Here is a 288,358-nt window from a genome sequence, read left to right on the forward strand (position 1 = left end):
AGGTTTATAGATAATCACCCGCGTCACGGTTACTGAGGTTAGAATTAGGGTTAGAGTTAGGCATAGTTTTACTGAGGTAAGGATTAGGGTTTGAGTTAGAGTTCGATCCAAAGGGTGTTCGACCTCTCCAGGTCGTCCTCAGACGAGCCTTCCATCGTCGCTTCCAGTCATCCCGGTTCTCCATACATATGAGCCAGCTCGTTGGTACTTTGTGCTCCTACGTCTTTCTTGAGTACATCCACGTATGTTATTGTGGGACGTCCTCGTGATCGGTGCCCATGTGTTGGTTCCCACAGCACCAGTTTGCTGGCTAATACAGTATCTGGATAAAGTCCTGTTCGCAATTTGGTGTTAGGGGAGTTTCTCCAGTCAGTGGGTCCCTAGACATGAAAAATCACCAAGGTGCTCGTCCGCCATAGTGCCACGAATGGCGCAATGGCCAAATCAAATATGGCTGCCATCGGCTATGATGAAAATCCAACTTTTCTGTTTCTGGGTGTATATGCACATGTTATACCTCTATTTGGACTAATTGTGGTGTGGGGAATTCATTTCTGATATTGTTTTGACCATTTTGGGTGATTTGGACCTCAAAAGGTCATGGTCAAGGTCATTTTGCTATTCCAAAGACTGTGGGCCATAACTTGGCCATTGTTAGGAGTAAAAACATGTGCAGTAGGTCTAAATCAACTAATGTTGACATGTATAATTCATTTCTGACATTATTTTGACCATTAAGGATCATCTTGTCTTTGAAATATCTATGTCAATGCCATTTTTCAAAAAACGATTTTGTTCATTACTTGCACTTTTATAGTATTTTTTGTAAGTTTGTTACTATTTTATAGTAAGTTTGTTTTGTTTATAACAAAAAATATACTAGTGAGAAATACAACAAGTAAACATCCACATTTAACTTTAAAGGGGGGTTTTAAATGGGTGTTTAAATGAGCAAATAAGACTATTTAAGAATAAAAGTGACAAATAAAATCACACAACAAAAGCACACACAAAATTAAATAACAATTTCCCTCAAAGTGCACCAGTATTGTGATTGTGTGCATACAAGTTAGTCTGATGTGTTTTTACAGGATGGATTTGCCATTGTTCCATGGCAAAATATGATGCACCGATATCCATCAGCAAGGCAGCCATATCCTCGAGAGTCGAAGTGTTCCTGGCGTCCATCCATGTTCCATTGGTTCTAGTCTTTCCTCAGGTTCCTTGGCTGTTGCAAGCAGGTGGCAAGACATGCACTAGAAAGGTGCCTTGTTGGTCTCAGCAGTTGTACTCTGCTACAAATGCTGTGTCTTGTTCTGTCAAGGTCTTTGCCTCTCCAAAGTTTGTTAGATATTGTATTCGGTCAGAAGCCAGCTGCATGCTTAGTCCCCACCTGGCCCATGCAGTCATCTCCAGTTTCCAAGGCATATGTCCCCTGATCACTGTCTTGGCTAGTGGTGCTCCAAGATGAGAGACTGCTTGATACTGTAGAAGCATGTGCCGCTGCACACCTAGTGCCATACTGCTACCAGATCTACTTAATCCCCAGTGCTTGGAAGTATCACTACGACAACTCTCTGGGGTCCACTCATAATCCTGGCGACCCATTATTCCCTCCATTAGGTTAGGGTTATGGGTAGGTTTAGTTATAATAGGGCCAGTTGACTCCACATGTACCAGCAGCTTGGTGACAGCCTCCTCAATCTAGTTCAATCTTTGGGATCTCTTCACCACCAGCCCCTTTTGCAGGGAGCCACTCATCATCAGAGATAACAGAGTCGACAGACGCACCCATCCCTCATCAACTTTACACATTCTGGGTGTCTGAGGAGAACACCAGCTGTGTGTTCGGAATATGGTGTCCATTCAAGCTTGTGGCAAATGCTACCCACATTGTTGGGCGACAGTGGCTCAGTAGGTAGAACGGCTGCCTTGGAATCTGAAGGTTCCAGGGTCGATTTCTGGCTCCTCCTGCTCATGTGTCGAAGTGTCCTTGAGCAAGACACTGAACCCCTAACTGCTCCTGATGAGCACCTTGCATGGTTTCAGGGTGTGAATGTACGTGTGAATGTATGTGTTAATGGGCGAATGTGAAATACATTGTACAGCGCTTTGGAGAAGAGTGCTAAATACTGTAAATGCAGTCCATTTACCATTATCAGCTCTGTTGTCTCTGTTGATGATGTCGCTAGTGGAGAAGAGATCACAGACATCTTGAATAGGATTGAGGAGGCTAACACCTGGTGCATGTACAGCCTCCATTATAACTAAGCCTATCCCTAACCTTCACTAAGCTAATGGTTAGAATAATGGGATGTCGGAACTATGAGTGGACCCCAGAGAGTTGTTGTCTCCTTCACATTACTGCTATACTACAACCCATATTTCCAAGCACTGGGGATGAACGAGATCTGGCAGCAGTATGGCACTGGTGAGACTCACTTCCACTGCATCAAGCAGTCTCATCTTGGAGCACCACTAGCCAAGACAGTGATCAAGGCATATGCCTTGGAGACAGGAGATGACTGCATGGGCCAGGTGAGGATTAAACATGTAGTTATGGCAAAGACCTTGACAGAACAAGACACAGTATTGGTAGCAAGAAGTACAACTGCTGAGACCAACAAGGCACCTTTCTAGCGCATTTCTTGCCACCTGCTTGCAACAGCCAAGGAACCTGAGGAAAGGATCCTATGGAGTGGAGGGAGCAATAGGGGTCATTAGCCGTCCTTTTGTTATTATTTCAATGTATGAAATTTTTATCCAGACAAGTGACTTTTGTCCCCGTACAAGTGAATGGGAAATATACTTGTCCAAAGGACAACTGCCTCAAAAAGTCAATGTCAAGCTCTGATGGATGGAAGGAGCACTTTGACTTTAGTACACTCCTGCCATGTCTGAAGCAAGACACTCGACACTGATGGAGTTCTGTGCGTCATATTTTGCCATGGAACAATGACAAATCCATCCTGTAAAAACACCTCATACTAACTTGCATGCACACAATCACAATATGGTGCACTTTGAGGGAAATTGTTATTTAATTTTGTGTGTGATTTTGTTGTGTAATTTTATTTGTCACTTTTATTCGTAAATAGTCTTATTTGCTCATTTAAACACCCATTTAAAACCCCCCTTTAAAGTTAAATGTGGATGTTTACTTGTTGTATTTCTCACTAGTATGTCTTTTGTTATAAACAAAACAAACTTAATATTTAATAGTAACAAACTTACAAAAAATACTATGAAAGTGCAAGTAATGAACAAAATCGTTTTTGAAAAATGGCATTGACATTGATATTTCAAAGACAAGATGATCCTTAATGGTCAAAACAATTTCAGAAATGAATTATACATGTCAGCATTAGTTGATTTAGACCTACTGCACCTGTTTTTACTCCTAACAATGGCCAAGTTATGGCCCACAGTCTTCGGAATAGCAAAATGACCTTGACCATGACCTTTTGAGGTCCAAATCACCCAAAATGGTCAAAACAATATCAGAAATGAATTCCCCACACCACAATTAGTCCAAATAGAGGTATTACATGTGCATATACACCCAGATACAGAAAAGTTGGATTTTCATCATAGCCAATGGCAGCCATATTTGATTTGGCCATTGCGCCATTCGTGGCACTATGGCGGACGAGCACCTTGGTGATTTTTCATGTCTGGGGACCCACTGACTCAGTTCAGGTGAGAAACTCCCCTAACACCAAATTGCGAACAGGACTTTAAGCCAGATACTGTATTAGGCAGGAAGCTCCTGGTGTCTTTGGCAGTGTCCTGCTAGTCTCATTCTTCTGGCAGCAATTTTCTCGCTCACCCTTGGTATTCCCTCATACAGGCTCTTGTTGGTAACATGTGCACTCTTACTGATGTTAAGTACTGCACCTAATGACATGTTACCCTACACATTGGTTAAGTCAATTGAGTCAATGTTTGAATAATTGAGGCAATGTTTGCTAACCTTTGTTGCAGGTTAATAAACACTCTTTTCTCCAGGGACTATGATTCTCATATCGTACTGAAATGAAGGGAATCCAATTAATGCTTTGAAAAAACTTGCCGGACCACCGCTATGGCCCATAAAATTAAAATAAGTATAACTGAGAAACATAGAAACATACCTCAACAGGAAACATGGACAACTCATTCCCAGCCACATCTAGGAGCCGCAGCTTTGACAAGGACCTTATTCCCTGTGAGAGAATCAAATAAATTCAATCAACAAAACAAAAATGATCTCATTCCCTGTGAGAGAGACAGAACACAAACGGAATGTCAAGTGAATAATACTAAATGAGGAATTTGATGTTAAGCCTTTCCTCTAGTTTATATTTGTAGTTTCCCCTTATTCCCTCATTGGTACTTCTAGGCTGATTCTCAAAAGCCAGTTAAGCCCGTTAGTGGTCTAGAGACCAGCCTACTGATTCCCCTGTGCTGAAGGTCCCCGGTTCAAATTTGACCAGAGACACTCCCCTTAAACCATTCAGGCCTAGAATTATTGAATGCTTTAACCAGTGAAAAATAGCAGATATACAAGCTCACAGCGCGGCACCGAGTGCCGCGCTGCGAGCTTGTAGATCTGCTATTTTTGAAAAAGTCGTGAAAATGTGTGCAAATCTTTGAATATATGTATTTTCAAAGCGAACGTTTGTAACTCAAATTTTGCTTCTGGGTGGTCCCTGGAACTAAATATTTTGAAATGGGGGTCCGTGGCCAAATAAATATCATTTTGGGGGTCCTTCGTATGAAAAGGTTTGAGCACCACTGACATAGTAGTCTCTCAATAACAGACTAACTGGGCTCCAGTTAAGTGAAAAGGACCTTTTCTTTGACGATGGCTGGCCAGATTGCTGACATAGAAACATCATTTTCTTTCTCCAAAAATCTTAGAAACATTCAAAAGACACTTATAGAATCTGGTCAACATTCAAATTTTCAAAAATAGCAGATCTACAAGCTCACAGCGCGGCACTCGGTGCCGCGCTGTGAGCTTGTATATCTGCATTTTTTTTTAAATATTTAAAGCATAAAATATTGCGTCATAATGTGTTCAGGCCTATCCCTATCATGGATAGGCCTGAACACCTAATCATGTCATGTTGATTATTTTGTTGTTTTTGTACTTCATTTGTAAACCTTCACTTTTTTCATGACTATTCATGACCATTGTATGTAAGTTTAAGTACGTTTGAGTATTTGAGTAAAGGTCTTTTATAAAATACTCTTTTGAGGGGTGGAGCTATGTATCCAGTCCCTGCGATTGGAGTAGGGTGGTTTGAGCACCACCCTACTCCCAGGTGTTATGTTTTACCATCAATTAATGGTCCTGTATATAAGGGGTTCTTTGTCTGTTACTACAACTTTTACCTGAGTGATGAAGACGTAAAGTCGAAAAGTTGCAGTTGCCTTTAATAAAAGTACGTTTTTGGAGCATATAAACAGTGAGCGGGAGTTCCTCTCCTTCCATTAAGTGAATAATACTAGACATTGTCATATTAAAGGAGCTATAGTCAACTTTTTCTTGAAAAACGGATGCTAAAATAAAAATAATGTAAAAAAATAAGCTTCATATATGTGTTTCTATTCAAAAATGACCACAAAAAGCGTAAAATAATGATAAAAAAAAATCATTTTGGCCATTGCCAGACGGACACTTTGTTGACATTCTAGTCTATAGACTAGGATGTAAACAAAGTGTCGGCCCTACAATAAAAAAGTTGACTATAGCTCCTTTAACCATTTGAATTAAATGCATCCCTATTCTGGGGTTAACATCTGGCAAAAAAGCACATCTAAAAGCTCGGAATTACTATATTTGTCTTTGAAGAGTGAAAGTCATAAGCTTCCAAAAGAACAAATACTGGGGCGCCCGCTGGCCTGGTGGTCAAGGCGCATACCACATGCTAGACTATGATGCCTGCTGGCGTCGCCGGTTCAATTCCCGATCCGGTCGACCTTTGCCACATGTCATTCCTCATCTCTCTCCCCATTTCCTGTCAGTCTACTATCCTATCAATAAAGGCATAAAAAAAGCCCAAAAACAAATCTTAAAAAAAAAAAAAACGAAAAAAGAACAAATACTCAAGCAAAGCACATGTGCTCTAAACATGTACTATACTGTAAGTACAGTACTCACGTAAATGTACTTTGTTACTGCCCACTGGGGATTGGTATAGATTGAGGGTCAACATGATTAATCAAGCCTCTCCACTTGCTTCTACCATAAGGTATAATATAATATAGCCCGGGGGTCAGCAACACACGGCTCTAGAGCCGCATGTTAGTGGCTCCCTGGAGCTTTTTAAAAAATGTATGAACATGGAAAAAGATAGGGGGGAAAAAAATGCATTTTTTTGTTTTAACGATTTTTTTATCGTCACTTTTGGGCAGAAACCTTGTATCTCCAAGTTTAAAATTTGTATGTTTTTTTTTCTCGCAAAAGTTAAGCCCTGCTTCATCATACATGACTGACGCACAAAAGTAGTGAAAACAGCAGATCTACAAGCACACAACGCCTCGCGGTGCGAGGCGTTGTGTGCTTGTAGATCGGCTGTTTTCACTAGTTTTGTTAATTTTTTAAATGATAAATACAAAACAATGTTTTAGACATACAAGGTTTCCACCCGACAATGACGATATACCGGTATAAGGCTTTTATATTTTTTTGCTTCTCCAGGCAGATTTGTTTTGGGTTTTTTTGGTCCAATATGGCTCTTTCAACATTTTGGGTTGCCGACCCCTGATATAGCCGAACCTCTGCACCAGCCCTCACACACTGACACACGCACCCACACATTCAACTGCACACACGTGTTTGTCATGTCTATTTGATTATCACTGTCTGGCCAAAACCTCTTAACTCCATTTTTGATTTTTTTTTTTTGGCATAAATCAGGGAGTTATTGAACTCCCTTTACATCTGAGTGTTGGTTATAATATTGAACCAATGGAAAGTAGTAAAAAGAGCTTGGGTCAAAAGCTCCTAACTCCACACTTTGTGAGAACAGGGGCGTCAATTGGGTATGGCAGGGGTAGGCAGCTGCCATACCCTTGTTCCAGGGGGGAAATTAAAAGTTACTTTTAAATATAAATTCATGAATGTCTCTGTGTCTATCTGTGCTGGTTATTATGTTCTTAAATTACAGTAAAATAACTACAAATGCTAAATTTAACAAAATGGTCACTATAACAAGGTATTAAAATTATATTCTCCCCATCTTGACAAAATGGTATATTCCAGGTTCCACAGGTCAGCTGTACTTCTTAAAATGTACTTCTTAAAATAAATGTATCATGCCTGTTGCTAAGGTATGGCAACATGACTGGTGTCTTGCACGCGCAAGACACCAGTCATGTTGCCATACCTTAGCCTTTTCTGAACTGACGCCACTGGGTGAGAACCTTGTATAATAAGCTCTATGTGGGTTTCCTTTCTCACCTGCACTTATTTCTGTATTTTAAAAATAATGTTACCTTTGTAACATTATCTAAAACAATTGGGGGGTTACGGTAGCAGAGGAGAGGCCAGGGGCACTCCAATGCCAAGAAGGGCCTCCTCATCCTTAGATCCATCCCTGCTCCATCAACCACCCACCTCTGGCAGTGCGGTCAGCCTGTTTCTGGCCACATGTAACTTGGTGAGTGCTGTGCAGTTGTACAGCTGCCGAGGCAGCCAGTACAACTGGTTGAAGTTCAAGTTGAGCTGGGTTAACTTTGCAAGATGACCCAACTCGACGGGGACCTCCTCCAATGTGTTGTCCACCACACTGAGCTGTTCAAGCTTACTCAAGCTGAGACATGAAAGAGAGAGACAGAAAGACAGACAGACAGACAGACAGACAGACAGACAGACAGACAGACAGACAGACAGACAGACAGGCAGGCAGGCAGGCAGGCAGACAGACAGAGACAGAAAGAAAGACAGAAAGACAGAAAGAAAGAAAGACAGACAGACAGACAGACAGACAGACAGACAGACAGACAGACAGACAGACAGACAGACAGACAGACAGACAGACAGACAGACAGACAGAAAGACAGACAGAGAAAGAAAGACAGACAGAGAGAGAGAAAGAAAGACAGAGAGAAAGAAAGAAAGAAAGAAAGAAAGAAAGAAAGAAAGAAAGAAAAAAAGAAAGAAAAAAAGAAAGAACGAAAGACAGAGAGACAGAGAGAAAGAAAGAAAGAAAGAAAGAAAGAAAGAAAGAAAGAGAGACAGAGAGACAGAAAGAAAGAAAGAAAGAAAGAAAGAAAGAGAAAGAAAGAAAGACAGACAGAGAGACAGAAAGACAGAGAGAAAGAAAGAAAGAAAGAAAGAAAGAAAGAAAGAAAGAAAGAAAGAAAGAAAGACAGAGAGACAGAGAGAAAGAAAGAAAGAAAGAAAGAAAGAAAGAAAGAAAGAGAGACAGAAAGAAAGAAAGAAAGAAAGAGAAAGAAAGAAAGAAAGAAAGACAGACAGAAAGACAGAGAGAAAGAAAGAAAGAAAGAAAGACAGTGAGAAAGAAAGAAAGAAATGTTGAATTTAATCTTGCCCTAATACAAAAGAAAGTAGGCTATTTTAAAGGAAAAACAAGTAGGCTATTTTACACACGGTATCTGAGATAACAAAGGTGCGTACAATATAGGCCTATAACGGTAATTGAGTCAAATGATTTGGGTCACATACAACTAACGATATTGCCTACCTTTGTATCTCTGGTGGAAGTCTTTTAATCTGATTGTGGTTCAGATTGAGAAGAATCAGATTTGGCCAGCCACCTGTAAAGCATCTGAGTGTTTGAATGTAAATTTAGTCTGTCTATTTTGTATTTTTTAACACAGCTCCCATACATGATAGGACTAACACACACACACGCACGCGCACACGAGCACACACACACACACACACACACACACACACACACACACACACACACACACACACACACACACACACACACACAGTGATAACATACCTACCACCTCAGGTGACACTGTTGTAATGTGGTTCCCAGAGATGGAGTTTCCTCAAGGACCCCAGATGAACCAGAACAGCTGGAATCTCCTTTAAAGCGTTATTTCCTAAATTAAGCTCTGAAAGCTTGCAAAGAGACAAGAGATTTTTTTCGAGAATACGCGATTTACAAGCTCATAGATTGGATATTTTTTTGAAAAAAACTGACAAATTTGAGACATTTTGAAAAATCCTGAAAATGTTGACATATGCCCAAAATATTGGCGCCAGGGTTATAATGTCGTAAAAAAAAGGGTTAGGGTAAAAAAAAAAAAGAAAAAAAAGACCAGCTCACATTAAAAATGTAAATATTAAGACTCACGTGCTGTAATGACAGAAGTTCAACAGGCAAAGCTGTAATGACATTATTGTTTAGCAAAAGAACAGTTAGGTTTTTTAATCTTGATACTGACGTAGGAACTTCAGAAATGTTCTTAGAACTCAAATTAAGAGAAGTAGCATGTCCTTGTAATGCTCTAATCACTAGTTTGGCCATATTGACAGGGCGTTTTGTTGATGTAGCCTACACCTTTACAATGCGGTTTCCATGGACATGTAATGCTTTGAGACCGCTTTGTTGGTTTTTAAAACAACAGTGACATCTAGTGGCACATTCTGCATTTTCCCTGTTCCCTTCAGTTGTTGATGGTATTTTCCCAGGATTCTTCCCTCTACTTAGTACTACTTTCACACATCTAAACTATTACATTTAGGACACTTCCTTCAGGTGCTGTACTAATAGCATCCCCTGCTCCTAATTTCTTAGCAGTAGTTGTTAATACAGCATCAGGGTATTTCTTCAGAAATAGTGTCAAATCCTGGAATAAATTCCTTTACCAAAAGATTTCTTCACGAATGTGTTTGTAAAGTAACACATCTCACAAAGACTGAAATTCAGTTTCCCTAGGAGAATCCTTGATAGCTGATGAAAGTTGGGGTCCCATTAAATTAACTATATAGGTTAAAACACACCAAAATAAATATGATTCAAGTAGCATGTGAGGGGTCAAACTATGTTTTTTTTTCATGATTCTGAATCCATTGCAAGCATTTGTTTTGCACAAAAAACATTCCTTGGGCTAAAAACAGCCCCACAAAAAAAAAAAAAAAAAAAACCTTAGTTTGACACCTCACATGCTACTTAAAGCATATTTATTTTGGTGTGTTTTATCCTGTGTAGTTAATTTAATGGGACTCCAACTTTCAACAGCTGTAACGGATTCTCCTAGGGAAACTGAATTTCAGTATGTGTGGGATGTGTTACTAGACACCTTTACAAACACATTGGTGAAGAAATGTTTTTGGTAAGGAATTTATTCCAGGACTTTATAAGATATCCCCTGACTACACTGGCATTAAAGAAGAGTCTTCATAATAACGCGCCTGCGCCTCTTACACATAGACTGGGCGAGCTGGGGTCGAACTGTCTGATTCCCAGACAGGCTCTCTACCACGCATAATGGCTGCCGCCCAACCCACTTTGATGGATTGAAGACATTTATTAGAAGTTTGCAATAGAAAAAAAGTACAGTTTCATGACAGTACAAATCACTGGTACAAGGTCAACTAAAAGGAGATCCTAGAAAGCCGATGCTTATTTCCACAGGAACCACACTTTAAGTATCTCATATAAATGTAGTCAACAATCAACAATGTAGGCAACAGATTCATCTAAAAGAAACAGAATATTGTGTAAAAACAAAAAGCATGCATTCGGATGCAACTATGACTTCAGCAGGTTGACATTTATGTAGGCTATTATAAATCCTTGTTTTGAGTGGTCTCGTGTAATATTGAAATATCTTGAGGTATGGATTGTTGATATTCATGAGCTATATGCCATAAAAATTCTAAATAGGAACAAAGGGTTTTTTGAACATTTCACTGCATGCACAAATCTAGAACTTAATTGTGTTCTGGAAGAAGATGAACTTTAAACAATGTTCAAATTCTTGTTAGATGAATCTGTATTTTGTTTTGGTTATGATAAGTAGGCATCTCTCTGCAGCTCATCTCATTTTATTATTGTTCATGTTCAACCCCACCATCACCGCACAGCAATCTTCGACAACCCATTTAGGCCTAGAATTATTAAATGCTTTAACCAGTGAAAAATAGCAGATATACAAGCTCCTAGATCTGCTATTTTTTGAAAAAGTCGTGAAAATGTGTGCAAATCTTTGAATATATGTATTTTCAACGTGAACGTTTGTAACTCAAATTTTGCTTCTAGGTGGTCCCTGGAACTAAATATTTTTAGATGGGGGTCCGTGGCCAAATACATATCATTTTGGGGGTCCTTCACATGAAAAGGTTTGAGAACCACTGACACATGTAGTCTATCAAGAACAGACTAACTGAGCTCCATTGAAGTGAAAAGGACCTTTTCTTTGACGATGGCTAGCCATATTGCTGACATAGAAACATAGGTTTTTCAAAAAATCTTAGGATTCAAAAAAACACTTACAGAATCGGGTCAAAATTCTAATTTTCAAGATTTTTCAAAAATAGCAGATCTACAAGCTCGCAGAGTGCCGCGCTGTGAGCTTGTATATCTGCTATTTTTTAATAGTTAAAGCATCCAATAATTTTAGGCCTAAATGGGTTAAATCAGTTTTTTTTACACTGGCAGCCGATTCCCTCCGTCTGCGGCCTACACAAAATTCACACAACCACGTAGAGAATGTTCATACCATTTTATTGTATGACGTTTGTTGCTTTGCATTACTCATGCCACACAATCAGGTTTTACTGCTAAGGACAGGACAGAACATCAGGAAATATCACGTACACTGATAATATTGATGATTACCCCTGCATGTGCCACCTGAGTGCCATACAAAAATTCTCAGGAAGTAGCTTGCCTCAATATAACAACAGCATTTACTCTGGTGAAGGAGTCCGTAACAACCGAACGTCTGATCGGAGAGGGATGCGGGACGCCTCTACAGATGCGTCTCGGCGAGGCGAGGCGGATGCGGTGGTCTGAAGGCCCGGTCCGCGGCGAAAACTGGCCGAAAAGAGCAGACGCTATACCGCTTTTTGCTATACCGCTACTGACCACTAGTTGAGCAACTTACACAGTATAGCTTTAAGTACAGTACATACATATTTGTACTTTACTTGAGTATTTCCAATACATTGACTTTTACACCACTACATTTATTTTTTACTTTGTAGATTTAGATTTGTATTACTTTAAAGCAGCCACTTCAGCCATATGTTTTGGCCATTCGAAAATAGCCGATCTACAAGCTCACAATGTGCATTGTGAGCATTGTGAGCTTGCAGATCTGCTATTTTCAAAATAATTGTATACGTGGAACAGGATATTCTGCATAATGACTACTTTCTACTTTAGTACTTTAAGTACATATTGATACCAAATACTTTTGTACTTTTACTCAAGTACATTTTGAATTCTGGACTTTTACTCGTTAGGGTGCCCTCACACCAAAATACCTAGAGTGGAATCCGCCAATGCATTTCAATGAGAATGGAGCGTTTTTTTTTGCCAGTAGAGGATTTCTGCAAAAAACACTCCATTCTCATTGAAATGCATTGGCGGATTCCACTCTAGGTATTTTGGTGTGTGGGCACCCTAACAGAGTATTTCTATAAATGCAGTATTGATACTTTAAAGGTAGGACATTTGAGTAGTTTTTCCACCACTGTTCCCATCTACTGGGAGACCAAGCAAAAGTTGGTCTCCCACATCATGGAAGACCCGCGGGTTCAAATCCCGGGTAGGACGTGAAACTCACCCGATTGCAGCTTTAAGCCTGATTTATACTCAGCCGTAACACCAAAGTCGCACATGGAAAACAGCTGACCCTACAAGGCAGGGGTTCCCAAACTTTTTTGTCTCAGGGCACCCCATGAATATTGTTTTTAATCCGAGGCACCCCTACATTATAATATTCACTCCCAGCACCTTATATTTATAGCATACCTTGTATGTCCAAAACCGTTCGTTTTGTATTTATCATCCTTAAAATGTACTAAACTAGTGAAAACAGCCAATCTACAAGCACTGTGCTTGTAGATCGGCTGTTTTCACTAGTTTTGTGCAACAGTCTTGTATGATGAAGCAGAGCTTTGCTTTAGCAAAAGACGCACACATTTGAAACTTGGAGATACAAGGTTTCTGCCCGACAGTGACGATATTTTAGTGATTATGTTGCGAGGAAAACATTGAGATAATTTTGTACTTCAAGTTTAAAATGATACTAAATATTTCTTTTAAGTGTCCAAATAAATTCCAAATATTATCAAATGATCTCGTGACACCCCTGGACTGTGTCGCAGCACCCCAGGGTGCCCCCGTCACCCACTTTGAAAACCCCTGCTATAAGGTACACCGCGCGTGCCGATGCGACGCGTTGCGAGCTTATAGATCGATTGATTTTGGCACGCGACAGCGGTGCGCGACTAGGTATAAGCATTGTAGCGTGTAGCTACATCACACACACACACACACACACTGATTCCTTGTTGTCTCTCAGCTGTCGTCTTCGTTGGCTCCGTCCTTGAGGCGTTCCACAGAGTTGTAGTGCTCTCCCAGTCCGTAGGCGTGGCGCATGTATCTGCAGCGCAAAGACCACACGCCAAACATCAGGTATTAGCGCTTGCACTTGCCATCAACATCAAGCAGGGTTCCCACACATCTTTGCCAATTCATTTCCAAAACTTTTCCAGAATATTTAACCCAATGTCCAGGACTACATAACAATAATTCAGCTCAATAACGAGTCGCTTACTCCTATGTGCAATATGCCCAAAGACAGGAAGTGTATGCCAGTGGTTCTCAACCTTTTCAGCCCGTTGACCCCCGAAATAATCATATTTGAACTGGGGACCCCGGCACCCTGACGAGCACTAAGAGTAGGAATTTTTTATAACACGGTTTTATTGTGAAAATAGCCGTTCTACATGCTCACAACGCCTGCTATTTTCACAATTTCTGCCTCTAATATTTGACAATTTGGCCAATGTTGAATTTGTCATTTCAGAGGTATTAACAAAATTAATAACCAAAGACAATGCATAGCTATTTCTTCCAGGACCCTTGATCAATTCCAAAACTTTCCAGAACTGGAAAAATATGTTTTCTAATTTCAAAATATTTCCAGGAATTTCATGACCGTGGGAACCCTGATCAAGGCTCACAAAGGCAGTGTTGATTTCGTCGACTAAAACTATGACGAAAAATGTTCGTCGACTACCTTTTTTCACTGACGAGAACGAAATAAAAACTACGCTATGATGACTAAAACTGTGACAAAATACATTGGCAATGTTGTCAACAAATAAAAACTAGACTAAAATCTTACGGTAGAGACTACTGGAGAAGAGATCCAGTAGAACTAAAAGACAAGTCATTTTATGTTTGGTTGCACTCGGGTGTTGCACTCTGAAAATAGCAGATCTACAAGCTCACAACGCGTCGCAGCTTGTAGATCTGCTATTTCCAGAATGCAACCAAGTGTGTATACGACACCATCAAGGCCCGCCAAAAATGTTTTGTCGACAAAATCAACTGTACATTTAGTCAGCTAAAATATTATGCTATTTAGTCGACTAAAAATAGACTAAAGGTAAAACATTTCAGATGACTAAAATATGACTAAAACTAAATCACATTTTATTCAAAAGACTGCAACAAAAACGAAATCAAAAAATGGCTGCCAAAATTAACACTGCACAAAGGACAAACGCTATTTGACAGCACTGCGTCAGTGTCTGCGAGATATAAAACTTCTAAATCACACCTAGCGTGAAGTGTGTGCTTTCTCCAACCATATAAAACTTTTACACTTTTACCCAAATTACCCCCCCCCCCCCCAAAAAAAAATAAATAAATAATAATAATAATATTGTTTTTCTTTTTTTTTCTTTTTTCATTCAGTATCACTTCTGTAGAGCAGTGGTTATCAACCTTTTCAGGCCACGACCCCCAAAATAACCACATTTTAACTGGGGACCCCCCCACCCTGACGAGCCATGGAATTGTAGGAGTTGGCATTACATTTAGTTTGACCCCATCTATTCCATTGTGAAAATAGCCGATCTACATGCTCACAACGCCTTGCGTGTGCAGATACCCCGTATACACTTACAGTATATGCTATGTTGGTCTGTTTACTGTTGAGTGAGAAAACAATGTTAACACACATGGTGCCAACCCCGAGTTTCCCGAGTTTGTATTGGTACCACCACTGTGCCAACCCCGAGTTTCCCGAGTTTGGGCAGTTTTTGAAGAAAATATTTCAAAAAAAGATTTTTCAAACATTTTTTTTTGGACCTCCAGAAATGTGTTAGGCATGATCGCGATCGCGAAATTGCATGTTTAACCCCCATACCAACCCATTCTTTCAAACATGGCAGCCATGTTTGTTTACATCTGAAGAAAACATAATGGCTGATAAATGAATGCCTGAACGGATTTCCAAGCAGATGTTTTTGTTTGAAAGCTGTGAACAGTGGGCACACACGTGGTGCATCATCTATGCATGGGCGTGCACGATCCGTGCACTATAAATTACATGGAAGTCTATGGAGACCATGGCATCGGGGGACATTGAAGAGAAAAAATCATGGCACCAAAAAAGTTAACATTTAGCTAAACATTTGGGGACCCCCCAAAATAATTTGGGTCCCGACCCACAGGTTGAGAACCACTGCTGTAGAGGTCCTACTCGACCACATGACATACAGTACGTGTCTCAAGATAAGAGCAGGATGACCACTTTCAACCACCACAGTTGTCAAGATAATAGTTATTCACTGAAAGAAGTTATGGACTGCAGGTTTAATATTGCTAAACATGAATACATTTTTCAACAGATTCCCAATAAGACAACAAGTTTAACTAGAAATACTGTTCCTACGAAACAGTGTGGGCTCGCTGGTGACTATATTCTGCAGCGTGCCAACTGTCATGTGAAGCTCAACCAATAGACCCTATTCACGGCCCGCCCACGCACGCGCACTCAGCACATTTTCTCAGCAACTTCCTGGTGCCGACGTCAGCTTTGAAGGGTAAATTAATACAGAAATTGCTGGACTTAAAGCCAACAAATCATTATTTCGAACGGTAAAGTAAATTATAACGCTTTGTGCCTTTTACCATCTTGTGTTCTTGATCATGCTAGCCGTATTTTATACTGTACTATTCGGAAATTGCATTAAATGTGCGATTTCTGTGTTAACTCTATGGGCTTTTAGTAGGGTTTTCCCCTTCAACCGTGACGTCAGCACCAGGAAGTTGCGTAACGTGAATTCGGTCAATACTCTGCACCTCATTGGCTAAGGGCCCTGCCTTTGTACTGTCTGCGACGTTAACTCACGCGACGGGACTCTATACATAATGAAGGCAACATAGTATTCTCGTCTTTCAGACGAGCCCACAATTAAAGAAAAGCAGCAAGCGGATTTGGCTTACATGAGAGTGATGGGCGCCTGGTTGTACTCCTCTCCGATCTTGATGGCAGGGGAGTCGGCCTGGATCACCTCTATGGGCAGCTGGAGGACTTGAGTCAGAGCTCTCAGCTGTTGGTGGAGGAGGAGAGCACAGAACGGCATGAGATAATGGGCCCTATTATGATCCAGGTCTTATGCCTTATGCCTTAACTTCTTTGCCTTTTTTTACCATTTTGTTTTTGTTTTTTGAAGCGGTGAAAGCCGCTTCCAAGGAGTGGCTTTGTGTGTCCCATTTCCATATATGGTCATTTCAGTCCAGAATTAACAGGTTTTATCAAAAACAAAATGTGTGTCCCATGTCCATATGGTAATTTCAGTCCAGAATGAACAGGTTTTTATCAAAAACAAAATGTGTGTCACCTCATGTCCATATATGGTCATTTCAGTCCAGAATGAACAGGTTTTATCAAAACCAAAATGTGTGTCACCTCATGTCCATATATGGTCATTTCAGTCCAGAATGAACAGGTTTTATCTGTCCCGTACGTCCAGAATATGTGTGTAGTGTCCGTCCCGGTCTGATGATTGGATACTTTGAGGATTGGTCAAGCTTCACATGACAATTCGGCCCTCCAGATAAAATCATTCATTCATTCATTCATTCATTCAGAATAAAGAATGTATCTATGTGTTCCAGAGTTCATAACTCTGGAACACATAGAATAAAAGTTCACCGCTTCACTTCGAACCGAGGTTTGATTTTTAAATATTTCCAAATAGCTGATCTGCAAGTTCACAACGTGCAGATGTAGATCAGCATTTGAAGTATTTAAAAATGTTTTTCAAAATAGTGAAAAAAGGTAAAGAAGTTAAGGCATAAGACCTGGATCATAATAGGACCCAATGGCTCATTTGAAGGACAGGTCTGACGTAGAAGCCAAAGCAAACTACACCTTTTGCATATTGCTGTACTGTACTGTAATGCTGGGTGTAAGTAGTGCGTCTCCCACAGCGGAAATATCACACCTACAAGCTCACAATTCCTGTCCGCCAGTTGGTTGTTTGAATCCAATAGCGAAAGTATAAAAGAATACTTAAAGCGGTTAAAAAAATAAGTGACACAAGCTGCATTTCCATAAACCTTTTCGAAAATAGGAAGCAATTGTCAGAAATTAACCCATTTAGGCCTAGAATTATTGAATGCTTTAACCAGTGAAAAATAGCAGATATACAAGCTCACAGCGCGGCACCGAGTGCCGCGCTGTGAGCTTGTAGATCTGCTATTTTTGAAAAAAAGTCGTGAAAATGTGTGAAAATCTTTGAATATATGTATTTTCAAAGCGAACGTCTGTAACTCAAATTTTGCTTCTGGGTGGTCCCTGGAACTAGATATTTTGAGAGTCCGTGGCCAAATAAATATCATTTTGGGGGCCCTTCACATGAAAAGGTTTGAGCACCACTGACATAGTAGTCTCTCAAGAACAGACTAACTGAGCTCCAGTTAAGTGAAAAGGACCTTTTCTTTGACGATGGCTAAGCCAGATTGCTGACATAGAAACATAGGGTTTTCAAAAAAAACCTTAGAAGGATTCAAAAGACACTTATAGAATCGGGTCAAAATTCAAATTTTCATGATTTTTAAAAAATAGCAGATCTACAAGCTGTGAGCTTGTATATCTGCTATTTTTCAATAGTTAAAGCATAAAATATTGCGTCATAATGTGTTCAGGCCTAAATGGGTTAAAATCTAAAGTGACACAAGCTGCGTTTCCATAAACCTTTTCGAATTTAGCCTGTTTCCATCCACTGATGAAATGTGATTCTTGGGAGACCTGTTGTAAATGACCTCCCGTGTGCAGAGCCATGGGATAGGGCTGATGTTTTCGGACCGAACCCGAGACGTGACCGACAGCTTTTTGCCCGCCCCGGATCGACGTCTCATCCTGCAAGTTCCTGCGTCTGGATCTGGAAGGTGGCCGATCTGCAAGCTCACAACGTGTCGCGGATGGGAGGTGCTGTGAGCTTGCAGATCGGCCACTTTTCGCACGCAACGCGGTGTGGCGACAAAGTGTGAGCCAGGATTTACTTGGGTGATGTGACGGACGAGGCTTGCACACAACAGCGCCGTAAAATAAACATCCGATGCAAGGTGCGGTAGTTAGAGTTCTCAAATTCGGCCCGAGCCCGACCCTACCCGGCCCCGACCCGACGTTATCGGGCCGAGCCGGGCCCAAAAATTATAATAATTAGTCGGGTTAGTTAGCTCCGTCACTCAAGCAACAGAGAACAGGCGCATATCGCTGTCTGACTGTCTTCAGCGCAGCATTGAAGCCTGCCTAAGTTCCTAACCAATGGACCAAGGATAATAGGTGACGCATACGGAAGTATAGTCTATCAGTCTCATAGAGCAGTCTGGTTGTTGTGATGACGTCACAATCGAAACCTTTGGATATAAGGAAATTCTGCCACAGCAGCGAGTCACCGTTAGCGTTAAAGTTTCGAGCTGCATGTTAAATTAAAAGGCAGCAGGCAATTTCACAAGTTTGTAATAAGTATAAATCCAAGAAAACTACTTTCAAAGTGGAACCAACCTGGATATTATTGACTTAAGAGGATTGTATTAACAACAACATCAACATGATCAACCTAAAAGCACCACACGTTGACATCCTCTTAACGATCATCTCCTCTGGTAAGATATTATTAATTCCATTATGCTTTCTGGTTAATCAAGTGTCCTTTGCTGCTGCTGTGTGCATTTATATGTAAAGGATTTACAGCCGCAGCGCGCCGCTTATTACATGCCTGAGTTGTGTATGTTTAAGCATGGTGGTCAGGTGGTGTCGCGCACTAAACAACAGATCTGCAAGCCCAGAATGCCAGCCAGATGAACACGTTTTGGGTTTATAGATCTGCCGAGCCAGCTGCCTGTGTTTGATGCGTGACCGTTGAAAGGACGAAACATAAATCACGCAGGCAGCGACAACGGCAGGGGGAGAGAGGATGAGAGCTGTATGATTGAGATTGACTGTTGACAACAACAGGGATTTAACGTTAGCACATTTTGTGCAGAACCTTGCATGTTTCATGAACAATTTAAAACGTGAAGTTGCCATTTCGCCAACTATTATATGTCCGTTCTCTCACTGCTGTAATTTGAGACACTGGTGCTGCCAGCTGCCTACTGGAGACGCTTTTCTTTTTTTTCTCTCTCTCGGGCTTTCGGGTTTTCGGGCCGAAAATGATGATAATTGTTAGGGTCGGGCCGGGCTTCGGGCCCAGTTAGGGCCGGGCCTTAATTTTCAGGCCCGTTGAGAACTCTAGCGGTAGTGGGGGACACAGCGCCAACGATATTATGCGAATTCAATGCATTTTAACCCATTTAGGCCTGAACTCATTATGACGCAATATTTTATGCTTTAACTATTGAAAAATAGCAGATATACAAGCTCGCAGCGCGGCACCGAGTGCCGCGCTGCGAGCTTGTAGATCTGCTATTTTTTTTAAATCGTGAAAATTAGAATTTTAACCCGATTCTATAAGTGTCTTTTGAATCCTTCTAAGGTTCTTTTGAAAAAACCTATGTTTCTACGTCAGCAATCTGGCTTAGCCATCGTCAAAGAAAAGGTCCTTTTCACTTAACTGGAGCTCAGTTAAGTCTGTTTTTGAGAGACTACTATGTCAGCGGTTCTCAAACCTTTTCATGTGAAGGACCCCCAAAATTATATTTATTTGGCCATTGACCCCCATCTCAAAATAACTAGTTCCAGGGACCCCCCAGAAGCAAAATTTGAGTTACAAACGTTCGCTTCGAAAATACATACATTCAAAGATTTGCACACATTTTCACGACTTTTTCAAAAATAGCAGATCTACAAGCTCGCAGCGCGGCACTCGGTGCTGCGCTGTGAGCTTGTATATCTGCTATTTTTCACTGGTTAAAGCATTCAATAATTCTAGGCCTAAATGGGTTAACCCATTCAGGCCGGGAACACATTTTAGTGTATGGGAGGGGCTTACAGTACATGTACAGTATGTAGCAACATTTTTTGTTTTTGTAGGCTAATGTCTGATTTAGGCCTAACTATAGGTTAGGCGACTGATGCGTTCCCAGTCTTAGCGGATTAACCAATTTAGGCCTGAACACATTATGACACAATATTTTATGCTTTAAATATAAAAAAATAGCAGATATACAAGCTCACAGCGCGGCAACCGAGTGTCGCGCTGCGAGCTTGTAGATCTGCTATTTTTGAAAAATCGGGAAAATTAGAATTTTGACCCGATTCTATAAGTGTCTTTTGAATCCTTCTAAGATTTTTGAAAAAAAAACTATGTTTCTATATGTCAGCAATCTGGCCAGCCATCGTCAAAGAAAAGGTACTTTTCAATTAACTGGAGCTCAGTTAGTCTGTTCTTGAGAGACTACTATGTCAGAGGTTCTCAAACCTTTTCATGTGAAGGACCCCCAAAATGATATGTATTTGGCCACGGACCCCCATCTCAAAATATCTAGTTCCAGGGACCACCCGGAAGCAAAATTTGAGTTGCAACCGTTCGCTTTGAAAACACATATATTCAAAGATTTGCACACATTTTCACGACTTTTTCAAAAAATAGCAGATCTACAAGCTCGCAGCGCGGCACTCGGTGCCGCGCTGTGAGCTTGTATATCTGCTATTTTTCACTGGTTAAAGCAGTCAATAATTCTAGGCCCTAACTGGGTTAAGCATGTAATGCCATGGTGTTTCTATGACAACGTTCTAAAAATAAGAACTCACCTCTAGTTGGCCGCCCCACGCCGCCGTGTGCTCCACGTCACTGCAGTATTTCTCAAACTCATCTGGGGAGACGCAGAGAAACACCTCCGTGAATTCACACTACCTAATTATTTTCGTCGTCTAACATTTTGTTTCAAAAATCTCTTTGCTAAACAACACCGCTCAGGGACCCCTGATTCAGCCCGGGAAAAAGAGTTGGAGAGGCCCTCATTGCACGCTATAGAGAGAGATATTTCTCTATAGCGCTGCTGCTACTCAAAGATTTGCCATTTCAGATCAAAGTGAAAGTGAAGAAGTGACAAGCCAGTGGGCCAATTACTGTACATGAGTTATATTTCGTCGTTGTTATTTGTTTCCTAATGGCCGGCCTAGACCGGCCGGGAATGAACCGGCCGTTCGGGAGTTGTCCCGCTTTTCCCAATGGCCAGCACGTCCCTGACAGTACAGCCTATGGGCGAAGCAATACGATAAGACAAGACCAACTCAAAGTCAACCGTTATGTTGTCTTAAGGACCCCTTACATCTAACAACTTGGTAAAGATTTCTCAATCGTTATAAAATCGGGGCTATTTGCGGCGCGCTCCCGTGACTCAGTCGTTACTCAATCGTTAAATGTGAGGTAGTGGTCCGACTCGATTTTTACCCCGATTTGAGACCCAGATTATGTTACGAGAATATCAAACTGGTTTAATATTTTCACAAATCGGGGCTGAGTGAATGAATACAATGACGTAGCCTATATAGCCTACAACCAAAACAGAACAAGCCAAAGCCAAGCCATTCATTCCCCAAAAGACGCTGCCTGAGCTGCCAGCCTGGTCGTTTTTGGTGCGGCTACTACGACAGCCCTTTATTAGTTATTTCTCCGCGTTTCCATTATTCCAAACATTCAACGTCGTTGAGTTGATGGGATCAATCTGCGCCGGCTGAGACGAGAAAACTAGAGAGGAGAGGCACAGAGCTGAGCTGGGGCTGAGGGAGGGAGCGGAGCTCGGTGTGTGTGTGTGTGTGTGTGTGTGTGTGTGTGTGTGTGTGTGTGTGTGTGTGTGTGCGTGTGCGTGCGTGCGTGCGTGTGTGCACATGTGGAAAAAGTAATCAAGTAAAAGTATCAATACTGCAATACTGTGATGCGACGCGCTGTGACTGAGCTTGTAGATCGGCTATTTTCATTTATGGTTAGCTTAATGCTTTATAATAATATTAGGTCTATAATGTATTTAGGAACACAAGGCTATATATATAATAGGCATATTATATATATATTAAACCATATATATTAAACCTATATATAATAGGCATATTTCAGCAAATAAAAGGGAATCTCGAACCAGTCTTTACAAAATCTTTAGAGGCATACACATTTACAAATGAAATCTTTGAAAAATCATCCTACAGTCTTTGGGGAGTCTTTTTCAAATCTTATAGTGTGAGGGGTAGTCTTTAAGAAATCTTTCCCAAATCTCTCCACAATCTTACCAAAGTTGTTATGTGTAAGGCTAGCTTTACCTGTGGTGTACATGTCCCCAGTGTCTGTGTTGGTGAGGAAAGGGAGGAAGTCGTCGGCGTGCTGTCTCATGTGCTCAGCAGCACGAGACCGCAGCTCCTTCAAACTCAGAGTCTGCCCAGGAAAGGATAGAATACAACAGAACAGGGAAGGATATTAAATCAAAACACCATCTAGCTGACCAAACTTAGCCTGAATCGAGGCGTTGAGAGCTTGTAGATCGGCTGTCTTTGGCAAGTAGGTTTGGTGTAGAGGTAACAAAAAAAGAAAGAGCAAACCAACTACAGAGTGAAAGGTCAAATTTACCAAGTGTCAATGATTTAAGTGGTTAAATAGCTGCAAAAAAAAAAAAAAGAAGGAAATCCGAAACCCAAGGCAACGGCGACACGTGGTGCAGCGCACTGGCCAGGCTGCAACGCTGTGGGGCAGACGGACAGACAGACAGGTAGACAGACAGACAGACAGACAGGTAGACAGACAGACAGACAGACAGACAGACAGACAGACAGACAGAATTTGGCAGAGAGCAGAGGCTCGTATTATGCTACGTAGGGAGTCAAACTGTATGAATATATGGTCAAGGCTGGCCATTATTTGCAATTTATTTTAACATAGGCTACCAGTGATTTATGTTGCATGCCGAAAACAGCCGACAACAAGCTCACAGCGCATGTGGGGACACTTCTTAAAGGACGACTTTGTTTTTTTACAACAAGGGTTCATATTTTAGATTGTAATTAGAGAAAAGAAAAAGTGAGTGTTAAAATGTTTTCATTTGCTTCGTTCTATTGTTTTATCACGTTTACCGTGTTAAAATGTGGGGCATGCGTACGCATGGGGGCATGCGTACAGGTGGCTAAATATGTCTTTTTAGACACAATAAGCCAGCAGTTTCTTTATTGCTATTTACAGTAACACTTCTCGCCCCCATAAGTCACATCCAACCATGGAAGGTTGCGTTGTATCTTGGGAATGGGCTTATTCTGTGTAAAATGACATATTTAGACACTTGTACGCATGCCCCAAACCACTGAAATAAGAATCTCTAAAACAATAGAAAGAATCTTTTTTATTCTTTAATTACAATCTAAAATATAAACTCTTGTTGTAAAAAACTAAAGTTGTCCTTTAATAAGCCATATGTATATATATATATATATATATATATATATATATATATATATATATATATATATATGGTGTCCAACGATTAAATATTTTAATCGCGATTAATCGCATGATTTATGTAGTTAATCACGCGATTAATCGCAAATAAGTCATCAGCTTTTATCAGGTCACAATGCAACTTAGAGGGATATCTTTCAAGTCTTTTGTGGCCCTATTAACTTGGGAGTGGAAATATTTGCTCGATTTATGCGAAAGTATGTTAATCTTTTATTTGAAATCAATTAAAAACCTGAATAAATCATAATGGTATTGCATTAAACAGACTGCAGCAGATGGGTATATGGATCTAGCCTGCTTCCAGACCAGAGACCCCGCCCACTCTCAGAGTGGACTCTTTCTCTGGTCTGGAGCTTAGTACATGAATCGGTTTTTATTTTCGGCTGTCCAATGAGCGCGCGGGGTGGGGGTGGGGGTGGGGTGGGTCTAACGAATATCCAATCCGCGCAGCAGTTGAAACGATTCAAACGAAGTTCACACACACACACACACACACACACACACACACACACACACACACACACACACACACACACACACACACACACACACACACACACACACACACACACACACACACACACACACACACACACACAGGCAGGCTGAGGAAGGCACACACACACACACGCACGAGCGCACTGATTTCACCAAGCTGTTTAATGTTGATTACAAGTTTCTGGTCGCAGTTCTGTGTGGAAGCAGTCACTGGCACAGACAGAGACACACACACAATCACACACACACTCCCCGACGGTGCGTCGCGTCCACCGTGCGTGCGTCTCGATCACCGTGCGTCGCGATCACTCGCGCGCGGACACGCGCGTGCACGCTCGCAAAAAAGTCCCCCGTAAATCGCTCAGAATGGAGCACAGTTTCAGACTAAAGCGTGAGCTGAGTCTGAGATCAGGCTAATATGGATCTGCTAAATGATTACTGTTGTGTCCACCTTTATGCTTTAATTATACTTTGTATTTTTTGTTACATCAACAGGGATGGACCTTGTAGCCAATATAGCCGATATTTTAGCAATGTTTGTAAATATGCGATTAATTGCGATTAAAATAATTAATCGCGATTAACATAACGGTGAGTTAATTGCGATTAATTTAGTTAACTCGGACAGCACTAATATATATATATATATATATATATATGACGTGCGTCTGGGAACACATTGCCAAAGAGCACCCAAAATAAGTGAAAAAAAAAAGAAAAAAAAAGCCAAGCCGATCATCATCATAGATTCAGGGCCTAATAACTAATATGTAGGCCTACCGGTATTTGCTCTGCCTAAAAATAAACACAGAATGCATGCCAAACTAGTGCGTAATGCCTGATCAATGGTTGTGAATGTGATAAGGCTGCTGCTCCTCCTGCGCGACATCATTCATTATCATTAATGTCTGAAAAGTAAGGTGCCAAGTTTGCGTGCAGTACTTTAACTCTCCTACTGCCAGATTATTTATTTATTTATTGGGTCTGGCGCCATCAAAAAGCGGCTTACCTTTGCGACGTTATAGTAGATAGACAGACAGACATTTATTTATTTTTTTTTATTTTTTTTGGTTGTGCAATAGTGCACTTTGGTCTGCCAGGCAGCAGAGGGCGGCGTCATGCGAGAATGAATGTGAATTGTCCTGCTATGTGTTGCCGTACATTCAGAGCAGTCACTGGCTACAGAGCCTCCGGGCCAGAGGAAATCAACAAGGAAGTGAATTGTTCTCCGTTGATCTAACGACGCATAATGGATTTTTTACACCATCACAGCGGAAAATGTGTTTACAGTAAACGGCCGCGCGACCCCTCATCAGCTTACAGTCATCAGACGAACGAACCGAACGAGCGCTGTATTGGCATCGAGGTTCTGTAAAAAATGGGGCGAGCGTTATCGTTCAAAGCGTGGGGAGAGTTAATGGCAAAGCATAGGCTATGTGATGGAGAAATCACAAGTCATCCAATAAAGACTACTATGTGAATTGTGAATAACTCTTTACCTGCTGTCGCCCTGGGGTTGTGCACTTTTCGGGGAGCCTCTGAAGAGGCTTAATATTCATATCAATATTCATTCAATTTGTTCACGCATCCAGTGTGGAAGGAAGACAGACAGACAGACAGAGACTGGGCATATTAAATTGTCTCTCTGTCTGTCTGTCTGTCTGTCTGTCTGTCTGTCTGTCTGTCTGTCTGTCTGTCACACGCAGATACATAATTCCGTAATCAATTAATTCAATAAGTTGGGAAATATAATTTAAGCAGGATAAGAGGCCTATGCCACACCAAAATCAACACAACTCCAATACCCGCTCATCATTTCACAACAAACAAAACTGTGGTGAATAGCTTGATGGTGGTGATGGCCCATCCGTGCGACGCATAGGATCAAAGGCACTTATATTGGGTTGTAGACGCACCGCATGAATTAATCGATGGGATGATGTCATGGTTTCTCCCATATACCAGATAATTAAAACAGTGGTTATTTATATGCAATAAGAATGCATGAAAAAACAGACTCGTCATCAATGAGTTTCCACATTTCCTTTGGGAAGGTAAAACAAAAACAAGAACCTGTACAAAACAGTGAGACAAGACTGACAGCTCCGTTGGCATGGCGCTTCTTTTTTTTTGGCGTCCATCATATAAAAAGTAATTATTCATTCATTGTCATCATCAATAGCACCTTGTTTATTGTCAGTTGTGGAAAAAGTAGCCGCATTGTGAGCTTGTAAAACGTCTATTTTCAAATGGCCAAATGGATGGTTTTGTAATAATTTTGTAATAATAAATGCAAGCACAAACTTAGAAGCTTAAATGCCTCAGCTCCGCTGAGTCCGCTCAATTAGATTGACAACACGCAGTGGTGCAGGACGCGCGACGGAGTGAGACTTTATGAAGTGAAGTGATAGGCCTACCGCTGAGTAGGCCTATTCTTTTGTTTGAGACACCCACAAATCGCTGATCCTCGCCGACTTTACTTTATATTATGGCAATGCCTTCTTTATTCCCTGCAAGCCGAAGATTGATTAAAAGAAAGTTGCAGACATTCGTTCAAAATTTCTGACTTTCATTCAAAATTTCTGACTGGCCAAAGTTTAATTTGGCAGCTTAGAGGTGTTAAGTCCTCAAATTGTCACTTTAGAAATGTGCAGATACCCTCTATAGGCCTACACTTAAACTTTGAGTTGGTTTGTTTACTGTCGAGTGAGAAAACAATGCTGCACATTAAGTTAATCATCTGGGGACCCTTCCCCCAAATCATTTGGGGACCCCTCTGGGGGTCCCGACCCACAGGTTGAGGACCCCTTGCTCCACAGTACCTGTGCTCTCTGGGCCAGCTGGTCCTGGACGGCGCGGTACATGCAGTGTCCGTCGGAGGAGATCTCCTTGAGCTGCAGCGTCCTCTGGCTCAGCTTCTGGGTGACCTTCAGGCCCTCCTGGTGCCTCAGGCCCTGCAGGTTGTCCACCTCCGCCTCGGCGATGCGCTGCTCTCGCTCCCTCTCCTGGGCCGCCCGCTTGTCCTGGAGCAGGGGTGGGGGCCGTCACAATTATTACATAATCGTCTAATCGTGATCATTTGACATTATCGCAATTGTTTTTGTCATAATCGTCATAACCGTGAATGTTGAAAAATGTCCGAAATAGTGGAAATAGCAGATCTACAAGCTCACAACGCGTCGCATCGCGACGCGTTGTGAGCTTGTAGATCGGCTATTTCCACTTTCAAAGTTATTTTTTTAAGTAGTAAGTTGTCAAATATGTCAGTAATTTCTTTGTATATTTAGGTTATGTGTCATATCTACCATGTACAACTTCAAAGCCTAAAAGCCAAACAGAAATGTAATTATCAACGACAAATCCACAATTAAATCGTTTATCGCCAATTATTTGAGTGACAATTAATCGTCATGTAAAATGTCATATCGTGACAGCCCTATACACCCCGTGACCACAAGACAACTACCAGTGGCGTAACCCCCTTATTCTTTCCCTGGAGGATATGTGTTTCAGTTAGGGACGGGAGATCATGGGACGATAAGCGATATTATCGTTTGTCGCGATTAAAAAAACACTCAACATAATCGTATCGTGGAGATTTAAAGCTATACTGTGTAAGTTGCTAAACTAGTGGTCAGTAGCGGTGTTGCTTTTTTTGGCCGTTTTTCGCCCGGAGTCGTCGCGGACCACCGCCGCGGACCACCGGAGCGGCGCCGCAAACCACCGCGACGATACGAATCCGTGGAGGGGTAGAACGTAATTATCTGGCCAGCATTTGGGGATTAAGAGGTTAAGAATCCTTCACCATGGTAAACACTGTAGCTGAGGGAAGCTACTTCCTGAAGATACGGCAGATACGCTGTGATTGGCCGGTAGTGTATCGTGTGTGTATGATCCGCGATGTGATTGGCCAACGTATACGCAACGTATACAGACTAGAGGGTCGCGGCCCTTCGGGCCGCTGACATCTAGTAAAAAAAAAGAAAAAAGTAAAAAAAAAAAAAGTTTAAAAAAAAAGTTACAGTATTTTCTGGACTATAAGGCGCACCTGACTATAAGGCGCACTGTCAATGAATGGTCTATTTTCAAACTGTTTTCATATATAAGGCGCACCTGACTATAAGGCGCACATAATAGACGCTACCATTGCGTTATGCATCCAACAGATGGAGCTGTGCTAAAGGGAATGTCAATGTCAATGAATGATCCATATATAAGGCGCACTGGACTATAAGCCGCACTGTAGTTTTTTGAGAAAATTAAAGGCTTTTAACACTTTGAGTGCCAGCCCCCCCTGCCCCCCGTCCCTTACCAGTGCCACCATTAGGTCCCATTCATTTCTGCCCCAATTCCAGGGAATAAATTGGAAATGATCCGATATTCACATCGGAACAAAAATGGGAGGTTTGGTAAAAGAGGATTTTTTTTTTTACCAAAAAAATTTTGGAGTGATTTCGGTGAGTGGTTTTGGAGATAGGTGCTCGAGAGTGCGCACTGCGCAAACCAGTCAATAACCTCAGAAATCTAGATTCTGAGATATTTGAGTTCAAAGAAAAAAAACTTTAGGAAGCCATAGCAACAAATTGGTAAATGGTAACGGAACACAAGTACCCTTGACAGAAAGAATGACATGCCTACTTTCATTATGTGCAAAAAAAGTTAAAAAAATATTGTACCATCGTCTAGTTTCAAGGGGGCAAAGTGAAAAAGTATGAAATGACTCAGAAGGTAGAAATTGCCTTACATTTTGATAGAACTATGCACTGTGAATTCACTGTGTTTTTACCTGGTCTAGAAGGTCAGGAAGACAAAAAGTCAGAAAAGCGATGTCAACCTTTTATTTTATGGCAACATCGAACCCTAACCCTGGTGAGTACCTCACACATCCAGCATGAACATATTTATGTTCAACAATATTTACAAATATTTCCAAAAAAAAAGAAATCACAAATATGACTTCACAAAAATAAAATATAACTGGATAAAAGTAAAATAAAATAAATGTGCAGCAAATAAAGAATAAATAAAATAATATAAAAGTCAGTACTGTACTGTACTGTATTCTCAAAAAAAGGCATTCAACAAGCCAACATTCAGGAGTCAAAGGCACCACAAATAAAGGTCAAAGATGGTACTGTTCACCGTGTGTGTGTGTGTGTGTGTGTGTGTGTGTGTGTGTGTGTGTGTGTGTGTTTGTGTGTGTGTGTGTGTGTGTGTGTGCGTGCGCGTGTGTGTACCTCAGGTGCCTCAAAATGGCCTGGTACCTGTTCCTTGCCATTGTTCTGGGAAAGTACGGCATGGCAATGTTTTTTTGACCACTGCATGGCAATCTCCGGCTTGTGAACGATAGCTGTGAGGAAGAGAAGTCCCAGAAAGTTCTTCAGCTCCCCTAGAGTGACATTGGTCCAGGCAGCGAACCTACAGTGTGTATGACCTATGCCTGACTCCTCCGCTCTCGCTATCTCCGCCATCATACTGTCCTCTGCGTTGTCATTGGTCTGGTTGCAGATCGGGCTCCCATCCTTCCTCCATCCAGTCAGACTCCACGGGCCCTGTATATGATAGAAATAAATACAAAATACTAAATGAACGTGCTTCTGTATAATTTGTATGTTCTTTAGCAAAGGCTGTCGCACAAAAGTAGTGAAAACAGCAGATCTACAAGCGAGGCGTTGTGTGCTTGTAGATCGGCTGTTTTCACTAGTCTAAATAATTTCAAATGTATATATACGTGGCCACTGAATTCTATAGGCTCTGCTTTGATACAAATTTGATACAGATTTGAGATCGATTTGATAGATTATTATGTCACACACACACACACACACACACACACACACACACACACACACACACACACACACACACACACACACACACACACACACACACACACACACACACACACACACACACACACACACACACTGATTGTATTACTAAACTATCTATCTAGGTATACACACACAATAAAAAACTAAACTATAAAGAAATGTATTCTTACTGGAAGAAGTTGGAGGAACTTCATACACCTACTACAAACCATGGATTGACATCTAGACCTACTGCACATACAGTATGAAACAGAGCTGATACCTTTATGTACTATGAGGAAAATAATGCTGCTATTTGTACCCTGTATATATATAAAACTAGACCAGGTCAACCTGGTTGTGCCAGACCCCGGTTCTGCCAACCCTCTGGGCCTATAAATTTAATGGTACATTTATAGGCTGTCTGTCCCTTTATAGGCTGTCTGTCCCTCCCTCATGTCATCATCATTTGTGACATTGTGATGACATGAAGGCTTTGTCTGTCGGTCTATCCCTCCCTCATGTCATCATCATGTCATCATCATGACCATCTATGGAGAAAAACCGGACAGACCGACATTTGCTTATGTAGGCCTACCCATTTCATGGGTCTGGCAATGACAATGCGACATAGCTCTGTTTGAACAATGCTGTACCCCCTCCAACTGTATATTTTCAACTGTTTTTTGCCAGACCCATGAAATGGGTAGGCCTACATAAGCAAATGTCGGTCTGTCTGTCCTGGTTTTCTATATAAAGGGTATATATGATGATGACATGATGATGACATGCCTACAAAAGGCATGATGTCATAAATGATGATGACAGACAGGGGGTCTGGCACAACCAGGTTGACCTGGTCTAGTTTTATTGTATGTGTGATACTTGCTTTGGCAATGTAAACGTATGTTTTCTCATGCCAATAACGCTCCTTTGAATTGAATTGTATATTACCAAATGCACCCTACGTGGAAAAAAAACAATAGCAGGTCAGGCTTATTGACATCGGTTATTGATTGATTGAAGAATGTATTACAAGCTTGCATTAGAGTAGACCTACAGATTCATGGCTCATTTCCACAGGAACACACTTTATGCATATCATACAGTGGTGTGTTCTAGACTTTTTTTGAGGGCATACGATCAGCTACTATTCGTTTGGCCAGGGCAGACGCTATAGTACATAATCCCTATCAAATACGCTACTTTGAAAGGTTCACGAGGGCAGACGCCGTTCATATTTTATTGTTCCTCCATCACGGAGGTATAGAGGCCGGCGCCTGGCGGCGCGGCGAGGTGTGGAGGGTAGTCCCCGGTGAGTCCCCAGAACACAGCACTGATCTCATATAACATTGAAAGACAGACAGACGTATAGAACATATTGAAACGTAAAAAGCATAGCTTTATAATGCTTACCCGGTTCGCTGATCGTCGTGAAGTCCACGCACGGCCTCATTTGGGTGTATTAGCGCCCGCTGCAACTCCGCTCTCCGGGGCCATACCTATCGGTGCAGCCGGTGGGCGCCGTAAGATGATACACTGCTCCAAACAGCCTGCCTCCGGTCCGGATCACCGCCGTAGCTCCTCCGTCCACTGTGGATGGCTGGCGACGTTCCTTGGCTCCCCCGACACAGCAGCAAAAACACAGAATTCTCTTCAAATCGCCGGCATCAGCGTTCAACGGCATCACCGTTCATCCTCACGCGTCGCCTCAGTCAAGTCCCAAACGCAGCCGCGCAGCAACAAACGAAAGTCCAACTGGTGCTTCGGGTTTTGATTATGGTCGGTGGCGGCGCTGGGCAGCAGCAGGCTGCGGGCTTGGTGGTGTCCACGGCCACGGGGCATGGTTCGGCTGCCTGCTTGGTCTCCATGTGCGGCCATGACTTGCTCTCTGATCAGCGGAGGTAAAACCTCTACCTTCCGATCTCTCTCTCTATCTCTATCTCTCTAAATAATACTACATCTAATGATTTTATAACTAATTCTAGCTCATTCTCTCAATATATCTCTCTCTCCCTCTGATTGCTGTGTGTCCAGACGGTAAAAGTCACTGAACTCGTCTTTGAGACCCTTGTTTCTGGGGGGAACCGGCCAATCAGCATGCTTGAATTTGGTCACATAAGCGTGTGATGTCATGCAGGGGCGTCAATTGGGTATGGCAGGGGTATGCAGCTGCCATACCTTGACAGGGGGAAATAATAAAAATGTACTTTTCATCGTGCCTGTTGCTAAGGTATGGCAACATGACTGGTGTCTTCACCAGACACCAGTCATGTTGCCATACCTTAGCTTGTTCTGAACTGACGCCACTGAATTGTCATGCATGACGACCGTCCCATCGTCCAAAAGGGCTGTATCTTGGTTACCGCATAGATCCAACACTGTACTACTGTAATATGAAAAAAAAGCATCTGGCGTCATATGACGCCAATATTATTTTCTGGCATCATTGCCAAGGTCGTGTCGGACGTCATATGACGCCCTGGCACTGAAAGTGTTAAGTGCGCCTTATAGTCCGGAAAATACGGTAAATAAAAAATAAAATAAAAAGTTTAAAAAAAAAGGTAAAAAAAAAAAAATTGTGGCGGAACTATTGTGCCGCAGCGCACGTTTCCGGTCGGACATATTTGACCGCCGGACGCACTTCCGGTTAGGAACTCTGTGTGCCACGTGATCATATATAGATGCTCTCTCAAACTGTCAGCCTATTACAGTTATAATGGCAGAGAAGGATTTATATGGATCTTTTTAGTTTTTTACCTGGGATTTATTCAGCTGGGCTGGAACCAAATGGACCCCTAAAGGATTATTTTGTTCCATATTATAATGGCCAATGGAATATAATCTGTCAGCAAACAGGTAGGAAAAACGTCTGCTGTTGTAATTCGATACACTCCCCTTCTCTCTCTCTCTCCCTCTCGCTTGCCCCCTCCCCTGTTGCCTTCTCTCTCACGCGCATAGCGAATTTGTGTGTGTGTGTGTGTGTGTGTGTGTGTGTGTGCCCCCTGTGCAGCTGACCTCTCTCCCTCTCCCTCTCTCTCTCTCTCTCTCTCTCTCTCTCTCTCTCTCTCTCCCCCCCTGTGCATCTGACCCCCCCCCCCTTCCCTCTTGTAACCTGAGACTCTCTCTCTCTCTCTCTCTCTCTCTCTCTCTCTCTCTCTCTCTCTCTCTCTCTCTCTTGCTCTCTAGCGAATGAGCGGACGGCATAGGGTTGTGGGCGGTATTCCTTACGCTCTTCTCCCTACCCAGTACGTTCTGCTCCCTACCGTTGAGTTGAAGTAGAGTTGGAAGGGATGCAGAGTGGGCGTGAACGGGCTTGGAAGTGGGATGCGGCGTTAAGCCAATTGTAAATATAAGATGATGCAGATGACGTAATTTTTCCGCGAAATCCGGTCCCCGGCCAGGATCATAGAAAACATATAAAGAGAAGGCTTTAGAAGCTGAAAATAACGGAGTGGGTGTTCTAAAACTTTGTTCTAAAAAGCGATTTAACAGTTAGGACAATTTTAAGATTTGTTTTATAAAAAAAGTTACATGGTATAACTTTAAATTATCGTCATATTGTCCTCCGTCATGCACTGGGATCAATTCACCTTTTATTTGCAGAGCTGCATATCTGGTACCACTTAACACCTCTATAGTTGGTAAAAAGGAAAGGTACTTATAATATACGTACTTGATAGCCTTTTTTCACTCTCTATCAAATGTCTTTGCCAAAAGATAACAAGTAGCAAATCCATTGAGAGGCCCATAAAGAGACTTCATTTACTCAAACAAAGACATTTTGATCCCAAGGCTGGCATGTTTACAGTACAAACTGCACTCGGCTGGGCGCGGCCATGACACTTTTCTGGGCCCACACTGTCATGTGACTAGATGACGTAAACGTCTTCAACAGGGGGTCCGGGACCCCTAGGGGGTCCTCAGAGTTACTACAAGGGGGTCCTCTAAATCTTTGTGTGATAGAAACTTTTTTTTTTCTCCTATTTTCTATATGAACAACTTGAACCCTAGCATCCATATTCAGAGAACTTTAGCAAAAAATAGCAGATCTACAAAAATAGCCAATCTACAAGCTCACAACGCCTCGCGCTGCGAGGCGCTGTGAGCTTGTAGATCGGCTATTTTTGCCAAAGAGCTTTGCTGCAGAGGGGAGAAAGAGCAGTCTAAGTACAGAGTGAAAGATCAAGTTTTATAAGTATTGACTGTTCAAGTGGTTAAATATCTGAAAACACAAATTGACATGAATCCAAAATACGCCAATGATCGTGCTGTCAAACGATGAAACCAGGCCCGGCGCTACAGGGGGGCCTGGGGGGGCATTGCACCCTCAGTTGTAAGTTGTGCCCTCTCAGTTTAAAGTCTATGTAAAGTCAAGAAAATATCAAAAACAACACAAATATTGGCTGAATATTATTATTGTCATAGAGATTACAATAACAGTATTGAAACACAGTTTAATCCGCAATTTAAAATCACCCAAAACACAGCGCAGTAGCAGCGGCTGTTATTTCAGCTCCCAAAACCTGGCATCTGTTGTAGGTATTATAGATAATAAAAAGAACGTTCATTATTACTAGCCTATATAAAAAAATATGTGCCCCCTTACAATTTTCAAAAGCCCCCTTAGTCATTAGGGATGGAGCCCTTTAATTTGTATTGATAATGAGCACCTTATCAATCCTGCTTATTGAGCCGGGCTTTTATCAAGCCCACTATTGAGTGTTTTCTAATATTTTGAGGAAGTTAAGGGAGTGAGATGACAAATTCTGAACATAACTGATATCTTTTTTTATTGGCCAGTTCAGTTGTTATGAAGATGACAGTTGACAAAAGTAACAAATATTATCATTAATACCATTAGAACAACCTTTCATTAATGTGCAATAAGTGTTAAATGGCTTGATATTATGAATAGTTCTGTAATAGCCTCTTGTCTTGATTGTTTAAACGTGACATCATGGGCAGCTATGCTCGTTAACAAGCTTGATAAGCCCAAAGCTTATTGATACCGGGTAATCAATACATCTGTTATCGGGTTATTGAGCTACCCTTGTTTAGGGCTCCATCCCTAGTCATTTCATCCTGCAGCCGGCCCTGGATGAAACCATATGGAATCTATGAAGAGGTTGTGGGGGGTCCCTGCCTGGGCTTCATCTCTCTCTCAACTAAGGGGTCCTTGGCCTGAAAACATTGAAGACCCCTGCACTAGATCAGGGGTTTTCAAAGTGGGTGACGGGGCACCCTGGGGTGCCGTGACGGCAGTCCAGGGGTGCCACGAGATCATTTGATAATTTGGAATTTATCTGGACACTTGAAGAAATATTTAGTATCATTTTAAAAGTAAAAGTTATTTCCGGTCAGTTCTAACCAAAATGTCTATTATGTCAACGTTTTCCTCGCAACATAATCACTAAAATATCGTCACTGTCAGGCAGAAATCTTTGTCGCACAAAACTAGTGAAAACAGCCGATCTACAAGCACACAACGCCTCGCGATGAAAGGCGTTGTGTGCTTGTAGATCTGCTGTATTCACCAGTTTAGTACATTTTATAGATGATAAATACAAAAAGAAAGGTTTTGGACATACAAGGTTTCCACCCGACAACGACGATATGCTATAAATATAAGGTGCCGGGAGTGAAAATTATAATGTAGGGGTGCCTCGGATTAAAAAAATATTGACGGGGTGCCCTGAGACAAAAAAGTTTGGAGACCCCTGCACTAGATGCACAGCTCACCCGTCTCTTCTGGGCCTTGGTGACGCGCGGCTGTTTGGAGTCCTCTTCTTGTTCCTCACCGTGGTCTATCTTCACCGACCCCACTCCATTGATCACCTCCTCCACCTGAGCACATGCACCAAAGCAACAATCTCACGGCTGGATAGGGCTGTCACCATTATGACATTTTACATGACGATTAATTGTCACTCAAATAATTGCGATTAACGATTTAATTGTGTTTTTGTCGTTGACAATTACATTTCTGTTTGGCTTTTAGGCTTTGAAGTTGCAAATGGCAGATGTGACACATAACCTAAATATACAAAGAAATGACTGACATATTTGACAACTTTATACTTAAAAAAAGAACATTGATAGTGGAAATAGCCGATCTACAAGCTCACAACGCGTTCAAATATTTTTTAAATATATGAAAAATGTTCAACATGGAAACGATTATGAAACATAATCACGATTATGTCAAAAAAATCACGATTAGACGATTATGTAATAATTGTGACAGCCCTACCGCTGGAAATACATTCTTATGACCGAGAAGTCCTAATGTCCCTTCGCACACACGTACGCACACACAGAAACAATTCAATTCAATTCAAAGGAGCTTTATTGGCATGAGAAAACATACGTTTACATTGCCAAAGCAAGTATCATACAGATACAATAAAAACTGTTGAAAATGGGGAAGATACATTAAGTTGGAGGGGGTACAGCATTGTGTAAACAGAGACATTGTGACATTTTATATATGTACAGGGTATGTATAGCTTTTCGAACAAATAACAGCATTATTTCTTCTCAAAATGCATTTAAAGGTTGCAGCTCTGTTCCATACTGTATGTGCAGACTGCAGACACACACACACACACACACACACACACACACACACACACACACACACACACACACACACACACACACACACACACACACACACACACACACACACACACACACACACACAAAGCGCTGATTCCTAAACAATTAACAATGATGTAAAATTATGTTTTAGTATTTTTTTATATTGTTCCTGCCGTCAGCCAGGGAGGAAATCACAGATTTAGGCTTTAGCCTTTGCTTTTATATGGAATCCTGACACTGTTAAGATACTATAAAAGATCCTCAGCGTCATCAGCACCGACACCCTAGGTGGGGTAGGCGAAAGCGCTTTTCTGTGTGGAGTTTGCATGTTCTCCCCGTGTCTCCTACGGTTGATACCCTCACAAAAAACATGCAGTAATCCTGGTCTCTATACTGCCTCCCCCTGGCCAGCCGTGGCGCCTGATGGAGGGGAAAGGAACTGGTTGGAATAACGTGTTCCTTCCACGCGCTACGTCCAAACCGGGGAAATCAGTTGTCAGGTGAAAAGAAGCAACTTGGACTACTCATGCATAGAAGGAAGCATGAGGTCAGTCCGTTGTCTCCCCAGGCGCGGCAGAGGGAGAGCAGAGCCCAGGATTACAGCTTAGGCAATTGGCACTGGGTGAAAAAATGGTTTACAAAATCGTGGGATAAACATTACCAAAAAAGGAAATACTATAGAAGTTGCTTCTGAACATATTGCTAGACCAGTTCAAATGCTCTAATCTTAAAATATATAAATAACAGAAAATAGCCCACCTCAAAGGTTTCAATGCATCGCAGACGCATTGTTGAGAGCTTGTCGACAGGCTATTTTCGCTGCGCAACATGCCTGCATTGAAAGGTGGTTCTCAACCTTTTCAGGTTGTGACCCCCAAAATAATCATATTTTAAGAGGGGACCCCCCCCCCCCCCCCCCCCTGACGAGCACTAAGAGTTAGGGCTGTCACAATTATTACATAATTGTCTAATCGCAATTATTTGACATAATCATGATTATTTTGTGATAATCGTCATAATCGTTTACATGTTGACACATGTTTATATATGTTCATTTATTTAAAAAATAGTGGAAATAGCAGATCTACAAGCTCAAAACGCGTCGCATCGCGACGCGTTGTGAGCTTGTAGATCGGCTATTTCCACTATCAATGTTCTTTTTAAAGTGTAAAGTTGTTAAATATGTCAGTAATTTCTTTGTATATTTAGGTCATGCGTCATATCTGCCATGTGCAACTTCAAAGCCTACAAGCCAAACAGAAAAGTAATTGTCAACGACAAAAACACAATTAAATCGTTAATCGCAATTATTTGAGGGACAATTAATCGTCATGTAAAATGTCCTAATCGTGACAGCCCTACCAAGAGTTGAGGCATTACATTTTGTATAACACGGTTCTATTGTGACAATAGCCGATCTACATGCTCACAAGCGAGCATGTAGATCGGCTATTTGCGGCCTGAAAAAGGTTGAGAACCACTGACCCTAAACTGAGGTCTACCTTTGTGTTGGCTGCAGACGCCAGCTGTCCCAGCTCCTCCTGGTGTCTGCGTTGGAGCTCCTCTTCCAGCTCGGCCACCTCCTCCATGAGCTGTTTCCTCCTCTTCTTGTCGTTCTTGGGGACGGCATTTTTCATGCTCTGGATCTTAGCTGAAAACAGAGCGCGTATAATCACACTAGGGGTGTAACGATACGTTTTACATGACGATTAATTGTCACTCAAATAATTGGCGATTGACGATTTAATTGTGTTTTTGACGTTGACAATTACATTTCTGTTTGGCTTTTAGGCTTTGAAGATGCACATGGCAGATATGACACTTAACCTAAATACACAAAGAAATTACTGACATATTTGACAACTTACTACGGTACTTAAAAAAGAACATTGATAGTGGAAATAGCCGATCTACAAGCTCACAACGCGTCGCATCGATCGGCTATTTCCCCTATTTCTGAAAATGTAAGAACATTTTTCAACATTCACGATTATGACGATTATGACAAAATAATTGCGATTATGTCAAATAATCACGATTAGACGATTATGTAATAATTGTGACAGCCCTAATCACTAGGGGTGTAACAATACATTTTAATAGCGATTCGATACATATCACGATACATGGCTGACGATACGATACATGGACGATATTGGTTCATTCATGGCGATACGATACGATTCGATTCAATTATTTAAAATCGATATAGTAACTATTTAGCAAAGAAATGAAATCTGTGTGAAAGGTGTGGATAGTGCAGGTTTTTTAAGGGAAGCATGTATTATTATGGATATAAATAAGTAAACACAGTGATTATCTGCCAAATACAAGGACAGTGTATATTGACTAGGGATGTCCCGATACCACTTTTTTGCTGACCGAGTACAAGTACGAGTACTTCATTTTGAGTACTCGCCAATACCGAGTACCGATACGAGTACAATTAATAATACAAAATGTCTTTGAATTAGGTTTTTTTCTTTTCTTTTTTTTTCAGATGTTCCTCACTTTTGTAACTTTTGATTGTAAACGTTTCTTCTTTTCCGATGACCAAACATATATTGACATCTTTCCTCAATCAGAGAGAGAGAGAGAGAGAGAGAGAGAGAAAGGCAAAGCGGCGGAACACACAGGGTACTCGGGCGCTTTGTGAGCAGTATCTGGCGAGTACCGATACCGCAAAATAGGCCGGTATCGGGGCGAGTACCGATACCACGAGTACCGATACCCCATCCCTAATATTGACAAACCTGCACCTTGACATGAACCCAGAGATTACACACATTTAGCGATAGACCAGTGTAGCTATATGGAAAGGAAGTATTAAACCCCTCCTTTTAATGTTCTTAAAAATGCTAAATATAATGCACGAGTAGGTAGTATCGATACAATCCATTCTTTGCACTGCCGATTCGATACGATACAAAATAAAACAATACGATTCGATTTTAGCTGTTTCCATTTTGATATAATTTATTTTTTTTAAGTTAAAAACGATATTTCGATACAGTTACTATATCGTTACACCCTTAATAATCACGGCGCTGATTACCAGCTGTTATGGCGGAGCACACAGCGTAAATCCTTGTCTTCTGTATTAGAGCAGTGGTTCTCAACCTTTTCAGGCCGCGACCCCCAAAATAATCATATTTTAACTGGGGACCCCCCTCCCCACCCTGACGAGCACCAAGAGTTGAGGCATTACATTTTGTATAACGTGGTTCTATTGTGAAAAATAGACGATCTACATGCGGTGCGAGGCGTTGTGACCATGTAGATCGGCAATTTTCATAATTTGGCCCATGTTTAATTTGTCATTTAAGAGGTATTAAAAGGTCATTAAATTGTCACTTTAGAAATGTGCAAATTGAAATATGTGTGATACTTTTTTGTCATTTTGAGAGGGAGCTAACTCCTTATATGGTTATGGCTGAGTCATAGTGAAGTAAGCAAAAGTAAGTACGTAAAAACATTTCTGATTCTGAACGTTTGTGACTGCTCCAGATGTTCCATTATTATTTGTCTTTCACCGATTATTATCTTATTATGATGATATTATGATCTCACGTGTAAATATTTTTGTTAAAGCACAAATACTCATATACCCACAATAACACAATATAAGGTATTCGATCAAATAAACTATTTTGTCCATATGCTCCTGTGTCCCTTCTATCCTACCAGGTTAGTAACTTCTCACATTGATTGATTGATTGATTGATGGGCAGCAGTGGCTCAAGGGTAGAGAAACCGTCATTAGAACACGGAGGGTTCCCAGTTCAATCCCGGGCTCCCCCAGAGTTAGTGTCGAGTTAGCATGGTTTCCTCTGCCATATGAATGAGTATGTGAATGGGTGAATCTGAATGTAATCATTACTCCAAACAGCCCAAAACAAACTAATTAGGGTCCTGCTTAACCTTCCCTATCAGACTCACCTCACCGCTACTCACCAGTTAAGAGTGGGGTGGCTCAAAGTAACTTGCAATGGGCCTGGTGTACAACTTAAGATACACTACACCACTAAAGATACCCATGTACCAGGCAAAATACTTTATAAACGTTAAGGATGTCCACAATTACAACACCAGAGGCAGCGCCACAGATCACGTTCAACCCAGAGTCAACTCAAACAAAGGGTCAAACTCGTTCTTCTGCTATACCACCAAAATGTGGAATGCCTTACCGAAGGCCTTAAAGGAGTGTGGTTCCCTAGCATCCTTTAAAATCGCCCTGAAAAAACACTTACAGGCGGCAGCCGTTCGCAACTGGCAATACAAAACCTAGCCCAGCCTTACCCTCCCCTGACCCTTCTTTGTATTTAGCAACTGTATATATTTTTTGCACTGTTTTTTTTCATCCTCCTGACCATAGGCCTATCTACTGCATAGTACTGTGTTCTATCCGTCTGTCATTCAATGTTATATCAGATACTTCAATGGTTTCCAGTGTAAATAAGCAAAGTGCTTTCCTAGGATCTCCTTTTAGTAGACCTTGTACCAGCGAACTGTGCTGTCATGAAATTGTACTTTTTTCTATGCAAAATTATAATAAAGTCTTCAATTAATCAATTATTACATTCACCCATTCACACACACATTCATAAGGCGGAGGAAACCATGCATGTAATGCACAATCTCTGTAAAACACCTTGGATAAAGGCGCTATATAAATGCACCCTTTACCATTTATTACTGTGCTTTAAAGCACGGGACAGATTCAAGGTCTGCTAATAGGATTTAAACCCCTGAAAGCACTTTGGCTTTACATTGGGGTCCTTTTCCTTTGTAGTCAATTCTTTGAGAAAAGGCACTGCTGAGATTCGAACTCAGGATCTCCTGTTTACTAGACAGGCGCTTTAACCAACTAAGCCACAGCGCCGTATCGTTCAACCCCGTTCTATTACTATAAATTACAATTACTCAATACCAACAGAGGAAACGGCTTTATTATTAATCATAATTGTCAGGATACAGAATATGCAATTAACCTTAATACGCCCTATACTCCTGTTCATACAATGTACAGCGAAAATAGCAGGCTCGCAGTCAGAGCTTGTATGTCTGCTATTTTCGCTGCGTTTGACCATTTGCTGACATGCCCAAAAAAGGGACCATGAAGTTTGATATCGTCTTAAAGTGCAGAAACACCGTGTTCAACACTGAGACATAATATAAAACACATAACGCAGAAGAACATGAGGATAAATCAGATGTATGTATTTATTTGTACCTTGCAGATCCTTCTTCTCTTTGCGGTGTTGCTTGGAGAGCTGCTCCTCTGGTGTCTCTGCCTCCTCCATGATGACACACACGGTGGCTCAGATTATTTAGAAACACACTCTGACGACACGGATGGTGTTCCTGCACTACTAGCATGCAGCCTGGATACCATTAAAACATCCCAACATGAAGCCTGGAGATGGTAAAAACATGTAAAACAACACGTCTGTCTCAATGTTGTCGATACAACGTGTGTGTGAGGGCTATGTTCTGTGAGCAAATCTAGGCTAGCAAAGATAATACTTCCGGTGGTCGATCTCTTCAGAATAAGAGTATGCCTAAAGCCATTGGAAAAATCAAACCTCGCGCGGTTCGAAGTGAAGCGGTGAATTTGTATTCTATGTGTTCTAAAGCTATGAAATCTGTGTTCTAGATCTATACATTCTGTGTTCTAGATCTATACTTTCTATGTGCTTTAGTTCTATATTTGTATGAATTCTGAATGAATGAATGATTTTATCTGGAGGGCCAAATTGTCATGTGAAGCTTGACCAATCCTCAATTCTGCATGCACGGGACATGTACGGACAGACAAAGCCACTCCTAGAGAATCTATGGGAATCCTCAAAAAAACATGCACGGGACAGACAAAGCCACTCCTTGGAAGCGGCTTTCACCGCTTCAAAAATATTAAAATAAAATAAAATAAAATAAAGTATAAATTATATTGTATTTATTTTATTGATGGATAAGTTTACATCTTGACATCAGTGTATTTCGGAACCGGTCTGTAGAGATCTCCATATGGGCATAAAATGGACGCAGACAGACAGATACAGCTATCTCCATATATGGGCATAAATGGACACAGGCAAACAGATGTTCAATACGGGTCCTATGACAATAGGTGGGTTTGCATTAAAGAATGGGGCATTCATTCCCTATTTACATCGTTCCTGAGTAGGCCGGTCCCCGACTAGACACTCGGCCGCCCGACAGACAGATACAGAGATCTCCATGTAAGGGCATAAAATGGACGCAGGCAGACAATACATATATCTCCATACAGTATATGGGCATACATGGACACAGGCAAACAGATGATCAAAACAGGTCCTATGACAACAGGTATAATGGGGTTTGCATTAAAGGGCAGAGCATTCATTCCCTATTTCCCTATTTATCTTTCCCGAGTTGGCCGGTTCCTGACTAGACGCTCGGGCGGCCGAGCTTCTACTTTTTATAGTAAGTGCTCCATGCTTCTGTGCCAATATCCAGTGATAAATCTAGGATCGACTGGGAGAGGGATTTGAACATTGCAATTCCAGAGGATGTATGGGAGTCAATTCTGAGCAATATACATTCCAGCTCCATAAACGCTAGACACACTTTGGTTCAATTCAAAGTAGTCCACAGACTCCACTACTCAAAGTCAAGGTTACACGCCATATACCCTAATACCTCTCCCTTGTGTGACAAATGTAAACTGGAGACAGGCACACTTGCCCATCAGTTCTGGTTCTGCCCAAAACTAAATTCCTACTGGTCTCTCATTTTTGATTACCTATCAAAAGCCCTTAAAAAAACCATTGACCCTGATCCACTATTGGCTATGTTTGGACGTGTTACCTTCAATCCTTCTATTAAAGCTGTACTGTGGAAGCTGCTCAACTAGTGGTCAGTAGCGGTATTGCGTTTTTCGCCGCGGACCACCGCCTCCGCCTCGCCGATACGAATCCATAGAGCCGTCTCCTGTCATTTTTAGACCAGGATTGAGGGAGTAGCATGCAAGATTCCTTCACCAATGTAAACACAGTTGCTAAGGGAAGCTATTTTCTGAAGAGACAGCAAGACTCGCTGTGATTGGCCGGTGGTGTATGATCGGCGCTGTGATTGGCCGGTAGTGTATCATGTGGGAGATGACATCATTTTGCCGGGAAATTCTCCCCCCCTCACAACTCATAGAAAACATATAAAGAGAAGGCTTCAGAAGCTGAAAATAACAGAGTGGGGGTTCTAAAACTTTAGCGATTTAACAGTTAGGACAATTTTAAGATTTGTTTTATTAAACTAGACCAGGTCAACCTGGTTGTGCCAGACCCCCTGTCTGTCATCATCATTTATGACATCATGCCTTTTGTAGGCATGTCATCATCATGTCATCATCATATATACCCTTTATATAGAAAAGGAACAGACCGACATTTGCTTATGTAGGCCTACCCATTTCATGGGTCTGGCAAAAAGTTACATAGTATAACTTTAAATCGTCCGAAGGCCGAGCGATCGATCCCTTTGCACATTGTTGGCTAAACGTCTAATTTTACAACAATGCTGAATCTAGCCCTTCATTCCAGCAATGGCTCAGAGACCTGGGCAACGTGCTCCATATGGAGAGAATTCGGTACTCAATTATTAAGAAGGACGATCTCTTTATGAAAATATGGCAGCCCCTGCTGGATAGGTGGTCAGTCTCCTGTGTGAGAGCCCGTGATCGGGGTGTCCCCTCAAATGCCTGAGAACAGTCTGGGTTTTATTTCCCTGAATCCCGCTTATATTATTATCTAAGGTTTTCCGTCCTGGATGCTGTCAACTACTTCTTTTACTTTTATTGTTCTTTCTTTGGCTGCCTTTTTTGTCTTTTTGTTTTGGTCTGTCTTTGTCTTTTTGTCTGTTTTTTCGTGTGCTTCCTGTGTAAAAGGGGAAACTGACTTTTTGACCCGTTTTGTATTTTGCTACATACCCCCAATAAAAACTATATTAAAATAAACCTTGCACTACTGGAACAAAAGTTGTACTGACTCTAACATACTTTTCCCTGAGAGGGTTGCTGTGGCGTCTTGCTGTGGCTCCCATTATTGCTTAAAAAAAAACATATTTCACCCAGAACATCTCCTGGACAGGGACAGGGACGTCTCCCTGACACTCCAAGTCTTGTCTCGTCGCCTCAGCCAAAGCCAGTGGCTTGCCTTCTCTGCTTCCTCTTAGAGTTCCTTAGTGGCTTTGCTCAGTCTGGCTCCCCGTAGCCCCACATCTTTGAGCAATCGTGACGTCGAGCTGCCAACAAAACCCCTGGCTCCCACCTCCACCGGGTATGTCCTCTCGGTCCAACCGCTTTCTCTGCACTCTGCCACCAGGTCCGCATATTTTGCCATCTTCTTCTCATAGGCAGCCTCCAGTCCCTCCTCCCTCTTTTGCTTAGTTCAGCGATGTTTTTAAACATTTTCTTATATGTCACACTCACAGTTGACTGCGCTGAATCCGGGAATAGTTACCCTTCCTCTCCTGAGGTCAGCCTCAGAGCCCGTATTAATTAGGCGGATCAAGTCCTTCTCAAATTTGACAGGGTGCCACGTGTCTCCACCCGTGGAACACGTAATGTCAGTGATATTCTCAAAGTAGTGGCACAGTTCCGTCAGCCTCGTGGAGGGTATGTACTCGTAAACATGCACTTCATCACACAGCGACAGCGACACAAGTATTCCAATAAAGCCAGAGGTAGGCGGATTGGGCTGAATGGTCACATTCAGCGGTGTGTGTCGCCTGATAGCGAGCCACAGATCCCGGATGAATTCAGGGTGCAGCACAAAGAAAGGCTGAGCAGGGTCTTGCCTCCTGCGCTCTACATACGGCAGGAACACAGCTCCATCAGCGTGCCACTTGGTGAGGTTGGGGTACGAAGGTGCGTTCTCCCAAACAAGCAAGGCAACGCCGCGGTACAAAGAGCTGGTGTTGAATTGAAATCTGGGCTTAGACGCGACGTGTTCGTTGACAAGTCGCACAGTCGTCCTGGCGCCGACATCTATCTCGTATCCCAATGTTGGAGCGTGGTTGAAGCGCACGACTGCGTCGTGGTCATTTATTTCCTCGCCCAGACCTGAGTTTAGCAATGCGCCGGAGGAGGACACCACAGCACAGCTTCTGAATCTCGTTTGGTTCAGGGAAATGGATGGCACGATATCCGTCCACCCTAAAGATGTGAAAGGCTCCTCTGATCCGTCTACTGTCCTCAACGTGACCAGCCTCTTCAAATCGCAGAGTATCGCTTTTGCTGGGTCCTTGGCAGACATGATGAACAATAATATAGCCACAAGAAGAAACAGCGCCGCCAGGATCACCGCCACTAGGATCCTCTCATAACGGCGTGCCATGTTGAAGTCGATCGTCACAGGGAAATACAGTTGAATTAGTAAATAAGTAAATAAGATAGGTAATATCTTGCAAATATGAATTACTAAACACCAACTGCAAGTATTCTATCAAAGTATTGACTTAAATAGGAAGGGTATGGCATCGATGAGTCGATGACATCACTGGATAGGACGGACGGGGAGACAGACATTTGCTTGTTTATATATATAATATATAATATAGGCTATAGCCTGTGTCTTCCGTGAGGAAGAAGCCCAACAAATCCACGGTGAGGCCTTTAGGAGGGCCATTCAACTGCAGCAGCTGAATGGAATGTTTGGATTGGGGTCTGGTGCGGCGCACGGGTTCTGAGCCTGGTGAGAGCAGGTGAGGACCTGGTGAGACGTAGGAGGAGCCCGGCCAGGAGTCAACCCATAGAGCCTGGTTCTTCCACGCGCCGGAATGGTGCCCCCAGTCCCGGCAGAGTAGTTCCGGTGCAGCACATTGAGTGACCCTGTCTTTCCCTAATAGGACTGATCGTGGATAGCTACTGGGACGTAGGTCGGGACTTGATCAACCCCGGCTGGGTCACCTGGGCGAGGGTGTGTGATGTTGCGAGACCCGAAACACCCGATGACCCCAGGCTGCATCACTGATGATACGTCCCAGGTGCATCCTTGTGATGTTTTTTTACACTATATATATAGGTCTATATATATATATATATATATATTGTTATTAAAACATTTTTTACACATAAACATATTTTTGAAGCGGTGGAAACCGCTTCCAATGAATGGCTTTGTGTGTATCACGCCCATATATGGTCATTTCAGTCCAGAATGAACAGGTTTTTTCAAAAACAGAATGTCCGTTACCTCCAATGAATGGCTTTCTGTGTATCACGCCCATATATGGTCATTTCAGTCCAGAATGAACAGGTTTTTTCAAAAACAGAATGTCCGTTTAATTACCATATATGGTGATCTCAGTCCAGAATGAACAGGGTTTTTCAAAAACACAATGTCCGTTACCTTATGTCCATATATGGTCACTCCAGGCCAGAATGAACAGGTTTTTCCTGTCCCGTACGTGTAAAATATCAGTCCAGAATGAATAGGCTTTTTCAAATATGCAATAGGTCTCACTTATTGCATAGGTCTCACCTATTGCATTGGATTGGTGAAGCTTCACATGACAATTCAAACCTATAGGTAATAGCATGGTTTATACTAAATAATTATTAACTTTGCTATAGTCAGCATGGAGAGGAACATGTACAATTTGATCGTCTCATCAAATGACTTGGTTTCATGTGCTATTGGAGGTTTTATCTGTCCACCGCTTCACTTCGAACCGAGGTTCGTCTTGTTTGTTATATGGCTTTGTTTAAATGATTAATTATATTTTAATGAGCATATCGTTTGCAAATTCAACGTTTTCCAATGGCATTAATTACTAGCATTTTATTTTGAAGGCAAATTAATCAAACCGGAAGTTTAATATGCTCTAACACCGGATATTCTATATTTGCTCACAGAACGCACCTGTGTCCACTTCTTCCTCTGCCTTTCCCCATAGATAGAAGAATGAATGTGTCGTTACCGCCGCCTGCTGGATCCGTAATGCTTAAAGGAGTAGTTCACCCTCAAAATGACTTTTTTTTCTATTGATTACTCAAGCCATGGAGACTTGAATTCAATATGGTTCCTGTAAGTGACTTTTCAGACCGTTTTAAAGGAAGTTAGGGATTTACGTTCCTTAAGGATTTCGGTAGGTAGGGCCTAATAATTAGGCCCTTACCTACCTACCGAAATCCTGAAGGACTTTTGAATACCTCTAAAATGACAAATCAGGCCCTAATTTGTCATTTTAGAGGTATTCGGTAGGCCCTACCTACCGAAATCCTTAAGGACTTCGGTAGGTAGGGCCTTCCACATATTAGTGGTATAGCAGGACAACATATTGGATCTTTTTAACATAGATCTGGAGCACATAGAATCAAAACTAGACCAGGTCAACCTGGTTGTGCCAGACCCCGGTTCTGCCAACCCTCTGGGCCTATAAATTTAATGGTACATTTATAGGCTGTCTGTCCCTTTATAGGCTGTCTGTCCCTCCCTCATGTCATCATCATTTGTGACATCATTGTGACCAAATATGGAGAAAAGAGGGAGGGACAGACCGACAGACAAAGCCTTTTGCTTTATCTGTCGGTCTGTCCCTCCCTCATGTCATTGTGATGACATGAAGGCTTTGTCTGTCGGTCTATCCCTCCCTCATGTCATCATCATGTCATCATCATGACCATCTATGGAGAAAAACAGGCATGTCATCATCATGTCATCATCATATATACCCTTTATATAGAAAACCCGGACAGACCGACATTTGCTTATGTAGGCCTACCCATTTCATGGGTCTGGCAATCATATATCTAGAACACATAGAATCAAAAACATAGCTCTATAACACATAGAATCAAAAACAGATCTAACACATAGAATCAAAAGCATAGGTCTAAAACACATAGAATCAAAAACGTATAGAATCAAAAACATAGATCTAGAACACATAGAAACAAAAACATAGATCTAGAACACAGAATCAAAAACAGATCTAGAACACAGAATCAAAAACATAGATAGAGGAAATATAGAATCAAAAACATAGATCTAGAACACATAGAATCAAAAACAGATCTAAAACACAGAATCAAAAACATAGATCTAGAACACATAGCGCTTCTTAAACAATTGACTTGTACAGTAAGGTACACTACATTAAGGTACAGTACAGTAAGGTACAGTATACTGTACTGTACTGTTCTGACCTTTTAATCGATACGATACCCTTTTCGATACCTGGGACTCGATACGATACCATTTTCGATACTTTTTATTTATTATTATTATTATAATTATTATTTGCCTTTTTCTATGGGCTATTTTATAGACGTTGGATCATTATCATAATAATAACTAGACCAGGTCAACCTGGTTGTGCCAGACCCCCTGTCTGTCATCATCATTTATGACATCATGCCTTTTGTAGGCATGTCATCATCATGTCATCATCATATATACCCTTTATATAGAAAACCCGGACCGACATTTGCTTATGTAGGCCTACCCATTTCATGGGTCTGGCAAACATTTTAGGCTATTCTCGGCTATTTTCACAGTAACGAGTGTAGCCTACTAAAGCAGTCATTAAACTTTCAGTAGCCCAACTGTTACAGATGCGACCGGCAAGGGGTGCATTCAAAAGTATCGAAACAAGGTATCGTTCGTTTTTATGTGAACCGATACTCGATAGTATCGACGTCAGTGAATCGATACCATTAAAAGTATCGCCGACGATACACCCTAGTTCTGACAGACAGGAACATATTGAGAAGGAAACTATTGTGCAGACTAGACACACACTCACACTCAAACAGACTCTGGGTGTAGCCTTTCTCCCGGGTGAGGGTGTGAGCCGCCCTCTTCATCCTCTCCTCCTTGCTGTCCAGGTAGCGGGAGGCCTCAGCCTGCAGCAGGTCAAGCTTCTCTTGGCGCCACTTGTCCAGTTCAATCACCTCACTCATGGAAGGGTTGAAGCGGAAATAGGTGTCGGGAGGGAGGAGGTCTTTCAGTATGGCGTGGACCACCTCGGTGTCCGAGGTGGTGCTGATGAAGTTGTCGAGTTTGGTCCTGAGGCTGGTGGAAGTGGCGCTCTGCTTGCCGGGGGTTGTAAAGTGGCCCGTTCCCACCGACACCACACATTCCACAGGCGTCTCGGGCCACAGCCTTTTGCACTCGTGGATAGCCAGTGCTGTGGGGTTGTTGATCACCAAACCTCCGTCCTGGTGGATATCGTCCCCCAAGGTTAACTCCTGGAAGTATCCGGGGGCAGCTGTGGAGGCGCGGACGGCCTGCCACAGCTGGTGCTGACAGCCTCCTAGGTAGTTGGAGTGTACCCCGGGCGGGAAGTTGTAGTTCCTGAACACATAGGCCTTCAGCGGCGTGCCCTGGTTCACTATGGTGCTCACCGCTGCCACCTTGGGGCATTTGGGGTTCCTGGACGTCTCCACCATGCGACCAGTGCCCAATCTGCCCATCAGCTCTTTGAGGGTGCTCTCCCAGGTCTCTGTGCTGTAGTAGGAGTGGCTCCAGCCCATCTTCATCGCACCAATGATGACGTTCTGCTTGAAGACGTCGGGGCCCAGCTTCCTGTACAGTTCATCACATTTGCTCACTGGGAGTTGGTACATGCCCAACATGAAGCCTAGAAGTGCTCCTGTGCTGACGCCACAGATATAGTCAAAGAGCTGGTAAATTTGTTTTCCTGTCAGGGATTCCAGCCTGTGCAGAGTCTGAAGGGCGACCAGACCTCTCATACCTCCCCCGTCTATGGTCAGAATCCGTATTCCCCGGCCTTTCACAGGGTCGTTGTGTCCGACCAGACTGAGAGCCTGGCTTACCGCTGCCCTCAGATCTGGGTCACCGCCATGCCTCAGACGCAGCAGACATGGAACCACTTTCTCCTTGACTGCCACACCACAGGTCTCTGGAAACTCCATCAGGTGGGAGTTTAAGTCCTCCACCCTGTTGATGTAGGCACTGGGATCTGAGCCCCTCTGGAGAGAACGGACCAGGCCCCGGGTTCGATTGTCCACGCTTTCCTGGTCAAATGTCTTTTCCCTTTGCAGGCGCGGGCTCTTGCCTTTCTCCCCCGTTGGATGTTTCCCCTCTGTGACAGCGGCTTCAGCAGACGGTTTGCCTTTCTCCGTTTCTTTTTGCTCCTCTGTGACGGTGGCCTCTCCAGCAGCCTCTTTTCCTTGTACATCCTCTGTCTTCCCCTTAGCAGTACTACCAGACTCTGTTGACCTGAACTTGGATGCCAGGGGAGAAATGTAGCTGCTTAGATAGTTCTGGAGAGACTGAGCTGACTGAGGTGAGGACATGGCGCTTGTAGCAGGAGGCTCTGAGGCCAATTCATCAGTCTTTGGCACAAGGTCACTAGTTTGTTCCTTCTCACCCTGGGAAGAGGAAATAGATGATTTGGCACCATCGTCCGCCTTCTTCTCTGAGGGGCTGGGCTGGGAGGGTTGTGTGGAAGCAGACCAGCGAGAGGTCGATGTGTTCAAACACCTGGCGTTAGTATGGGTTCCTTGAATCTGTGGGCTCTGGACGTGCTTCCACTTGAGACTGCCAAACCTGTGGCTAAAGCGCTGCTGTACACAAAGACTGTAATGAGGAGAACGAAAGGTAGACAGCGGAAGTGATGATGTCAGTTTCTGAGCTTGCACGTGCCACAGATCAATGGCTCTGCTCACTTTCAACACCCAGGTTATTGGAGTCAGTCTGTAACTCATTGTTTTACAGGTCTTTGAGGTCAGCAGTTCAATGGGTTTATTATTCCAGCCAGACAAACATCATGTGTAGACACCATGTTATGAAGCAGTGTTCTTCATAGGAGCTCTCTGACGCGAGTTCGCTTCTCTCCGGCAAACCTCTGAGGATGTCTGTTAAGACTCTTCAACACCTAATGCTCTATCTGGTGGTGTTGTGTTCAGCTGGACTAGCTCGGACAACTGGCGCTTATCTAACTGAGGAGCTGGTCTATATGCTTCTGGTGACGTCATATTGATGACGTCACTCTGACCATATACCGTTCAAACCTGGTTGCCATTGAAGAAGGCAGAATCACTGCATCAGTACCCCACCCGTAGCGAATGATGCCGACTTTAAACCATCTCATGTTATCATCAACAATGTGACGTCAGTATTTCGTCATCACTTGCATCACCATCATCAACATTCTATTTAATAGAACAGATTGTTTCTTATTATTTTATTACTGTCTAATAAAATCTATAACACTGGGGAAAACGCTGAAAGGCATGGGGTCTAATAGCAGTGTGGTTTGATTGTGCTTTTTCTTATGTAAATTGTGAAGATGATATTGGCTAATTGCGAAACCTGGTAAAACACCTTATTTGGCATCTGTTGCATCTTGCCCTCATCCCCTCGCTATTAAACAAGGTTTAATAATAGTAGCAACACCTCACCACTTGTTCTACAATTTTACCGACATCAACATACATGGTCTGAACACACAAAGTTCTCTCACCGTCAAAGGAAGACATACAGTACACAGTTTTCTTTTGCAGGCTCGTTGGAATTCTGCTTACGTATTGAATGATGGACGGTGAAATGGCAGTCATTTCCAACCCCGTGGTGGCTGTGCGCCTAACATCTACCCTCTCCACCTTCGAGCAGAGTCGCAGATTCAACAGAGGTATCAGCATTGCAGAATTAAAGGGTAAGTTGGAAATGATTGTGGGCACACCAGCCTCCTGTATGGACCTGGAGCTGTTCAGCGCCAGTGACACGTTCCTGCAGAAAATGGATGACAATGAAGCCTTGCTAGGTTCCTACCACGCCGACGATGACTGCAGAATACATGTTACTGACCGCAGTGGAGCTCGGGAAGGGGAGTTCAGTGACCTGTCCCAAGTGGAGAAATTTGAAATATCAGATGAGGCTTATGGGAAGAGACCAGATTCCTTAAGGTCATTCTTAAAGAAACACAAGGCTGGACGCTTCAACGAAGAAGAGACGGAAAAGAAGGAAGCGGCACTTGCTGCTAGAGAAGATGAGGAGAAGGCCGCTGCGGATAACATCGCTGTTGGCAACCGCTGCCAGGTGCAGGTCTCGGGGCAGCCCACCAAGACTGGCACAGTTATGTATGTCGGTACAACAGATTTCAAGCCAGGCTATTGGGTGGGAGTGAAGTATGACGAGCCCCTTGGGAAACATGATGGAAGTGTGAGTGGGAAGCAGTACTTTGAATGTGAGAGCAAATATGGTGCATTTGTGAAGCCCCAGACTGTGACTGTGGGAGACTTCCCTGTGGAGGATTATGGTCTGGACGAGATGTAAAACCAGGATATTGCTTTCTCAAAGGAAAGGAGGGTTTTACCTGCCTTGAAATGACAAGAGTGCTTTGTTGTCCCTTTATCAGATGAAGGTCAAGCCCCCAGCCAAGACCCAGCCTTATTGGAACGATAGGTTGTGCGTCGGCCATGGCGAGTGGGAGACTGGGGTTCATTACCAGCTCAGCGCAGGGGGGGCGCTCTCCATTCCGACATGTCGCCACTCCAACAGTGACTTCTTATTGTCGGAGTGGCAACACTTCCATAGAGGTTAATGTTAGGGTTAGGGTAAGAGATAGGGTCGGAATGGAGACATGTCGGAAAGGAGACATGTCGGAATGGAGAGATGCACTCCTCAGCGCAAATCACTACAATCTGGCGTAGTCGGTAGGATGAGGATCCTCGCGTGAGGGACATGAGGGACGCTGTGTGTGGCGGTACGTGCAGTTAAGTGTGATGCGTGTGGGTGCACTCCAAAAACCGGGGGAGGGCGATTGTAGCCCTATAGCCAAGACCCGGCCCACAATAACCCTGCCAATCAGGCCTATTGGCAAGGTTGTGTGTCGGTCTGGCAAGTGGGAGACAGGGCTTCGATCCCACTGCAAATCACTACAAAGTGAAGGCAGTGTTATGGCAACTAATGTCATTGTTTTGTGCTAGACGGGGAAGCTATGCTCTTGATTCCAAACACCTGTCTGGAGGTATTTTAGCGCCTTGCGTTCCCTCAGTAACACAGGTTAAACGCGATCACGACAACTAGATGGCCACTGCATCTGTTGTGTTGTTGGATATATGGGATGAGAATGCTATTCATTCATTATATTCAGAACAAAACCGCTCAATCCAACAAGGATTGGTCATTTAGAATGGCCAGTCTTTGAAGCCTCTGTCTTACCATAATATGAGGGCAGGACAGACAGACTTGACAGGTACACAAATGCTACTCACCAAAAAAATAAAAAATATATATATTACATCCTGCTCTCTCTCTCTTTTCACACCAGATGTATTTGTTTGTTTTATTAGAAAATCACACCTAGTGGCTAGTGCTACACTACAGCTGATGTCACAGACAGAATGTACCCTGAATGAACCCTGGGCGTACAACAAACTTTGAGCGCTTTTTTGAAGCGGTGAAAGCCGCTTCCAAGGAGTGGCTTTGTGTGTCCCGTACATGTCCATATCCAGTCCAGAATGAACAGGCTTTGTCTGTCCCGTACATGTCCCGTGCATGCAGAGTTGAGGATTGGTCAAGCTTCACATGACAATTTGACCCTCCAGATAAAATCATTCATTCATTCAGAATTCATAAAAAACTAGACCAGGTCAACCTGGTTGTGCCAGACCCCCTGTCTGTCATCATCATTTATGACATCATGCCTTTTGTAGGCATGTCATCATCATGTCATCATCATATATACCCTTTATATAGAAAACCCGGACAGACCGACATTTGCTTATGTAGGCCTACCCATTTCATGGGTCTGGCAAATATAGAACTAAAGCACATAGAAAGTATAGATCTAGAACACAGAATGTATAGATCTAGAACACAGATTTCATAGCTCTAAAACACATAGAATAAAAATTCACCGCTTCACTTCGAACCGAGGTTTGATTTTTGTGCAAATATGTAGGCCAGATCAATGTGACCCTGGGGCGTACAACAATCTTGGGTGCTTTCGAAGCTTAGCCTACATCTGGCCTACATCAATGGGTCTACATCAATGTGACCCTGTATGTGCGTACAACAAACTTTGGACTAACGGACAAAGCTTAGCTCCTTCCAGGAGCACCGCTTCCTAGACCATACATGGGCAACTGGCGGCCCGGGGGCCACATGCGGCCCTCACCTTCACTTAATGCGGCCCTCACGTTAATACCGGAATACTGATATATTATTGATTTCAGCTGTTACAATTCCAAACATGACCGGCTTTAATTCCGTCAGTCTATAGTAGTAGTATAATGACTAGTATAGTAGTATTAAAATGTATTTTTTCTTATGTCCAATGTATTTGTATTTAGGTTCATAAAGTTAACACTTAGTGTTTTTAGCAATAACAAAAAATAATTTAGGATTCCAATTCAAAAGAAGCAAAAAAATGCCGATCTACAAGCTCAAAACGCATCGCAGCGCGATGCGTTTTGAGCTTGTAGATCTGCTATTTTTGCTTCTTTTGTATGAGATACTTGAATGACAAATTAGGACGTAGCAATATGCAATGTGGCCCTCTGGAGTGAAGGTGGAAATATAGTGGCCCTCACCATCATCAAAGTTGCCCACCCCTGGCCTAGACCCTAGGGAAGTCCTTGATGCATGCACGATGCACGTCCCACTGGGAGCAGACCCCCATGGCATATTACAGATGGAGGGATCTCCACACTGGCCCAGGAACGCCTGGGATTCCCCCGGGAGGAAGTGGCTAATGTTGCGCATGAGAGAGAGGGAACACTGGAAGTCTCAGTTGGAACGGTTACCCCAGCGATCCGATTCCGGATAAGCGGTTGAAGATGGATGGATGGATGGATGGACAATATCCATCCATCACCAACCGCTTACCCGGAATCAGGTCGCATCAAGTTGATGGTGATGTCACCAAGAATGCGGGTCTCTGATTGGCTACGGCAGATACACCGACCACAGCTACTTGCGCAATCTGCTGGTGCATACGTAGGCCACGTGCAGTTGTGCACAAGGTGCAAGTTGGCACCTTGACAGTGTTAATTATATATTTATTATTAACACTATAAATAGTTTTCATAGAATGTCACACAGTCTACTGTCTGTCACAGTGGCAAGCCCTAGACGCGCTGTGTGACGTGGCACGGGGAGGGAGGGAGGGAGGTGGGTGCCTGGGTGGTGTGATGATGATGGGGGGGGGGCGGGGGGGTGGTAGGCGGAAGAGCTTCTTGTTTGTGTTTTGGTTCTGAGGGGAAGTTGCTGCTGCGAGAAGAAAGAAAGAGGAGGAGACGTCAAGATTCGTTCAACATCATCGGGGCTGTTTGAGGAAAAAAAAAAAAACAACCCCCACCCTCCCTCCCAAATAAAAGTATATTCTTCTTTTCTCTCATCATAACAACAACAACAGCATCATCATCATCGGGGGTCGACCGTCGCCACAGCGGGATTCGATACGATATTAGATCGTATACCGACGTACGTGGTGGTGGTAGTGGTGGATCTTTTCTCTTCTCTTCTCTCAGGTACAGTAACAACACTACAGTACAGTTGTCAGTTCAGTTCGATCCTTATACAGCTGCTGCTGCTGGGGGAAATAGCCGATCTACAAGCTCACATCTCGCATACAAGCTCCGATCTGTGAGCTTGTAGATCGGCTATTTCCCCCTGCGTAGCTTCGTAGTGTGTGACTGCTGACAACAACACAGCAGCAACACAAGCTAAAGCTGAAGCTTCTTGCTGTGGTCCCTTGTGTTTTGGGTTGTTTTTTCGTCGCTGACTGTCCTCGGTTGGTGTTTTAATGACATGTAATGACATTTTAATGACAAGACGAGATCAGACTTGGATCCGGGTTGGTTTTTATTACGCTGTGGCTAAAATAGAGCTAGCTTAAAGGGGGGCGGTGTTTCGTCGGGATAGGTGACCTGTCGAATTGTGTGACTCCAAGCTAACATAATGGAAAGCTATGCACTTGTCTTTATAGTCGTTCTGTCAGCTTGTTAATTCAAATTAACTAAACTAAAACTGAACATTTACATTTCCAAAAGGCGATTTAACATGCTACTCTCAGCATTTTTTCTTACAATGTGACATGGCTGCCACCAAGAATCAGTGCTGTACAGATTAGGCCTTACTAAGTAGCCTGCATTTACTCAATCAAGTAAAAGTACAACGTTGAGGTATTTGTATTTTACTTGAGTATTTCCAAGTTTCAGTACGTTTGCTTCTACTCCACTACATCTCGGATTTGAACACTTTAGTTACTTTGTATAAATTAAATATTATAAACATACATTTACAACTTTAGCCCTATTTTATACCTAGGCTATTTGAAAATAGCAGACATACGCGTTTCTAGAGTGTATTCTGTATTTTCAAACATTCTGTACTTTACATTTTTGGTACTTTATTGATACCAATACAGTTTTGTACTTTTACTCAGGTAATTTTAGAATTACAGACTTTTATTGTAAACAGAGTATTTCTACATTGCAGTATTGATACTCTAAACAAAATACTACTGAGTACTTCATCCGCCACTGTCTGTCACCTCTAGAATAGAGACAACAATGGATTCGAATCATTCGATTACTGTAAGTAACTTACAGTAATCGAAAAAAGGCCAACTAAACAGCGCCCCCTGGAGGCACGGGATTTGACAGGTCTCCAGTGTGTGTGTAACAGTGGAAGCGGGTCAGTCAGTCAGTCAGAGTGGGTGGAATGCTAATGATGCTAGCCCAGCATAACCTGGACGTTATGGCTACACCCCAAACCAGAACAACAACATACAATACATCCCCCTTTAAACCACTCTGTTTAGCCGGTCCGGCTGGTCAGCAAACACCGGGGACTCGTCGTTGTTTTGTTGTCATGTCGGTTTGAAGGTTTTTACCGCAGCGTGCGAAAGTTGTCAAACTCAACAACAATTGTTTTTGTACTTGTTCACCTAATTTAGCAAGCTAGGCTAGGTCGCTGATCGCCACTAAAGAAAAAGAAAGAAAGCGAAATAGGCTGCTCCAAACAGTTTGGGTGGAAAATGGCGTCCCCTGTCCAAAATCAAAACAACATAATACTCTAAATCAAACTTTTATAGTGAGTTGAAGGCGTTCTTGTGTTAACCTTGTATAACAGGCCAGTTCATGTTGTGGTGTTTTTTGTTGACTGCAGGAAACTTGTTGACACTTGACAGTCAGTTGACTTGCCAACAAACAGCTTCACATTAAAATCCCCCAGTGTTAAATTAACTTGGTCAACAAATGGATGCATAAACTTTTATACTTTGTTCACACTCTGAGTTACAAAATAAAATCACTCATCATCAGTGTTTGAACCATAGTATGTTTCTTTGACATAAAAAAACAATGTATAGTCCTAAACCTTTAATGTCTAATGAGGTATTCCTGTGGGTGAACTTGAAAATGGATCATCTCCACTTACATGACCGGCATGTATTTGTCCTAGAGAGGCCTGATAGATAATGTGACAGCTATTTGAATACATACACTGTACCCACACAGTAGTAAAAGTCAACAATGACTGCTGCTTGTTTTAGTAGTACAACCCGGCCGTTGCTATTGTCGTGACATCATTTTAAGGGCTGCGTGGATTTGAGCCAAGCCACTTTACACGTGACAAACAACTGCAATAACACTGACATTTCGTTTGTATTTGTATTAGACTGGAGCATTTAGTAACTGGTGCATTTATATATCACTTTTATCCAAAGCGCTTTACATAGATTGTGGATTACATTCACGCATTCACACACTGATGGTGGAGGAAACCATGCGAGGCATCGACCTGCTCACCAGGAGCAATCAGGGGTTCAGCGTCTTGCTCAAGGACACTTTGACACTAAATCTGGGGAGCCCGGGATCGAACTGGGAACCTCTCGGTTCCCATACGCCATAATGCCTCTCTCCCGGCCACTCTACCCCTGAGCCACATAATAATGTAGCAGAGTTGCTCAGCCTGAAGCCCAAAAGCCTAATGATTGTCTCCCCTGGCCAAGGGAGATTCCCTCCAGTCCTGGACCAAGCTGGTTCCCATGCAGACGACCCGGGTTTGAATCTCTGGTGCTATAAAAAGGTATAGCTAGGTCATAAGCAACCTTTACGCACCCCTCTTTGTCAACACAACCAACTACCTTTGCAGGGGTTACATGTCTCCATTCCGACATGTCTCCTTTCTGACACTAACCCTATCTCTAACCCTAAACCTAAACTTAAAGGGGTATTTCACTTTCAAAAAAACTTATGGTAATTTTATCATCTAATCAGGCTTTTATGAACACCCTGAACAGTTTTTAATTAGCTTGATTGAATATTTAGATATTTGATGTAAATGTTACCAGGCCCTCCAGGCCCAGGGCCTCTCCCCACACAAACCCATTGTAACTTCAAACTTCATTTTAACCCTGATAGATTCATTAAAAACACCCATTATTTTTTCTGGTGTCTCATACTACCCTCCTAATATGTGAGCAGGTCGTGTTTTTTCGATAACATTTTTCATTTATTTTTAATAATATCTTTTTTGTATTTCATTTCTTCCATTTTTCCAAATAATTATTAAAAATAAATGAAAAAAGTTAGCGAAAAAACACGGCCTGCTCACGTATTGGGAAGGTAAAATGAGTCTCCAGAAAAAATAATGGTTGTTTTTAATGAATCTATCATGGTTACAATGGAGTTTGAAGTTACAATGGGTGTGTATGTGGAGAGAGGCCCTACCACTGCTCCCTGTTGAAAGTGGAATATCCCTTTAACCTCTATGGAAGTCATGCCACTCCGACAATAAGAAGTCACTGTCGGAGTGGAGACATGTCGGAATGGAGACATGTCGGAGTGGAGACATGTAGGAGTGGAGACATGTCGGAGTGGAGACATGTCGGAAAGGAGACATGTCGGAAATCCGACATGTCTCCACTCCGACATGTCTCCTTTCCGACATGTCTCCATTCCGACATGTCTCCACTCCGACATGTCTCCTTTCCGACATGTCTCCATTCCGACATGTCGGAAAGGAGACATGTCGGAATGGAGACATGTCGGAAAGGAGACATGTCGGAGTGGAGACATGTCGGAATGGAGACATGTCGGAAAGGAGACATGTCGGAGTGGAGACATGTCGGAATGGAGACATGTCGGAAAGGAGACATGTCGGAGTGGAGACATGTCGGAATGGAGACATGTCGGAATGGAGACATGTCGGAATGGAGACATGTCGGAGTGGAGACATGTCGGAGTGGAGACATGTCGGAATGGAGACATGTCGGAGTGGAGACATGTCGGAGTGGAGACATGTCGGAATGGAGACATGTCGGAGTGGAGACATGTCGGAGTGGAGACATGTCGGAATGGAGACATGTCGGAATGGAGACATGTCGGAATGGAGACATGTCGGAGTGGAGACATGTCGGAGTGGAGAGCAGTCACCCTTTGCAGGGTAACCCAGTGGCACTCCTTATCTTATATTTACAAGTGGCTTAGAGGCCACGCCCACTTCAAGCACGGACATGAAGCCTCCCCAAAACGGACATGCTTGAAGCAAGCCTGATTCGCCCCCTGTCGCCACTGGGGGGCACTGTTCACTAATATATGAGACAGCAATGTGTTCACTGCTCTCTGGCCAGCCACACACACACACACACACACACACACACACACAAATAGCTAATAGTTAGCTCACAACTTTCCACTTTTCTCTTTCACCTCAATCGCAGTAACATCCGTATACACGTCATCGCATCACAATTTATTTTTTCAAAACTTTTTTTTTCCCAATTTTTTTTTCTCAAAATTTTCTTTTTCTCAAAAATTATTTTTGCTCAAAATTTTTTTTTCTCAAAACATTTTTTTTTCTCAAAAAATTTTTTTTCTCAATTTTTTTTTCTCAAATTTTTTTTTCTCAAAAACTTTTTTTCTCAAAAAACTATTTTTTTCTCAAAAAACTATTTTTTTCTCAAAAAACTATTTTTTTCTCAAAAAACTATTTTTTCTCAAAAAACTATCTTTTCTCAAAAAAAACATATTTGGCCATTACACACACCACACTGCCGCAACATGGCGGTTCGGGCCGCAAACTTCTAGTTGCTATAGAATAGATGCCACACATGCGTACACATCATGGTGTCCTCCATGGATTGATGTCGCTATGAATCCTGGGAATGTTAGTTCTCGTTTTATATGTTTTCTTTTTTATAAACGTTAACACATTTAGACCTGAAAAATGCCTAAAAATGGCTTCTAAATCCTAATTGTTTTCTGAAAGGCTTGTGTTTCTTTATCTGTGGTGCTCAACGTCTTTAATGTCAAGGACCCCTAGACTTATATGTATGACCGCCATCTCGAAATATCATGTATCAGGGACCCTCCAGATGCAAATATTTGAGTTACAAAAGTTCGCTTTAAAGATTTGCCACAAAATAGATTTTTCAAAAATAGCAGATCTACAAGCTTGCAGCGCGGCACTCGGTGCCACGCTGCGAGCTTGTATATCTGGTATCTTTTAATAGTTAAAGTAATGGTGCGTAATAATGCGGTCTTAATGGGTTTTAAGAGACATTAGCCACTCACTCCTCCATCTCAAGAGAGCTGCTGTTTGTTTGATGGACACATTCTCTGTTTATTTTGACAACTTCACCATTGTGGAACTTAAATCGTGCAATATAGCAGCAATGGGTCTGGCCGTACTGCATTTCTCTACCTTGTTCGTCAGAAGTAACGATACAGCTCTATCCTCGTTCTTACCACATCGGATGCCCGGATGTATGACGCGTGTGTGTTGCTGGTGCCCATGGCAACGCGTCATTCTACCTACCGGCGAGAGTACTGGCGAGAAAAGTAATCCGAGTAAATGTAATCGGAGTATGTCCTGTTTATTTCGCGAAAATCTTTTCTTTCAGTCAGGACCATTTTTTATCATTTCTAAGCCACATTGTTTGTTATGGCAGGTAGAAGAGGCTGCCGTTTTGAAATGAAAGTGATTTAAAAGCTAGATTAGGAGAAAACCACGCTTTTGTGCAGCCGTTAGACAGGAAGTAAACGAGACACACAGCGCGTCCGGGTGACGTAATTGCGCGCTGCATGTTGGGAAATGGAGTTTGTTTCATCACCGCGGCAGCCAAGTGCAGTAGCTACAGTACAGTATAGTTTACTGTAAAACGCGTCAAACGCGTCGTGGGCCTCCAGCGACATCAAAGAAATTTACTTGTAGACACCACGTGGGCACCCGATGTGTTAAAGGAGTAGTTCACCCCCAAAATGACTTTTTTTCTATTGATTACTCATGCCATGGAGAGTAGAGTTAAATAATATCTTTTGGTTTTTGTCACATTCCTAAGACAAAAATTTGATTTGAGTAAATTTACCCTCATTGATTCCGGATGGCGACCCGTTTCGAAACGGGTCCCCATCCGGAACGAATGGGGGTAAATTTATTGTTATCACATTTTTGTCTTAGGAATGTGACAAAAAACTAAAAATATTATTGAACTCTAGTCTCCATGGCATGAGTAATCAATAGAAAAAAAGTCATTTTGGAGGTGAACTACTTCTTTAATAGTTAACTCAATCAGCGCCTTTCACGGGATGTCGCGTGAAAAGTAATAGAGTATCTATAGAGCCATTCACGCGATGTCGCGTGAAAAGTAATATATTACTGTAACGGCGAGTAAAAATACCTAGTACAATGGCCGACGCTCCGGAGACGAAATCCGCGCTGATTTGTCATCATCACGGCTCCACGAGCACACAATAGTCATCCCATAACATTGAGGTGGACGGCCGATCTCATCTTTAATGTCCATTATCTCAAAACTACACTTTAGAAGCTAGGATGGAGGCAGATGCTCGCTTATTTTACACAGTTATAAAAGCTCCCGGTCGGCCATTACACAACTCCACGTGGACACGCATCGGTTCCGGCGCACGATCCGATGACGTCAGACCGGAAGTACTTCCGGTCTAGACTTCTGGCCTTCAAAATAAGACAGCGGCCGTTCCGTTAATGTCCTGGGCTCAGAATGAGTTAATAAACGGATAAAGTCACAACATGCAGGTTTCTCTTTAGAGACAAATTGAAAAAATCTGACTCGTGAGTCATGACAAACTGTTTCCTCCCCTGAGAAACTTAAGATAGTTCTGCCACTCTATTCTATAACAGTCCAGTGTTGTGGGCAGATTAATGCACAATTACACCCTAAACAAGTTACTAGACAATGGACTATAAGAATGCATGGCATGTAGGCAGGGGTGTCGCGCCAAATTCTGGGCCCTGGGTACAAGGATTCACTCACATTTTGTGCTTTAGCTATTGAAAAATAGCAGATATACAAGCTCACAGCAAGCTTGTAGATCTGCTATTTTTTGAAGAATCGTGAAAAGTCTTTGGATATTTCAAATCCTTCTAAGGTTTTTTTTTATGTCAGTGGTGCTCAAACCTTTTCATGTCAAGGACCACCAAAATGATATCTATTTGGACACGGACCCTCATCTCAAAATATTTACTTCCAGGGACGGACCACACAGAAGCAAGATTGTAGTTACAGTTGTTCGCTTAATAAATACATGTATTCAAAGATTTGCACACATTTTCACGACTTTTCAAAAATAGCAGATCTACAAGTTCGCAGCGTGGCACTCGGTGCCACACTGTGAGTTTGTATAGCTGCTATTTTTCAATAGCTATAAAATAAGTAAGGCCCCTTGGCACCTTGGGCACTACTAGTAACTCAAAGGAAAGGTAAATGCATGCCAGCATGCGTTGACTGACAGGCAATAAGTTAATGTACTGCAGCTATAGGTTTTCCTCTAGTCTCTAGTAACAAAATAAGTGCAGCTGAGCTATCTAGTACCCATCCTATGGTACCCATATGTCCACAGGTCTCCCCTTCTCTTCCCCTCTCTGTTTTATTATTTCTGATGCCAGTCATGTGAAATAGATTTCATGCGACTACATATCAATTTGGGGGTCCCATACAGCGCGCCCCGGAAAAGTGTCCTCCTTTCTGAGGTCCTGCTGGTGGCCTGCTAGTTTTCACTCGCTGGTGCTGGTAAGTAGACTAAATCACGTCGTTTCCCCCTTTTACAGCAATCCCGAGCCTCTCCAAGTTAATTTAAGTCCATTTAAAAGTCAATAATTTGAATGTCATTAAAGTCAATTCTCTTACATTAAACATTATCTAGAGTCGATTGCATGAAATAATAATGTTGCCTACCTTGGAGAGGCCTGTGAATGAATGCGGTAAAAGGGGGAAAAAGACGTGATTTAGTCTACTTACCAGCGAGTGAAGAGCGGCAGAGGCTTGTTAAGAATAAAACCAGTCTCCAGCGATGCCACTTCCGGTCTGCGGCGAGATCAAATGGTGACTCTCCTCTCTGTAATACTCTGGTTCTAACAACAACCGCATACAGGACTCAAATGATGTCAGGTGGTTCATTATTTTCCTGCTATGCTCTCTTTAAAAGGATCCCCGGCTAATACGACAAATATGCCTTAATACATTATAATTGTCCTCTATAACTACAATGCCTGTCGCAAGTTGTATGATGTCATAAATGTCATGTGTGATCGGTCCCTATAGAATTTATGGCATGCATGTGCAAAAAACACATTTGAAATATTGATTTGATGCCCATAGGAAGGTATTACGTTTGTTTTTATTTGCACATGCATGGCATAAATTCCATAGGGATAGATCACACGTGACATTTATGACATCATCAATATTTCACTCCCCTATTGAGTGAAATATTTGCTATTTCTAGTTATAGAGGACAATTATAATGTATTGAGGCATATTTGTCGTATTAGCCAGGGATCCCTTTAAAACATAACGTGACTACACGGCGTGCTGAGTCAGGAGCCAAATATTTAGTGTTGTTTCAAGCGTGGTAAGGTTGGGTACCACAGTATCTGCCAATGTTGGAGTTACCATTCCTAGTTGCAGAAGGAATGGCTTAAAAGGAGTAGCTAATGGGTGTTCTTTAAATCAGTGGTTCTCAACCTTTTCACGGCCCGCGACCCCCCAAATAATCATATTTTAACTGGGGACCCCCTTCCCTGACGAGCACTAAGAGTTACATTTTGTATAACACGGTTCTATTGTGAAAGTAGCCGATCTACATGCTCACATTGCGAGGCGTTGTGAGCATGTAGATCGGCTATTTTCACAATTTCTGCCACTAACATTTGACAATTTGGCCAATGTTTAATTTGTCATTTTAGAGGTATTAAAAAGTCCTTAAATTGTCACTTTAGAAACCCTCCAAACACTTAAACTTTATGCTGGTTCGCTTACTGTTGAGTGAGAAAACAATGTTGCACATTATGTTAATCATCTGGGGACCCCACAAAATAATTTGACCCTTTAAACTGTGATTATAATACTATATAAATTTGTATTGCAACTATCCTAAATTATAATACATAATAATGGATTATAACTGTGATTATAATACACTATAAAGTATTAATGTGTTACTATGATAATTATAATACACTATAATAGATTATGATAATGGCTATAAGTAACACAATAGAATCTATTATCATGCATTACAACTATATCCTGGCGGTCTAAATGAAAAGTCAGTGAGGGATCAGTCATTATGAAGTGTTTGGCCCTGTTTGGCCTAGCTCAGACCTACTCTGCATTGGATACTTTTTAGTACCACGTTTAGTACCACTTTCACACAACTCTACCCAGCTCCTTGTAGTGGAAAACCTTGCACAAGTGGGCGGTGTGGTGTGGAGTGGTGTGGAGTTGGACCAGTGGAAAAGGGGCTAAAATGAAACGTTGCCATCCGTTGTTGTTGCGCACAATTTCAGCCGTGCGTTTTTTTTTTTTTTTGCTTCTTTCTTTCCGCAGCCTCTTGCAGCTGAAGTCCTGATAGCGACACACACCAGGACCCACAGGGGATCTTGACGAGGTCATGGCCAACCGGGGAGGAGCGACGCGACCCAACGGGCCCAACGCCGGGAACAAGATCTGCCAGTTCAAGCTGGTGCTGCTGGGCGAGTCAGCCGTGGGCAAGTCCAGCCTGGTGCTCCGCTTCGTCAAGGGCCAGTTCCACGAGTTCCAGGAGAGCACGATAGGAGGTGAGCCGTCACACCAAATTCTGGGCCCCTGGGTACAAGGATTCACTGTGGGCCCCCCATGAATGTTAAAGTTATACCATGTAACTTTTTTTATAAAACAAATGTGTCCCAATCTCACTGAGAGCCAGTCATCTCGGAAAGTACAGCTTTCAGGGACTGAAAATACTTTTTTCTTTTTTGTTTCACTAAAATGTGATAAAGCCACTAAAGCATTTCATACATTTCAGGCTACATTTCACTTAAACGCCAGAGCTTAACTCTGCATGTAAAAAAGACTTTTTTTAATTAATGTGAGAGATCGTCAGGTCATTTGCAGGTTAGACATTTATTTAGAACTTGAATATCTCAGAAGTAGTATTTTAGCATGGCATCATTCTATAAGCCATATCTTCATAAAAATCCAATGACTGGCTCCCAGCCAAATTGGGACACAAATCTTAAAATGGTCCTAACTGTTGAATCGCTAAAGTTTTAGAACCCCCACTCCGTTATTTTCAGCTTCAAAAGCCTTCTCTTTATATGTTTTCTATGAGCCGTGAGGGGGGGGAGAATTTCGCGGCAAAATGACATCATCATACTACCGGCCAATCACAGCGAGGGTTATACACTGCCGGCCAATCACAGCGCATCTTGGAGTGGGGTCGCCATATTTGTAGTCTCCCGTGTGTCTCTATACTCGGGTGCACGGTGAAGCATGGGTGAAGGAGTGTATCTCCGGAATGGCTGAACGCACAGGAATCAGGGACCCCTCAAAAGATAGATCTCGGCGAGGTGGAGGCAGACGCGGGGGTGTGAGAACCGGAAAAACGTCCAAAAGACGCGGACGCGACCGAGGTTTGCTATAGAGCTACTGACCACAAGTTGAGCAACTTACACAGTATAGCTTTAACTATTGAAAAATAGCAGGTATACAAGCTCACAGCACGGCACCGAGTGCCGCGCTGCGAGCTTGTAGATCTGCTATTTTTGAAAAAAATCGTGAAAATGTGTGCAAGAAACCTATGTCAAGGACCCCCAAGATGATATGTATTTGGCCCACGGACCCCGATCTCAAAATATTTAGTTCCAGGGACCCCCCAGAAGCAAAATTTGAGTTAGAAATGTTCGCTTAAAAAATACGTTATATTCAAGGATTTTCACACATTTTCACAACTTTTCAAAAATAGTAGATCTACAAGCTCGCAGCGCGGCACTCGGTGCCGCGCTGTGAGCTTGTATCTGATCTGCTATTTTTCAATAGATAAAGTTATTAGGTTATAATAACTTTACTGGGGCCGACCTTGGGCCCCAGTAACTCAGTCCCACTTTCCTACCCCTCGTGACGCCCCTGGCTCCCTCCATGCTGCCTGGATGCCGAGGGTGGGCGATATGGTGATAATTATCGTGGAGACGATACAATGTTCTCCACGATATGCCTTTTCAGAGGTATCGTATACATCGTGATACAATTGAGGGATCCTTGTAAAAAATCCTGTTGAATTGTTAATACAGAGATTCATTGCAGAATTCAGTTTAAACCTGCATTTTGGTCTAAATCAGTAGTTCTCAAACTTAAAAATGTCAAGGTCTCCACTTAACTCTGACAGTATTCAAATGAAACCAAATGGACCCGTAAGGGTCAATTTAGACTTCCCAAAAGGAACCCAGAGTCTAGTTTTTGTCAAGTAACTTGAAAAATAACCATAAAAACCAACGTGAAAAAGAATTGTGATAAAATCGTATATCTTGATACAGCTTGGGAAAATAATGGGATATTGTATTTTTCCATATCGCCCACCCCTACTGGACGCCATTGTTGTTTTCACACGCCAAGGGTCTTCAACAGGGGGTCCGGGACCTCTAGGGCAGGGGTTTTCAAAGTGGGTGACGGGGCACCCTGGGGTGCCGCGACGGCAGTCCAGGGGTGACGCGAGATAATTTGATAATATTTGGCATTTATTTGGACACTTGAAGAAATATTTAGTATAATTTTAAACTTTAAGTACAAAGTTATTTTCAGTCAGTTCTAAACAAAATGGCTATTATCTCAACGTTTTCCTCACAACATAATCACTGAAATATCGTCACTGTCGGAAAGAAACCCCGTATCTCCAAGTTTCAAATGTGTACGTCTTTTGGTAAAGAAAAGCCCTGCTTCATCATACAAGACTGTAGCAAAAAACTAGTGAAAACAGACGCTGTTTTCACTAGTTTAGTACGTTTTATAGATGATAAATACAAAACGAACGGTTTTGTACATACAAGGTTTCCACCCGACAACGACGATATAAAATATAAGGTGCTGGGAGTGAAAATTATAATGTAGGGTTGCCTCGGATTAAAAAAAAAAATCATGGGGTGCCCTGAGACAAATTTTGGGAACCCCTGCTCTAGGGGGTCCTCCAAATCTTTGAGTGATTGAAACTTTTCTTGATCTTGAACCCTAGTGTCCTTATCCTGAGAACATTAGCCAAAAATAGCAGATCTACAAGCTCTCAACGCCTCACGCTGCGAGGCGTTGTGAGCTTGTAGATCGTCTATTTTCGGCAAAGGGTTTTGGTGTAGAGGGGAAAAAGTGAACTGTGACTGAATGAAAGGTCAGTTTATTAAGTATTGACGGTTCAAGTGGTTAGATATCTGAGAACGCAAATTGGCATGAATCCAAAATACACTGACGATTTCATTGGAATCTCTGAAAAGGTTGTGGGGGTCCCTGCTTCATCTCTCTCTCAACTAAGGGGTCCTTGGCCTGAAAACGTTGAAGACCCCTGTCATACGTGATGCCTTGTCGGCAGCGGCTTGTGATTGGCTGAACCGGAGGTAGGGAGCGCTCCGCTGTGTCCCTATTATCCGAGACACAACTTGGGACGGTGCCGAGGCGGCTCAAGTGTACTTTGCAACGCTTTAGCTCACTAGGTGGTGTCTCACGTGGTTCAAGTCCGCTTGAGATGGCGCGCCTCCGCCGTCTCCACCAAAAACAAGCGCTCCCTTACAAGGCATCGTGTACGAAAACAATAAACGCTGCCTGGACAGCCTGCGTCTCGTAGTCGTGGTTCTCAACCTGTGGGTTCTCATTCTCAACCACGTGATTTCAGGGGGTCCCCAGATGACAGTGAAGTGACAATTTAAGGACCTTTAAGACGCTTTTAATACTTCAAAAAGTCCATTGCTGCATCAAAAGTAATGAACAAACTATACTATATAAACTGGTCAAAAATCGTTAAATAATATAAGAAAGAGGTCAAAGAAAGAAAATAGACAATCTTCTAGCTATGCCTCAACTACTACATTCCAAGTGATTGTCGGGGGGGGGTCCCTAGTTCAAATATGATATTGGGGGGGGGGGGGGGGGGGGGGGGGGGGGGTCACTTCATGAAAGGGTTCAGAACCACTGTGTTAGAGGATCGAAGAATGTGTCTTGCTTCAAACTGATTTTGCACCAATTCAAATACTCACAGGTGTCTTAAATAGCCTTACATTCATATTTATTTCAAAGTAGCCTAAAAAAAGGTGTTCAGTTGAATTGTTTTTGAAAGATCTTAAATATTTGAGGCAATGTATTTTCCAGTGTAGTATACGTTTTGCCAAGTGATTAACGTTCAATGACTTTAGGAAAAAAGGTGCAGCATTTATGTTTACTTTTGTTCCAAGTTTGGTGTTAAATTGAATTCTCTGTGGCATTAAAATGTCTAAATTGTCTAAATAAAATTTCCTGATATGCACCCTGAATCACCTGGCCATATCCTGCTTTTCCCAAAGTCGGCGTCTGAAACAGAAATATGTGCATCACCAGATGGGATACTGGATAGTGCTAGGGCACGGGTCTTCAACAGGGGGTCCGGGACCCTTAGGGGGTCCTCAGAGTTACTACAGGGGGTCCTCCAAATCTTTGAGTGATAGAAACTTTTTTTTATCCTTTTTTATTAGAACTCTAGCGTCCATATTCTGAGAACTTTAGCCAAAATATAGCAGATCTACAAGCTCACAACGCCTCGCGGCGTTGTGAGCTTGTAGATCTGCTATTTTTTGGCAAAGAGCTTTGGTGTAGAGGGGACAAAGAGCAGACTAAGTACAGAGTGAAAGGTCAAGTTTATTAAGTATTGACGTTTCAAGTGGTTAAATATCTGGAAACACAAATTGACATGAATCCAAAATACGCTGATGATTATGCTCAAACCATGAAACTATATGGAATCTATGAACAGGTTGTGGGGGTCCCTGCTTCATCTCTCTCTCTCTGAACTAAGGGGTTCTTGGCCCGAAAACGTTGAAGACCCCTGTGCTAGGGTTTGGGTTCATTTCATTGACAAAGTTAGAGCTACCGTGCCCAGTGCATTGTGAAAGAGTACTTTGTGTGGTAAGTGAATGGTTTCTTCTTTTCAAATCTTTTTTATCGTATTTTCACATAGAAATAGCCCAGAGGCGGGTAGACAATCTCAATAAAAACATCATCACATGTAGATATCTGAGTACATCATTATGAGAGTGAACAAAACCTGACCCCTATCCCCCCTCCCCCCACCCTCAATCCCCAGGACGGTTGCACACCAGGTTTCAATAAAACAAGAATTAGAATAAAAATGAGTACAGAAAGAAGAGAGAAAGTAAGAAGAGAGCGGAATAGATATTCAGAACTTGTTGCGTGTTGGGTTGGTCAGAGCAGGTAAGCGCCACACTACGCCATTTTGGGTATTACGGTAGAACACAGGGACGTACTGGGCCCCTGATTCAGTCCGGGAAAAAGAGTTGGAGAGGCCCTCATTGCCTCATTGCTGCTGCTAATCAAAGCTTTGCCATTTCAGATCATGACAAACCAGTGGGCCAATTACATGAGTTATATTTCGTCGTTGTCGGGTGGAAACCTTGTATGTCCAAAACCGTTTGTTTTGTATTTATCATTTTAAAAATGATTTAAACTAGTGAAAACAGCCGATCTACAAGCACACAACTCCTCGCGGTGCGAGGCGTTGTGTGCTTGTAGATCTGCTGTTTTCACTACTTTTGTGTGACGGCCTTGTATGAAGCAGGGCTTTACTTTGCGAAAAAATGTAAAAATGTTAAACTTGGAGATACAAGTGACGACAGTGACAATTTACTTTGTTGGCCGCCCAGCCCTCAAAATGGAACGAAGGCCGACATTTTATTTAAATTTTTTTTCCTAATGGCCGGCCTGGACCGGCCGGGAATGAACCGGCCGTTCGGGAGTTGTCCCGCTTTTCCCAATGGCCAGCACGTCCCTGGTAGACCATCATAAAAGGGCTCCAAGTCTTCTAGTGAATGGTTTCTAATCCACGCTGTTCTCTCTGTCCTCAAGCGGCCTTCCTGACCCAGACGGTGTGTCTAGACGACACCACGGTCAAGTTCGAGATCTGGGACACGGCGGGCCAGGAGCGCTACCACAGCCTGGCGCCCATGTACTACAGAGGGGCGCAGGCCGCCATCGTGGTCTACGACATCACAAACGAGGCATGTTGCACACTGTTTCTCCCATGTAGAACGGGTACACATTATTGCGTATCATTATTTTATGCTTTAACTATTGAAAAATAGCAGATATACAAGCTCACAGCGCTGCAAGCTTGTATATCTGCTAGTTGTGAAAATGTGAGCAAATCTTTGTAATGTTTGTAACTCAAATTTCGCTTCTGGGAGGTCCCTGGAACTAAATATTTTGAGATGGGGGTCCGTGGCCAATTACATGACATTTTTGGGGTCCTTGACATGAAAACGTTTGAGCACCACTGACATATTAACATTTTTCAAGAAACCTTAGAAGGATTTAAAATATTCAAAGACTTGCACAAATGTTCACTTAAAAAAAAAAAATAGCATATCTACAAACTCGCGGCGCTCGGTGCCACGCTGTGAGCTTGTATATCTGCTATTTTTCAATAGTTAAAGCACAAAATGTGAGTGACATGTGAGGGCATCCTCATGAAGAGAAACACAACGTGGTATAAATGTGAAACAGTGCTGTGTATTCGACTGTTTGAGCAAAGTTGTGGCTGCTGCCAATTAAGCCACAAACACCTGTCTCGGAAGACGGAGCGATTCTGAATACTAACTTTACTTTACCGTCTTGACCTGGCTTTGACTAGTCAAGGTAACGTTCCTTATTGAATGTCTATTAACCCATTTAGATCGGGTACACATTATTGTGTATCATTATTTTATGCTTTAGCTATTGAAAAATAGATCTACAAGCCGCCGCGCTGTGAGCTTGTAGATCTGCTATTTTTGAAAAAACGTGAACATTAGAATTTTGACCCGATTCTATAATTGTCTTTTGAATCCTTCTAAGGTTTTTTTTTTTTTTTAAATACCTCTGTTTCTATGTCAGCAATATGGCTAGCCATCATCAAAGAAAAGGTCTTTTTCACTATGGAGCTCAGTTAGTCTGTTCTTGAGAGACTACTTTGTCAGTGGTTCTCAAACCTTTTCATGTGAAGGACCCCCAAAATTATATTTATTTGGCCACGGACACCCTCCTCAAAATATTTAGTTCCAGGGACCACCCAGAAGCAAAATTTGAGTTACAAACGCTCGCTTTGAAAATACAATATTCAAAGTTTTGCACACATTTTCACTATTTTTGAGAAATCGTGAACATTAATTTGTGCAAATCTTCTAAGGTTTCTTGAAAAAACTATGTTTCTATGTCAGTGGTGCTCAAACATTTTCATGTCAAGGACCCCAAAAATGACATGTATTTGGCCACAGACCCCCCATCTCAAAATATTTAGTTCCAGGGACCCCCCCAGAAGCGAAATTTGAAAAAGTTTGCTTAAAAAAGACATACTGTATATTCAAAGATTTGCACACATTTTCACGACTTTTTCAAAAATCGCAGATCTACAAGTTGGCAGCGCGGCTATTTTTCACTGGTTAAAGCATTCAATAATTCTAGGCCTTTTGGGAGACCAATAGGTTTACATATTTTTCTTTTATGTAGGCCTACGCTCCAAATAGCTAACATTACCAGTCAAACCAACCCCTTAACTAGAAAAGCAAAAATAATTCAGGGAAAGGTTGAAAGAATGCCAACTGGGCTGTCAGCAAGTTTGTGTTCAAAGATTTATATCCCTTAAAGGAGTAGTTCACCCCCACAATGACTTTTTTCCTATTGATTACTCACGCCATGGAGACTTAAAGGAGCTATAGTCAACTTTTTCTTGAAAAACGGATGCTAAAATAAAAATAATGTTTCGAAAATATTTTATAAAAAAAATAAGCTTCATATATGTGTTTCAATTAAAAAATGACCACAAAAAGCGGAAAAATAATGATAAAATAATCATTTTGGCCCTTTGTTTACATTTACGGGCCCTGTAAATGTAAACAAAGGACCAAAATGATTATTTTATCATTATTTTTCCGCTTTTTGTGGTCATTTTTTAATTGAAACACATATATGAAGCTTATTTTTTTATAAAATATTTTCGAAACATTATTTTTATTTTAGCATCCGTTTTTCAAGAAAAAGTTGACTATAGCTCCTTTAAGTTCAATAATATTTTGGTGTATTTGTCATTCCTAAGACAAAAAATTATTATATTCTACTACATCTACTATCTTCCTATCTAAAAGAGCGAGAATTTATTGATTGATTGAAGGCTTTACTAGAAGTTTGCATAGAAAAGAGTACAGTTTCATAACGGTACAGTTCACTGGTACAAGGTCAACTAAAAGGAGATCCTAGAAAAGCACTTGGCTTATTTGCACAGGAAACCATTGAAGTATCTCATATAACATTGAATGACAGGCGGATAGAACACAGTACTATGCAGTAGATATAGTCAGGAAAAAATAAAATAAAAAAGAGACTAAAAAAAAAACAGTGCAAAAAAAAATATATATACAGTAGGTAAATACAAAGAAGGGTCAGGTCAGGAGAGGGTAAGGCTGGGCTATGTTTGTTATTGCCAGTTGCGAACGGCTGCCGCCTGCAAGTGGTTTTTCAAGGCGATTTTAAAGGATGCTAGGGAACCACACTCCTTTAAGGCCTTTGGTAAGGCCTTCCACGTTTTGGTGGTATAGCAGAAGAATGAGTTTGACCTAATGAGTTGAATCCTAATACCTTAGGTACTGTAAAAGCATTTTAGAACGAAACTCTTAATGTGTTATCAACTCAAGGTTTTATGCTTTTTAACTCATTTAGTGCTCCTGAAATTAACGGATTATAAAGTCCACGATGCCACCTTCAGGCTGCATTCACTCCCGTTATCTTATTTTGAAGGCCAGAAGTCCACAGCGTAAACACTTCCGGTCTGACGTCATCGCGTCCTGCGCCGGAACCGATCGTTGTTTACGTGGTGTCATGGCGGATCGGCTCGGAGCTTTTCTCCATGTGCTTTATAAGCGAGCATCTGCCTCCATCTTCGCTTCTAAAGTGTAGTTTTGAGATAATGGACATTAAAGATGAGATCCCCCGTCCACCTCAATGTTATGGGATGACTATTTTGTGCTCGTGGAGCCGTGATGATGAGAAATCAGCGACGGATTTCGGCTCCGGACCTGCCGCCATTGTACTCGGTAATATATCCGCCGTTACAGTAATATATTACTTTTCACAAGTATACTCGGGATTGGCACCATGTGATACTCCAGTACTTTTCACGAGTCTTCTCGGGATTGGCACTATATGAGTTAACTATTAGGGAGGAAGATGACCACAGCCCTCTGGGATTTTCCCAGAGGGCAAGAGAAGAAGGAAAAGACAGTTCAGTGTATTTTTTGGGGGAACCAAATAATGCAGGAGATTCAACCTGGCAATGCTGCTGATAAACCTTTGTTAATTTTTTACACGTTTATCTATTGAAAAATAGCAGATCTACAAGCTCACAGCGCGGCACCGAGTGCCGCGCTGCGAGCTTGTAGATCTGCTATTTTTGAAAAATTCGTGAAAATATTTGCAAATCTTTGAATATATGTATTTTTTAAGTGAACGTTTGTAACTCAAATGTTGGTTCTGGGTGGTCCCTGGAACTAGATATTTTGAGATGGGGGTCCGTGGCCAAATACATATCATTTTGGGGGTCCTTCACATGAAAAAGTTTGAGCACCGCTGACATAGTAGTCTCTCAAGAACAGACTAACTGAGCTCCAGTTAAGTGAAAAGGACCTTTTCTTTGACGATGGCTGGCCAGATTGCTGACAAAGAAACATAGTTTTTTTCTGAATGGGTTAAGAAGCTCAAGTACTAGAACGTTTTTTTTTTTTTTTTTTTTTTTTATTTAGGTATGGCATCTGAACTTAAAGCGTATATACTTAGTTGACCGGAGACCTACTTTTACCCTCTGCACTAAATATCTTCGCTGAATGTAGCCTGCCTGCAAGCTTGGTGATATTTAAGCAGCAACATGATTTTATTTTCACCCCTAAGACACATAATTTGATAATATTTGTACACTTGAAAAAATATTTACTATAATTTTAAACTTGAAGTACAAAGTTATTTTCAGTCAGTTCTAACCAAAATGGCTATTATCTCAACGTTTTCCTCGCAACATAATCACTAAAATATCGTTACTGTTGGGCAGAAACCTTGTATCTCCAAGTTTCAAATGTGTACGTCTTTTTGTAAAGCAAAGCCCTGCTTCATCATACAAGACTATCGCACAAAACTAGTGAAAACAGCCGATCTACAAGCACACAGCGCCTCGCATCCGAGGCGTTGTGTGCTTGTAGATCTGCTGTTTTCACTAGTTTAGTACATTTTATAGATGATAAATAAAAAACGAACGGTTTTGGACATATACGGTTTCCACCCCACAACGACCATATGCTATAAATACAAGTCGCTGGGAGTGAAAATTATAATGTAGGGGTGCCTCGGATTTAAAAAAAAAAATAATTATGGGGTGCCCTGAGACAAAAACGTTTGGGAACCCCTGCCTTATACCAACGCTGTGCGTTTTGCCTCTGTTCAGGAGTCCTTTGCACGGGCCAAGAACTGGGTGAAGGAGCTGCAGAGACAAGCCAGCCCCAACATAGTCATCGCCCTGTCAGGCAACAAGGCTGACCTCGCCAACAAGAGAGCTGTCGACTTCCAGGTCAGGACAAATGATTTGTTGTTCGCTTGAGTGTGGCCCCCATTTCACCACACTCAACAATGCAAGTCTTAAAGGAGTAGTTCACCCCCGAAATGACTTTTTTTTTTTCTTCTATTGATTAGTCACGCCATGGAGACTTGAGTTCAATAATACTTTTTTTTGTCACATTCTTAAGAATATAATTTAAATATAGTTAATTTACCCCCATTGATTCCGGAAGGGGACCCAAACGTAATCAATGGGGGTACATTTATTGTAATCAAATTATTGTCTTAGGAATGTGACAAATACAAAAAAGATATTATTGAACTCAAGTCTCCATGGTGTGAGTAATCAATAGGAAAAAAAGGCATTTTGGGGGTGAACTACTCCTTTAAGGCACTTTTCCAATGCATGATATTACTGGTTCAACTTGACTGGCATTCATTTCATGGGGTTTCCATAGGGCAAAAGTAGGGGTGGGCGATATGGACAAAATACAATACCACAATATTTTCCCAAGCTGTATCACGATACACAATCTTTTCACAATTATTTTTTATGTTGGTCTTTATGTTTATTTTTCAAGTTGCTTAACAGTGCCACCACCTACAGTACAAGGTAACAAAAACGAAATGAAAAAAGAGTAACGGACCATTTAGACCAGTGGTCCTCAAAGTGGGGTCCAGGGACTCTCTGGGTTCCTTTTGGGAGGTTACGGGGAGACCTTGACATTTGAAAGTTTGAGAACCACTGATTTAGACCAAAATGCAGGTTTAAATGGATTCTGCATCGAATTCTGCATTGTAAATGTGGAATTAATCAATATAGAAACTGCCATTGTTCTTCAGCCCTCTCCTGCGCAGAGGCTTGCATGTTGATCTGTGATCAGCAACATTGAGGGGGTAGAAAACCCAATTCCTGGTACCAAAAGCGAGTAGCGTTCAGTTGAGTACCAGTAGCGACATTAAATGGGTTTTATAATTTTTTAAACAGAAGCCCTTTGCTTCTCTAGTCGAGGGTGCATAGGCCGTTGACAAATGTCCTCCGTTTCACTGCACCTGCACCTTTTTCCCCCACATGTAATTGTCTCTGCATGAAAGCACGGTACTGTAGCGTATGTGTGTGTGAAAGCACGGTACTGTAGCGTATGTGTGTGTGAAAGCACGGTACTGTAGCGTATGTGTGTGTGAAAGCACGGTACTGTAGCGTATGTGTGTGTGAAAGCACGGTACTGTAGCGTATGTGTGTGTGAAAGCACGGTACTGTAGCGTATGTGTGTGTGAAAGCACGGTACTGTAGCGTATGTGTGTGTGAAAGCACGGTACTGTAGCGTATGTGTGTGTGAAAGCACGGTACTGTAGCGTATGTGTGTGTGAAAGCACGGTACTGTAGCGTATGTGTGAGCGTAATGCGTGCGTACGTTGTGAAGTAATTGCTGTGTTTTGACAGGACGCGCAGTCGTATGCCGACGACAACAGCCTACTGTTCATGGAGACTTCGGCAAAGACGTCTATGAACGTGAACGAGATCTTCATGGCCATCGGTAGGTGACTCCTGCCTAGCAGTGTTGATTTCGTCGACTAAAACTACGACGGAAAATGTTTGTCGACTGCGTTTTTTTCACCGACGAAATCTAAATAAAAACTAAGCTGTGATGACTAAAGCTAAGACTAAATATAATGACAATTTCGTCAACAAAATAAAAAAAACTAGACTAAAACGTTAGGGAGGGACTCATTTTATGTTTGGTTGCTTTCTTTTGCTGCGACGCGTTGTGAGCTTGTAGATCGGCTATTTTCAGCACACAACCAAGTGTAAAATCAGTCATTACGATGCCATCAAGGCCTGCCAAAATACATTTTAGTTGATTAAATCAACTGTGGATTTAGTCGCCTAAAATCTTATGATATTTAGTCGACTAAAATTAGTCTAAAACTAAAACCTTTCAGGTGACTAAATTATGACCAAAACTAAATGACATTTTATTCAAAAGACTGACTAAAACTAAATCAAAATTTGCTGTCAAAAACAACACTGCTGCCTAGTTCCACCCGTGTTAATTTTGTAGACTAAAACTATGACGAAAAATTTCCGTCGACTATCTTTTTTCAAAAACTAAGACTAAATATATTGACAATTTCATCAACTACCGTAATAAAGACTAAAAAGTTACGGAGGGACGAGTGGAGAAGAGATCCAGTAGAGTAGAATTAAAAGACAAGTGATTTTATGTTTGGTTGCGCTCGGGTGTCGCGCTCTGAAAATAGCTGATCTACAAGCTTACAACACGTCGCACTGTGACACATTGTGAGCTTGTAGATCGGCTAGTGCCGAAGTAGCTTGTAAATATTGGAGGTCCATGGCATGACAACGTGTGGCCGAGAAATGAGCGTTGCAGGGCGGATACATATCTGACTGACCCTCGCGCTGCACGCTGAATGACTGGAGGTCCATTGAGTAGCAGGCAGCTCCAGCAGGCAGCAGCAACAGTGACGGGGACACGGGGTCTCTTCCATAGGTCTCTTCTCTCTGTCTCTCACTCTAGTCCAGTTCTATTTGTCCAAAAATGAAGGTTCGTTCAAATTTTCTGGAGATTAGGAAAACTATACATTTTTGGAAACTTCAGAGTGTAACAAATCAGAAAATCCATGATTCCATTTGCGCTGAAGCCAATATGGTGGTCATCTTGGACTTTGAAAAATGGCAACCTTTGAATATTTGTTTTTCAATATCTCGACTTCTAGATTATGTAGCATCATGATTCTAGTGGCTAAATCAACATTTTTAGGGTCAGTAAATCCAATGATGCTAATTAGAAATATTCACAAATGATCAATGGCACAGATGTGGGTCCTCATCCTTAATTTTGGGGGCAAAAGGTAACATTTTAATATTTGTTTTTCCACTGTTTTGAACTACAGTATAGGATCATGATTCCAGTGGTTAATCTAACATTTTTTAGGAAATCAATATGAGACAGATGATTTCTCTCAATGACACAAAATTGTGTAATTTATTTACACCAACAGTAAATTGAATTGATTAAGTAAACTATCAAGTAAAAACTGGTAGGCTATATTGTTGCTGTCGGGTGGAAACCTTGAATGAACAAAGCAGTTACTTCTCAGAAAATGGAAACAATAACCTGTTCCAATGGACCCAATGAAGATATTTTTCATATGCTCTTGTCTATACTTTTTGTTCTTTCATTATTCATAAACCCCACATACAGACAATTTCTGTGATAAGTTCTTCCGCAAATAGCAAAAACTGTCACCAAACAGATAGGACCCAATAGCAGGCAAAAGAGGCAGGTACAAAGTTCAATGGATTTAATTAAACAAAAGCTGGAGGGGAGAAGGCAAAGGGACCAGGTGGAGAGAGTCAAAGGGGCAGCATAGTTCATAGTTCTGAGTGGGCAATCCGCGTGGCGCCTGGTCCAAGAGGGATAGGGCTAATCGTAGTCTGTGGGTCCGGTCCTGGTCCAAACACTGGGGATCTGTCCAAACAGGCTGGAATACAAGGGCTTTAGGCAAGGGTCAAATCCAGATACAGGCAGGGGTCAAAAACGGGCATAAATACAGGTTATAGCAAGCCAGAATAGATCAGCAGGCAGAGAATAGTGGCATAAGTGAGGCAATAAATACACTCAGTGCAAACAGTCATGCTTACCTGTAGCAATATAGCAAGAACACGGTTGTCTATACATCATCTTCAATGTTATAATTGCTGTCACTAGCTGATTTATGTTGACAGCCTTCATCGTTTTGGAAGTCAGTACTACACTGACATAATTCCATAGAGGGTAGCTCCACTGATCTGCAAGAACATATATGTGACAGTCTGCTTTTTGCAGTGACACAGGACCATCTCAATGATTGCTGGGAGAGACTCATTTGTTTCAGCTGGCCATCCTCGTCCTTGTAATATCCATTGTTGAGTGGGTTAAGGAACTCCTGCTGAGCTATGTGTGCCTGACTCCTCACTCTGGCCTCGATATGGACTTTTAGGACATGCTGCTTAAGCGCACCAAGTGTGAGTGGAAGCTTGACCCCTTCTGCCATGTGTTTGCAGAATAGATGCCTTCTCAGCTTACCTTCGGTAAGTGCAGTGCATACAAACTTAGCTACTTTAGTTAAGAGATTCTCCATTACATCACTGGTTTGAGAAAGCATCTTCAGTGCCTTGAAGACTTCATCACCAGCTTTGAGGTAGCTGTTCCACCATGTAGTTTTGCCTATCGAAAATCTCAGTGTTCCCAGTGTTGTCTGCTCCTGTAAAGGCATGAAATCCTGGCAACGCTTTCTCACGACCAAACAAATGCTGATCTGATCTGACATCAAAGACCATTGAATACAGCAAAGACTCCCCCATGCTTGTCATTGGGTCCGCTATTAGGACACACACAGATTAACAGTGAACTGCACTTTAAAGCCAACAACTATGAAGAAGCAGACACCTTGTTGATCCACCTTACAGTTCTGACTTCATATAGCAAACTCTTTGATGCACAGCTAATGTTCTTCTCCCCAGACACAGATGTGTTGTCCTCAAGGCTCTGAAGATGCTTTCTTAAACCATGTAACAGGATCTTCAAACTACAGTAACTAAAATTTCCACTGTAGGGCCGACCCAGAACTAGAACCAGAACTTCTGCTTTTGTTTCCATATAACTAGAACTAACCGGGGTCCGAGCAGCAGCGCTGCTGGCCCCGCCCATAGGTTCCCAGAACTCAAGTTTAGTTCTACTTCAGGAGCAGAACCGAAAAAAGGTTCCAGGAACCATGTCTGGAACCAGGCTGTGTGCAATGGAAACAACACCAGAACCAAAAAAATAGGTTCAGGTTCTGGAAAGTTCTGGTTCCACCTTGCAGTGGAAAGGGGGCTTAAGTTTGTATGCACTGCATACTTACCAAAGGGGAAACACCCCTGAACTGAGATGGCATCTATTCTGCAAACACATGGCAGAAGGGGACAAGCTTCCACCCACACTTGGTGCTCTTACGCAGCATATAGTCCATCTCGAGGCCAGAGTGTGGAATCAGGCACACGTAGCTCAGTAGGAGTTCCTTGACCCACTCAACAATAGCTATTTCAAGGATGAGGATGGCCAGCTGAAATCAGTTACAACTGAGTCCCTCCCAGTACCAGAGGCAATCATTGAGATGGTCAATGTCACTGTCTTAGCATTTATTGATGTCACAATGAAGACTGTCAAGATACATTGACTAGTGACAGCAATGATGATAATGAGGATGATGTATAGATTACTGTGTTCTTGCTATTTCTACAGTTAAGCTTGCCTGTTTCCACTGAGTAGCCAGAGCATTTATTGCCTCACTTATTCCACTATTCTCTGCCTGCCGATTTATTCTAGCTTACTATAACCTGTATTTGTGCCAGTTTTTGACCCCTGGGTTAGCCTGTTTAGACAGGACAGGACCCACAGACTATGACTAGCCTTACCCTCTAGAACCAGGCGCCATGCAGATTGCCCACTCAGAACTCTGACCCATGCTGCCCCTTTGACTACGTCAATCTCCACCTGGTCCCTTTGCTTCCCTCTCACTGAAAGTGTTTTTCTGTGGGTTTATGAATATTGAAAGAACAACAAGTATTAACAAAAGCATATGACTAAATAATATCTTCATTGGATCCATTGGAACAGGTTATTGTTTCCATTTTTTGAGAAGTAACTGCTTTGTTCATACCACCCTGACAGCAGAAATATACCAGTTTGTACTTGATAGTTTGAAACCTAATCGATTCAGTTTTATGTTGGGTGTAAATAAATGACACGATTTTGTGAAATTATCTGTCTCTGTCTCCTCAGATAATATATTGATTTCCTTAACATTTTAGATTAACCACTGGAATCATGATCCTATGTACTGTAGTTCAAAATAGTGGAAAAACGAATATTAAAATGTTACCTTTTGCCCCCAAAATTAAGGATGATGACCCAAATCTGGGCCATTGATCATTTGTGAATATTTCTAATTAGCACCATTGGATTTCCTAACCCTAAAAATGTTGATTTAGCCACTAGAATCATGATCCTACATAATCTAGAAGTCGAGATATTGAAAAACGAATATTCAAAGATCGCCATTTTTCAAAGTCCAAGATGACCACCATATTGGCTTCAGTGCAAATGGAATCATGGATTTTCTGATTTGTTACACTCTGAAGTTTCCAAAAATATATAGTTTTCCTAATCTCCAGAAAATTTGAACGAAAATACAAATAGAACTGGACTACTCACTACAAGCTCACATTATAGACGTGCCGCGGCCGCCTCTCTTGCATGCATATCATCACGCAGTCACAACTCGTCGTCATATCAACACGGAACATTAGCAAAGTTGTGTCTATGCTTTTCTTTTCTCTTTAAAACGGTCGGCGAGTAGCAAGACATGTACCAAAGCTGTGTGTGTGTGTGTGTGTGTGTGTGTGTGTGTGTGTGTGTGTGTGTGTGTGCGTGTGCGTGTGTGTGTGTGTCGGGCGCGCGCCTGCCTGCCATCACTCTGCAGCCAGAGCGAGACCCATCTGCACTCTGTCTGTATTCGCTATGAAACACTCAATACACGGCGTCCACAATCATTTGGAAGTCGGCGTGTCTCCCTCCCAAACGACCGCTGTTTCCTTGGATTCACAGCCGACAATATGAACGTGAAGCCGGGCTGAATGAATGAGAAGACACCGCTGAGTACCGAAATTAAGTCGGGAGGTCACAACATTTCGCCAGCACCGTGGAGCAGAGTTTAGTCGGTTGACGCCCCCCCCCGAACCGGGAACGACGACCCATATTTGGGTCTGGCCAGTGCCGAACCGAAATTAGTTAGGCTCACTATTAGAGTGTGAATCGACCCTTACTTGCTGCTCGATATTAATGCCAATTTTATCCTGTTCCGATTCATCCAACGTATGAATCGAATATCCAATGTTGCCAGCTGCCACGACATCTGTAAAGATTAGCTTAAAAACAGAGGCAGGTTGAGTGGGCACCTAAACATTGTGGAAACCTCAGTGTTAAAAAAATAATAAATGTATGCATTCGGAAATAACGTAAAGTGTACATCATTATCAGACCTCGATGTACCCGTCAACTTCTTATTTATGCCCCAAATTACTGTCTATCCACAGGTTTGTATCAGTTTGTAGACATATGAAAGGGGAAAGGCAGCTTTGCCTACTACATACTGTAGAAACACCAGTGAAGTTAGTTTTTAATGGCTGGGCTTTTAACCCATTTAGGGCCTAGAATTATTAAATGCTTTAACCAGTGAAAAATAGCAGATATACAAGCTCACAGCGCGGCACCGAGTGCCGCGCTGCGAGCTTGTAGATCTGCTATTTTTGAAAAAGTCGTGAAAATGTGTGCAAATCTTTGAATATTTGTATTTTCAAACGAACGTTTGTAACTCAAATTTTGCTTCTGGGGGGTCACTGGAACTAAATATTTTGAGATGCGGGTCCGTCGCCAAATACATATCATTTTGGGGGTCCTTCACATGAAAAGGTTTGAGAACCACTGACATAGTAGTCTCTCAAGAACAGACTAACTGAGCTCCAGTTAAGTGAGAAAGGACCTTTTCTTTGACGATGGCTGGTCAGATAGCTGACATAGAAACATAGGTTTTAAAAAAACAACCTTAGAAGGATTCAAAAGACACTTATAGAATCGGGCCAAAATTCTAATTTTCAAGATTTTTTAAAAATAGCAGATCTACAAGCTCGCAGTGCTGCACTCGTGCCGCGCTGTGAGCTTGTATATCTGCTATTTTTCAATAGTTAAAGCACAAAATAATGATAGACAATATGTGTACCCATTCTGAATGGGTTAAAAACTAAACTAAAACTAAAGCCGTCGCTCTGAAATCATAAACCGATAAAGATATCTACCACTAGGAAACCACAAGGTGTGAAAATCCTTCTGCAGAAAATGAGATGACTGTTAAACTCTATTTAGACGCGGTTCACCATTTTAGGCTCGTCTGTAATGAGCCTTCTCTTGTACACAACAATTTAATGATGTATTTGCTGTGTTTAAGGCTCGTGATGTGCACTGCAACTCTAATTTATATAACCACTACTTACTTCACTCTTTACACTCAAAAACAATGCCCTAAGCCTCATCCTCTCTTAAGTGTTTATCTTTCTGGGTCATACCAGGTCCAGAATATGTCTGATAAGGACACGCTAGTTTTTATTTCAGTCATATCATTTAGAACTTGAGGACAAGTTTGTTTATTTACCTTTGGAGATATAGGCCAACATATAGGTCATGCCCATCCAGAGCCATATAGGCTGGGTGCTGGACTAAAGGTAATCAACAATACAAAAAGAAAAGAAAGTCTGCACACCAATTTTGCTGTTCCCTATATATATATATATATATATATATGTTACAGTACGTTTGAGTAACTCAGAACGTTCATGGTAAGAGCGCTTGTTTTGTCGTTCACTACACACCAATCACCACCAGATGGCGACGACAGCCATTCACTAGTGAAGGCGCTGACGTCACTCGTTTGCGACTCTCTCTCTTTATTTACTAGTCTAGCTCGGCAGTGTTTTAGCCATTAGCTTACTATGCCTTACTCTAACCCTAACCCTAACCTCAGTAAAACTATGCCTAACCCTAACCCTAACCCCAACCCGAACCTCCGTGGGGTGAGGCGTTATCATTCCTGCCGACGCTACGTTGTTGTGGCCGCTTGTTCCGCCCCGTGCCGCACGACGAGTGCTCCGTTTCTCGACCGTACTGCTTCTCAAACAAACCGTGACATATATATATATTACTTTGGTAACGTTTCGACCTCAGACCTTCACAGACAAGTGTTACAAACAGTTTTATATGTGCACTGCAGAGACAACCCACACCCACAATCGGCCAATTAGTCCCATCAGTGTATATTTTTATATATTGTATACCGGTATATATATATAAAAAAAACATTGTTTTTATATATATATATATATATATATATATGTCACGTGCAACGTCAAAGCCTAAAAGCCCAACAGAAATGCAATTGTCAACGACAGAAACACAATTAAAACGTTAATCGCAGTTATCTGAGTGACAATTAATCCTTGTGTAAAATGTCATCGTCGTGACAGCCCTATTAACCATCGTTCATTTCTGCCCCCCCCCCCCTCTTTAGCAAAGAGATTGCCCAAGAGCGAGCCGCAGGCCGCCGGCGGCGCCAGCGGCGGGCGGAACCGGGGCGTGGATCTGACGGAGGCCGCCCAGCCGGCCAAGGCCCCGTGCTGCAGCAACTAACCGTGAAGAAGAACGCAACGCCACCTTCCTCCCTCCCTCCTTCCTCCTCCTCTTCCTCAGAGCCCAGTACAGAGCAGTACAACTAATGCGACCGACGCCTCCAAGCGCCGCCGCGCTTGCTAACGCTCCACCCAGCTCTCCTTTGGCGTGCAAAAACGACAAAAAGGTTGCCCCTCTCGAACCCCCCATGCACCAGTCACCCCCTCCTTCCTGAACCCTTCACACTGACCTCTTTAAAGGACTTTTTTTTTTTTTTTTTGCGTTTTTTCGGGTTATCGTCGTTGTCGGGCAGAAAACCTCGTATCTCCAAGTTTCAAATGTGTACATTTATTTGCAAAGTAAAGCGTACTGCTGCATCATACAAGGCCGTCGCACAAAAGTAGTTAAAACAAGCACACAACGCCCCGCGGTGCGAGGCGTTGTGTGCTTGTCGATCTGCTGTTTTCACTAGTTTAGTTAATTTTTTAAATGATAAATACAAAGTGAACGGTTTTGGACATACAAGGTTTCCACCCGACAACGACGGTATTTTAGTTTGTAGTTAGAGGAAAGCAAAGATGAGTTTTAAAATGTTTTCATGTGCTGCTGCTTGATTTTGATTTCCGTGGGTGGGGGCATGCGTACAAGTGTCTAAATATGTCTTTTTGGACAAAACAAGGGCCCCGGTTGCACCACAATCTTCCATGGGCAGATGTGACACTAGTAGTGTTCTTGTAAATAGAATTCAAGCAATCGCCGGCTTAGCCACTTGTACGCATGCTCCCACCCGCTGAAATCAAAATGGCTAAAATCACTAAAACGATAGAAAGCTGTAAATGAAAACACTTTAACATTTTGACTCGTCTTTTCTTTTCTCTCATTGCAATCTTAAATATGAACCCTTGTTGTAAAAAACAAAGTTGTCCTTAGAACGGGCACACATTATTGTGTATCATTATTTTATGCTTTAACTATTGAAAAATAGCAGATATACAAGCTCGCAGCGCGGCACCGAGTGCCGCACTGCGAGCTTGTAGATCTGCTATTTTTGAAAAAATCGTGTGTGTCTTTTGAATCCTTCTAAGATTTTTTGAAAAAAACTATGTTTCTATGTCAGCAATCTGGCCAGCCAGATGGAGCTCAGTTAGTCGGTTCTTGAGAGACTACTATGTCAGTGGTTCTCAAACTTTTTCACGTGAAGGACCCCCAAAATGATATGAATTTGGCCCACGGACCCCCATCTCAAAATATTTCGTTCCAGGGACCCCCCCCCAGAAGCAAAGTTTTAGTTACAAACGTTCGCTTTTGAAAATACATATATTCAAAGATTTGCACACATTTTCACGACTTTTTTTTTCAAAAGTAGCAGATCTACAAGCTCGCAGCGCGGCACTCGGTGCCGCGCAGGGAGCTTGTAGATCTGCTATTTTTCACTGGTTAAAGCATTCAAGAATTCTCCCCCCGCCCCTGTCCCCCCCCCCCCCCCCCCCCCCCGCCCTGTGGTTCTACTGTCTTCATGGAGACCTAGCAGTTATGCTCGCCTCTCCACAGCTCTCTCCATATAATTGTTATCACTGACAATAACAGACGCCCCCCCCCCCCCATCTCCATCTCCAGATGAGCAGAGCCGAGAGGCGAGGCTCTTGAGTGAGAGGCTCTTCATATGTTCTGGGACAAACTAAAGACTCTGTCGCTGCGTCTTTTCTAACGGTCCTTTCCTTTTCTTCTTTTTTTTTTTTTTAAACATTTTTTTTTTTTTTTTTTTTTTTTTTTTTTTTATGTTGGAATTATGGGTGCATGTGTAATTATGAGGCCTAAAAGAAAAGAGAAAAAAACAAAAAAAAGGAAGGTTTTAAAGGAGCTATAGTCAACTTTTTTCTTGAAAAACGGATGCTAAAATAAAAATAATGTTTCGAAAATATTTCATGAAAAAATGAAGCTTCGTACATGTGTTTCTATTGAAAAATGACCACAAAAAGCGTAAAATAATGATAACATAATCATTTTGGCCGTTGTCAGACCGACACTGTGTTTACATTCCAGTCTATTCTTTGATAGTGTTAGACTAGGATGTAAACAAAGTCAGCTTGACAACGGCCAAAATGATTATTTTATCATTTTACGCTTTTTGAATCATTATCATCATTATTACGCTTTTGAATCACTTTTGAATTGAAACACACGTATGAAGCTTATTTTTTTTATACGATATTTTCCTGAACGTTATTTTTATTTTAGCATCCGTTTTTCAAGAAAAGGTTGACTATAGCTCCTTTAAACGTCCGCGTTCAGTAGCACAGGAAAGAAAAGGAGAAAAAAAAAAAAGAAATCTGTCGGAGGAGGAGAGGAGTGAGTTCTCGTACGCGCGAGGGGGTGTGACCGAGGGAAATACGCGAGGAGGCGAGGAGGAGGGAGAGTGAACCATCCGAGTTCCGCAAGCTCTCTGTGCCTCTAGGGCTGTCACGATATGACATTTTACATGACGATTCATTGTCACTCAAATAATTGGCGATTAACGATTTAATTGTGTTTTTGTCGTTGACAATTACATTTCTGTTTGGCTTTTAGGCTTTGAAGTTGCACATGGTAGATATGACACATAACCTAAATATACAAAGAAATGACTGACATGTTTGACGACTTACTACTTAAAAAATAACGTCGCGATGCGACGCGTTGTGAGCTTGTAGATCTGCTATTTCCACTATTTTTTGACTGGAAACGATTATGACGATTATGAAAAATAATCACGATTATGTCAAATAATCAAGATTAGACGATTATGTAATAATTGTGACAGCCCTATGTGACCTGCAAGCTCGAAAAAAGACCCGAGACTGGGTGTTCTCCTTCTCCCGCACTCCCACTCTTTCTGGTTCTCTTTCTAGCAAAGTAACGTTATCCATGTGCTTCCCCCCCCCCCCTACTGATTAAACCTGAAGTAGCACTCTCTAGTTCCGTGGTTCTCAACCTTTTCAGGCCAACAAAAGAATCATATTTGAACTAGGGCATTGACGAAAAAGTCGACAAGTCGACTCAGTCGACTTCATTACACAAGTCGACTCCCACCAGAGAAAGCCGAAAGTCGAAGTTGAAAAAGAAAAGAAAATCTATTGTGAAAAATAGCAGATCTGCTATTTAGATCGGCTATTTTCACAATTTCTGCCTCTATATATTTGACAGTTTGGACGATGTTTAATTTGCCATTTTAGAGGTATTAAAAAGTCCTTAAATATGGCACTTTAGAAATGTGAAGATACCCTCTATACACTAAACTGTATGTTGGTTTGTTTACAGTTGAGTGAGAAAACAATGTTTCACATTAAGTTAATCATCTGGGGACCCCCCCGAAATAATTGGGGGTCGTGTGTGATGTGATGACGTCATCAAACGATAAAGTGGACTTCAACTCAACTTTTTACTGAGTCGAGTCGACTTGCAAAAATCACAAGTCGTTAATGCCCTAATTTGAACTGGGGACCCCACCCGCCCTGACGAGCACTAAGAGTTGAGGGATTACATTTTGTACGACACGGTTCTATTGTTGAAAATAGCAGATCTACACGCTCACGACGCCTCGCGTTGTGAGCATGTAGTTCGGCTATTCTCACAATTTCTGCCTCTTAATATTTGGCAATTTGGCCAATGTTTAATTTGTCATTTTAGAGGTATTAAAAAGTCCTTAAATTGTCACTTTAGAAATGTGCATTTACCCTCTATTAGTATACGCTTAAACTTCATGTTGGTTTGTTTACTGTTGAGTGAGAAAACAACATTGCACATTAACACATCGGACGCCCACGTGATCTCTGACGTCTTAATGTATTCGTGCCCATGGCAACGCGTCATTTTACCTACCGGCGAGAGTACTGGCGAGAAAAGTAATCCGAGTAAATGTAATCCGAGTATGTCCTGTTTATTCCGCGAAAATCTTCTCTTTCAGTCAGGACCGTTTTTTTATCATTTCTGAGCCACATTGTTTGTGTTACGGCATGTAGAAGAGGCTGCCGTTTTGAGAAAAAAAATGAAAAAAGGAAGAGAATCCGGAGAAAACAGCACTTTTGTGCAGCCACTAGACAGGAAGTCAACGAGCCACACAGCACGTCCGGGTGACGTAATTGCGCGCTGCATGTTGGGAAATGGAGTTTGTTTCATCACCGCGGTAGCCAAGTGCAGTAGCTACAGTATAGTTTACTGTACAACACGTCAACGCGTCGTTGGGCACTCGTACAGATCAAAGAGATTGACGCGTAGACACCTCGTGGGCACCCGATGTGTTAAGCTAATCACCCGAGAAATCATTTCACCCCACAGGTTGAGAACCACTGCACTAGTTTCCTCCTCTCTCCTTCCTACTGGCCTCTCTTCAATGCCCCCCAAGGTCCCGTCTTCGTGCGGGCCGTGCCTGCTTATAGCTCTCCTAGTGGCATCGTGCAATGTCTCACAGCGTTTAACCTGTGACTTCAGTGTGTCTGCAAAGGACCAACAACAACAACAACAACAACAACGACGCAACCCCAAAACCGACCCCAAAACAAGGCGCCACAGTCTTAATGGCATCAGATCTCCAAGTCCACCCCCACCCCCCGTTGCTAACGGTTTCTGCCTTCAACCGGTCGCAGGTCGCGTCACCGTGGGTTATTCTAGGTCACCGCGTCGACTCGTTTCTCATATCGTCGCCGTAGGCTGGAAAACCTCCCCGTCTCCCAAGTTTAAAATGTGTACGTTCTTTCGCAAAGTAAAGCCCTGCTTCATCGTACGAGGCCGTCGCACAAAAGTAGTGAAAACGGCCGATCCACAAGCACACAACGCCTCGCGGTGCGAGGCGTTGTGTGCTTGTGGATCGGCTGTTTTCACTAGTTTAAATCATTTCTTAAATTATGAATGCAAAACGACGTACAAGGTTTTCACCCGACAGCGTCGATATTGCCTCGCTGTGGTTCCTGGATTATGCAGACTTAAACTTTTCAGGTGTGTGTGTGTTCAAAAAAAAAGAAATGTGATGGGACAGGCTGCTGCAGTTTTTTCATTTTATTTTGTTCTTCTCATCCTTTGTTTCTGGTTATTTGGGGGTTCACACCCAGTGACAAAAGGCGGGTGATGCTATAGAACCGTGAAGTCATGACGTGACTCGCTCATCCCCCCGGTTCCACGGAAGTAATTCTCTATGGAGAATAACATTGGGTCATCTTAAATCGTCTCATATAAGCATTGTGGTCCAAAAATAAACAAACGGTCTTTGCGATATTGTCGGCGAGGCGGCTCTGTATGGTTTATAAGTGATGTAAGCCTGTTTCTAGCGAAAATGTAACTAATTGGGCGACAGTAACATTAGCGTTTTCTCATCATCAGTTGATTCTTCATATCCATATGAGTCAAACCGCTGAGATAATTTGTTTATAATTGGAACACAGTTCTTATGACGCGATATGTAAAAAGGTCTATGGGAATTCAGAACGGGGGAAGAAGACCGCGAACCAGGTAGGATGTATAAATTACGTCACACTTCACTACTCTATAGCGGGTGAGGACCTGCGTTATCTTAAGGTCGGTGGGCGCCGGGCATTCGTCGCCTTCCGCCAGAAGTCTGAGTCGCCGTCGTCTTTTACATCGGGAAGTGCTTTAGACAGATTGGTTTTGTGTCACCTGGTGGTGAACAGAGTGTGGACCCCTGGGCTGAAACCCATCCATAAATAGACTCACTCAAACATGGCCCAACTGATGTGTACGTTAGCAACTCTAGCTCAGTTTTTCTTTCCCTTTTCTTTTTACTGTTCGTCCATGCCCAAAATAGGCCACACACACATACCTTATTTCCCCCCAGAACCTTTCTTATTCCTAGCTGACTTGTATGTCATTGTACATAACACACACACACCACCTGTTACAGCAATGCCTGTCGCTAAGGTATGGCAACATGGCTGGTGCTTTGCGCGCGTGCAAGACACTAGCCATGTTGCCATACCTTTTTGTTCTGAACTGACGCCACTGCTTCCTGGCCACCTCCACCTCTCACAACAACCATTCATTCATGTACAGACGACAAACACAACTCAAACACAACGCAACCACAAACACAGCTGGTCAATAACTCTGTTTCCACAGGTGTTTTCCGTCTTACTCATCATGCCTTGCACTAATGACGCTCACGAATATTATCTTGTCATAATTACAGCCAGTGTGATATAAATATATATAAATATATAAATAATAAACTGTAAATAGGGTGTTGCAATGTAGTCTACTTTTTTTTCGATTTACAATTTGACAGGACTAATGCTTGCTATGTAGGGAGTTGTCTAGATAATCATTTAAAAAGGAAAAAAAGAATACTGTACAGTTCGCAGAAATTAGAAGAAAATAAATGACTGCCTTGGTCCGGGTTTGGAATTTTGTTGCCGATCTCTACTTTTTTTTTATCGTTTTCTCTTTTTTTTTTTTTTTTTCTCCCACAAAAAAAACATGTAAAATTATAATCAGTGGTGGTCTTTATAAATGTATGTAGTGTTATTAACAAATGAAATGGCATTTATTTAGTGGTATGTCTTGTACCTTTTTTCAAAAGAAAAAAAAAAAGATGTCCAAACGTTTTGGTTTAAAAAAATGTTTAAACATTCTCTACTTTTTCTGCACTTCGCACACTTTTGTTGTTGTCGTCTTTAATTCGGAGATATCAGGCTCGTTGACCCTAGCCGGACACTCCTCACAATTACAACCGAACATCCAGAGATTGTTTGTCGCTGAAAACTCTTAATAATGGAGTCACAGGCATAAGACACCAATTCAGTGGGATTAGCGTGTATGACTGAGTAATGCCATAATGTTGCAAACAATGTAACGACACAACCGTTTAGCCAGCTTGCTGGCCCATCAGAAAATGAAATAATTAACGCCTATTCACTTTATTTTATTTTGTTTATTATTTCTGCCTGTTTTCTTTTTCCTTTTTTTTTCCTTTTTTTTTTGCTGTACATCCGAAACATTTAAATGCAAGCATTTTACAGTACTGTTCTGTAATGACCAAATAAATACTGAAATAAATTTCATCATATATTATTGTACTCTGTGTGTGTGTGTGTGTGTGTGTGTGTGTGTGTGTGTGTGTGTGTGTGTGTGTGTAGGGGTTGGCGATATGGAAAAAAACAATATCATGATATTTTCCCAAGCTGTATCACGATACACGATTTTATCACAATTCTTTTTCACGTTGGTTTTGATGGTTATTTTTCAAGTTACTTGACAAAAACTAGACTCTTCCTTTTGGGAGGTCTAAATTGAACTTTACAAGTATGTAACTCTGACAGTATACAAATGAAACCAAATGGACCCTTACAGGTCCATTTGGTTTCATTTGTATACTGTCTGTCAGAGTTAAGTGGAGACCTTGACATTTTAAAGTTTGAGAACTACTGATTTAGACCAAAATGCAGGTTTAAATCGAATTCTGCAATGAATCTCTGTATTAACGATTAAACAGGATTTTTTTTACAAGGCTCCCTCAATTGTATCACGATGTATACGATATCTCTGAAAAGGCATATCGTGGAGACACTGTATCGTCTCCACGATAATTATCACCATATCGCCCTCCCCTAATTTGACGTTTGCGTCTCAACAACTGCAGGCCATTAATCTGGGTTGTTTTGGTTTTAAACCCCTTCACTGATTCTCTCATGTTTGATCTATATGCAGTAGGTCAGGGTTCCCCAATTAGTTTTCCCCAAGTGCCGAATCATGTCAAGGGTACCAAGCCGAGGGCCACAACATTGCAGGGGGCGACGGCGGCGTTCCCGCTACTCCAGTGACTGCGACAGTTCAGATATCGTCGTTGTCGGGTGAAAGTCTTCTATGTCCAAAACCATTCGTTTTGCATTCATCATTTCAAAGATTATTTAAACTAGTGAAAACAGCTGATCTACAAGCACACAACGCCTCGCACCGCGAGGCGTTGTGTGCTTGTAGATCTGCTGTTTTCACTACTTTTGTGCGTCGGCCTAGTATGATTTGTGAAAGAACGTACACATGAGGTTTCCACCCGACAACGACGATATACTATAGTGTTGTTGCTGCTCTTATACCACCATTATTACTGGGGTTGGTGGGGGCCAGACAGTAGCCCCCCCGGCCCCCCGCGGGCCGCAAATGGCCCGCGGGCCGCCTATTGGGGAACCCTGTAGTAGGTGATGGTTGAACAACTTTCTGACAGTCCTCCATGATCCCTTTCCTCTTAACTTTTGACCTGGCTGACAGAGGTTTATAGATATGTTATTCATAGATTGGGTGAAACTTTTGGTATAATTGGTTTCAACAGATATGTTTCTCCCAAAGATTTCTCGATTGTGATGTGATATATATATATATATATATATATATATATATATATATATATATATGCAACCTTCAATTTGTCTGATTAGCAATGCATACATTTTGGTAATATAGCTCACATTTCTAAAGTGACACTTTGAGGACTTTTTGATACCTCTAAAATGACAAATTAAACATTGGCCAAATTGGCAATAGAGGCTGAAATTGTGAAAATAGCAGATCTGGACATGCTTATCACAACGAGCATATAGATCTGCTATATTTTCACAACAGAATGGTGTTATACAAAATGTAATGCCTCGATTCTTCGAGGCCTACTTATAGTGCTCATCAGGGTGGGGAGGTCCCCATTTAAAATAAGATTATTGTGGGGGTCACACACGGCCTGAAAAAGGTTCAAAACCACTTTTCTAGTGGACGATCATGGGCCTGTCCCAACTCACGAGTCCCCTAGTGGAGGACAGGGGGCCTTACAGGCGTTAAGAAATTAAAAATAAGGGATGAGCGCCATGTCTGATCCTCCGGTTGTGGAATAGAAAAGAACCGGACCAGCGCACAGCCCCGACCATTTCCCCGGCCAGCCGGGGGTAAGGGGGGGATCAGCATCCACCGAGCGTCCCGTGTCCCACGTCCCAGTCGGTGCTGAAAGGGGTTTTCGATCCCTCCAGGCCCAGGGCCAGCCAGCCAGGATGGCCGATCAGAGCGGCGGAGGCATCCAGCAGGGCTCCCCGGCCATCGGAGCCTGCGGCTCGGTGCCCATGGCTCCGGGAGTCGGGGCCACGGAGGGCTCCGGCGCCGCGGTGGGCTCCGCACGCATCGCGCTGAGGAAGGCGCAGCTCCGCGGCTCGCCTCGCCCCAAGAAGCTGGAGAAGCTCGGCGTCTATTCCTCCTGCAAAGTAAACGTTCTTTTCTATTAAACCTAAAAAAAACCTATTGACCGCCCAGACGCGTTCGATACGATTGATCTCATAACGTGTCGTATTTTTCGGGGGTTTGCGTTGTTTTGTTTGCAAAAGCGCAGCTACAGCAAAGGAAGCCATTGCCGCACTTCATTTTTTTCTCTCTCGTTTTTTCCTTTTTTTTTTTTGCATTTCTTTAAAACATTTGTGAAATGTCAGTAAATACCGTACATTTTCAATTCTAATGTTATGATATGCATGTATTTTATATATTTTCCTCGCTCGGTGCTGTTGCTCCCATCGCTGTGTTATTACTGTATGTGTGTGTGTGTGTGTGTGTGTGTGTGGGGGTTGGTGTCGGTTGAACCAACGTAAACACTGGGCTTATTGGCGCTCCTCTGTCACGATCATCATCTCTGTCACATAAATATAAACCCAGATGATGACTGATTCATCTGGTCCACTCGCAGAAGGGACAGCGTTTATTATCGTGCACGAGGGTGCTATCAAACGTCGTTTTATCGGGTTTGTTGTTGTTATTGCTGCATGGATGGTGGAGATCATTCTGCAGAGAGAGGTTGGTGGTGGTGGTGGAGCCTTTGTTTTGACAGGGTGACAGCTGCCGGAGGGGCGGAGTTTGTTGTTGTTTCTAGGCGCATGCACGATGAAGGCCGCTCCAGCTGATAGTGACAAGGCCGTGCAGGGGCGTCACACCAAATTCTGGGCCCTGAGTACAGGGATTCGCTGCGGGCCCCCCATATGAATGTCAACTATTGAAAAAATAGCAGATCTACAAGCTCGCAGCACGGCACCAAGTGCCGCACTGCCATCCCATCTCACTGCACATCCCATCCCATCCCATCTCACTGCACATCCCATCTCAAAATAGTTCCAGGGACCACCCAGAAGCAAAATTTGAGTTACAAATGTTTGCTTAAAAAGTACATATTCAAAGATAAGCACACATTTTCAAGACTTTTCAAGACATTTTCAAAAATAGCAGATCTCCAAGCTCGCAGCGCGGCACTCGGTGCCGCGCTGTGAGCTTGTATATCTGCTATTTTTCAATAGCTAAAGTTACTAGGGCCCCTCCACCTTCGGCCCTAGTAACTCAGTCCCACTACCCCCCCCCCCCCCCCCTTTGTGACGCCCCTGAGGCCGTGAGCCCCACCCCCCTCTGAGGCAGGCCGGGGGAGGGGGACAAACCCAACACTGACTGGGGCCTGGCTTGCTTTTAGCCTTAAATAACATCAACAAATACAACACTCATTTTATCCAGCGCTGGAAACTTTGTACAGCAAATTCTGATTTGGTCTTAAAGCCCCTTTTCCACTGACATGGCCCAACACCACACCACTCCACACCGCCCACTTGTGCCAGGTTTTCCACTACAAGGACCCTGGGTAGAGTGGTGTGAAAGTGGTACTAAACGTGGTACTAAAAAGTATCCAATCCAGAGTAGGTCTGAGCTATAGGCCAAACAGGGCCAAACACTTCATAATGACTGATCACTCACTGACTTTTCATTTAATTATAAAGCCCCTTTTCCACTGGCCCAACACCACACCACTCCACACCACACCGCCCACTTGTGCCAGGTTTTCCACTACAAGAAACTGGGTAGAGTGGTGTAAAAGTGGTACTAAACATAAAAAGTATCCAATCCAGAGTAGGCCTGAACTAGGCCAAACAGGGCCAAACACTTCAATGACTGATCACTCACTGACTTTTCATTTAGACCACCAGGATATAGTTGTGATACATGATAATAGATTCTATTGTGTTATAACCACTATTATAATCTATTAGTGTATTATAGTTATCATAGTAATGATAATGTACAATACTTTATAGTGTATTATAACCACAGTAATAATCCATTATAGTGTATTATAATTTAGGATAGTTGTAATACAATTTTATATCGTATTATAATCACATTTAAGGGTCAATTTGTTTCTTACCGATAGGGGTAATTTTGTGAAATGGAAAAAGTCGATATTTTTATGTGGTGTGGTGTGTGCTAAAGCTGCAGTCCCTTTTCGACTGCAGCTTATTCGGCTACAGTCTTTTGAATTACACACATTTAGTCTTAAGGCTCATTTCCACCGGCAGCGATAACGATGACGATAACGATTTAAAAAAGTGGGTTTTCAATTGAAGTGGATCGGCAGCATCCACCCAACACCGATAAAGACAACGATAGCCGACAACTACATCGTTAGGATCAACAACGATGTGGTTAAGATCACAGTGATATGGAACTGGGTCTCTGACAAACAGCTCGCGATGCGCACTGAGCGAGCGGCTGTTGTTAATTGACGCCTCTTCACATTGATGTCCGATAACTTTATCGGACATAAATGTGAAGGCATAATTATCGCTGTGATATTTTATGGCTATCGTCATCGTTATCGCTGCCGGTGGGAATGAGCCTTTAGTCTTATGACATTGTTTAGTCTAGTCTAGTCTTAGTTTTAGTATTTTAGTCTTAGTCCTGGTCTTAATGCAGTTTTTTAGTCCAGTCTTAGTTTTAGGACTAAATATCAAAGTCCTTATAGAGCCTCGCAGCGGAAGTGGTTTACTGGTGCCACGTAAAAATCGTCATTCATTTTCCCCATAGACTTTTACACAACTATTTATAACAATGATGTTAAGCCTAGAACCAAGCCATCCAGGATGGCAGTGGGTGAATCATGACCATACAACCTTTGATCCTATGTGAAAACATAGTTGTTTTAATATTGCATTATTTGATATACTACATTTAATAGCTACCCTTTGTTCTGCGATTTTCAAAATGTTCTTTTCATAGAAAAAAAAAGGTTGTATGGTCACGATTCATCCTGGATGGCGTGGTTCTAGGCTTAACAAACATAATTGTTATAAATATATTTTTGTAGAAGTCTATGGGGAAAATGAATGACGATTTTTAAGTGGCACCAGTAAACCACTTCCGCTGCGATGCTCTATAGTCTTTTAGTCTTAGTCTTAGTCAACAAAATTAACAGTGGCTGGAAATAAGTACTCAAATAAAAATAGTAGTAACTAAGTAAAAGACCTGTAATCAAAATCTACTTGAGATAGAAAAGTACGCATTATGCAACATTTTGCATAAAAAAACCTTTTGAAAATAGAGATCTACAAGCTCACAAATAGTCACATTGTGTACGAATGTGTTCCATGTGTACACTCTCTTTGAGTTACAGACCTTTATTTGATTCCAAGCTATCAAATATGGTACCAAATGGACCTGTGATCAGTGTTGATTTCGTCGACTAAAACTATGATGAAAAATGTTTGTCGACTGCGTTTTTTCACTGGCGAAAACTAAATACGCTGTGATGACTAAAACTAAGACTAAATATATTGACAATTTCGTCAACAAAATAAAAACTAGACTAAAACGCTAGGGATCGAGGGACTAGTGGAGAAGAGAGTCATTCTATGTTTGGTTGCTCTCAGGTGTTGTGTGCTGAAAATAGCCGTCTACAAGCTCACAACGTGTCGCAGCGCGACGCGTTGTGAGCTTGTCGATCGTCTATTTTCAGCACGCAACCAAGTGTAAAATCAGCCATTACGATGCCATCAAGGCCTGCCAAAATACATTTTAGTTGACTAAATCAACTGTAGATTTAGTCGCCTAAAATCTTGATATTTAGTCGACTAAAATCAGACCAAAACTAAAACTTTTCAGGTGACTAAATAATGACTAAAACTAAAAGACATTTATTTAAAAGACTATGACTAAAACTAAATCAAATGCTGTCAAAAACAACACTGCCTGTGATTTGGCTCCTCTTTCATCCCCACAGAGTTCTTGGAGCATTTGTAAACACATGACCAGGGGGTTTCTAAGCAGTTTAGTTGTCTCCTGCATTGTATAACATGATATCAGATGTGTGTAATCTGTAGCTGCAGTACTAGGGGATTCCTCAGTCATGTAGGACGTTAAAGCTGCAATCCGCAAGTGTCATGTTTCCTATTTTGTAACTGCTATATCAAAATCAAACCCAAGTTTGAAGTGAGCGGTTGTGTGTGTGTGTGTGTGTGTGTGTGTGTGTGTGTGTGTGTGTGTGTGTGTGTGTGTGTGTGTGTGTGTGTGTGTGTGTGGTTCATTACAGGGTTGCACGTGTGTGTGTGTGTGTGTGTGTGTGTGTGTGTGTGTGTGTGTGTGTGTGTGTGTGTGTGTGTGTGTGTGTGTGTGTGTGTGTGTGTGGTTCATTACAGGGTTGCACGTGTGTGTGTGTGTGTGTGTGTGTGTGTGTGTGTGTGTGTGTGTGTGTGTGTGAGAGAGTGTGTGTTAGGGCATTAACGAAGAAGTCGACAAGTCGACTACCACCAGAGAAGTCAAAAGTAAAAAAAATATATATATTTTCTATTGTGAAAATAGCAGATCTACATGCTCACAACGGCATTGTGAGCATGTAGATCGGCTATTTTCACAATTTCTGCCTCTATATATTTGACAATTTGGACAATGTTTAATTTGACATTTTAGAGGTATTAAAATACCTTAAATTGTCAATTTAGAAATGTGAAGATACCCTCTACACACTTAAACTTCATGTTGGTTTGTTTACAGTTATATAAATAGAAATAATTGGGGGGTCGTGTGTGATGTGATGACATCATCAAACGATAAAGTCGACTTCAACCCAACTTTTTACTGAGTCGAGTAGACTTGCAAAAATCACAAGTCGTTAATGCCCTTGTGTGTGTGTGTTTGCGTGTGTGTGTGTGTGTGTGTGTGTGTGTGTGTGCGTGTGCGTGTGTGTGTGTGTGTTAGAGCTGGGATCGGGCCCATTTTTTCTGTCCGTTCCGAACCCGTGTCCGACACGAGTCGACGTCCGAGCATTAATCATGAAAAATCGTCCGACCCGAGCCGAGGCCCGAACCTTATGTTTTCAACACTTTTTCGCCTCGTTTCTTTTTCTTTGAGGAAGCCACTGATTTACACTCACTAGCAAACATGTTATAATGTGCAGTGAGTGCATGCAGTGTGCCTGCTTGTTACCCTTAATAATATTAAGCCACATTGTGGCTTGTGAAAGTGTTTTAGATAATTACAACTGTTAATAAAGTATTCACACACAATGAACCTTTTCCACAGTTCAATCAATATCAAAATGTATTCAGTCTTACCAGCATAGACGAATCTCCACAAACTCCAGTCCACAACAGCGGCCTTGGCCGTCTTTCTTAATCAAAAACTATTATTAATCCAGCCATTATGGTTTATGGGTTTACCGTTTTAGGCTTAGGCTACATTCAACATCGGCCTTTTTAATTATGTACAATTGTCCATAATGTCCACGAACGAACGCAGCAGCATGGATGAAATTGACTAGTTGTATGTAGCAGCTTACAAATCGAACTATTTACATTAATCCAACCATTATGGTTTACATGTTGTTATGGAGGAAAAGGATAGAATCCACCATGGACGGGTTCAGCGCTGTTCTTCTCTCTTTCGACGACTCTTCCAGCTGTACTAAAGTTGCGTTCGCTCAAATGTGAATGGTTGTCAAGACAACGCACTGAGCGTAGTCACGTGCACCAGAAAGACAAGGAAATAGCACACACAGAGACGATAGTTGTATCGTTTTACACTTTATTTTCTATAAATCAAAATTATGTCCGACCCGAATCGACGTCCGACAATTAATTGTGAAAATGCGTCCGACCCGGGCCCGAGCCCGTCGGGCTTGTCGGGTCCCGTCGGATTTCGGTCGGGTATCCCAGCTCTAGTGTGTGTACAGGCCCTGCATGTGGTCACCAGCGGCATTGCAGCAGCTCATGCAACGGACTAAAGGTGGTTGCACACTGCTGCGTTTTTCGGGCCGAATATCGGAGTGAATTTCGGATTACGTGAATAAAAAAATCAACCTCACGTTATGTCAGTCACGTTTGCCCACTGCCGCCCGTTTCGCGCACCACTCTGTCCCTTGCTCTCTCTATCTCTCTCTCCTTGCCCTGAAAAACGCATTTCGCAACGAAAAACGCAGCAGTGTGCAACCAGCTTAACACCGCTCAAAATTTATTTTCACACCTGCTTTCTTCGTATTGTGATTATAAGAAAAGAAAGTGTGGGTTTGACTAGCACACTAAGTACAGTATGATGATGATGTACTGTATTACTATTGACCCACATGATGTCCCAGGGGGTTGGAATGAATAATACATAAATAAATAGCAAAGATAACATAGTGGTCTCACTACTCGGACATAATTATGTGCTCATCATTATATAGCCCAATCAGAAAAGGGAAAATTGCAGGCCTCTCCACTCTGCAATTTTCTCCATTTCATGTAACGGAGAAATCAAATAGTTATTCTCTGTAGCCACAGCCATAGCTGTTTTTAAGTCCAATTTGAAAACCTATACATTTATTTAATATTGCTTAGTCTACCACATGATTTATATAGCCTACTCTTTTCTTGTTTTGAATGTATGTATTGTATTTTTAATGCATTTGCAACTGTCAGGTCGCAAGTTACTATGAAAAGCTCCACCGTCTGTCTGTCTGTCTGTCTGTCTGTCTGTCTGTCCATCTGTCTGTCCGTCTGTCCGTCACGTCACACTTTTGCCCCTACTCTATCTCTGTCACCGTTGGCCCTATCGATGCCAAACTTTGCACACACACACACACACACACACACACACACACACTCCTTGAATGGCAAATCACAACCTCCGCCCCTGATTTCTCACATGGCCCTCTTCTAGTGCCACCATCAGGCCGATTTTGCAAAACACATTTTTGGACACTGCTCCTACAGAATTGTGGCCTAAAATCACACAAAGCGGTACACATTATCTCTAAAGTCATGTCATCAACATGGATCTGCCCCATTTCCCATATTCCCTCCTGATTGGCTACCATTGCCTTCTAAAGTTTGTGTATGCGACGTGACGGATTTAGAGAGTCTTACTGGTTTTAAACCTCTTCTTCTTCTTCTTCTTCCGGGCAGGCTGAAGGAGCCTGCAAGTGCAACGGCTGGAAGAGCCAGAATCCCCCTCCGACGCCCCCGCGCACCGACCAGCAGTCCAACGCCGTCAACCTGCAGGAGCCCTGTCGAAGCTGCTCACACACCCTGGGTACGTTGACACTAGGGCATTAACGAAAAAGTCGACAAGTCGACTGAGTCGACTTCATTACACACGTCGACTCCCACCAGAGAAAGTCGAAAGTCGAAGTCCTTTGTACTTTTTTCTATCATTATTTTTGCTCCATGTGTGCGTCTGTACAGCATTCAAACAGTAGGATTGCTTATTGTCAAGGACGGAATGATCCATTATTACAGTGCTACATTGCATTTGGTATAACATGGTTCTATTGTGAAAATAGCAGATCTACATGCTCACAACGCCTCGCGACGCGAGGCGTTGTGAGCATGTAGATCGGCTATTTTTTCAAAATTTCTGCCTTTAATATTTGACAATTTGGCCAACGTTTAATTTGTCATTTCAAATTAAAAAGTCCTTAAATTGACACTTTAGAAATGTGCAGATACGCGCTATACACCTGTTTCCGCGAGAATTTACTGTAGCATTATCTGTCCGCCACTTTCGGTTAACAGCAGACATACAAGCTCACGTTGCGTCCCAGATGCAACCGTTGTGAGCTTGTAGATCACTCTCGGCTGCGGCGCCGGAAGCTGCCGTACACCTTCTGCGCAATGCATGATGGGGTGTTGGAAACTTGTGGATACACTTAAACCTTATGTCGGTTTGTTTACTGTTGAGTGAGAAAACAATGTTGCACATTAGGCTACTCATCCGGGGACCCCCCCAAATAATTTGGGGGGTCCCGACCCACAGGTTGAGAACCACTGTATGGGAAGTATGGGAGTATGGGAAGGTTAATACGACAGCAGAGGGCTGGGGAAGATGGGCAGAGTATATATATATATGGGATAGGGATGGGATGATTTGAAAATTTCATATCACTATTATTGTGACCAAAGAAATCGCCATTTGCAATATTATGGCAATAATCAAAATAACATCCATTATCCTGGGGCGGAACATTTGCCCCCAAAAAATAGCAGATCTACAGGCTCACAACACCCCAGTTAGGATGTCTAAATATAACGTCAGACTTTGGTGCTCTACTATAGCCTCACATGCCCAAAACACGATTAAACCATCATTTGCAATCATTTGTTTGACAGTTAACCCATTTAGGCCTAGAATTATTGAATGCTTTAACCAGTGAAAAATAGCAGATATACATAATATAGATCTGCTATTTTTGAAAAAGTCGTGAAAATGTGTGCAAATCTTTGAATATATGTATTTTCAAAGCGAATGTTTGTAACTCAGATTTTGCTTATGGGTGGTCCCTGGAACAGTGGAACTAAATATTTTGAAATGGGGGTCCGTGGCCAAATAAATATCATTTTGGGGGTCCTTCACATGAAAAGGTTTGAGAACCACTGACATAGTAGTCTTTCGAGAACAGACTAACTGAGCTCCAGTTAAGTGACAAGGACCTTTTCTTTGACGATGGCTGGACAGATTGCTGACATAGAAACATAGGTCAAAAAATCTTAGAAGGATTCAAAAGACACTTATAGAATCGGGTCAAAATTCGAATTTTTCACGATTTTTCAAAAATAGCAGATCTACAAGCTCGCAGCACGGCACTCGGTGCCGCGCTGTGAGCTTGTATATCTGCTATTTTTTTATATTTAAAGCATAAAAGTCACATGCCCTTATTTATTTGATATTTGATATGCCATGTGCAACTTCAAAGCCGACAACAGAAATGTAATTGTCAACGACAAAAACACAATTAAATCGTTAATCGCCAATTATTTGAGTGACAATGAATCGTCATGTAAAATGTCATATCGTGACAGTCCTAGTCTGACCAATCAAAGACAAGCCTATCCTCAGCAAAGCGCCATTATTATCACACACATCATAATCAATAGTAGCCAGTAGGGCTGTCACGATATGACATTTTACATGACGATTAATTGTATTTGTCGTTGATAATTACATTTCTGTTTGGCTTTTAGGCTTTGAAGTTGCATATGGCAGATATGATACATAACCTAAACACACAAATACATTACTGACATATTTGACAACATACATACTTAAAAAATAACATTGATAGTGGAAATAGTCGATCTACAAGCTCACAACGCGTCGCATCGTGAGCTTGTAGATCTGCTATTTCCACTATTTCTGACATTTTTCAACATTCACGATTATGACGATTATGACAAAATGATTGCGATAATGTCAAATAATCACGATTAGACGATTATGTCATAATTGTGACAACCCTAGTAGCCAGAGGATGTTCTTTTTCCACCGCCCCGTGTCTCGTCTTGTGTACCCAGATTTGAGCCAAGAAAGGGCCAGCCTGACCCCAAGCATTCTGTTCTCTGCAGGGGCGTCACACCAAATTCTGGGCCCTGGGTACAAGGATTCACTGTGGGCCCCCCATGAATGTTAACTATTGAAAAATAGCAGATGTACAAGCTCACAGCGCGGCACCGAGTGCCGCGCTGCAAGCTTGTAGATCTGCTATTTTTGTGAGATTGTGAAAATGTGTGCAAGAAACCCATGTTTCTATGTCAGTGATGCTCAACTTCTTTGTGTGAAGGACCCCCAAAAGGATATGAATTTGGCCACGGACCCCCATCTCAAAATATTTAGTTCCAGGGACCCCCCAAGAAGCAAAATTTTAGTTACAAATGTTCGCTTAAAAAATACATATTCAAAGATTTGCACATATTTTCACGACTTTTCAAAAATAGCAGATTTACAAGCTCGCAGCGTATTCTTCTAGGGCCCCTCCACCTGGGGCCCCGGTAACTCAGTCCCACTTTCCTACCCCTTGTGACGCCCCTTGTTCTCTGCACACGATCCCACTCGGCCAAAGATATCCGGCTGTTGCTTCCTGCGTTATTTGGAATTTCACATGAGTTCTGGGCGGAGCCACTGCGAGCGCTCTACACTTGAAATGTTGAAATCCCATCACTCGGCCTGTGTCCAGTCTTGTAGAGTCACACTCATGTTAGCAGTATGGAATATATACGTTTTCCCTAACAAACACATCCATCGCAATTATCTGTGTGACAATTCTTTTTGTATACTTAATTGTGTCAAAACATGCACATCATAACATTCTTCAGAACTTTTAACATGTTATGTCCTTTTTTTTTTGTTTTTAACTCATTGCGTGCCAGCACCCTCTAGGGGCCAAAGAATGCCAGTGCATCTCTCATAGGCGAGCGCTTTAGCTTCCATGACTTCAGCTGTCAGGACCTCACGTCCTCACGTTGATACACAGCATGGAAATGTCCCGGATGGAGATGCTAACAGAATGGCCATTCCCATTTTTTCATCTAAAAGATCATTTTTGGGCGATTTCGCCGTAAAGAAACCTCGCGCCGCTTTCTCAAAACACAAAAAAGAGATATAAGACTTTAAAGATGTTGCCTTTCATTGGATTAGGCGGAGATTGGCGATTTCGTTCGCAAACTACGGCCGGCCGGGACGTTGTTAGCTTTCGGCTAGTAGCTACAAAAATCAAGCCAGGCTTCAGAAGGCCTCTTATCATTTTATTCATTTTCATTAAATATCCCGGACTAGTTCGGGAGAGGCACCATGGAATACGTCGCGCCGCCTACAATGAACATTGGGTGAACATTGGGGAGGGTCTTAACTTTATTTTAAACCATTTTCAATGGAATATATCGTCGGACAGAGTAGAATGGCTTGCTGGCTAGCGGCTAGCGAGCCGGGACCACCCACGTTGCTCCAAGCAGCTCGGGGTAAGTAAAATAGCAAATAAAAAATTGTTTTTGATCCAGAATATCCCGAACTAGTTCGGGATAGGCACTAAATGAGTTAAGGACATTTTGACACATTTTTATGTATTTTTTTTTTTCTTTTTTCCCCACCACCACATAGAGCAAAGAAAAAATCCACACAAAAACTGTAAACAGAAACATTACAAAAAAGAAACTGAAAAAGAAAAAAAAGAGGAGACTTTGTTATGTAATTGTCATTTCATTAAAACAGAGAAAAAGCTGCTATTGTTTAAATTAATATTTATATCTAGAATACTTTAGGTTTGAATACAAAAGGGAAAAAAAACAAGAACCAAAGGAAAAAAACAACAACCTTGAAAATTAAAAAGACATGTTTCCCCTATTTAAGACAGAAGGGGCCCACCTTTTTTCGAAAGCATTTTCTTTGCCATTAATTTTATAGGTCACCTTTTCCATAAGGTACATGTCCTCTGTTTTTTCCCACCATTTCTCTACCTTGGGAGGTTCCATACTTTTCCAACTCCTTGATATTTGCTTGAGCGCTGTCATTCTCAAAATCCAAAAGAGATATAAATCTCGACTTTGCAGACTCTGGGGGCGTGTTCCAAGGAGTATATTATGATTTTGTAAGTTTAAAGCTCTCCCAAATATTTCTTCTATTGTTTGTGTGACTCTTGACCAGAAGGTTTGTATTTTGGGGCATGTGACGAATACATGGGTGTGACAATTAATCGACAATTAAACGGCCCTAGGCCAGGGGTCATCGATATGTCCGTACGCCAGGGGTAGGCAACCTTGTGCACGTGTGCCAACATTGGCACAGGGGAGGGTAATGACTGGCACACTGGCATAAGTGTGAGAGATTGTGACCTCCCCTCATGTCTCTATACACATGACATGCTAAACATATTCCTACATCTATTCAACTCCTCCTAACTCTGACTGGTAGGGAGGGATTCTGGGAGATAGGAGACAGATGTGAAAGAAAACATTTCTAAAGAAGAAGAAAAAAAGGCTGTTGTGTATGTACTGTATGTATCAATCAAAATCAGTTGGAATATTACATTTTGATAATTTTTGTCATAATTAAACATTTATGTGGATAGATACTGACTATGAAAATGAAAACATGGCACTTTGTGTCAAAAAGGTTGCCGACCCCTGCCGTACACTGACACACATGTATCCGAGGCAGTAGTGGTGCGCGGGCCGACCCGGTGCCCCCACCCGCCCGCCAACCCGCCCGCCAGCGGGTGGGTGGGTCAAGGTTTCAGACCTTTTCAGGCGGGTGGCGGGCGGGTGGGTTATCACCACTCTCACGTGCAAAAAATAAATAAGAATAATCACCTGTTCTTATTTGCCTTTTATTCTTAATAAGAGTAGGCCTATAAGAACAAGAATACAACGTTTGAATACGAGCACGCACGAGCGAGCGAGTTTTAAAATGCGCCAGAGAGGAGCGAGGTTTCTCCTGCGCACCTTGGTGCGAGGACCGTCCCAATTGGGGCCGCGAACAACATCTTGCCAACATTTGACACAACGTGAGCACAGCAGAGAAGATGCACAAACAATTCAGCGCGTGTCGCTGATCAGGATTTCACTTAAATGTCTCTGAGCTCTGACTCTCTGTGATCCACACAAGTCCGTTTATAGCTAAATACTTTGTGTCGGTTAAGTTGTATAACCAGCCAGTCAACGGATACGATTTGAAATGCAACTTTCACAAGTGAGGCGGATTTTTTGACTGAATGAACCAACCACGCTCACCTCGAGTCGCTCCCATCTCTCCAATCTGGTGATTAATCAATAACCAACAGGATTTAATATTGTCCGTCTTTTGCTGTCTGTTTAAAGTGCGAGGCGCTGTATAAATATGATTTACATAAAACCGCCATTCTTACCCCGACGATGCCCGGCGTCCGGCGATTAGAGAGAATGAACGTCTTTGAATTAATGTCTTTTAGGCTAAACCCCAATTTGAACAACACGTTTGTTTATTTAGCCCATGACAATATTGTGCTACTGTAAACCTTTCTGTAAAGCGACTTTGGGTACTTAGAATAGCTGTATATAAAGATGAGCTATTGTGGAGATGATATACCATCTTTTTTTTAAATGCGGGTTGCGGGGCGGGCGGATTCGTTGATTTGTATATTGTTCTGCGGCGCGGGCACGGGTGGGTTACGTTCCGTGCGGGCTGTGGGTCGTGCGGGTTATGAAAAAAACCTCACCCGCGCAACACTACGAGGCAGTCACCGATGTTGTATATCTGTGGAAAAAATTACATTTTGCCAAAAATCAAGGTTCAAGGGGGCACGATGCCGCAGTGGTTAGTGCTTCGCCTCACAGCTAGAAGGTCCTGGGTTCGATTCCCGCCGGGGGACGCTGTGGGCACTGGCGGCGTGTTCCTCCCTCCACGTCATCAGCGCCAACACCCTAGGTGTGGTTGGCGATAGGGCCTTTCTGTGTGGAGTTTGCATGTTCTCCCTGTGTCTCCTAGGGTTGATAACCTCACAAAAACATGCACATAATCCTGGGATCAATAATGCCTCCCCCTGGCCAGCCGGGGCGCCTGATGGAGGGGAAAGGGACTGGTTGGAATAACGTGTTCCTTCCACGTGCCACGTCCAAACCAGGGAAATCTCCACTGTCAGGTGAAAAGAAGCAACTTGGACTCCTCATGCATAGAAGGAAGCATGAGGTCAGTCCGTTGTCTCCCCAGGCGCAGCAGAGGGAGAGCAGAGCCCAGGATTACATAGGCAATTGGCACTGGGTGAAAAAACGGGTTACAAAATCGTGGGATAAAAATTTAAGTCAAAAAAGAATAATCAAGGTTGTACTTTATTGTTACGTCTTTTGTACAGGTACATAAGACAAAACATATTGCAGACAATGCAGTTGTATATATAAAATATAAATAAATATAAATAAATAAATAAAATAAAAATGTCCACCACAAGCCAGCATGGCGATGGCGCGTTATTTGGAAACGCACATGAGTTCTGGGCAAACCCCGCCGATGGAAGCTTTTGATTGGCTGAACAGGAGCTAGGGAGCGCTCCTTTGTGTTTGCTTGGACCGCGCGGCGGTGCGACCACCTAAACCTAACCCTAACCCTAATCCTAACTCTATCCCTAACCCTAACCTCAGTAAAACTATGCCTAAACCTAACCCTAACCCTAACCTTATTAACCTCAGTAAAACTATGCCTAACTCTAACCCTAACCCTAAACCTAACCTCACTGAAACTAACGCTGGTGAGTAACTAACCTGCCGATGGGTGTGAAAACAAACGGCTCCGCCCAGAACTCATGTGCGATTCCAAATCAGGCGGCGAGCGCCCCTGCCCTATACGTATGCCTTATGTCTGCCCCTGTCCGCCCCCTCCCTCTGGCCACTAGGGGACCACGTGACCCACCTGGAGAACGTGTCGGAGGAGGAGATGAACAGACTGCTGGGCATCGTCCTGGACGTGGAATACCTCTACACCTGCGTCCACAAGGAGGAGGACGCAGACACCAAACAAGTCTACTTCTCCCTCTTCAAAGTAAGAGCTCTGCCGATAAAGGAAAAAAGTGATCCAGGCACTCAGGTAAAAAAGGGAGGAACAAACTTTATTAAAGTCTAAAAGCCGACATGTTTCGACCAGAAGCTGGTCATCATCAGGGCATACTGACTCAGTATGCCCTGATGATGACCAGCCTCTGGTCGAAACATGTCGGCTTTTAGACTTTAATAAAGTTTGTTCCTCCCTTTTTTACCTGAGTGCCTGGATCACTTTTTTCCTTTTGATGAATTGATCCCGTCGATTTTACTTGATTTTACTATTCGTATTCTCCGAAGAGCACCTGGTTTTCTCTCTCTTTCTAAGAGCTCTGCCGCACTGCAAAAAAAAGAAAAAAGAAAAATATTGTCACTGTCTGGCCAAAACCTCTTAACTCCATTTTTTTGGGCATAAATCAGGGCTATTGAACACCTTTTACGTCTGCGTGTTGGTTAAAATAATATTGAACCAATGGAAAGTAGTAAAAAGTGCTTGGGACAAAACCTAACTCCACGCTTTCTGCCAAACCAGCGAACTCCACCCGATTGGCCCTCTCTATTTTTCATAAATATGTGCTATTGAACACCCTTTACGTCTGAGTGTTGGTTAAAATAATATTGAACCAATGGAAAGTAGTAAAAAGCGCTTCGGTCAAAACCTCCTAACTCCACTTGAGCTCATTTTCGGAGAGTTAGGAGAGCAGAGATATGATCCTTGTCAACAAAATGCACAGTGCGGTTGTATATCGTTCATGTCGGGTGGAAACCTTGTATGTCTAAAAAACGTTCGTTTTGTATCTATCATTAAAAAAAATGATTTAAACTAGTGAAAATAGCAGATCTACAAGCGGGTTGTGTGCTTGTAGGTATGCTATTTTCACTAGTTTTGTGCGACAGTCTTGTATAGTGAAGCTGGGCTTTACAGGGGAAAAAGTACAATTGTGAAACTTGGCGATACAAGCTTTCTGCCCGATAGTGACGATATAAATGATCAACCAGGCTTTCTGTTGCCGCCCGAGCTTACATATCAGCTTGCCTGACTTTGGATTAGCAGGGCAGCGATGAATGCGTGGCGATAATTCGTTTTATCACCTATCCGTGCGTAGCCTTGTTTATTTAATAAGACGACGAGAAAATCAACACAGTTAATAATTGATTAACACAATGTCGTAGTCCATTTATACAGTCCTGTTGGGACTTACTAACAATGTCGGGAGAGAGTTCGCTCAGGCCACAGAAGTTGTTGATGGCTTGCCTGTTTTTTCTTTATTTTTTCTTTTTTTGAAAAAGCCATCTATTATACAGTATTGCTGTTTCCCGTTATGTATTGAGGATCCTTTTGTGCATAGATAAAGTCCAGTTTCTCTTTTACGGTTAATTGTGCCAAACACTACTTTTCAAATTGATTGATTGATTGAATACATTATTAGCTGTTCACAGAAAAAAAAGCACAGGAAAGTACAGTTCAATAGAAGGTCTGCAAAGGTTTTCAAAGTGGGTGCTGCAAGATCATTTGATAATATTTTGAATTTATTTGGACACTTTATTTGGATACAAAAATATTATTTAGTATACTTTTAAACTTGAAGTACAAAGTTATTTTCAGTCAGTTCTAACCAAAAAATATCTCAACGTTTTCCTCGCAACATAAGTGGCGTTTCCATAAACTTATTCGAGTTAGGGAAGCGAATTATCAGAAATGCGCTTTAAGACAAAGCGAATTTAGCCCGTTTCCATTAAACTGGTGAAATGCGATTCTTGGGAGATCCTGCCTGGGTCTGTCTGACCGACCTGCTGTAAACACTTCCCGCGGGCTTGCACACAGTGCACATAGCTGGGATGGGGCTGAATTTTTCAGACCGAGAGACGTGAGGGCACTGCTGTGACTCGCTGCACACGCATCCCGATTCCCGACCCAGAGCCAGTCGCGACGCACCGCCGCGGAGAAAGTGCGGCCGGCGGGAGCACAGAGCAAGCGACCCCGGCCGGGGCGCCCCGAGTCCCCGAGCCGAGGCGGCCGCCCCCCCCGCCTGGTTGAGTCCTCCGGGCAGACTGCATCCTGCAGCGTCGCAGATGCGAGCTTGTACGGCCACTTTTTCCACGCGCAACGCGGTGTGATGACGAAGGGTCACTCCGTGTGTAACAAACGGTTTGTTTTGTGGGCTAACGTTATACAATGGATGTTAATTAAGCGGCGGGGGAAAGTGTTATAGGAGGACGATATGGACCAGAACGTCATATTTTATTCGCATTTATTGTCTGACCCGTTTCCATTCACTTAATTTATTCGATTAAGCCTCAAAATCCTCCTCCTCCAAGCGGATAATTTATTTTGCGGATAATGAAAGTTTATTCGCATTTTGAAGTGTTTCCATAAAAAGATTTTGCGAAAAAGCCGTTAATGCGCAAAAAGTAGCTTTATGGAAACGCCACTATAGTCACTAAAATATCATCGCTGTCGGGCAAAAATCTCCAAGTTTCAAATGTGTACGTCTTTTGGTAAAACAAAGCCCTGCTTCATCATACAAGACCGTCGCACAAAACTAGTGAAAACTGAAAACAGCCGATCTACAAGCACACAACGCCTGCGATGCGAGGCGTTGTGTGCTTGTAGATCGGCTGTTTTCACTAGTTTAGTACATTTTATAGATAAATACAAAACGAACGGTTTTGGACATACAGGTGGAACTCCACAGGTAAAATCCACAAGGTGGATCCACAAAGGAGAGTAGTCCACATCAGGGGAACACATCCACACGAAGGGAGACAATCCAATCACATCATCAAGTGAAGGCTCTCAGGCAGGGCCAAAACAAGAACCAACTTTCAAGCTACGTTGTGAGCTTGAAAATCTGTTATTTACGGGGACAACAAAGTGTAAATCAGGCTTCACAAGGAGAAGAGTTCAGTTCAGCTCAGTGGCTTGTCATAGCGTTTGAACTGGGGTCATTTTAGTTACGGGACTGCATGGTGCTCTGATGAATCATTAAGCCTTTTAGGCTTAGAATTATTGAATGCTTTAACTATGTAAGGGATAATGAATGGCTCCGCGGTGAATGACGATATATAACAGACCGACGGCCTGATAACTCAGGCCGAAGGGATTACCCGGCTACTAAATAAATTAATAATTTGACTCAAAACTAAAAACAAAACAAAGTATTTCCTTGTTTACAGACGGCTGGAAGTGTTCCACAAGTCTTGCGCTGGGCGTCCTCCCAGCGCGACACGGTCGCCTTGGAAAAGTGACTGATTAGATAGAATCCATTTTCTGACACTACGTCGTCTATTTCTGGCTTTCAATATTTTTAAAAACATTCTTGAGAGCAACGTTTAGTTCTAAATGTCGCTGTGTGTTTGTTAACATGGCTCTAAATGTCGCTGTGTGGTTGTTTACATGGGTGACATGTTGGATACAGCACAAGATTCACGCAGTGCAGCTTGACTGCAGCAGGTGCTCTGAGTCTTTGATTAGACAGTGGTCTGTTATAAGGGGTTTTCAAAGTGGGTGACGGGGCACCCTGGGGTGCCGCGACGGCAGTCCAGGGGTGCCACGAGATCATTTGATAATTTGGAATTTATTTGGACACTTGAAGAAATATTTAGTATCATTTTAAACTTGAAGTATAAGTTATTTTCGGTCAGTTCTAACCAAAATGGCTATTATGTCAACGCTTTCCTCGCAACATAATCACTAAAATATCGTCACTGTCAGGCAGAAATCTTTGTCGCACAAAACTAGTGAAAACAGCCGATCTACAAGCACACAACGCCTCGCGATGAAAGGCGTTGTGAGCTTGTAGATCTGCTGTTTTCACTAGTTTAGTACATTTTATAGATGATAAATACAAAAAGAAAGGTTTTGGACATACAAGGTTTCCACCCGACAACGACGATATGCTATAAATATAAGGTGCCGGGAGTGAAAATTATAATGTAGGGGTGCCTCGGATTAAAAAAATATTGACGGGGTGCCCTGAGACAAAAAAGTTTGGAAACCCCTGTGTTATAGAGCGGAGCGGTCTGTTATCCAGAAATAACAGACCGCTGATTTCAGCAACTGACCAGTCAGAATCAAGCATTCAAACAAGCCGGGTAATAATGAAAAATAGCAGATATATAAGCTCACTGGGATGGCCAAAGGCTGTTCGTTAATGGTAACGATTGCTGCTCACCTGATTATTAATTGCTTCTCTTCTATTTGTCCCTCAGCTGCTGAGAAAGTCCATCCTACTGATGGGTAAACCCACGCTAGAAGCACAGGAGAGTCCTCCGTTTGAGAGACCCAGCATAGAACAGGTAAGCTAACGAAAGCCAGAGTTGATTCCGTTGACTCAAACAGTGGGTTCTCAACTTGTGGGTCGGGACCCCCGGGGGGGGGGGGGGGGGGGGGGGGGGGGGGTCACCAAATTGTTTGGGGGGGTCCCCAGATGATTAACTTAATGTGCAACGTTGTTTTCTCACTCAACAGTAAACAAACGAACATAAGGTTTAAGCGTATAGAGGGTATCTGCACATTTCTAAAGTGACAATTGAAGGACTTTTTAATGCCTCTAGAATGAGAAATTAAACATTGGACAAATTGTCAAATATTAGAGGCAGAAATTGTGAAAATAGCCGGTCTACAGGCTCACAACGCCTCGCGTTGCGAGACGTTGTGAGCATGTAGATCGGCTATTTTCACAATAGAACTGTGTTATACAAAATGTAATGCCTCAACTCTTAGTGCTCGTCAGGGTAGGGGGTCCCCAGTTAAAATATGCTTATTTTGGGGGTCGCGGCCTGAAAAGGTTGAGAACCACTGGACTAAAAAAGTGGGTTGAGACCCCCAGGGGGGTCGCCAAATGTTTAGCTACGTAACATGTTAACATTGTTTTCTCGCTCAACAGTAAACAGACCAACATACAGTACCAGTAAGACGCGTAAGGGCGAAAAGCAAGGTCGCGCCATCTGTCTTGGCCACGAATCCCTTTATGCCCATATATGGAGATCCCTGCTCTGAGTATTGACATCAGGGGAACCACAGTGTCAGGCGATATAGACAGACAAAGGTACGGTCAAGCTATGACGGTTCACATACTAAGACACCTCAGGGCGACATGCAACCAAAGGGCGAGGTTGCGCCAATTCTTGGCCATCTGGCCAGTGATGTATATCTGACCAGTTACCCATATATGGAGCAGAGCATGTGAGCGGAGTGGAGCGGCAACGAAAGCCGCTCCGCGCTCTAGAGGGCTCTTGTCCCGCACGCTCGTCGCTCTGGTCGGCCACCGCGCCGCTCCACTCCCCGCCGCTCCGTCGCTCACCTTGATTTTCGTATTTCTCGCTCCGTGCTCGCTCCACGCTCCGCTCAGGGTCGTCAATCAGAGTCAGCAGCCAAAATAAAAAAGAATTGCTTGCTACCATATATCCGAAAAACATTCTCCTTTGCTTTGCCACAACAAGTGTTCCCAACACAAATGCCTGCTGTAATGTGAGCCTCGGCTTGATGGAGACCTGCCTTCAATGTTATAAAAGACGCCATCTAATGTAAGGCATTGTATTTTTTAATAAGACGGGCAATAAATCTAGTTGTTATTGATTAATCACCACAACCGAGAGAGGGAGGCGACTCGTGGCCTGTGTTTTTCATCAGTCTCACTTGCATTTCAAATCGTATCCTTTGACTGTCTGGTGATATGATTTATAACTTAACTGACACAAGGTAGGCTGCTTATTATGAACATAGCGGTGGACATCGCTCCAAAGCCACTCAGACCCATTAGAAAAGTTGCTCGCTCACACTCACATCAAAAACACAAAACGCTCACATGCTCTGATATGGAGACACCTGGTACCCATACATGGAGATCCATGTACTGTATATGGAGATATGCTGTGAGAGCCCAAACATGCTTACTCAGTTATGTCGTCGTTATGTGAAAAACCTATGATGTCTATGACATCTGACATCATCCCCTTTTATGCCCATACATGGAGATCTCTGTCTGTAGAACCAGCCGGTATGTGGCCGATGTGGCCTCCATATGTGGGCATTCCCATGGTGCCATGGCATTGGTCCGAAGGTTCATTAGTCCAAAGGTTCATTAGTCCGAATTTGTTAAGAATACTATGCCTAACCCTAACCCTAACCTTCGAGCTTATGGGCAGTCCCCCATTCCCAAATGAAGTCCTGTTAGATATGGGCTTAATATTGATGACATCAGGGAACTCCATATATGGGCATGAAATGGATTCTGTTAGTGCGACATCACAGTGAAGACAGAGCGTGATGTCAGAGCGGCAAACCCATTCTGTTAAGAGTGGTTCCCCTGACATCACAGTGACATCAGAACATGATTTCAGAGCGTCAAACCCATAAAACCACAGTGTCAGGCGTGACAGACAGACAGACAGAGATGCATACGGACAAGCTGTGACCGTTAACATACTAAACTGCGACCTGCGGTCGCATTAACTCACTTAGCGCCAGATTTCAATATGAATCTGCGCTTATAACGCCAGGAAATAGCTATATTGAATCCCCAAAATCACATTACATAACAGATGCACGTTGCATGCGGATACCACAAGATGACCACTAGAGTGAGCCATAGCCCATAGACTTTGCATGGTCCAATGTTAAGTCAGAATAAAAAAGAGGTTCATGACATACAAGGATGGTACGATGACATGCTCTCCATTGACATTCAATGGACAGGCCGCGGGCCGCCATTTGAGCTCAATACTGTTCAATTCGTGCTTGATCGTCTCAAACCACCATTGGTATGGGCATCGGAACGTATATAGATGCCACACAGAAAGTTTCCGAATCAAAATCCGACCTAGTGAAGCTACGTGAGGGTCGGATGGTTTGCATTGAGCCTAGCGGCTAACAGAGGCCTACGTAAACAGGAAGCTATGGCTTAAAGGTGACGTCATAATCGTATCCTTTTTTTTCACGGTTTTCGTCTGTATACTAGCCGAAAGTAAGCTAACCGTTCCGCTCCGTCTATCAACCCAAATTAAAAGCTTAAACAATGCTTTTATATAAAAGTCGCTCTTAGTCATCATTAGTTAGTCGCCCAGAAAGTCGCTCGGCGCTAAGTGAGTTAAGTGTATACAGGGTATCTGCACATTTCTAAAGTGACAATTTAAGAACTTTAAAGAGGTGGTGCCATAGTTTTGTACTTTTTCTGGTTTTCATGTGTCTAGGAGGTTGACAGAACTGCATTAGACCCCCTGGTGTGGTTGTTATGAGCAATTATGTATTCTCTTTTTATTTGGGTTTTTAGCTGGAGGATGCCACCTGCTGGGTCAGACGTGCCGTTCCAAAAACACCCATACTTATTACATCATAGAATCAACCCCTCCCCTAATTCCCATTCACCCAACACTGTGGGGTGTGGCTAACTTCAGCTGGGTCACCACCCACCATGACAACTAGGCATACTTAATGAACTGGGGGTGTGGCCACATACAAACATAATTTTAACTCTTTCTGTACACTTTTTTGGAAAAAATCTTCCTCCTAGTATAATCATAATAGTTGATAATCATGTTTTAGAGGGGTAATAAATCATGGCACCCGCACTTTAAAGACCTTTTTAGTAGTGGTACCTCTGGTCAAACATTGCTTAAATTGTCAAATATTAGAGGCAGAAATTGTGAAAATAGCAGATCTACATAGACCGGCTATTTTCACAATGGAATAGATCGAGTCTAACTAAATGTAATGCCAACTCCCACAATTCCCAGTGCTTGTGCATGGTGGGGGGTCCCCAGTTAAAATATGATTATTTTGGGGGGAAAGGTTGAGAACCACTGGACTAAAACAATGACAAAAAACTTTCATAGGCAAAACTTTTCACTGATGAAAACTAAATAAAAACTGGCTTCTAAAACTAAGACTAAATATAATGACAATTTCATCAACAGACTAAAATGTTATGGAGGGACTAGTGGAGAAGAACTCAAAATACGTTTTATGTTTGGTTACGCTCTGAGAATAGCCACAACGCGTCGCCTAGATCGACTATTTTCAGCACGCAAACAAGTGTCAAAATCATTATTCAAAGGACTATAAATAAAACAAAATAAAAATGCTGTCAAAATTAACAATGTTTCATGCACATAATGAAACAATTTGTCTGCACACTGCCGAACTATGTGGACAAAAATACACACATATCCACACACAATTCACAGAATTTTAGACAACTGCATAAAAGTCATCATCACTGTCGGGCAGAAAGTATCTCAAAGTTTCAAATTTGTACGTTTTGTTTTTAGTAAAGGCCCTGCTTCACCATACCAGACTGTCTCACAAAACTAGTGAAAATAGCAGATCTACAAGCACACAACGCCTTGCGGTGCGAGGCGTTGTGTGCTTGTAGATCTGCTATTTTCACTGGTTAATTATTATTTTTTTTCTTAAATGACATATACAAAACGAACTGTTTTGGACATACAAGGCTTCCACCCAACAACAACGATATATTTTTGTAGTAATAACAGCATAGTCCCCCCCTCCCAGTGACCATAGGCAATTTTAAGGGGTGTCTATGGGTGCACTTGCACCCCTGGCCGCCAAGGAGTGCAAAAAAGTGTCTGTTATTTATCTCTGGTGGCGAATTTGGTGGTGAACTGCTCCTAAAGCCCTCTCTCTTAAACTTATTTTACACTCAAGTTGTTGCAAAAATAAGTACATACATCATTTAGACATAATATGCTCCTAACACCAGCTGTTACTAAGTTCAAACGTATCCTAGTTGTAACGTAAATGGCTTCTAAGTCAAGACTTACGCATTACTAAAATGTCAGCTGTTGCACCACACAAATTTGTTCTTACGTATCTCTAAGTAACAACTAAATATTTACACCACCCCTTGGGCAGCACTAAGTCTTTACTAAGTAACCTATCTCTATGGGAGTAGAGCTACTTCACTACTAACGTGGCAGACAGCATTATATCGGCTATTAATTAATTCAACAATGAAACGACCCATCTGTTTAAAACATACATTAAGCCTTATATACATTTCGGCCATTTGAAAATAGCCGATCTACAAGCTCACGATGTGTCTGCTATTAATAGAGTATTTCTATATTGCAGGATTGATACTTTTTTAATTAATTTGAGTACTTTTCAACCACAGCATATACAGCACAACAGCCAATTGAACGGTGCACTCTCTTCCCCTGTGTCTCCAAATATGCGTTGCCCTGCGTTACTTCACAGCGGGGGAAAATGTAAGGGCCAATATAATTTGTGATACAATCTGTTTGCAGGGCAGTGCGCTGCGCAGGGATGCGCCCTGTGCACGCATATCAGTGACTTGTGTACATGCCAGTGGAGAGACGGAGGTCTCTGTTGACAAAAGACGATACAAGCTTTATTTCCTTACTAGTAGAAACAGTTTGTTTTCATTGGATTCGGGAGCTATGACGTCATTTTATGCGACTATACATTACTTTAGGAACAGTCTACGCATTACTAGTTACGTTATGCCTTAAGAAGTCGTGGTGCAACACCTGTTAGTAACTCACTTAGTTACAAACTAACTAGTAGTTGCTAAGCCTCTAGTAAGGACTTTACTCCCTAACTTAGGGCAGAACTTACGTTCTGGTGGTGCAACTGGCCCCTGGTGTCTAGAAAAAGCACAGTTTATATTGTGTTATAATTAGGTAAAAAATAAACCTTAAAAACCTGTTAAAACAACAGGATAAACCGTACAAAATCCGGAAATGTTCGCACGTGCGCAAGCGTGCCTGCATGAGGAACCCAGTCTTGCACCCCCTGCTAGAAGAGGCTACAATCGCCTATGCCAGTGACATTCACCTTTCAGTCCATTACCATCCATGTCTCACTGTTTTTGGCCCAAACAGGGGGTGAACAACTTTGTCCAGTACAAGTTCAGCCACCTGCCGTCTAAGGAGCGCCAGACCATCGTGGAGCTGGCCAAGATGTTCCTGAACCAGATCAACTACTGGCAGCTGGAGACGCCGTCCCAAAGACGCCAGCGGGCGCCCGCCGACGACGCCGCGGGATACAAGGTCAACTACACCAGGTAGTTTAACAACCCATTCAGAACGGGTACACATTATTGTGTATTATTATTTTATGCTTTAACTATTGAAAAATAGCAGATATACAAGCTCACAGCACGGCACCGAGTGCCGCGCTGCGAGCTTGTAGATCAGCTATTTTTGAAAAATCATGAAAATTAGAATTTTGACCCGATTCTATGAGTGTCTTTTGAATCCTTCTAAGATTTTTTGAAAAAACCTATGTTTCTATGTCAGCAATCTGGCCAGCCATCGTCAAAGAAAAGGTCCTTTTCAATTAAATGGAGCTCAGTTAGTCTGTTCTTGAGAGACTACTATGTCAGTGGTTCTCAAACCTTTTCATGTGAAGGACCCCCAAAATTATATTTATTTGGCCACGGACACCCATCTCAAAACATTTAGTTCCAGGGACCCCCCAGAAGCAAAATTTGAGTTACAAACATTCTCTTTCAAAATACATATGTTCAAAGATTTGCACACATTTTCACGACTTTTTCAAAAATAGCAGATGCTGTGAGCTTGTATATCTGCTATTTTTCACTGGTTAAAGCATTCACTAATTATAGGCCGCCACCGACAGGGACGTGCAGAGAATGTCAGAGAGGCAGGGGCTGACATTTCTAAAAGGGCCTTTTGGTGGAAATACCGAAAATATAGTGAGCTTGAGGTCGGCTGTTTGTGAGGTCGGCTAGTTGTGAGGTCGGCTATGTTCGATATATTCACCAAAATGCAATAATCTAGGCCTAAAAGGCTTAATGATTCATCAGAGCACCATGTGCAGTCCCGTAACTAAAATGACCCCAGTTCAAACCCTGTGACAAGCCACTGAACTGAACTGAACTCTTCTCCTTGTGAAGCCTGATGTACACTTTGTTGTCCCCGTAAATAACTGATTTTCAAGCTAACAACTTGAAAGTTGTTTCTTTTTTTGTTGTGGCCCTGCCTGAGAGCCTTCACTTGATGATGTGATTGGATTATCTCCCTTCGTGTGGATGTGTTCCCCTGATGTGGACTACTCTCCTTTATGGATCCACCTTGTGGATTTTACATGTGGAGTTTCACCTTATGCAGACTATGTAGACCTGCTGATAGGGGCGTCACAAGGGGGGAGGGGGGGGGGGGGGGGTTGACTGAATTACCAGGGCCGAATGTGGAGAGGACAATAATTATTTTATACTTTAACTATTGAAAAATAGCAGATATACAAGCTCACAGCGCGGCACTCGTAGATCTGCTATTTTTGAAAAGTCGTGGACATGTGTGCAAATCTATGATTATATTTATTTTTTAAGCGAACATTTTGTAACTTAGATTTTGGCCAAATACATGAAAGCAGACAGTGTGACATTCGGTGCCGTGCTGTGAGCTTGTATATCTGCTACAGGGTTCCCACGGTCATGAAATTCCTGGAAATATTTTGAAATTAGAAAAATATTTTTTCCAGTATTGGAAAAGTTTTGGAATTTATTAAGGGTCCTGGAAAAAATAGCTATGCATTGTATGTGGTTATTAGTCTAGTAAATCTAGGGGAAAAATACACTCAGGTTGGACAAAATTGTATTAGCATTTGTTTTGCACAAAAAACATTCCTTGGGCTAAAAATGGCCCCAGAAAATGATGGTTTAGTGATGAAAAGTGATGAGTCATCAAAAAAATCATCTTTTGTTGGCGTTTTCTGGGGCCAATGAATGTTTTGTATGCAAAACAAATGCTTGCAATGGATTCAGCATCATGACAAACCCCTAGTTAGACCCCTCACATCCTACTTAAAGCAGATTTTTTTTTCTGGGTATTTTCCTCCTGTATAGAAAGTCGATGGGAGCCGAACTTGATTTGGCCACTGTGGATATTTGCAGTGAGCAGATCATGGTAGATTTTTTATCCTGGCTAGTAGACCTAATTTCCTGACAGAATTAGTTGAAAAACGAAACAATATAATTTTGTCCAACCTCTGCCTTAATTTTATCGGACTATATTGATTTGGTTAACTCATTTACTGCCACCATAAATCGACTTTGAATGTTCACTGCCACGATTTTCCTGTCCATCGTGCATGTGGAGCATGCACGCCACGATCCGTTCGCAGCGCGCATGCTTTATTTTTGCTACACTGCCTGTCTTTGGGCATTGCACATTATTGTGATGAATTATTGTTATATAGACCTGGAAATTGGGTTAAATATTCTGGAAAAGTTTTGGAAAAGCTTTGGAAATTCATAGGTAGAAATGTGTGGGAACCCTGCTGCTATGTTTCAATAGTTAAAGCATTCAATCATTATTAACCTCGCCTACCAGTCTTTCTGGGGAGAAAGCCTGGTGTTCGTTCACAACAGACCGTTTGGTTTCCGCCTAAAGCGCGGAAACCACTAGAAGCGGCGTCGCTTTGATTTAGTTCCCCCTCGTTTGTTTCCCCAATCCCTATTAAAATGCTCGAGAAGCCTAGTGCAGTCTTGCCAGTCGCTACGAGTTGGACTAAAAGATGCACATACCAAACAAATTTTTCGAAAGCAAAACTACGCCGCATCAAGGTGTTTATGAGGTAGGCCCTAAAACTATGTCCTTGGGTGCAGGGGAATATTTGGGGTTAAAACTGAATCCGGTTGATAGTTCCGGCCAAAGTGTAGTCCGTCTAGGACTACAACATGACGTAACGTGGTTTCCGCTCCCGACCGGATCAAACCCCGTAAAGTGAAGTGATCCCAGACTAAATCATTCTAGGCCTAAATGGGTTCAATTAAAATGGCTCCTTGTCGTTCCAGGTGGCTGTGCTACTGCAACGTGCCTCAGTTCTGCGACAGCCTGCCGCGCTACGACACCACGCAGATCTTCGGACGGACGCTGCTGCGCTCGGTGTTCACGGTCATGAGGAAACAGCTGCTGGAGCAGGCCAGGCAGGAGAAGGACAAGCTACCTCCTGAGAAACGCACGCTCATTCTCACGCACTTCCCCAAGTACGAAAAACTACTCAATGCGTGCAACTATACGGCCTCTTGTGCAGCTAACTCTTGTGCCCAGTAACTCAATCGAATTATTTGTATTTGTGTGAATGCACAATGTCTGGTCTGGATCAGGCGTGTTGTTGGCTGGATTATTCATGAAGCTTTCCCGGAAGAGAAAGATCCCATGATTGGCCTCTAGTTGCACTGTTTTCCCCCCGCGAGGTACCAAAAAGAATATTTCTCCACTGGACCCCAGTCATTTCCCCCTTTGATTTTCTAACCTTAATAAACATCGTCATAAATACTTTATGGTTCCTGTCGCTAGTGAAAAACTGCCTTTCAATCACCATGATATGTGTTTTGTGCAATATGGTCCCATTTATGTTAAAATTGATGATAAAGTTGCGGGGGGCGTGGCCAACTAAACTGATACCCGCCGGCTGTGTTCTTCTTCGTGTGCTGTATTTCGGGAGGCTCAACACCACATTCTCCCATGTATCCCTGCGGTTCCACGTGACCGTTGGCAGCCAATAGCATTCCTTATGATTCCTGGGGTACCATTCAAACAATGATGGCGACACCCATACAAGGGACAAAAAAAGTTTACCAATGAATTTACAATTCAGGCATTTAGCAGACACTCTTAACTCCTGAGACCCTGCATCCTCATATGAGGACATTACATTTTTGCCTTTCTGCCCTATGCTACTTCATTTTTCAAAGTATAGACCCATTGGCCTCATTCAGGGACGCTGCCCGCACCATCTAGTGGTCATATGACATTACTGCACCCATTTGAGTGAAAATGCCATGGTGGTGAAAACCCCCAAAAACATCAACTGCCACTACAGGCACAAAAATGGACACGGTACAAATCTTACTCAAATTTCATGGTTAAAACTGGTGTATTCATGCAAAGTAACATTTGTAGCTTCATATGATATGCAGATTTGACATATTTTAGCAATATTAGCAAAGTACAACGTTGGTAAAGATGATGTACTTGTTTGAGGACATTGGAACTATATTACGTTATTAATTATCATATATGGCTCGTTAGATACACCTGGTAATAATTAGAAGAGTGTACAGCTGCAAATAGTTCTTTCAAGTTGTACATTTGTTGAATCTGGCTAACAACCTAGATAACTACATCATATATTAGCCATCTTTCTCTGGTATAGATTTTGATTTGAATTTGAAGTCTGAGGAAGATTTATCAGATTGTGAAGATAACGATCCTGCTGTGGATGAAAACATTCCTCGTGATTTTATTTTCTCTAGAGTAGTGATCAACAGTAGAACAGGGGTTCCCAAAACATTTTTGTCTCAGATCACCCCAAAATATATTTATTTCATCCGAGGCACCGCACCCCTATATTATATTCATAATGTTCACGGCATGGCATGAATATAAGGTGCTGGGACCTTATATTCATGCCATATTTTAATATTACCTTTAGCATAACAGTATAATCTAATTTCTTTTTAATCATAATTAACTATTATAAGATGATGACAACATTTGTGATTCATTGAGTAATCAGATTTACTTTGGACCCTACATTCACATTAATTCAACTCCATATAAGGGGAAATATAAGCACATTTTTGCCATTATTCCCCCAGAGATTATGATTATGAGGAGAACTTTGAAATAATAGACATTTTGGTTAGAACTGACTGGAAATAACTTTGTACATTTGTAAAATTATATAAAAAAAATGTTTTAAATTAATCAGATGTCTAACTCAATTCAGAGTATTATCAAATTATCTCATGGCATACCCTGGACTGTCATCACGGCACCCCAGGGTGCCCCGGCACCCACTTTGAAACCCCCTGCAGTAGAATACTGTGGTTATTGTACTGGTCAGCTCCTAGTTACCAATAATAGAAGAATGTGGTTGTACTGGTTAGCTCCTATAGTGAACAACAGTAGAAGACTGTGGTTGCGACCGTCAGCTTGCAGTTACTATCAAAACCTCCACCGGCTTTTGCCCTACTCATATCTCCATCACCTTTGCACCTATCCATGCCAAACTTTGCACACACACTCCTTGGATGCCAAACCACAACCTCCAACCTCCATGGCCATTTCTCACATGGCCCTCTTCTAGCGCCACCATGAGGCAGATTCTTGCAAAACACATTTTTGGACACTACTCCTACAAATTCTGCCCTAAAATCACGCAAAGCAGTACACAGTATGTCTAGACTCATGTCATCAACATGGATCTGTCCCTTTTAGCGCCACCATCAGGGTGATTTTTTCAAACACATTTTTGGACACTGCTTCTACAGATTTTGCCCTAAAATAATGCAAAGTGGTACACAGTATCTCTACAGTCATGTCATCAACATGCATCTGTCCCATCTAGCGCCACCATCAGGCCAATTTTTGCAAAACACATTTTTGGACACTGCTCCTACAGATTTTGCCCTAAAGTCATGCAAAGCGGTACTCAGTATCTCTAAAGTCTTGTCATCAACATGGATCTGTCCCATTTCCCATATTCCCTCCTGATTGGCTACCATTGCCTTCTAAAGGTTTTGTATGCGACCTGACGGTCGCTTATCTCCCGATTTAGGGAGTCTTACTGGTTGTACTGGTCAGCTCCTATAATAACCAACAGTAGAAGACTGTGGTTGTAGTACAAGAGTAAAAAAACATGCTGTACTGATCAGCTCCCAGTACAACAGCAGAAATCTGTGGTTGTACTGGTCATATCCCTGTGACTAACAGTAGAAGACTGTGGTTGATCAGCTCCCAGTACAACAGTAGAAGACTGTGGTTGCACTGTGTATTTCACAGCATTTTACATATATATATTTTAATTGTATGTGGGAAATAAAGGTTGATTGATTGAAGACAGTGGTTGCACTGGTCATCTCCCAGTGGCCAACAGCAGTAGACTGTGGTTGTACAGGTCAGCTCCCAGTACAACAGTAGTAGACCGTGGTTGTACTGATCAGATCCCAGTGACTAACAGTAGAAGACTGTGGTTGTACATGCCAGCTCCCAGTAAAACAGTAGATTTCACTGCATTCTAGAAATACTACTTTTTAAAAAATGGAATGTGACGAATAAAGTTTGATTGATTGAAGACAGTGGTTGTACTGTTCCCAGTGACCAACAGTAGTAGATTGTGGTTGTACTGGTCCGATCCTAGTGACTAACAGTAGATAACTGTGGTTGTACTGGTAAGCTCCCAGTGGTTAACATTTTGTAGACTGTGGTTGTACTGGTCAGCTCCCTGTGGTTAACATTAGAAGACTGTGGTTGTACTGGTCAGCTCCCTGTGGTTAACATTAGAAGACTGTGGTTGTACTGGTCAGCCCCCAGTGATAAACAGTAGTAGACTGTGGTTGTACTGGTCAGCCCCCAGTGATCAACAGTAGTAGACTGTGGTTGTACCGGACAACTCCCAGTGGTTAACATTAGAAGACTGTGGTTGTACTGGTCAGCCCCCAGTGGTTAACATTAGAAGACTGTGGTTGTACTGCAGCTCCCAGTGGTTAACATTAGAAGACTGTGGTTGTACTGCAGCTCCCAGTGGTTAACATTAGAAGACTGTGGTTGTACTGCAGCTCCCAGTGGTTAACATTAGAAGACTGTGGTTGTACTGGTCAGCTCCCAGTGATCAACAGTAGTAGACTGTGGTTGTACTGGTCAGCTCCCAGTGGTTAACATTAGAAGACTGTGGTTGTACTGCAGCTCCCAGTGGTTAACATTAGAAGACTGTGGTTGTACTGCAGCTCCCAGTGGTTAACATTAGAAGACTGTGGTTGTACTGGTCAGCTCCCAGTGATCAACAGTAGTAGACTGTGGTTGTACTGGTCAGCTCCCAGTGGTTAACATTAGAAGACTGTGGTTGTACTGCAGCTCACAGTGGTTAACATTAGAATACTGAGGTTGTACTGGTCAGCTCCCAGTGGTTAACATTAGAAGACTGTGGTTGTACTGGTCAGCTGCCAGTGGTTAACGGTAGCAGGCTGTGGTCGTTCTGGTGTGATTTTGGTGTGAACATAGACCCAATGTCCTCATATGAGGACATTGCTTTTTGAGAGAACTACTTATCGTAGAAAGCTGAAATTTTGTTTTTATAGTAATTGGGACCCTCTGATCCCAAATAGCAAAGAATATTTATTCATGGAAAGATGAACCCACTGCCCCCATGTGAGGACATCCTTTTTTGCAAAAACTACTTCCTGTGCAAAGACAATGTTTAGTTATTATACTTATTAGGTCCTACTAATCCCAAATACCTAGGAGAAATAAAAAATGCACACCAAAAAAAAGCTTGGGTCTCAGGAGGTTAATCCAGAGGGACTTACAATAAGCAAGGTAAAATACATCAAATGCATAGAAATAGTAATCTAAGAAAAAGCACTATTCAGTAAAAACTTTATATAAAAACCTAAAAAATGCTTTCTAAATTACATGTATAGTCATTGAGGGTAGTCAAAATGGTAAATGGTAAATGGTGCATTTATATAGCGCTTTTGATCCAAAGCGCTTTACAGAGATTGTGCATTACATTCACCCATTCACGCACACATTCATACACCGGTGGCAGAGGAAACCATGCAAGGCACCAACCAGCTCACCGGGAGCAATGTGGGGTTCAGAGTCTTGCCCAAGGACCCTTCGACATTAACTCAGGGGGAGCCAAGTCAGGGGGAGTCAAGTGCTACAGTAAGTGCTATGGGCTAAGGTGGAGTCAGAAGAGGTGAGTCCTCAGACCACGGCGGAAGCTAGGGAGTGAGTCTGCTGTTCTCAGTGCGACAGGGAGTTTATTCCACAGTTTGGGGGCCAGGAGGGCAAAGAGTCTAGGAGGACGAGTGTATTTTTGTCCTGGGGCTTTTAGCGAGGGTTCTGTCAGCATCCCTGTGTGGGCTGATCTGAGTGAACGGGTGGGGTTGCAGGGGTCGATCAGGCTTTGGAGGTACAACAGTTGGCTGATGGTGCTGTGTGTGCAGTGTTGATTTCGTCGACTAAAACTATGACGAAAAATGTTTGTCGACTGCGTTTTTTTCACTGACGAAAACTAAAAACTAAGCTGTGATGACTAAATATATTGACACTTTCATCAACAAAATAAAAATTAGGCTAAAACGTTAGGGAGGGACTATTGGAGAAGAGTCATTTTATGTTTGGTTGCTCTCAGGTGTTGAAAGGCTGCGACGCGTTGTGAGCTTGAAGATCTGCTATTTTCCTCACACAACAAAGTGTAAAATCAGTCATTACGATGCCATCAAGGCCTGCCAAAATACATTTCAGTTGACTGAATCAACTGTAGATTTAGTCGCCTAAAATCTTATGACATTTAGTCGACTAAAACTAGACTAAAACGAATGCTTTTCGGGTGACTAAATTATGACTAAAACTAAATGACATTTTATTCAAAAGACTATGACTGAAACTAAATCAAAGTGTGCTGTCAAAAACAACACTGTGTGTGCCAGGTTCCTGTCCATGCTGGAGGAGGAGGTGTACAGCCACAGCTCACCCATCTGGAGCCAGGACTTCTCAGCGGGGTCCACGGGGACAGGACAGATCCCCATCCACACAGGTGAGGTGACAATTCAATTCAATTCAATCTTTATAGAGCATCGCAGCGGAAGTGGTCTACTGGTGCCACTTAAAATCTCCCATTCATTTTCGCCACAGATTTCTTTCTACAAAAATATTCTTAACAATTGTGTTAAAAGGATCCCTGACTAGTAATCCATGTAGGCCTTAATATGTTATAATAACCCTCTTTAACCAAAATATACCATTTAGAACACTTAAAATATCTTCCTATGAGAGAAAAGAGTTAACATTTTCAACCCATGGGGGAGCCATTGCAGTGTCCGTCGCAAGCAGTGATGACGTCATAGGTGCTTTTTGGGTGGTCGGGCCCATTTAAAATGGAGGTGTAAACAAGTTTTACATGTTGAATTAAACACTTTACAGGCACGGCAAAACATCGTACTTGATATGAACAGAACAGAAAAGCACCACACTACTAACTACAGTTAATCTGAGCTTCAAGACAATGTTTTAAATATTTTGTTGTTTTGACGTTCCATATTAACCCTATGGGCCCGACCACCCAAAAAGCATCTATGATGCTTGCGACAGACACTGCAATGGCTCCCCCATGGGTTGAAAATATGAACTTTTTTCTCTAATAGAAAGATATTTTAACTGTTTTAAATTGTATAATTTGGTTAAAGAGCGTTTTTATAACATATTTTATAACATCATTTTGAAAATGAGCTCAAGTGGAGTTAGGAGGTTTTGACCGAAGGGCTTTTTACTACTTTCCATTGGTTCAATATTATTTTAACCAACACACACAGACATAAAGGGTGTACTATAGACGGGTTTCTGGTCCACGTTACACTGACAAGAAGTAGATGCGCACGCAGGGTCCGTACCAAAATTAGCCAATGAAACCAGGTGCTCCCAAAACAACAGGTTTGGGGTTTGGACAGAATTGATTACATAGATAGATAGATAGATAGATACCTTTATTATCGCAAGGGTGAAATTCTTGATACATTCAGCTGTGCATTTAGTCTCAATGTTTTTAAACAAGAAACCGGTCTATAGCGCATATTTATGAAAAAAATAGAGGGCCAATCGGATGGAGCTTACTGGTTTGGAGTTTGGAGGCTTTGTCCCAAGCACTTTTTACTACTTTCCATTGGTTCAATATTAGTTTAACCAACACTTAGATGTAAAGGGTGTTCAATAGCCCTGATTTATGCCAAAAAATCAAAAGCCTCAAAAATGAAGTTAAGAGGTTTTGGCCAGACAGTGACAATATGCAACTTGCAACCTTTGCATACTAGATGTCTTATAAGACGACCACAGATGACACCACCCCTGAACGGTGTTCCCATCTAATCGGAAAACATTTTAACCACTAACACCCTCTTTCAAATAACAGGGAAAGCTCAATGCGAGTCGCATCACCAGCTCGTAGATCAGCAATTTTTATTTTGTATTTGTTATTCTTTGAGAGGCAAAAATTGAGATTGGCTGGCCTGAAATTGGATAAACATGTTAACCTCAAAGCTGAATCCGAAAGCATAGGAATGCAAAAAAACGGACAAAAAGTGTATTATTAATGAGCGAGGTGACCGTTATTACATGAAAATGTATGTGACAGATACTTTTTCTGTTGCCGTTTACAGCCTAATAGGCCTAAGGCCTTTTCTCAAGGTGTCATTTGTCTTTCTGCTATGATCACTGTCAACCAGCCTGCGTTTGCTTTGCAGTGATCAGTGCACCCCCGGTGGCCAGGCCGCTATACTACAGCACCAGTCCTGTGTCGGTGGACCCGTCCAGCTGTGGCAGCGTCAGTCCGGCCAGGAAGACGGCCTCCGTAATGGAACCAAGCCCAGGTCGGACTCACCCTTATTTTTGTAATGATTTGGATACAGAGTGCCGCAAAGAGCTTTGGTGTAGAGGGGGGAAAAGAGCAGAGTACAGAGTGAAAGGTCAAGTTTATTAACCCATTCAGAACGGGTACACGGTACTGTTTATCATTATTTTACACAGCGCGGCTGCAAGCTTGTAGATCTGCTATTTTTGAAAAGTCGTGAAAATTTGAATTTTGTCCAAGTCCAATTCAAACGAAGCAAAAATAGCTGATCTACAAGCTCAAAACGCATCGCCGCATGATGCGTTTTGAGCTTGTAGATCTGCTATTTTTGCTTCTTTTGTACAAATTAGTAGGATGACAAAGTAGGACGTATAGCAAAATGCAATGTGGCCCTTCTGGAGTGAAGGTGGAAATATAGTGGCCCTCGCCACCTTCAAAGTTGCCCACCCCTGGTATTAGACTTTCTCCACAGAGCTGGTCTGAAACCGCCCTAATGCGTGCGTGCGTGCGTGCGTGCGTGTGTGTATGAATGAATGAATGCATTAATTAACTAGAAGCAGTGCTCTTCCGAGCACAGGTCTCCACCAGGCCACACAAATCGGCCTGTTATAGCGCCACCATGAGGCTGATTTAAAAAATGTGGGGCAGAGGTTCTGAATTAGCATCCAGGGAGTGTGTGTGCTCAGTTTGGCAGCGATCGGGCCAACGGCGCCGGAGATTAGCTGGTAACAACCAGGCCACACAAATCGGCCTGTTATAGCGCCACCATGAGGCTGATTTGAAAAATGTGGGGCAGAGGTTCTAGATTGGCATCCAGGGAGTGTGTGTGCTCAGTTTGGCAGCGATCGGGCCAACGGTGACTGAGATTAGCTGTTCACAAACTGCGAGGACGCACGCACGGACGCACGGACGGACGGACGGACGCACGCACGGACGGACGGACGGAGGGGAAAACATACTCTCCCTCAGCCTTCGGCTGGTGGAGACAATTAATGATTTTTTTATTTTCGTGTCTTGTCTAAAAGACCCATCCCATACGGGATTATAAGACACCAAACATGAGTAAACATAAACAATACCACATTCCATTATTGGAAACTGCACACAGTGCACAACAATAATACCAGTAAGACTCCCTAATCGGGAGATAAGCGACCGTAGGTCACTTATCTCCACAAATAGGGCAAAAATTAGTTTTTCCAAAATCTTCCTGATCCATGTTGATGACATGAGTGTAGACATACTGTGTAGTGATTTTCGTGATTTTAGGGCAAAATCTGTAGGAGCAGTGTCCAAAAATGTCTTTTTAAAAATCGGCCTGGAGGTGGCGCTATATGGGACAGATTCATGTTGATGGGATCAGTGTAGACGTACTGTGTACCGATTTGCGTGATTTTAGGGCAAACATTTTAGGAGCAGTGTCCAAAAATGTGTTTTGCAAGAATCGGCCACATGGTGGCGCTAGAAGAGGGCCATGTGAGAAATGAGGGGTGGGGTCTCCGCGCCGCCAAGGCGGACGAATAGGTACCGGCCCCGGCTCTCCCGGTCGCTCCTAGCCGGAGTTACGGCATTTTATGTGAGCTGCAGTGTAGGGGGTCCTCCACTGGGGGCGCCACCACTTTTGCATCCGTTCTGGAGCACCAGGAGTCGGTGGTCCCCGGGAATTCCCCGTGAGCAGCCCCGTTGGGGTGGTCATTTGGTCAGTTTAGCACATTTGGTAATTTTTTACATCTGGGGGTCCCCCAGGGACCTGGGGGCCATTTGGCATGGATCGGGGCAACGGTTGCGGAGATATGAGCAGGGCAAGAGTGTGACGTGTGACGTGTGACTGACTGACTGACGGACGGACTGACGCACGGACAGCCTGTGGAGGTTTTGATAGTAAATGCGACCTACGGTCGCAATAAAGAAAAGAAAAGAAAATGCCAAAACAAAATAAATATACCTTACATACATGTTTTCTTTGTGCGTTTGTCCCATGCTTTCTCTAAATATTCTGCCAGTGCAAATATCTTGTGTTCAAAAATCCGACAAAAAGTCTCTCTGTGTCACTTAACCATATCAAATCTAGGATTTTACACTTAATTAAACAGTCTTTGACGTAGCCCATGATACAAAGGGCAGTAGAACATAACGTGGAACTCATTCTCAATATCATTTATGTCACAATAGGCTTTGAAGTTGCACATGGTAGATATGACATGTATGATTGCGACCGTCAGGTCGCAGTTTAGTATCAAAACCTCCACCGGCCGTCCGTCACGTCCGTCACGTCACACACGTCACACGTCACACGTCACACCTTTGCCCTGCTCATATCTCCGCATCAGTATGACATCACACTGCTGACATCAGTATGACATCACACCGTACACAAATGACCCTTATATAAGACCGGCATTATCTACCGACAGCTGCTATAAGCGTGTGTGTGTGTGTGTGTGTGTGTGTGTGTGTGTGTGTGTGTGTGTGTGTGTGTGTGTGTGTGTGTGTGTGTGTGTGTGTGTGTGTGTGTGTGTGTGTGTGTGTGTGTGTGTGTGTGTGTAGTGGGGGAGAAGCGTAAGCTGTCGGAGCCCGTGTCCCAGGAGGAGAACAAGAGAGCCAGGGTGGTGGGGGACATCCCCATGGACCTCATCAACGAAGTCATGGCCACCATCGCCGACCCCGCTGCCATTCCAGAGGTACGCACTACGCAGCAGTGGTGGGAAAAGTACTCAGTAGAGCAGGGGTGGGCAACTTTGATGATGGAGAGGGCCACTATATTTCCACATTCACTCCAGAGGGCCACAATGCATACGCAGTCAAAATTTGCAAAAAATAGCCGATCTACAAGCTTGTAGTAGTCCTTGGGCTGGACGAGATATCGGTACCACTGAGGGGGCAAAACCTTACCTATACTAAATTGTTTTTAGGGTCAATATAAGTAAATTAAAATATGATAGACTTTCCATAGGAGTAGCTTTTTATATTTTTTGTCATTTTGTTATTTTCCTCTATAGGCGGATTTTCATTCATGCATATCTTGTTATTGGCTCATGTTCAGGACATATTGCAAGGTTTTATATTATATGTTTGGTATTATTTTTAAGGGGACACTTTGAGCTTTAATTCAAGCCCTTTTGTGAATATGTATGATAAGTACAGTGGTCACTGGAGCTCTTCAAAACTTTAATAACTCAGATTTTCCCACAATTTCCGCCTAAACCATATATTTTATTTTAGTTCTGTGGCATCAAGAAACATCAGAGACACAAAACACAACAACTAGAATACAGACAAGACCCCAAGGATTCAGGAAATGTATAATTTACCCACAGTATTTCATTCTGAGGTGGTCATTTTCATCCAAATTAGATACAGTCTTTTCGGTGCACGGCTCAAAAGAACATGGAGCTGAAGAAGTTGCCAGCACTCAAGGAATCTCCTTTTCTTTTTTTAAAAAGTTTTATTTACCTTACAACAAGCTCAAGACGGACGCGTTTCGACCATCTAGGTCTTCATCAGCGTTTGAAGACCTAGATGGTCGAAACGCGTCCGTTTTGAGCCTGTTGTGAGGTAAATAAAACATTTTATATGTAGACTATCTGCTATGAAAGAAAATGCTATTTACAATTTTTTGATCCATGCTCAGCTCTGCACCAAGCAAAGATACTGGATTGGTTTTAAAAATGTAGACAAAAGACACTGGTGTCTACATGACAAGAAAGAGACTGAGGAGAAAGTGGTACAGTCAGCTGGGGCCTCAGGGAATGCCAGTTTTTGGAGGGGCACAAGGCCAAACCGAGGTGCAACGAAAGCCATGGCCTTCTTGGCCTCCCTGAAATTCCTTCCCTGATAGTATGCTCTAAATAAACTAGTGGTTCTCAAAATGTGTAGTTTCAAGAACCTCTGTAACTCTGAGAGGGTACAAATGTAACCACATTATGTGTCCATTAGGTTCCATTTTCACACTCCCAGAGTTACAGAAGGAGTTATATTGCATGATTGTTTGAATATATGAGCCATTACTTTGGCACCCAAGGTGATCAATCACCAGTCTGGTTTGGGACAGTGAATGTGTTGGCACAAAGAGGAGACGTGGTTAACTCCACAGCTACACCCCTGCTCATTCACACCACATAGCTGGGGCCAGTAATCGGACGTGGGACCTTCAGTGTCCCAGGTGGTCTCTCAGTTACGGCCATCCATTGCCTTATGGATGGAGAACAGGGTCTCCATTTACAAGCTTATGGAAAGTAGTCTTTTTGCCAAGACCAAAATCTGAGAAGTCTTGTCCATTGTAGATGGCAGTTTTAAAGTGTACTGTATAACAGCAACCATTTAAAAGAACATCTGCCCCAAATGACCAACTTTCTTAGAGCACTGGTTATCAAAATTGGGGTCCACAGAGGGAGTCTAAATGGACCCTTCTATGTCTGTAACTCTGGAAGTGTGCACATAGAACCTAATGGAAACATAATGTGGTTACATTGTACCCTCTCAGAGTTATGGAGGTTATTGAAATACAAATGTTTGACAACCACTGTCTTAGAGCATAATAACACATCATTGGGCAGCAGTGGCTCAGGAGGTAGAGGGCAGCTTGGGAAATGGAACGTTCCTAGTTCAAAACCCGGGTTCCCCCGGAGTTGGTATCAAAGTATCCTTGAGCAAGACACTGAACCCCTAATTGCACCCGATGAGCAGGTTGGTGCCTTGCCATGGTTTCCATCAGTGTGAGAGTAAATGTTTGAATGTTAAGTACATTGTAAAGCGCTATATCCACCTGTTTCCGCGGGAGTTTACTGGAGATTATTTGGACCTGTTTGGACCACACTTCCGGTTTAACAGCAGACATACAAGCTCACGTTGCGTCGCAGATGCAACCCATTGTGAGCTTCTCACACTCGGCTGCGGCGCCGGAAGCTCGGTACAGCGTCTGCGCAATGCACTATGGGGCGTTGGAAACTTGTGGATAGATGCAGTCCATTTACCATTATGGTCTGGATGGGAAAAGAAGAGGATATGGTAGCCATGAGCTGGGGCTGAAACCTGAATGAATGTTTCTCTAGCCTAGACGGTCTCATGAAGGTCATTCATATCTGCTGCTCTCTGTATGTAAATGTATTACTGTCTGTGGACCATGTCAACTTCTTAAGGAATGTGACAATCCGTATAAGTTTCTTCCAGAGGAGTCAGAATATGGCAACGAACAGTGCATACATAAGACAACAAGTGCCTATAGGGCTAGTAGATCTGGCTTACAGGATAACTTGACTACTTTGTGGTTATTTAAGTGATTAAAATACTAATACATATTATACATGCTTCCAAAAGTGTTTCCTAGTTTTGACATTAAATGTGAGAGTTAGTGTTATTTATTGTTTGTAGTATAGTAGTATAATGGGACATCATCTTGGGAGGGACGCCATCTTGCATTTGGCATTAACATTTGATTAACTGGTGTTAATTTCACTGATTCAGACACATTCCTTGAACCCCAAAACCTTGGGTTAAACACCAAAACCACCTTTCTAGGTTGCATAATAATTGAGATATAGCCATTTTAAGCTCCCGGCAGCCATCCTGGGTGCCATCTTGAAAATGATGCCTTTATGGTAAATATATTTTCCTGATTTTTCGGTTCTCAAGCATGCCTAAAGGTAAAAGAACCAATTGAAACACTTTTGTATCAATGTTTAGGGAGGTTTAATGCTATTCTTTCATATAGGCCTATTGACCTGCATTTCTCATAAAAAGTGCCCGTTTAAGATAAGGCTGAAGATTACCACCTCAGAATGAAATACTGTTGGTAAATTAAACATTTCCTGAATCCTTAGGGTCATGTCTGTATTCTAGTTGTTGTGTTTTGTGTCTCTGATGTTTCTTGATGCCACAGAACTAAAAGAAAATATATGGTTTAGGCGGAAATAGTTATTTTTATGTATTTATTAAAGGTTTGAAGAGGTCCAGTGACCACTGTACTTATCATACATATTCACAAAAGGGCTTGAATGAAAGCTCAAGGTAAAAATGATACCAACCATATAATATAAAACATTACAGTATGTCCTGAACATAAGCTAATAGAAATATATGTACCTGTGTCTAAAATGCAAATTTTCAAAGGGGGATGGTAACTTTAGCAGCTGATAACACCACTTAAGCTACCTGTCTGCAAGGTCTATCATATCAAAACTTAATCTAGAGATGTATAGGAATATAAAAATCACAACTAGAATTTGCCCACCCAGGTGGTACCGATATGTCAAATGTTGAGTATGAGCCTAAGGACTATAGATCGGCTATTTTTGGCAAATTTTGACTTGTAGATTCTCTGTTTTTGAATTGGAATCCGGATTTTATTTTTTTAGCTATTTTAATTGGAATCCTGAGAAGTAACAATTTTATTTAACTCTTTTAGTGCCAGCCGTTTTTCTAATTGGGTGGGTTGCTGTGCCAGCCATTTTCTTGCCATTTTCTTACCATTTTGGCCCAACTTTGCAGAGCCACAGAGAATCCAAAAACATTCATATATGAGTGAATGTCATTTCACATATAGATTAGGAAGTCCTAAGCTCAGGGTCGAAGACCCTGAGCTTTTATCTTGTATAGTTTTTTAGTTAGAAGCCCCACAGTGAAGCGCGTTTTCCCTCAAAATGTCCCCTGGGAATTAGTTTTCTAGTTAGAGCCATTTGAAAAAAAGAAAATGTATGAAGCTGTACTGACTGTATGTATATATATATATATATATATATATATATATATAAAAACTCACAATGTGACATAGCCCATTGTAAAAAATGCACATTGTAAAGCGCTAAAAGCACATAAACGCGCTGTATAAATGCACAATTTATCATTTACCATTTTCAGGTCTACAAGCTCACAACGCGTCGCGGCGCGTTGTGAGCTTGTAGATCGGCTATTTTACAAGATTGATCAATGATATTTTCTACAAGATCACAACGCGTTGCGCGAGGCTACTAAATGGTAAATGGTGCATTTATATAGTGCTTTTATCCAAAGCGCTTTTACATAGATTGTGCATTACATTCACCCATTCACGCACACATTCATACACCGGTGGCAGAGGAAACCATGCAAGGCAGTGAAGGCCCAACCTACTCAAGGCAAACTTCAAATAAAGTCTTCAATCAATCAATCAAAACCAGGAGCAACTAGGGGTTCAGAGTCTTGCCCAAGGACTCTTCGACATTAACTCAGGGGGAACCCGGATTTGAACTGGGAACCCTTCGGGAACCCTTCGTGTTCAACGGTTTCTCCACCCCTGAGCTATGCCGCCCCTGCTACTTAGAAGTTCTGACAAAGCCAAAATAGCAGATCTACAAGCTCACGTTGTGTTAGTGATAGGCAATCTCGTTCATTTCAGTGAACGGATCATTTCACGTTCCCCTGTGTTCTATTTGTCTGTCATTCAATGTTATATGAGATACTTCAATGGTTTCCAGTGGAAATAAGCTTAGGCTTTTCATGGATCACCAGTGAACTGTACCGTCATGAAACTGTACCTTTTCCTATGCAAACTTCTAATAAAGTCTTCAATCAATCAATCAATCAAACCCCCCTGCCAGCCAGGGGGGGAGGAGCGGGAGGGGACGGGTGAACCACGTAGGCTACACTCGTACAGTATGATCCGCCATTTCAGGGGTTTGAACATTTCATTTCATTTCATTTATTTTTGTTTCGCACATGTAGTGTACATTACAGTTATATTATATTTATACTCAGAATTTCAATATTTTACAGTACACACACATGAACGAAAAGGAGCAAGCAGAAGAATAAATTCTTATAAATACCTGCCCCCTATTCAAAAAAAAAAATATATACTAATGATCGGCATATACAGCCTGCATGTTCATGCCTTGAGAAGTGTAAACAAATCCAATCTGAACCAAACAAAAAACAAAACAACGATGCTGCCACCTGGCAGTCAAATGAACATATTACAACGTCTCAGTCAGGTTGACGCGATCAACCTACAAACCCGCGTCAACCATGCGTTTTTTTGTATAAAAAAACGTGAATTCAACAGGATCAATCTCAATAGCTCTGGTCCATAGCGTTAGCGATAACAGCGTGCAGTACTGTGCTAGTATACAATGATTATTATTATCAGTCAGTTAGTAAACGTTTTGGTTACCACCGCGCTCTGACTACTGGTGCGGTATCCCTTTAGATCAACATATAGAAGGAGAATGGATCGCACACAGCGAAACGTTTGTTTCTCATCCATGCAAATGCAACAATAAAGAAAAAACAACTCCACTGCCACTGTGCGATCCAATCTCCTCCTTCTACATTCATTCAGTCAGTTAGAAACCCACTTGTGTTTAGTAGCCTAGTGTACCTGGTATCCATATGCATGCGTGTCCACCAGCTTCAACGGCCGTAGCGTAGTTGATATCCAAGCTGATCGTGAAATCCACAGAAGAGCAAAAGTAAACTCCGGGGGTCCGCAGCCGACTACAGGCAGGTATCCCGACACTAAAACGAACCCTACCCCCCAACCCTAACCTCAAACCGGAACGCGACCACAATGCTTTCCCAGCAATCCGAGTTCAACTTCACACGCAGTTCCCAGCTGGGAGGGGGCTGCCAGCAGTGGCGTCAGTTCAGCAAAAGCTAAGGTATGGCAACATGACTGGTGTCTTCCATGCACGGTCGCGTGCCCTCACGCGCATGCAAGACAACAGTCATGTTGCCATACCTTAGCAACAGACACAATGAAAAGTACATTTTATTATTTCCCCTGTAGCCAAGGGATGGCAGCTGCCATAACTTGCCATACCCAATTGACACCTCTCATACCCAATTGACACCTCTGGCTGTCAGAGCCGAAAGCCGTGCTGTGCTGCTTGCACCACAGAAATCAACCATACATTTGTATAATATACAATAAAAGGCAGAGAAATGGGCAGTTATCCTTGATTTTATAGAGGATTCTAAGTGATCACTTGCTCACTGGATGTCCTAGGCACATGGACAACATCGCAAAACAACGGATCTTTGTCAGATTAAAGATCAAAATGTGATTTTTCCAAAAAAAAAAAAGAAAAAAAAAAAAAAAAAAAAACGAACATGTTCGGTTTTTGTATTTCTTAATACGTTTTAATAAACCGAACATGTTCGGTTTTGGCACTAGATGAGTTAATTTCAAATGCATTTATATCTTCATATGCTAACTTTATGAACACAAATTCAAAGACATGTTGACAGTCATTAAGCTACTATGCATGTGAAAACTTTTGGTTGGAAATGACAGAAAATAACTTTTTACTTCAAGTTTAAAATGATACAAAATCTTTTCTTAAATGACCAAAAATACATTTCAAATATTGTCAAATTTCCAGACCAGCCTGCTGTCGGCACACTCGGCGCGCGACGAGGCGGCGCGGCTGGAGGAGCGGCGCGGGGTGATCGAGTTCCACGTCATCGGGAACTCCCTCAACCAGAAGCCCAACAAGCGCATCCTCATGTGGCTGGTGGGCCTCCAGAATGTCTTCTCCCACCAGCTGCCCCGCATGCCCAAGGAGTACATCACCAGGCTGGTGTTTGACCCGTGAGTACCACACACGCTAGGGCAGGGTTCCCCAATTAGTTTTCCCCAAGGGCCGAATCATGTCTAGGGTACCGAGCCGAGGGCCACAACATCGCAGGGGGCGACTGCGGCGTTCCCGCTACTCCAGCGACAGTTCAGATATCGTCGTTGTCGGGTGAAAATCTTGTATGTCCAAAACCGTTTGTTTTTCATTTATCATTTTAAAAATGATTTAAACTAGTGAACAGCCGATAGTGAACAGCCGATCTACAAGCACACAACGCCTCGCGGTGCGAGGCGTTGTGTGCTTGTAGATCTGCTGTTTTCACTACTTTTTGTGCGACGGCCTTTGTTTGATGAGGCAGAGCTTTACCTTGCGAAAGAACGTACACATTTTCCACCCGACAACGACGATATACTAGTGTTTTTGCTGCTCTTATACCACCATTATTACTGGGGTTGGTGGGGGCCTGACAGTAGCCCCCTGCGGGCCGCAAATGGCCCGCGGGCCACCTATTGGGGAACCCTGCACTAGGGCATTAACGAAGAAGTCGGCAAGTCGACTGAGTCGACTTCATTACACAAGTCGACTCCCACCAGAGAAAGTCGAAAGTCGAAGTTGAAAAAAAAAAAAATCTTTGTATTTTTTTCTATCATTATTTTTGCGAGGCGTTGTGAGCTTGTAGATCGGCTATTTTCACAAGTTCTGCCTCTACATATTTGACAATTTGGACAATGAAGAGGTATTAAAAAGTCCTTAAATTTCCACTTTAGAAATGTGAAGATACCCTCTATACCAGGGGTTTTCAAAGTGGGTGACGGGGCACCCTGGGGTGACGGGGTACCCTGGGGTGCCGCGACGGCAGTCCAGGGGTGCCACAAGATAATTTGAAAATATTTGAAATGTATTTTTGGACATTTAAGAAAAGATTTAGTATCATTTTAAACTTGAAGTAAAAAGTTATTTTCTGTCATTTCCAACCAAAATGGCTATTATCCCGTTTTCCTCACACAACATAATTGCTAAAATATGCTATAAATATAAGGTCCTGGGAGTGAAAATTCAGAATAATTTAGGGGTGCAGGGTATATAGAGCAGGGGTTTTGGAACCCCTGCTCTATATACTTAAACTTTATGTTGGTTTGTTTACAGTTGAGTGAGAAAACAATGTTTCACATTAAAGGAGCTATAGTCAACTTTTTCTTGAAAAACGGATGCTAAAGTAAAAAAATCACACCCGTGTGAAGTGGAGCTGTGTGTGTGTGTGTGTGTGTGTGTGTGTGTGTGTGTGTGTGTGTGTGTGTGTGTGTGTGTGTGTGTGTGTGTGTAGATCATGTGTACCGATTTTTGTGACATTTGAAGAAAATATGTAGGAAAAGGAGCAAAAAGTGTGTTTTGGAGAAAATTCAAGATGGCGGAAAATCTATCCTGGCGCAAATGGGCGTGATGCGTCTTGACCCAAGGAATCCAGGGAAAAAAGAATTTTAATTTTCCGATCAACGGTTCAAGAGTTACGGGGCAAAACGTAAAGTGGGCCGTTATAGCGCCACCATGAGGCCGAGTGATGTAATTATTTTTCGATTCATTCTTAAAATCATTATGAATCTCCTCTCCGAGGTTTGAAACTGTAGCTCCTATGGTTTACGAGAGAAAAATACTTGAAAGTGATTTCTTGCATTGTCCCATTATAAGTCAATGGGGACAATTAAGCGTCGTTTTTTGCCGATTACGTCGGCATGGTAAGGCGGATCGGAACGAAAGGTAATAGAACACCATTCCCGGCCGAGCCGCACATTTTGATGTATATATTGCGGCACTAGTTACGCGCCGAAGTCAGGCTACATACACACACGCACACAGACACACAGACACACACACAGACAGACAGACAGACAGACCCACACAGCCACGTATAGGGAGCTGCACACAGCTCCAATAATGTTTCGAAAATATATTTAAAAAAGAATAAGCTTCATATATGTGTTTCTATTCAAAAATGACCACAAAAATAATTATAAAATAATCATTTTGGCCATTGTCAGACCGACACTTTGTTTACATTCTAGTCTATAGACTAGGATGTAAACAAAGTGTCGGCCCTACAATGAAAAAGTTGACTATAGCTCATTAAGTTAATCATCTGGGGACCCCCCAAAATAATTGTGATGTGGTGACGTCATCAAACGATAAAGTCGACTTCAACTCAACTTTTTACTGAGTCGAGTCGACTTGCAAAAATCACAAGTCGTTAATGCCCTAATACACACGCGCACACACACACACACACACACACACACACACACACACACACACACACACACACACACACACACACACACACACACACACACACACACACACACACACACACACACAGCTGCAACCTGCTCCATTACAGCAGTGGTTCTCAATCTCAGTTCTTGGCTCAGGGAACGCCTCTAAATAACCTATTCATCCATGGCACCACTCTGTCACTTGTCGGTAACTTACGTTTATGTCCAAAAATACGCAAATATTTCCCCCTAAGACAGGGCTTCCCGAACTTTTTTTTAATCCGAGGCAACCCTACATTATAATTTTCACTCCCAGCACCTTATATTTATAGCATATCGTCGTTGTCGGTGGAAACCTTGTACTGTATGTCCAAAACCGTTTGTTTTGTATAATCATCTATAAAATGTACTAAACAAGTGAAAACAGCAGATCTACTAGCACACTTGTGTGCTTGTAGATCGGCTGTTTTCACTAGTTTTGTGCCACAGTCTTGTATGATGAAGCAGGGCTTTGCTTTGCGAAAAGACGTACACATTTGAAACTTGGAGATACAAGGTTTCTTCCCGACAGTGACGATATTTTAGTGATTTTGGTTCAAGGAGAACGTTGAGATAATAGCCATTTTGGTTAGAACTGACTGAAAATAACTTTTAAAATGATACTAAATATTTTTTCAAGTGCCCAAATAAATTCCAAATATTATCAAATGATCTTGCGGCACCCCTGGACTGCCGTCGTGGCACCCCAGGGTGCCCTGTCACCCACTTTGAAAACAACTGCCCTAAGATACAGTTTATGTCAAAGGGGAAATTGTTTCCATATGAGAATATCAGTTTCCATTAGGACAGAGCGAAGACCCTGACCCTGCAAATGATGGTTAAGAGTAGGGGTGTAACAATATAGTAACGGCAACGAAATATCATTTTTAACTTAAAAAAACTAAGTATATCGAAATGAAAAGAGCTAAAATCGAATCGTATCATTTGATTTTGTATCATATTGAATCGGCAGTGCAAAGAATCGATTGTATTGATACTGTCTACTTGGGCATTGTATTTAGCATTTTTAAGAAGAAAACATGGAAAGAAGGGGTTTAATTACTTTTCCTTTCCATATAGCTACACTGGTCTATCGATAAATGTGTGTAATCTCTGGGTTCATGTCAAGGTGCAGGTTTGTCAATATACAATGTCCATGTATTTGGCAGATAATCACAGTGTTTACTTATTTATATCCATAATAATACATGTTTCCCTTAAAAACCTGCACTATCCACACCTTTCACACAGATTTAATTTATTTTCTAAATAGTTACTATATCGATTTTAAATCATTGAATCAAATCGTATCGTATCGCCATGAATGAACCAATATATGTATCGTATCGTCAACCATGTATCGTGATATGTATCGAATCGCTATTAAAATGTATCGTTTACACCCCTAGTGAAGAGACATGGTGTACTGTATAGGCTAAAAAAGATCGCACCAAGTACACTCTTACATCATGTGAAGGATTGACAGGGGGGGGGGGGGGGGGGGACCCCAGATGATTAACTTAATGTGCAACATTGTTTTCTTTCTCAACAGTAAACCAACATAAAGTTAAAGTGTAAAGAGGGTATCTGCACATTTCTAAAGGGACAATTTAAGTACTTTTTAGGACTCTAAAATGATAAATTAAACATTGGCCAATATTAGCCCCTTTTCCACAGGCCCAGCACCACACAGCCCAGGTTTTCCACAACAAGGACCTGGGTAGAGTGGTGTGAAAGTGGTACTAAACGTGGTACTAAAAAGTATCCAATCTAGAGTAGGTCTGAGCTAGGCCAAACAGGGCCAAACACTTCATAATGACTGATCACTCACTGACTTTTCATTTAGACCACCAGGATATTGTTGTAATACATGATAATAGATTCTATTGTGTTATAACCAATATTATAATCTATTATAGTGTATTATAATTATCATAGTAATACATACTTTATAGTGTATTATATTCACAGTTATAATCCATTATAGTGTATTATTATTTAGGATAGTTGTAATACAAATTTATATTGTATTATAATCACAGTTAAAAGGGTAAATGTGTTTCCTACCGATGGGGGTACTTTTGTGTAATGGGAAATGTAGATATTTTGATGTGGTGCGTTGTGGTATGGTGTGGTGTGGTGTGGTGTGGTGTGGTGCTAAAGCTGCAGTCGAAAAGGGGCTTAGAGGCCGAAATTGTGAAAATAGCCGATCTACATGCTCACAACACCTCGCGTCGCGATGTAGATCTGCTATTTTCACAATTGTGTGTTAAACAAAATGTAATGCCTCAACTCTTAGTGCTCGTAGGGTGTGTGGGAGGGGGTCCCCAGTTAACCCATTTAGGCCTGAACACATTATGACGCAATATTTTATGCTTTAAATTTAAAAAAATAGCAGATATACAAGCTCACAGCGCGGCACCGAGTGCCGCGCTGCGAGCTTGTAGATCTGCTATTTTTGAAAAATCGTGAAAATTAGAATTTTGACCCGATTCTATAAGTGTCTTTTGAATCCTTCTAACATTTTTGGAAAAAAACCTATGTTTCTATGTCAGCAATCTGGCCAGCCATCGTCAAAGAAAAGGTCCTTTTCACTTAACTGGAGCTCAGTTAGTCTGTTCTTGAGAGACTAACTATGTCAGTGGTTCTCAAACCTTTTCATGTGAAGGACCCCCAAAATTATATTTATTTGGCCACGGACCCCCATTTCAAAATATTTAGTTCCAGGGACCACCCAGAAGCAAAATTTGAGTTACAAACGTTCGCTTTGAAAATACATATTCAAAGATTTGCACACATTTTCACGACTTTTTTCAAAAAATAGCAGATCTACAAGCTCGCAGCGTGGCACTCGGTGCCGCACTGTGAGCTTGTATATCTGCTATTTTTCACTGGTTAAAGCATTCAATAATTCTAGGCCTAAATGGGTTAAAATATGATTATTTTGAGGGTCGCGGCCTGAAAAGGTTGAGAACCACTGCTCTGAACAACCCATTGACCGTGAACAGTGAGGGACCGCTGTTTTCCCCTTCTCCCGCGCAGGAAGCACAAGACTCTGTCGCTGATCAAGGACGGCCGCGTCATCGGAGGGATCTGCTTCCGGATGTTCCCCTCGCAGGGCTTCACCGAGATCGTCTTCTGCGCCGTCACCTCCAACGAGCAGGTCAAGGTGAGACAGTTGACGCCTTGCTTTTTTTCACCCTGTTCTTCATTAACTCATTCCCCGCCTCCCCCGATAGTCCCGAGAAATTTTAAATGTCGTTCCCCGCCAGGCCCGATAGTCCCGAGAATTTGCTTTTATATAATGTAATGTTTAATTACACTTTTCTCCAGCCCGTGACAAAATTTGAGCCTTCTGTCTCACACATATCACACATCAAAGTAAGTGTGTTTAAAAAAAAGACTGTAATAATGTATAAATTGCAATACAAATGTATAAATCTCCCCAACCACAGTTAATTGGCAAAAGACGCATTTGAGCTCAAAAGGCTGGCTGCCGGAAAAAAAAAGAGAAGAAAAAAAAGTGTGAGAACAGCTGTGTGTGTGTGTGTGTGTGTGTGTGTGTGTGTGTGTGTGTGTGTGTGTGTGTGTGTGTGTGTGTGTGTGTGTGTGTGTGTGCTTCCCTCCACTGTATCTCTGTTTCAGTGGTCCCTGTTGGACCCCCTGATGGTGTTCAGTCCCATAAAAAACAGTGCTATAGTGAGATCTGCCTCTGCCTCTCTCTCTCTCTCTCTCAAGACACAAAACACACAATTATCGCCAATTTGCCATATAAATGCTTCTAAAACGTACCTGATAATGATGATGGTTGATTTGAATCCACACCCATATATCCAGGCTATAATATTAGTTTTATAATGGTATTTAGTCCACAAACTGTAGTCCACAAACAAGCCATGATCGCCTTTGCAAAGGTGGGGGTCCCTGGTCGCCTTTCTAACAACCAATAAGGGGTCCGCGGGTCCAACGTCGCCGACCTCCGCAGAGCAGTGCAGAGTTACATAACATTGTAAAATCAATCAATAAGCCGATCATTTGTTACATAAAGTTCATATGATCCAGTTGCAGGGACAAGTGGTCCCTGTCGATGGGGTCTCACAAAGGGGTCCCTGGTCTCCAGCCAACACTTAGGGAACCAGGTGGGGGACTGGGGGTCCCTGGCCCACGCTCCACCAAAACAAGCGATCAACTACAGCCAACAAGCGATCGATCAACGTCAACAGCCTCGCCTCGTTAGCAAAATGCGTCTGCCCTGCTCTTGCAGGGCAGTGCAGAGGATTTTTTTGGGGCAGGGGGAGACATTTTTCTAACATGTCCCAGAATGTGAAAATAGCAGATCTACAAGCTCTACAAGCTCTCAATGTGTCACAGAGCGATGTGTTGAGCTTGTAGAGCTTGTAGATCTGCTATTTTCACATTCTAGCACATGTTAGAAAAAAGACTCATGCCCCCTTTGATGTCTATTTGTGTGTGTGCACCTGTACAGACCCAAAAACAGCTGAGACCAAAGCAGACATACAGAGACAGAGAGAACGCGCCCCCAAGTGGGGGCTCACACAAATACTCACACAAATACTGCAAAACAGTATGTGAAATTGCTGAGTTTTATGGTCAGACATAGCCAATAAAAATATTTTTCTCTGCATTTTTCTAAACGGAAAATTCTAAAAAAAAATCCTATTACATAATTACATTAGTACACTTATCTGATAATGCCTGAAGCCATAAAGACAAATATCAAGTGAGTTATTCGCTTGAAAATAGATTTTTCACAAAAAGGTCAATAACTCCAGTTTTTTCAATTATAGCTGGATTTTGGTCAAAAATGGCTATTTTGAGATGGCTGCAACTATAGAAAAAAAAGCTTTTTATTTTATTTTTTTATTTTTTGGTGAGACTAGAGGTGGTCTTGTTTCATTTCAGGTACTGTATGACACAAAATACAGAATACAGAATTTAGGAAAAATGTCAATATAAAAAAAATATATAAATTTTTTCATTAAACAAAATGGCAGGGGAGCCAAACAGTCAATGTTAAAATGGCGGCCAATGTGTTAAAGGGATGTTTCACTTTCAAAAAAACTTTTGGTCATTTTATCGTCTAATCAGGCTTTTATGAACACCCTGAACTGTTTTTAGTTTGCTTGATTCAATATATAGATATTTGATGTAAATGTTATCAGGCCATCCAGGCCCAGGGCCTCTCCCCACACACACCCATTGTAACTTCAAACTTCATTTTAACCATGATAGATTCATTAAAAACACCCATAATTGTTTTCTGGTGACCCATATTACCCTCCTAATACGTGAGCAGGCCATGTTTTTTTTTTCGATAACTTTTTTAATTAATTTTTTTATAATTATTTATTGTATTTAATTTTTTCCATTTTCCCAAATAATTATTAAAAATAAATGAAAAAAAGTTATAAAAAAAAAAAAAAAACACGGCCTGCTCGCGTATTAGGAGGGTAAAATGAGTCACCAAAAAGAATAATGGGTGTTTTTAATGAATCTATCATGGTTAAATTGGAGTTTGAAGTTACAATGGATGTGTATGTGGAGAAAAGCCCATAAGGTGTTTCCCTGTTGAAAGTGGAATATCCCTTTAACCTCACGTCACCAGACTTTCCAAACTCGGAGGAAACCCTGGTATACGTTTACAACGGGCCGCGTGATCCGGTCCAGAGTGAATTGAGGGAGAGAGCGGCGCCAATGAGGGGTCAGGAAATGAACTGGTCACGTGACCCATTTTCAGCTGGAGAGTGACAAGCGGGCAATTTAAATAACATTGGTTTCAATAGCAGCGTTGCAGATATTGACATTTTCTAGGTAAATATGCAACATGACAACTGTTTTAAAGTATTTTACAGTGACAACTAGTCTCTGTAATATTTACGTTATACTATTGCCACAAAACGATGTCCAATAATGTGGTTTGAGATCATTGAAGTCGGTTGTTGCCTTGTCACTGGCTCACTGCATCTCATGAAGTTGATAACTTGCACAATAGCACCACCGAGTGGCAGGTGAAAGTAAGGCAATTAAAGGCATGTTATCATGAGACTGTCAGTTCTTAACAGCTTGCTGACCAATTCTCACGATTTGTCACTTTAGAAGCGCCTCCTGAGCCGCCATTGGACTCGCTCCATTAGGTTTGATTGATTGATTGATTGATTGATTGATTGATTGATTGATTGATTGAAGACTTTATTAGACGTTTGCATAGGAAACGGTACAGTTTCATGACAGTACAGTTCACTGGTACAAGGACTACTAAAAGGAGATCCTAGAAAAGACTAAGCTTATTTCCATAGGAAACCTTTGAAGTATCTCATATAACATTGAATGACAGACGGATAGAACACAGTACTATGCAGTAGATATAGTCAGGAAAAAAGGAAAAAAATTAAAACATACAGTAGGTAAATACAAAGAGGGGTCAGGGGAGGGTAGGGCTGGGCTATGTTTGTTTTACCAGTTGCGAACGGCTGCTGCCTGTAAGTGGTTTTTAAAGGATGCTAGTGATCCACACTCCTTTAAGTCCTTCGGTAAGGCGTTCCACATTTTTGTGGTATAGCAGAAGAACGAGTTTGACCCTTTGTTTGAGTTGACTCTGGGTTGAACGTGATCTGTGGCGCTGCCTCTGGTGTTGTAATTGTGGACATCATTAACGTTTATAAAGTATTTTGCCAGGTACATGGGTATTTTAGTGGTGTAGTGTATTGTGTACACCAGGCCCATTGCAAGTTGCTGTACTCTGTCATCTACTCTGAGCCACCACACTCTTAACTGGTGAGTAGCGGTGAGGTGAGTCTGATAGGGAAAGTGAAGTGAACGCGAAGTGAACGTAGGTGTCAGAACTCTCCTGTGTAGGGCTCTGATCCGGTCTAGGCGGTGCCTAAAACGGCAACAGGCAGAAGACGCAGCGTTCCCCCTGTTTGTTTCCTCGATCCCTATTACCCTTTTAGGCCTAGAATTATTGAATGCTTTAACCAGTGAAAAATAGCAGATCTACAAGCTCACAGCACGGCACCGAGTGCCGCGCTGCGATCCTGCAGATCTGCCATTTTTGGAAAAAGTCGTGAAAATGTGTGCAAATGTTTGAATATATGTATATTCAAAGCGAACAATTGTAACTCAAATGTTGCTGCTGGGTGGTCCCTGGAACTAAATATTTTGAGATGGGGTCCGTGGCCAAATACATATAATTTTGGGGGTCCTTAAAAGGTTTGAGAACCACTGACATAGTAGTCTCTCAAGAACAGACTAACTGAGCTCCAGTTAAGTGAAAAGGACCTTTTCTTTGACGATGGCTGGCCAGATTGCTGACATACACATAGGTTTTTCAAACAACCTTAGAAGGATTCAAAAGACACTTATAGAATCGGGTCAAAAATGTAATTTTCACGATTTTTCAAAAATAGCAGATCTATAAGCTCGCAGCGCGGCACGAGTGCCGCGCTTGCGAGCTTGTAGATCTGCTATCGTTGAGAAAAAAAACTTGAAAATGTGTGCACGTCTTTAAATATTTCAAATCCTACGTTTTTTGAAAAACCTATGTTTCTATCTCAGTGGTGCTCAAACCTTTTGTGTGAAGGACCCCCACAATTATATGAATTTGGCCACGGACCCCCATCTCAAAATATTTAGTTCCAGGGACCCCCCCAGAAGCAAAATGTTCGCTTAAAAAATACATACCGTATATTCAAAGATTTGCACACATTTTCACGGCTTGTCAAAAACATCAGATCTCCCTATGGTTTGCTTGCGTGCTTTGCAGGGGTACGGCACACACCTGATGAACCACCTGAAGGAATACCACATCAAGCACCAAATCCTCAACTTCCTCACCTACGCAGACGAGTACGCCATCGGTTACTTTAAGAAGCAGGTAGGTGTGCTGCCTGTCAGGGTGCGGCTACAGTGTTCCTCCACTAGGAAGCGCTGTTACCCTAAGTTAACCCAGTGGTCAGTAAGGCCCTCTGTTTGGGAACAACTTTTTTCTTTTTCCAAAAGATAAAAGAATATAAAACTCAACACAAAAAGAAAGGAAACGACTTCGGTCCATTATATCTCCTCTTTAATAATACCAATTTGTATTGTGTTTTATATCATTTGTATTGTTGATTCGTCACCTTTACAACAAGGTACAGCTTGTAAGCACCGGGCATTCGAGGCATGAGCTACACAGCCAAACGTGTGGGTAGCGCCGACCAAAATCTTGCCAAAATGTCCTGTAATACTGTTCTGCTGGCATTTACTCTCGTTTTGGGCTTCCCTGACACTGAGCTTAAAATTAACAAAGTGTAAAAATGGCCAATATGTGTATTCTTTTCCTTTTCCTTATTACTGGGAGAGTGCAATAATTCAATGCCCCAAGTAACAAAGGTGAACACCAAAAGAACGGTATTGCAGGCCTGCCAGGCCATTTTGACAATTTTTTGAGGGGCGCTACCCACACGTTAGTGGTGCTCATTCCACGAATGCCAGATTCTTAAAAGCTGTACCTCGTCGTAAAGGTGACAAATCAACGATAACAATGATATCAAACACAATACCATTCGGCATAATTAAATGGGAGACATAATGGACTGAATTTTGGCAAATTTTGGGTCGGTGCTACCCACAAGTTTGGCTGTGGTGCTCATCCCACGAATACCTGAAGCTTACAAACTGTACCTCATTGTAAAGATGACGAATCAACGATTAAAATGACATAAAACACAATACAAATTGGTATTATTAAAGGGGAGATATAATGGACCGATGTCAAGTTTCCTTTATTTTTGTGCTGAGTTTTATATAAATGACCCGACCGGGTTTCAAACCCGACTTCCCAGTCTCAGGGCGGACACTGAGCTGGTCTATAAAATGATACCTGGAACACACGCTGTCTGTATTATTGTTTATCGTAATAAAAAACACTCACGATAATCGTATCGTGGAGATTTAATTTATCGTGATATCATCCTCCGTCATGCACTGGGATCAATTCACCTTTTATTTGCCGAGCTGCATATCCGGTACCACTTAAACCCTCTGGAATTGTTAAAAAGGTACTTATAATATACGTACTTCATAGTCTTTTTTTCACTCTCTATCAAATGTCTTGTGTTACAGTTGCGATGCGTTGTGAGCTTGTAGATCTGCTATTTTTGGGAAAATGTTCCGCCCCAGGATAATGGATTTGAATTATCGTGATAATATCGTAAATAGAGATTTATTTTGTCACAATAATTGTAGCCTCGGAAACCCATGCTTTTATTTTGGCGATGGGAAGAAAAAATAAAAGCCTGGGGTAACCTGCTGCAATTTCTAGCATAGGAAGTGGGAGGCGGGCCATGGCACAAACCATGAACCAATAGGATCCACCGGCTGTTTTCAACACTATGTTATCCTCATTATTTATATAATGAGTTCCGCTGCAGATGGTTCAAATGCGTAAACACTATGGTTTCGTCATTATTTCCGCCGCGTATCGTGTTCCGTTAGCCAATGAGGCGCAATTGGTGAAAAAATAAATCTGGGAGTGGTGTTACCTGAAGTATTGGTACAACCGTCAGGTCGCAGTTACTATCAAAATTCAAAACCTCCACCAGCTGTCAGTCAGTCTGTCAGTCTGTCAGTCACACGTCAAACTTCTCATATCTCCGCCACCGTTGCCCCGATCCATGCCAAAATGTGCACGCACACTCCTTGCCTTTCTCTCACATGGCCCTCTTCTAGTGCCACCATGAGGCAGATTCTTGCAAAACACATTTTTGGACACAGCTCCTACAAATGTTGCCCTAAAATCACACAAATCGGTACACAGTATGTGTACACTCATGTCATCAACATGGATCTGTCCCATATAGCACATTTTTTTAAACACATTTTTGGACACTGCACCTACAGATTTTGCCATAAAATCACGCTGCGACCTGACGGTCGGCTTATCTCCCGATTAGGGAGATAAGCTTCACATGACAGTCGGCACGCTGCAGAATATAGTCACAAGCGAACCCACACTGTTTCATAGGAACAGTATTTCTAGTCGTGATATGACATTTTCATATCGTCCCATCCCTAATTATGTATTATTACTATATTCTGTCCTCAGGGTTTCTCGAAGGACATCAAGGTCCCCAAGGCCCAGTATGGAGGCTACATCAAGGACTACGAGGGAGCCACACTAATGGGCTGTGAGCTCAACCCCAGCATCCCTTACACCGAGTTCTCTGTCATCATCAAGAAGCAGAAGGAGGTGTGTGTTTGCGCGCGCGTGCGTGTGTGTGTGCGTGTGTGCGCGTGTGCGCGCGCGCGTGCGTGTGTGCGTGCGTGCGCGCGTTAGGACATTAACGACTTGTGATTTTTGCAAGTCGACTCGACTCAGTAAAAAGTTGAGTTGAAGTCGACTTTATCGTTTGATGACATCATCACATCACACCCGACAAGTGCCAATTTAAAGGGGAAGACCACCCATTTTCAATATTGAACTACGTCATTAATATAACTTAGAGGAGTTGTGTGGAAATAGAAAAAAAAGCTCCCCCCCCTTCTGTGTTGCCTAGAACTGTAAAATTGATTTTGGGGTTTGTATTGTAAAGTAGGCTACAATGTGTGATGTCATCAAGTTGTAATTTACAATACAAACCCCCAAATCAATCATCCAGTTCTAGGCAACACAGAATGGGGGGGGGAACTTTTTTCTATTTCCACACAACTCCTCTAAGGTATATTAATGACATAGTTCAATATTAAAAATGGGTGGTCCTCCCCTTTAAGGACTTTTGAATACCTCTAAAATGACAAATTAAACATTGTCCAAATTGTTAAATATATAGAGGCAGAAATGGTGAAAATAGCCGATCACATGTAGATCTGCAATTTTCACAATAGAACCATGTTATACCAAATGTAATGTAGCACTGTAATATTGGATCATTCCGTCCTTGACGACAAGCAATCCTATTGTTTGAATGGTGTGCAGACGCACACATGGAGCAAAAATAATGATAGGTTTTTCTTCTTTTTTTTTTACTTCGACTTTCGACTTTCTCTGGTGGGAGTCAACTTGTGTAATGAAGTCGACTCAGTCGACTTGTCCACTTTTTCGTTAATGCCCTAGCGTGCGTGCGTGCGTGCGTATGATTGTAGCGTTTCTGAAATTTGAGATTGACATAAAATCTTGTCTTGTTCCAAACGTTGCCACTTCAGATCATCAAGAAGCTGATCGAGAGGAAACAGGCCCAGATCAGAAAGGTGTATCCCGGGCTTTCCTGTTTTAAGGAAGGCGTCCGGCAGATTCCCATCGAGAGCATTCCCGGCATCCGTACGTGTTGACCTCTCTCTAACTGGAACCAGGGACGTGCTGGGCCCCTGATTCAGCCCGGGAAAAAGAGTTGGAGAGGCCCTCATTGCGCGCTATAGAGAGAGATCTCTCTCTATAGCGCTGCTGCTGCTACTGCTACTCAAAGATTTGCCATTTCAGATCATGACAAGTGACAAGCCAGTGGGCCAATTACATGAGTTATATTTCGTCGTTGTCGGGTGGAAACCGTGTATGTCCAAAACCGTTTTAAAAATGATTTAAGCTAGTGAAAACAGCCGATCTACAAGCACACAACGCCTCGCGGTGCTTGTAGATCTGCTGTTTTCAACACGTTTGTGCGACAGCCTTGTACAATGAAGCAGGGCTTTGCTTTGCACAAAAAAAAAATTACAGATTTGAAACTTGGAGATACGAGGTTTTCTGCCTGACAGTGACGATTTACTTTTTTGGCCGCCCAGCCCCCAAAATGGAACGAAGGCCGACATTGTATTTTTAATTTTTTCCCAATGGCCAGCACGTCCCTGGTCTGGAACGCAGTATTACTGGAACACATTTGAGACACATCTCTCTCACATAGAAATCTAGTGTTGACACGTAGCGGCGGTCAAAAAACTAAACTCTGTTTCCTCATGTCAGCAGGTGAAACCGGCTGGAAACCCATAATTAAAGGGTACGTTTGTGACCTCACCTTCTGCTATTGTTGTTTAAAATGCTACTTTTCTTAAGCCCTTGAAGCCCCGGCATCCCTATTCTTGAGGGAACGGTTGCCAAAAATAGCAGATCTACAAGTAGATCGATTTGTGTACAGTGAAATAAGTGAAATTTGCAGCCCAACAAAAGCTATTGTTATAGAGTAGTGAAGTGTTTACACACTTAACGTAATTTACACATCCTACCTGGTTTGTGGTTTTCTTCCCCCATTCTGAATTCCCATAGACCTTTTTACATATCATCGCGTCATATAAGAACTGTGTTCCAATTATAAACAAATTATCTCAGCGGTTTGACTCATCTGGATATGAAGAATCAACTGATGGCGAGAAAACGCTAATGTTACTGTGGCCGAATTAGTTTCATTTTCACTAGAAACAGACTGTATCAAATATCATAAACCATACTAGAGCCACCTCGTCGAAAATATCGCAAAGACCGTTTGGTTATTGTTGGACTGCAATGCTTATATGAGACGATTTTAAGATGACTCGATGTTATTCTCCATAGAGAATGACTTCATTGGAACCGGGGGATGAGCGAGTCACGTCACGACTTCGTTACTCTATTGCAGGGGTGGGCAACTTTGATGATGGCGAGGGCCACTATATTTCTACCTTCACTCCAGAGGGCCACATTGCATATTACTACGTTCTACTTTGTCATTCTAGTATCTCATACAAAAGAAGCAAAAATAGCAGATCTACAAGCTCAAAACGCATTGCGCTGCGATGCGTTTGAGCTTGGAATCCTGAATTATTTTTTGTTATTTTTTAATTGGAATCCTGAAATGTAACATTATGATTTAATTTCAAACACATTTAGTTATATTTTCATGTTGACTCTATGAACCTAAATACAAATACCTACATTGGACATAAAAAAAAAAAAAAAAAAAAAAAAAACATTTGAATACTACTATACTAGTCATTAAGCTACTAATATAGACTAAAGTAATTAAAGCAGGTCATGTTTGGAATTGTAGCAGCTGAAATCAGTAATATATCAGTATTCCAGTATTAACCTGTGGGCCGCATTAAGTGAAGGTGGGGGCCGCATGTGCCCCCCGGGCCGCCAGTTGCCCATGTATGCTCTATTGCTAGTGTATGACAAAGGACACTTTCACAATAAATCTCCACGATACCATTAGTGTGAGCGTTGGTTTTATCACGATAAACGATAATAGCGATTATCGTCCCATCCCTACCCCGAAGAGCCTGCTGCACACAAAAGAATTGCAATAACCCGGAGGGTGAGGAACCCGATGCTTGATTCATACTTGGCTGTGAGCGTGCGAAGGTTGTGAGATTTATTAAGTGTAAAAGAAGTTTAGATCACCCTTAAAGGACCAGGTCACCTCTGGGACAAGCAGATCTTATTTTATTGTTGTGTGGGACACGATCAACACAATCCTGAATTATTTTTTTGTGTTCAATCTGTGTTTTTCGATATGTTAGTATTTCAGCATGCTACAACTGGTCATATGATGCATTTTGCATCATATGACCAGTTGTAGCATGCTGAAATCGGCTGAAATACTAAAATATCTAAAAACACAGATTGAACACAAAAAAAATAACTCAGGATTGTGTTGATCGTGTCCCACACAACAATAAAATAAGATCTGCTTGTCCCAGAGGTGACCTGGTCCTTTAAAGGACAACTTTAGTTTTTTACAACAAGGGTTCATATTTTAGATTGTAATTAAAAAATATAAAAGATGAGTGTTAAAATTATTTTATTCACTTCTTTCTATTGTTTTAGAGATTCTTTTTTCAGTGGTTGGGGGCATGCGTACAAGTGGCTAAATATGTCATTTTACACAGAATAAGCCCATTCCCAAGATACAACGCAACCTTTCATTGTTGGATGTGACTTATGGGGGCTAGAAGTGTTACTTTAAATAGCAAAAAAGAAACTGCTGGCTTATTGTGTCTAAAAAGACATATTTAGCCACTTGTACGCATGCCCCCATGCGTACGCATGCCCCACGTTTTAGCACGGTAAACGCGATAAAACAATAGAACGAAGCAAATGAAAACATTTTATCACTCACTTTTTATTTTTCTTTAATTACAATCTAAAATATGAACCCTTGTTGTAAAAAAACAAAGTTGTCCTTTAAGTGCAGTCCTGAATCATAATGCATTCATCATAATGTGCAACACTGTTAACTGTCTAGGGATGGGACCATATGAAAATGTCACCATGATTATTGTGACAAAAGAAATTTCGATTTACGATTTTATCACAATAATCAAAATCCATCATCCTGGGGCGGAACATTTGCCCCAAAAAATAGCCGATCTACAAGCTCACAACGCGTCGCAACGCGACGCGTTGTGAGCTTGTAGATCGGCTATTTTTTGGCAAAGACATTTGATAGAGTGAAAAAAGACGGTATCAAGTACCGGTACGTATATTACACGTATATTTTACCAATAGAGGGTTTAAATGTGATCGGATATGCAGCTCTGCAAATAAAATGTGCATTGATCCCAGCGCATGACGGAGGACGATATCACGATACATTAAAATCTCCACAATATGATTATCGTGAGTGTTTTTTATCGTAATAAGTGATAATATCGCTTATCATCCCTTTATACTGTAACTGTACCTGATTAGTTTCATGACTAAAGATGTAGACAATATTTTCTCTCACCAAAGCCGTCGCCAGTCCAACACCAATTATGATGTATTTTTATTCACAGGTTTATTCATAATACCTCGAATAAAAGAAGGAAACGTCCTAATATCTTTTTACTATGTTTACATACAGCAGGGTTCCCCAAATAGTTTTCCCCAAGGTCCGAATTATGTCTAGGGTACCAAGAAGCAGAGGGCCACAACATTGCAGGGTGCGACGGTGGCGTTTCCGCTACTCCAGCAACAGTTCAGATATCGTCACTGTTGGGCAGAAACCTCGTATCTCCAAGTTTCAAATGTGTACGTTTTTTGGTAAAGCAAAGCCCTGCTGCATCATACAAGATCGTCGCACAAAACTAGTGAAAACAGCAGTGGTTGTAGATCGGCTGTTTTCATGCGAGGCGTTGTGTGGTTGTAGATCGGCTGTTTTCACTAGATGATAAATACAAAACGAGCGGTTTTGGACATACAAGGTTTCCACCCAACAATGACGATATACTGGTATTGTTGCTGCTCTTACACTACCATTATTACCGGGGTTGGTGGGGGCCAGACAGTAGCCCCCGTGGGCCGCAAATGGCCCGCGGGCCGCCTATTGGGAAACCCTGGCATACAGTATTCTCACAATTACAGTAGTTTTTTTTTTAAACTACAAAGAGAAGTACAAAGTACAAAGCTTCTCCTGGTTATCCTGCTTCTGCTGATGTTCTGCTGATGAGCTCCCTGCTCTCTGTCTCTGTAGCAAGGAGCTGAAAGACCCAGAGCAGCTGTACAGCACTCTGAAGACCATCCTCCAGCACGTGAAGGTGAGGGGATATGTTAGCCTCGCAACAGCCAGACTCTGAGTTCTCCATAGACAACGCTTTACGCGATGACGTAGTTACTCACTTTGACTGACAGGTCCAGTCCGTAGTCATCAGCGCATCAAAACATCGCCGGGAGAACATCAAATACGTCTTTTCCAGACAGAAATTCCCAAAAAGTACAAACTGTTGTTCCATTTTAAGTTCTGAGATTCTGTTGATTTAAGATAACATTTCTCTTGATGCAGCTTTTATTTTGCGATTTGTGAACTCGCGTCGGGCATGGGGAGTCGGGACCGCCATGTTTGTTTACAAAATGCGAGAGCTGTAGCAGCCGCTCGACCAATCAGGAGCGCTGTGAGGCGGGTCGCTCCAAATGCAGCCATTTGATTGGAAATTGAGAACCTAAGTTCTCATAAAGAGGCTCGATGGGAGGGACACCAGACCGAGAAAGGAAGCACATTGGTGATGACGTAGCTCGGGATGGCTTGCGAGGCTAGGGATGTGTAGCAGTGGCGTCAGTTCCGAAAAAGCTAAGGTATGGCAACATGACTGGTGTCCAGTCATGTTGCCGTACCTTTGCAACAGGCATGATACACTCTAAAAACTGCTGGGTCAAAAACAACTCAACTTGGGTTATTTTTGATCCAACTCACGGGTCAAATAGGGACCGATGCCCAGTTTGGTTATTTTAACGCAAGAAATTTGGTTATGAATGTTGACCCATAAATTGGGTCAAATAAATAACCAAATTATTTGTTTAAAATGACCCAAGATTGTAGTCAATATAACCCAAGTTTTGGGGTTGAGTGGGCTAAATGAATACAACCTACATATGCATGGTCTGGAGAATGACAACGCCAATATTATCTGACATTAACATAATATCAGAAATGTTTCAGGATTTCTTCTCAGATGATTTGTTCAAAGTTTAGTAATATCAACATAAAAGTGCATATATTAGATATATATGCAACAATGTTGATAATACTATAATCAGAATAGTTTAGAGAAGATAAACAAAAATAATTTCAGAATTACCAGGAGTTCTTCTCTTTCTTTTCAGACAAGCTGGGGGAGGGAGCTCAACCCTAAGCTAGCAGCCAAGCACTTACGGTTAGGGTTTAGTCTCAAATACTGACAAATCAAATTCAGACATATGACAGTCAGCTTGCCGAGACAGACACATGGATATGACATATTTAGCATTTTTAGCTCCCAACAGCTTAGAAAATGTCTCTGGAAACCTAGACAAATGCTTTTCCCAGCATGCTTTGCAAACAGGTTTATGGTGCCTGTCCCCTGATTGGCCCAAAGCTAGACCACTGACCCAAGTATATGGGTTACCACTAACCCCAAAAACGGGTCACCCCCAGATAAATATTACCTAACTCGAACAACCCTGGAATTGGGTCAAAATAATATCCCAATAACTTAAGGAAGGGTTGTGGCTCTGAGAAATGACCCCGAAATTTGACCTAACACAAATGACCCATGATTTGGGTCAAGAAATGACCCATGAGTTTTTAGTGTGTACATTTATTTTAAGAAGTACATTCTATTTTTCCCCCCGTTTCTACGGATTCTTGGGGCTGGATATGGCAGCCTGGAACGGCTGTTCAAGTGCAGCTAAACTTGGCATGTTAGTAAACGTGCCACAATTTACAATAATGCATTGCACCTGTGCTGCTGACCTGCGGAACCTGGGAATATACCATTTTGTCAAGAGGGGGAGAATATCCTTATAATACCATTTTGTTACATTTTGCATTTGTAGTTATTTTACTGTAATTTAACAAACATAATAACCAGCACAGATAGACAAAGAGACATTCATGGATTTATATTTAAAAGTAACTTTTATTTTCAAATATTAGAGGCAGAAATTGTGAAAATAGCAGATCTACAACGCGAGTGACGAATGATTGTCAGGGTGGGGGGTCTCCAGGTAAAAGATGATTGGGCAGGCACACACACACACACACACACACACACACACACACACACACACACACACACACACACACACACACACATATATATATATATATATAGTTCATATATTTTCAAACATTTAGAAAATAGTGGAAATAGCAGATCTACTAGCTCACAACACGTTGTAAGCTTGTAGATCGGCTATTTCCACTATCAATGTCCTTTTTCTAAGTATAACGTTGTCAAATATGTCAGTCATTTCTTTGTATATTTAGGTCATGTGTCATACAGTATCTGCCATGTGCAACGTCAAAGAAAGAACAGAAATGTCAACGACAAAAACGCAATTAAATTGTTAATCACAATTATTTGAGTGACAATTAATCGTCATGTAAAATGTCATAATCCTGACAGCCCTACACACACAAACACACACACACACACACACACACACACACACACACACACACACGTGCGCGCACGTACACACACACACACACACACACACACACACACACACACACACACACACACACACACACACACACACCGACTTTTGTCTTACCAGATTTGTGTGCTTTCAGAGTCACCAGAATGCCTGGCCTTTCATGGAGCCGGTGAAGAAAACGGAGGCTCCTGGTTATTACCAAGTCATCCGCTTCCCCATGGGTATGTATGGATGTATGGAACCCTAACCCTAACCCCATGGGTATGTATGGATGTATGGAACCCTAACCCTAACCCCATGGGTATGTATGGATGTATGGAACCCTAACCCTAACCCCATGGGTATGTATGGATGTATGGAACCCTAACCCTAACCCCATGGGTATGTATGGATGTATGGAACACTAACCCTAACCCCATGGGTATGTATGGATGTATGGAACCCTAACCCTAACACCATGGGTATGTATGTATGGATGTATGGAACACTAACCCTAACCCTAAGCTCGCCCTTCTTGTATACCAGGGGTCTTCAATGTTTTCAGGCCAAGGACCCCTTAGCTGAGAGAGAGAGATGAAGCAGGGACCCCCACTACATATTGTATAACATTGTGTCGCAGATTAGAAATGTTAATAGATTTCTTAGAAAGCTTAGACTTGTTTGACAGCACTGTCATCATGGGGCAGCATAGCTCAGGGGTAGAGAAACCGTTATTAGAGCACGAAGGGTTCCCGAAGGGTTCCCAGTTCGAATCCGGGCTCCCCCTGTGTTAATGTCGAAGGGTCCTTGGGCAAGACTCTGAACCCCACATTGCTCCCGGTTTGTAGGTTGGTGCCTTGCATGGTTTCCTCCGCCACCGGTGTATGAATGTGTGCGTGAATGGGTGAATGTAATGCACAATCTCTGTAAAGCGCTTTGGATAAAAGCGCTATATAAATGCACCATTTACCATTTACCATTTTATCATGTTGGAGTAATGTGCGTTTTCAGACATTTAACCACTTGAACCATCAAATACTTTGCAAAACCCTTTGCCAAAAATAGCTGATCTACAAGCTTACAACACCTCGCAGCGCGAGGCGTAGTAAGCTTGTAGATCTGCTATTTTTGGCCAATGTTCCACTCAGAATAGGGATGCTAGGGTTCAAGTGGTTAATGTAAAAAAAACGATCTACAAGCTTACAACGCCTCGCAGCGCGAGGCATAGTAAGCTTGTAGATCTGCTATTTTTGGCCAATGTTCCACTCAGAATAGGGATGCTATAGGGTTCAAGTGGTTAATGTAAAAAACATGATCCTATCACACACAAATGTGCCGGTCCCCCTGTAGTAACTCTGAGGACCCCCTAGAGGTCCCGGACCCCCGGTTGAAGACCCCTGTTGTACACTTTTATGTTTGGTTACCCTTTGAAAATGCCGATCCAAAAGCTCACAACGCGTTGCGAGTCTTGCGACGCTTGTAGATCGGCTTTTTTCAGCGTGCTACCAAGTGTAACACGAATGACATTTTATCCAAAAGACTATGACTAGGGCGCGCGCCGGGCCTAGCGGTCCAGGCACATACTGTACCACATATAGGCTGGCAGCGTGCCGCGAGTTCGAATCCCGTTCCCGACGACCTTTGCCGCGTGTCATTCACCGTCTCTCTCTCTCTGTTTCCTGTCTACCGCTACTGTCCCCTATCAATAAAGGCAGAAAAAAAAAACGAAAATACCAACAACAAAAAAAAGAAGAAAAAGGCGGCTTGAGCCCGTCCTTTTATCTGTCTGTAGAAAGTGCCCTCTTCAGACCATGAATGCAGTTTTTACTATGGTGAAAGAAATGCAAACGCCCTCTTTCCATGCCATACCTGAAGGCAGCATTCAAGAGAATTGCCTTGTCCAAACTCTCCTGAACCTGAATGCAACTTCTTATGATTAAAGAATTGCCCTCTCTGTGTAGAAATCCATGCCGTTACGCCACATCTCCAGTATTGACTTGATTATGCCTAGTTTAGTGTGGTATCAAGCACCGAAAATAACCGACTTCCAAGCTCGTTGTGAGCTTGGAGGTCTGCTATTTTCGGGGTTCATATTTTAGATTGTAATTAAAGAATATAAAAGATGAGTGTTAAAATTATTTCATTTACTTCTTTCTGTTGTTTTAGAGATTCTTATTTCAGTGGTTGGGGGCATGCGTACAAGTGGCTAAATATGTCATTTTACACAGAATAAGCCCATTGCCAAGATACAACGCAACCTTTCATGGTTTGATGTGACTTATGGGGGCTAGAAGTGTTACTGTAAATAGCAATAAAGAAACTGCTGGCTCACTGTGTCTAAAAAGACATATTTAGCCACTTTAGCACGGTAGAGACGATAAAACAATAGAACAAAGTAAATGAAAACATCGTAACACTCACCTTTTCTTTTCTCTAATTACAATCTAAAATATGAACCCTTGTCGTAAAAAAACAAAGTGTCCTTTAAAATGAACACCGGTCTCCTCCTCCTCCTCCTGCGCTCCCACAGACCTGAAGACGATGAGCGAGCGGCTGAAGAGCAGGTACTACACCACGCGGAAGCTCTTCATGGCCGACATGCAGCGCATCTTCACCAACTGCCGCGAGTACAACCCGCCCGAGAGCGAGTACTACAAGTGTGCCAACCTACTGGAGAAGTTCTTCTACACCAAGATCAAAGAGGCGGGCCTCATCGAGAAGTAACGCAAACGGAAGGCAGAGAGAGAGAGAGAGAGAGAGAGAGAGAGGGAGGGAGGGGCGGGAAGAGGACGTGTACCTGCCGCAGATGTGGCCTCCTGGGACGCGAAGAGAGCAACGCTAACTCGTTTTCTGGGCCTGAACACATTATGACGCAATATTTTATGCTTTAAATATTAAAAAAAAATAGCAGATCTACAAGCTCACAGCGCGCGCTGCGAGCTTGTAGATCTGCTATTTTTGAAAAATCGTGAAAATTAGAATTTTGACCCGATTCTATAAGTGTCTTTTGAATCCTTCTAAGATTTTTGGGGAAAAAAAAACCTATGTTTCTATGTCAGCAATCTGGCCAGCCATCGTCAAAGAAAAGGTCCTTTTCACTTAACTGGAGCTCAGTTAGTCTGTTCTTGAGAGACTACTATGTTTTCACGACTTTTTCAAAAATAGCAGATCTACAAGGTCGCAGCGCGGCACTCGGTGCCGCGCTGTGAGCTTGTATATCTGCTATTCTTCACTGGTTAAAGCATTCAATAATTCTAGGCCTAAATGGGTTAAAGAAGTAGTTCATCCCCAAAATGACTTTTTACTCACGCCATGGAGACTTGAGTTCAATAATATTTTGGGTTTTTTGTCGCATTCCTAAGACAACAGTTTTATTATAATAAATTTACCTCCATCGATTCCGGATGGGGGCGCGAATGCATTTGGGTCCCAGTCCGGAATCAATGGGGGTAAATTTACTATAATTTTGTCTTAGGAATTCGACTAATACAAAAAATAAATATTGAACTCAAGTCTCCATGGCAGTAGTAAGTAGTAGTAATCGATTGAAAAAAAGTCATTTTGGGGGTGAACTACTCCTTTAAGCTAGATGCAGAATAGACCCAAATTCAGAAATCTTTGCTTCTGGGGGGGTCCCTGGAACAAAATGTTTGAGAATCGCTGATATAGCAACGTACGTTTTTTTTTTCCCCCGAAAACTGTTACGGCCTATATGAGTGGTTCTCAAACGTTGTCATGTCAAGGACCCCCGAAATATGTATTTGGCCACGGACCCCCATCTCAAGCAAAGATTTGAGTTAACAATGTTCACTCTGAATGTGGTAGCCTGATTTCAGACTCTGCGCTGAGCGTCCGCTCAGAGAGTGGGCAGGTCTATGGCAGGGGTTCCCAAACCTTTTTGTCTCAGGGCACCCCATACATATTTTTTGAATCCGAGGCACCCTATACATTATAGTTTTCACTCCCAGCACCTTATATTTATAGCATATCGTCGTTGTCGGGTGGAAACCTTGTATGTCCAAAACCGTTCGTTTTGTATTTATCATCTATCAAATGTACTAAACTAGTGAAAACAGCAGATCTACAAGCACACAACGCCTCGCATCGCGAGGCGTTGTGTGCTTGTAGATCGGCTGTTTTCACTAGTTTTGTGCGACAGTCTTGTATGATGAAGCAGGGCTTTGCTTGACCAAAAAGACGTACACATTGAAAACTTGGAGATACGAGGTTTCTGCCCGACAGTGACGATATTTTAGTGATTATGTTGTGAGGAAAACGTTGAGATAATAGCCATTTTGGTTAGAACTGACTGAAAATAACTTTGTACTTCAAGTTTAAAATGATACTCCAAATAAATTCCAAATATTATCAAATTATCTCGCGGCACCCCTGGACTGCCGTCAAAACCCCTGGTCTATGGGCTGGAGCCAGGCAATACATGTGGGTCTATTCTGCATCTAGCTTAAGGCCAAAAGACGCGGAGCATTCCACTCCTCGCCTCCTGGTCGCGAAGAGCCGTGGTTCTCAACCTTTTCTGGACCTTTCCCCCCCCCAAATAATCCTATTTGACGCTGTCTGTTTATCACAATGGGGTTGGTGCACATGGGGAACGCCAGGAAATACATGGGAAAACTGAAAACTATCGGATAAAAAGGCTTCTTATTAAAGAACACGGACGATATGGGTAATTATAGAAAGCCGTACCGTATTTAGACAGGTTTGAGACTTTATTAAGCACTGTTTGTGAAATCTGAATGATGGTGTAGTTGTAGGGGGCTAAATAAGTCGCTCTGCCCGAACCCATGTAAACACGGGAACATGACGGTCAGGGCTTGGTCTCTAAGACCATACGTGATCTACGATGGGCTAAAATCACTTTGGGAAACTCGGCCAATAGCATTTACATCCTATGGGGCTTGTTGGTGATAGTTAGTGATACGGTCGGGAAGACTGAGATATTGCCAATAACATACAGCAGGGGTCTTCAACAGGGGGTCCGGGACCCCTAGGGGGTCCTCCAAATCTTTGTGTGATAAGAACTTGTTTTCCCCCCTTTCTTATATTAACCACTTGAACCCTAGCGTCCATATTCTGAGAACTTTGGCCAAAAATAGCAGATCTACAAGCTCACAACGCCTCGCGCTGCGAAGCGCTGTGAGCTTGTAGATCGGCTATTTTCTGCAAAGAGCTTTTTGGGGGGGGGGGGGGGGGGAGCATACTAAGTACAGAGTGAAAGGACAAGTTTATTAAGTATTGACCGTTCAAGTGGTTAAATATCTGAAAACGCACATTAACATGGATCCAAAATACACTGTTGGAAGTGCTGTCAAACAATGAAACTATATCTACTGTATGAACAGGTTGCGGGGGTCCCTGCTTCATGTCTCTCAACTAAGGGGTCCTTGGCCTGAAAATGTTGAAGACCCCTGACATACAGTCAGCACGTGTAGTACCTCAATGGTCCAATAGGGGGTGCTGACAAACAGGTGGTCGAATAACATTAAACCACGCGGTAGCCTTAAAAGTAGACATGTGTCAGCCGTTTATTATGATTTTGTATAGCTCCAAATTGGTATGTAGCCTTTTCATAACAAAAGGCCGACACTTTAGTTCTTTTAAGGCTACATTGTGTTTAAGCGTAGCGAAATTGAAAATAGCTAAATTGAAAGTGTTTAATTTGTTGTCATGTTACATGAGTGACACCTCACTGTACGCACGCTACTGTGTGCTAAGCCACGGGGGGCGCCACCTTTTTATTCAAACCCGCCGAGAAATCATTACTTAAAGGACAACTCCGCCCTAAATCACTGCTAGGCTCATTTCCCTACTTGTATTGATCCAAAATGACTGTCCATGGGGTCTATTAGGCAGAAAAGCCCTTGTAGTCCAGTTTCCCCAGCAGAACCCAGCAGCTCTCATAGCATAGAGTGGAGCCTATAAGCCTATCACTTTTACGCTATTTGTTGTGGTCAAAAGTGTTTTTATTTTTCATGAATGTGTTACTGCTTGTCATTACAAACACATCCAATGCCATCGTTGTCCCACAAAAGCCATCCCACTCTGCTAAACAGATGTTACGCTTCCATGTGTTTTGCCAAGTCCCGGAAAAGATGCCCTGTGATTGACAGTCACTTTGATTGGCAGTTGTGCCGAATGCTCACCCCATAACATGATTTATGAGATTGTGGTGCCTTGTGTGGGACAACCAAGCATGGATGCGTTTGTAATGACAACTAGTAACACATTCGTAAAACAAGAAAACACTTTTGACCACAACAAATAGTGTAAAAGCGATAGGCGTATAGGCTCCACTCTATCCTATGAGAGCTGCTGGGGAAACTGGACAGGGGCATTTATTCCTAATAGACCCCATTGACACTCTTTTGGGATAAATATAAGTAGGAAAATGACCCTAGATGTTATTTAGGGGTTGTCCTTTAAGCACCCCTGGCCTCCCAGTTTTTGGGCGTGCCATCGTCATTGGCAAACATTTGTCAGCATTTTGTTTTAGAATGTCAAGTCCTTTATTTATTTGTTCAGCGTCTGCCTCTTCCCTACTCTCCCTCTCTCATTTGACTCAGGTAAATTAAGATAACGTCACAACGCCCACAAACCACATTTGTACGGAGTCATAGTTTTTACGAGTGTGTTGCCTGTGAAGAACTGGACTGAGAGATCAGGGTTTTGTTCCTGTCATGTCTCTGGTTGTCGTCGAGTCTGTTCCTAAAGGCCTGTCCATACTCACGCCAGAAAACCAAACGTTTCGGTCGGAAAGGTCCGCTTCAACTACAAAGTGACGTCACTCGCAACTTCTGAAAAGCATTACCCCGAATTAGCGTTCGTAAAGCTGCGCGTCAGAAAGTCGGAACTCGCCAAGAAAAAGTATGGTTTCGGAGAGAGTGTGGACTGGCCTTAATTGTCACACTGGAAAATGGTGAGCTATTGAATTATGTGATGCCAGATGTCACCGTTTTACCTTCAATACTATTTCCACTAATAATAATAATAATAGCCATTAGAATGTGTGACCTGACTAACTTAAAACAAATGAACCCTACAACACCCACATGTGTGCAATGACAGTAATAAAAGCATGGGTTTTCCTAAAGAGCGGAACAGATACCTCTGGCATCACAGAATTCCATATTTCCACAGGTCACCAGTTTCAGTGTAAAAGCTTACTGCGTTACCCCATCGTGTGAGTGCAAAAGCGTCTTTGAGGTCAAAATGTGTCTGTTACTATAGAGTTCATCCTGCCAAAAAAAAACTACACATATTTTAAATTTGTACAAATTTTAACTCTTCTAAAGCACTTAAAACGGCTCAATGTATATTTTTAATGTAAATATATACATATATATTTTCTTTGTTTCAAAACTCAAAAGCTCATTTTTTTCAATAAGCCACATAGGGCGCAATTTGATCATCAAAATGCACTATTATTTTTTTAAACAAGTATTCTTTAACCTGGCAAAAGAACACCTTTTGTTCCTTCAAAATCTGTTTGAGATTTTAAAAGACTATTGCTGTTGAATAATGGCTAACTTAATTATCTAGAGTTTATTCTTATTTATGTGCTGTAATTTAAACAAAAAATAATAATGCTTAAGAAATGGTCTTAATTTATTCTGTCTTATTTTGTGTGTATTTGCTGATGGAGATTGATACCTTTGTACTTTGGAGATACATGAAAAAAGATTGTGCAATACTATGTAGTTTTGCTGTTTTGTAAAAATATGTTTGTACTTTTCAAACTTTAGGAAAAAGAAATCTGGATTTTTTTTAAAGATATGTCTGGAAAAGCTATTTCATGCTCTTTGTACTATTGGTTTTAATGAACATAGTATTAGCCTATTTTCTAGACTGAATAAAATAGAAGCTAAAGTAATGTGTGCTGTTTCTGTGATTGATTCTATTTTTTTAGCAATGCTCTTCATAGATGCTGTTTGGCGAGCGACGCCGTCGTACTACGTGCGGAAGAAATATAGCTTATGACAACACAGATTGACAGACATGTGTAGTAAACCAATAGCTGCAGCCGCTCAGTCAATATCTGATGATGAACCAATAGCTAGCTTCGTTCCCAGCCTGTACGACCAATAGCAGGGTCCCATGTGAGCCGAAGTCTGCGGTGAAGAGCCTATTACCGCAAATTTTAGGTGATAAGCCATCCACCTAAAGTGAATTAACAAAAATCACACTCGTGTGAACTGAGCGGTGGTGTGTGTGTGTGTGTGTGTGTGTGTGTGTGTGTGTGTGTGCAACAGCGCCCCTCCCTTAACATGTGTGGTCAGAAAAGGTTACTGCAGGGCCAGGCTACGGACACGGAGACAAACAGACAGACCCACACACACGGCCACGTATAGGAGCGTTGTGACCACCGCTCAAAAAACAAGTGGAGGCCATCATAGTCAGTCACCTTCCTATCACTGTGACTGACTGATCTAGATCGACCAATCAGTGAATGGGGTGTTGGGCCGATCTGTCTGATATTAAAAACAGAGAGATGTGACGGGGTTCGCGGTGGATAGCTCTTCACCGCGAGTAATGACGTAATGTTGTAGTTTTCTGACTTAAAAAGACTACACCGCGGTGGATAGCTTACCACCGCGGTGCCTACTATGCAGGGACGTACTGGCCATTGGGAAAAGCGGGACAATTCCCGAACGGCCGGTTCATTCCCGGGCCGGTCCAGGTCGGCCATTTGGAAAGAATTAAAAATAAAATGTCTGACTTCTTTGTTCTTTTCTTCTTTTCGCAAAGCAAAGCCCTGCTTCATCATACAAGGCCGTTGCACAAAAGTAGTGAAAACAGACGATCTACAAGCACACAACGCCTCGCGGTGCGAGGCGTTGTGTGCTTGTAGATCGGCTGTTTTCACTAGTTTAAATCATTTTTGAAATGATAAATACAAAACAAACGGTTCTGGACATACAAGATTTCCACCCGACAACGACGAAATATAACTCATGTACAGTAATTGGCCCACTGGCTTGTCATGATCAGAAATGGCAAATCTTTGAGTAGCAGCAGTGCTATAGAGAGAGATCTCTCTCTATAGCGCACAATGAGGGCCTCTCCAACTCTTTTTCCCGGGCTGAATCAGGGGCCCATGCAGCACGTCCCTGCTACTAAGCTAGGGGCTTTAGGTCGAAACGCGTACGTTTTCCACTGACCAGTGAGGTAAATACAACTTTTAAAAAGGAGATTCCTTGAGTGCTGGCAACTTCTTCATTGTCTCGTGTTCTTTTGAGCCGTGCACCGCAAAGACTTCATCTAAATTGGAGTGCTGCGGGCTTTCTGCTTTGTTGCAGGCATCTTTCTTAGTGGAAGAAATATGTGAAAAGGTGTTCACTTCCGGCAGAAAGCGTGAAAATCTGCACCTAGGGGTATTTTTGTGCGTTGAATTCAAAAAATGACGGTCCCAAGCACTTTTCTCAAATTCACTTTTCTCTCATTCACTAGGGTTAGGAAAAAAAGACCCCCCAAAAATCTTCTTTAAGTAGCATGTGAGGGCTCTATCTAGGGGGTTTTCATGATTCTGAATCCATTCCAAGCATTTGTTTTGCACAAAAAACATTCCTTGGGGAAGAAATGGACCCCACAAACTATGGTTTAGTGATGAGTCATCACTTTTCAAAGTTTTGTTGTGTCCATTTCTCGGAAAGGAATGTTTTTTGTGCGAAACAAATGCTTGCAATGGATTCAGAATCCCAAAAAACACCTAGTTTGACCCCTCACATGCTACTTGAAGAAGATTTTTTGGGGGGTCTTTTTTCCCTAGTATGGTAAGTGAATGAGAGCCACCAGATCCCATGGGAAAAGTGCTTGGGACCGTCAATTTTTGAATTCAGCACACAAAAATACCCCTGGGTGCAAATTTTCACGCTTTCTGCCGGAAGTGAGCACATTTGCCTTTTTTTGTTACATATTTCTCCCACTATCTCTACTAGAGGAGAAAGGGGTACGATCATCTGGTGCAGTGCAGGACAGGCAGAAGCAGAGCAGCAAGACCACCGTCGTGGTCTCGGGGGAGATAATATTTCCGTGGGTCCAAAGAAGGGCCAAGGACCAAAAAATTCGACCACGTCACTCCAGTTCTCATCTCTCTCCCGATTGGCTCCCGATAAAACAAAGGATCGACTTCAAGATTCTTCGTTTCACTTTCAAATCCCTTAATGGCCTTGCCCCCCCCCCCCCCCCCCCCCCCATATATGTCCGAACGTATACACCGTCACAACCCACCCAGAGCACTTAGATCTGTTGACCAGTTCCAGGGACGTGCTGGGCCCCTGATTCAGCCCGGGAAAAAGAGTTGGAGAGGCCCTCATTGCGTGCTATAGAGAGAGATCTCTCTCCATAGCACTGCTGCTACTCAAAGATTTGCCATTTCAGATCATGACAAGTGACAAGCCAGTGGGGCAATTACTGTACATGAGTTATATTTCGTCGTTGTCGGGTGGAAACCTTGTAGGCCTATGTCCAAAACCATTTGTTTTGTATTTATCATTTTAAAAATGATTTAAACTAGTGAAAACAGACAAACTACAAGCACACAACACCTCGCACCGCGAGGCGTTGTGTGCTTGTAGATCGGCTGTTTTCACTACTCTTGTGCAACGGCCTTATATGATGAAGCAGGGCTTTGCTTTAAAAAAAAATGTATACATTTGAAACTTGGAAATACAAGGTTTCTGCCCGACAGTGACGATTTACTTTGTTGGCCGCCCAGCCCCCAAAATAGAACATTTTATTTTTTATTTTTTTCCTAATGGCCGGCCTGGACCGGCCGGGAATGAACCGGCCGTTCGGGAGTTGTCCCGCTTTTCCCAATGGCCAGCACGTCCCTGGACAGTTCCACCAGACATAACCCGGAAAACTAGAGGTGACCGTGCCTTTGCAGTCGTGGCCCCGGTGCTGTGGAACGGTCTCCCTCCCCATATTAGAGTTGCCAAATCTATTGATATGTTTAAGTCCCTCCTCAAAACCCACCTTTTCTCACTGGCCTTCGATGTTCCATGATGGCTACGCATTGTTTATTTTTAACCTTGCTGGTTGTTATGCCTATGTGTTCATATTTGATGTAACTGGTGTTTTTCTTACTATGTTCTTATATTTTATTATGTTTTTATATCTTTTATTTACTGTGAAGCACTTTGGTTAATTTCGGTTATGTGAATGTGCTATACAAATAAAGGTTGATTGATTGATTGATTGATTGATTGAAACTGAGGGGCCACAGCAGCCATGGTCAACTGATTACCTTCAAGGACACAACATAAACAGCCTAGTATACTTAACTATAATGTACTCACAACTCTTAACCACAACACAACATAAACAGGAAAATTATTATTTTTGCCTTATAGCTCCTGACATGACACTATGGCTGCCACCTCTGGTAAAATCCCCTTCCCCTATTCGCTCATACTAGGACGTGACATATGACGAATACTGAATGGAGCAACTTAAAACTCTCTGGGTTGTTCACAAAAGCCAGAGTCGAGCTAAAATGACCAAAACCTTTTGTAAAAGTGAAATATACGTTTAAAAGGACCCGAGCACCTTCAAGCTCTTTACTGGCATGGCCTGTTCATATATACTATACAGTATATATATATATATATATACAGTATATTATATATATATATATATATATACTTAAAACTGCTGGGTTGAAAAATAACCCTACCGTAACCCAGCTGCTGGGTCACTATGGGACACGCCCAGCACTGGGTTGTCTTAGCCCATGTGCTGGGTTGGATCCCTTTAACCCATGTGCTGGGTTGATCATTTGACCCAACATAGTGATTGAAATTAACTATATCACTGGGTTAAATATAAACCATACACGGGGTTGTTCATTTGTTGAAATTCTCAGGTTTTGCTTCTCATATGATGCTAACCTAGCCCTCTTCCGGAAACCATTTCATTTGTTTCCTACTGGATTACGGAAGTTGGTCGTTTACTAGGCTAATGCTAACCTATATGGTTTGTTCCAAGTTTTAGCCATTCAACATTGGGGTGCATAATTATATTCATTGTCTCCACCAGTCGAAGACATGGGGGAGAGTATGTTTTCCCCTTTGTCCGTACGTGTGTCCGTCCGTGCGTCCGTCCGTCCGTGTGTCCTCGCAGTTTGTTACCACCTAATCTCCGTCGCCGTTGGCCCGGTCGCTGCCAAAATGAGCACACACACTCCCTGGATGCCAATTCAGAACCTATGCCCTACATTTTTCAAATGGGCCTGTTCCAATGTAGACAGGCCTGCTCTTACTTTTGCGTAGCCTAATTAAAAAAGTAAATAGGTCTACTTGTACTCGTTACTTTTCATTAGTAACATTAGTAATATTTAGTTCCAGGGACCCCCAGAAGCAAAGATTAGATTTTGGTCTATTCTGCATCTAGCTTAAGGCCACAGACCTGTTGGGAAACGAGTTTGGGTCGACTTTGTTTTAGGTCGGCTTTTCCTGTTACCCTCACAACGCCTCTGTGGCATTGTGCGCATGTAGATCTGCTATTTTCACAATGGAACAGATGTAGTCAAACTAATGTAATGCCAACTCCTACAATTCCAAGTGCTTGTCAGGGTGGGGGTCCGCAGTTAGATTATTTTGGGTGTTGCAGCCTGAAAAGGTTGAGAACCAACACTGATCTAAGATATGTCCTTTGTTTCCAACATTTGCAGCAATTGATTTGTGTGTGTTATACAGTTTACATAATATATTTTCTTAAAAATGTTAAGTGGTTTTCTGATTAGTGTTTTTCTCTTCTTGGTTAATGACATCGCATTGGGACAGCTTTAGGTAACTGGTAACATGTAACATGTAGCTAATTAATGTAAAAATAAAAAAATAAAAAAAAACTTTTACTTTTTACTCAAAGAGTAGTTTTTAATTAAATAGGCTACTTTTTACTCTTACTTTTGAGTAATTTCCTGGACTAGTAGCCTACTTTTACTCTTAGGCTACTTACTAAAAAAAAGTAACAGTACTCTTACTTTGAGTAGGATTTTTCAGTAGCCTACTCTTTCCACCTCTCACATCCAAAATGCCCATTGCTTGCCCCCACGCACGCACGCACGCAAGCACGCACACACAAATCTCACTCTTCCTGAAAGTTGGCTGCTCCTGTGGAGAAAGCAGGCTGAGTTGGGAATAACCTCGTCCAACACGGCAGAATTCAGAAGATCCCAAAAAAAAATCGTCGTGGAACTACAACAACAACAACAACAACAACAACAACAACAACAATGGTGAGTTTCTGTTTGTGTACTAAGTGCTTAATTTATGGGGGAAGAAAGTTCTTCCACCTGACCCATTGGGGGAGGCTTGGACGTGCGCGCGTACATATATGGAGGGTATATTTTACTAATTGTATGCATGGGCTATAGGCCTATAATAATATAGACAGTATGTGCGCAGCATTATAAAGATTTCTTATTTACCAATATTTGAGGTGTGTTTAATGAAAAGTTTCAGTTCATGCATTCACATGAGGTGTCATGGATGAGATTTCACCTCGGTTGGAGGATGGGAATTCAAACGCGTTTACAAACTAAACAAACATTCAAATTTCACAAACAAAGTGCTAAAAAAAAGTCACAAGTTATTGTAAGTATTGGCCGGCATTGTGTTCTTTAATAAGAAGTCTTTTATCGATATGTTTTTCTGTTTTCCCATGTATTTCCGGAACCACATTAATTCAATAGATGGTGTTGGTGCGCATCGGGTACACGACGAAATGCATGGGTAAACAGTAACATATCTGATTAAAAGGCTTCTTATTAAAGAACACAATGCCGGCCAAGATTTATACAATACCGGTCAAGATTTACAATGGGTTGTGACTTTATTAAGCACTTTATTTGTGAAATTTAAATGTTTGTCTATTTTTTAGACGCTTTTGAATTCGCGTCCTCCAGCCGAGGTTGATCTTGAACCATGACGGTGGTAGGCTATTATCAGCGACCGTTAGGTTACAGTACATTGTAGCGAAATTGTCAGCTGACTGAATTCGCTCTCCAGCCTCCACCACCTCACTACATAATACACCACGGCTGACTCACGCACGCGAGCGCACACACACACACACACACACACACACACACACACACACACACACACACACACACACACACACACACACACACACACACACACACACACACACACACACACACATAACTTTGTTATGTAGCGTTGTGTCCCTGGCTCTGCGTATTTCAGTTTCTGCCTTACCACTTTTGTGTATTTATATTAGCCTATTTGTGAACGTTTTTTTGAGCGGTGGTCACAACGCTCCTATACGTGGCCGTGTGTGTGGGTCTGTCTGTCTGTCTGTCTGTCTGTCTGTCTGTCTCCGTGTCCGTAGCCTGCAGTTACCTTTTCTGACCACACATGTTAAGGGAGGGGCGCTGTTGCACACACACACACACACACACACACACACACACACACACACACACACACCACCGCTCAGTTCACACGAGTGTGATTTTTTCTTCTTTTTTTTGTAGTAGTAGTAACCTACGTTTGTTATTAATTTAGTGTTTGTTTTATTGGGGAACATGTCTCCATTCAGACATATCTCCATTTCGACAGTGACTTCTTATTGTCGGAGTGGCGACACTCCCATGGGCGGTGAGAGATAAAGTCGAAAGAGTGCAGAGGAGAGGAGAGCAGGAGAAAAAAGCGCTAACATTCAACATGGATGTATATAATTTGAGGAGAACTTGGCTGAGGAAATAAACATCTGTATGTCTGTGTGTATGTGTGTGTGCACACACACTTAGAGAGAGCGAGAGAGTGAAAGCAGCCAGCTAGGGAGCCTCCTGTATTTTTTCCCCCCTCCAGTTCCTTCCCCCTCTCCATTGCCTCTCTTCCTGATCCCACCGGAGGAGAGGAGGAGAGGAGGAGAGGAGGGAGGAGGAGAAGGATGCAGGGAGAAGGATGCAGGGCTCACACACCTTACCTCTCTCTCCTCTCTCTCTCCTCTCTCTCTCTCTCTCTCTGCCCTCACTGTACGGAGAAACATCTCTCTTAGTCCGGGAGCCGTGGGGGTGAACGTGGATTCGCCTGTAAAAGTTTTTTTCTCAACTGATTCTTGTAGCTTGGGGTCACCTCTTAAGGATTCAAGATGATGACCAGTGATATCCATTGAGCATTTTTTATTATTAACCCCTTAATGCCTGAAACACAAGAAATCCACCCAGGAGGAAAATACCCAGAAAAATATTTTTTTTCTGGGTATTTAAGGAGGATCTGAGGGGTCTAACTAGGGGTTTGTCATGATGCTGAATCCATTGCAGGCATTTGTTTTGCACAAAAAACATTCTGTGGGCTAGAAATGGCCTCAGAAAACAATACACGTATGGGTGAGTATTCATGTTAGTCGGAGGCCTTAGGGTTTTTTTTCTCGTGCTAATCAGTCTAAATATTATCTATTTTGCTCAGATGTAGCTCAGGGCATGCTCTAATGATTTAGCTAGGGCGCCTGAGTCTGCGACATTCGGGGTCGCCACAGCGGCCAAATCAAGTTGGGCTCCCATCGACTTTAGTGATGAAAAGTGATGAGTCAGAGTTTTGTGGGTGCTGTGGTGACCCCGAAGGTCGCCACAGCACCCACATTTTGCCAAATTTTGCACTTTTAGACTGATTAGCACGAGAAAAATAACCCTAAGGCCTCCGACTAACATGAATACTCACCCATACGTGTATTGTTTTCTGAGGCCATTTCTAGCCCACGGAATGTTTTTTGTGCAAAACAAATGCCTGAAATGGATTCAGCATCATGACAAACCCCTAGTTAGACCCCTCAGATCCTCCTTAAATACCCAGAAAAAAAATCTTTTCCTGGGTATTTTCCTCCTTCAGGCATTAAGGGGTTAATAATAAAAAATGCTCAATGGATATCACTGGTCATCATCTTGAATCCTTAAGAGGTGACCCCAAGCTACAAGAATCAGTTGAGAAAAAAACTTTTACAGGCGAATCCACGTTCAGCCAAAAATCACCATTTGGCTCCCGGACTATCTCCACGGCAACGGCAGCAGCCTCCACCTCACTACACAATACACCACCGCTGACTCACGCACGCACGCACGCACACACACACACACACACACACACACACACACACACACACACACACACACGCGCGCGCGCGTGCGTGCGTGCGTGCGTGAGTCAGTGGTGGTGTATTGTGTAGTGAGGTGGAGGCTGCTGCCGTTGCCATTGGGGAGGCTTGGACGTGCACGCGTATATGGAGGGTATCTTTTACTAATTGTATGGGCTATAGGCCTATAATAATATAGACAGTATACGCGCAGCATTATATAAACAGATTTCTTATTTACCAATATTTGAGACAGGTGTGTTTAATGAAAAGTTTCAGCTCATGCATTCACATGACGTGTCATGGAAGAGATTTCACCTCGTTTGGAGGATGGGAATTCAAACGCGTTTACAAACTAAACAAACATTCAAATTTCACAAAGTGCTAAAAAAGTCACAAGTTATTGTAAGTATTGGCCGGCATTGTGTTCTTTAATAAGAAGTCTTTTATTGATCTACAAGCGAGGCGTTGTGTGATTGTAGATCGGCTGTTTTCACTAGTTTTGTGCGACAGTCTTGTGTGATGAAGCAGGGCTTTGCTTTACCAAAAGACGTACAAATTTGAAACTTGGAGATACGAGGTTTCTGCCCGACAGTGACGATATTTTAGTGATTATGTTGCGAGGAAAATGTTGAGATAATAGCCATTTTGGTTAGAACTGACTGAAAATAACTTTGTGCTAAGTTTAAAATATTTTTTCAAGTGTTGTGGGTTGAAGAATTTGTAAACACAGATGGCAGAAGGCATTATTACGCTGCGAATCGCAAACATATCAATTAAATATGCAAGAATGTGGCAACTTCACCCCTCCCATTCGATTCGGTTTAGTCGTGACTAAACCGAATTATATTATGAGAATGTGGACTAAATCATTATTCCATCCACTTCTACTGTCATTACAGGCTGGTCTGTCACAGGGATGCAGTTCAACCCCCTGTCCTCTGGGTGGTGCTGTTGCACCTCCGGATGAGGAGGAGGAGGAGATCTACTCCCAGACTTATGCAGCCAGCCACCCTGACAAGATGTTGGAGAATCTCAACAGGTTGCGTATCAGCGGTTCCGTGTGTGATGTGACTCTGAGGGGCTCTGAGGGACAGGAGTTCCTCTGTCACCGTGCTGTACTGGCCTCATTCAGCCCCTACTTTGAGGTAAATACACACGATCGACCTGCTAATTAAGCAATATTACACAAGAGGGGGCGCATTATCGTGGTTATTGGCACGCCAGCCTTGCTGCAGGAACGAGTCAAAGGCAGGGCAATTATACAACAGTTAACCTTAAAAAAAAAAAGGAAAAAAAAGTCACCTTCATTTCATTGCAAAAAATATGACATTTGATTGAAATGCCGTAATTGCTGGACTATAAGCCGCACCTGAATATAAGCCGCACCAGCTAAATTTAGAACAATTTATTTTTTTTACATATATAAGCCGCACCTGACTATAAGCCGCAGAGCGCCCCTGGAGGCCATTAGCTGTACAAATCTATATATAAATCCTTGTTAAAGACCATTGTAAAACTAACTAACTGGCCGTTTGCTGTAAAAATCTCGATATAAGCCACACCGTTGTATAAGCCGCAGGGTTCAAAACATGGGAAAAAAGCCGCGGCTTATAGTCCGGCAATTACGGTATACTTTTCTAATGCCAGATTTCACCACTATTTCCCTGAACTTCACAGTGCTGGGACAGGACCGCACACAGCTGATGTTTACATGATTAGACCTGTGTGGTAATGCTCATTATTCCCACGGGTAGAAAGCTATTTCAACCCATCGGATTGCTTCGTTGGAACTACTTGTTGTATAATGACATTTAACCCATTTAGGCCTAGAATTATTGAATGATTTAACCAGTGAAAAATAGCAGATATACAAGCTCACAGCACAGCACCGAGTGCCGCGCTGCGAGCTTGTAGATCTGCTATTTTTGAAAAAGTTGTGAAAATGTGTGCAAATCTTTGAATATACTGTATGTAACTCGAACGTTTGTAACTCAAATTCTGCTTCTGGGTGGTCCCTGGAACGGAATATTTTGAGATGGGGGTCCGTGGCCAAATACATATCATTTTGGGGGTCCTTCACATGAAAAGGTTTGAGAACCACTGACTTGGTAGTCTCTCAAGAACAGACTAAGGCGGCATTCACACAGGCAACGTATTGTCGGAAAATACACAACGTTTGGGCATGTGTGAAGACGCATCCGTATTCTTTTTCGAATCAAAGAAACAAATGCAAATCCACAAATTCGATTCGCTACAGCAAACGCTTCACTATTGGTGTGAATCCATCCGTCTCAAATACAGGCAATGAAACATTGTGGTAGGCTATATAGAGCCATGTGCGAGTTAAATCCATAGTTATATATACAAGTTTAAAACCGTTAAAAATCCCCCTCCAGACCGTCCGCTCTCATTGGATTTCTGACCATTCTGGCCGCCCCCTCCGCTCATTGATTTTCTGATCACCGCTCCCTCGATCGCGCATAGTGTATTATTTGTGAGGAGTTGCTCCCAGTCAGATAAAAGGAAAGTGCCACTGGTGTCACTATATCCAGGCTATAGGCCTAATATAATGTAGGCCGATTTGTGGTGCTCTCACCCTTGCTCTCTCTCTCTCTCTCTCTCTCTCTCTCTCTCTCTCTCTCTCTCGCTGTCTGTGCCAAATCATGTCCAAATGGAGACGCTTTACGCACAGAGCGCAGAGAGAGAGAGATCCAAGGAAGGCGAGAGAGAGAGAGAGAGAGAGACAGACACGTTGACGTTCTCCAATGCGTTGATATTCATATCTTGTATTTTCTGTATTTTCACCCCTCCCATTCGCACGACTAAAACGAATTATATTATTGAGAATGTGGCCTAACTGAGCTCCAGTTAAGTGGAAAGGACGTTTTCTTTGACGATGGCTAGCCAGATTGCTGACATAGAAACATATAGGTTTTTTCAAAAAATCTTAGAAGGATCCAAAAGACACTTATAGAATCGGGTCAAAATTCTAATTTTCACGTTTTTTCACGATAGCAGATCTACACGCTGTGAGCTTGTATATCTGCTATTTTTCAATAGTTAAAGCATAAAATAATGATACACAATAACGTGTCTTTAATAAGTCTAATAAGTCTTTGGCGTCCGTCCGGCCGTCTGGTCTGGTGGATACAGACTAGAAAGGCTCCAAGTGAACCATTCTCCTTCTCAACCTTTACAGGCCATGTTTACATCTGGCACCAAGGAGTCCATACAGGACATTAAAGGAGTGGATCCTCAGATGATGACTTGTTGTCCGTCTTTAAGGGCAATGTTCAGGTAATCAGTGTTGTTTTTGACAGCAAATTTTGATTTAGTTTTAGTCATAGTCTTTTAAATAAAATGCTATTTAGTTTTAGTCATAATTTTGTCACTTGAAAAGTTTTAGTTTTAGTCTAATTTTACTCGACTAAATATCATAAGATTTTAGGTGACTAAATCTACAGTTGATTTAGTCAACTGAAATGTATTTTGGTGGGACTTGATGGCATCGTAATGACTGATTTTACACTTGGTTGCGTGCTGAAAATAGCCGATCTACAAGCTCACTGCGACGCGTTGTGAGCTTGTAGATCTGCCACACCTGAGAGCAACACCTGAGAGCAACCAAACATAAAATGACTCTCTTCTCCACTGGTCCCTCCCTAACATTAGTCTAGTTTTTATTTTGTTGATGAAATTATCGATATATTTAGTCTTAGTTTTAGTTATAATGGCTTACTTTTTATTTTGTTTTTATTTCGTTTTCGTCAGTGAAAAAAACGCAGTCGACAAACATTTTTCGTCATAGTTTTAGTCGACGAAATCAACAATGCAGGTAATTTATTATCCTCCCAATAACCCGATCTCAGGGGTAGAGTTGCTGTCTCAGAACTCAGAGGGTTCCCTTACTAGGGCTCGAACACACTGTACAATTTTGCGTGGTTGGCCAGTCATCAGATCACCGACAAGGGGTCACACACTGCCAGATATTTCACCAGGATGCATCCCCGATTCATAGCCAATATTACATTTGTTTTTATTCTAATTGTGCATGAGAGCGGGCGCTAATGATTTTCCTCTCTCGCTGTGCACACGCACGCACGCACGCACGCGCACAATTAGAATTGTCTAATTGTCTATATAATTATGATGAAAGTCATGAAACAGACTATTATTTAAAATAATAATAAAAATAGTTAAAACAGCGGAGGGACTTGCAAAATCCTGCAATAAACATACAGCTTATATATATATATATATATATATATATATATATATATATATATATATATATATATAGACCTATATTTATGCAGAGGAGAACGTATATCTGTCTGCCTTATTATTTAAAATAATAATAAAAATAGTTAAAACAGCGGAGGGACTTGCAAAATCCTGCAATAAACATACAGCATATATATATATATATATATATATATATATATATATATATATAGACCTATATTTATGCAGAGGAGAACGTATATCTGTCTGCCCCCCCCCCCCCCCTCTCCTTTTCTTTCTCTCCACTCTGCTCCGTGCGTCTCCATTTGACACAGAGTGAGAGAGAGAGAGAGAGAGAGAGAGAGAGAGCGCACACTTGGGGTGGGGTGCGCTGTGACAGAGTCACAGAGCTCGGGAAGCTGTCGGCGAGCGCTGGAATCGCCCACGGATCTTCTCGTGTTGCTTTTCACACACAGCGAGTAAAACCCCAGCGAGCAAAGCCCGATCTTGCAGCAGATCGCCGTTTTTGTCGGCGAGCGCCAGAATTGGTCGGCGACAGCATAATCGGCTCAAAATGTCGGGCAGTGTGTTCGAGCCCTAAGGGTTCCCAGTTCGATCCCGGGCTTCCCCAGAGTTAGCAACCTTGAGCAAGACTCTGAACCCCTATGGTTTCCTCCACCATCAGTGTCTGAATAGGTGAATGTAATGCACAATCCCTGTAACTTGGATAAAGGCCCTATATAAATGCACCATTTACCATTATTCATCTTCTCCATGTTTGTCCTACATAACATCAGTGTTTAATACAGGGGTGGGCAACTGTGATGATGGCGAGGGCCACTATATTTCCACCTTCACTCCAGAGGGCCACATAGCATATTGCTACGTCCAACTTTACCATTCTAGTATCTCATACAAAAGAAGCCAAAATAGCAGATCTACAGCGCGATGCGTTTTGAGCTTGTAGATCGGCTATTTTTTCTTCTTTTGAATTGGAATCCTGACTTATATTTTGTTATTTTTGTTATTGGAATCCTAAAATCTAACATTTTGATTTAATTTCAAACTCATTTAGTTATATACTCATGTTAACTTTATGGACCTAAATACAAATACATTATTGGACATAAAAAAAAACATTTTAATACTACTATACCAGTCATTAAGCTACTAATATAGACCAACGGAATTAAAACAGGTCATGTTTGGAATTGTAACAGCTGAAATCAATAATATATCGGTATTCCAGTATCACCCTTCGGGCCACATTAAGTGAAGGTGGGGGCCACATGTGGTTGCCCATGTATGCCCTATGGTTTCCTCATCAGTGTCTGAATAGGTGAACGTAATGCACAATCCCTGTAACTTGGATAAAAGGCCCTATATAAATGCACCATTTACCATTATTCATCTTCTCCATGTTTGTCCTACATAACATCAATGTTTAATAAATACATTTTGTTTTGTTTTGTTCCAGGCACTGCTGGAAGCATCAGACCTGTTGAAGTTCACGGATGTCAGTGGCCAAACGAAGCGTTACATGGTCGTCGATAATTGTGTACGGATTTATTGCATCACACACAAATATTTGCTTCTGGGGGGTCCCTGATGTATAATATTTTGAGACGGTCGGTGGTCAAATACAATCATTCTAGTGCAGGGGTTTTCAAAGTGGGTGACGGGGGCACCCCGGGGTGCCGCGACGGCAGTCCAGGGGTGCCACGAGATCATTTGATAATATTTGGAATTTATTTGGACACTTTGAAAAAATATTTAGTATCATTTTAAACTTGAAGTACAAAGTTATTTTCAGTCAGTTCTAACCAAAATGGCTGTTATCTCAACGTTTCCCTCGCAACATAATCACTAAAACATCGTCACTGTCGGGCAGAAACCTCGTATCTCCAAGTTTCAAATGTGTACGTCTTTTGGTAAAGCAAAGCCCTGCTTCATCATACAAGACCTTCGCACAAAACTAGTGAGAACAGCTGATCTACAAGCACACAACGCCTTGTGTGCTTGTAGATCTGCTGTTTTCACTAGTTTAGTACATTTTATAGATGATAAATAGAAAACAAACGGTTTTGGACATTCAAGGTCTCCACCCGACAACGACGATTATGCTATAAATATGTATGTAGGGTTGCCTCGGATTAAAAAATATATATTTATGGGGTGCCCTGAGACAAAAAAGTTTGGGAACCCCTGTTCTAGGGGTCAGTTGACATGAACAAGTTTGATAACCACACGTTAAGCACACCTTTTTAAAAACCTTAGAAGGATTTAGATGACATTTCTAGATCCTGATTCAGCCCGGGAAAAAGAGTTGGAGAGGCCCTCACTGCGCGCTATAGAGAGAGATCTCTCTCTCCATAGCGTTGCTGCTACTCAAAGATTTGCCATTTCAGATCATGACAAGTGACAAGCCAGTGGGCCAATTACTGTACATGAGTTATATTTCGTCGTTGTCGGGTGGAAACCTTGTATGTCCAAAACCGTTTGTTTTGTATTCATCATTTTAAAAATGATTTAAACTAGTGAAAACAGCCGATCTACAAGCACACAACGCCTCGCGGGTGCGAGGCGTTGTGTGCTTGTAGATCGGCTGTTTTCACTACTTTTGTGCAACGGCCTTGTATGATGAAGCAGGGCATTGCGAAAAAAATTATACATTTGAAACTTGTAGATACGAGGTTTCTGCCCGACAGTGACGATTTACTTTGTTGGCCGCCCAGCCCCCAAAATGGAACAAAGGCCTGGCTGGCCTGGACCGGCCCGGGAATGAACCGGCCGCTCGGGAGTTGTCCCACTTTCCCCAATGGCCAGCACCTCCCTGCCAATATGAATAGCAAGTTTATTTGTCTGATTTAGAAATCTCCCTTTGGATGTTTGCTATTCACTAGGACGGCGCCGGTGAACCTCCATCCTCACCAACGACTAGTAGGAGGTTTGTGCTCACCAGCCATCCTAAGACGGTCCTGGATGGTCTCAACAGGCTGCGTCTCAGTGGGACCCTGTGTGACATGACGCTGCGCTGCGAGGGACAGGAGTTCCCCTGTCACCGTGCCGTACTGGCCTCATTCAGCCCCTACTTTGAGGTAAATACACAAAGGGATAATTTACGGGATTAAATTAACCCTTTTAGTTGGGGTTTTCTCTTCCCTTTCCAGGGTTCCGGTGAGTATTGCTCTGTGTCGCCATTTGGGCGTTGTTCCCCTATATTGCCTAAAATAAAGTTACGATAGAGTAGTCACGGCCAAGTTCAATGTACAACAGAAATGTGGGGAAATTCAGTGGTATCTGTTACCGCCGTTTGCCCGTCTCAGCGCCTCGGAGTTCCAACACTGATGGGATATCACAAAAAGTCCTGGAATAAATTCCTTACCAAAAAATGTCTTTACCTATGTATTTGTAAAGGTGTCTAGTAACATGTCCCACAAAGACTGAAATTCAGTTTCCCTAGGAGAATCCGTTACAGCTGCTGAAAGTTGGGGTCCCATTAACTTAACTATACAGTATAAAACACACCAAAATAAATATGCTTTAAGTAGTATGTGAGAGGTTTTTCAGGATTCTGAATCCATTGCAAGCATTTGTTTTGCACGAAAAACAATCCTTGGGGTGAAGGCGGCTCACACAAAACTGTGAAAAGTGATGACTCATCACTAAATCATAGTGTTGTGAGGCCTTTTTTTAGCCCAAGGAATGTTTGTGCAAAATAAATGCTTGCAATGGATTCAGTATCATGAAAACCCCCTAGTTTGACCCCTCATATGCTACTTAAAGCATATTTATTTTGGTGTGTTTTATCCTGTATAGTTAATTTAATGGGACCCCAACTTTTCAGCAGCTGTCAAGGATTCTCCTAGGGAAACTGAATTTCAGTCTTTGTGAGATGTCTTACTAGACACCTTTACAAACACACTGGTGAAGAATGTTTTTTGGTAAGGAATTTATTCCAGGATATGACACTATTTCTGAAGATATCCAACGACTACTGGACATCCCGGGTGTTTGGTCGAGATGCCGCAATACGTACTATTAACACTAAAACCCTTCTCCCTTTCCACCTGCTCAGACCATGTTTACATGCGGCTTGAAGGAGTCCACTGAGGACAAGGTGAACATCAAGGGAGTGGACCCTCAGATAATGGAGGTTCTGCTGCACTTTGCCTACACAAGTGAAGTGTCCATCACAACCACCATCACAAAGACAGGCGTGAAGCACTCAAATGTGACGGTAATGTGTTTTCATCATAAACCTTATTGACAACATTTCAGAGGTTATGTGTGTGACATCATCATCATACCCGGAAGTTATGCGGGAACCAGGCCTGTCATTTTGTCATTTTAGGGGCAGGGCCACGTGCCAGGGCAGGAAGGCCATTAAAGGTGGCGCCATAGTTTTGTACTTTTTCTGGTTTTCATGTGTCTAGGAGTTTGACAATACTTCATTAGACCCCCTGGTGTGGTTCTGATTTATTTCTCGAGGCTGCCACCTTGTGGGTCAAAAGTGTGTTCCAAAAACACCGACAGAGTGACATCACTCTATCTAGAGATAATCATCCCCTCCCCTTTTACCATTCAACCAACACACGTGGGTGTGGCTAACTTCAGCTGGGTCGCCACCCACCATATGACAACCAGGCATTGTGTGTGGCGTGGGTGTGGCCACATAAAAACCTAATTTTAACTCCTCCTGTACACTTTTTTGGAGAAAAAAAATCTTTCTCATAGTATAATCATAATGCCTAATAATCATGTTTTAGGGGAGGAAGAAATCATGGCACTTCATCTTTAAATAAAACAAGATTTTAGTCCATTGAAAGAATTTGTTGAATTTAAGGGTGAGGGATGATAACCTAATCTGCAGTGAAATAGATAAATGATGGTATTTACTACTTATTATCTGATCCATGCTCAATCAAAGTCACTGGCCTCAGGCCATGCCATTGGTTGGAGGGGCACAAGGCTAAACTGAGGGGCAACCACAGCCAAGGCCTTCATGGCCTCCATGAAATTCCCAGCAAGAGCCGCTGATACAAACGACCTACGGCCTGGTCGCGACTTAGGCCACGACTTGGAGGTCGTAGGTCCCGGTTCTGGAGGTTTTGCGCGATCTCGGTCGTAATTCAGCGACCTGGGAAGTCCGCGATCGAAACTCTACGCTTGCTAAGGGAAGGGACGCGAGTTTAGAAACTCTACGCTTGCTAAGGGAAGGAGCGCCGCGATCGAAACTCTACGCTTGCTAAGGGAAGGGACGCGAGTTTAGAAACTCTACGCTTGCTAAGGGAAGGAGCGCTCGTTTTCAACAGCGTCGGCAGGTTAGCTACTCAGTGTCGGCAGGTTAGGGTTAGGGTTAGGGTTAGGGTTAGGGTTAGGGTTAGGGTTAGAGTTGGGGTTAGGGTTAAGGTTAGGGTTAGAGTTAGAGTTGGGGTTAGGGTTAAGGATAGGTTTTGGTGCACCTCGCGCGGTCCAAGTGACTACAATGGAGCGCTTCCTACCTCCGGTTCAGCCAATCACAAGCTTCAAAAGGTTGAATAGCGCTGCTGCTCTAGAATATTCTGCAAAAAGACCTTTTAAATACGACCGCGGACTTCCCAGGTCGCTGAACAACGGCCCGATCGCGCAACAACGGCCCGGGGACGACCGAGGTGGCGCAACCACGGCCGGGGGTCGCGAAACTAGACCGGCCGCGACCTAACAAGTATGTACCGCGAACTACGACCTCCAGAACCGGGACCTACGACCTCCAGGTCGTGGCCTAGGTCGCGACCAGGCCGTAGGTCGTTCGTATCAGCGGCTGTCTCTCGAAATTCCTGCCCTGGCGGGAACGCCTACCGAGTGGCAAAAATGTTTTACTTTCTGGCCTTGACAGCCCTACAAAGACAAAAGTCCTCCCTGATTGCATTAAACAACGTTATACAATGTTAAACTCACTTTGCCAATTGAGTTGCCACGCATGCATTAAGTGTATTGGTGCTTAATAAAGACATGTGCAGTATATACAATCGGGTAGCTCTCGTTCACATCCGGGGGAGCGGGGGGAGGTGCTGGTATGCATATATATATATATATATATATATATATATATATTAAGGGTGGGATATTAACGCGTTAATTACGATTAATTAATTACAGAAGAATTGACGCGTTAATAATATTAACGCATTTTAATCGCACTTTTATTTCACCGCGGAACGTTTGTCACCGCGGAACGTTTGTGACGGACGAGTTTCACCCGGATCGGCACACCTCCCAACGTGCATACTGCATAGAGTGCTGTGTAACAGCTGAGTGACGACCCACAGACCACAACAACAAACAGCACAGCTCTCACGTGAAAATGGAAGAAGACGCCGATGAAACAGCCTTGGTTGGCCCCTTGGATGGGAAATTTTGTTTTAAAACACGGATGGATGGAAGCGTGGATAAAAAAACTGTTGTTTGCCAAATTTGCAAAAAAGAATTCGCATACCACCGCAGCTGTTCAAGCCTTAAATATCACCTGAATGCAAAACATGTTGCGGCTAGCGTTGAAGCTAACGCTGGCCCGAGTCAGACTACAACAACTACAACGACCCACGTCCAACCCACACTCGACCAGATGCCTGGTTTCAAAGGCAAGATGAGTAAGTCCACGTCTGATAAACTAACAAACTCTCTGGCTCACTGGATTGCTGTCGATTGTAGACCACTTGCAGTGGTGGAAGATAAGGGTTTGGAAACGTCGCTACGGATTGCATCGTCAGACCCAACATATGAGCTGCCATGCAGAAGGACAATATCAAACCGAATACAGCAGCTTTATGACACTAAAAAGGAGGAAAAGGAGCATTCATTGGAGGAAGCTGAAAATGTTTCCCTAACAGGGGATCATTGGACCTCGCTAAGCAACTCAAGTTTCCTCGGTGCGACAGCACACTTCATCGACCTTATGTGGCGTCTTCAGTCATTTGCCCTGACCATCCAGAAGACCACCGAGAGACACTTTGCTGATAACGTAGCAGCAGATTTTGAATCTGTGGCAGAGGCCTGGGGTATCACTGAAAGAGTCACCACGATCGGAACAGACAGTGCCCGAACAATGGTCGCAGCAATGAGACAGCTCACATACCAGCACATGCCGTGTGTTGCTCACATATTGCAGAGGACAATCACAGTTTGCCTTACAGACAGCGGGTTTACAGCCGCACTGGCAAAAGGTCGCAAGATAGTGGGCCACTTTAAACACAGCCCTCCAAATACAGATGAACTGAACCTGCAGCAAACACAACTGGGTCAGCAAAACGAGGCAATGATACAGGACGTTACCACAAGGTGGAACTCAACGCTGCTTATGATAACTCGTCTGCTGAAGAACCAAGAGGCTGTGACTGCTACTCTAGCCAAACAGAACCACAAGCTAGCCATGTTGACCACAGCAGAGTGGGACAAACTGCAGAGGCTGGAGACCCTCCTTGAACCATGCAGGTAAAAACCCACCAGCTGTTTTATTAAAAAGCTTTGTAAATTGAAGTACAATATAAATTAAATTGCTGTTCTAAACGTAATGTGCTTATTATTGGTATCACCATCATCACTATAGTGAATAAGTACAATATAAATTCAATTGCTGTTCTTAATGTAATGTGCTTATTATTGGTATCACCATCATCACTATAGTGAATAAGTACAATATAAATTAAATTGCTTTTCCAAATTGTAATGTCCTGAATATTGATATCACCATCACTAGTATTATATAAAGTTTCTTTCTATTGTTTTATTTGCTATTTCAATCTACTATTAATTGCTACAATAATGAAATCACTTTCCTAAATTATCCACTGCAGATATGTGACTGAGCTCCTTGGGGGTGAGACCTACATCTCATGCTCTGTGGTGTTACCCGCTCTGCGCCACCTGACCCACACCATGGAGGTCTCAGATGACGACCCAGCCTACGTGGTGAGGTTTAAGACTGCCTTCATACAGGACCTGTCTCAACGCCAGGAAACACTCAACCATGGATGGCTCAGGGTGGCTACAGCACTCGACCCCCGCTTTAAGGTAGGGATGGGACGATATTATCGTTTATCGTGATAAAAAACACTTGTGTTTATCGTATTGTGGAGATTTAATTTATCGTGATATCGTCCTCCGTCATGCACTAGGATCAATTCACCTTTTATTTGCCGTGCTGCTTATGCGGTACACTTAAACCCTCTATAATTGGTAAAAGGTACTTGTAATATACGTAATTGATACAGTATCTTTTCACTCTATCAAGTGTCTTTGCCAAAAAATAGCCGATCTACAAGCTCACAACGCGTCACGTTGTGAGCTTGTAGATCTGCTATTTTTTGGCAAATGTTCCGCCCCAGGATAATGGATTTTTCATTTGTCACAATAATCATGATATGAAATGTTCATATCGTCCTATCTCTACTTTAAGGATCTAAAGTGTCTACCCAGAGGAGAGCGAGAAGGCGTCTGGACCAGCGTTGAGTCACTGCTGGAAAGGGGACCCAACAGAGCCACTCCAGAACCCAGAGCAGAGCCAGCAGCAAAGAAGAGGAGCCTCCTGCTGTTTAATTCAGACTCTGAACCAGAGGATGATGAGGGACCCAACAAGGCTCTGTGCCGTTACAGAGCAGAGCCCTGCATTGCAGAGACAGCCTGCCCACTCCAGTGGTGGTCCAGTCATTCAGGGGCCCATCCACAGCTTTCTGCCCTGGCCCGCAAGTATCTGGGCGCCCCTGCCACTTCTGTCCCCTGTGAGAGACTTTTCTCACTGGCAGGTCACATTGTTCAAAAGAAGAGGGCAGCCTTGAGCTCAGAAAATGTGAACAAGCTAGTGTGTCTCAGCAACTGGATGTCAGATAAGAAGAAGAAGAAGAAGAAGTAGGCTTAGATTGTTATGGCCTATGTTTTGCAACAGAGATACTGTATGTTTCCTCCTGATATAGGCATATTGAGGTCATTCACTGGCACCTTATTTTTTATTTTACCATTTTAGTTTGTAGTTTGTACAAATGGCACTTTATGTTGAACTAGTTATTTTTGAAATGGTAATTAAACAGTCTGTTATGGCCTCTGAAGGTACAGACATGTTCTGGATTGTGCTTGAAACTATTGAAACTAAGTATAAAACAAACAAAGTTTACTGAAGTGTGGAGGAGTGGAGGTATCTTCTGCCACCTAGTGGACAATTTATGTAAGCTACCTGAATCTCAAGTAATGTCAAAGTTCCTGTTGGTCTTGGCCAAGTACCACTTTGCTTAAAGAAATAAACAATATTTTGTTGCTTAAACCTATGTATTCACTATTCATTGATTCACTCGTATACAAAAATCCATTTGAAAAAATGTTTCTCACTGTTCTCAGGTCAAATATCGATGTGCGATTAAAATGCGATTAATCGCGATTAATTAATCACAGAGCCTGTAATTAATTAGATTAAAAATTTTAATCGCATCCCAGCTCTAATATATATATTATAGGTGTCGAATTTAGCGCGCTATTAACGAGTTAACTCAAAATCCTTTTAATGACGATAATCTTTTTAACGTGCGATTAACGCAGTGATGTTGGAGCCTCGGTGTGCTCAAGAGTAAGGAAGCAAATGCACTGACAACAGACAGTCAGTGTGAGATGCTGCTAGCAGCAGGGCTAGTCGTAGTATGAGACCCCATAACTCTATGTAGAAGACAGAAAAAACGGCGGAGATTTTTGCAGCAGATGACCACAATCACAACTACAATATTGCAGCTGACGGTGTCGCGTGCAGCAAATACCGAAGCGTTGAAACGGCACATCTGTAGCCAGCCCGAGCCCCAGACACACACCCTCCCAAAAACAGGAGCGCTCCACATTGTACACGAGCCAGAGAACCCACATAGCAAACATTTTACTATGTGGCCAGAGAACCCACATAGCAAACAGGTTTGGCCCAAATCCGGCTGAAATCCGGCAGGTCTGGCTGACTATGGCTTGTGTGCCACACATCTCCAATGAGTAATCACAGTGTCTCTACATCATAACATAACTGCTAGGTTTCTCACTTTCTCATAGTGAACTAGGGCGCCCAATAACACCAGTCCAGGGTGCCTCAGAATACTTTGATAACATTTAGAATGTATCACTTTAGACCCTCTGCCTCATGTTTGCTTGGCAAAACACCCCTGAGTTGCACTGTACTTGAGTTATTTTTCCATACGCCAACTCTCGTCACCAAAAATAGCCGATCTACAAGCTCTTGTAGCATCTTGTAGTGAGCTTGTAAATCTGCTACTTTTGGTGAATATCCCCTTAGAATAGGGATGCTGGGGTTTAGTGATTGAATGCCAAGTATAAACGTTTATTTTAAATCTGTCCAAATGAAAGTTTTAAGGGAGCCTCCGCACACTCGAAAGTGTGCAAAATCATGTTCTTTATTTTCAGTTAAATAAAGTGCAAGCTTTTGGTCATAGACCTTCTTCAGGCATGCAGCACCTCGATGAGGGGGTGGTCCTTTCACTATTAATCTGTCCTAAGCAGATATTTGTGTTATATGTTTGTTAGGCCTATTATGGACAGTATTTGTTATTATTTCAAATAATAGTAAATATGCTGCATTTGCATAAAGCAAGTATTTGTCTACTCCCATGTTGATATGAGTATTAATATCTGCAGGCCCGATAGTCCCGAGATTATTCCAATGTCTTTCCCCGCCAGGGAAAAAAAAAAACTTTTTTGACCCCAAAAAATGGAGTAGGCATGATAGCAATCGCGAAATTGCATGTTTAACCCCCATAGCAACCCCATCTTTCAAGCATGGCAGCCATTTTGGCAGCCATCTTTGTTAAACATAATGGCTGCTATCTCATGAATGCCTGAACGGATTTCCATTCGGATTTTTTTGTTTGAAAGCTGTGAGCAATGTGGACACACGTGGTGCATTATCTAGGCATGGGTGTGCATGATCCGTGCACTATGAATTACATGGAAGTCTATGGAGACGAATGGCAGGTGGGAGTACGGAGGTATGTTAAAATGGCGGCCAATGTGTTAAGGCAGATTTAGAACAGATACAAAATATGCGATTAATTTGCGATTAATTAACTACGAACAATCATGCGATTAATCTGATTAAATATTGTAATCGACTGACAGCTCTAATATATATATATATATATATATATATGTGTATATATTTCCTTGTGTTTTTGTTTTCCTCCAAGAGTTTGACAGAGACAAATTAGTGTTAAGGTGGAAACAAATGGAAACAAGCTTCAACCATGTGTATATATATGTGTGTGTGTGTGTGTGTGTGTGTGTGTGTGTGTGTGTGTGTGTGTGTGTGTGTGTGTGTGTGTGTGTGTGTGTGTGTGTATATATATATATATATATATATATATATATATATATATATATATATATATTATTTTTTTCTTTCATTTGTTCTAGGCCCTGCTGACAGCTTCAGACTTCTTTGATGTTAAAGCTGTTCACGAATGGTGCTGCGGCTACTTGGAGCGTCATGTGGACATGAACAACTGTGTAGAGACTTACGGCGTCGCCGAGGCCTGCTCCTGTGAAAGCTTGAAGAAACGCAGCATGGATCTCATTCTGCAAGACTTCAGTGACATCTACCAGAAGGTCAGGTCTTTTACCTCCTAATCAACCTCCCACCACCACAACCAACCCATCTCCTGCTTAGAAACATTAAATCAGTCACAACTGTCAAGTATTCATTCATTCAAACCCCACATTTTGGGTCCAGGTAGGGCCTAAAATGTATGCTAATTACTCAAAAAATGTAATAATATATACAGGGTTCAACGTTCTCAGTCTTGGGTCCGCAAAATAGATCTGCAAAACATCGCACCAGTGCGAAGTGAGCGGTGCAAATTAATGCACCTGCACCTGTGCAAATCAGTGTTGATATAATGTGTTAATATCAATATGACATTGTGATGTCAGACTAGAAGCTTGGTCCGATTGTATAAGGTTTAACTTAGAGAAACAAAGCAGAGAGAAACAGGGCTGAGTTGGAGATTGGAGGCAGAGGAGAGAGAGACCTGGCCGGCTAGAGAGGAAAGTGATAATGGACAGGTGCCGGGGCCGAGGTCAGGACAGGGATACCCGTGGGGAGAAAGGGTTAATCAGGCACCCTATGTGGGGGTGTCCTGTCTGCCCATAGCGGATCTGTCTGTGGGGGTGCTGGGAGAGGGTTAGGGTTAGGGTTAGGGTTAGGTTAGTGTTAAGTCGAGAATACATTTGCCGTCATGTCTTCTGCTTTATTACATTAAACCCTGTTTACTTGTGCCCCGGTTTGGTTTCTTAACTCTGCTCAACCCTGGTTTAAAGAACCTGTTTGCTTGGTGTATTTATTGGGTTTTTTTGTTAGTGGAGTCCTGGGCTCCATAGCCTCCATGTGGCGTTGTCGGCAATTTTTCCTTTTCAATGCTTTTTAACCTCGCCACACATGGACAAATAAGTGTTTGAGTGGTCGGTACAAATTTTCAGACTAAAAACAGACAGGCAAACCAATCGGAGGTGTCTATGAGGTACAAATTTTTCTCCTGAGGTAGAACTAAACTTTAGTTTTGAGAACCTATGGGTGTGGCCAACAGCGTTGCTGCTCTTTTTTTGTGACCTTCTAGTTATAGTTCTGGGTTGGCCCTACAATGCTAGGGTTAGGCTGTTTATTTGTATTTTAAGCTTGTTTTAGCTGCATATCATATCATGTCCTAGATGCATATCATCTATAACCTCTTGAATTAACCACAGTCTGTCTAAAAGTGTGGTTACTTTCTCCGGTTATGGGTAATATTCATCTAATACAATTTTGAAATTGAAAGCGTTGCATTGGTCAGTACTACTTTTCTGACTAAAGACAGACAGGCCTAGTACGTCTATGACGTACTATTTCTTTGGCTAGGGTTAGAATGTGTTTAAAATTCTTTGATTTATCTGTGCCTGTGTCTATGACATCATGAACAACTAAGCGTTGATTGGAGCGTACACATTTTTTGGGCTTAACGTGTTCTAAATCAGGGTAAACCAATCGGAGGCCTCTGTGCCTATGACATCATGGACAAATCAACAAAATCGAAAGTGTTTGAATAGGCTGGCTAACCCATGTCATTATCATTAGTGACATCATCATTTTTGTAACAAAAAGCGGGGCATAGGAGCGATTTGCACCGCTCTAAAATAAGGGGGAGGTGCAGTGATGGCCGTGGAGTTAATGACAAGGTTGTCAAGTGATCTCTAAACTAAAAATCAAACCTCGGTTCGAAGTGAAGCGGTGAATTTTTATTCTATGTGTTCTAGAGCTATGAAATCTGTGTTCTAGATCTATACATTCTGTGTTCTAGATCTTTCTATGTGCTTTAGTTCTATATTTTTATGAATTCTGAATGAATGAATGATTTTGTCTGGAGGGCCAAATTGTCATGTGAAGCTTGACCAATCCTCAAGCACGGGACATGTACGGGACAGACATTCTCACTCCTTGAGAATCTATGGGAATCCTAAAAAAAAACATGTACGGGACAGACAAAGCCACTCCTTGAGAATCTATGGGAATCCTAAAAAAAAACATGTACGGGACAGACAAAGCCACTCCTTGAGAATCTATGGGAATCCTAAAAAAAAAACATGTACAGGACAGACAAAGCCACTCCTTGAGAATCTATGGGAATCCTAAAAAAAAACATTTACGGGACAGACAAAGCCACTCCTTGAGAATCTATGGGAATCCTAAAAAAAAACATGTACGGGACAGACAAAGCCACTCCTTGAGAATCTATGGGAATCCTAAAAAAAACATGTACGGGACAGACAAAGCCACTCCTTGAGAATCTATGGGAATCCTTAAAAAAAAAACATGTACGGGACAGACAAAGACACTCCTTGGAAGCGTCTTTCACCGCTTCAAAAAGCCACCGTGGCCTATCGTCGCGGCCCACCGGCGCCATGAAAAAGAGCGGCTCTTGGCCTTTGTGGAAATAGATTCTGAGATAAAGCTGTTTCTTTGCATCAGCAATGAACCGGAGCCTATGGAGAATAGACGCTCCATGATGCTGGCGGCCGAGTTGCATGATGGGATATGTAGTGTTTTCGCTCACCAGCGGCTACCACAGGTTCTGTTTACCTGGTAACCAGGTAAGACATCTCCAGGCGTCTTAACGGTCGGCTCCCATTAACCTTTGACCCTAATACTCCTGTGGACGTCTTAGGCGTCCATTGTGTTAATAAGCTACAGTTACATATCAGTTTCACCAAACAAACTGACATCTATTTAAGTGAACACTTCAGAGCAGAAAAAGTGACTTCAGTATGAAGCATGGGAACTTAGGGACAGTGTCTTCATGGATCAGCTAATCCTGTTTTATTTTATTTTATTCCACCACAGGAAGAGTTCCTTTCTCTGCCCGTGGAAAGAGTGACAGAGGTTCTCTCCAGCGACCATCTGAATGTTCCCAAGGAGGACATGGTGTTTGACGCTGCCATGTTGTGGTTGGACAAGAATCCTACCCACAAGCACAACTTTGAAAAGGTCAGTCATTTCTTAGTCTCACCTTGTAGGATGATCTGAGGTGTCTGCCTATCAACATGGCTAAGGCCCCGGCCACACGTGTATGGATCTTTTTCTAAACACACATTTCATTTAAAAGAATAATAATTCACCCTTTGTCAGCCTTCTGATTGGTCCCTGACTGGCCAACCAGAAAAATCATTCTCTTTTGCTACAGGGGGTGGAGTTATGCAGTGGGACAAAGTCCTTGTTCTTTCATTCACGTAAATGGGGAGAGTGTAGTTTTTAATTGCCTTGAATATTTTATTTTATTCTTTGCTTTGTCATGATAAATAGGAACATTTCGGAACCCAATAGAGTGAATACACAGTAAATATTTGTTGAAATGAGAAAAATCGCTGTGTGGATTACTAGCCTCACATAGACATCTCCTGGCAAAACTTTTGCATTGTGACTGATGGTAGGAGATCACCCTCGCTGCTGGGGGTTGAAGGCTGGATTTCTGCCGGGGAAGAGGGACTAAAAACGGACACATTGTGGTGGTGTGGTATGGCGCAGCGGGGTACGGCGTGGCTCGGTCATAGCGATTTTGATCATTATAATCAGTGTTGGGACTAACGCGTCACAAAGTAACTAGTAACTAATTACTTTTTTCAGGAACGAGTACTCTAACGCGTTCTTTTTTAAATTGAGTAACTCAGTTACCGTTACTACACGGTGCATTACTCCGTTCTTTTGCGTTATTTTATGCTTCTAGAGCTGAGCTGAATCTTCCTCTCTGTCACTCACAAGCAGACAGAGGGGAGGGGAGACACCGACACAAATGCCAGACAGAAAAAAAAATAAACTAGAATTGACAGAGTCAATTTTTACAAGTGTGCCTGCAGCTCGCTAAATGCGCGACCTTGTGTAGCGGTTTGGACTGTGAGACCATCCACCAAGTCGTCTGCGTTTCGTTTTGAGAGGGTCGGTCCCCCTGAAAAACGCCTTCTGGCACGAAACGGTTACGTTTTGCGTGTTTGCGACGCCCCCCTACGGGTCGAAGTGGAAATGCTTTTGGGGATTCGTTGAATATGCCAGCCACGACCTGTGGTTGAAATTCAGTGTTGACTCGACCCTTTGTTTGTGATTTATGGCTATTGTTTGCTAAACGGGCCCCTCCCACTAACTTTGGAATAGCGTTACGAACAAACGGTATGGACTATCGAAATATCCCTTGAGTATGTTTATTGCATGGGTTCATAGATCATGTGTACCGCTTTTTGTGACATTTAAAGAAAACATGTAGGAAAAGGAGCAAAAATTGTGTTTTGGAGAAAATTCTAAATGGCGGAAAATCTATCCTGATGCAAATGGGCGGGGCCTATATGGGGAGATGCGTCTTGACCCAAGGAATCCAGGGAATAAGGAATTTTTACGGGGCAAAAGGTAAAGTGGGTTGTTATAGCGCCACCATGAGGCCGAGCGATGTAATTATTTTTCTATTCATTATTAAAATCATTATGAATCTCCTTTCCGAGGTTTGAAACTGTAGCCCCTATGGGTTGCGAGAGAAAAATACTTGAATGTGACTTTTTGCATTGTCCCATTATAAGTCAATGGGGAAAATTAAGCGTTGTTTTTTGCCAATTACGTCGCCATAGTAACGCGGATCGGAAAGAAAGTTAATAGCACCCCATTCCTGGCCGAGCCGCACGTTTTGATGTATATATTGCGGGGGTGGCGTAAATGGTGCGGCAGTAGTTACGTGCCGAAGTTTACAGAGTGTGCTTGTAAATTCAACACTAGAATTGACAGAGTCAATTTTGACAAGTGTGCCTGCAATGCACGACCTTGTGTAGCGGTTTGGACGGTGAGACCATCCGCCAAGTTGTCTGTGTTTCGTTGTGAGAGGGTCCGTCCCCGTGAAAAACGCGTTCCGGCACGAAACGGTTACGTTTTACGCGTTTGTGACGCCCCCTAGGGGTCGAAGTGGAAATGCTTTTGGGGATTGGTTGAGTATGCCACCCCGACCTGTGGTTGAAATTCAGTGTTGACTGGACTTATTGTTTGTGAGTTAGGGCAATTTTTTGCCAAACGGGCCCCTCCCGCTAACTTTGGAAGCGTGTTACGAACGTACGGTATGGACTATCAAAATATCCTTTGACTATGTTTATCGCGTGGCTTCAAAGATCATGTGTACCGGTTTTTAAGACATTTGAAGAAAATATGTAGGAAAAGGAGCAAAAAGTGTGTTTTGGAGAAAATTCAAGATGGCGGAAAATCTACCCATACGCAAATGGGCAGGGCCTATATGGGGAGATGCGTCATGACCCAAGGAATCCAGGGAAAAAATAATTTTAATTTTCCGAGCTACGGTTCAAGAGTTACAGGCCAAAACGTAAACTGGGCTGTTATAGCGCCACCATGAGGCCAAATGACACTATTATTTATTATTTAATCCTTGCAATCATTATGAACCTCCTATCCAAGTCTTGAAACTGTAGCCTAATATCAATTAAACTATAGAACCTTTCTCTTAGCAACTTACTAGCACACCATTCCCGAGTAAGCTGGTCGATTTGACATATGGCGCAAGTGTGTGGTGCAAAAACTGTGGTAGGAGTAGCGTGCCAAACTTTGAGCAATATTATGGACATAAATAAATATGAGCGAGAACAATAAGTGGCCAATGCTATGCATAGGCACACTTAACTAGAATTGTCAATTTTGACAAGTGTGCCTGCAGCTCGCTAAATGCGCGACCTTGTGTAGCGGTTTGGACGGTGAGACCATCCGCCGAGTCGTCCGCGTTTCGTTGTGAGAGGGTCGGTCCCCGTGAAAAACGCGTTCTGGCACGAAACGGTTACGTTTTGCGCGTTTGTGACGCCCCCTACGGATCGAAGTGGAAATGCTTTTGGGGATCCGTTGAGTATGCCACCCGCGACCTGTGGTTAAAATTCAGTGTTGACTCGACTTTTTGTTTGTGATTTATGGCTGTTTTTTGCCAAACGGGCCCCTCCCGCTAAATTTGGCAGCCCGTTACGAACGAACGATATGGACAATCGAAATATCCCTTGACTATGTTGATCGCATGGGGTCATAGATCGTGTGTACCGCTTTTTGTGTGATTTGAAGAAAATATGTAGGAAAAGGAGCAAAAAGTTTGTTTTGGAGAAAATTCGAAATGGTGAAAAATCTTCCCATGTGCAAATTGGCGTGTCCTATATGGAGAGATGCGTCGTGACCCAAGGAATCCAGGGAAAAAAGAATTTTAATTCTCCGACCTACGGTTCAAGAGTTACGAGGCAAGTGGTCCGTTATAGCGCCACCATGTGGCCAAGTGGAAATGCTTTTGGGGATTCGTTGAGTATGCCACCCCCGACCTGTGGTTGAAATTCAGTGTTGACTGGACCTTTTGTTTGTGATTTATGGCTATTGTTTGCAAAACGGGCCCCTCCCGCTAACTTTGGAAGCACGTTACGAACGAACGTAATGGACTATCGCAATATCCCTTGAGTATGTTCATTGCATGGGTTCATAGATCATGTGTACCGTTTTTTGTGCAATTTGAAGAAAATATGTCGGAAAAGGAACAAAAAGTGTGTTTTGGTGAAAATTCAAGATGGCGGAAAATCTATCCTGGCGCAAATGGGCGTGGCCTATATCGGGAGATGCGTCTTGACCCAAGGAATCCAGGGAAAAAATAATTTTAATTTTCCGACCTACGGTTCAACAGTTACAGGCCAAAACGTAAAGTGGGCTGTTATAGCGCCACCATGAGGCCAAATGACACTATTATTTTTTATTTAATCCTTGAAATCATTAAGTGTGCCTGCCATGCAATGCAATGGCAAAACACTTATTGTAATCCGCCATACTTAATAAAAATAATAATAATGACGATCCCACAAATTTCGGCACGTAATAACTGCCGCACAATTTACGCCACCCCCGCAATATATACATCAAAACGTGCGGCTCTGTCGGGAATGGGGTGCTATTACTTTTCTTTCCGATCCGCGTTACCATGGCGACGTAATTCGCAAAAAATAACCCCCGAAAACCCCATTGACTTTGAATGGGGGACTCCATTCTCTTTCAACGTCGTGTAACTGGGCTGTTGCTTGGTTACCGGTGCTCACACGGTTCACCGAGCCCTTTGAGTCGTTGGATGCGGTGGATTATGGACATGAACAGTATCGCGGCAGACAGGGAAGAACGGAGCGAGGCGTGGAGGAAGGATTTGGCCGTCGTCATGACGCACGGGGCGCACGGCTCGCCGGCGCGTGGTGACGCTCGACTACGGTACAGTAGAGAGGAACTTCTCTCACTAAAAGATCAACACTCCTTACCCAGTAATGACATTATTCCCTCCCTGAGGAGGAGGGAAAACAGTGGAATTCAGACGGGAAAGCGAGCCCAGTGGAGAAATAATAATAATACCTCTCCTTCCTCCTCTACCTCCCCTCCCCCCCCTCCCCCTACTACTCGGTACTGCGTTCCTTCTATTGTGTTAGGGAATGTGCGATCTCTCAATGATGCTGATAATGCAGATGAACTGGTTACTCTCATGTCATCTCAGAGTGATTACAGAAATGCTAACATCATCTGTCTAACAGAATCATGGCTGAACAGTTCATGCCCAGATAACTCCATCTCTGTAAATGGCTTTAGTATGATAAGAGCAGACCGAGAGATAATGAAAAATAATGGCAAATTGAAAAGAGCAGGTGGGATTTTGCTTTACATCAATAAGGGCTGGTGCAGGGAAAAACATGCCACAGTGAAAAAGGTCATTTGTAACCCAGACATCGAACTACTGGGGGTCGTTTTGAGACCATTTTATCTCCCGCGGGAATTCTCGTGCGTTGTCCTGTTGACCGTGTACTGTCCACCTAGTGGCAGCGCAGCTGTAGCTCGGGACACTATTTTTTCAACTGTGGCTAGCTTTCAAACGCACTACCCTAGCTCCCTTATTCTGCTGAACGGGGACTTTAACCAGGTGAACGTCGCATATGCACTCTCTGATTTCTCCCAGTATGTCACTTGCAAAACCAGAGGTGAGAACACTCTTGATCTTTTGTATGCTAATGTTAGGAACGCATACAACTGTGTCTCCCTGCACTATTAAGTTGGAACTATTGCTGTATTGACTTTGACCTCTAAGGACCTTCCAGGGAGAGTGCTCATGTGCGTCTTGCGGTGACACGCTGCCTAGTTTCTTCTGCTCTGAGCTGTTTCTGTTGTTTTTTTCGCACTGTTTTTCGACATTGCACTATTAGGTTGTGTTGGTAGTTTCTGAGTATGTGTCTTGTTTAACAATGACAGTGAGATACTTGTTGCACTAACTAGCATTGACTGCTTTGGTCTCTTTTTGTAAGACACTTTATGTATACTTATATTTAATTCGCCCCCTCTATTGATGCACCTTCTCTTTTTTGGTACTGTACTGCTCTTGTTTTTACTCTTTCTATTTTTTTCCTACTTCTCTGTAACTTTGTAAATAACTGTATACTGCTGTGCTACAACTGGACAACTAAATTTCCCCCTTGGGATAATAAAGGTATCTATCTATCTATCTATCTATCCGAAAAAGAAAAACAGAAACTTTGGCGTCACATTACTCTGGCATACTTTTGCCTAGCAACGTGATTTAAACTTTAAAACGCTCACACGACTTTGGACTTTCCGGCCAATAGGGACGAGATGTAATTGATTAAGCCCCGCCCCTCTGTATTCCTATTGGCTGGGCTTTAAACAGCCTTAACTCCAGTTCACAGCATGGTACCGTCTTGAAACTTGGTGTCTGGACTTAAACGGCCAATAGGGCCTTATTGCTTAAGCCCCACCCCTCTTAAGCCCCGCCCCTATCTTCCTATTGGTTGAGCTTTAAACCTCCATAACTCCAGTTTGCAGCATGATACTGGTCTCAAACTCGTGGGTGGTCCAACAGACCTAAAGGCTAACCTCTAATGCTAACCGCTACTTCCGCTAATGCTAATGATAAAAATGCTAATGCTAATGCTTAAATGCTAATGTTAAAAAATTATAATGCTAATGCTACAAATGCTAATGCATACACTTAGCGAGCTGCAGGCACACTTCAAATTTCGTAGGAATTTTCTTTTCTAGTTATGAACCTCCTCTCCAAGTGTTGAAACTGTAGCCCCTATGGTTTGCGAGAGAAAAATAATTGAGTGTGAGTTTTTGCGATTCCCATTATAAGTCAATGGGGGAAATTAATTCACTAATAAATTAATATCAATTAAACGATACAACTTTTCTCTTAGAAAAGTAATAGCACACGATTCCCGAGTAAGCCGGTCGATTTGACATATGCCGCGAGTGTGTGCTGCCAAAGCTGTGGGAGGAGTAGCGTGCCAAGCTTTTGGGGAATTGCATGGACAGACATAAACTAGAATTGACAGAGTCAATTTTGACAAGTGTGCCTGCAGCTCGCTAAATACGCGACCTCGTGCAGCGGTTCGGACTGTGAGACCATCCGCCGAGTCGTCCGCGTTTCGTTGTGAGAGGGTCGGTCCCCGTGAAAAACGCGTTCTGGCACGAAACGGTTACGTTTTGCGCGTTTGTGACGCCCCCTAGGGGTCGAAGTGGAAATGCTTTTGGGGATCTGTTGAGTATGCCACCCGCAACCTGTGGTTGAAATTCAGTGTTGACTCGACCTTTTGTTTGTGATTTATGGCTATCGTTTGCGAAACGGGCCCCTCCCGCTAACTTTGGAAGCGCGTTACGAACGAACGGTATGGACTATCGAAATATTCTTTGACTATGTTTATCGCGTGGCTTCATAGATCATGTGTACCGGTTTTTAAGACGTTTGAACAAAATATGTAGGAAAAGGAGCAAAAAGTGTGTTTTGGAGAAAATTCAAGATGGCGGAAAATCTATCCTGGCGCAAATGGGCGTGGCCTATATCGGGAGATGCGTCTTGAGCCAAGGAATCCATGGAAAAAAGAATTTATATTTTCCGACCTACGGTTCAACAGTTACAGGTCAAAACGTAAACTGGGCTGTTATAGCGCCACCATGAGGCCAAATTACACTATTATTTTTCATGTAATCCTTGAAGTCATTATGAACCTCCTGACCAAGTCTTGAAACTGTAGCCCTTATGGTTTGCGAGAGAAAAATAATTGAATGTGAGTTTTGCGATTCCCATTATAAGTCAATGGGGAAAATTAATTCACTAATAAATTAATATCAATTAAACTATAGAACCTTTCTCTTAGCAAGTTACTAGCACACCATTCCCGAGTAAGCCGGTCGATTTGACATATGGCGCGAGTGTGTGGTGCAAAAACTGTGGGAGGAGTAGCGTGCCAAACTTTGGGGAAATACATGTCCGGCTTAAATATGAGCGATTACAATAGTCTGCCCATGCTATGCATAGGCACACTTAACTAGAATTGACAGAGTCAATTTTGACAAGTGTGCCTGCAGCTCGCTAAATGCGCGACCTTGTGCAGCGGTTTGGACGGTGAGACAATCCGCCGAGTCGTCTGTGTTTCGTTTTGAGAGGGTCGGTCCCCCTGAAAAACGCGTTCTGGCACGAAACGGTTACTTATTGCGCGTTTGTGACGCCCCCTAGGGGTCGAAGTGGAAATGCTTTTGGGGATCCGTTGAGTATGCCACCCCCGACCTGTGGTTGAAATTCAGTGTTGACTCGACCTATTGTTTGTGATTTATGGCTATTGTTTGCGAAACGGGCCCCTCCCGCTAACTTTGGAAGCGCGTTACGAACGAACGGTACGGACTATCGAAATATCCTTTGACTATGTTTATCGCATGGCTTTATAGATCATGTGTACTGGTTTTTAAGACATTTGAAGAAAATATGTAGGAAAAGGAGCAAAAAGTGTGTTTTGGAGAAAATTCAAGATGGCGGAAAATCTATCCCTACGCAAATGGGCGGGGCCTATATGGGGAGATGCGTCTTGACCCAAGGAATCCAGGGAAAAAAGAATTTTAATTTTCCGATCTACGGTTCAAGAGTTACAGGCCAAAACGTAAACTGGGCTGTTATAGCGCCACCATGAGGCCAAATGACACTATTATTTTTTATTTAATCCTTGAAATCATTATGAACCTCCTCTCCAAGTCTTGAAACTGTAGCCCCTATGGTTTGCGAGAGAAAAATAACGAATGTGAGTTTTTGCGATTCCCATTATAAGTCAATGGGGAAAATTAATTCACTAATAAATTAATATCAATTAAACTATAGAACCTTTCTCTTAGCAAGTTAATAGCACATGATTCCCGAGTAAGCCGGTCGATTTGACATATGGCGCGAGTGTGTGGTGCAAAAACTGTGGGAGGAGTAGCGTGCCAAAGTTTTCGTCTGTCCTCCTGCCTGCCTGCCTGTCTGACATAAGTATGAGCGATAACAATAAGTTGCCCATGCTATGCATAGGCACACTTAATAAGTAAATAAATATGAGCGAGAGTAATAAGTGTTTTGGCATTGCATGCCAGGCACACTTAACTAGAATTGACAGAGTCAATTTTTGCAAGTGTGCCTGCAGCTCGCTAAATGCGCGACCTCGTGCAGCGGTTTGGAACGTGAGACCATCCGCCAAGTGGTCTGTGTTTCTTTTTGAGAGGGTCGGTCCCCCTGAAAAACGCGTTCTGGCACGAAACGGTTATGTTTTGCGCGTTTGTGACGCCCTCTACGGGTCGAATTGGAAATGCTTTTGGGGATTTGTTGAGTAAGCCACCCGCAACCTGTGGTTTAAATTCAGTGTTGACTCGACCTTTTGTTTGTGATTTACGGCAATTTTTTGCCAAACGGGCCCCTCCCGCTAAATTTGGCAGCCCGTTACGAACGAACGGTATGAACTATCGAAATATCCCTTGAATATGTTTATTGCGTGGGTTCCTAGATCAAGTGTACCCATTTTTGTGACATTTGACGAAAATATGTAGGAAAAGGAGCAAAAAGTGTGTTTTGGAGAAAATTCAAAATGGCGGAAAATCTATCCTGACGCAAATGGGCGGGGCCTATATGGGGAGATGCGTCTTGACCCAAGGAATCCAGGGAAAAAATATTTTAAATTTTCCGACCTACGGTTCAAGAGTTACGAGGCAAGTGGTCCGTTATAGCGCCACCATGTGGCCGAGTGGAAATGCTTTTGGGGATTCGTTGAGTATGCCAACCCCGACCTTTGATTGAAATTCAGTGTTGACTCGACGTTTTGTTTGTGATTTATGGCTATTGTTTGCGAAACGGGCCCCCTCCCGCTAACTTTGGAATCGCGTTACGAACGAACGGTAAGGACTATCGAAATATCCCTTGAATAGGTTCATTGCATGGGTTCATAGATCATGTGTACCGATGTTTGTGACATTTGAAGAAAATATGTCGGAAAAGGAGCAAAAAGTGTGTTTTGGAGAAAATTCGAAATGGTGAAAAATCTTCCCCTGTGCAAATTGGCGTGGCCTATATGGAGAGATGCGTCGTGACCAAAGGAATCCAGGGAAAAAAGAATTATCATTTTCCGATCTACGGTTAAAGAGTTAGGGGGCAAAACGTAAAGTGGGCAGTTATAGCGCCACCATGAGGCCGAGTGATGTAATTATTTATCGATTCATTCTTAAAATTATTATGAATCTCCTCTCCGAGTTTTGAAACTGTAGCCCATATTGTTTGCGAGAGAAAAATACTTGAATGTGAATTTTTGCATTCTCCCATTTTGTTGATAGGCTTTACCCTGGTCAAGTCCGAAAGTGTTTTTTGCCAATTACGTCGACATGGTAACGCGGATCGTAAAGAAAAGTAATAGCACACCATTCCCGACCGAGCCGCACGTTTTGATGTATGTATTGCGGGGGTGGCGTAAATGGTGCGGGACTAGTAGTGTGCCGAAGTTTTCCTGAGCGATAACAATAAGTCTGCCATGCTATGCATAGGCACACTTAACTAGAAAAGAAAATTTCGAAGAAATTTTAAGTGTGCCTGCAGCTCGCTATTTGTGTGCAACCTGTGGGACCACCTACTGAGTTTGAGACCAGTAATGTGTTGGGAAGTGGAGTTATGGCAGTTTAAAGCCCAGCCAATTGGAAGACAGAGGGGGCGGGGCTTAAACAATTACAGCTCATTCCTATTGGCCATCTAAGTACACACAGCAAGTTTCGAGACGGTACCATGCTGCAAACTGGAGATATAGCTGTTTAAAGCTCAGCCAATAGGAAGCTAGGGGCGGGGCTTAAGAGGGGCGGGGCTTAAGTAATACGTCCCTATTGGCCGTTTAAGTTCAGACACCAAGTTTCAAGACTGTACCATGCTGTGAACTGGAGTATTGGCTGTTTAAAGCCCAACCAATAGGAATACAGAGGGGGCGGGGCTTAATTACAGCTTATCCCTATAGTGTGGGCCAAAATTTCCAAAAGGGGGCGTCAACATTTTCTGTGACAAAAACTAACAGTACAGACCAGAGACGGTGTAAACAGTGACTCTTCCGTTCACATTTTATACACATTTACTTTCTAACAATGGTGCACGTTTGCTCCGTTCATAAGTGCCATAGCAGAAGTGGACCTCCGGTGAATGGGGAGGACAAAGTTCGTTTTTTTGCTTTCCAGCATGGAAGAGAAAGTATGGAGCTCAAATGGACGAGTTGAGCAAGAGACGTTGAATGGCTTTGGATCTCAGCCGTACGACGCAAAGGATTTACGTTCAAAAACGTACCCAAGGACAGCTTTGTTTGTTCGTGGCATTTTCACAAAGGTAAGTTATTATCAAACACAATAAACTGCCATTTTGTCGCTGCTAACTAAAAGTAAAGATGTAATCCTCCAACTAGGTTAGCCAAGCTGTTAGCCCTAGGTTAGCCCATGTTCTACATGAGCGTGTTACAATCTTAGGCCTATCTGTGCATAGAGTTGATTGATTAATATATTGTTTACACGCTGAGGAAGGCCTCCGAGGCCGAAATGTCCACATGTACTGGCTGCTGGGGGAAAACAATGTAATAAACAAGAAGGAGTCTATCTAAAGTGAGTGCTGGCGTCCTTGCTCTAAGTTCATTGTTCACCTGAGCTGTGCACCCTAGACGAATGTTTATGTGAACCATTTTTTTGACGAGTGCTCCTCTTCTCTCTTCCTAATATATTAACAACACTCATAACTATATTACATAACTATTAATGTATTTACTAGGGACACATTAATCACCATGATTAATGTAAATGAGCCAGAGCCAAACTTTCATCAGTAATCCCTGATTCCTGTGCCATGGCCATGCTGGCTTGTAGTGGACATTTCTTTTTACAACATTCTATTTTTGCCATGGACATAAAAACATGATAAATCACTAGCCCTAAATGACCATTACAGGTCTGACTGTTACTGTACTGTACTGTAACTGTACACTCTCAGAGTTATGGGGGTTCTTGAAAATAAAACGTTTGAGAATCACTGTCAGTGGTCTACTAAGGTGCCATAATGTCATAGTGTCATAGTAAATCAGTGTCATACCTATTCTGAAGAAAACCTGGAGTCTGAAATTAAGTAATTGGGTCTTATGATCAAATTAAACTAGAAGAGAAAATTTCTAAGAAATTTTAAGTGTGCCTGCAGCTCGCTAAGTCTGTGCAACCTTGTGTAGCGGTTGGTGTTAGCATTAGCGTTATTTCATTTGACGCAACCCGCGTGTCTGTATGACAAACGGTTCACGAGATCAAGGGTCACTTCCTGTTTGGTGAGGGGCACTTCCTGTTTGGCGAAATAGGCCCCAATTAAGGTCATGGACGATTAATGAATTAAAGCTGCAAGCAGCGATGACCGGGCCCTCGCAGCTCTACCCACGTCACAAGGCCAGCAGCCAATCAGAAACCAAACAGGAAGTCAGCCATTTCGACTAATTAGTGGCGTTTTGGAGCATTTTTGGCCGTTATCACGGGTCGCACTTTAACGACAGTTTTTTGAGAAAAAATTGTTTTGTGAGAAAAAAAAATTGAGAAAAAAACTTTTTTGAGAAAAAGAAATTTTGAAAAAAAAATTGTGAGAAAAAAAAATCTTGAGAAAAAAAAATGTGAGAAAAAAAAATGTTGAGAAAAAAATAATTTTGAGAAAACAATTTTGAGAAAAAAAATTTTTGAGAAAAAAAATTTTTTGAGAAAAAATGTTTTTGAGAAAAAAAATTTGAGAAAAAAAATGAGAAAAAAAAATTTTTGAGAAAAAAAAATTTTTGAGAAAAAAATTTTGAGAAAAAAATTTTGAGAAAAAAATTGAGAAAAAAAAATTTGAGAAAAAAAAATTTGAGAAAAAAAAATTTGAGAAAAAAATTTTTTGAGAAAAAAAAATTTTGAGAAAAAAAAAATTTGAAAAAAAAATTTTTGAGAAAAAAAAATTTTTGAGAAAAAAAAAATTTTGAGAAAAAAAAAATTGAGAAAAAAAAATTTGAGAAAAAAAAAATTTGAGAAAAAAAAAATTTGAGAAAAAAAAAATTGAGAAAAAAAGAAAAGGTATGACACCAGCCGCAAGTCTGTACGACAAACGGTTCATGAGTTATAGAGGCACTTCCTGTTTGGTGAAGGGCACTTCCTGTTAAAGAGGGGGCGAGGCTTAATCAATTACAGCTCATCCCTATTGGTCGGAAAAAGACCAAAGTTGTGTGAGCATTTTACATTTTAAATGACGTTGCTAGGCAAAAGTATGGCAGAGTTATGTGGCGCCAAAGTTTCTGGGTTTTTTTCGGAGTCCCCCATTCAAAGTCAATGGAGTTTTTGGGCGTTGTTTTTTGCGAATTACATCGCAATCGTAAAGCGGATCGGAAAGAAAAGTAATAGCACACCATTCCCGGCCGAGCCGCACATTTTGATGTATATATTGCGGGGGTGGCGTAAATCGTGCGGCAGTTATTAAGTGCCGAAATTTCCCCCATTCTAAGTCAATGGGGTTTTTGGGCGTCGTTTTTTGCGAATTACGTCGCAATGGTAACGCGGATCGGAAAGAAAAGTAATAGCAACCTATTCCCGGCCGAGCCGCACGTTTTGATGTATATATTGCGTGGGTGGCGTAAATTGTGCGGCAGTTATTACGTGCAGAAATTTGTGGCGAAACTATGGACTTAATTAATTAATAATTAAGTATGGCGGATTACAATAAGTGTTTTGCCATTGCGTTGCATGGCAGGCACACTTAATAAGAACATTATACTGTTAAGTCTAAAATGTGCCACATATTGATGACCCCTAGTCCCTGAGTAGGCTGTTAAAACGTTGTAATAAAACAAAAAAACAACATATCAAATCAATACAAGAGAAGTAGACACAATACAGGACACAGACCAATTACACTACTAATGAGCGACGTTGTTGTTTTTCCCTCAGGAAAACCAGCCATGGAAATGGATGAGTGTGATCCTGACTGGGCACCCTCTTTACACCTGGGGCACACAGAAGTGAAGGCATCATTGGCTCACCGGCTTGAACGGAGGAAGAAGAGACGAAGAGCTGCTGAGCTACTGAGCAACACTGGCCCTGCAACAGCAGCAGATGTGGAGATGGAGGGCACAGAGGAGGTGGAGGTAGGGTTGGGCGATATGGTGATAAATATCGTTGAGACGATACAATGTCTCCACGATATGCCTTTTCAGAGATATCGTATATATCGTGATACAATGAGGGAGCCATATAAAAAATCCTGTTGAATTGTTTATACAGAGATTCATTGCAGAACTCATTTAAACTTGCATTTTGGTCTAAATCAGTAGTTTTCAAACAACAATGTCATGGTCTCCCCTTAACTCTGACTAGAGCCCTGCACGGGCCTGAAATGTGGGGCCCGGCCCGGCCCGGGCACGTGGAGTTAAGGCCCGGCCCGGCCCCAGGCCCGTTGGTGAGTTTCAGAACCGAGCCCGGCCCGGCCCGTAAGCCCGTCACTTTATTATTTAATTAAATATTTACGTGTGTGGCTTTCACTGCTGCGCGCAGCAGCTACACTCTCAAGGTCCATACTGTCACAGACCACCGAAATTTGCGTCTGAAAGGTCCAGTTCAACTACAAAATGACATGTCTTGCAACTTCTGAAAAGGATTACTCCTAATTTGAGTTCGGAAAGCTGCACGCACGTGAAAGTTGGAACTTTCCCACAAAAAAAGCTGTGGTCGGAGACAGTATACAGCCCTCTACTCTAACTGTGCACGTCTTGCGCTCTGATTAAAAGAAAGAAGTCAACATCACAACACAAGTAAGAAATCTTCCTCCACCCACCGTTTGTTATGTTACTGTATATCCTCACAGCAGAAAATTAGACCTTGATTGATTGATATTATTGTCGGCTTGCCGTGGTTAAGCCATCTCGTAAAATACGGAGTATCGTCCAGTTATAGCCTACTAAAGAGTAAAGACGCATTCCGTAATGAACGGATACGGGAGGTCGGGGAATCATTACAGGGCGATTTATTTGAGGAATGACTGTAAAATTGTTGAATCTACAGTAGTGCTCCTAATATTCTAGTCTCGCTGTGTGAGTCGCAGACACACAGAGTTTGTGTGAGTGTGTGACAGAATAAAAGACGTAAAGCTCTCTGCTCGTTGCGGCCATTGGCTAATGTACTCATGTCACGACCAATCAGAGATAGAACCCATAGCCTAGAAGACTATAGGCTATGCGAGGCAGCTGCTGTCTCACTCACACTCTCCATTCTAGCTATGCGCACAGTCGCACACAGAGACGTCATGTGTGAAATTCACAGCGCGAAATGTTCCGAGCATGGTTCTGAGCCCGGCCCGGCCCTAGGCCCGTTGGTGAGTTTCAGAAACGAGCCCGTCCGGCCCGTTTTTGGCGGGCCGGGCCGGGCCCTGGTCGGGTCCCGGCGGGCTTGCAGGGCTCTAACTCTGACAGTATACAAATGAAACCAAATGGACCCGTAAGGGTCCATTTGGTTTTATTTGTATAATGTCAGAGTTACATACTGGTAATGGTCAATTTAGACCTCCCCAAAAGATTTGTGTTACCTTGTAGGTGGTTGAGTAACTTAAACAAATATAAAAAAAAAGACAATCTATCTAATAATCTATCTTATCTATCTATCTGTCTAGGTTTACTCCTGGTCATGCTGAAGAAGCAGTCCATTTCTCTGTCTACAGTTCCTGGCTAATACCATCATTACCCAGACTCTGTTCAATCCTAAAAGTCCCTGAAGCAGCTCTACGATCCAGGAAAGGTTGGATATGAACTTCCTGTCCTGCGCCAGCACTGTGAGGGCCTCAAAGACAAGGCAGCAGTAACAGCAACACAGGCAGCGGTGGTGGAAAAGAAGACCAGACAGCAACATCTATCCACTGACTGGTACAATAGGAAGAATAACCGCGTCTAACATCCATTTTGTTGCAGCCACTTCTGTTGACAACCTGCGATGTCAACGGTCAGAAGGTCACACGTCAGGGCTCACAACGCCTCACGCTCTTGTAGATCGGCTATTTTCGGCAAAGAGCTTTGGTGTAGAGGGGGGGGGGGAAGAGCAGACTAAGTACAGAGTGAAAGGTCAAGTTTATTAAGTATTGACGGTTCAAGTGGTTAAATATCTGAAAACACAAATTGACATGAATCCAAATTATACTGAGGAAAGTGCTGTCAAACAATGAAACTATATGGAATCTATGAAAAGGTTGTGGGGGTCCCTGCTTCATCTCTCTCTCAACTAAGGGGTCCTTGGCCTGAAAACGTTGAAGACCCCTGATCTACTGTAATATATATTTTTTTACTGACCATCTACTGCATAGTACTGTGTTCTATCTGTCTGTCATTAAAGTATTGGTACCAGACTGTGCCAAAAGTAGCAAGTACTCATTATGCAGAAAGTCCCATTTCACACGTTTTAAAAATGTATACAAAGTAACCTTTGAAAATAGCAGATCTACAAGCTCACAAAGCACCGCAATGTGAGCTTGTAGATCGGCTATTTTCAAATGCCTGAAATGTATACGGGGATATACAAGTGGTTAAATTATGTTTTGCAAAAATAAAGCATCAGAACCTCAGAGTTGAGCCATCAGGGTTCATACTAAATCCCTCATTTCCAGAAGTCTATGGCATCATTCAGTGTGGATGTTGTCTTGCTAAAGGCTGTCTGGAAGTGAAATGCCCACATTCACATAATTGATGGCGAGTACACCCTGAAGAAAAAACACCCATACTACAGCCAATTACAGACACAGATCTTTGTGACAGAATCAGACTACTGTGACTTTGTGGTCTGGACAGAGAAAGACAATGCTATTGTTTGGATCTTTCCAGATCTGGAATCTGGATTCTGGAATGAAGTTCTCACTAAGGCACAGGAGTTTTTTCTCAAGGTTTGTCTAACTGAGCTTGTGGAATGTCATTACTCCAGAGCACATAAGCTTACAAGAGAGACACGTTCTGATGCTTTATTTTTTATGACTATGTACTACTGTGTTCTGTCTGTCATTGGTATCAGAATGTACCAAAAGTAGCAAGTACTCATTATACAGAAAGTCCCATTTCACATGTTTGTCCCATTTCACATGTTTTATAAAAACCTTTGAAATAGCAGACCTACAAGCTCACAATGTGCTGCATTGTGAGCTTGTAGATTTGCTATTTAAAAAATGCCCCAAATGTATACAGGGATAGTGGTTAATGTATGTTTTGCAATAACAAGTATATAGTAACTTATCAAATAATTGTGGTGGAGTAAAGGTACAATATTTTCCTCTGAGATGTGGAGTTTAAGTAGAAGTACTGTAACTTAGAAATACTACAGAAAGTCACGTAGCTTAAAATTGTACTTAAGTACAGTACTTGAGGTAATGTAGTTACTTGACACCATGGTTGACAAAATGTTATCGATTGATAATAAATCTTTTGTTGTAACTTTATCTTGCGAATAAACATTCTTGAATCTTGAAACCATGTCATTCTTATTAATTCATGTGTCATCATAGGAATTTTCAATACAATATATATTTATAACCACTTACATTAGGAAGTGAAAGAAAATTACTTCAGTTCGGAATGCCTTTATTTACAACAAAAAAATAAAGTGCACAAGTTTCAAGTACAGTTGACAAATAAAATATTAAAGTGAAGCCAACTAATACAATCCACATTCGCAACTGTCTGTCTTACTGCTGTGTACAGTCAGGAACAAAAGCAAATAGTAGTCAAAACAAAATCACGTGTTAAATAGCATGTCTAACAATGAAGTCTGACTTACAATGACAATAAGAAAAAAAAAATAATACGTCATAATTTGTTCAGGTGTGTGTTTGTGTGCATGCTTGCTTTTCGGCTATTTTCACTTGTTTTTAATGTGTGTTTTTATGTATTTAAACTATTTATTGTTAATGTATTTATGTATTATGTCCATGAATTAAATACAGAGGTCTTTCAACGTAAAACAGACAGTGAAAGGTCTTATTTGAGATGTTCCTTTTAGGCAGGGTGTTTAACTGTACTTGTACCATTTTTGGCTAATCAAATAATCAATCAAAATGTGGTAATCTCCACATTGTAGCTCAGGCTGTTAGCTCCTCAAGATTTGCAAACAGCCTGCCTACATATGCTTGTATATCATTTGTAAATTGATGTTTCTAGAGAAGCCTTTGGGTCGTCACTGTTAGTGTTTTGCATATGTATGCTGTAGTTATTTAATGAAAACCTGTTGGTCAAGAACCTGGGTCACTGTGAAGGAGTACTTGGCTTTTTAATGGCTTTCAATTTACATTTTCCTGTAAGCCTATACTTGAAAGTTACACGGACACACTTTAGCCTACTTTATTCTGCACAGACAGTTGAGAAAGTACAGTAGCACTGTGTGGTCACCTACCATTGTACGAATGACGGTTTTGCTGTTTACGCTGTGAATCTGCAGCTTGTACACCCACCCAGAGGTGAAATAAACATGGGCCTGCAGAGATTTTTCACTATGGAATGAATCAAATGTATAATAGCTTGTTGATGAGGTAGCCTACTGCATCAGGTGCACTCGTGCAGCAATTCAAAAGCATCTTCTGACCATGATTCACCATGTTCATATGGGTCGAGTCCAGGCAGCAATGTCCTCAATTTTGCTCAGATAACGCTCTCTTTCTTCGTTATTGAGCTTGTCTTTGTAAGGTATTGGTAGTCCAAGCTTGGCTCTCTCCATCTTGTTCGCCGTTCTTGTGAAGTGTTTACAACTGCGGGTATTTAAATTCCATTCAAAACGCGCGCATTCCATGCATTCCAATGGGCGTCACGTTGGGATGATGCGTTATTGACCCAAACAATGGCCGCGCTCGTACGGGGGGGGCGTGGCTCGCTCTTGATGACGTAGCCGTTGGCCCACACTATTGGCCGGAAAAAGACCAAAGTTGTGTGAGCATTTTAAATTTTAAATGACGTTGCTAGGCAAAAGTATGGCAGAGTTATGTGGCGCCAAAGTTTCTGTTTTTTTTTTCGAGTCCCCCATTCAAAGTCAATGGGGGTTTTTGCGCGTAGTTTTTTGCGAATTACGTTGCCATGGTAACGCGGATCGGAAAGAAAAGTAATAGTACACAATTCCCGGCCGAGCCGCACATTTTGATGTATATATTGCGGGGGTGGCGTAAATTGTGCGGCAGTTATTACGTGCCGAAGTTTCCCCCATTCTAAGTCAATGGGGTTTTTTGGCGTAGTTTTTTGCGAATTACGTCGCAATGGTAACGCGGATCGGAAAGAAAAGTAATAGCACCCCATTCCCGGCCGAGCCGCACGTTTTGATGTATATATTGCGGCGGTGGCGTAAATCGTGCGGCAGTTATTACGTGCCGAAATTTTGTGGCGACATTACTTACTTACTTAAAGGACAACTTTAGTTTTTTACAACAAGGGTTCATATTTTAGATTGTAATTAAAGAATATAAAAGATGAGTGTTAAAATTATTTCATTTACTTCTTTCTATTGTTTTAGAGATTCTTATTTCAGTGGTTTGGGGCATGCGTACAAGTGGCTAAATGTGTCATTTTACACAGAATAAGCCCATTCCCAAGATACAACGCAACCTTTCATGGTTGAATGTGACTTATGGGGGCTAGACGTGTTACTGTAAATAGCAATAAAGAAACTGCTGGCTTATTGTGTCTAAAAATACATATTTAGCCACTTGTACGCATGCCCCACATTTTAGCACGGTAAACACGATTAAAACAACAGAACGAAGCAAATGAAAAATTTTAACACTCATTTTTTATTTTCTCTAATTACAATCTAAAATATGAACCCTTGTAAAAAAAACAAAGTTGTCCTTTAAGTATGGCGGATTACAATAAGTGTTTTGCCATTGCGTTGCATGGCAGGCACACTTAATAAATCTGAACACTCATAACTAATCAATGTCTTAATTCATGTAGGATAGGCATTCACAAGCTTTCAGCTTCAGCCTATTCCTTTTGATCACCTGTAACAATGATTATGTGGATGTACGACTTGTATAAATGTATGAGTTGATCAAATAAACAAAACTAAACCAAAAAAATTATATAACTCTATGGTCCCGACTCGCGGTCAAATGTTGTCGGGTCTATTTCATTAAGGCTCATCAAACCATGATATTGTTGTTAGAGAAAGAAAGCTTATAAACTTCCTGTGGTCGTAAGGTAATACATTTTCCCTCACGTTCTTTGCTTGTAAGGCATTGCACATTATTTCATGAATGTAAAATATGATTATTTATTGTTTTTTTGTAGCCTACATTGCTTGCAAATTAAAAATAAAGGTCAAAGTTATTTTGTAAGTAATTCCATTAATACATTATAAATAAAATCGAAGAAATTCCATAAATTAGAACACAAACATTTAAGAAATAGTGAAAATAGCTGATCTACAAGCTCACAGCGCAGCACAAAGCTGCATTGTTGCATTGTTTTCAATGTTTGTAAACAAGAAACGGGTCTATAAGGTCATTACAAAAGAATAGCTACTAAACTAAAAAGTAACTAAAAAGTTACTTTTCACAGTAACACATTACTTTTTGGTGTGAGTAATCAGTAAAGTAACAGTTACTTTTGAAATAGTAACCGTAACTATTACTATTTTTCAGTAATTTGAATGAATAATATTCAACAAACTAATTCACATGAACGATATCGATGTACCTAAGATATTCGATTGGGTTCATATATTTTAAATGGGCAGAATTACTATTAAAATACATTTTATGTTGAGGCTACTTCCTCAATTTCCTGGTCAGTGCAAGTCAGCCTAGAGGTGCTGCTCTCTCTCTCTGCTTGTTTCAGAGGCACTATTTTGGCTAAACTTTCGGGGGAAAAACACCATTTTGCAATGTAACTACTGTACTTTTTTGTTCCTTTTTTATTAATATCATGTAGATTTAAATAGCACTCGTTTTCACAATGGTAGTGGATGGACAAAAAGTCTTCCCTGACTTTTTTGTCCCACCTAGTAACAGAGCGACAGGGGGCAGGACTTGACAAAGAGTGAATTCTGGGGTGCCATGGATGAGAAGATTATTTTCAAGGGGGGACTTGAGCCACAAATGTTTGAGAACCACGCTTCTAAAAATGTGAAAAACGTATGTTTCATTTCACCAGATCTTTGAGGTTCTGCAGCACGTCCGGCTGCCTCTCATCACCCCCTCCCTCCTCCCCCTTTTGATGAAGCGTCTGGAAGTCCAGGAAGATCAGAGGCAGATGTTCCTCTCGCGCTGCGACACTGCGCGCCCACGTAGGAGGACCGGTAGGTTACCCTGTTGAACACATACCGGTACATGCATGTTCACACTGATTTCTAAGAACCAGTAGGACGCCCTAAGGGTGAGAACGACCTCGCCCTAAAGGGAAGACGGAATTCTCACAGGACGGAATTCATCTGCAAGTGAGATTCGAGTTGTGGTTGGTTGTTGCGACCGTCAGGTCGCACTTACTACCAAAACCTCCACCGGCTGTCTGTCTGTCTGTCTGTCTGTCCGTCTGTCACACGTCACACTTTTGCCCTGCTCATATCTCCGCAACCGTTGCCCCGATCCATGCCAAATTTTGCACACATACTCCTTGCCTAACAAACTACAACCTCCACCCACTTCACTTCTCACATGCCCCTCTTCTAGCGCCACCAGGAGGCCGATTCTTGAAAAACACATTTTTGGACACTGCTCCTACAATTTTTGCCCTAAAATCACGCAAATCGGTACACAGTATGTCTACACTCAGTTCATCAACATAGATATGTCCCATTTAGCGCCACCTTCAGGACGATTTTTTAAAACACATTTTTGGACACTACTCCTACACATTTCACCCTAAAATCACGCAAATCGGTACACACTTGCTCAACACTGATGTCATCAACATGGATCTGTCCCATTTAGCGCCACCTTCAGGCCGATTTTTTAAAACACATTTTTGGACACTACTCCTACAGATTTTGCCCTAAAATCACGCAAATCGCTACACAGCATGTCTACACTCATGTCATCAAAATGGATCTGTCCCATATAGCGCCACCATCTGGCCGGTTTTTCAAACACATTTTTGGACACTGCTCCTACAGATTTTGCCCTAAAATCACACAAATCGGTACACAGTATGTCTACACTCATCTCATCAACATGGATATGTCCCATTTAGCGCCACCTTCAGGACGATTTTTTTAAACACATTTTTGGACACTCACGCTGTGACCTGACGGTCGCCTATCTCCCGATTAGGGAGTCTTACTGGTTTAAGTTGGACAAAATGTGGATAAAATATTTTCCAAAATATTGATATGACTGATGTCTGACATCATAGATGTCTTACCACATGAGAGACCACATGAGACTCACACAGTATGTCCATATATGGGCATTCCAAGCTATGGGCTTAATATTGATGACATCAGGGATCTCCATATTTGGGCATAAAATTCATTTGCAAGTGTGACCCTTGTCTCGGCAACCACACTGGTTAGTTAGACTGGTTGAATCTGTCAGTGTGGTTTCTATTTCAAAAGATTTCCCATCTTTTTTTGAGATTCTGAAATCTTAACTCCCCTGAGTCCCCATCTTTAAACCAATCCAGTGATTGGATTGGTGCAGAGCTGAGCATGGATCAGATTGTAAATACCATCATTAGTGTGGTTGCCTAGAGGGCAACCACAGTTCTAGTCCAGCTTTCTTTTTAATTTCCTGGATGAACTTTTATCCAATCAGGAAGCAGGATCTTCAGTGACATCACCAGTATAGAGTAAGTCCATTGAGTTCAATGGGGGCGTGGTGCTTGAGTCCCACAGTTCCTGCTGCTGAATATTCACATAGCATAATTATAGCAGATGAGCGGCACTAGCCTGGTTCCAGGCCAGCCCATAGACCCCTACCACAGACAGACACACACACACACACACACACACACACACGCATGCCGCAACCGTGCATCGCGATCACGGTGCGTGGTGGTCACTTGTGCGCGGCCGCGGGTGATCATCCCTCCCCCGTAAATCATTCAGGTGGGGCACAGTGTCAGACTCAAGCGTCTGGAATCAGGCTAGGCTTTTCCCCAGACATTACACTGAGAGTCCAGGCCAAAGAGTTAAATCTTTGTTTCAACAGACCAGATCATTTTTTAGGTTCCTTTGTGCAAACTCTTAACTGGGCTGTCCTGGTTGTTCCAAACGTAATGCATTTACGAATGATAAGAGACCACAGTGTTTATTGGGACCTACAATGCAGAGGAACGTTTTCCCCAGATCTGTGCCCCGATACAATCCTGTCTCAGAGTGTCTAGAGACAATTCCTTTGACTTCATGGCATGGCTTGGTTTGTGTTCTGACATGTCAACTCGTCATGAAACCTAGCTCAAACAGAGACTCTGCGAGGGGTGGACGACGTCGCAGCATGACGCGTTGCCACTCGCGGTAGGTCAGGGTGGTTTCATTGAAACAAATGTATTATAATGAGATTTCTTCGCTCGCATCTCTCGCAGTGCGGATGTGCTGTAACCCTGCTCCTTCTCCCCACTGGTTGTAGTGATCTTGGCAGTGGGATGGAAGCACTTCATGGACTATGTCAACACATTATTCAGCTTTGATCCCCTGACCAAAGAGTGGAAGACCGTTACTGCCCCCCCACTGCCCTCCAAAGTAGACAGTCCTGTTTTGATTGCCTCAGGTGAGAATTTAACCACGTCACTGCAACCACACTTGGCAATTTCCCAGCATTGCACCTTCTTGTTATAATGCCTCATTCACACTACAGATATATAGTTGAACGTTTAGCTTGGTAATTCAATGTAATCTCAATGGAAACCAGCTTTAAAGCTTTCAAAGCTTTGTTCTGAGGATCCCCTGCATCTTTAAAGCTGGTTTCCATTGAGATTACATTGAATTACCAAGCAAAACGTTCAACTATATATCTGTAGTGTGAATGAGGCATGAGTGTTGTAGGAGTCCTAATCACAGGAAAATGTAATGTTATTGTTTTTGTAAGGTTTTATAGCCATAAATCATAAATCATGCTCTAATTTACATTTTGGGGACATTTTTCACAATAATAACATATGTACATGTTTTAGACATTGTAATGATCACAAAAAGTTAGTGAGATGTTGTTCGTCCAGACGCTGGAATGTCAACTTCTCTGGGAGGTGTGAATGTCAGCCTCTGTGGGGGGTATTTATATGCAAATATCGTGGTCAATGGCATTGTAATACTAAACAATAGGATCCAATGGTGATATCAATGTGAAAAAAGAACAGGAAAACTAATTATTGTCTCCACCAGCTGAAGGATTTTTCCCTTTGTCCGTACTTGTGTCCGTCCGTCCGTCCGTCCGTCCGTACGTCCGTGTGTGTGTCCTCGCAGTTTGTTACGACCTAATCTCAGTCGCTGTTGGCCCGGTCGCTGCCAAAGTGAGCACACACACTCCCTGGATGCCAATTCAGAAACTCTGCCCCACATTTGTGACTGGTGCTGGTGGAAAGGCCCATATGTCGCCGTTTTTAAAAGTCAGAAAATGCGAAAATAAGATTGGTTTATTTTTTGCTTTGTTTTTCGTTTTTTTATATTTAAGACAGTTTGAATATATTAGAGGGTTTTCATTCCATAAGATATCTTTGTTAAGGTCGCTAAATGGCAACATTAGTGTAGCAAAGTTGCCTTGCTTTGGGAGAGTTTTACTGCTGTTTTAGGAGGCGGAGAATGGAGCTCTTTAGATTTGCATAGCGATTTCACGGGAGCGCGATTGGTCTAAGGAATGCATTGTCTCGTATTTCAGCACGCCCATACAGCGTGCTATCTGCTTGTAAACAGTCTACACACAGTAACTAACTTCATCTCGCTAATGTTAGCGGTTTGCTGAAGACAGTATTCTGGAAGGATGTATTTTTTATGTAGACCTATACATTACATCGTGATCTCAGTCGCTCTCGGACGTACAAAGAAAACGTGGAAAATCGAAGCAGCATGTTGAAAACGCTATGTTATCATGAGTCCTTGTGCTGGCATTACAGGCGGCACGCTCACTCGTCTGTAGTGAAAATAAAAGATACAGTTTCGCTACTCACCAAAACAAAGACGGATTTGGGGAGTTGAAAGCCTACTTTACTTAGTGGGAACACTCAGAGTTCCCAACATCGCGTCTAAAATACACTTTTTTATCCAGATTACAGAATATTTCACCGGAAGGCAAAATGTGGTCAATGGACATTTCTATTGACAAGATCTGTAGAGGGCGGTGTGGAGTAACTAAAACCTCCGGTGAAAAAGTTTATTCTCTGGTAAAAAAGTGTATTTTAGTGTATTTTAGATGTGAGGTGGGGGTTTCTGAGTGTTCCCACTAAGTAAAGTAGGCTTCCATCACCCTTACGCCGTCTTTGTTTTTTTGAGTAACGAACCGTATTTTATGTTTATTACATGCAGACGAGAGGGTGCGCAGCTGTTCCTGCCTCGTAAGGGCTCATTGGTGACATAGCGTCAAGCGTCTCCTCCTCCTCCTCACGCACACACCGCTTGAATCGGTCGATGTTTATTAATTGTTTCACTGGCTTTAAGCATTAAATAAATAAACTGCTGAGAGACTCTGAACTCACTTACTCAGCGTTTACATTACAAATCATAGTAGGCTTCTGCTTAACACAGTAGCCTACGACCAAGAAGAAGAAGAAAAAAAAGAAAAGAAAAGCTGCCTTCTCTGTCCTGCGGGAAAAACCACAGATCTTCTCGTAATGGACAGCGTATCTCACATCTCAGCCTCTCGTCTGTGGTAAAAAATAAAACCCCGCCGCTCACGAACGCTTCTTACCTTTTGTGAACATTCTGTCCAAAAAGTAAAGGTCCTATACACTTCTCTCAACTGTTTACCTTTCAAGCGTGGAAGAAAATCCAATCAGCGTGTTGAAATAAAGAGTTTATATCGCTCATTTTGTCAGCCGGTGCATTATTTTCCCCACTATTATTCGTTGTGTCTATACCACGTGACCAGGGGAGGTAGCGTGTCTAAAAACAAAGGACCGGCTGACAAAATGAGCGATATAAACTTTCAACAAGCTGCTTCGATTTTCTTCCACGCTTATGAAGTAAACAGATGAGAGACCGGCATAGGACCTTTACTTTTTGGATATAATGTTCACAAAAGGCAAGAAGCGTTCGAGAACGGCGGGGCTTCATGTTTTACTACAGACGAGTGGTCGAGCTGCGAGATACGCTATAGCGTTAGCTTCGCGCTAGCGCTGGCTGTTTATTATGAGAAGCAGTCGCTTCGGACACGTTTCTCCGTTCTGTGTCCGAGCTAGAGTGCCCTAAAAAGTTAGATCTGTTATTTACAGCGCAGCACACTGGTGCGTGGACAATGACGCTCACAACTGTATGACCACCGACTGTAAACAAATCAACGTGATGGATATAATTCCAGTGGAGAAACGCAAATATATTAAATATATTAAGAATGCACCAATATTGGATTGGATATTACACAAAACCTTTTCCCTGTACCGTCAGAAGTTCAGAATGTGCCGACAACTATAAAGGTAATAAATTGCGGGGGCATCCGTTTTTTTTATTGCAAAGCTGGGACTACACAGCTTAGAGCCTGGTTCTCTAAGTGCTTGAGGGAGTTCTAGGGGGTCCCCAGCTAAATGTTAGGAACACAATGGACCCTTATGGGTATGGGTACAAATGGAATGGGTCCATTTGGTTCCGTATACACTGCAGAGCCTGATGCATGACAAACTTGGGGTCCTTGAAATGTAAATGGTTGAGAATCAATGATAGAGCCTTGGACATTATAATGGGGGTCCCTGGCGTATCTTTTCAAGTGGGGGTCCACGGGCTAATGTGTCCATTTGGGGGTTCTTGACATTAAGATTACAAGTAGACCAACACATGATGTGTGCCATCTAAATGATAGGAACCAAATGGACCCTTATGGGTATGGGTACAAATGGAATGGGTCTTGGAAATTATCTCTAATGGGGGTCCCTGGCGTATCTTTTCAAATGGGGGTCCGCAGGCTAATGTGTCCATTTGGGTGACACATTGTGAGCTTGTAGATCTGGGTAATGTATATGTTTTGCAATAATAATCTAAATCTACTAAATAACTAGTAGTTTTAAATAGTTGTGGTGGAATAAAAGTACATTTGAAGTTGACAGCTATACCACTGTGGGGGTGGTTTGACTTGGGGGGAGTGATTTAGGGGTGTAGACAAGTACCTATTGTCCCTCCCATTGTCACACCCACTTCTGGCTACCCAGAGGTGCCAAAATGTTCCTTGCATTCAAATGGCTTTTTAAGCACTTTGGGTTTTATGGTGCAACAAGTTTAAAATGTCCATAACTTCTTCAAATAAGCTCCAATTTCAACAAATGATACATCATATGAAAGCTTAGATTCTGTACTTGGATAATCTGTACAAAAAAGAAAAATGACCAATGCCGACATAAGGAACAAAGTACCAGACCTAGTCACATTTTTCAAATGGGCCTGTTCTAGCGCCACCTAGTGGCCGATGTTTGCAAAACCCTTTTCTGTGCACTACTCTTACAGATTTTGTACAAAAATCCTACAAATCGGTAGGCAGTATCTCGACAGTCATGCGATCGACACGGATCTGTCCGATTTTGCATATTCTATCCTGATTGGCTGGCTTCCAAAGTTTGCAGGATTGAGCCGTTTTGAACAAAATGCCTAAAACCACAAACGCAAAGTGCAATTATCATGAAATCGCGCACACAAGTTCCCACTAGGTCGTGGAAGAAATGCCACTTATTTTTTTTTTTTTTTTTATCAGCCTCATGGTGGCACTATAACAGGCCGATTTGTAGTTTTAACTATAACTCCACCAATCAGTTTCAAACTTTGTAAGCGCACTCCCTAGAGGCCAAGGAAACCCTTTCCCTGCATTTTTCACATCAGCCTTTTATAGCGCCACCTTTGGGCCGACTTATGTAAAACACATTTTTGGATATTACTCCTTCAGACTTTCTACAAAAATAACACAAACCAGTACACAGTATCTCTATAGTCATGTTATCAAGTCTGATCCGTCTGATATTTCATATTCCATCCTGATTGGCTAATATTAGCTTCCAAAGTTTGCAGGATTGCTCCGTTTTTGAACAAAATGCCTCAAATCATCAACGCAGCTTGCGATTACCGTGAAATTTGCCACACATATTCCCACTATGTCAAGGAACAAATGCTACCCTTTTCACATTGGCCTGTTATAGCGCCACCAGCAGGTAGAAACACAAAACACATTTTGGAACACAATGCTTCAAATCATGCATGCAGCGTCCGATTGCCATGAAAGGTCTAAGGTGAAGAACATATGCCACCCTTTTTACATTGGCCTATTATACAGTAGCACCACCAGGACGCCTGGCCTGGTGGAGACCTGTGCTCGAGCACTGCTTCTAGTTTAAACACTTTTTTTTGTTGATTAAATACAATTTTTGCCAAAAAGCATCGCTGGGCCTTGCAGGGTTAAGCACTCTGGTATCGGCCTATAGCCTATGCAAGTTGTGATAGCAAGGTGGATCTCTATTGAAGTCCCCGTCCCCGCACATAGGGGACGCAGGTTAGCATTTCACCAGGTTAGCTTTCACCAGCGTTTTTTACAAAAAATAAAAACATACAAACATCATCACAGTTATACAAAACATTATATGTACAGGGTAGGGGAGACAAGGGGGATTGGGCTAAGGTAAGGGGGGGGGGGGGGGGGGCTCACTTCTTGCCTGTCTAAGGGAGAAGTGATAACTACCTCCGTCTCTGGTCTCCTGAAAAATGAGTTTTCAGGGCAGTTGTGAAGGAAGCCAGCAAGCTACATGTTTTAAGGGAAGTAGTCAAGGAATTCCACACTTGGGTGGCAGTGTTGTAGAAGGAGAATTTGCCCATATTTGTCTTATGGGTTTGAGAAACGTGGGTCATGGCATGGGCCCCATGTTGAGAAGGGGCGCGTGGTGTTTTCCCGATGGCCTTAAAGTCCGAGAGACTTAAAGTCCGAAAGGCTGTTCAACTAGGAGGAGAGGCGACTGTAGACTGAGGATACCGACGCTCATAATGCACACACACGCACGCACGCACGCACGCACGCACGCACGCACGCACGCACGCACGCACGCACGCACACACACACACACACACACACACACGTGTGTGTCGCTCTATCTCTCTCTCAAAAGAGAGAGAGCGCACACAAGAGAGGTTGCATCTGTCCAAAAGCAAAAAGGTCTCATCTCACAGTGCGCTGTATCTACCCTCTTTACTTTGAGGTGAGGACAATAAGAAAGCCCAGGCCTACGTTTTCATTCACAACTTCTTGGCTGAAGATCCATTCTATAGCATATATGTCATTTTATCGGCTCTGTTCAGACTAGGGCTGTCCCCGACTAAGGATTTGTATAGTCGACTATGATTTTAGTCATTGTGTTGATAGTCGAATAGTAGTCGAATGGCCCGTTTTTTTGTTTTTTTAAACTTTTTTTTACCCCTTTCTTTTACAATGGCGTATAAACAACAGAGGTGAAACACTCATTTAAATAGCATGTCTTCTTGACTTTTGTTTTAATAGATAACTCATTCATTATTTAAGCCAAGGTTTATTATCATGGCCTTATAAGAATAGTAATCAGAATAATACAGCAATAATCTCTAAAATAAATAAAGTAACAAAATAACATAAGGCGAATTAAAATGACAAAATACAAAAAAAAAACTAGTTGTAAAGTTTATTCACAAGCCCCGGACTCCGATGTCTGTGTGTAACAGCCATGCAACTACTGTATAGGCGATGCGGTCGCCGGTCACACATTTCTCTAGGCTCTGCTCGACACCAATATCTGTGTAACATGCATGCATCTGTCCACGAGACGTTGCGCTGACAGAGAGAGAGTGATGGATTTTACAAAACGGACCCCGTCACTCGTCGGGGAGAAAGAGAAAAGGAGAGCTTAAAACACAACTCTAGTGCTGTTGTGTTGATTCGCGTCGCTTTTGACTGTTTAATAAGAAAGGGAGTAGGCCTATGGACATTACATAAGGGACTTAAGCCAACTTATTTTTATCAAGTGATCTGACATGTTGCTCGTTGTGGAGTGGTAGGTCGTAGCCAGATCCTGCATCTTACTTTAGTTTTGTCCTCTACTTGTTCAAAGTGATGGAGCCTGATAGAGTGTTAACTAGGGTGGCCATTCGTCCGGATTTGCACCGGACAGTCCGGTTTTTGACCGTGCTGTCCTCCACCCAGCGCAGCCTCTGGCCGGACACCTAATTGTCCGGCTTTTAGAGGGGGTGGGGATTTAGGCTACAGTGCACGTGTTTGCTTAATAGTTACATTTACATATCTCCGCAAATCTCCCGTTTAGCAGATATACAAGCTCACAGGCAGCGCGACACCGCACCGCAGCTTATCGCGTGCTATTTGTGTGTATTTCGTTTACACACAGCAAGCACAAGTTGCACTACTCACATTGAACGCTCCAGTATCTCCTCCCACGCGTGTGGATAAAACTGACAGCGAGTAGTTGTTAGAAAGCCTGGTGAGGCGAGGTTAAGTAGTTGTAGAAGATGAACTGCAGCTCAGATTTGCCCAAAAGACGCCGAAACAAAATGTCATTTAGCCAACATGGAGAAACGTAAATTAGTTAAACAAGAATTGAAATATTTCAATGTTAAATTTTGTTGCTTGTTGTTTTCTTAAGCATAACAAAGAATATGCACCTGCAGCACTGTGTGTAATGGCTTGATGTCAGCAAAGGAAAGGTAGATGCATGCTTTGACTGACAGGCAATAACTTAATGTTCTGCAGCTATAGGTTTTCCTCTAATTTCTAGTAACAAAATAAGTGCAGCTGAGTCTCCCCTTCTCTTCCCCTCTCTCTGTTTTATTATTTCTGATGCCAGTCATGTGGAATAGATTTCAAATGGGACACTTTAACTCAAGAATAAAAGATACAGTGTAGGTAGGCCCATCATAAAATAAAATAATTCACGAAGGGTCATAAATAAAGGAGGTTGGCTAGCCTGTCTTAGTTTAAACCACCTATTTTACACAACATTAGAAAATATATCCGATCTACAAGCTATGAACTTGATTTATTTATTTTTCTTATCAAAAAGTGTACAAATTTGGAATAATATGTGGGTCCCTGGCTGGCACAAAATATTGTGAGAAGGGCCAACGTTTGAGCCATTCACAACAAAATCGGCACGATACGGACCTATGCAAGGTACAGTCATGACTTTTGTGTGGCATCGCTGTTTTGTTTCACTGAAACCTGGTTAAAGCCATCAAAACCTGACCCCGGTTTCATTCTGGTCCGACTAGACAGAGGTGGAGGGGGCGGATACGGTGGCGTGTGTGTGTACATCAATGATGGCTGGTGTCGAGCCTATTCAATAAAAAAACAGGATATGCGACGATCCCAATGTTGAAATCCTGGTTATGACTCTAAGACCGTTCTTTCTTTTTTTAAATAATTTTTATCCCACAATTTTGTAACCCATTTTTCACCCAGTGCCAATTGCCTATGTAATCCTGGGCTCTGCTCTCCCTCTGCCGCGCCTGGGGAGACAACGGACTGACCTCATGCTTCCTTCTATGCACAAGGAGCCCAAGTTGCTTCTTTTCACCTGACAGTGGAGATTTCCATGGTTTGGACGTAGCGCGTGGAAGGAACACGTTATTCCAACCAGTTCCTTTCCCCTCCATCAGGCGCCCCGGCTGGCCAGGGGGAGGCATTATTGAGACCAGGATTACTGCATTTTGTTGATAGGGTATCAACCCTAGGAGACATGGGGAGAACATGCAAACTCCACACAGAAAGGCCCTATCGTCAACCCCACCTAGGGTGTGGGTCCTGATGACACGGAGGGACACCCCCAGTGCTTCTAGCTGTGAGGCGCCCCGTTAATTCGGCTGCATTCTGCTGTTTACTCTGTATGTGCCTCCAAAAGGGCCAGGACGAGCTGCACAAGCAGCGAAAACCATTGCTGATTGTGTGAATTGACTCCAGCTGCAGTACCCAGATGCACCAGCAATCGTGCTGGGAGACCTTAACCAGTGTTATTTGGACACTGTGCTGCCGGGGTTTGAACAATACGTCAAGGACGCGACGAGGAAAAATAATATTTAAGTGTTATGTAAACATTCCTAATGCTTATGTAGCCAAGGTTGGGCCACCTATAACGACCTCTGATCACAATGTTGTGTGTTTGAATCGAGCCTATAAGTCAAAGCTAAAGAGAGGAAAGCCCGGGAAGAAAGTAATTAGGACATGGACTCATGATAGACTAGCAGCAGAAGCTCTGAGATTTTGAGATACCCCTACCCAAGGTATAACCAAACACAACCATGTTTTTTCTTATCTTTAGGGTCTCCCATTAATGAAATGGATTGTTGTGAATTTTTATTTTGGGCGGAAATTAGTTTTTTTGGCTATGCTTTAGACCTACCCCAATGTCTGAAAAAGGCAAATCCGTATAGGGCAAAGGTGACAAAAAAGCCTGTAACATGAAAATGCTCAACCCTTTCTTCTTCAAATGTGCTGAGGTATGAACCAGGTATCTACCCTACATCACCAAAGAGTCAAGAGGCGGAAATTATACTTTGTAGTAACACCTTTACTGTCTCTCATTTACAAAATAAACCATGCATTCATGTCAAATATAAGCTTACTGCATAGCCTAAGATGTTATTAAACAATAACCAGTGGTTGTGTGGAGAGATTTTGTACAGTTTTATTGCAAATTAGACTTCTTTAGACAAGCCCCTTTTCTGAAACAGCCAAATTAAGTCACTCTTAAAGGAACATATAGTATATATAGGTGACATACTGTAAGCCTGAAAGTTGATGATGGTCTTCATATTTTGGTAGTCCAGGTCCAGGTCGATCTACACACACATGTGAGTAACCTAATAAAGTGTCCCAATAAAGTGTATCTACTTTAAAGGTCTATGAAACATAGAGACAGATACAAGGCATAATAGAATTGTGAGTTTTAATGAAACATGAAAATCAGTGTCTCCAACATAAGTCTAATTCAAAATAATAACATGAGAAAAATCTCAATGTGCCTTATGTCATTTCAGAAAACAAAAACAGGCGAAAGAAATGGGAACACAAACAACATTTTGTGTGTGTGTGTGTGTGTGTGTGTGTGTGTGTGTGTGTGTGTGTGTGTGTGTGTGTGTGTGTGTGTGTGCGTGCATGCGTGTGTGTGTTAGAAAGTCAAATATCAGGCTCTTCAGTCACATCTGGTGACACATTTTGACATTCTGCACAGCAGGTGCAGAACTCTGTACAGGAAAGTCCAACAGAGAGGCACTGGCACTTTCCGCTCTCTCTACAATTTTCATCTTTGCAGTACAAATGAGTGATGTCTCTCACCTCTTTAGGTGCGGACGGTTTCTTAAATAGGACTGCTTCAATGACTCCATCTCTGACAATCCATCCCTTGTCGATAGGACTCCACAACGTAGGTTTAGGGATGTGACTGTTGCACCATATCGCTGTCTGGTACATTGCTCTTTGTACATGTTGTTCAAACGCATCCTCTGTCGGAGGAAGATTTGCAGAGGCTGCATCTGTTGTTGATGCAATTATGAACCTCAGTTCATCCAAGTTGGTGCACATTCGTCCTTTTTCATTTTTCTTTTTACCGTAAAGTCTAAGTGCATACTCTCTTGCTACCGGCAAGGACTTTTCCAAGCATGCAGACAGTCCAAAATTGGCCAGATCGTTGAGCTCGCTGAGATGGGTCTTCAGTTTGTTGAAGGCTGTACTTTTTCCAATCCTGTACAAACTGCTGGTCGTGTCACAGCCAGTGAGTGCATGACAGGCTGGTAGACAGCTGGACAATCTCTCCTTCATTCCATGGCCTGCATGCATGAAAACTGTAGATAAGCCAAACATTCCTTTACCTGCGTAATAAGTGAGCAGGACTTCCACATCTGTGTCATCACATCGCACAATGATGCGAGGATATGACTGTGCAAGATGTATGGCATGTAACACCATTCTTGTGTCTGCCTCCTCTTGATCACTGTACAAAGATGTCAAACTACTCACTCCTTCTTTGCATATGCTCATCACCTCCTCACCTTTGTCAAATCCACCTGCCAAGATGATGGAGTCATCAGAGTGTAGTCTCTGTGGGCAGTGACGATGTAGTTACTCACAAATATGCACAGTGCAGTCTTGTTTCCAATATTCCCCAGGTACTTCCTGTAGTTTGGAACATTTGTGTTGCCAGTGATGACATGTGTAGGTCTTCCATCAGTTGCACCTCTCCTTTTCCTCTCCAGGGCTTTTATTGACAGTGGGTTGTCATACCTGTCAAATACCATGACCACACATTTCATTTCTGCTCTATTCACAAGGTACAAGATCTTTTTCAGGACACATTCTGCTAGGTCACTGAATGTCTGAAATGCAGAATCATGGAGACTTTGAAGCATAGCCATGCCATCAATGATATATGCTGATTTCGCTGTGCTGTCAGGCAGCTCCTGCACCACTTCTACCTCAGACTCCAGTTTCTTTGCAAGGTCCGCTTTGGTGGTCTTTCTCATCCCTCCTTCATCATAGAAGAGAGAGGGTGGGACAGCAGCCAGTTCATGAGACATAACATTCTCCAATGACACGTCTCTTTGTTTAGAAACAGCCAGGAGTCTCCTGAAGAGGACATCTGAATCCATGTTAAGTTTTTTTGTTTTAATACTTGCAATGCTTGCTTTCATATCTGCAAATGTTGCCGTTTTCTGTCTTTTCTCTGAGTCCCAGAAACTTTTTGCGGTGTCACTCTTTAGGCGCTCCTCAATGAAAGCTGCATTTCGTGTTTCCCCATCTTCCAGAAAGCTTGAGAGATCTTTCGTCACCTTTTGTGATGCTACTTGTCCACTTGCAATGTTGACAAGCTCATCAGGAACTGTATCCAAATCAAATGGGTTCTGCCTGTCTCCATAATCTGTGCAATGTCCTTCTCATCCCTGTCCATGCGGGCTGCTCCATGCTCTTTGTGGGATTTTGGTGTATGTGCCACCCCATCACACAATCCATCCATGGCATCTACGTATTCACTGGTGACATGCCGTGTGATGAGCCATCTGGTCAGAGCTCCCTTTCGTAGAGTGAAGCCGACAATGCCTCCTTGACTCTTTCCTTCTTTGTTGATCGTTTGTTCGAGTGCTTGATCAGTGGCCACACAGTTGAACTTTCTCTCCTGTGTGTGTCGCACAGCAAACCCTCCTTCTTTCAGGAATTTGTAGGAATCTGGTTGGCTCTTTTCAAGGGCTTTCATTTCAGCTATGTACACGGGCATGTACTTGGAGTAGTTTGTCCTGCCAGCAGCCCGGAACCATGGAATTGCTTCAGACATGCATTTGAGATGAAGTTCAAAGTTAGCTTCACGCTCTGAACGTAGCATTCTAAGTAAGAGATCAGCTCCTTCAATGAAATCTAGCCAGTACTTGAATGTTGCTGATTGTTGAACTCCACTCTCTGAAAACTGCTTTATTTTTCTCCTCAGATCAGGAATGTCAGTCTCCAATTCTTTTAAGAACCGCATGGCAGAGGCCTGATCATTGCCATGGAAGGCATGCTGTACATCTCTCAGAAGGTTTTCTTTTGCATCAGTCATTAGAGTGTGGCCTTGCTTGTCAAGCCAGGAATCAGCCATCGCTATTCAAAAGAGCCTAAACATAGCTTCAGATACGAGCTTAATGCAACTAACACCTCGTGCAAGTTGTTTTCCCTGAAGCATTTGTCGAGATGTTGCCTCAGCATACACACCAGACTCGGTTATAATGTCAAAGAGACCTCCATCAGCAAATATCTTTCCAATGCTTGCCAGAAAGGCCATGGTGATGCCTCCCATTCTCATTGTAACCTTCCCATCTAAAGCCTCAGGTTTACTCCATATAATCTGCTGTGCTTTGCTATAGATAGCAAGATCAGCAGTTACAAGAATGTGTTGTTGTCCTAGTTCTTCAGCCAGCTTTGTGAGCTTCAAGAGGGATGTGTAGATGGTAGATAGGTCTGATGGTGAAGCTCTTATGAAGGGCATATATTGTACTGTGGCTAGTGGGATGTCTGACATGGACATGTAGGCATTGAAAGCAGACCATCCTGGGATTCTCTGTTCTCTTTCTTTCATGATACGGCTCACCTTCCAAAGTAGGTCTTGGTCCTCTGCTGCTTGAGCTTTTGTGTGGTCTGATTTGAGGACTTGTGGTAGAACTGCTGGAGGTTCAGGTCGCCTTGCTGGCTTAATGTACCTGAAATTAGAAGGAAGGTATCTTAGCATCCTTAGTCATACCGTATGAAATGAAATAACAAAGATAATGAAAAATAATAATTACATTCATCAAAATGTATTTCCCTTTAATATAATTTATATGTTGTATGTGTCAATAAATAGATAATATTAATATATTTACCTATGAACCTCTTCAATGTCCAAATCACAGCTGTTTAGAGCTGTGAGAGATCTTTCTGGAATTCTCTTGATGGGGTTGCGTACTGTAGTAACATCACCTCTTCTGTACACAACAATTGCCATGGCATGTGTTGCATTCTTCCCATCAAGTGTCTCTTCATTCTGGTCAAAGTTGTCAATGGCAGCATCAATTATCCCATGTTCTGTTGTTCTTGACAGTCCATTTGGGATGTAAACACCTTTGCCTCTCTCTAATTGATCTGCTGCTGCAGATGTGAGAAACTGGCGCACTTCAGTGTAAGAGACACAATGACCCATTGTGTGCAGTCTGTTGATAAGGGTCTTGCTGCCAAACTCATGATGGATCATGATACCCAGGCCTAGTGTAATAGGTGTACGGCTGCTGCAACACTGTGCAATTAGATTATGGCAAAAGGTTATAACACTTATGTTATCCTTTGTAGCTGGGTCATCATTACAGGTCTGCACCTTTTTAAATGCACGTGAACTAACACAGTTCACAAAATCATATAAAGTGTCTGGTACATATTTACTGCACTGGAGAAGGGACATCTTATCACTGCTTATGTAGAATTGAGGCTCATGCTCAACCTCTTCCATAGCTTTCCTTAAAGGAGTAGTTCACCCCAAAAATTACTTTTTTTCTATTGATTAGTCATGCCATGGAGAGTAGAGTTGAATAATATTTTTTGTTTTTTGTGACATTCCTAAGACAAAAATTTGATTAGAGTAAATTTACCCCCATTGATTCCGGATGGTGACCCGTTTCGAAACGGGTCACCATCCGGAATGAATGGGGGTAAATTTATTGTTATCAAATTTTTGTATTGAACTCTAGTCTCCATGGCATGACTAATCAATAGGAAAAAAAGTCATTGTGGGGGTGAACTACTCCTTTAATATACCTGCAGCCTGGTGTAGAATTTGTGTATCAGTTAGAGACTCTCTTCTTGGTGGAGGCATTGTCTCCTCATCTTCTGTTAATTTTTCTCTGAGGAGAGCAGCTTCTTTCATTGCTTGACCCACAGTAATGTCACCAGAACAGACCAGATCAGATTTTCCAGGACGTTCAATGAAATTCAGCTTATCTCCATAATGTTGGATCAACTTTGTTTTGAGTTTCCAAGCTGGATACCTCACAGGTTCTTCAGCTGTACTTACTTTTCCCACATAGCTCTGGGTTAGAGCACTTAGTGTTGTGATAGTCATATTCTTTGCAAACACAGTCTTTGTTAATTCCTCGGTTAGCTCAATGAAAGCCGCTTCATGTTTGTTTAACTTTTTTTAGGACAGATGTTTGTTTCTGGCTGCTCTGATGTTTCTCTCGGAAATATATTGTGCCAGGCAGCTTTTATGATACTTTGCATCATAAGCAAAGAGATCATCATGATTCAGCATACGAAGATGAATCTTCTCATCAAACCTCTCTGAGGCTGCATTGAGGACCTTTGACCTTGTACTTTCGCCAGTACCAGTACTTATAGGGGTCAGGCCTTCCTTCTTCTTGGCCTTCTGGCTGCAAATAAAACACTGGCTGCGGATGTTAAATCCAGGTTCTCTGCTCAGTCTTTTGCTTTGATCTTGATTGCTAGGTGGTTCTTGCTCACTGGCTGTAGGCATATAGTTGCTTGAACTGGAGTAATTTGCCCTACATGACCTGTGATAGGAAATAGTGGGGGGAGAGTCTCTTATGGACTTCATCATCCCGTTCCTGTGCAACCTTCAAAATAGTTTTGAGTCCTTCTAAGGTTGGGCTCTTTACAAAAGGATTCTTTTTATCTCCTTGTAGAGGTTTTTCACACAATAAGCAACATTTTTCATCCAGTGTCTGTGAATGTGGCCTGCTTGCTGTGTCTGTTGGCTGACTTGGCTCCATGTTTACAGTGAACTCTGGTAAATATGGAGCAGTTAATTAGTGTATTTTATTACATTACATTTTAATACTGTTGTTGGTAACATGAAATAGGCCTCAAATGTAAGCTCTTCAAAAAGATGTTACTGTTATGCATGTAATGCTGACTTCTAACATTGCTTCAGATAGCTGATTGGTGATATACAATATGTAATACAACACAACATATTTTACAATATGAATATGTATCAAATTAAGGAATACCATAGTAATACATTTTTGTAGACATTTTGTGTTACCTGTTATTGGTCATTTGATCGGTGGTTTCTTTAGTGTATGGCAGAGTGCACATTTCTCCCCCTGGAAAGCCATGTGTGAGGATTTGGGTAGCATTGTTTTCTTCCCCTGCTCTCATTGCCACAGTTCCTTCCACTGCTCTCATTGGTTGAACTTAATTGACTTCAATTACTGCTCAAAGTAACTACCTATCACAGGAATCCATTTAGAGGCCTGCAATTCTCAATGACATGGCTTCATGTTGCCCCTGCCACGCACAGCAATAGTGTGAGGGTGATTTAAAAAGGTGCTGTACATTTCTCACAGACATAAGAAAAAACTCAATATTGCCCCAAATATTGTCCCAAAAACACAACAATGGATATTTAGGGAGGGTTAAACAATGCCAACTGAGAAGACATTTGATATCAATATCCCTTTATTAAATGTTGTTATTTCAACATAAAAAATTGTATTGTTCCTAAAGAAGTCTAATTTGCAATAAAACTGTACAAAATCTCTCCACACAACCACTGGTTATTGTTTAATAACATCTTAGGCTATGCAGTAAGCTTATATTTGACATGAATGCATGGCTTATTTTGTAAATGAGAGAAAGTAAAAGTGTCCTTACTACAAAGTATAATTTCCGCCTAAACTAAAAGTTTGTTTAAAGGGCTTATCTCAGTATTTCTTTAGGATAATTACATTCTGACTCTTTGGTGATGTAGGGTAGATACCTGGTTCATACCTCAGCACATTTGATGAAGAAAGGGTTGAGCATTTTCATGTTACAGGCTTTTTTGTCAACTTTGCCCTATACGGATTTGCCTTTTTCAGAGATTGGGGTAGGTCTAAAGCATAGCCAAAAAAACTAATTTCCGCCCAAAATAAAAATTCACAACAATCCATTTCATCAATGGGAGACCCTAAAGATAAGAAAAAACATGGTTGTGTTTGGTTATACCCCGGGTAGAGAACGTGCTACAGGTCTATGAAAGCAAGGAAGAACTCAAAGCATGCCTGGACTGTACAGATTGGGACACTTTTAAGAACGGTTCATTAGATGAAATTGCCACTGTTACAAATGATTATATTAACTTTTGTGTACAGTTGGTTGTCCCCACAAGGGAGATAAAGATCTACCCAAATTACAAAACATATGTGACCAAAGACATTAAAGAAATAATAAATGAAAGGAAAACAGCCTTTGTAAACAAAGATTTTGGTGCTCTGAAATTGGCAGATAAAAAGATAAAAATCTAAATGAAGCAGGCTAAATTGGCACATAGACAGCGGTTGGAGGACGCATTTAATGCCAATAATCACAAAATGGTGTGGGATACGATGAAATCCATGACAGGATGAATGAACTTGGCTTTGCCAATGACCTAAATACATTCTTTGCCAGATACGAATCATTGGACAACTCCTCAAAGTGCACTGATATAAGGAAGGCTGTAACACCTGCCCCCTCAGACCGAATTACTGTCACGGAAGAGGATGTAAGGAAAGTGTTTCAGTGTACTAACACGAGGAAAGCTAATAGGCCGGACGAGTGCAGTGCTTTTCTCCTCAAAAATGTTGCATCCAAGTTGGCTCCAGTGTGGCAACCAATATTTCAAACCTCTGTAGAGACACACACACAATTCCTCTGTCTTGGAAAACATCATACCCATAGCTCTCACTTCAGAGATTATGAAATCACTTGCAACATCTTGTTGGTATGACCAAAGACAAATTCGACCCCTGCCAGTTTGCATAAAAGAAAGGTTGCAGTACAGAGGATGCGGTTGTCACACTGGTCCACTTAATTACAAAACACCTAGATCAGTCTAATAAGAATCATGCAAGGGTGCTGTTGTTAGACTTTTCTTCAGCTTTCAACACAATACAGTCTGATATACTAGTGTCAAAGATGGTGCAGTTGGAACTGAATCCATACTTAATACACTGGTATGCTGCCTTTCTCACCAACAGGGTACAGAGGGTGAAAGTGAACCCTCTCCTCAGCATTAACTATTAATGTTGGGCCCCCAGAAGGTTGTGTAAACTCAGCTATACTTTTCACCCTTTATACTGACAGCTGTCGTACTGAGGAATGTCTGTCTGAATGTCGTACTGATGAACCAGACCAACACATTCTAAAGTACTCTGATGACACAGTTTTAATTTCACTCTGAGATAGTTCCAGTGATCCTGGACAGCACCAACTCAGAGTGAATAAGGTGGTTGAATGGAGTGATAACAATGCTCTCATCATTAACACTAAAAAGACAGAAGATATTTTTTTGGTGCACCACTAGATACACACATATCTCCCATTACTCATGGTGAACAGATCAACCAGGTATGTTCGTATACCTCAGAGTAGTAATAGACCATCTATTGTCATGGAAAGATCAGATTGAATCTGTGTGTAAAAAAAAAAAAAGCAAAGAATCTACTTCCTTAGCCGTTTAAGATCATTTGGTGCTAGTAGAGCACTTTTTCACTTCTGTCATTATGAGTTTCTTGCGACCAAGTATTTCCCGGTGAACCTAAGCGCAGCGGTGGGGGCTTGGGAGTGTGGGGAACACGCACCACTGACTATTGCTGATGATGGAGCCTTTATGTATTGAGAATGAGAGGCACTCTTGTCGATTTAGTAAGAGACTTGTCGCCAATTGCAAGATATTTAAAAGTTATTTCGGCCGATGATATCCTTTTTTTCCCACAACTAGACTAAGGATTTATATTGTCTGTGTTATTGTTTACAACCACAATTATTAGTGTGGCAAGATCGCGGTTCACTAGTTTTTAGTAGGCTATAGTGTAGGCTTAGAAGCCTTTTCAGAAGTTAATTTAATGTTTTCCATTTAATGATTTCCTTTATCCTCATCTAATCTTGCGCTAATGCACGCAACTGTTTTTGCCATGTTTTAAGGCTGTGTAGGCCATATCTATGGTGTAGGCTTTTCAGAAGTTAATTTAATGTTCTCCATTTAACGGTTTCCTTTATCGTCATCTTGCGCTAATGCACGCAGGTTTGCACGCAGGTTTTAAGGTCTTATTTTTGTTGTTTTTCATAAGCTCGCAACCCTCCTTGCCCATCGGCCCCCACCTTTGCGCTTGCGGAAATACTCGGTCGCGAGTTTCTTCAGTACTGTAGTACCACCTGGTATGGATGCTTGTCTGCAGCCCTAAAGTCACAACTGCTGCAACAACCACTTCAGAGGCTATATACGACTACGTATGATAACAGCATTCTAAGGTTGGCGAGAAATATTACCTCTAACAGTAGCCATGTGTTGCTTAGAGAATATAGGTTGCTGCCTTCAGGAAGGAGATACAGTGTTCCAGAATACAATAAGGTCAGATTAAAAAGGTCCTTTGTCCATCAGTCGACTTTAAGGCTTAATCAGGAGTTTGGCCATAGGTAGGCTTAGCGTTGAACATTGCTCTGTCTATCTATATTATCCTTACCTGAATGCAATTCTTGCCTATTTGTTCATAAATTAATTCTATGTCACACAGTGCAACACATTTTGCTATTTTTTTTTAATTGGAATAATGATTCACTAGTCGACTACAATGTACAGTAAATATACAACCAGTAAGACTCCCTAATCGGGAGATAAGCGACCGTCAGGTCACAGCGTGAGTGTCCAAAAATGTGTTTTAAAAAATCGTCCTGAAGGTGGCGTTAAATGGGACATATCCATGTTGATGAGATGAGTGTAGACATACTGTGTACCGATTTGTGTGATTTTAGGGCAAAAGCTGTAGGAGCAGTGTCCAAAAATGTGTTTGAAAAAACGTCCAGATGGTGGCGCTATATGGGACAGATCCATTTTGATGACATGAGTGTAGACATGCTGTGTAGCGATTTGTGTGATTTTCGGGCAAAATCTGTAGGAGTAGTGTCCAAAAATGTGTTTTAAAAAATCGGCCTGAAGGTGGCGCTAAATGGGACATATCTATGTTGATGAACTGAGTGTAGACATACTGTGTTTACCGATTTGCGTGATTTTAGGGCAAAAATTGTAGGAGCAGTGTCCAAAAATGTGTTTCTCCAGAATCGGCCTCCTGGTGGCGCTAGAAGAGGGGTATGTGAGAAGTGATGGGTGGAGGTTGTAGTTTGGCAGGCAAGGAGTATGTGTGCAAAATTTGGCATGGATGCGGAGATATGAGCAGGGCAAAAGTGTGACGTGTGACGTGTGACAGACGGACAGACAGTTTTGGTAGTAAGTGCGATCGCAATAATATATATATATATATATATATATATATATACTAGTAAGACACCTCAGGGTGACATGCGACCTCGCCCTAAAGGGTGAGGTCGCGCCAATTCTTGACTATCTGGCCAACCACAGTGTTTCTCTGACGATTCTAGTTGTTATCATTCTGGGGGGAGTTTGTTCATGTTTTTGTGAGGGTATCAACCCTAGGAGACACGGGGAGAACATGCAAACTCCACACAGAAAGGCCCTATCGCCAACCCCACCTAGGGTGTGAGCGATGGGGCCTAAACATGGAAATGTGGAGAACACTATATATGGAGATAGTCCAGTCCATCATGTCATAAAGGGACTACCGTCATAGACGGTAGCCATTGTTAGGCCGGAGTCAATGGCTGTGTCTATGACGGTAGTTCCATATGACATATTGGACTAGACTATCTCCATATATAGTGTTATCCACATCTCCATGTTAGGACTCATATATGGGCATAAAAAGTATGTCATGTGACATCACTTCCTGTACAGACAGTCAGCCATTGACTCCGGATTAACAATGGCTACTGTCTATGACGGTAGTCCCATATGACATATTGGACTAGACTATCTCCATATATAGTGTTATCCACATATCCATGTTTAGACAGCCAATGACTCCGGCCTAACAATGGCTACTTTCTATGACGGTAGTCCCATATGACATGATGGACTGGACTATCTCCATATATAGTGTTATCCACATTTCGTGTAACCGCCCTGTACAGGAAGTGATGTCACAACTCGCTGACATCACACTGACATCACAGAGGATACGGAAGGACGGTCACGAGGATACGGAAGGAAGGAAGGAAGGAAGGACACTCAAGCGACACGGTTCTTCAGAGTATATGCGACCTTCGGTCGCAATAAAATGGACCCCCCCCCCACCCCCCCCAAATGTGGAGGGGGGGGGGGGGGGGGCCTTACGGCCTGGGCATAAATATAACGATTGCATTCACCACGGCTTCGTAACTCGCGCGGCTGGCTCTTCGCGGCCACTCGCGCCTGCGGCGCTCGGGGGCGAAGAGCAGGACCAAGGTCCGCTGGCCTGCGCGCCGCTTGCAGTGTCGTGGACAATCGAGCGGCTCCGCCTGGAGCTCGGGTGTCATTTCCAATAACGCGTCATAGACAGTAGCCATTGTTAGGCCGGAGTCAATGGCTGTGTCTATGACGGTAGTTCCATATGACATATTGGACTAGACTATCTCCATATATAGTGTTATCCACATCTCCATGTTAGGACTCATATATGGGCATAAAAAGTATGTCATGTGACATCACTTCCTGTACAGACAGTCAGCCATTGACTCCGGATTAACAATGGCTACTGTCTATGACGGTAGTCCCATATGACATATTGGACTAGACTATCTCCATATATAGTGTTATCCACATCTCCATGTTTAGACAGCCAATGACTCCGGCCTAACAATGGCTACTTTCTATGACGGTAGTCCCATATGACATGATGGACTGGACTATCTCCATATATAGTGTTATCCACATTTCGTGTAGCCGCCCTGTACAGGAAGTGATGTCACAACTCGCTGACATCACACTGACATCACAGAGGATACGGAAGGACGGTCACGAGGATACGGAAGGAAGGAAGGAAGGAAGGAAGGACACTCAAGCGACACGGTTCTTCAGAGTATATGCGACCTTCGGTCGCAATAAAATGGCCCACCCCCCCCAAATGTGGAGGGGGGGGGGGGGCCTTACGGCCTGGGCATAAATATAACGATTGCATTCACCACGGCTTCGTAACTCGCGCGGCCGGCTCTTCGCGGCCACTCGCGCCTGCGGCGCTCGGGGGCGAAGAGCAGGACCAAGGTCCGCTGGCCTGCGCGCCACTTGCAGTGTCGTGGACAATCGAGCGGCTCCGCCTGGAGCTCGGGTGTCATTTCCAATAACGCGTCATAGACAGTAGCCATTGTTAGGCCGGAGTCAATGGCTGTGTCTATGACGGTAGTTCCATATGACATATTGGACTAGACTATCTCCATATATAGTGTTATCCACATCTCCATGTTAGGACTCATATATGGGCATAAAAAGTATGTCATGTGACATCACTTCCTGTACAGACAGTCAGCCATTGACTCCGGATTAACAATGGCTACTGTCTATGACGGTAGTCCCATATGACATATTGGACTAGACTATCTCCATATATAGTGTTATCCACATCTCCATGTTTAGACAGCCAATGACTCCGGCCTAACAATGGCTACTTTCTATGACGGTAGTCCCATATGACATGATGGACTGGACTATCTCCATATATAGTGTTATCCACATTTCGTGTAGCCGCCCTGTACAGGAAGTGATGTCACAACTCGCTGACATCACACTGACATCACAGAGGATACGGAAGGACGGTCACGAGGATACGGAAGGAAGGAAGGAAGGAAGGAAGGACACTCAAGCGACACGGTTCTTCAGAGTATATGCGACCTTCGGTCGCAATAAAATGGACCCCCCCCACCCCCCCCAAATGTGGAGGGGGGGGGGGGGGGGCCTTACGGCCTGGGCATAAATATAACGATTGCATTCACCACGGCTTCGTAACTCGCGCGGCCGGCTCTTCGCGGCCACTCGCGCCTGCGGCGCTCGGGGGCGAAGAGCAGGACCAAGGTCCGCTGGCCTGCGCGCCGCTTGCAGTGTCGTGGACAATCGAGCGGCTCCGCCTGGAGCTCGGGTGTCATTTCCAATAACGGGTCATAGACAGTAGCCATTGTTAGGCCGGAGTCAATGGCTGTGTCTATGACGGTAGTTCCATATGACATATTGGACTAGACTATCTCCATATATAGTGTTATCCACATCTCCATGTTAGGACTCATATATGGGCATAAAAAGTATGTCATGTGACATCACTTCCTGTACAGACAGTCAGCCATTGACTCCGGATTAACAATGGCTACTGTCTATGACGGTAGTCCCATATGACATATTGGACTAGACTATCTCCATATATAGTGTTATCCACATCTCCATGTCTAGACAGCCAATGACTCCGGCCTAACAATGGCTACTTTCTATGACGGTAGTCCCATATGACATGATGGACTGGACTATCTCCATATATAGTGTTATCCACATTTCGTGTAGCCGCCCTGTACAGGAAGTGATGTCACAACTCGCTGACATCACACTGACATCACAGAGGATACGGAAGGACGGTCACGAGGATATGGAAGGAAGGAAGGAAGGAAGGAAGGAAGGACACTCAAGCGACACGGTTCTTCAGAGTATATGCGTATTGGGGGGTGGACCAATACGACCAGTAAACAGGCTGATTATCTCATGTATATGCAGGTTTATTTACTGAATATACATGTCATATAAGCTACTGTAGTTGTAGTCAGGTCCCACTTACTACCAAAACCTCCACTGTCTGTCTGTCCGTCTGTCACACGTCACACGTCACACTTTTGCCCTGCTCATATCTCCGCAACCGTTGCCCCTATCCATGCCAAATTTTGCACACATACTCCTTGCCTGCCAAACTACAACCTCCACCCATCACTTCTCACATGCCCCTCTTCTAGCGCCACCAGGAGGCCGATTCTGGAAAAACACATTTTTGGACACTGCTCCTAAAATTTTTGCCCTAAAATCACGCAAATCGGTACACAGTATGTCTACACTCAGTTCATCAACATAGATATGTCCCATTTAGCGCCACCTTCAGGCTGATTTTTTAAAACACATTTTTGGACACTACTCCTACACATTTCACCCTAAAATCACGCAAATCGGTACACACTTGCTCTACACTGATGTCATCAACATGGATCTGTCCCATTTAGCGCCACCTTCAGGCCGATTTTTTATAACACATTTTTGGACACTACTCCTACAGATTTTGCCCGAAAATCACGCAAATCGCTACACAGCATGTCTACTCTAAACTCATGTCATCAAAATGGATCTGTCCCATATAGCGCCACCATCTGGACGGTTTTTCAAACACATTTTTGGACACTGCTCCTACAGCTTTTGCCCTAAAATCACACAAATCAGTACACAGTATGTCTACACTCATCTCATCAACATGGATATGTCCCATTTAGCGCCACCTTCAGGACGATTTTTTAAAACACATTTTTGGACACTCACGCTGTGACCTGACGGTCGCTTATCTCCCGATTAGGGAGTCTTACTGGTATACATGTCCGTATACCTTGTTTTTTTAATATGAAGACATTTCAAGTTGTGTATGTGTATTAAAATATGCATATCTTTTAACTATCAAGGTTTAAGTCATTGTTTTAACTCTGCTCTTCTTCCACCCATAGGCTCCACTCTGTATGTGGCTGGATATGTGCATGGAGAATATTTGGGGGCGAGGCTATTGAGGATTTGGCGCTATGATTCTCATAGTTCATGGTTGATGGTGGCTCCCAACAAGCGCCTACGCTCTTGTCGGTGAGACTACTGTCCCGGTACGTTACCGAGTGCGTAGTCCAATTCATTCCCCATGGAAGTCAAATGGTTTCATGCCTCTAGCAAGCCTCTTGGCTTAAAACAAGCTTGTTATAGGGCAGGTGCTTCTATTGTTTGTAAAAAATATTTTTGGTCATTTTATCGTCTACTCAGGCTTTTGTTAACCTCAAACTCCATTTTAACCATATTAGATTCATTGAAAACACCCTTCCTTGTTTCTGGTGATTGATGTTGTCGTCTAATACGTAAGGGGGGGGCATGTTTTTCGATTTATTTTTCATTTATTTATCTATTTATTCTATTATTATCATTATTATTTATTTATTCATTTTATTTTTCATTTTCAAAAGAATATTAAAATGAAATGAAAAGGGTAATTGAAAAATGTCCTATCCCTAATCAGGCATTGACACTAAGGCCTGCACACCGGAAGGTAAATAAAACTGTCAGGCAGGTGAAGTTTGCCTTCAGGTTGCCCGACCGGGAAAGTGCTCATTTGAGAGGGGACGCAATAACCGTCTACAAACACAACACGAGATATCTGTCTAAACACCTGAACATGGCCAGAGCGCTCTGTCTTCTGGTCTGTGGAATGTAAAATAAGAGCACTGTTTACCTATAAGGTGCTGTTTTCACTGTTGCTAAAAATATGAAATAAAATGTGTGAAACCACAGACATATTCAATCATAGCATATTATGTAGGTCTTTTTTTTTGAGGTATTGAGGTATGACATTTTTTAATGGCACAGCCCCAGAAAGTAAAGAAATAAGTGTTAAATTGAGCAGTATTTAAAATCTGACCAACATTTTATAATGAACGATTTACAAGTAGAACATAACCTGTACTTGCCCGAACGGGCAAGTGTCTCTGAAACCTTACTGTCAACCCCTGCCTAATTATGTATCCTTTCTCTTTTTCCCTGTTCAACCCCACCAGGCCCCACATGCCTGCTGGTGCTGGATGGATGTCTGTTTGCAGTGGGGGGCGGGTGGAGTGACAAGAGCCAAGACTCGATGGAACGCTACGACCATGACACAGACACCTGGCAGCTGATGGAGTCTGTCGGCGTGAAGGAGCGTTATGATTCAAGATATCCTGTGGTGGCGCTGGACAGACATCTCTATTTTATTGGTATGGAATTAGTCAGGGACATGCGCGCTATAGAGAGAGAGCTCTCTCTATAGCGCTGCTGCTACTCAAAGATTTGCCATTTCAGATCATGACAAGTAACAAGCCAGTGGGCCAATTACTGTACATGATTTCGTCGTTGTCGGGTGGAAACCTTGTATGTCCAAAACCGTTTGTTTTGTATTTATAATTTTAAAAATGATTTAAACTAGTGAGGCGTTGGGTGCTTGTAGATCTGCTGTTTTCACTACTTTTGTGCGACGGCCTTATATGATGAAGCAGGGCTTTGCTTTGTGAAAAAATGCATACATTTGAAACTTGGAGATACAAGGTTTCTGCCCGACAGTGACGATTTACTTTGTTGGCCGGCCATCCCCCAAAATGGAACGAAGGCAGACATTTAATTTTTTTTCCTAATGGCCGGCCTGGACCGGCCGGGAATGAACCGGCCGTTCGGGAGTTGTCCCGCTTTTCCCAATGGCCAGCACATCCCTGGAATTAGTCTAGCCTGGCGCTGCCAGCCTTTCGCACACTTTGTTTCCACCACCACCACCAACAGGGGGTGGTGTTGCGGTCTGGAACACCAGGCTAGAATTAGTCCTCCCAGGAATCTGTGGAGAAAAAGTATTGATTCCATGGAGAACAATCCTGATCCTGCGGAGAACAATTCTTGATTCCGCGGACATTAAAAAACAACATAAAATTAACAGTTATCAAGCAAAAAAAAAAGATTTTGTTCTAATAATCAAGTAAAACCGTGAAATAGCTACAATTAATTGCAATTAGTGTTTAGAATAATCGAATATTCGAATAATTGTTTTTGAGAATTGAAATCAAATATTAAATCTATATTTTTTGTAATTGTTATGGTTTTTAATAATTGCTTTCTGTTGCAAAGACTATATTATCATTCAAACCATGCCCATAGTAACTAATTAATATTTTAGAGGATACCTAGTATGGGTCTTATTCCATTCTGCATTAGCATTGTCATTGCTAGGACCATTAGGCATAGAGGAACTATATGTCAGGACACGGTTTCACGTAGGAATGTGGGACTGGACCATCCAGCGTCCGCAGTCAAATTTTTCCCCAGGGCCCTGTGAAGCAAAGTCCTATGCTGCCATAGGACCGCCGTTAGTGACTCTTATCCCGCGGACGCCTGAAAAAAATTGCGAATGGCTGAGAAATCATAATAACAGTGTCCTCTGCTGTTGTTTTCCTCTGAATGTGCCTCTGTGGACACCGCCCAATAGAATGTGGATGACAGGATGTTGTTCCGTTTGGTCCTGCCCCCAGCCCTCCACTTTCTGTCCATGTGTCTTTGTCTACATTTCTAACATTCCTAACTCTACTCGCTTTAACTCGAGCTGCAGACAGATTCACAGCAGGGGCGAGATCTGTCCTGAGAGATGTAGCAACTGTAGGTTCAGCCTGCTTGGTTTCACTTTTTTTTTTTTTTATGTATCCGCCTTACTTATATAAGTAAGTAATTGAGTGTGCCTGCCATGCGATGGCAAAATACGTATTGTTATCCGCCATACTTAATTAAGTAAGTAAGTAATGTTCTTGCAAATTTCGGCACGTAATATATATCATTGCAATATATACATATATGTACATATACAAAACGTGCGGCTCGGCTGGAATAGGAATAATAATCCGGCCATGGCGACGTAATTCGCAAAAAAACTACGCCCAAAAAAGCCATTGACAGAATGGTAACCTCTCAGAACTCTGTGTCTGAACTTAAACAGCCAATAGGGACTTATTACATAAGCCCCGCCCAGGGCTGGATTAACCATTGGGCCGGTGGGGCCGTTGCCAGGGGCTCTTGGCTCTCAGGGGCCCTTGGGGGAACTTGGCTGCGTGGTCATTGACAATTTACTAAAATTAAATGTATACGTTAATTAAAAATCAGATGTGTGGGCCCCTCCTCTGTTGTCTACAGGTGCGTTTTTCAACTGATTCTGTTAGGAAATTAGGTCTACTAGCCAGGATAAAAAAATCTACCATGATCTGCTCACTGCAAATACCCACAGTGGCCAAATCAAGTTGGGCTCCCATCGACTTTCTATACAGGAGGAAAATACCCAGAAAATAAATCTGCTTTAAGTAGGATGTGAGGGGTCTAACTAGGGGTTTGTCATGATGCTGAATCCATTGCAAGCATTTGTTTTGCTCAAAAAACATTCATTGGCCCCAGAAAACGCCAACAAAAGATGATTTTTTTTGATGACTCATCACTTTTCACCACTAAACCATCATTTTCTGGGGCCATTTTTAGCCCAAGGAATGTGTTTTGTACAAAACAAATGCTTGCAATGGATTCAGCATCATGACAAACCCCTAGTTAGACCCCTCACATCCTACTTAAAGCTTTTTCTGGGTATTTTCCTCCTGTATCCTCCTGAGACCCAAGCTTTTTTTTGGTGTGCATTTTTTATTTCTCCTAGGTATTTGGGATTAGTAGGACCTAATAAGTATAATAACTAAACATTGTCTTTGCACAGGAAGTAGTTTTTGCAAAAAAGGATGTCCTCATATGGTGGCAGTGGGTTCATCTTTCCATAAATAAATATTCTTTGCTATTTGGGATCAGAGGGTCCCAATTACTATAAAAACAAAATTTCAGCTTTCTACGATAAGTAGTTCTCTCAAAAAGCAATGTCCTCATATGAGGACATTGGGTCTATGTTCACACCAAATTCCCACCAGAACCACAGCCTGCTACCGTTAACCACTGGGAGCTGACCAGTACAACCACAGTCTTCTAATGTTAACCACTGGGAGCTGACCAGTACAACCACAGTCTTCTAATATTAACCACTGGGAGCTGACCAGTACAACCTCGGTCTTCTAATGTTAACCACTGGGGGCTGACCAGTACAACCTCAGTCTTCTAATGTTAACCACTGGGAGCTGACCAGTACAACCTCAGTCTTCTAATGTTAACCACTGGGAGCTGACCAGTACAACCACAGTCTACTAATGTTAACCACTGGGAGCTTACCAGTACAACCACAGTCTACTAATGTTAACCACTGGGAGCTTACCAGTACAACCTCAGTCTTCTAATGTTAACCACTGGGAGCTGACCAGTACAACCACAGTCTACTACTGTTGATCACTGGGAGCAGACCAGTACAACCACAGTCTACTACTGTTGATCACTGGGGGCTGACCAGTACACCCACTCTACTAATGTTAACCACTGGGAGCTGACCAGTACAACCACAGTCTACTAATGTTAACCACTCACCAGTACAACCACAGTCTACTAATGTTAACCACTGACCAGTACAACCTCAGTCTTCTAATATTAACCACTGGGAGCTGACCAGTACAACCACAGTCTACTAATGTTAACCACTGGGAGCTGACCAGTACAACCACAGTCTACTAATGTTAACCACTGGGAGCTTACCAGTACAACCTCAGTCTACTAATGTTAACCACTGGGAGCTGACCAGTACAACCACAGTCTACTAATGTTAACCACTGGGAGCTGACCAGTACAACCACAGTCTACTAATGTTAACCACTGGGAGCTGACCAGTACAACCACAGTCTACTAATGTCAACCACTGGGAGCTTACCAGTACAACCACATTCATCTACTGTTAGTCACTGGGATCTGACCAATACAACCACAATCTACTACTGTTGGTCACTGGGACCAGTACAACCACTGTCTTCAATCAATCAAACTTTATTCGTCACATTCCATTTTTTAAAAAGTAGTATTTCTAGAATGCAGTGAAATCTACTGTTGTACTGGGAGCTGATGTACAACCACAGTCTTCTACTGTTAGTCACTGGGATCTGATCAGTACAACCACAGTCTACTACTGTTGTACTGGGAGCTGACCTGTACAACCACAGTCTACTGCTGTTGGCCACTGGGAGATGACCAGTGCAACCACTGTCTTCAATCAATCAACCTTTATTTTCCACATACAATTAAAAATATAGATGTAAAATGCTGTGAAATACACAGTGCAATCACAGTCTTCTACTGTTGTACTGGGAGCTGATCAACCACAGTCTTCTACTGTTAGTCACAGGGATATGACCAGTACAACCACAGATGTCTGCTGTTGTACTGGGAGCTGATTAGTACAACCATGGTTTTCTACTCTTACTACAACCACAGTCTTCTACTGTTGGTCACTATAGGAGCTGACCAGTACAACCAGTAAGACTCCCTAAATCGGGAGATAAGCGACCGTCAGGTCGCATACACAAACTTTAGAAGGCAATGGTAGCCAATCAGGAGGGAATATGGGAAATGGGACAGATCCATGTTGATGACATGACTTTAGAGATACTGTGTACCGCTTTGCGTGACTTTAGGGCAAAGTCTGTAGGAGCAGTGTCCAAAAATGTGTTTTGCAAAAATCTGCCTGATGGTGGCGCTAGATGGGACAGATGCATGTTGATGACATGACTGTAGAGATACTGTTTACCGCTTTGCATAATTTTAGGGCAAAATCTGTAGAAGCAGTGCCCAAAAATGTGTTTGAAAAAATCACCCTGATGGTGGCGCTAAAAGGGACAGATCCATGTTGATGACATGAGTCTAGACATACTGTGTACTGCTTTGCGTGATTTTAGGGCAGAATTTGTAGGAGCAGTGTCCAAAAATGTGTTTTGCAAGAATCTGCCTCATGGTGGCACTAGAAGAGGGCCATGTGAGAAATGGCCATGGAGGTTGGAGGTTGTGGTTTGGCAGCCAAGGAGTGTGTGTGCAAAGGTGGTGGAGATATGAGTAGGGCAAAAGTGTGACATGATGTGTGACGGACAGACAGACATACAGACAGACAGACAGCCGGTGGAGGTTTTGATAGTAACTGCGAGCTGACGGTCGCAAATACAGTCTTCTACTGTTGGTCACTATAGGAGCTGACCAGTACAACCACAGTATTCTTCTGCAGGGGGTATCAAAGTGGGTGCTGGGGTGCCCTGGGGTGCCGTGACGACAGTCCAGGGTATGCCACGAGATAATTTGATAATACTCTGAATTAAGTTAGACATCTACCGGTAATTTATTTATTATAATGATTATAATGATTTTGACATCTTGTTACTAATCTGTCGGTAGATAATGCCGGTCTTATATAAGGGTCATTTGTGTACGGTGTGATGTCATACTGATGTCAGCAGTGTGACAGGAGATAAGCGACCGTTGGTCGCTTATCTCCCGATTAGGGAGTCTTACTGGTATATGATGTAGTTATCTAGGTTGTTAGCCAGATTCAACAAATGTACAACTTGCAAGAACTATTTGCAGCTGTACACTCTTCTAAATATTACCAGGTGTATCTAACGAGCCAATTATGACAATTAAGGACGTAATATAGTTCCAATGTCCTCAAACAAGTACATCATCTTTACCAACGTTGTACTTTGCTAATATTGCTAAAATATGTAAAATCTGCATGCCATATGAAGCTACAAATGTTACTTTGCATGAATACACCAGTTTTAACCATGAGATTTGAGTAAGATTTGTACCGTGTCCATTTTTGTGCCTGTAGTGGCAGTAGATGTTTTTGGGAGTTGGCATTTTCACTCAAATGGGTGCAGTAATGTCATGTGACCACTAGATGGTGCGGGCAGCGTCCCTGAATGAGGCCAATGGGTCTATACTTTGAAAAATGAAGTAGCATGAGGCAGAAAGGCAAAAATGTAATGTCCTCATATGAGGATGCAGGGTCTCAGGAGGGTATAGAAAGTCGATGGGAGCCCAACTTGTTTTGGCCACTGTGGGTATTTGCAGTGAGCAGATCATGGTAGATTTTTTATCCTGGCTAGTAGACCTAATTTCCTAAAAGAATCAGTTGAAAAACGAAATAATACAATTTGGTCCAACCTGAGTCTATTTTTTCCCTAGATTTACTAGACTAAGGGGGAAGGGGGGGCGGGGGGTTATGGTGGAGGGTGGGGGGGCCCTAAAAGAAATATCGGCCAATAGGAAAAAGTCCAAAGCCCTTGCGGGGGTTAATCCGTCCATGGCCCCGCTCCATTTGACTTGTTTAAGAGTCCTTGTCCTTAATTGGTTTGTCGTAGCCCCGCCCCCTCTTCTGATTGGTCGAAACTTGATTGTTCCTCTATTTGGCTCTAACTCAACAACCGTTTGTCGTACAAACTTGTGGATGGTGTCATTTGAATTGTTTCAGAGTCCTTCAGCTTAATTGGTGTAACTTAGCCCCGCCCTCTCTTCTGATTGGCCGAAGCTTAATTTGGCCATAACTCCACTTCCCAACACGTTACTGGTCTCAAACTTGGTGGGTAGTCCCACGGCCCCAATGGCTAACCGCTAATGCTAACCGCTACTTCCGCTAATGCTAAAGCTAAAAATGCTAATGCTAACAAATGCTAATGCTAAAAAAGCTAATGTTAAAATTGGTAATGGTAATGGTAATGCTAAAAATGCTAATGCTTAAAATGCTAATGCTAAAATGCTAATGCTAGCTAATTCTAAAAATGCTAATTAAAAAATGTTAATGATAATGCTAAAATGCTAAAGCTAATGTTAATAAACATGCTAAAAATGTTAATGCTAATGTTAAAAAATCTAATGCTAACACCATCTACTACACAAGGTTGCACACACTTACCGAGCTGTAGGCACACTTAATATTTCTTAGACATTTTCTTTTCTAGTAATAATTATCTTCCCGCAAATTTCGGCACGTAATAACTGCCGCACAATTTACGCCTCCCCCGCAATATATACATTAAAACATGTGGCTCGGCCGGGAATGGGGTGCTATTACTTTTCTTTCCGATCCGCGTTACCATGGTGACGTAATTCACAAAAAACTATGCCCAAAAACCCCATTCACTTTGAATGGGGGACTCTGGTGCCACATTACTCTGGCATACTTTTGCCTAGCAACGTGAATTAAACTTTCAAACACTAACACGACTTTGGACTTTTTCCGACCAATAGGGACTAGCTGTAATTGATTAAGCCCCGCCCCCTCTGTATTCCTATAGGCTGGGCTTTAAACAACCATAACTCCAGTTCACAGCACGGAACCGTCTTGAAACTTGGTGTCTGGACTTAAAAGGCCATTAGGGACTTATTAATTAAGCCCCGCCCCATCGTAAGCCCCACCCCTATCTTCCTATTGGCTGAGCTTTAAACAGTTATAACTCCAGTTTGCAGCATGGTAGGGTCTTGAAACTTGCCGTGAGTACTTAGATGCCCAATAGGGACGAGCTGTAATGATGAGCCCTGCCCCCTCTATCTTCCTATTGGCTGAGCTTTAAACATCCATAACTCCAGTTTGCAGCATTGTACTGTCTCGGAATTTGGTGTGTGTACTTACACGGCCAATAGAAATGATCTGTAAATGTTTAAACCCCAGCCCTCTGCCTTCCTATTGGCTGAGCTTTAAACATCCATAACTCCACTTCCCAACACGTTACTAGTCTCAAACTCGGTGGGTGGTCCCACAGTCCAAACAGCTAACCGCTAATGCTAACAAATGCTAATGCTAACACATGTTAATGCTAACAAATGCTAATGCTAACACATGTTAATGCTAAAAAAGCTAATGTTAAAAATGTTAATGCTAATGCTAATAATGCTAATGTTAATGCTAGCTAATGTTAAAAAATGCTAATGTTAGAAATGCTAATGCTAGCTAATGCTAACATTTCTAATGCTAATGCAAAAAATGTTAATGATAATGCAACAAAATGCTAAAGCTAATGTTAATAAAATGCTAATGTTAATATTGCTAATGTTAAAAATTCTAATGTTAATGCTAAAAATCCTAATGCTAACACCAAACACTACACAAGGTTGCACACTTAGCGAGCTGCAGGCACACTTAAAATGTTGTAGAAATGTTCTTTTCTAGTTTTTTTTATAATGGTGTTAAGCCCTTTGCACACAGGACAGTTGCGTTTTTTTTTGTTTGGTGCATGAATAAAACGCATTGGATTTGGTGTGCAATCCTGTGCGGAATCGGCGCTGCGGATCCCAAAAGGAGTCATAAAAGGAGTGATGAGTTTTTTACCGCATGCGACAAGACGCACAAATCGAACTGGGTTCGATCGAGAAAAAAACGCACGGCCGCAAGCCCCTCGTCGCACGGCTTATTCGGATCCGGTGTGCATGAGGTCGTAGAGAACCATTGTTTTCTTTTTAAAAAATGAAATTGTCCGTTTTATCCGTGCGGATAAACGTGCCTGTGTGCAAAGGGCTTTAATCTAGGTCAAGCATAATGGTTAACTGAAAAGGAACAAATTCTTCTTTGCTATTATTTTATGCATTTGTGCTTCTCCTGTGTTGACAGTGAATACCGTTTTGTCCTTCTGGACTCTAGGTGGGAAGGGGAGCGGTGCTCGGGAGGGGGTCAAGTACAACCCCAACACGTCTGTGTGGACACAGCTGGCTCCTATGGAGCAACCACTGGAGGCTTTTTCACTGGCTTGTGTTCTTAACGGAAAGATCTATGTCACAGGTATCATACCTCTCCTTAATACTTCAACTGCCAGAGTTAAAACATTGTCTATCCGCCAGGAGGAGGATTTTTTTCTTCTTTTTTTCAGGTCGTAAAGGTGTGTTATTTAAAGAGGTGGTGCCTTCAGGAGAATGCCCCATAATCTAATCTTGAAAAGTAACAAGTACATTGTTAAATAACTAGTTGAGAAAAATTTAATATTTTCCTTTGAGATGCAGTGGTTTAAATTAAAATCACCTCAAAATTGTTCAGTGCTTTAGTAAATGCATTTCGTTACTTTCCACTACGTATCTTATTTCCATTATAGACTCACTTAAACTAGTTTTGGGCACACATACAGTAACCAGTAGTACGCTCTAAGGGCGAAAAGTGACCTCGCCCTTTCGCGGGCACTGCCAAATATGGGCATTGCCAAATATGGATCTACAAAGTGATGTCAAAACAAATGTGATGTCACAACAAATGTGGTGTCACAACAATGTGATGTCACAGAATTGTGACATCACATCACAGGAGCTATTATAGACCTTGAGGCATTACTCACTGACTTGATGTTCCGTTTTCTCTACTTGTTTATCTACAGATGGTAAACAGGGTCTATCGTGCTTCAACCCCCAGACCAACCGCTGGAAACGGTGCGCCCCCATGCGCGTGAAACACGACTCGCACTCCAGCCTGACTGAAGTGGATGGAAAGCTGTACCTGCTACCAAGGTTCGAGTTATGTGGGGCCAATGGGGGCTCCACATAACCCCATAGGGGCCCCCATAGATAAAGTCTGGGACCCCATAGTCAAAAACCCCTATGGGGTCTCTTTTTTTTCCCAAGTGTTTTTTTTTTTTTTTTAATTATAATTTTTTTACTGACAGTCCCACATATCATACCTAAATGTCCAAATAGATAAACGTATTCCCACTAGTGATGCGCGGTGCGGCCGACCAAGTGTCCTTCTATGCTCGTCAGCCAAACTGGTCCGTGTCATGTAATTCTAATTAAGTCCATTACTTCCTGTAAGTAGACTTGAAAATAAAACCGTTGCCTAATCATATTATGGGAGTTTAACTATCTTATTTTGAAATCCACCGCTTGGGAGGAAGTGCTTCTGCTTTGTTAGTTTTTGGCTACTTGACACAGCCTATCTTCAGCTTAATGTAAACAGAACCCAGAACAACTCACGTGTGGACCAGTTTGGATTGTACAAGCTTTTGACTAAACTAAAGTTCATATTATGATATGAAAACAATGCTCCTTTGACTTAAAGCTGATATAAGCATTTCTTGGGCCAGCTTGTCAGAATTTTACTGTCACTTTTTTTTATTTTTTATTTTAGATTCAGATGGTTAGCAATGAGGTTATACAGTGACAAAAAAAATCGAGTCTCTAGGTTGCCTGTAGGGGCTGCAGTCTGCCTCCAAAGCAGAGCGCTCCTGGGCAAAACCACCACGTGATTGGTTCAAAATCACCGCGCCGCGGTACAAACTAACCAATAAACAAGTCTCTCTTTCGATTGGCTACGTCGGTTGTCAATCATTTTAGCCCCACAGGCCGACGCTTCATTCTCCAATGAGGTTTGAAAACCACCGTGTGAAAGACAACAGAAGAAGTGCATAGGCCTACTGCGCAATGTGCGCATGCGTCGTCTCCAACGGCAGCTTGCTTGAAACAAAATCAACAAAACATGCTTCTCTAGCTTTTAGTTCGAAAGAAATGACAGACTGGGAGAAGAAAACGTATTATTCTACCCTTTCCCACTACTGCATACACTGCAAAGTGTGCAGAAAAAAAAGAAGAAGAAGAAAAAAAAAAAAAGGAAACAAACCGTGGCAATACATTGTCAATGTTATTGAGCGATGGAGGGAACTTGGAGGGGAAGGAGGGGACTCCAAAGGTCTCTGAACCAACGCAGAACTTGCTGTGTCTTCTGTACAGGTAATCATTTCTTATGGTCTATTTCAGTATTTTGTTTGTGTATTAGTTAGTCCACTAAACGTTACCATGAAGGAGGATGCCCAGCTTGTTTCCACGACCTAACAAAACAAACGTTGAAGAAGACCTCTTACTGTTGATAAAAATAAATAAAAGGGCTATTGCATCGTGGCTACTGGCTAAACAAGCTGCGCGACCACTCCTTTCTTTAAAAAGGTTTATATAAGGTGATATAAACAGTCCAAGTTTGTTTACATTACCTAGCAGTATGGTACAATGACGTTAGCTTTCTGGTGTCTGACTCTGCAGCTAGTAGTCTCTTATAATGGGGGTCCCTGGCATATCTGGGGGTCCGCGAGCTCATAAGTGTCAATTTGGGGGTCCTTGACATGAAAAGGTGTGAGAACCACTGTTGTAAAATACATTAGAATCCTAACTTTAGTCTTGTGGTTCACACTGTGCTAACATGATTATTTTCGGGGTGCGTCTGTCTGACTTGGCAGTAGCCTAGTAGTTGTAGTCTCTTATGGGGGTCCCTGGCATATCTGGGGGTCCGCGGGCTAATAAGTGTCAATTTAGGGGTCCTTGACATGAAAAGGTTTTAGAACCACTTGTGTAATATGCTTGCTAACTAGTCAGTGTTTGTTGAAAATCTATACAATTATTACAAAAATTACATCTCAAAAGGTTGTCATTTTTTTTAAATGTATATTTTATTTTTAGTAGGAAAAGAAAATGGGATTATTACTCGAGTTGTGACCCATACAAATTGGTCTGTGACCCACAAATGTGTGTCGACCCACTGTTTGGGAAACTACCCGAGGAAATGGCCCACAAATAATAGCTACATGAATGATGAGGATTTGTCAACATCAATTACTATCGCTGTTATTTTCCTACTAAAATACATGTCAAATTGTTCATTCAGAGTATTTTGTCTGAATAATACTTTCTGAACATTTCCTTTCATAGCATTGACTGGGAGGAGGAGGAGGAGGAAGAAGTCTAGGTGTGTGCTGGAGCGAGGGCTTGTAGAGTCTGCGTCATCATCTGAAGAGGAGGACAGTGAAGATTATGTGGCTCTGCTTTGTTAGGTAGGTTCCTAATATATGCTGTCCCACAACCGGTGTTCCACCCCCCATCCACACAGCAGCTGTTTGAGTAACAAGTCAGCTGAGGTCTTGGTACAATTTATAATAGAGGAGATGCATTTGAATAGTACACCTCCATATAAAGTGGCCACCAGGACTGGACCAAAAAGCATGAATCACTCATCCTGCACTATGAGGGAATCTATTTCGTAAATAACTATCCATGGTGATTCAGAAGGAAACATTGTTTTATTATTTTGTGTGTGTTACTTCAGCTAACCTCTAATGCCTGAAAAATGACTAGTCGGTGGGTCATTGTCATTGTCCAGGTGTAAACCTTATGCTGTGAACAAGCAGATTTCATTTTAATTCTAATTATGATTTTACTTTACCAGGCCATGGCATGGACTTAGCTGGGAGCCGACAGGACCATGGAGACAGCAAAGTACCCCGCAGACCCAGCCAGTGGAAGACCCCTGGTCTCCGGCAGTCTTCTGAACTGACTTCCAATAACTGTCATTACTGCACTGCCACCAAAGTGCCCTTACACAGAATACACACCTCTTGGAAAACTTGGATCTCCAAAGGATTTTGTGCCTTTTTCACTTTAGCGCCTCTGCACTTTGCTCTACAGTGTTTTATAATGTGTTGATATTGTATTTGTGTTAAAAGTGAAGCGTTTGGTCATGCTTCACACATTGTCACTGTTGTGCTTCACATAACACAATATGTATGTAATGGTAAGACTGAATTCATTTTCCAGTGGATTCCTCGCAACCTGCATCAGTGAAACCACACTTGGAATTTCCCAGAATTGCACCTTTCTAGTTTTATGCAATGTTGATGAATTACATGGGACCACAATGGAAGCAAGTCACCAGGACATGTTTTGTTATCCATTTAGCTCAAATGTAATGGTATGTTATTTCTGTTTACACAGTGTTTAATCAATCAACACAGATTTTTAAACCAGGGACCAACAATATTCTACTGAGAACCCACTGTAGAAAACCCGTTTTTATTTCAATGTCTGAAGGACAAAATGTTTTACACTGCAGTGGTGTAATAAAAAAAACAATCCACCATAGAACTCTTTATTTATTCTTTGTCAGAATATAATGGTAGTCCTGATGTTTTGATTCTGTGACATTATCATATTGCACTTGCTAATTGTCCATCCTCGTGTGTCAGTTACGGGCTAGACTGCTGCTGTTAAAAATATGAAATGTTGTCAAAGACTTCCCAAAGAAGTAACGTTTCAACATTACAGTAAACAAAGTGTAGATATACAGTATGTGACTGTCTATAGGCCTACTTTGACCTCAGTGGGGCTGCATTTTTTGGATTGCCTACTGAAGTAAAATAAATTCAAAAATAGTTATGCAGTGTGACAGAAGATGACATTTCTATTATGTTTAGACATTTATGCACTTGTGTCTAACAAAACAAATACAAGTAGAATTGTCTGTGGAATAAACAGCACATTTATTTAATTGCAGGTTTTTGTGTGACCATGGTGATCAGTTTCTTTTTTGACATTTTAATCCATGACACCACCTAATTACTTACTTTACAGCACCTTACGTTTGTCACACAATGGTACATGAATATGTAAATATTTACCTCCTAAAATACAGCATGTCATGAAGAAAACTTGAGAGTAACCATTTCCATTATGACTGATTGAAAATATATACTTGAAGTTTAACCAGTTGAACCCCAGCATCCCTATTCTGGGGGGAACATTATGTCCATAATACTCTACTATATACAGGTATATATTTTTATTCTTTTAATTCCATAACCCTACAACTTCTGTACTATGAAGCCTACATGATGACCCTCAGATTGTTGCTTGCAGCACTTCTTCAACAATGTTGGCATTTCTCTGCATCAACAGTGCCCAGGGGCCTGGTGGAGGACATTGGGGGAATCTGGCAGGTCGAAGAGCAGGCTGGGCTCTCGCTGAAGAGTGTGACATTCGGTCAATCTGTGCCTGATAATAGACAAAGACAATAATATTCACATAGAGACAATTCATTTCCCACAAAGTAACTTATGTTCATCAAAGTATAAATATTATGTGTGCAATGGGCACACATCTCTCTTTCCCATACTTTGTTAATTATTATACAGTACAACCTTAGCCTACTTGGTACAGTAGCATTTACAAATCACATAAGCTTGAGTTATACTTTATAATTTGATGGTGCAAAGAGCAAAGAGCCGATCTACAAGCTCACAGTTATTCCCAAAATTGGGAAAGCAGATTGAAAGAGCCCAAATGCAATGTTAGTAGTTGTTTTGTTTCATAGAAATAATATATTTACAACATAATTGTACATGAACAGCCCATTCATGCACAATTCACCAAAGCAAATATAATTTAAATGTATTGACTTTACTTCGACTTTAAAACATACTTGTAAACACTGTGATAACTATGGTAGGCCCTGCCTGGCGTGTAGATATTTAGACTAAAATTGGCATATAGCCTACCAATATATTTGAACTGGACTAGTTTGATGCATCATCGCTACTAACTGATGTATGATAACTACTAAAGGGCTATAGCTAACATTATCGCTAACATAGTAACATTAGCTTCAGCTAATATGTTTTTTGAGCAGTGGTCACAACGCTCCTATACGTGGCTGTGTGTGTGGGTCTCCGTGTCTGTCTGTCTGTCTGTATGTAGCCTGACTTTGGTCAGTGCCGCACCATTTACGCCACTCGCGCAATATATACATCAAAATGTGCGGCTCGGCCGGGAATGATGTGCTATTACCTTTCGTTCCGATCCGCCTTACCATGCCGACGTAATCGGCAAAAAACGACGCTTAATTGTCCCCATTGACTTATAATGGGACAATGCAAGAAATCACTTTCAAGTATTTTTCTCTCGTAAACCATAGGAGCTACAGTTTCAAACCTCGGAGAGGAGATTCATAATGATTTTAAGAATGAATCGAAAAATAATTACATCACTCGGCCTCATGGTGGCGCTATAACGGCCCACTTTACGTTTTGCCCCGTAACTCTTGAACCGTAGATCGGAAAATTAAAATTCCCTGGATTCCTTGGGTCAAGACGCATCTCCCCACATAGGCCACGCCCATTTGCGCCAGGATAGATTTTCCGCCATCTTGAATTTTCTCCAAAACACACTTTTTGCTCCTTTTCCTACATATTTTCTTCAAATGTCACAAAAATCGGTACACATGATCTATGAGGTGGGTAAACCACCGCTCAGTTCACACGGGTGTGATTTTTACATAAAGATTCACTCAGAAACATGCTGTTGCAACGTGTACACACACACACACACACTGCGCTCACACGCACACACGCTCACACACACACACACACACACGCACACACACACACACACACACACACACACACACACACACACACACACACACACACACACACACACACACACACACACACACACAGAGTGCAGCACGTTATAGCTAATCTTAGCAAGCAAACTGAATACAGCCCAGTATAATGTCTTCCAGTAACTTGCTATAAAGCTGTGAGTAAAAACGTTCATTATGACATATAGTTTACTAAAAGTCAATATATGATAGCTTACCTCCGAATCAGACATTCTGTTCCTGTTTTCAAAACAACCGCAGCTCTGCCCGTCGCACAGAGCCTCACTGAGCATGCGCAGTTTTCTTCTTCGTTGGTGGCTTTAGCGCACGGCCATATTGAGTGAGGCGGGCCCTAGTGGGCTGACCACAGTTGTCACAGGATTGGCTGTTGTTTAGCGGCCAAATGCGGCCCCTGCAGGCAACATAGAGACTAGATATTTTGCAATGACTATCCAACCCATTGAAACTGTCTAAAAAAAAAAAAAAAAAAAAAAAAAAAAGTGACAGTAAACTTTTGACCAGATCTGGCCCAAGAAATGCTTATATCAGCTTTAAACAACGTACACCCTTTGAAAGTTTGATCAACTTTGCTCCTCCGCAGCAGATATAGGTAAGGAGCTGGTTAATTACCTTTTGCAGGTTGGATGCTGTCGTGCTGCGGTGTGAGCATAGATTGTAGGAAATAATATTTTCTCAACAAATTATGTTGAGAGGCGTAGAGCTGTTGCTTTGGTGTCTCGGCCCGGTGCGCCAGTGACTAATAGGCTTGTGACTCGATCCTCATCTCTCTGTGATACAGTAGTTGTGTTCCATGTGTATAGTCATACTCATACAGGAGTGTTATCAATTAAAATAAGCATGCATGTCGTCACTCGTCATGCCGTCATGTAGCTAATTAACGGTTCATTGCTTTTAGAACAGTGGTGTAAAATTAAGTAGATAACTGAAAAGCTTTTGGAACTGAATGATTATATGATACTGGTGTTGTCTGTCTGTTGGAGTGTTGGTACCAAGAATTCCATCTACTATAACTATATAGACTATCTTGCTGGCTGGTGCATGTGGAAAGGGGCAAAGGGAAAGTGTAGTGTGCCGTTCCCGATTGTTTAGCAAAAAAAAAAACGCGGAAACCCGAATAAAATGCGATAAAAACGCGATCAAAACCGCGAAAAACCGCCAATTTTGCGCGCGCGAGACGTGCACGCGCGTGCATGACCCCCCCCCATGTAGGGCCCCCATAGCTCTGGGAGTATAACTCGAACACTGCCTGCTACGGTAAGACACTGCTGCTCCGTAAATTTCTGGGAGGAAAGGGGTCTTCCACCACTTTTTGTAGTCACATGTTCATATACTGGATTCTGATTGGCTTACGTGTTAATGTAATCAAGTACTTTTGTCAGTAACGAGTATGGAGTAAAGCCTCTATCAGAGTCGGTACCGCGGTGGTAAGCTATCCACCGCGGTGTAGCGCGGTGTAGTCTTTTTGAGTCATAAAACTACAACGTTAACGCTCAAATAGACTACACCGCACTACACCGCGGTGGATAATGACTCAAAAAGACTACACCGCACTACACCGCGGTGGATAGCTTACCACCGCGGTACCGACTCTGATAGAGGCTTAACAGTCTTCAGTGGGTAACTATGGCGCGACCTTGTGTTCAAGAGGTGTCCTGTGTGACCTACATTAAGTGGGAAATTATGTGACAATGCATCGCAGGCGATTTTATGGAGTAACACTAAATAAATGTAACGAGTAGTGTAACTAATTACTTAATTACTAACTCTGGACCCAAACTAGTGAAATTAGACAATCTACAAGTGCATAATGCATCACGTGGCGCTGTGTTGTGCACTTTTAGATCGGCTTTTTTCACTACTTCTTAATTATTTTCTTTTTTTAATGGAATTTCTGTACGTTTTTTCTTTCTGTCTAAAGAAAAACTACCTACCGTATCTATACCTTTTTTATGTAGGAAAAGAAAAGTTTTTTTTTTTACTCCTGACCCATAAATATTGGTCTGTGACCCATAAATGAATCCCTACCTGCTGTTTGGGAAACAGTGTTCAGGGGTTTTCAAACTTTTTTTGACTCAGGGCACCACTGTAAATAACTTTTTCATCCATGGCACCCCTGAGTTAGCCTCGCAACAGCCAGACTCTCCAAAAGGAGAGTCTGGGAGTCCTCCGTAGACAATGCATTACGCAATGACGTAGTTACTCACTTTGACTGACAGGTCCAGTCAGTAGTCATCAGCGCATCAAAACATCGTCGGGAGAACATCAAATACGTCTTTTCCAGACAGAAATTCCAAAGGTGCAAACTGTTGTTCGTTTTTAAGTTATGAGATGCCGTTGATTTCAGATAAAACTTCGCTTAATGCAGCTTTTATTTGCGATTTGTGAACTTGCATCGGACATGGGGTCCGCCATGTTTGTTGTCAAAATGCGAGAGCTGTAGCAGCCGCTCGACCAATCAGGAGCGGTGTGAGGCGGGTTCGCTCGAAATGCAGCCTTTTGATTGGAAATTGAGAACCACTTTCTCATAAAGAGACTCGATGGGAGGAGTACCAGACCGAGAAAGGAAGCACATTGGTGATGACGTAACTCGGGATGGCTTGCGAGGCTACCCCTGAGTTACACTGTGATGGAAATATTTTTATATCCCATGTGAATCAGACAGTTTCCCCAAAATGATTAAATTCACTCCAAACACAATAAATGAGACCACACAGTTTAAATCCGTTTTTTCTTACTGTACATTAAATCAATGAGCATACAGAATAGATGTCCAGTAGTACAGTACAATAAACATGTTTCTCGTTTCTTTCTCAATCTGAATCTTCCTACAATGTAACATCATTTCACAAATATACTTCATAGGTACAGGGAAAATAGATTTGTCAAGCATTCATTGGACAGTTAAACATAACAATGAACATGAGATGGTGTCCTGTTCAGAAGCCAAGGATGTAGAATGTTTTGGCTTTTTGTTATCCAGTGTCCTGGACATGACCTTATTGACATTTCTCTGGTCATCCTCTGTCCCTGTAGTGGGGCAGATTCTAAGCACATGTATAAGTCATATGTTCCAAAACCTTGACACTTTTAACACTGAAGTTGGTGTTTGCCAGACCCATGAAATGGGTAGGCCTACATAAGCAAATGTCGGTCTGTCCGGTTTTTCTCCATAGATGGTCATGATGATGACATGATGATGACATGAGGGAGGGATAGACCGACAGACAAAGCCTTCATGTCATCACAATGACATGAGGGAGGGACAGACCGACAGACAAAGCAAAAGGCTTTGTCTGTCGGTCTGTCCCTCCCTCTTTTCTCCATATTTGGTCACAATGATGTCACAAATGATGATGACATGAGGGAGGGACAGACAGCCTATAAAGGGACAGACAGCCTATAAATGTAACATTAAATTTATAGGCCCAGAGGGTTGGCAGAACCGGGGTCTGGCACAACCAGGATGATCTGGTCTAGTTTAAATATAATAGATATTAAAATGTAATTGCACCTTATCACACTGTACATTTTTAGAATCTTACATCCTATTGGAGAAATATCCGTTTCCATCAGAACTGACTGAAAATAACGTTATACTTGACGTTTAACCACTTGAACCCCAGCATCCCTATTCTGGGGGGGAAGGTTCACCAAAAACAGCCAATCTCTCTCACAACACGTTGTGAGCTTGTAGATCTGCCATTTTTGGTGAAGAGAGATGTCGTAGATGGAAAAAGAACTCATCCAGTACAGTGCAAATAGACCCTTTTCACGGCCCGCACGCGCACTCAGCAAATTTCTCAACAACTTCCTGGTGCTGACGTCAGCTTTGAAGGGTAAACTAACACAGAAATAGCTGGACTTAAAGCCAACAAATCAGTATTTTCGAACGGTAAAGTAAATTATAATGCTTTGTGCCTTTTACTATCTTGTGTTCTTGATCATGCTAGCTATTTACTATTCGGAAATTGCATTAAATTTACGATTTCTGTGTTAACTCTATGGGCTTTTAGTATAGGGTTTGCCTCTTCAACCGTGACGTCAGCACCAGGAAGTTGCGTAACGTGAATTCGGTCAATCAGGTCTGTTTTTGCGACCATAGGTCGCAGTTTAGTATCAAAACCTCCACCGGCCGTCCGTCGGTCGGTCGGTCGGTCACACGTCACACGTCACACCTTTGCCCTGCTCATATCTCCGCATCAGTATGACATCACACCACATGTGTACACAAACCTTTGTGTACGTTGCCCTGCTCATATCTCCGCATCAGTATGACATCACACTGCTGACATCACTCTGACATCACAGAGTCCACAGCTGATGATGTGGCGTGATGTCATACAATACACAAACAAGCCCTATATAAAGGGGCAATTCTCACCAGGGAAGAGAGCATTCCTCGACTCAGACCTTATCGCCAGGATCAACTAAGCTTATAGCTTATCATCACATCCAACCATCTTAAGATACTCAGCTAGTGGGGAATGCTCTCTTCCCTGGTGAGAATTGCCCCTTTATATAGGGCTTGTTTGTGCATTGTATGACATCACGCCACATCATCAGCTGTGGACTCTGTGATGTCATCGTATCTCCATATATGGCCATCTCCGTATATGGAGATATAAGTCGTCCATGCCCAAGTATGGGCTGGTGAGGTCAGACTGTGTGATGCGTAGGTTATCTCCATATATGGAGATTCAACATACGGAGATGGCCATATATGGAGATACGATGACGACTGTGTGATGTCATCATATCTCCATTTATGGAGACATAAGTTGCTCATGCCCAAATATGGGCTGGTGAGGTCAGACTTAGTGTGATGCGTAGGTTATCTCCATATATGGAGATTCAACTTCAATGAGTATATAAGACCGGCATTATCTACCGACAGCTGCTATAAGCCAACCCTGGCGATAAGGTCTGAGTCGAAGAAATGCTTCTTTCCTGGCAAGAATTGCCCCTTTATACTGTAGGGCTCGTTTGTGTATTGTATGACATCACGCCACATCATCGGCTGAGGACTGTGTGATGTCATCATATCTCCATATATGGAGACATAAGTTGCTCATGCCCAAATATGGGCTGGTGAGGTCAGACTTAGTGTGATGCGTAGGTTATCTCCATATATGGAGATTCAACTTCAATGAGTAACCATGGCAAACTGTCAACTGCCCGTATGTCTTGATAATTGGTAAAACAAACTTTTGGCCTATTTGTGGAGATAAGCGACCAACGGTCGCTTATCTCCCGATTAGGGAGTCTTACTGGTACTAAGCATAGTGAAGTGATATTGATGTAGTGATTTTGATGAATTCCAAATATTATCAAATCATCTCGCGGCACCCCTGGACTGGCATCACGGCACCCCAGGGTGCACGGTCACCCACTTTGAAAACCCCTGTTCAGGGACGTGCTGGCCATTGGGAAAAGCGGGACAACTCCCGAACGGCCGGTTCATTCCCGGACGGTCCAGGCTGGCCATTAGGAAAAAATTAAAAATAAAATGTCGGCCTTCGTTCCATTTTGGGGGCTGGGCGGCCAACAAAGTAAATCGTCACTGTCGGGCAGAAACCTTGTATCTCCAAGTTTCAAATTTGTATATATATTTTTTTTTTCGCAAAGCAAAGCCCTGCTTCATCATACAAGGCGGTCGCACAAAAGTAGTGAAAACAGCGGATCTACAAGCACACAACGCCTCGCGGTGCGAGGCGTTGTAGATCGGCTGTAGATCAGCTGTTTTCACTAGTTTAAATCATTTTCAAAATGATAAATACAAAACAAACGGTTTTGGACATACAAGGTTTCCACCCGACAACAACGAAATATAACTCATGTAATTGGCCCACTGGCTTGTCACTTGTCATGATCTGAAATGGCACATCTTTGAGTAGCAGCAGTGCTATAGAGAGATCTCTCCAGTGGTGTAAAGTAACTAAGTACATTTACTTAAGTAATGTACTTAAGTACAATTTTGAGGTATTTGTACTTTACTTGAGTATTTCCAATGTCCAATACTTTTACTTCTACTGCACTACATCTCGGATCCAAATTTTGTACTTTTACTCCACTACATTTATTTGAAAACTTGAGTTATTAGTTAATTGCAGGTGTAAATTATAATATTATAAAACACACATTAACCCACTTTATCCCTATTTTATACCTTGGCTATTTGAAAATAGCCGATCTACAAGCGAGCTTGTAGAGCTGCTATTTTCAAACATTTAGTACTTTACTTTTGGTATTTTAAGTACATTTCGATGCCAATACTTTCATACTTTTACTCAAGTACACTTTGAATTCTGGACATTTACTTGTAACGGAGTACATCTGCAGTGCAGTATTGATACTTTTACTTAAGTACAAAATGTGAGTACTTTTTACACCTCTGGATCTCTCTCCATAGCAAAACAGCAGATCTACAAGCACACAACACCTCGTGGTGCGAGGCGTTGTGTCCTTGTAGATCTACTGTTTTCACTAGTTTAGTTCATTTTGTAAATGATAAATACAAGACAAAGTTTTGACATACAAGGTTTCCACCCGACAACGACGATATATAAGGCTTTTATAATTTTTTGCGGCTCCAGACAGATTTGTTTTTTGTTTCTTTGGTCCAATATGGCTCTTTCAACTTTTTGGGTTGCCGACCCCTGTTGTAGTCCATATAGGCCTACCTGACACTTCTCCCATATCTGTTGGTCTCTCCTCATGTACAGCACCAGTTACAACAAGTTCCTTGTCAGGGACATCGAGTGCTACTGTGAGGAGACGGACACCTGGGAAACGGTGGTGAAGATGCCGCATTTCCAACATTTCAATTGTGTGTCCCTGAAGCTGAGGAACGATCATGGTCATGTATTTTTTTTCTGACTATACTTCTACTGCACAGTACTGCGATGTATCCGTCTGTCATTCAATGCCAAGTGTTTTTCTAGGATCTCCTTTTAGTTGACCTTGTACCAGTGAACTGTACCGTCATAAAACTGTACCCTTTCCTATGCAAACTTCTAATAAAGTCTTCAATCAATCAATGTTTATGAGCCTAGATGACTATTTCTATGCATATGATGTATTAACTCACGTTTACCTTGTTAAATTTAAATCGCCCTGGATTAAGAGCGTCTGCTGAATGCCTAAATTGTAAATTACACGGCAGCAGTAGGCCTACTAGAGAGTGAAGTTCAGTGAACTGTTTTATACTGATCTGAAAGCTTACAAGGCAGGTAGAGTGATTGTGACATCAGGCAAAATAAGCCATGGGCTTCAGCCGAATACCAGTAGAGTCGCCGGAATGAAGGTCGCCTGGAATACCCGCCGACAAGTGTCGCCCAATGTGTTTGGAATAGTCGCCTGGCGTTAAAGAAAACTCATCCACGCAGGGAGAAATCTCATCGAGAATTCCCGCCGACAAGGGTCGCCAATGTGTTTGGAATACTCGCCTATATTTATAAATCATATACAAACGGCATGCCCTGAATGTCACCCATTCTCACATAAAGTTTGCATTATTGTCCACCACTTTGCAAATGTGTGGAATCACTATACTTCTAGGCTATATCAATTACCCTAAATAATAGTTACAGTAGTATGCTACTACATGTACCTGTGCTATTTAGAGAAACTATAAGCTTTATAACTGTACAAGCTGGCTGCTGGCCCCTTTGTCTGCTGGCCCCAAAGTCAGACAGGAGCGGAGCAGCGGCCCACCTGGTTCTCCAAAGCCATATCCCCAGGTCCACGGTCATATCGCCAGGGGTCCCTGGAGGTGGTCCCCGACCGGGGGTCCCCAGACTCAGCAGTCGTTTGAAAATAGCAGTTGAGACGCATTTTGAGCTTGTAGATCGGCTATTTTCAAATGGCAGAAATGTATGGCCACAATGTATATAGGGTTGAAGTGATTTGTAATTATAATCAAAATCTACAAAGGAATTAAATAACTAAAGTAACTAAATATCTCAGATGAGACAGTCTTTTCAACTGCTCTTTGAAAGGAACAGATCCCAGAGATCCGGCTCACTTCAAAGAGCCATAAATCCCATCTCTATAGAAGCCAGTATGGTGCAAGTTCTCCATCTACTGGAGACACTCGGTACTGCTCCAGACACGAATCACTTGGGGATTTTTTTGTGTTGGAAGTGCCATCCAGGGGCGTCACACCAAATTCTGGGCCCTGGGCACTGCGGGCCTCCCATGAATGTTAACTATTGAAAAATAGCAGATATACAAGCTCACAGCGCGGCACCGAGTGCCGCGCTGCAAGCTTGTATATCTGCTATTTTTGAAAAATCGTGAAAATATGTTTAAGAAACCTATGTCAAGGACCCCCAAGATGATATGTATTTGGCCACGGACCCCGATCTCAAAATATTTAGTTCCAGGGACCCCCAGAAGCAACATTTTTGTTAGAAATGTTCGCTTAAAAAATACATATATATTCAAAGATTTTCACACATTTTCACAACTTTTCAAAAATAGCAGATCTACAAGCTCGCAGCGCGGCACTCGGTGCCGCGCTGTGAGCTTGTATATCTGCTATTTTTCAATAGATAAAGTTACTAGGGCCCCTCCACCTTGGGCCCCGGTAACTCAGTCCCACTTTCCTACCCCTTGTGACGCCCCTGGTGCCATCTACTGGAGTTCACACACAAATGAGAAAACGTGAGTACGAATTGCACTGCACAAAGACACAAATATTTTTCACAGACACGAATGCCGCTGCACGCACAGGTGAAATTATTTCTTACAAGTTACAAATCACATGACAAACAGCTAGGTAAAACAGACTCATTATTACTCACACAACGATTTTGGTACAGTCACAACTAAATCTCCCTCTAAAATGTATAAGTTCACACACAAATGAGAAAACGTGAGTACGAATTGCACTGCACAAAGACACAAATATTTTTCACAGATACGAAAAATAACTGCACAAAGACAAATCCAATATACACTTACAGAGTGTTTGGTACAAATTGCCTGTACAAGTACACATATTTTTCACATATACGAATAGTATTGGGGGGTAGGTGTACTGGTCTGCTGTGAATAGCAGCGCTAAGGGCGTGGAACTTGGACCTCTTCACTAATTACATGATAGGATATCAAATATCTAAATATAGATTCAAGCAAATTAAAATCTATCCAGGGTGTTCACAAAAGCCTGAGTAGATGATACAATTATTATTATTATTTTCTTTTTAAGTGGAATATCCCTTTTTAAAACAAATACATTATTTTGCACCAAAGACGTTCTATTGGTCAAAGAATTGTTCACCAGTCTCGAGAGGGCTGTAAGCTGTAATAAAACACAAACATACATTTTAATCTGTTTAAATACTTTTTTTACTTTTTTTAATACATCAGAAATATGAGCGCCTGCTCAGGGACCTGAATATATATATATTTTTAAATCCGAGCCACCCCTACATCATAATTTTCACTCCCAGCATCTTATTGCGACTGTCAGGTCGCATTTACTACCAAAACCTCCACCGGCTGTCCGTCCGTCCGTCAGTCCGTCAGTCAACCAGTCACACGTCACACGTCACACTTTTGCCCTGCTCATATCTCCACAACCATTGCCCCCATCCATGCCACATTTTGCACACACACTCCTTGCCTGCCAAACTACAACCCTCCACCCATCAATTCTCACATGGCCCTCTTCTAGCGCCACCTTGAGGCCGATTCTTGCAAAACATATTTTTGGACACTGCTCCTACAATTTTTGCCCTAAAATCACGCAAATTGGTACACAGTATCTCTACACTCATCTCTTCAACATGGATCTGTCCCATTTAGCGCCACCTTCAGGCCGATTTCTTATTTGGACACTGCCCCTACAATTTGTGCCCTAAAATCACGCAAATCGCTACACAGTATGTCTACACTCATCTCTTCAACATGGATCTGTCCCATTTAGCGCCACCTTCTGGACGATTTCTTATGACACTTTTCTGGACACTACTCCTACAGATTTGCCCCTAAAATCACGCAAATCGCTACACACTATGTCTACACTCATGTCATCAACATGGATCTGTCCCATATAGCGCCACCATCAGGCCGTTTTGGGACACTGCTCCTACTAATTTGGCCCACAGCTTGCCCACACACAACTAGGAACCAATGCAGTTACAGCCCTCTTTGTGTATACATGTGACCTGACGGTCGCTTATCTCCCGATTAGGGAGTCTTACTGGTATTTATAGCATATCGTCGTTGTCGGGTGGAAACCTTGAATGTCCAAACCCGTTCGTTTTGTATTCATCATCTATAAAATGTACAAAATTAGTGAAAACAGCAGATCTACAATAGTTTTGTGCGACAGTCTTGTATGAGGGCTTTGCTTTACCAAAAGACGTACACATTTGAAACTTGGAGATGCAAGGTTTCTGCCTGACAGTGTGATTTGCAAGGAAAACATTGAGATAATCGCCATTTTGGTTAGAACTGACTGAAAATAACATTGTACTGTAAGTTTAAAATGATACTAAATATTTTTTCAAGTGTCCAAATGAATTCCAAATATTATCAAATGATCTCACGGCACCCATGGACTGCCGTCGCGGCACCCCAGGGTGCCCCGTCACCCACTTTGAAAACCCCTGGCCTACAGTACCTGGTGGCAGTGCAGTGCACTGCATACGAGCGTCACAGTAACTACGATGTTATAATGCAAAGGCACCATCTTTTTACAGGCTATCTATGATGATCTATGATGCATTCATGCACCAATGCGCTATTTTGTCTGCCTCCGGACAGTATTTCCAGTCCCCAGTGTTACTTGCAATAGGCCTACTCTTAATTGGTGCCCAGGCCTGCAGGCAGCCGGGCCTATATTTTTTAAAGATTTGTTTTTTTTTGGGCTTGTATGCCTTTATTGGATAGTAGACCGACAGGAAATGGGGGGAGAGATGGGGAGTGACACGCGGCAAAGGTTGTCCGGATCGGGAATTGAACCAGCGACGCCGCCAGGCATCCATGCCTATGTGGCAATGCCTAAGTGGTACAGTATGTGCCTGGACTAGTAGGCCAGTGGGCTCCCCCAGCCGGGCCTATCTAACATGTTGATACACCATATGTTATACAGTACTTGTCATACTTTAGCTATTGAAAAATAGCAGATACAAGCTCATATACAAGCTATACAAGCTCATACAAGCTATACACACCGCGAGCTTGTAAATCTGCTATTTTTGAGAAGTCGTGAAAATGCGTGCACATCTTTGAATATATGTATTTTTTCAGCGAACATTTGTAAATCAGATTTAGTTTCTAAGGGGTCCCTGGAACTAAATATTTTTAGATGGGGGGTCCGTGACCAAATACATATCATTTTGGAGGTCCTTCACATGAAAATGTTTGGGCACCATTGACATAAAAACATAGGTTTTTCAAAAAACCTTAGAAGGATTTGAAATATTCAAATCTTCAAGATTTCTCGAGCAGATCTAAAAGCTCGCAGCGCGCACTGTGAGCTTGTATATCTGCTATGTTTCAATAGTTAAAGCACAAAATAAGGTGTAATAATGCGTTCCCAGTCTAAATGGGCTAAACCCCCTCCCCCTATGAAGAACATTCACGGGGGGGCCCCGCAGTGAATCCTCGTACCCAGGGGCCCAGAATGTGGTGCGACGCCCCTGGGTGGGAGACTGTGGTCGCTGGAAGTTTCGCGTGGAGCCATGGAGTTGTGGCTTTCACTGCAGCTCAGGGACGTGCTGGCCATCGGGAAAAGCGGGACCCGAACGGCCGGTTCATTCCCGGCCGGTCCAGGCCGGCCATTAGGAAAAAAATAAAAATAAAATGTCCATTTTGGGGGCTGGGCGGCCAACAAAATAAATCGTCACTGTCGGGCAGAAACCTCGTATCTCCTCAAATGTATAATTTTCTTTCGCAAAACATACAAGGCCGTCCCACAAAAGTAGTGAAAACAGCAGATCTACAAGCACACAACGCCTCGCGGTGCGAGGCGTTGTGTGCTTGTAGATCGGCTGTTTTCACTAGTTTAAATCATTTTTAAAATGATGAATACAAAACAAACGGTTTTGGACATACAAGGTTTCCACCCGACGACGACGAAATATAACAAAAAATAAATAAATGAGGGCCTCTCCAACTATTTTTCCCGGGCTGAATCAGGGGCCAGCACGTCCCTGCTGCATCCTGACGACAGTTGAACCGTGGATGCATCGGCTCCGGCGGGCGGTCTAAAAATAAACAGACAGGTCAGCACACTGGCGGAACAAGTGAACACCGGGCCCGTATGCGAGCCACACACATGACTTCTACCATTGGTTCCTATGCATGGGAACATATTCTATTTTCCTCAAAGTATCGCGATACTACAGGCTGAAGTATCGATACAGTATTGGCATATAAACTATCGCGATGTATTGCCATATCGATTATATTGCCCACAGGGGCGTCACACCAAATTCTGGGCCCTGGGTACAAGGATTCACTGCGGGCCCCCCATGAATGTTAGCTATTGAAAAATAGCAGATATACAAGCTCACAGCGCTGCGAGCTTGTAGATCTGCTATTTTTGAAAAATCATGAAAATGTGTGCCAAGAAACCTGTGTTTCCATGTCTGTGATGCTCAAACTTTTTCATGTGAAGGACCCCCCCATCTCAAAATATTTAGTTCCAGGGACCCCTCAGAAACAAAATTTGAGTTACAAATGTTCGCTTAAAAAATACATATATTCAAAGATTTGCGCACAGTTTCACGACTTTTCAAAAATAGCAGATCTACAAGCTCGCAGCGCGGCACCGAGTGCCGCGCTGCGAGCTTGTATATCTGCTATTTTTCAATAGCTAAAGTTACTAGGGCCCCTCCACCTTGGGCCCTGGTGACTCAGTCCCACTTTCCTACCCCTTGTGACGCCCCTGATTGCCCACCCCTAGCCTCCACCGGCTGTGTCAGACTCTTGCCTTTTAGTCCATGGTCCAGACGGGTTGTCGGTATCAAAAAGGTGGCAAAGGTTACCATGCATTTTTGAAAAGCTATGTAGATTATATTTTGGTATGATAACCCTTTCTTAGACACAGCTAAATTGGTGTTATCAGCCTCTAGAGTTGGTGTCCCATTAACATTACATTACAGGAAAAAAGGTAAAAAAAATAATCTGCTTTTAGTAGCATAAGAGGGGTCAAACTAGGGGGTTTTCATGATGCCGAATCCATTGCAAGCATCTGTTTTGCACAAAAAACATTCCTTGGGCTATAAATGGCCTCAGAAGACGATGCATGTATGCCGGGTGTGCATTCATGTTAGTCGGAGGCCTTAGGGTTATATTTCTCATGCTAATCAGTCTAAAAGCGCCACATTTTGCACAGATGTAGCCCAGGGCATGCTCTAATGATTTAGCTAGGGCACCCGAGTCGGTGACCTTCGGGTTCCAGAAAACATCCGCAAAACTCTGAAAAGTGATGACTCATCACTTTTCATCACTAAACCATTGTTTTTCTGGAGCTGTGGCGACCCCGAAGGTCACCCTTGACGTCCTTCCGCAGACCTGGCCAGACGAACTTGGCCCCAACCAGCTTCACAGATGCCTTTACCCCCGGGTGTGAAAGGGCATGAATGGTGTCGCATACCCGGCGGCGCCAGCCAGTTGGAACCATGGGGCGTGGCTGACCAGTGGAGACATCACATAGGAGCTTGGCGCCGCTGTCATGGAATGCCACATCCTCTAGTCGCAGCCCTGTCACAGCGGTCCTGTATGCCTGGAGTTCTGGGTCGGTGAGCTGGTCAGCTGCCATGGCTGCACAATCGATGCCCAGGTGCACGGGGCCGATGTGCATCCGGGAGAGGCAGTCTGCCACCTGGTTGTCTTTACCGGCCACGTGCCGAATGTCTGTAGTAAACTCCGATATAGCGGAAAGTTGACGCTGTTGACGCCCTGACCATGGCTCTGTGGTCTTGGCCATGGCAAAAGTCAAGGGCTTGTGGTCGACAAACACAGTGAACTCCCGGCCCTCCAACAGGAACCTGAAATGACGTGTGGCGAGGAAGAGGGCCAGGAGCTCCCTGTCGAACGTGCTGTACTTCCTCTCTGTCACGAAGCTTCTTACTGAAGAGGGCCAGAGGCTGCCAGGCGCCCGACACCCACTGCTCACACACCGCCCCTACTGCATAATCGGAGGCATCGGTTGTGAGAGCTATGGGAGCAACCGGAGACGGGTGTGCCAGCATGGCGGCGTTGGCAAGAGCCGCCTTGGAGTCCTCAAACGCCTTGATCCGCTCTGGGGACCAGTCCACGTCGTCATTGTCTTTCTTTCCTTTCAGTGCCTCATATAGGGGGCTCATCAAGTGAGCCGCATGGGGTATAAACCGATTATAGAAATTAACCATACCCAGGAACTCCTGGAGAGGCTTGATGGTGAGGGGGCGGGGGAACTCAGAAATCGCCTCCACCTTGGCAGGGAGAGGAACAGCCCCCAGGGGAGAGACATGGTGGCCTAAGAAATCAATGGCTGGCAGGCCAAACTGACATTTGGCTGGGTTCACAATAAGTCCATGCTCGTTGAGCCGCTGGAACAGTTGGTGTAGATGTTCTCGATGCTCTTCCGCAGATGTACTGGCCACGAGGATGTCATCGAGATAAACAAACAAAAATGACATGCCCCGCAGCACAGAGTCCATCAGCCGCTGGAAAGTCTGCGCTGCCCCCAATGGCATCCGCAAGAACTCAAACAGCCCAAACGGGGTGATGACAGCAGTCTTGGGAACATCAGGTGGGTGGACCGGGACCTGGTGGTAACCACGCACCAAATCTATCTTAGAAAAGATGGTGGGCCCCGCCAGGTGGACAGAGAAATCCTGGATGTGTGGGACCGGGTAGCGGTCATGTGTGGTGATGTTATTTAGGCGATGGAAATCACCACACGGGCGCCACTTTCCGTCCGCCTTGGGGACCATGTGGAGAGGAGATGCCCAGGGACTGTTGGATCGGCGGACAATGCCGAGTTGCTCCATTGTGGCGAACTCTTCCCTGGCTATTGCCAACTTGGTAACATCCAATCGGCGCGTTCGTGCAAAAACTGGCGGCCCTACAGTTGGTATATAATATTCCACGCCATGCTTGGCGACAGAGGCAGAGAAGGTGGGGACTGTCAGAGCAGGGAACTCGGCAAGTAGGCGCTGGTACAAATCCCCTGTGGCGAGCATATTGGCCAGGGCCGGCGGCCCGGGCCCCCCCAGCGTGCACGGGTATGTGTCAAATGACACAGAGTCAATGAGCCGCCGGTTTGCAACGTCGACTAGCAGTCTATGAGCACACAGAAAATCGGCCCCCAGTGTTGGCACAGACACAGCTAAACTGATGCCCATTGAAACACACAGTCACGTACCTTGTACAAAACGTACGGATGGAAGTCCCATTAGCCGCATCCAGCGGTGGTCCCTGCGCGTTTCCCAACGTGTCCGCGGCGGATGCAGGCAGGATGCTCCTCTGCGCGCCCGAATCCACCAGCAACCGCCGACCAGAAGACGTGTCCTCAATAAACAGCAGCTCATTGATGACGCCAGCGCTCATAGCCGCTAACGAGCGCCGGCTCTGGCGTTTCCCTGTTTCCAAAACAGCATGGTGGAACACAGCGCTTTGCCTTGGTGCCAAAGCGGCGATGATAATAACACAGTCCGCTCTCATCTCTTCGTGTCTGCTCCCTGCGCTCAGACACAGCAGCCACTGTAGGATCGTACATGGGTCCCGCTGGATCCGACACAGCAGTTGTTTTAAGCGCTTCATATTTCCCGGCTGCTGGCGGTTCCCTCAAGAATCCCTTCACCCGGTGGGTCGTGGAGGCATCCAACGCTGCGCATGATAGTACTTGGTGTCATCCACTGTGATTCCGCGGAGGTGAAACTGTGCTTCAATATGCTGGAACCAAGGAGCCGGATCATGCTGCCAAAACTCAGGTAACTTTTCCGCCGCTGCATATACGGCTCCGGCGGGAGCGGCGACAAGCGGAGCATTAACTTCGGCAATGTTGTCACCGTTCATGTTCAAACAAACGTCAAGGTCACCACTGGGGAAGTGTGAAAATGAGACGAACAGACGTAGTGTGGAGTCTCTGAACTTTACTTCCAAACAAATGCATACAAAGACAGGTACACCCACTCCCTCAAGTAACCTCGTATCTCCACCCCGTCACCACCCACCAGCCCATACATTCTGAGGTGAGATACCTCCATCTAGTGTCCAACCAACCATCATCTCAGTGTCCAACACAGGTCCGTGTTTTTGGCTAACATGTGACATAATGAACATCATGGACAGAGCGGCTTTTGATTGGTCCGTGCATGTTTTTTCCTTTTTTTTTCTCCTGTTTTTGGCTAAAAAGAAGCTATTATTGGTCTATGCTTTCGGCTAACACGTGATGTCATGGACAGAACGGCTTTTGCTTGGTCCGTGGAATATAGGAGCGGTTTGCACCACTCAAAAAATGCCGGATCCAAAGGTTCTGACCAAAGGATTTGCCACCATCTTGAATTCCAACATGGCCACCATGACAGAACGTGAGATATTTCTTAGTTCTGATCTGATGTCACAGTGTTTTTTGATATTCAGTGAGATTGAGACCAGGAGCGCTCGTTTTTGGGCGCAAGGTGGAGCAAACAGTGCCTCCTTCCCGGGAATGCCCATAAGTCCGACATCTCATTAGGCCTACAGGGTTAGGTTTAGGCATAGTTTTACTGAGGTTAGGGTTATCATTCACCAGGTTTGCATTCACCAGTGTCGACAGGTTAGCATTCACCAGCGCCAGCGGGTTAGCATTCACCAGCGTCGGCAGGTTAGCATTCACCAGCGTCGGCAGGTTAGCATTCACCAGCGCCAGCGGGTTAGCATTCACCAGTGTCGGCAGGTTAGCATTCACCAGCGTCGGACTAATGGGATGTCAGAACAATGAGACGTGGACCAATGCCATGGCACGGGCTCCAGGGACTGGAACTACAAAACAAGTGCTCCGGTCCCAATCTCACAGGTACCTCAAAAACACTATAACATAGGCTATAGTATACTGTATTTATCAAATCAGAACTAACTTTGAACTAATTTGGTAATGTTATACAGTATTATATTCCAAAATACATTTGCAGTCTTTTTTTTTCTTATTTGTTTTTATTTTTATTAAATAATTTATAGTTTTTGAGCGGTGTAGCTCCTACTTCTGGATTTGTCCGGCCATAACGATGGCCCTCCACAGCTGTGACCAAGTGGCTGTGGCTCCCGACGCCCCCTTGCATTACTACGATGACCTCACACTATTAGAAGTGACAGTAAAGGGCAATCATAACGGTTACATGTCTTCATTCCGACATCCCCCCATTCCGACACTAACCCTATACCTAACCCTTACCCTAACCCTAACCTCTATGGAAATAATGCCACTCCGACAATAAGAAGTCATTGTCGGAATGGCAGCATGTCGGAATGGTGAGGAATCACCAATCATAACATAGTGAGAGAAAAGCAGTTTCTGGCCAAAGTTTTGAATGCTGGAGCCATCCAGGACCTGACCATGGGCATCATTGACTAGGGGTTTCAACTGATTTTGACCCAGGGACCACCATCCTGATTAAGAGCGACCAGGGTACCACCAATATATTGTTGGGTGGTCCATCATAGACCCACCACCAAACACAATAGTGTCAGTTTTCAAAGCATTTTATTACCAGTAAAGAGCAGCGCGAGGCGTTGTGAGCATGTAGATCTGCTATTTTCACAGTAGAACCGTGTTATCCAAAATGTAATGCCTCTTTTCCATGAGGACTCCCATGCCATACCCTAGCTTTTGCTGAACTGACGCCACTGGTCGTCTTATAAGAAATCTAGTATGCAAAGGTTGCAAGTAGCATATAATGATGCAATGAGAATACTCCTTGAAAAACCCAGTTGGGGCAGTGCTAGTCTGTTGTTTGTCACTGCTGGAGGGAGGACTTTTTCATGCGAAGGCTGGATGCATCTAACAGCATCATTGTGGCGCTCCAGTCCCATAATGAGCAGTTCAAGATATGCATCCAGACTAAGGGTGCACTGGCTAAAGTGCCTGTGTGTGTGTTGCCTCTGCCTGTGGTTAATTATGTACAATTTATTTCAAAAAAAGTATATAGATTTTTAATGCCTGTTGTGTTTCTTTTTTGTATCTTGTTTCTTGTATTTTGGTCCTGAGTCTGCTAATAAAGATTGAATTGAATTGAATTGATAACCAACCCCAACATGCAAAACAAAGCAAAAACAAAAATAATATTACAGAGTTGATGTGCGATAAAAGCAGTATCCATTTTAATTTCCTTTTATTCAGTGCATGACATTCACTACTACAGTATATAGGGATGCACAACAGTTGGATATCAATGTTCTCTAATATATTATGTGTGACAAACATACTTTGATATTAATTATGTCATTTTTTTTATTTATTTATCATTATGTTGTTGCTTTTTTCCCCAAAATATTTATCCCACGATTCTGTAACACATTTTTCACCCAGTGCAAATTGCGTAAGCTGTACTCATGCTGCTCTCATTGTTTTTAAGAGTAAATGGGTGATTTTTTGGAGCTGTGTGAAGCACAGGCTCCCTATACGTGGCTGTGTGGGTGTGTCTGTCTGTGTGTCTGTCTGTCTGTATGTAGCCTGAACTTCCTAAACTTCGGCACGCCACTAGTCCCACAGTTTTGCCACCACACACTCGCGCCATATGTCAAATCGACCGGCTTACTCGGGAATCGTGGGCTATTACTTTTCTAAGAGAAAGGTTCTATAGTTTAATTGATATTAATTCATTAGTGAATTAATTTTCCCCATTGACTTATAATGGGAATTGCAAAAACTCACATTCAATTATTTGTCTCTCGCAAACCATAGGGGCTAGAGTTTCAAGACTTGGAGAGGAGGTTCATAATGATTTCAAGGATTAAATAAAAAATAATTGTGTCATTTGGCCGCATGGTGGCGCCATAACACCCCACTTTACGTTTTGGCCTGTAACTCTTGAACCGTAGGTCGGAAAATTAAAAATATTTTTTCCCTGGATTCCTTGGGTCATGACGCATCTCCCCATATAGGCCACGCCCATTTGCGCCATGATAGATTTTCCGCCATCTTGAATTTTCTCCAAAACACACTTTTTGCTCCTTTTCCTACATATTTTCTTCAAATGTCACAAAAATCGGTACACATGATCCACACACACACACACACACACACACACACACACACACACACACACACACACACACACACACACACACACACACACAGCTCCACTTCACACGGGTGTGATTTTTTAAAACTTGATTAATAATATAAGAACTAAAATAATCATTTATGGTAACCAAGAACAAGTTATTTAAATAATACTTGGAATGTTAAATGATTAAAATTATCAAAATAAATACTGATACAATTTTGTGTATTAGAAGGAGATTGCATATTGTGCATCAAAGGGATAACAAAACAAGATTCAAAATGTATCTGACTATATTTGAGCATTCATCCAATTTAACCCATTTAGGCCTAGGACTATTGACTGCTTGACTGAAAAATAGCAGATCTACAAGCTCGCAGCGCGGCACCGAGGGCCGCGCTGTGAGCTTGTAGATCTGCTATTTTTGAAAAAGTCGTGAAAATGTGTGAAAATCTTTGAATATATGTATTTTCAAAGCGAATGTTTTGTATCTCAAATGTTGCTTCTGGGGGGTCCCTGGAACTAAATATTTTGAGATGGGGGTCCGTGGCCAAATACATATCATTTTGGGGGTCCTTCACATGAAAAAGTATGAGAACCACTGACATAGTAGTCTCTCAAGAACAGACTAACTGAGCTCCAGTTAAGTGAAAAGGACCTTTTCTTTGACGATGGCTGGCCAGATTGCTGGCATAGAAACATGGGTTTTTCAAAAAACCTTAGAAGGATTCAAAAGACACTTATAGAATCGGGTCAAAATTCTAATTTTCACGATTTAAAAAAAATAGCAGATCTACAAGCTTGCAGCGCGGCACTCGGTGCCGCGCTGTGAGCTTGTATATCTGCTATTTTTCAATAGTTAAAGCATAAAATAATGAAACACAAATTGTGTACCCGTTCTGAATGGGTTAAAACAGATAAATAGTAATTAGGACACGTAAGGTTTGTTAATGTGAATGTTAACAGACAAACTGATTACAGGACCATTTCAAAAAGGAATCGGGAGGGAAGAATTGACATTCGATGAGGAGGAAAACTCAGATGATGCGTATCCTTTTGGGAATGAAAGACAGAGATAAGCATTGGTTTAGGGCAGGGGTTCTCAACCTGTGGGTCGGGACTCCCAGGGGGGTCCTCAAATTATTTTGGGGGGGGGGGGGTCCCCAGATGATTAACTTAATGTGCAACATTGTTTTCTCACTCAACAGTAAACTAACCAACACAACGTTTAAGTGTAAAGAGGTTACCTGCACATTTCTAAAATGACAATTTAAGGACTTTTTAATATCTAATGACAAATTAAACCTTGGCCAAATTGTCAAATATTAGAGACAGACATTTTGACCTATTAAAGGTGGTTGCACACTGCTGCGTTTTTCGGGCCGAATATCGGAGTGAATTTCGGAGCGCGTGAATAAAAAAATCAAACTCACGTTATGTCAGTCACGTTTGCACACTGACGCCCGTTTCGCGCACCACTCGGTCCCTTTCTCTCTCTATCTCTCTCTCTCTCCTTGCCCTGAAAAACGCATTTCGCAACGAAAAACGCAGCAGTGTGCAACCAGCTTAACTCCTGTAATGTAGGTGTTAATAACCGTTGCAACACTGGTCCCAACATCTGTACGCTGTACCGCATGGAATTGTGGACAAAAACTCCTATCAAACGATTGACAAAACAAAACAAAACATGCAAAACAAAGCAAAAATAATATTACAGAGTCGATGTGCGATAAAAGCAGCATCCATTTAAATGTATGTTTGTATTCAGTGACATTCATTACTACAGTATATAGGGATGCACAACAGTTGCATATCAATGTTCTCTTAATATGTTATGTGTGACAAACATATTTTGATATTAAATATGTAACATATATATTTTTAAATGTATCATTATGTTGTTGTTGTTTTTTTCAATTTAAGGACTTTTTAATACCTATAAAATGACAAATTAAACTTTGGCCATATTGTCAAATATTAGAGACAGACATTTTGACCTATTAACTCCTGTAATGTAGGTGTTAATAACCGATGGTCCCAACATCTGTTACCGCATGGAATTGTGGACAAAAACTCCTATCAAACGATTGAAAAAATAAAAAGAGAGGCTGAATCTCATCAAACGGTGGTTACGTGGCTCAAACACCAAAGAATCGGGACCTTGATAAGGGAATAGGTTGCGGTTGTTACCATTATTTCTTGCCAGCTAACTTCTCCTTCAGCTTCTTGGCTGCGTTGTGTTGTCTCATGACCTCCAGGACCTCCAGGGTGACGGTGGCGGCCCCCTGTAAGGTGTAGAAGTCCACCATCAGGTCCACCGTCTCCTCCCGGTCCTTGTTCTGCAGCCGGCCCTTGGGGATGACCTCGAAGCCTTTCACGGCCGACATGCGCTCCTGAGAGAGCTCGCGCTGGAACCGTTTGAAGTCCTCGTCCGCTCAGGGCGTTCTCCAGGAGCTTGGGGAATAACGCGACGCTGCTTTGGTTGAGCTAAATGGAAGGAGAAAAAAATTAAAATAAAGAAATACAATATTAGTGTACATACTAGCAATTAGCAAATATACCACTTCCCGAACAGTACCCATTTGTGGGCAGCGGGCGCATTTTTATGGGTCCCTTAATAGTTTTTTTGTTCCCTACAAAAACTAAAAACTTTTTTTTTTCATTATTATTATTTCAAAACATAAAAAAAAAATATTTTCATGAATAATAAAAAAATGCAATAATTTTTCTAAGTAATTTCATGAATAAATAAAATGAAAAATCGAAGAAATTCCATACATTTGAAAACAAAGTAGTGAAAATAGCCGATCTACAAGTGGACGTCTTATGATGAATAATGTTTTTACAACTTACAAATGATATTACAATTTACAAATACACATCTATTTGTCAAACTCATCGCATTTTTACTAAATGCCAAATTACAAGTTGAGTACAAAAGTATTGGCATTAACATATACATAAAGCACAAGAATTAAAAGTATGAAATGTTTTGAAAATAGCTTGTAGATCGTCTATTTTCAAATATTCAGGTATAAAATGGCTCAAGCGATTAATATATGCTTTATAATATCATAATGTATATCTGCAAAGTAACTAGTAACTCAAGTTTTCAAATAATCATATTAAATGTACTTAGTTACTTTACAACTCTGGAATATCTATAGTCACGAGAGTTAAGATTCAACAACATGTCACTCCTGACCCCATCCGTCCCCGTCCTAAAACTACACAATTGTTTTTTTTTTCCCACTTTATTTTAGCCGTTGACAAGAAGAACTATTTATTTAGTAGAAGCAAGTTGTATTAGTACTATATCGTCAGGCAGAAACCTTGTACCGGTATCTCCAAGTTTCAGATTTGTATGTTTTTTTCGCAAAGTAAAGCCCTGCTTCATCATACAAGGCCGTTGCACAAAAGTAGTGAAAACAGCCGATCTACAAAAGCACACAACGCCTCGCGGTGCGAGGCGTTGTGTGCTTGTAGATCTGCTGTTTTCACTAGTTTAGTACATTTTATAGATGATAAACACAAAATGAACGGTTTTGGACATACAAGGTTTCCACCCGACAACGACGATATGCCGTTTCAAGTCTTCAGGCTTCAACTGCTCTTTTCCTGAAAATGTCCTGCAAATGCATTTTGTCCACAGCTTTCTTTCCCTGTTTTGCCTTTCTAATTTGCATGGAAAACAGCGGCGTAGCCACAGGTCTAGGCCCACCCATTTCCATTTTATGCCCACCCAAAAATAACTAAAACATTTGCGGTGATGCGAGGTGCGGCGCGGCGCGGTGCGGCACGGTGCGGCACGGCGATGCACGGCTATCTAGGAAGCAAAGAAAGACACAACAGTTTGATTTGATCCTAGCTTAGTCAATTATGAAGCGATTTCTAAAATTAAAACGTCTCCATGTTGACAACTGACATGACGAATGACTGTATGATGTCCCCTGTAAATATTTGAATGTTCGCTATTTTAAAGTAGCCGATGTACAAGCTCACATCTGTGCCCACTGCCCACCCACATTGTGCCAGGCCTGTTAGCCAGTTGGTAAATGCTGGCTACGCTGCTGATGGAAAAACGGAGCTCATTCTTGCAGAAACCCATTGAAAAAGCAGAATCCACCTTGTCACGGTCCAGGCCGGCCATTAGGAAAAAAATAAAATAAAATGTCGGCCTTCGTTCCATTTTGGGGGCTGGCCGGCCAACAAAGTAAATCTTCACTGTTGGACAGAAACCTCGTATCTCCAAGTTTCAAACATATACATTTTTTCGCAAAGCAAAGCCCTGCTTCATCATACAAGGCCGTCGCACAAAAGTAGTGAAAACAGCAGATCTACAAGCACACAACGATGCGAGGCGTGCTTGTAGATCGGCTATTTTCACTAGTTTAAATCATTTTTCAAATGATAAATACAAAACAGACGGTTTTGGACATACAAGGTTTCCACCCGACAACGATGAAATATACGGTATATATATATATATATATATATATATATATATATATGCCTATACCACCGGAGAGACGGGTGACAGCAGGAATGTAGATGGCACCCGGGAGCAGGTTGGGTTAGCGCCGCAGCCTGTGTGGACCTGGTGAGACGTAGGAGGGGCCCGGACAGGAGTAAATTCACAGAGCCTAGTAGTTCTGGAGTGGTGGAGTGAATGGTCCTGTCTTTCCCTAATGGGGCTGATCATGGGTAGCTACTGGGACTTAAGTTGGGACTTGATCAACCCCGGCTGGGTCACCCAAGTGAGGGGTATGATCTTGCGAGACCCGAAACCCCGATGAGCTTGGGTCACTGAGGATACGTCCCAGTAGTATTCAGAGAAATATTATGTTATCATTCAGTTGGCGTTTTGGACGGAAAATCGATTGATGGTCAACCAACAATACAGACATTTGATTTCTAACTGTTTAAATGATATTTGTTTTGCATAGGCTATAGTATTGTATATTTTGTCTGTCATTAAATGTTTCAATGAATTGAGTACAAAGGACCACAATGGAAGCAAGCCATTCTTGGGTTTAAATCATCTATATGGCAGACCTTGTACATTGAACTGTGCTTTTCCTGTGCTTTTTGTTGTTGTTGAAAACTTCTAATCAATCAATCAATCAATCAATCAATCAATCAATCAATCAATCAATCAATCTCCCTCTTCAAATAAGATCAATTAATAGCACTGTTAATGTCCAAATTATAACCTATAGGCCAGGGTTCCCCAATAAGTTTTCCCCAAGGGCCTAATTATGTCTAGGGTACCAAGCCGAGGGCCACAACATTGCAGGGGGCGACGGTGGCATTCCCACTACTCCAGCGACAGTTTTCGTCATTGTCGGGTGAAAATCTTGTATGTCCAAAACCATTCGTTTTGAATTTATCATTTTAAAAATGATTTAAACTAGTGAAAACAGCCGATCTACAAGCACACAACGCCTCGCGGTGCGAGGCGCAGAGATGCCCACGAGTCTCGTGATCACGAGTCGAGTCAAGAGTCTTTGGGGGACGAGTCCGAGTCGAGTGTCGAGTCTTTGGGGGACGAGTCCGAGTCGAGTCGAGTCTTTTTCAGCACGAGTCCGAGTCGAGTTACAAGTCTTTATATACATATATATCTTTTTTTATAATTTTTTATAATGATCTAGCCTCCAGCTAAAAAAGTTACATGGCGCATCATGATCACCCGGTACTCACAGATACAGCTACAGCAGCAGCCATGGCAGGCTAAATTAGGAAAGACACATGAATGTATGTACTCACAGTCACGCTACGGAGGCAGTTAAAAGTTCCACGATTAATAATAATGGATCCATTTCCCCCAGGAAACATTTCTGAAGTAGACCTCCTGCCTCCATCCTCGGTGAAAGTTCCTTGGAAGCAACGCAGTTATGTCCAATAGTAGCAGGGTCCCCGTCCCGAATCCCGATCATCATCCGACGACTTTCTTTGTTAATAAAATAATCCCAAAGCCAGCCACACTTGCTTCAGTTGCTTGACACTTTTTTGAATGCAGTACGAAAGGACCTCAATGACAATGTAAACAAGCCATTGTGCTTTCTTGTGTTTAAATCCTTTTAGTAGACCTTTGTAGCTTTCTGTACTAACCTTTTCCTAAGAGAGCTTGAGCTATACAGTATTCAAATGTTGTTTTTAAACGAATTGCGAAGCAATCACAATTTCTCTATTTGAAGCAGCCGCCAGCTGGACAGTATGCTAGCAACATAACACTTTATGGCAGTTACGTAAAACGTATCGATACGGGTTACCATAGCGACGTGTACTCTTAGTGGGAATACATTTTACATCACTGACGTTTACCGGCGTATATTAATTAAATTATGTACTGGCAACTGCATGATTGTTTCATTCATGATCACTCTTTTACTGTATTAATATAAACAGACAGTATGTCAGGATTGATTACATTACTTAGTCATTGATACACCATAATGTTCAATAGCAATTTAGTGACAACAACCTATATGAACTACAGTAATAGCCTATAGGTTTATTGTTCAGCCTATAAGCCTAACAAAATCAACTATGGCTTATATTGTTTAGCCTATAAGGCTCCCAAAAATCAGAGTTGCAAGCTATTAATCCACCGTTTCATGGCGCGTCTAGATATAGATCTTCTCTTTTGAAAAGACGCACTATATGCGCGAGCGCAACAGATACAAAAAACAATTTAATAATCCTCTAGCAGTGTAACAGTAGGGCTTACTGGGCATGGGGCGTAACCTCACGTTAATGCTTTAAACAATAAGTACGAGGGGTTAATGAGCTCAGCTATTATAGCTGCCTGCAGCTTAGTCAGGTCCACTATGTATTTTTGTTGGCTTTTTTTGGAGATTAGTAAAACTATACATTTCTGGAATCTTCAGACCATGGGGAATCCAAAAATCGTTTGCATTTGCACAGACACCTGCAAAGCCGCCATTTTGGACGTTCAAAATGGCCGACATAAAATACATAATGTGTGCTATCTTGGCTTCTAGACAACCTAGAAACGTAATTAAACATGCCAATCCTATGTTTTCTGGGTCAAGGAATCGACTGAGTAAATGATGGGTGTAAAATGTTCCGGACCCCCACCCCCTTTCTTGGGGTTATCTATTTTGGGACCTCCCAGAACAGTACGCTGCCAGTTAATGTCTTTTTCATAATATTAGAGTTTTGTTGGTTTTAAAACATCCTGAGTTGATTCATTAGACTTTTAAAGCAGCCAGAATAACCGTTCTGACTTTTGGTTGGGGTCTTTCCTCACCTGGGACCCTCTAGACAGACCCATGAGCCTATCACAGTAATCGCTCTGCTCCTGCTCCAGAACAGTGTTAAATTAGATCATAATTGAAGCATAAAAGTTGTTGTAGCTGGGCTCTGAAAATAAAAATGAGAAAGCAAAATACAAGAGGTCTTCCTCAGGGGGTCCGGGACCCTTGGGGGATCCTCATAGTTACTACAGGGGGCCCACCAAATCTTAATGGGAAAGGATTTTCTTTTTTATGTATGTTTTTATGTATCCTGGGTTTATGTATTGTACTTCGATGATTTATTAGTATTCTCAGTATTATTTATACAATTTTTGTGTTAGACAGTTATGGTTGACAGGTGTTACTGCAGGGATTAAGGTATTGCAACTTCTCACTTTGGGTGTGCAGACTAACGTGTCCATTTATTGCACTGCACTCACACTGACAACACACACACACACACACACACACACACACACACACACACACACACACACACACACACACACACACACACACACACACACACACACACACACCTCTTTGTTAATCGTCACCCCAAAACCCTCACCCTATCCTCTTAAAGAGCTCATGGTCAATTATGCCCAAAGAGATTCATTAAAATACTGTACATGTCCTCCCTAATTTGCAAGACATATGTGTTGACAGTCTCCACCATAGCATTTGCAGGGAGGAGTGCAACCTGCTTTGCAGCCAAATTTGATGGGCTCAAGTACTGCCTTTGGAGCAGGGAGGGCAATACACCTGACTGGAACATTCCCTCCACTCTCTAAATGCCATCTATTTTCTTCGATTGATCGAAGCTTGGGGCAATTTGTCAGGTACAAAGTAGGCATCATAATACGATACCTTCATCAAGGGACATGATTTTGTGGAAGTGCACACACATATTCAAGCAAGTTCAAGTTATTGGATGTCACAAATGTCAAGGGTTCCTTGGCCTACATGATTTTTCTGGTGCTGGCTGGGGATGAGAATTTTGTTGGAATCTCCAAAAAGACATGGGTCAATGGCTACTTGAAGCCTGGTGATGATGACCAAGTCATTAACCACTTCAAGGACCTTAAAGGGTTCCATTCCTCCTGAGCTTATTATTGGTGAGCTTCCATCAACATTGCAGTCATTGGAGCATTTTGAGTGCCATGTTTACAGTTCAAAAGGTCCAACAACCCTGCGATTACTCAGATGGGAACTATTTCTGTCAAAGAACTGAGGGTGAGATGCTACCTCCAACTCGTGCTGCACTGCTACCACATCCGTGCCAACTACGTCACAATGCAGGATAAATCATACCTGACAAATTGCCCTGAGCTTCCACCATTCGAAGAAAATTGATGGAATTCAGAGAGTGGAGGGTATTTTCCAATCAGGTGTCTTGCCCTCCCTGCTCCAAAGGCAGTACTTGATCTCATCAAATATGGCTGCAAGGGACGGTGCAGCTGCTCAAGTAACCTGCCTTTCACTCCATGGTGGAGACTGTGTCAACACTATTAAAACACTATTAGGTTGGACATTGAAGATGACAATGATGAAGACAATATCCTGCATGTCTGAAATGACTGCATTGTAGTGAATCTTTTTGGGCATAATTGACCATGGGCTCTTTAAGAGGATAGGGTGAGGGTTTTGGGGTGACAATAACAAAGAGGTGTGTATGTGTTTGTGTTGTGCTGTCAGTGTAAGTGCAGTGCAATAAATGGACACGTTAGTCTGCACAAGTGAGAAGTTGCAATACTTTCATTATGTCAAATTCTGGGTCTGGCCCTTGCCCTTCCCCTGTTCTACCACACTTTGCTCGCACCCTCCCCTCCTGTGAACCTGATTGTCAATCTGAACTCATCCCGGCTTCACAGCTGTGAGCTGTTGCCGGTTGTCCTTTTATGGTTCCCCTGGCATCACAGGGATCTCCATACAGTATATGGGCATAAAGGGGATTTGGTTCCCCTGACATCACAGTGATGTCAGAGCGGGATGCCAGAGTGTGAGAGTCAATCAACAAAAAAGCGCTACCAGTCCAGGCAGACAGATAGATACGGTCAAGATGTGACGGTTCTGATAGTAAACTGTGACCTATGGTCGCAAACTGCGACCTATGGCCGCAATAAACCCAGGATACATAAAAACATTCAAAGTTTCAGTTTCAATGTGAAAAAAAAAGATCCCATCAAGATTGGCGGGCCCCCTGTAGTAACTCTGAGGACCCAGCAGGGGTCCCGGACCCCCTGTGGAAGACCCCTGGTATTTGCTACTACTCATTTTTGTTTTCAGAGCCCAGCTACAACAACTTTTATGCTTCAATTATGATCTAATTTAACATTGTTCTGGAGCAGTAACAGAGCGATTACTGAGACAGACCCCTAGACAGGGATGAGGAAAGACCCCAACCAAAAGTCAGAAAGGTTATTCTGGCTGCTTTAAAAGTCTAATAAATGAACTTGGGATGTTTTAAAACCTACAAAACAACTCTAATATTATGAAAATCAGACATTAACTGGCTAGCGTACTGTTCTGGGAGGTCCCAAAATAGATAACCCCCAGAAAGGGGGTGGGAGTCCAGAACATTTTACATCCATCATTCATTCATTCGATTCCTTGACCCAGAAAACATAGGATTAGCATGTTTAATTACGTTTCTAGGTTGTCTAGAAGCCAATATAGCACAAATTGTGTATTTTATGTCGGCCATTTTGAACGTCCAAAATGGAGGCTTTGCAGGTGTCTGTGCAAATGCAAACAAAGATTTTTGGATTCCCCATGCTCTGAAGATTCCAAAAATGTATAGTTTTACAAATCTCCAAAAAAATCCAACGAATAAACCTTTATTAACATAGCAAACCTGACTATGGTGGAACATTATTAAGACGAGAGGAGGATGCGCTCGGAGAGAAACCCGACATTAGATAAGCAGGTTCTCACAGATAATCCTATCATTTTATCAAATTATTAAACAAATGCCAAGTTAGCTGAAGTAAAATAGCTGATGATGAGCTAAACATGTGTGTTTTATTTCGCCGTTTTAATATTTAAATCTTACGATGAAAGGTCCATGCAGACGGCTGTGTCTGTCACGCTTTGCGAGACAGACTGCGGTTTTCCCAACGGGCCGCTCTGCGCGGTCCAAGTGAACACAGCGAAGCGCACCTGGCCCCCACCGTTGCGCTTAAGTACGTTGGGAAAAACAACCTGGTCGCCCCTGTGTCCTTGCGCAGCGCTCAGCCGTACAGCGGCGCTCAGCCGCGCACCAGAGAAGAAAGAAAGAAGAAAGGAGAAGGAAAGGACAATATTTGTCGGGCTTGTCATGCATTATAGTGCTTAAAATATTTTAAGACTCGTGAACTTCACGAGTCTTATGATCACGAGTCGAGTGGAGTCTCGAGTCTTTGAGGGGCGAGTCCGAGTCGAGTGACGAGTCGCCAAAACTGGCACTTGAGTCGACTCGAGTGGCGAGTTTTTAACTCGAGGGGACGCCTCTGGCGAGGCGTTGTGTGCTTGTAGATCTGCTGTTTTCACTACTATTATGCGACGGCCTACTGATTTGCGAAAGAACGTACAAATTTGGAGATACGAGATTTCCACCCGACGACGACGACATACTAGTGTTGTTGCTGCTCTTATACCACCATTATTACTGGGGTTGGTGTGGGCCAGACAGTAGCCCCCCGTGGGCCACAAAATGGCCCGCAGGCCGCCTATTGGGGAACCCTGCTCTAGGCTATATGAATATGGGTAGACCAATTAGCAGCGATACAGAAACGCTGTCCGTAACTCAGTATGTCATTATAGCTGTTACAGCTCACGTTGACTTTGAACGGAGTGTGAGATGTCAGGATGCAGGGCCGAGGTGTCCAGGGAAAGCATGGCTCTCAGGTTCAGGGACGCAGCGGGTCAAAAAGGGCCAAAGGGACGTGCTGGGCCCCTGATTCAGCCCGGGAAAAAGATTTGGGGAGGCCCTCATTGCGCGCTATAGAGAGAGATCTCTCTCTCTATAGCGCTGCTGCTACTCAAAGATTTGCCATTTCAGATCATGAGAAGTGACGAGCCAGTTGGCCAATTATTGTACATGAGTTATATCTCATTGTTGTCGGGTGGAAACCTTGTATGTCCAAAACCGTTTGTTTTGTATTTATCATTTAAAAAATGATTTAAACTAGTGAAAACAGCCGATCTACAAGCACACAACGCCTCGCACCGCGAGGCGTTGTGTGCTTGTAGATCTGCTGTTTTCACTACTTTTGTGCGACGGCCTTGTATGATGAAGCAGGGCTTTGCTGTGTGAAAAAATGTACAAATTTGAAACTTGGAGATACAAGGTTTCTGCCTGACGGTAACAATTTACTTTGTTGGCCGCCCAGCCCCCAAAATGGAATGACGGCCGTCATTTTATTTTTATTTTTTTCCTAATGGCAGGCCTGGACCTGCTGGGAATGAACCGGCCGTTCGGGAGTTGTCCCGCTTTTCCCAATGGCCAGCATGTCCCTGAGCAGGGGGCCCAAACAGGCCTATACAGGCAGCAACTCAACCAGCATTTAAGGGTTGACTCCTGGCCTGCTATGACCCTATTGCTGCAGGGGTCTGCAACATTTTCAGGCCAAGGACCCCTTAGTCGAGAGAGAGATGAAGCAGGGACGACTGTGTGCTACAAACCAGGCAGTTGGTTTATATTAGCCTACTAGTAATGTAAACCAACTGCCTGCTATAATTTACTACCATAGCCATACTTGGGCAGATGGGTCGTTCCTTTCCGTACAGTATGTACACGCACAAGCATAAGGAAATCGGTCCAAAGTCCACACACCACAGCCTACGCACCACACATAGAGATGAAGTAAATAAAAAGAAAATCCGACTTATGATTTGAACAATCATGGGGTCAGTTGAAATGATCATAAATGAAGAGGAATTTCTGGACGTCAGCATCCAACACTACGATTTAAGGTGAGAAACGGAGAAGCCTGGCCTAAACCACATCATAATCTCAACGATAATCTATTACCTTTTTGTGCTGTAATGTGTTAATCTAAAAGTAGGCCAGCAGACTAGATCTACAGTAGGCTATAGGCGGCCTATCTTAAAGTCTGACTCTGAAATGACATGTAGGCCTATGTAAGCTATTGCATTTCATGGGCACCATCGGCACATAATCAAATATAACAATCTTTTTTAGTTTTAAAATAAATAATAGTTTGCAGCAGTGGCGTCAGTTCAGAAAAAGCTAAGGTATGGCAACATCACCAGTCATGTTGCCATACCTTAGCAACAGCCATGATACATTTATTTTAAGAGGTACATTTTATTTTTCCCCCCGTTTCTACGGATTCTTGGGCTGGATATGGCAGCCTGGAATGGTTGTTCAAGTGCAGATAAACTTAATGTTAGTAAACGTGCCACAATCTATACTATCATTTTGCGAATGTCTGAGTGAGTGAGTGAGTGAGTGAGTGACTGTCTGTCTGTCTGTCTGAAACAGCGTTTC

The 288,358-nt window shown here is 42.5% G+C and overlaps 6 protein-coding genes across 8 annotated transcripts in view; 4 read left to right on the forward strand and 2 right to left on the reverse strand.

The window, feature by feature from the left end:
- Nucleotides 1–10,462, reverse strand: part of LOC308292363 (leucine-rich repeat-containing protein 69-like) — a gene marked incomplete at both ends in the record, with an annotated part of 17,776 nt that extends 7,314 nt beyond the window's left edge. The window contains 4 exons of the mRNA XM_080734676.1: nucleotides 4,134–4,205; nucleotides 7,607–7,802; nucleotides 8,697–8,769; nucleotides 10,456–10,462. Of these exons, the coding sequence (XP_080590802.1) occupies nucleotides 4,134–4,205; nucleotides 7,607–7,802; nucleotides 8,697–8,769; nucleotides 10,456–10,462 (348 nt within the window). The remainder of the gene's footprint in view (nucleotides 1–4,133; nucleotides 4,206–7,606; nucleotides 7,803–8,696; nucleotides 8,770–10,455) is intronic.
- A 2,584-nt stretch (nucleotides 10,463–13,046) lies between these two features.
- Nucleotides 13,047–42,300, reverse strand: otud6b (OTU deubiquitinase 6B). 2 transcript variants are annotated; one of them, XM_080734818.1, is made up of 8 exons: nucleotides 42,044–42,300; nucleotides 38,313–38,461; nucleotides 35,950–36,054; nucleotides 27,217–27,417; nucleotides 22,714–22,825; nucleotides 21,208–21,269; nucleotides 16,449–16,555; nucleotides 13,047–13,590 (listed from the first exon to the last, which is right to left on the reverse strand). In XM_080734818.1, the coding sequence occupies exons 1-8, from the start codon at nucleotides 42,111–42,113 to the stop codon at nucleotides 13,506–13,508; spliced, it is 891 nt and encodes a 296-aa protein (XP_080590944.1). In that variant the 5' UTR covers nucleotides 42,114–42,300; the 3' UTR covers nucleotides 13,047–13,505. The 2 variants fall into 2 exon arrangements, with proteins under 2 accessions (XP_080590944.1, XP_080590945.1); XM_080734819.1 differs by lacking the exon at nucleotides 35,950–36,054.
- Nucleotides 42,301–52,352: 10,052 nt separating this feature from the next.
- LOC308292663 (tubulin-folding cofactor B-like) lies at nucleotides 52,353–53,093 on the forward strand (the record flags this gene model as incomplete). Its single annotated transcript, XM_080735061.1, has 1 exon — nucleotides 52,353–53,093. One exon carries the CDS (start codon nucleotides 52,353–52,355, stop codon nucleotides 53,091–53,093), a length of 741 nt encoding a protein of 246 aa, XP_080591187.1.
- Nucleotides 53,094–56,058: 2,965 nt separating this feature from the next.
- On the forward strand, nucleotides 56,059–85,395 carry LOC308292400 (ras-related protein Rab-5A-like). Its single transcript, XM_080734711.1, has 6 exons — nucleotides 56,059–56,293; nucleotides 65,641–65,870; nucleotides 71,164–71,315; nucleotides 75,779–75,901; nucleotides 77,333–77,426; nucleotides 85,054–85,395. The coding sequence occupies exons 2-6, from the start codon at nucleotides 65,705–65,707 to the stop codon at nucleotides 85,170–85,172; spliced, it is 654 nt and encodes a 217-aa protein (XP_080590837.1). The 5' UTR covers nucleotides 56,059–56,293; nucleotides 65,641–65,704; the 3' UTR covers nucleotides 85,173–85,395.
- An 8,625-nt stretch (nucleotides 85,396–94,020) lies between these two features.
- Nucleotides 94,021–161,543, forward strand: kat2b (K(lysine) acetyltransferase 2B). 2 transcript variants are annotated; one of them, XM_080735075.1, is made up of 18 exons: nucleotides 94,021–94,375; nucleotides 101,354–101,480; nucleotides 108,580–108,725; nucleotides 112,934–113,020; nucleotides 118,589–118,770; nucleotides 121,528–121,719; nucleotides 127,177–127,283; nucleotides 128,983–129,108; nucleotides 131,637–131,770; nucleotides 138,446–138,654; nucleotides 143,989–144,115; nucleotides 148,730–148,840; nucleotides 151,052–151,195; nucleotides 152,149–152,263; nucleotides 152,900–152,933; nucleotides 156,366–156,429; nucleotides 158,946–159,030; nucleotides 161,319–161,543. In XM_080735075.1, exons 1-18 carry the CDS (start codon nucleotides 94,169–94,171, stop codon nucleotides 161,510–161,512), a joined length of 2,391 nt encoding a protein of 796 aa, XP_080591201.1. In that variant the 5' UTR covers nucleotides 94,021–94,168; the 3' UTR covers nucleotides 161,513–161,543. The 2 variants fall into 2 exon arrangements, with proteins under 2 accessions (XP_080591201.1, XP_080591202.1); XM_080735076.1 differs by having other exon boundaries at nucleotides 152,903–152,933.
- Nucleotides 161,544–287,679: 126,136 nt separating this feature from the next.
- The window catches only part of LOC308292428 (uncharacterized protein), a 6,184-nt gene continuing 5,505 nt past the window's right edge, over nucleotides 287,680–288,358 (forward strand). Inside the window, exon 1 of the mRNA XM_080734760.1 lies at nucleotides 287,680–287,820. Within this exon, the coding sequence (XP_080590886.1) occupies nucleotides 287,750–287,820 (71 nt within the window). The 5' untranslated portion in view covers nucleotides 287,680–287,749. The remainder of the gene's footprint in view (nucleotides 287,821–288,358) is intronic.

Source organism: Nannobrachium achirus, assembly GCF_963921795.1.
Source record: "Nannobrachium achirus genome assembly, chromosome: 10".
In the NCBI taxonomy this organism is placed as follows: domain Eukaryota; kingdom Metazoa; phylum Chordata; class Actinopteri; order Myctophiformes; family Myctophidae; genus Nannobrachium; species Nannobrachium achirus.

What these genes read in the sequence shown, in the direction of transcription:
- otud6b (XM_080734818.1), bottom strand. Translation starts at nt 42,113, where the DNA reads ATGGAGGAGGCAGAGACACCAGAGGAGCAGCTCTCCAAGCAACACCGC. An exon ending in AGAGAAGAAGGATCTGCAAG is followed by an intron (nt 38,462 to 42,043) that starts GTACAAATAAAT and finishes CTCTGTTTTCAG; the next exon opens with CTAAGATCCAGAGCATGAAA. An exon ending in CGTGGGGCGGCCAACTAGAG is followed by an intron (nt 16,556 to 21,207) that starts GTGAGTTCTTAT and finishes CTCCACCAACAG; the next exon opens with CTGAGAGCTCTGACTCAAGT.
- LOC308292400 (XM_080734711.1), top strand. Translation starts at nt 65,705, where the DNA reads ATGGCCAACCGGGGAGGAGCGACGCGACCCAACGGGCCCAACGCCGGG. An exon ending in AGAGAGCTGTCGACTTCCAG is followed by an intron (nt 75,902 to 77,332) that starts GTCAGGACAAAT and finishes GTGTTTTGACAG; the next exon opens with GACGCGCAGTCGTATGCCGA. An exon ending in CGAGATCTTCATGGCCATCG is followed by an intron (nt 77,427 to 85,053) that starts GTAGGTGACTCC and finishes CCCCCTCTTTAG; the next exon opens with CAAAGAGATTGCCCAAGAGC.
- kat2b (XM_080735075.1), top strand. Translation starts at nt 94,169, where the DNA reads ATGGCCGATCAGAGCGGCGGAGGCATCCAGCAGGGCTCCCCGGCCATC. An exon ending in GCGTCTATTCCTCCTGCAAA is followed by an intron (nt 94,376 to 101,353) that starts GTAAACGTTCTT and finishes TCTTCCGGGCAG; the next exon opens with GCTGAAGGAGCCTGCAAGTG. An exon ending in TACAAGGTCAACTACACCAG is followed by an intron (nt 118,771 to 121,527) that starts GTAGTTTAACAA and finishes TTGTCGTTCCAG; the next exon opens with GTGGCTGTGCTACTGCAACG.